Source organism: Coregonus clupeaformis, chromosome 33 (assembly GCF_020615455.1).
Source record: "Coregonus clupeaformis isolate EN_2021a chromosome 33, ASM2061545v1, whole genome shotgun sequence".
NCBI classification, from domain to species: Eukaryota; Metazoa; Chordata; class Actinopteri; order Salmoniformes; family Salmonidae; genus Coregonus; species Coregonus clupeaformis.
Genome location: NC_059224.1, coordinates 607733 through 842256, shown reverse-complemented (window position 1 = coordinate 842256; position 234524 = coordinate 607733). Strand labels below are relative to the sequence as shown.

Genomic DNA, 234524 nt, shown 5'->3' with positions numbered 1-234524 from the left:
CGCCAGACTCTCACTCCTCTCCTCCCAAGTCCATCCTCTCTCCTCTTCACACTGCTTGATCCAGTCGTGGTGGGATCTTCTGTCATGATCGTCGTTAGATGATGAAGCGGACCAAGGCGCAGCGTGATAGGCGTACATACTTTTATTGTGTACACACACGAACCAAAACAACAAACCAAACGATACGTGAAGTCCTAGGTTAATAACACAAACCTTAACGGAACAAGATCCCACAAAATAACAGTGCCAAACAGGCTGCCTAAGTATGGTCCCCAATCAGAGACAACAAGCTACAGCTGCCTCTGATTGGGAACCACCCTGGCCAACATAGATATACACGAACTAGAACACAAACCTAGAAAACTAAACAATAGAAAATCCACACCCTGGCTCAACATTTAATAGTCCCCAGAGCCAGGGCGTGACACACTGGCCTACATACAATACCCCATAATGTCAAAGTGGAATTATGTTTTTTGAATTTTTTACAAAATAATTACAAATGAAAAGCTGAAATGTCTTGACTCAATAAGTATTCAACCCCTTTGTTATGGCAAGCCTAAATAAGTTCAGAAGTAAAAATGTGCCTAACAAATCACATAATAAGTTGCATGGACTCAGATTCACAGATTCAACCACAAAGACCAGCAAGGTTTTCCAATGCCTCGCAAAGAAGGGCACCTATTGACAGACACTGAAAATCCCTTTGAGCATGGTGAAGACTTTGGATGGTGTATCAATACAAATACACCCAGTTACAGCACAATAGAAAAATATATATAATGCACATGGAAACCAAACGAGGGTGGTCTATGGTGATAGGTGGGATGGGCTGAGAGTGGCTGAGGGGTGGGATAAAGGATCTTATGTTCAGTAATGCATTATTGTTATGTGATTGCTGTATATAAAAGTACCATGTATGTAAAATGTGTATGCAAAATGTGTATGTAAAATGTATATGTAAAATGTATTTGAAAATCTGTAAAAAAATGTTAAAAAAAAAGATATGTGTCCTCCGAAGAGGGGTGGTGGTGGATGGGTTAATAAAAAATAAACAATAATAAAAAATATAAAAAAACACCCAGTTACTACAAAGATACAGGCATTCTTTCTAACTCAGTTGCCAGAGAGGAAGGAAACCGCTCAGGGATTTAACCATGAGGCCAATGGTGACTTTAAAACAGTTACAAAGTTTAATGGCTGTGATAGGAGAAAACTGAGGATGGATCAACAACATTGTAGTTACAGTACTCCACAATACTAACCTAATTGACAGAGTGAAAAGAAGGAAGCTTGTACAGAATAAAAATATTCCAAAACATGCATCCTGTTTGCAACAAGGCACTAAAGTAAAACATGCCACCAATGTGGTATGTTTGGGGCAAATCCAATGCAACACATTACTGAGTACCACTCTGCATATTTTCAAGCGTAGTGGTGGCTGCATCATTTTATGTGTATACTTGTAATCGTTAAGGACAGGGGAGTTTTTCAGGATAAAAAAGAAACGGAATGGAGTTAAGAACAGGCAAAATCCTAGAGGAAAACCGGGTTCAGTCTGCTTTCCACCAGACTCTGGAAGATGAATTCTTCTTTCAGCTGGACAATAACCTAAAACACAAGGCCAAATGTACACTGGAGTTGCTTACCAAGACGACATTGAATGTTCCTGAGTGGCCAAGTTACAGTTTTGACTTAAATCGGCTTGAAAATCTATGGAGGACTTGAAAATGGCTGTCTAGCGATGATCAACAATCAACTTGACAGAGCTTGAAGAATTTAAAAAAGAATAATGTGCAAATATTGTACAATTCAGTTGTGCAAATCTCTTAGAGACTTACCCAGAAAGACTCACAGCTGTAATCTCTGCCAAATGTGTTTCTAACATGTATTCAGGGGTGTGAATACTTATGTAAATGAGATATTTCTGTGTTTCATTTTCAATACATTTGCAAACATTCCTAAAAACATGTTTTCACTTTGTCATTAGGGGGTATTGTGTGTAGATGGGTGAGAAAAATAAATACATTTCATCCATTTTTAATTCAGGCTGTAACACAACAAAATGTGGAATAAGTCAAGGGGTATTGATACTTTCTGAAGGCACTGTATAAGTCTGTAATGTCTATGTTAATATTTTAATGTATGTCAATTGTAAAGTGTTTTGGTCTGTAAAGTATTTTTTATTATGTCAGACCCCATTAAGACTAGCTGTCGCCATTGGCGTCAGCTAATGGGGTCCTAATCAAATCATAAACCCTAGCTTCATGTCCACATCCCGGTTCAACCCAAACCCTATCATCAACCCTAACCCTAACCCTAGTTTTATGTCAACCCAAACTCTAACCTTGGTTTATCATACTTTTTATCATACTTTTTCTCTTCGGACCGTAAGTGCTGGAGCCAAGCTTTCTCTTTGACCCAAGGTGCAGGAGCCTGGCTCCAGGTAGCTCCTGCTCAATTTAAAAACTGAATATCACTCCAAGATAAATGAGACCTTGGCAAATGACGAATGCTGTGATTTCACTTTCTTCTGAGTTTCCTGTTGTCAATTAGGGCTGAAAGCTACAATGAAGTAATCAGTTAAATCAGAAAATTATGTAAAAAGGAATGCGGTCCTAAGGGTCGGTGGGATTTATCTGGGCAATGGATGTGGCCACGCAGGCCCAGTGACTCACAAGCCGACCACAACTTGGCAACATCTTTGTTACAAACTGAGATTATTACAAAGATGTCCCTTGGCAACTCATTATACCATCAGCTCAGGCCATTTTCTCCCCCAGCCTTTAATTAAATTTGAATTATTACAAAAATAAAGAAGAATCAACAGCTACATGGCTGCCAGCTAGTCTTGTATTGCGCCAGAAGGCAGGTGCCTTATCTTTTTCATTTGTCTGTTTTTTTTCTGTCCATCTCTACAGCTCATTCTTATGCTCACTATCATCTGCCATGTCTCTCCACACTTTCCTCTTGTCCCAAGTCCATATCACCCGTACTTTGCTTGTTTCTTTGGATGTGGGGTGGTGGAATCTAGTAGGAGCACACACAAACCTCTCTATACATCGCTCATACGTCTCTAATCAAGCAGTCTCTTCATTTCAGACTGTCAAATGAGAAACAGGACAAATAAGGCCTTTTGAAGAGGCATCCTTACAACACAAAAGAACCAAGCCTACATTGCTAACTGGTGACAGTTTTGCACTATTGTATACAGAACATTACTCAAGATAGTTGATTGCAGTGGTGCTTTGAATGTAATCTATTCTTGTCTTGTAAAACATCTCATTCCACATTGTGGAAAGAAAACAATGCATTTGAATCATTAAGATGTAAAATTGACAATGTATTTAATTGAAAAATAAATAATTGTCACAACTTGTCATCACACTGATGGGAAAAGCAGTCAGACAAAGGTTTGAATGTTCCAAAGCAAAACAAGATGTTGTCAATAAGACGTCTCTTTACCTTCCTGAGCATCAGCAGTGTGGAAACACTGGCTGTCAGGCTTTGTTCCACAACGAACCCTTTGTGAATGGCTCTTTACTCTAATAAAAGACAGTAATTGCTGCAATGGTTGAAAATGTTGAAAACCATGTAATGTCAAGGTTGCATTAGAATGGTTGCTGATTAATTTCCCCTTTTGTGTGTCAAGCTCGTTATGAAAGCTGGAAATTGAAGGAGGGAAAGAAGTACAGTCGTCCTTCTCTCTCTCTCTCTCTCTCTCTCTCTCTCTCTCTCTCTCTCTCTCTCTCTCTCTCTCTCTCTCTCTCTCTCTCTCTCTCTTAAGGACGTTGGGTGCACATGCTTTCCACTGTGGTACACAATAGCCAATAACACAACGTCTTAGAAAAAGGAAGGAGGATGGAAAATTAAAGATTTCAATTTACTTGAATAGAAATAGACAACCATAGAATACCGTTCAGTTTAATTTCCCCTTTCATTTCATTTCAACCTGAGTTTTAGTGTAATAAGTTTTAGGGAGTCAAGGTAAGAGGATGGGAAGATCCACACATGACTGGTTGCCATCTCTACACAAGACCTAGTAGCATAGATACGTAGCAAACAGATATTTTTGTACATAGAAACTGCATTTCAAAATCTATATGCTTATTGTAGGAGTGATCTTGACCGCATAGCCAGTGTGAAAGCCAAGCTTATGAGCTCACTGTGGGCCAGACCTTTCCCTAGCCCAGACTATAAAACCAGCCCAGTGACACCCAGGAGAGCAGAAACACTATTAATTACACTGATGAACAGGAACCTGTGATTTATTTATTAAATCTACATCTGGAGCAAAGATAGCTGGGGTTCACCCAGACAAAACAGCAACACAGTGATCCATAGCATCTGAGACACACTGAAGATAAGAAAAGCATGCATATTGTATCAGGGCAACCATTTCTTATTCTTACCATCATTAGTGATTTCTGTATCCTGACCTATTCATGATATGATGTGTGTTTCATCTCTACTATGTTAGTAAAGCATGAATAACTTGCTCAGGTTGCATAAAACCCTGCTAAAATTAGAATGTTGGTGTACTGCACTATTCGCTGCAGAAAAGGAGATGCAATCGTCAAGGTCAAGGGATGAATTGAAATGTTAGAACTATAGATAGGCCAAATGAATGGAGAAGTTGCTGTCTCACCAGACAGGGGCCCTCTCCCTGAGCAGAGCACTGTGCTGCAGTCAGAATAGGAAGCAGAGAGCAGAGACAGGGCTGTGTGTGGGGGGGAGAGGGAATTATCAATCTGCTTTACATTTGAAGGTAATTCGAATTCTTAATTTCTTTTGAACGGGCCCCGCAGAAAGACACGGGACATGGTGGGGTGACAGGTTAATTGAGCAATGATACCCTTCACAATGATTGATTTTGGTGACTTGAGATGTCAGAATCCATTATAGGAAATTCAAATTTGCAATTAATGTGGGAGGTGGGGTGCAGAATTCCTTCATTTAAATTTTCCCCTGCCCCCTCCCCTGTTATTATTAATGTTCTGCATTAAATGTCCGGCCCCTCTCACCCATTTTCTATCCCTCCCAACACGTTGCGTTCAAATTGGGCTTAATTAATATTCTAATGCATAAGTACAACAGCTTTTACAGAACAGGGACATTGGACATGAGGGACAGGCGTGAGGTAATTTAAGACATTTTACATTAGTAAAAACACATGGCTACCATTCCCTCCTCTCATTTTGGGTCACACTGTAAGCTCTGTGAAAGCATTCCTTGTTTGTGTTGATATGACAAGCCTTTATTTCCCATGTTATATAGCGTGGGGGCTGACACTGTGGGATATTTTGATCCCCAACCTGAGTGGAATCTACTCAGGCCCCCTGTACATTGGTTAGTGGGCAGGGAATTGCTGTCATTGGGCCGATTTTTGTGGTTAGGAGCTGGCATATGACATGTACAGATGTAGGATCTTAATTTGATCACCCTGTTGCAGGAGAACTTTCCTGAAATGCTTGATTTTCCCTTACGAAAATGTACAGTATCAACCTCTACAAAAATGTCCATTAATTATAATCCACATAATAATTCACATTTCCTGTTGCTGCAGGATTATTTTTCTGCTGTAGCAAGCTGGCTCAAATTAAGATCCTACATCTGTAGTGTAATGTGATGCTGGCAGACAGGTGACTGATGGTGATCATATCTCTGTCAGAGCTCACCTGCTTACATATCTCATACCCAGAGAATGTTGATCTCCTGGAACAAGTGACTGATGTCAACAGTTGTGTCAGTAAATTCTTCTATAAAACTATCTCCGCTCAACACACTCTGAGAGCAGGATTATTTTTTAGACATGATTGATGGTTAATGAATAGCATTATAAAGTTGTTTCATCCTGAATTGCATCATTCCAAGCATGTAATAAGCATGTTAAAAACAGACATGTAAGCTATTATTGACATAGAGTTGCTGAGGTTAGACATATGGTGACTTAAAGTAGGGTGGTTGGGTGGGCATATAACGTGAACGTCTAGCAACCCATAGGATGCGAGTTCAAATCTCATCACAGACTTTATAATTTTAGCTAATTAGCAACTTTTCACCTACTTACTACTTTTTAGCTACTTTGCAACTACTTAGCATGTTAGCTAACCCTTCCTCTAACCTTAAACCTTTTAGCTAACCCTTCCCCTAACCTTAACCCATTTAGCTAACCCTTCTTTCCCCTAACCCTAGCCCTTTAACCTAGTCCTAAACTTAACCCTAACCACTAGCCTAGCTAACGTTAGTCACCTAGCCACCTAGCTAGAATTGATCAGCTTATCAAATACCAATGTGGCTAGTCTTACTTTTGTGTCACCACATGCCTTCCTCCCCTCCACTGGTAAGGACTAATGGTGGACTAGTAACCGATACACACTTTTGCATCAGTTAGATTCAACCAAAGCTGTTGTTAGAGTTATCTCAAATATGATTATTGTTCATCCGGATAAATGCATTATATTGCCTTCTGTTATCTGTATACATCTTCTTTTCACAGAGCACCATACAATTGGAAAGTGCTGCAGAGATTATTTTCCTTATGTGTGTTTTAATAGCCTAGAGGGGAAAAGGACTGATGATGCACAATAGTTGGGTGACTGCTCTCCAAAAAGAGGAGTGGGGTGAATAAATGCAGAATTTCTCCTGCGAAGGCAATCTCCAGCAGCAGCACGCTAACGCAACAGCTAGTGTCAGCTACTATATCACTAGTCAAGGTGACGAATGGGAGACAAGAGCCTCTCAAATATTCAGGGTACATTGCAGCAGAGGGCGGGGACTGTTCAAATGAGATAGAAGATGGATACATACACTTTGTTTTCCAAATTTTGAAGGGAGATGGTGGGAACAGGAGAGATGGAGTGAATAACAAAGAAAAAATATATTTTGTGTGTGTTTTGGTAGCTATATGTTAACATGACAGTGTTTTTGGATTGGGAACAAATGCATATTTTATTGTCTCACCCCTTCCCTGCCAATCCCTTAGCCCCCCTCCTTGCTGCTGCTGGCCCCCACCCCCATTCGGACAGCTGGAAACAGAATTCATCCGATTCGTTCTGCTGCTTCTCTCTCTCCCAACCCCCCCCATCCCCCCACCCCACACACCCTCCTCACTGTTGTAATAGGATCTGCAGGAATCATTCAAAGGCTAGATATAATTTACTGCTCGCTGTGCACAATGCCCCCTCCCCCTCTCCCCCCTTTCTCAATCGCACAAGGTGCCCTGCGGATGAACTAATCATACTTGAAATATTATTTCTGCTTCTTATTCCACCACTTTATGAACAGCTCCGGTTTTATGGTGCAGTGGATTTAACCACTGCATGGTCACACTCATACCAGTCTGTGCAGGAGGTGGGGGGGGGCTTAGATGAGGAAGATGACAGAGAGGCGACCTATTACAAAAAATATCCTTGTTTATATGTGTCTCTTCCGCTTGTTTTGACAGCAAGGTCTTCTCTCTAATTTCTGTTTTACATAAACCTTGGTTTCCCCAGATGATGCTTCTATCTGTAATGAAAGCACAGGCATTACACAGTGAACATGGAAACACATAGTCCCACAGCCAGGAACCTCAGCCACAAACCATAAAACACAACTCCTCAGGGCTCTTTTACCCACAATCCCCATTCTCTCTTTATACAATCCACATATTTAGACTGTTAACCTTTTCTTCATATATAATATATAACAGCTTTCATGTGAAAAAGCTAGTATTAACATATGTACTCCTCATTTTAAAAAAACATGAAAGTGATAGCCAAGACACATTTGTAAAGAAATATAGCGAATATCATATTCATGTGTAATATGATTTAATGTTGTATTTTGTATGTAAACCTTTTCTTTCCCTTCAAAGCCCTGCAGGTTGTCTCTCTCATTAACTAAGACAGCAGTATGCATGTGTTTACCATTGTGAGTGTCTATTGGAGTCAGCTAGCCTGCTCTGCCCTGCTGTGGATGTTGGCTGGGCAGCTGGTAGGGAGATAGATCATGTGCCAGCACAGTTTGGTGGGATAGTGACAGATATTTGTATGTAATGCTATTGATCTGGCACCACCCCCATTGATCTCCTGTGGGACAACAGAGGTCTGGATTAAGAATAAAGTATTCTAAACCTGTATGGGGCATTACATCATCAAAGCGCTCCCGGGGCCTCATTCTCCAAACATGGTAAATGGATTTGGAGGGAATTGACTCGATTACAGGAACATCACTTGGAGAAGTATAAATCAGCTTTATTGTTTTGATTCTGACGCCAACGTATGCTTCCTTCGCTTTGGCACATTCAAAACTACGCCCACATGCCAATTTCCTTCCCACACTCTCTTATTTGTTATATTTCTTCTCTGTTGCAAAAGGTGCCTTGCTGCAAACTTTAAATGATATCTTTGAAAATAATTGATATGTGTACGTGGCCCTTTCCTTCTGAAGGGGAGAGGAAAGCAACACAATCAGGCTCTAGGGCTCCTCTCCAAGATTTAACATAAGCATTGGATAAATACTTTGAATTGTAGGCTATATTATGTTTTGTGCTTTTAAATGGTAATTTAAAGTATACTGCAATTGTACACTGCTGAAAGCACACAGGTTTCCTTGATCCTTATTATTCTATAAAATTCTACTCCATTCTGTTTTGTTCCATTCTATTCTGAACCATTCTTTTATATCCAATTAAATATGTGGTTTTGATGGTTCATCTGAGTGGTTGTATAAATTATCCAGCCAAAATTTGACAGGAGCCTCGACAATAAAAGCCCATCAGAGCAGATGTCAAGTGCATACTCCCTGTGCCTAAGGCTAGGAGGTCCCCAGATCAAAGGGTTAAATGGCATTATGGACTGCTATTCTCTTAACCACCTGGGACCCAGTATTCAGAGACCAAGGTTGAACTGAACTAACCTAACACATCATGGCCGTAACAACCCTTTCTCTGTCGGACAGATTTTTTGGCTACCTGTACTGAGCATCTCCTCTAAGGCAAACCTGTGACTTGAAGATGCACTCTCAAACTTTGTGTGTAATTTCTGCCAATAGTTTTGAAAGTGGTGCTCACGAGCCAAAACGGGTCCCCATTTTTTGTGTACTACATCATCCAATTGTGTACTACGTCATCCATTTCGTGTGATATGTTACGAATTTTGCAATTTGTATGATATCATACGAATTTTGTAATTTGTATGATATCATACGAATTTTGCAATTCGTGTGATATGTTATGAATCCAATTTATGCAATATGTTACACATTTCTTGTGCTTAAGATCCCGGAGTGCATCTTTAAAGGAGATGGCTGGTAGGCCTACATGACCTATCCCTCATCACACTAGCCACTCAGAGCAACGTATGGCCAGGCACAGCTGGAAGTACTACCTTGGCACTTCCTCTGCATCCTTTACAATGACCTGGCCTCCGCACTCGGGAATAGATGTCTTTACTGCTCCATTTGGACACACATACATGCACACACACACACACAGACACACACACACACACACACACACACACCGCAACTAACAAGACGTATCAGCTATCTTTCTCGACTGTGTACAGGTATTGACTCAGCCTGAGACAGAGATGGAGGGAGTGAGATAGGGGAGTGTGTGTGTGAGAAAGGGAGAGAGAGAGAGAGAAAGGTTAAAAAGGAGATAGGAAGGAAGAGATAGAGAGGGAGAGAGAGGGGTAGACATAAGGCTGCTCTCCGCTGTTCACTTGTACTTAAGGACCACATTTACTTTCCATTGATTTCCAATGTTTTAGTCAATTTCCTGTCACTTTTCATTGCAAGTACATGGGATCTCAGTTTAGCTCCTTACAGGAAAAGGGAGAAAGTCCAGAGGGGAGATGTGGGAAAGGTTTAAGAGAGTCCTTAGCCTGGCTAAGTTCCACTTTCAAATACCCCTTTTCATTTTGATACACACACAACACAGGATAATTCTGCCATACCCACAGACCTAATACGTTTTTTAATCTGTCATTAATCCTTACATTAATCAGATGATGTGTGATTTATTGGGTATGCAGCTGATCAAATTGATGCATCAGTAACATTGTCTCTATAATCCAAGCAAAGTATTATAATTCTCTATGATTGTGTTGCTTGTGGTGTGTAGCAGTACTACACAGGTCACAGAGCTTGTTCGTGCCAGTTGAAGCACTGTGAACAGAAACCTGAGATAGACCTGTGTTGTATTCATGTAATAATGGTCTTCAATTACGGACGCTCTTATAGCAAATGCTAAAACTCAAGCCATATAAACGTTGCCGCACATATGTTGCCAAGACAACCACTTCATAGATCTCCTGTCCAAAACTAACATAGATGCCTCAATGGCCCTGGCTGTAGGGCAAAATTATTTTACCTTGTCTGTTAAAGCATCTCTCTCTCTCTCTCTCTCTCTCTCTCTCTCTCTCTCTCTCTCTCTCTCTCTCTCTCTCTCTCTCTCTCTCTCTCTCTCTCTCTCTCTATTTCTCTCACTCAACCACTCATTCACCTAATTTTCTTTCTAGTTTCCTCTGTCTGTTCAAGACTTCAGAGAACAGAGCCAAGCGAATAATTCCTTTTGAAAAACAGCACAACTCCAAACAAAGGCCATTTTTTCTAACACATCTGCCTGTGAGCGAGACAGGGCCTTAACACCTGGAATTAATAAAGGAGCAACACAGAGTGAAAATAAGGCAGGATTCATGTTCTGTGTGAGGAAGAGATTATGTTCAGAGAGAAGACAGGGAGGAATGCTGCTACACTTTCACCCCAAGACAACAGGACTAGAAAGCAGTGCCTGATTAAAACTGAAATGAGGGGAAAGGGAACATCTGAAAACATGGCACACACTTTCATCCCAAGACAACCAGACTGAATAACAGTGTCTGATTAAACCTAAAGTAAAGAATAGAGCATGTGAAAGCTACTGCACCACTGGCACTAGAACTACAGTATTATTAGCTGTCCATAGCCCAAAATAACATTAGTGATGAAAAAACACCAGCACATCTTCTCAATTGTGATAATAGCCTTCTATTGCATTTCACTTCATGATTTTTAGTTCAGTACCTTGCATATGAGTTCATTGGTATGATACTGTAGTCCATATTCAGTATCACCAACCAGAGATCTTTCACCATTGAACACTAGAGGCAGACAGCACACAAGTTCAACAGTTCACTCAATGCTTATGAGCATCTTTCTCTGATGAATAATAACCAGTTATCGTAAATTACAAACTCCTATCACTGTCCCTGAACATTTATCCAGTCTTAACACTAGTCTACAGCAACTGGATTGCACAGTACACCTATTCATTGTTTTCACTGTATGTCCTATACAATGCCCCCTATACAATTGTTTGTAACAGGAACAGTCCAAAATGCTTTATACAGAAATGTCTGCTACCATATGTTAAATTGTGTCAATGTCCTCTTGTTTGTATACCAGAGGTGTGTCTTGATTTCCTCGACCGTGTAGAGAAAATGACCCCATCGTTCCTTAGAAGCAGTGACGGAAGAGATGGTGAAGAAAGGGAAGAAAAGAACAGGAACAGGCAATTATTTCAAGACATCCTGACTCCATTTTGTCATCTGCAGTCCTACTTTGAATCATTGAAAGGTTAGAGAGAGACAGGGTAGGAGGCACACACTCCATTCTTGCTATATATTTTTCCCAACTCCCCCGCCCTGAGCACACCAGAAAGGGAATGGAACCAAAACAATATACGCAGCAAGCCATTTTCTCGCTGAGGAGCGGGAGCGAGATCCCAGCACACACACGCTCTCCCTTTCTCATCGCTCTCCCTCATGTTGACTGGAATGACATTAGATGCCAGTGCTTGTTTGTGCTCTAATGACAAGTAACAGGGGACTGGGGTCTCCATGGCAACAGCAGAGGCTCAATACATCATACCTCGTTACAGTAGTCAAGAGGGGACATTTGGTCAAAAATTCATATATCAAGGGAGGAGGAGAGGGAGGGAGGGGGGGAGGAATTGCCCTGCATTTGTTTTATGAAGCCGATAACCCGGCATTTAAAAAGGTGGCCTTATTAATTTCAAACAGCGGCCATATACCAAAGTTAAATTAATGTGCAATGACCTTGGTTTGATTCTCCTGCATGTGTGTGTGCATGTGTGTGTGACTTTGCGTGTGTGTTCACGCATGTGTGTGTGTGTGCATCAGTGGAGGGTGCTGAGGGGAGGATGGCTCATAATAATAGCTGGAACGGAGCAAATGGAATGGCATCAAACACTTGGTTTAAGTGTCTGATGTATTTGATACCTTTCCACTTATTCCGCTCCAGCCATTACCACGAGCCTGTCCTCCCCAATTAAGGTGCCACCAACCTCCTGTTGTGTGCATGTGACTGAGAGGTGTGCATGTGACCCAGAGGTGCACTTACAAAGCAGGTGATTGGCTGCTCAGCAGGGCCATAATATGTTGGGTATGAAGCAGGCCAAAGCAGTAGCAATAACAGCCTTGCTAGGAGGCTTGCTAAAAAACATAACAGCTGTGTTGCAACTAATGTTCTGTCATAGAAGAACAATAAATTAATCACATAGGTGAACGTGCTTCATGTCAGTTAAACAACATTTTGGCTCTGAGGAGATGTTCAACCTCTGTCCAAAAAAAGGACTATAATCAGAGACACATCTAGAGGGTTATTATTCTTGACACAAAAATCTATTTTCTCATTATAATATTATCTTCAGATGAGTGTGAACAAGATTGATTTACCAAGCGCTTATAATAGCAAAAGAGAAAACGTTTGTATAGGAGTGTTTGCCTTTTCATTGTTTGAGCCCATATAGGGAGGAGGCGAGAGGAGCAATGTGCTTCTCTTTAGAGTTGTGTTTAAATATCTCTCAACAGTATTAGTCAGAATGGAGACTGTAATGGGAAGGGCAGACAAGGCCAAGGCGTGTTCCTCCAGCAGGAAGACAGAGAGAGAGAGAGACAGAGAGAGAGAGAGAGACAGACAGAGAGAGAGACAGACAGAGAGAGAGACAGACAGAGAGAGAGAAGACAGAGAGAGAGAGAGACAGACAGAAGAGAGAGAGAGACAGAGAGCGAGACAGAGAGACAGAGAGAGAGAGACAGACAGAGAAACGAAGCGAGAGACAGAGCGACAGGGACGTTGGGACAGACTGGGGCCTCGGAGGAGGCCCTGACTCCTGGCAGCACAGAGCCAGACCCACAGACCTCAGCCTCCTAATCTGCCTGCACCAGTCAATATTTATTCTATCAGGGCCAGTCAGGTGCACCAAGAGCAAGGGAGGAACAGAGACAAAAATGTAATATCAGCCACTCAATTGGCTAACAGAACAGCTCACTTTTCTACTGCAAACAACCTTATTCACAAAGTAATAGGGATCTGTCTCTGGAATCCTATTTGCCTGGGTTCAAACTCTCAGCACGCCTGCTGCTGCCAAAAGTGCTTTTTGCAAGAATAACTCCAAATGTCTGTAAACAATTTCATGTCAAGATGATACTGTGCAGTGGACTTATTCAGGAGTGGGTCTGTTCGCAGGGTGACAGTAATCTTTCATTAAAACAGAGAGACACCTACTGACAAGACCTCACCACCTCCCTTTTCTCCATTCTCCCTCTGTCTCCTCACCTTCTCTCTCTCTACCTTTTACTCTCTTCCCCCCATCTCTTGCCGACACATAGACCCTTTTATTTTCTACTGTTCTGTATCATAAAAAAATTATCTCATTTGAAGTAGAACCATGTTTCTCTCCTCTCTATAATTCTACAGTAAACACAATGCCAATATTTGATTTATAAGGTATAAAAACTGACACGCCAAAAGTGGAATTACATTTTACCTCACCAGATAAGCAACCCTGAGCGACAGCCCTTTCAATAGCCAGACCAAATGAATCAAATAGAAATCTGCTTCTGCAATATTTCCATATTCTTCTGAACTGATTACTTCTGTATCTGTCAGCTCCTTGTCCATATGACTGAGAAACTGAATGGTGCTTTTCCTCCTGGAATAATCAAACTGTCTCCCTCTTAAATTTAAGGACCTATTTGCCCTCCTATTCGAATGAATTATGAGATAATCTTGTGGAAACTATAGCCACAGATGATGATAAGGGTCATAATCAGTCTCATATTTATACATAATCAGAGTTTAATATTTATCTGAGATGGATTGGGCTCTTATGGAGGAGGTCCTAATGAGGACTCATTTTCAGCCGAGTCCCTCTTTTGAAATTTTAACTCTCTCCAATTGACATTTACTGACCTTTTACGGAAAAAAAGGAGGTAGGGGATATCCAATGTTTTCACTCTAGCATCTGCTTCTCTATAGGCTGTGGAGTACATGTTCTTTGTAGAGCGCCTGTGAAGGGTTAAATTATTTATGTTAAATGGCATGCTGGATTCTGTCTGCTGCCTGCTAATTAGATTGTAATTACAGCGGAGCTTTGCAAGCCTGTCTGCTCTGATTAGAAACACTTTTGCGGCCGATCCGCATGACCTTTCCTTTAAAACTTCACTACTTCAGATTAACAATGGCTACAAGGGGTAAACGCTCAACAAGTAAACTTGTTCTGGATGAAAGATAAGGCAAATGCTCTTCTTTATGGTACCAACACCCCACACACCCGCAAACATGCACATCCATGCTCTCTGACCAAAAATCACTGTGTTCCCAAGCATTCTAAAGATCGGCGATTGCTTCCCACCAGTATTATAAATGCAAAACCAGATGTGGATTGAATTCCTTGCATTAGCCCCCACCTAACAAGACGTAATTCACAGTTTTAATAATTTACATGCTGGATTTAACACTTATTAAGTTACACAAGGCTTCCTACTTCCAAATGAAGAAACAAAGGAACATCTGGCAGCATTGCACCACTGGGGACTGAGGAGGTGAGAATCATCTGTTGTAAGGTTTGTCATAATTCCCTTTGACTGGTTGGTCCTACAACCATGAGGAGGGAGAGGATAGCTATGCTCAGGCAGGGGCTAAACTATACAGATAGCTACCTTATTCCTTCAGTGTCAATATAATAGTGTATTAATGTTTCCTAAAGCAATTATGTATAGATTATACTGTACATTTGGAACTTGCAGTCCACTGGTCAGGTGACCAGTTTCTTGACCTCAGCCCCAGTGTGTGTGTGTGTGTGTGTGTGTGTGTGTGTGTGTGTGTGTGTGTGTGTATGTATGTGTGTGTGTGTGTGTGTGTGTGTGTGTGTGTGTGTGTGTGTGTGTGTATGCCAGTGTGAACGCATATGTGTGAGTCTGTGAGGGAGCTCCCTGTCAGTGTTCATGAAGCAGAGGCAGTGTGGCCTCCCTCTCAGAGAGAGGAGCTCTCAGACTGAGGACTGAGGACTGAGGAGCGTCTCTGGCCCCCACTGCACACCTGGTCTCCATTATCTCCCCATTTCACAGGCCTGCACCCCCTAACAGGGCAGCCTGGGAATGGGTCTGGCTCTTTCATCTTCCCATCATTACTGCTGCCTGCCCAGGGTCAGGGCCCAGTCTGACAGGCATTCCAGCAGCAACAGACAACAACTGATTTTGGTTAAAGAAAAAAGGAGGATGAAAAAAAACGTGAAAAAAGCTGGAGTCAGAGAAATATTAATAAGAACAAGTCTCAGAACAATTATTGTATTAAGAATTTCTCTCGGAGCTGGCCCTTTTCCCAAAGCTATGTGTAACCTGAAGCCGCACCTCAAAGGCTCTGGGAGAGAGAGATCCCTCCCTCCCTTTGCCCACAACTAAACCAGGCCCTGCTCACACACACACCCTCCACCTCACATAGAGACACTCAGAGCACTTTAAACTGTTTCACACACACACACACACACACACACACACACACACACACACACACACACACACACACACACACACACACACACACACACACACACACACACACACACACACACACACACACAGGGAATGTAGATTATTGTAAAGCATACAGAAACCCACATATGCCACAGATATTTGATGTAGGAATGGTGGTACGATGCTGAGTGTTAGATTTATTCTGTTGGGCTATCCCTCTTAAAACCTCTCAGCAGTACAATGACTAGAGACACATGGATCTAGGTGAAGCCAGGATTCTCTCTTTGACTTTTTAACTGTTAAAGTGCTTTAGCAGACCCCATCAGACCAGGACAATCTGTGAAACACATTTATGGAGGAAAGGGATAGACAAAAAGACAGTGGAGCTCTTACATGGTCTAGCCATTATCATTTTTGCATATGAGAATAAAATGAGGTGTGATAATTGATCTCTCATGTACTCTGACTTACTCTCTCACGACTCTGACATCAACGCAGAGATAGGATTTTCAGAGGTTAAAACACTCTCAAGCAGAGGTCTTGAAAAGCTCTCGATGCATAACATTACTTTGAGGTTACAGAAATGACACATAGGGAAGAACTTTGCAGTGAAGTAAAATTATCCCTCAATTTTTTAACTGAAATTATTTATTGGATAAAGGAGAAAAGAGGGTGAAGAGAGGGGAGGAGAGGGCAGGAGAAGGAGAAGAGAAGGACAAACACATTCCCAGCACATATTCTCCTCATTACGATTGAGGGGGGAGCCGATCACTCAATTATTGGCTGCCGTCACAGGCTAATATTTCTGCCTGTCAGGCCTGATTCAGGCTCAGTTTTGGTCAGAGTTCTTCTGATGGACCTCGTTTCCTGTTAAGCAGAACCAGAAGGTGCTGTGAAAAAGGCGACACTTGATCCTGTGTCCAGGAGATGGGAAAAACTCCAGCAAGACCCAGTGCCTGCCAAGGCACACTCCACACCTTCCCATGGCTCCCAGGCTGGTGGGGGGCTAAGGGCCACTAGTTTGTCCTGCACAGGATGGGGGGTAGTAGACTGATATGGATAAATGTCTACGCAAAAAACAATTTCTCAAGCAACAATTTTGCTAAGACTGTCTGGGAGTGGTCTGAGTGGGGAGGGGAAAACTGAAAACTAGCTTTTTTATGACAGAGAGGTTTGGAACTCTCTTTGTTATTGGTCTATTAACCAATTTACCGCATGGTGATGTTACCATGGAAAGCTGAAACTCCCACCCATGCAAATCTGCTGATTAGAAGGTCCTGTGTAGATTGTATTTTCAACCAGCAACTATAGGAAATAACACTGATAATACATACTGGGCCTCCTGTAGCTCAGTTGGTAGAGCATGGCGCTTGCAACGCCAGGGTTGTGGGTTCGATTCCCACGGGGGGCCAGTATGGAAATGTATGCACTCACTAACTGTTAGTCGCTCTGGATAAGAGCATCTGCTAAATGACAAAAACTGTAAATAACATTTTTACAGTGTTAGTTTCATCAGTTGTTGTACAGTATGATATAAAACACAGGATAAACATAATTTTGACTGCACTAAAACAGTGTTTAATAATGGCATGTATTAGTCTGATACATTTACAAATCCTGCATAACTCTTGTATCCATAAGCAGTGTCCAGTAAGAGGTCAGCACTGCCAGCAATGACCCTCAGAGCCAGTCCCACAGCCCTGTGTGTCTGTAGGTCACATTACATGGGTCTGTTATCAGTGATGTGCAGAGCCTCTTCCTTCCTCTGACATTCCTGTCTATCCCATCAGATTCCCTGGAGGTGGGAGGGAGGCCTGCTTCAAAACCAGGCCTCACCCAGCCGTCTTCAATTTAAAAAAGGAACCCGTCTTTGCGTTTTACATTTCTATCCCATTCGCCTTCCCTCGGATCCCCCTCACCCATCATTTCTCCTGACAGATGAGATTGAATTAGTTTGACCTGTCCTCGCGGCTCCGGCATAATTTGGCTTTGACATTGATAGGGGAGGAAGACATTGTGGCACTGCATGGAAGGAGGTGCAGGGGAGGTGGGGAGAAAAGGGGGAGAATTCACTGGGCTAGGATGTGGATGTAGGATGTGGTAGTCCTTTGGCTTTTAGGCCTGGCAATGAGAAGAATCCTTAGCCTCATGGTGGACCCTGTTATTGCACCAGACTGGCTGTCAGAGGTTAGCCCTCAACAGCAGAGAAACCTGTTCATGTGTAAAGCAGCCCTGCTTAGCCAGGGCTTTCACTGGTGGAGCCACAAATGCATACAATATGTCCACAGTCTTTGCTGGTGACATACTATAATTTGTTCCTTCGATACAGTTCAGAACAGTTTACCTACAATTCCACATGTAACATGTTCCCAAAACCTCAAAAGGTTTGATAGCAGTGACAGTCCTGGCAAAGGATCCAGAACTCTTTGTTCCAATTTCATCAAATTATTACACTGTGTTACTTCAAATACTGTGTGTGTGTGTGTGTGTGTGTGTGTGTGTGTGTGTGTGTGTGTGTGTGTGTGTGTGTGTGTTTGTAGGGTGGTTTCATGGCTTCTCATTGTGGGTCTGGAGTCTTTAGGACTTTGTGTTAATGTGACAGAGGTGAGACTCCACAGTCGGAAGGGTTGGTTGGCAGCAGGATGCCCTGACCAGCCCAGCGTAGGATTGAAAGGCATGCTGGGATGTTTGGTAGCGTGGTTTCCCTTCCAGCTTCTGCTCCTCATTTTCTGCCTTTATGGTCTCCAGGGCCGGTGCCAACTTCAAGCCAAAAACCATTTAAAAGCCATGTTTCTCATTTAAAACAATGCCCACGACTACATAGTCATGCTATGTACAACCATGCCTTTTGTAGTCACTTTGGCTTCAGTTGTCCAACCTTCGTACCCTTGATTCACAGCAAATGTTGAAAGCAGATCCTAAAGAGCTTAAGAAACCCCACAGAGACATTAGTGGGACCAGGCCTCAGCCCTCTACATGGCATTACCACCCAGCTAGAGCCATCCAGTCACACAGAGCCACAGATATTCTATCCAGCAGAGCTCTAATCTGCCTGTAGGGCCTGAGAGGGAGTGAGCTCTGATACATCAGGGGCCATTTCTGGGATATGTACAGGGCAGACATGGGTAGAGAGAGAGAAAGGAGCAGGAGACAGGACCCTGTGGAGCTGTTACTCAGACCAAGGCCTACATACAGACCCCCTCTACTTACTGTGGCCTTCTGACAGGCTATGTGAGATGCAGTTGGGATGATAATTAAATATTGGGCCCCTACATTTTGTAAGGTGGGGCCTGTACCTCTAGGCCAGGGGAGTATGAGATTGGGAGATCCCCTTGCCCATGGCCAGTGTTAGACTCAGGCGCTAACCCAATTTCACACTCTTGCGACTTGGGCCTGGGCTGTTACAATGCTACATGTGAGTGTGGGTGCCATCTGGTCCAGGGCTGGGGAGGAAGCGGCCTGGCTTTTCACTCTGATCCGATTAGGGTGCTTTTAATTCATTCGGGATGTACCCTTGCGTGTTAATTGGCTCAGCATGGCCGATGAATCTGGCTCCTTGCTCTAGACAGGATGGCCCCTGCCTCCAATTCTTTCCCTCTCTCTCTGGGGCTTCTCAGGAACCCTTTATCCCCCTTTCCTAGAACCCCATCGTGCACCGTAGTTAATTCAGCATGCATGTTGTATGAACACACACATGCGTTCACAGCACACTTCTCTTTTATAATATTCAGTTCAAGTTCAAATCATATTTCAATGAAAATCCTTTAGAAACTTTCAAGGATTCAGTAAGGCTCTCAAGGACTCGAGCCCTCCCTCTTCGTCCCTATATATAATAAAACAGACAGCAATTCAATCAAATCTTCTGACTAAGACTGGAACTCACTAAAGGTCATAAGCCAATAATAACAGCACACTCTTTTATTAAAGGAAACTTCCAAAGGGGAGCACATGCCCTTGTGTGTCACACCGTTTCTGACTGGGGCTGGCTAGGAGGGGGCCCCACTGTCAAGTTCCTCCCTTGTTATTTCAGTTTGGTTTCTTACAAAGAGCATCTCGTTTCAAAAAGAGTCCTCCAGCATTACAATCAAACCAATATGGTGCAACCGTGTCACGTTTGTGCATGCAAACCATGCAAAGACGAGAAAAGAAAAATGCAAAGAATGCATTGGAAATGTGTTAGTAATGCAAAAGGCCTTTACTGTTAATATTGTAGGGTGAATCGTAATGGACCACTAACCTCTATGACTCCTGTGCATAAAGCAAGGGAACAGCTTGGAGCCTACTGCATGCCAAAAACTACACAGGATAACACTGTGAATATGATACCTACTCTAACACTAAATCAATGTTAGATTCATAAGTCTGATGTCATGGTGTAAACAATCCCGGTTAAAATTGTTTTAGTGCTGATTCCAGAGTGAGCAAATAAGAGGCAAATGCTAGGAAATGTATGGTTTTTGTGAGCTATATGTGGTAGCAGGTCCCTGGTCTATGGTTGGCTACAGGAGTTACTAGGTCTACTTGGACCAGAGTGAGTTGTCTCTTGGCCTCCAGGTTGCTCATTAGGAAACATAGAACATCCTGTCCCAGCAGCCCTCTGAAAGGTCTCTTTCAGAGTCACATATTTAGAGCGTTAGGGCAACTTTTAGAATGTTGAATATTGTTCTAATTCTAGACATTCAGTTACATAGCATTTTTTAAATCATAGAGATCATACTAAATTACCAATGAAATTAATAATTCTAATTCCTAATTCTATGGTTTAAATATTCCCCATGTTATGTTAATGGGGAGCTAACATAGCTGCCATAGAATGTTGAAGTGTCACGTAAATGCATCATAATGCAGAAACCGCATTGGCCCAACTACATGGCTCTGGTCTCGTTGTGCCATGTGTGATCAGGTACAAGCTCATTTCCCTTTCATTCTCACATCCTCATTCCAATAGTCATCCAAACACATGACACTCACGCTAGCAAATACTCCATTCAAACACGCACATGTAGCATATTCTCAGGGCTGAGAGCTGCAAATGGCACACACAAGCACCAACAATTAGAAATCGTAGCTTCTCAATGACTTAATTTTCAAATTAGTGCCCAGTTCTAATGCACAATGCACTTGAGCTCCAACATCAGTCAAAAGGAATTAAAAAAGTACTGCTGTTCACAACATACTTCACTTATAGTTATAATTTTTCTCAGCCTTAATCAACTTGAATTAGTCACAAACAGCCACTTCTAATTAAGTGAGATCCTGCATTCGTTACTTAATATGTTTTAATTAATCATGTCCAGAGAGCATCCCTACCATGGATCTAAATATGAAGGATGATATATCTCAGGGCATGGAAGATTTAGAAGAGGCTAAAGGGGTCTGACAAAATCACACTTTTTATGCATTAATTAAAACAATGACGATGCCAATTATGGTTTTAAGATCATTATTACCCTTAATGAGCCCAGTGAAGGATAAGGTTTGATAATAATAGATATTATGGAGAATACTGCTCAGCTATGGATGTGTAAGGTTACTGTATTTGAACTCTTTACACTGTAAATAAAGAAGAAACCATAAAGGATCAAATGTTCATGGTTGGTACAGAGAGTGCATCTATAGTAGTATCAACTTCTACAAATCATTCATGGCAGGAAAGGCATTCTGATTTGATCCAAATGTACAAACTGCTATTCAGTGTTCAACATTCTCTCTCTGTATGAGACACTTGAATTTTGCACTCTTCATTCATGCAATACAACTGAATTCAAACAAAACACACAAGGATGAGGCACACAAGTAATGCATTTTATGCTCATACTTTTTTAATGTATCACAATGAGCAAGAAACATACTTGATGAAATATTTTCAAAGGAGTATATTCAATTACCATCTACAATCAACTTAACTAGGACAACAAGGTTTTTGTGACAAAAGTTTCTTTAAAAGTCTGAAGTTCCATGTGGTTTATGTATGTTAGTTTCCATGTAATTTGGTACAGTTTGGAAATCTTCATCATATAATTACAGTAACAAAAAAGCTAACAAGACTACAGTATAGAAAAGACATCAAGAACAACATTTTTGGTTTAACTTGCTCTTTTTTGTACATTGCAAGGCTGTTTTTTCTACCCTCAGTGGGCTGCCTGGAGCCACGGAGCCATGCTTGTGAGGCTCGGAGGAGGAATAATTCAAGGAAACAAAAAGAAAAAGAAAATGCATTAAAAAAACATTGTGGCACCAGGAGTCACAAAAGGAACAGAGAGAGCTCCAAGTAACAGTTCATCTTTGAAGTTGGAGCAAATTGTTTTGTTTGGTTGTTTGTTAGTTTGGTTGTTAATTTTGGTTGATTCGCTTTTTTTGTGTGTAACTGCCTCTTTAGGAATGACAGCCTAGAAAACCCCTCCCCTTTCTCTCTGGTTCATTTCTCTTTTTGGTTGGTGTGATGAACAGAGAGAGGGGCGAGCCGCCATCTGACTGGAGAGCTTATACTTGTCCATCAGCGAGACAAGCAGGAGGAAATGAAACGGGTAGCAACAACATGAACCGGGAGAAATGAAGCGAGCATCTCTGTCCATCCCGTCCAGAAGTGCGGAAACATGTCCATAAAAGAGCAGAAGCAGAGGCAGAGCTGGAGAAAGAGAGAGAGACAGACAGAGCAAGAAGGAGGCAGCTGGAGCCACTATAGTTCAGCTTCTTTATCTAAGGTCTTTCCTCTCTGTGTCACACATGTCCACTAGTTCCAGAGTCCATTCCCATCTCAGAGATGTAAGCAAATATGGTTGTGATATTAAAGCCGCCTTGAGCCTGCCTTTGGCTCCCATGCCCAGTTTTGGTGTGCCCACAGCCTCCCCTGTCCTCTCAGCAAGATCTCCAAAGTTTCCCAGAGTTCATTCTTCTTTTCATTCCTTCTTTATCATTTCAAACAAAAAAGTTGATGTCTTGTTTTAAATATATCTATATCTGTATACATGTTCATTTTCACAGTGGGCAAAAGATGACCTCTACAGCAAAACCTTCTTTTTCTTTCTTTGTAATTGTCCATGAAAATCAAGTATCCCAATGTGAGTCAAAGGATCTCAGTTATCTATTGTTTTGTGCCACAATAAAATATACACTTATCTGGGGCACAAATTGTAATTTTTATTTTTGTTTTCAACTGCATAAAGCTTTGGCCACATTCATATATTCAATCAAAATAAAAACTGCTCAGTGCTTCGGTATCGTCGTTCTCCTCATTTTGATTATTGTTACCTTTAAAATTCAAATTTTCTAAAACTTCACCACTTTATTCATAATCCAGCTTTCGGTTCAGTACATTTTGGTGCGTAAATAAAGGTACAGTATAAAATAAAATTTATAAAAACTCAAAACTGATGCTGGCTCTTATGAAACACACTCACACGCACACATACAAACTCACACACACAGTCCATGCTGGCTGAATCTGTTGTGAAGAAGACCATGACTGTCTTCCACAAAAGAGCCCAAAACAAAGATTACACTTTGGAAACAAGAGATCAAACAGTGTCAAAAAAGACAAACAAATATAAGAACATTATTACACCATAAAGTGGCCAGGTCATAGAATAAAGATTTTTTTTAATTCAGCAATTGAAATGAAAGCTAGTGTTAATTTATATGAGGAAAAGTAATATACAGAAACTAAAATAACATACAAATAGTTATAAGAAAATAATAATACACGTCTGACATCTGAAAACCAAAATAAAGCAAATGCTTTCAAGAATAAACTGTACAACATTAGAATTCTCAAAAAATAATCATATGAACAATATTCTAGAGAACAGGACTAGAGGAGTGGCAAGCTTGCAGACCAAATCAACCGAATTTCAACAGCATGCGTAAGGAAGTATTAACACCAAATCACATTGCTCTGCAAGACGTAACACTTTTAACACACTTCCCAGATTGCAGCTTTGTATCAATTAGGGCAAATACACTTGCTATACACTAGTGGCCGAAAACCAGTTATTCACAAATTTAAATATGCCTTGGTTTTGGTGTAAAGGAATTAAATAAAAGTTTTTAATCTATGAGAGAGTGGGGATAATTAAGCACATCCAATTCTACTGCCATAAGATTGAGCGAGTGACCTCTTTGGACATGAAGGCATGACATACCTCTTAACTACAGTATCTGAACACAAGGGACATCTTCAAAAAAACTCCTGCTTTTTCCAGACTTATAATGCTTTGGAATGAAGACGTCCCTTAGAAACCTGTAATCAACATCGTGCGTGAAAATGGCTTAACGCCCTGCAGACACCTGGGGCAAGTCCCAACTGGATGTCCCGTCCCAGGAAGTTGGGCCGCCACTCCAGACTTATCAATACAGCCATTATTTCCTTCTGAGACTTGTAAGTTGAGAGGCATGATGACACTGTAACCTATGAGACGCGTCAGTACCAGATGTATTATATACATTTTTTGGTAACCACTATTACTTGCTGATCAAGTGAGCAACAACCTTAACTGGAAGGAGGGGTTCTTATCAACTTTCCATGCCAGACACAAAATGACAGATCTAGGTAATTTGTTTAGCAAACAGGATGCTAACTTTACACAACAGCTTACAGTCACCTTAGAAATGAGAAAATATATTATTATAATTAAAATCATTAAAATGAAATCAGTCCTTGTTTAAGAAATAAAAAACTGATGTGATATTTGGAATGCACTGTTCTTTACTAACGTTTTATATCATTGGCTTTAAACATTGGTCTGTTCAAAAAGAAAATCAGCAAAAATGTCCTTTGGAACATATATTCACAGTCTTCAAAGTTCCGTTTTTGCAAGAAGAAAAATAAAAGATGTCGCAGAGGCAGGAAAATTGTTTATTGTTGTTTTAGTTAAAGCTTAGCCAAAAATCAAAATGAGCATGCATCTAGCTAGGTATTCTTTTTTTTTTATTCTACATTAGCAGCAAACGTATGTCCTTGAAGACCAGACCTTATACATTTTCTTTAAAAAAAAACGTTTTGTGAGTGACAGAAAAGTTAAAACAAAGATTGATAACCTCTATCTTACAAACTGCAATGGCTCTGTAACGGTGCTACTCCACAATGCAAGGACAAGGGCCCTTTTTTGGTTTTTGGTATTCTTGGTATTTTACGTAAAAAAGCCACCAGTCTGCTTGCAAAGAAGCAAAAACGGCAACTCTGATGCGTACTCCTTTATTTTAAAACTTTGTTTTCTTTCCTCTAAAAACAGCAACAAATTCTCAAGTATAAAGAAGCCTCTTTCTTATCTTTATGCACCAATGGTGAAAGTGTTTAGTCTTTGGATTTTCTTTTTGTTTTAAAGCGTGAGAATTATTATTATTATTGTTATTTTTTCATTTTCATCTATGACAACAACAACTTAAAGTCTAAATGAAAATAAAGCCGAAAGAAGACTGTAGCCACACTACATGAAGAACAAAAGGCCTGCTTTGTAGCGCACGAGGAGGAGTAACTATCTCCATATCTACAAATGCAGGGGAGGAGAAAAACTAAGTGAGAAGAGAGAGTAACAAGTAAAGTGAGAAATATGAGTCAGACAGTGGTAAGTGCACAAAGGTAACAGAAATAAAAGTAAATATTGTTCAACATTTCACCCAGGTCTTTTTTCTTTTTTTGGTTAGTACCATACCAACCAAAACAGAGAGAAAAAAAACATTTTGAAAGAGAGGATCCTGCCTAGTGGGAGAGTGGCAGTTGGGTGAACGTTAGTCAAGAAGCCGAGAATAAGACAGAAATAAAGTTTAGATAAGTTACTGCTCCATAATCTAGTCTATCGGAATGACCAAGACAACATCAAATGAAGCGCCTTAAAGTTGGACGATACAAAAGCTAAATGTACACAAAGTTTTTTTTCAATCTACCATACTGTTTAAATTCATTTCCAATGCAACAATCTACTTAACACCAAAAATGTTCATATCTATCATAAATACAGAAAGTTTTTTTATCAAAAAATCTTTTTTATCCCCCATCAACATGTCTGCAATGCTCTCCGTGTCTGGGTAAAATGGGATTGCTAATTTTCCCCCTTTAAGAGTATTTCAAATGTTTAAAATCAGCAGATCAGCTACCCTTTTAAATGCCCAGAAAGCTATGCCTTTATGATATTTTCACTCATTTTAAAACTTTCTGTCGTTAAAATCAATTTCTGGAAAAAAACACAAATGTTTCTCCTGTTCGGAACAAAAGGTGTAAAACAATGAATTTCTGTAACAGAAAAACGTCTGTGAGCTGTTGACCTGAGAATAAAATAGACATTACATTATTCTTTTTACTTTTGCAAGCCATTGGTATTTGAACGCTTTGATAGCAGAAAACTGTTAGACTATTCTCCCATACAGTACATACTGGCTTTTTCTGACTGTGCTATTAAGTGGAAATAATTACACAAACAAGGGACAGCTTGTTGACTTTGTCAAAAGGGTTCTTGGGCCATTTAACAACTTTGAGGCAGTCCATTGCTATACAGCATTCCTCTATCATTACCCAAAACTTAACTGCAGTGATCTTTTCTATTCTTATACATACATATGTATATATTTCAGTTGAAAGAAACGAAAACCAGCATGTTGATATGGGAAAACAATCCACTAACATTTAAATTTTTGGTTACAAGCTTTGGAATTGCAGTTAGTCTTTACACATCTTTTTCTGAAATTGTTTTGTATACTTTTAAACGTATTTTAACATCGCTGCTTTTTTGTTAGTTTTTTCCCATTTGTTTTTTTTTTTGTCTTTTGCGTTTTTTTAAATATTGTCCATCACCGAAAGCTCTTTTACAATCTGATGGAGTCCGTTCCTACACTAGCAAGATTACTACTACAACTACTACTGTCTTTGAGACAGCCGGGCTGTTGCGGCACCTCCGCCGTCCTGCCCAGCCTGTCTGCTGACCTCTGACTGCTGTCAGAGTCAGACTCGTCGGTAAAGACGTCTGTTGGTATAGAGGTCTGAACTCCTGAGGTGCTCAATGAACTTGAGGTAACCGTTGAAGGTGAGGATACTGGAGGAAAAGAAGAAGAAGTAGAAGTAGGAGTGGCATTGGGCTTCCCAGCTAAAGCTCTGGAGAAAGGGGCCTGGGGCCAGGGTTTGCCGGCAGCTGTGGTGTTGAGTGGGGTGGCAGAGGAGGAGCACAAGGATGCAGAGACAGAGGAGGACGGCATGGTGGCTGATGTTGTTGGCGGGGGAGGGGGGGTGCTGATGAGATGAGTGGCAGACTGCGAGGTAGATGCGGTGTTAGGATCGGGGAAGCAGGCTGAAGAGTGAGGTAATAAACTAGTAGCGTGCTCTTTGGCATTTCTGGCTGATCGCTTGATTGTTCTGTGTTTGTGCAAAGCCGAATCCAGGTGTTGACTAAGCGCTTTGTCCCCATCCAACGTTGTGTCGCAGGCCAGGCAGTCATAGAGGCTGCCCACCCCTGCACCCGCGCCACTGGGGACACGCAGCAACACCTCTTGCAGGTTTGCCACAGACTGACCGAAAAAGCAGATAGACTTCAGGTGTTTGACGGCCGCTTCTTCCTTGCTGAAGACTGCTTGACATTTGCGACAAGCCAGCCTGTACTGCACCTTGGGGACGATGTACTGGTCTAGAAGGGGGTCCGTGACTTTGCCATCCATCTCGTTCTGCTTGGAGGGTAGGTTATTGTGAGAGAAGGAGGAGGAGGACGTCTCTCTGTGGGGGTTGCCTTTCTGCTCCTCTGTTTTCGCTGGATCTTTGGCAGATTCTTTGCGGTCCCCCGAGGGTTGAGGGGGAACTGGAGTTTGGCTCGCTTTGGGTTGCTGGATCTGCTGAAGCTGCTGCTGCTGCTGCTGTAGTGCCTCCTGCAGGCTCTGCTGATATTGCTGGTAGTGCTGAAGCAGGGACCCTGGGGACAGGCCCATCAGAGCTTGGGACAATGTTGGGTTGTAGGGGAACATGCTTTCCATGCCGTACATTGGCTGCAGGTAGCCGCCTTGGAGAGCCCCAGGTATCTGCGGGCGTAATACGGGGAAAATCCAGGCATGAAGTAGGGCAGGAACTGACTAGTCAGTAGAGCTGTAGGGTCCGATGCCAAGGCAGCCTGCAGGGCCTGGAGCTGGGCAGGGTCCACCACATACTCCATACCCGGCGTGGGCATGGAGGTGGCAGGCACAGCTGCGTCTGGTTTTTCTTTCTTGGCACTGGCAGCAGAGGTGGATGGGGCTGGGGTGCCTCCTGTGGAGGATGGCGTTGGGGGCTTCTCTGTCTTCTCCTTGTGGTGGGGCTTCTCCTTCTCTCTTGACCTCTCAGCATTACGCTCTTTGGGGTGTTCAGGCCGGGAGCCTGACTGGGTTGTTGTGGTGGTGGAGGTGGAGGTGGAAGTAGGGCTGGAGTGGGCGACAGACGTGTTGGCCTGTGCTGGGCTGGGTGATGCCAAGGAGGAGGAGGAGGGAGGCTTGTTGGGTAATCCAGATGTAGGGAGGCTGGGTGAAGGAACACTGGCACCAGGCATGTTCAGGAGGTTTGGAGGTTTGGGAGGAGTTAAAGCTGGAGGAGATGAATCAGAGAAATGGGAAAATTCAGAGTTAGAGGGGGATTCAAGACATTAGTTATTCATAGATGCATGTATGTGTTTTCCTAAGTAAGGTGTTCTAGAGAGCTACTGTATGCACTAATTATTGGAGCTCAGTGCTTTAATAACTGAGCACTTTTTTGAAGATAAATGGTTTTCACCAGAGGAAATTAATTAGATTGCTCTTGCTGATTCAATGTTAGCCAATCAGAAACTCAGCCTTTCCAGGAAGGCCCATGAGAAGAGGTCTCAATCACAATATTTACTAGAGTTAATCAATCAAGAAGCAGCTGTGCAATAATAAAGAAAACACCAGACAATAAACTGAGGATTTAGTTACATCTTAAGATAATAAGGACTCTAGTGTCTACTACTTCAAACATGTGCAAACGGTTTCTTTACATGAAGTATGACACTGACCTTTAAACAAACTTAGAAAATCAAAACATGTACTTTAAATGATAATAAGGTCAAGTACTACTAATGTTCCCAAGGTCAAAGAGGTTTGAGAAGGAAGTGAGCTATTAGTATTCATTTTATGACTTTGTTTAATGTTCTCTAACTGAGTGGTAGCAGTTAAAGTAGCTCATGAAGTTGACAGCAGATGTCTGGAGATGCTCATTCTGATTTTATATTGTATTTGTTTGTTGTAGTAGAGTCTCTCCAATAACGCAGGCCAACACTGTCAAATGAACGGAATGAATGACTTTTACTAGAATGCATGACTCATTATGAAATACAATGTGATGTATAAAGAACCTGCTTACAGGTGCCTGGCAAATCCAGATTAAAGTGGAAGGTGCCCTAACACTGTTATATTGTATTACATGTATGTATTCCAATGTGAATATTTCCAGATGACAGATTGATTGATGACAAGGGTATTTCATCTGAAGAAGGTCGAAACATTGCCTACTGGAAAATGTAGGAGAAATTCATAGCCTATTTAATCAAAGCTGGTTACTAGGTTTCCCAGTTGAATGATACCCTACATTTCCCTCTCCAGACTGGTACAGCACTTCTTTTCATTTTTGGATATTACAAAATATTACATTTGATCCAAAAAGAGTGCTTCACCGGTTTAAGACAACTCTGATGAAACAGTGATCTATGTGACGTCTGGGCGGTGACATACCTGAGTTTGATGCGTTAAAGCCAGGTAGGGAGGTGCTTCCAACACCTGCCAGAAGTCCAGGGGGTATCCCTTGCAGATTTGAATAGGCTGACTGAAGGTTCAGGGCCTGCAGGGCGGGGCTATCGAAGATCCCCTGCTGCTGCATGGCTTGCTGCTGTGCCAGTCCCAGGACCTCATTGGCTTTCTTGATGCGATCCATCTCCTGCTGGGCCATCAGCTGTCGGACAGTGGCTGGGTCAAAGTACTCCTTCTCCTTGTCCAGTTGGCTCCCAATGGTGTCCTTAACCTTGGTGATGTGTTGTGCAGAGAAGATGTGATCTCGCACAGAGAGACGGGCACTGTACTTGACACCGCACAAAGAGCACTCCGTCTTCGGCCCCTCGTAGGATGTGTGGTTGATCCCGAAGTGCTTAGCCATGCTGAGCTTGGCCTTTTTCTCCTTGGCGCGAGCATTCTGGAACCACACCTGAACCACCCTCTTTGGAAGTCCGATGTCATTGCCAAGTACCTCACACTCCAGCATGGTAGGTGTCCTGTAGTCATTGAAGCAGGACTTGAGTAGCTTCAGCTGGAGGTTAGTCATCTGAGTTCGGAAGCGCTTTTGGCCAGGACGGTCTCCACTGTCGATGCTCCTGCTGCCGGAAGCTCCGGGGCTTGGTGAGCAGGGATCAGCCAGACTGGAGGTCTCACTGTAGTCAATTATATTCTCATTTTCATAGTCTCTAGCATAATAGCTTGTCGCAGGGCTCACCAGCCCTGAGGACATCTGGTCGTCATTTTCAAGGGAGGGTGCTGTACCCACAGACTTAGACAGGTAATCACCACTATTTTGACCATGCTTTTGATCAGCACTGTCATTGTCAGCATTGGCCTCATCACCAGTGGTGGTATCTGTGATGGCCGTGTTCACTGAAGAACAGTCGTCATTATCAAGTTTGTTCTGGTCAAAGCTAAGGTTTACAGAGGACATGGATGGACTCTCAAAGTCCTCCATTCCTCCTTCAACTTTAATGGATGAAGGGCTCAATAGGGCCCTGGGAGACAAGTCCATGTTTTTGCTCACTGGTGACAGAGAGGAGCATTGTCCATCATTGTTAGAAGGGGCAAGCTGGGAATAGCTGGAGATATCCAGAGGATCCATCTTCATTTGCATCCCTTCCTCAGTGAACATGCCAGAGAGAGCTAGGTTGTAACCGGCACGTTTGGCTTCATGCCAATGGCGAGAACGGATATGTGCCTCTAGTGCAGTTTTCGCCTTGAAGAGAGCGCGACAAAAAGGGCACCGACGGTGAGCTTGAGTAGGCCCTACAGCCCGAAACTGCCCCTTCCTTTCCCTGGCTCTGGTATTTTGGAACCAAACTTGCACTACCCTCTTCTTCAGTCCCACCTCATGAGCGATGTGGTCAAGCATTTTACGAGTGGGGTTTGAGTCCAACAGGTATTTCTGATAGAGGATCTCCAGCTGCTCAGGTGTGATGGTGGTCCTGAGGCGCTTGTCTCTTTGTGGCTCCTCCCCACTGTTGGTGCTGTCATTCTCTCCTGGGCTAGTGCCTGCTTTCTCCTCCAACTTCCTCTTCAGGGAGTTCATGGTGGAGGTGGGTGTTGATGGAGAGGTGGCAGAGCTGCTTGGGATCTGTGGCATGGCCCCAGAGAGGAGTTGACTGGCCAACAGGGGATTGCTAGGATCAAACAACATGAAGGGCATGTCCATTGGCCGGTCCAAGAACTGAGGGTGGATGAATTGGTTTTGCACAGAGAGGAAATGGAGTTGCTGGTGCTCCTGCCAGTGCTCAAAGGATGGGAAGCCAAGCTTGCACTGCTCACACTGGTATTGGATCATTTGCTGTGCCAGCTGTTGTTGTGATGCAGAGCTCATGTGAGGGTTGAGGCCCATGTGGGAGCTCTGAGAAGTTCTCTCAGCCTGGATTGTCTGAGAGGCTGAGGGACCACACTCACGTTGCTGCTGCGAGAGGGAAGGAGAAGAATGCTTGTTTGTCTTTGGGGCTGTTTGTGGCTTCTCCTCTCGTGCTTCTCTTCTCTGATGTTGAGTCTCAGATTGTGGCTGATGCACAGTCTCCTGTTTGATGGTGGTCTGGTGCTCACGTGGATCTGAGGACATTTCAGCCGAATGTTTGGGCTTCTCATCATAAGAGTTTGATGTGTTAGCTGGTGAGGCTTCTTCCTTCTCAGAGGATGATAGGTGGGAGAAAGCTGAGGTGGATGGAGGGAGAGGGCAGAGGCTTGAGGAGGAAGGCATAGGGGTGAGACAAGAGGAACCAGAGGGGGTGTAGTATTCATGCGAAAGATCCATAGAGTCCTCGTTTTGGCTGTCGTATTGCCCATCATCGTCTTCATCTTTGTAACACAGCTTCTTTTGGTGCTTTATGAGGTCAAATATACGCTGGAAAACCAGACTGCATTTCTTACACTGGTAGTTCAGGTTGGTGGTGCGAATGTAACGGTCATTGGACAGCTCTCTTCGCTCACCGTCTTTGCTTCCATCCCCCTGGTTTTCGTAATTCTTGCGTGCCTTCTGACGAGCATTTTGGAACCACACCACAATGACACGGGTGGGGAGGCTCAGGAGGTTGGAGAGCTGTTCAAATTCATCATCTTTGGGGTAGGCGTTAGCATCAAAGAAGTCCTGAAGCACCCTCAATTGGTAGTCTGTAAACCTTGTTCTTGAGGATCTCTTACTCCCATAACACTCCTGTCTTTGAGGCTCAGGGGAAGGGGGTTTAGAGTCAATTTTGGTATCCTCCAGAGTGGTAATGGGTGGGTTGTTGAAGTTGTAGGGTGAGTCTTTGTTGCGCTGGCGCTCTTTGAAGAGGGTGTTGCGGAACCAGTGTTTGATTACTTTCTGGGGCAGCCCTGACTTATCTGCCATCTCTTTAATCTGCTCCTCATTGGGGGAGTTGTTGATGTCAAAGTACTGCCGAAGGACCCTAAGCTGGTCATCAGTGATACGTGTCCGGGGCCTCTTATTCTGCTGCTGCTGTAGCATGGCTGGTGTGAGCTGCTGTTGGTAAAGCTGGGCCAGATCGTTAGCCAGTGACTGTGACTCCACAGATGACATCTGGGATTGCATTTGAGAGGGCATGGACTGTAGAGACATTGACTGCATCATGAGTGGTGAGAAGAGGGGCATATCCATTGGCATGGGAATTTGAGCCATTTGAACTGGAGGCTGTGGGGTCGACACAGTTGGGGGTGTGATGGAGGGAGCAGAGACAGGAATATTTGGTGTTGGGGCTCTCTGCGGAGGGGGTGGAGGTGGAGGAGGAGGAGGAGGAGGAGGTGGAGGAGCAGGGGGAGCAGCCTCTGGTGTCTGGGGTCTGAGTGGATACAGTTTGTCATATTGCTCTCTGTATTCCTTGGCAAATCTCTCCAGGGAGCGGAATGGGAAGAAGGCCTGATGGATGTGCTCCTGATGACTCTTCAGAATCAGTATGTTTGAAAATAGCTTTCCACAGGCCTCACATTCCAGCTTCTCCAATCCCTCGATGGGGTCCACCACTCTTATGATCCCACCAGGCGTGCTTGTTCCAGCTGGTCCCGGCCCAGCTGGCTTCTTCTGAGCTTTCTGCTTGTTTTCATTGTATTGAATCACTAGCTCAAACCCAAAGTTCTCCAGAAGGGCTTTAGTGGCATTTCCACGAGCATCTGAAGCAATCCTTGGTGGAGGAAAGCCAGGATCGTGGTTGGAGTTCATTGCAGTCTGTTGCATATCCTTCTTTTCGTTTGACTTGTTGTCAGAGCTGTCTTTTGTGACATGTTCCTCAATTTTCTCTCTTAGGTCTTTTTCTCTTTGTATTTCCCTTTCTCTCTCTTGCTTCTCATTGTGGGCGGCAGCGGCCTTCTGCTTTTTCTCAGCCTGGTGAAGGAGATTGGCACTCTGCTGAAGCAAAGCCATCTGGCCCTGGGCCTGAGAATGGGCTTGGGCCTGCTGTTGTTGGTGCTGCTGCTGAAGGTGGTGGTGCATCAGCTGCTGTTGCAGGCAGCTCTGAGCCTGAGCCTGCTGGGCAGAATTCTTCAGGTCCTCCAACAGTGAGTTGGCAGAGGAGCTTGACAGGCCAAGTGCAGAACTGTTGAGGTTCATCTCTGGGTTCAGTTGGAATTCTGCTCCAGGGATGTAGAAAGGGAAGAGCAGCTGCTGTTGCTGCAGTGAGTGAAGAGCATCAGTTGTCATGGGGAAGTGCTGCAGAAGTGCTGGGTTGAAGAGCTGGGACTGGATGAGGGCAGCTTGCTGCTGGAGCTCTTGTTGGAGCTGGGCCTGGGCTTGGGCTTGGGCCTGAGCCAACTGCTGTTGCTGTTGCTGCTGAAGCTGCTGCTGCTGCTGCTGCTGCTGTCCCCTTGCAGAGAGCATGTCTGCAAATTTCTTCTTTTTCGATTCATGGTTTTCAGACGGTGACGGATGACAAGTCATCGAGGAGTTCCCAAGGCTTTCAATGCTGTGAGACTGGCTCATGTGGTTGCCTCCAAGAATACTCTGTGTAGTCTGAGCCCCAGAAGAGCTGTGGTTGCTGGAGCTGGTTGTTGAGTTAGTAGCTGGGCTCGGGCTTGGAGTTGAAGTGCTGATGGTGGATCCACCGCCACTTAATCCAGAGCCACTGCTGGAGCTGGTGTTTCCTCCTGCTGCTTCAAGCTTGGCTGCGCGGGCCTTGGTCTGGTGGAGGACAGAGCGCATGTGGATCTCTAGAGTAGAGCTCTGGCTGTAAGCCACGTTGCAAGTGCTGCACTTGAATGGTTTGTTGTCAGGGCTGCTGGTGGGCTCTGGTTGACCAGTAGTGGACTCCTGTAGGGCCCGCTTGACCTTGTGCAGGTGTGAGACAGAGTTGTAGTGAACCAGAAGGATGTTCTTCTGTGTGAATGACTCTTTGCACACCGTGCACTTGAAAGGACGAGATGGGTCCAGGAACTTCTCCATGGTAAAGTTAGGACCTTTCCTGAATGGCAGGGCACGCTTGGGCTCTGATCCAAAATCTTCTAGCAATGAGCCAGAGTCGCTGCCTGTTGGGCTTTGCTTCTCCTCCTGGTCACTGTCCTCTCCCTCTTTGTCATCTTCTCCCAGTCCTCCGTGGTCCTCTCCAAGTGATGGATCTCCCATAACCATAAGGTCTCCGTTTATCAGTAAGCCTCCGTAGAGCTGTTGGATGTCAGCCTCGCTCAACTCTAGGTGGCTGGTCTCCAAATGTTTCTTCAAGGCCTGCAGGGTCCTGAAGCTGCGTTGACAGAGGCAGCACATCGTGGCTGCTCTGATGACGTGGTACTGTGAGTGCAGCTGCAGTTTCTCCACCGTCTTGAAGGCCAGGCTGCACTGGTTGCAGCGGTACTTGTAGACATGCCGGTCTGAGACAGGCAGCTGAGGCCTTTTGTTGTGAACCTCGTTGAAGTGCACCTGGAGAGAGTTGGAGGACTTGAAGACCTGGTTACAGCCTTTCTTCCAACACAGGAATCCTGTGTCTTCCCTTCCAGACTGCTGATCCTCCAGAGGTGACTTGCGAGCTTCAGCTATTTCTATAGGCAGTGAGACCCCTTTCTCAGACTCAGCATCTGATGGTTCTGTCAATAAATAAAGAGAAAGAAAAAATGAATTAAAGAGGCTCCCACATAAGCAGAGTCTTTGTGCAAGAAAATGTAATTTCAACAGAGGACATCTTATCTTTACTTAGGAGTCATTGACGCATGTATCATTTCAGAATCCAAGGGAGGGGGGAGGTTGCAACACACAGAAGTAATAACTAATTCAGACTCCTGCAGATGCAGGAATCATAAATGTTCCTTTGTTGTCAATGATGGCCTTGGCATGATCACCTGCATTTTCATTACATTTTCCAAAGGGAGACTGTGTAATGAGAACAGTGCCATCGCTATCCTTCACATAAATTAAAGCAGAGGTAAATACATGGTGCTATACTGACCGGCTTGTTTCTTGATATCTTCAGAGCTGGAGTTAGCCGTGGCCTGTGGGGTGCTGCTTTGTGCCTCTCTGTCTGGGCCTGGTACTGGTATGAACATGCTTTCTGGCAGAACCTCTGATGCTGTCACCTGGAAAATCAAACACAAGACACATCCCATGTTAATTACTGTGTTTCTGTAATTAACAACTGAGTTTCTGTAAGCTCACAAAAAGATAATGTTATTATATATTCTTTCCATTTAAAATTGCACACATATTTTCCTAATGGAATTGATACACATTTAAAAAATCTCGGAAACCCTTGCACGAGGTTTCTCTCTCACATGCACGCACACACACATGCACAAATAATCATATTACTTTTTACTTTTTTGCCATCCCTGGAATTTGCACTTTGATCACTGCTGGTGTTTTGTCATGCGCCTGGAAAGTTCTGCTGCAGCCAATTAGTGAGATGGGCTGAAAGGCCTACCTTGGCCAACTGAAAAGCTTATTAGGCCACCTAATTAAATAATTATTCCATGAACAAAGCACATCCCATTCCAATGATAAGGACCAGAGCGGAGCAATGCTGTCATAGACAAGAGGCATTCTGGGTAATATAAGCACTTTCAATTTGGGGAAATAGTCTGTGCCTTCCAATCCCGCATAAGTCACAATATAGTGGTTTAACGTCAGTTACGTTAAAGCTATTTCAGGTGCAGTAAGAATACAAAATTAGAGCTACTATGGATAAATCCAAACATGAACAGGTTCAACAACTGGGACTAAACACCTCCCTCTGCAACTGGATCCTGGACTTCCTGACGGGCCGCCCCCAGGTGGTAAGGGTAGGTAACAACACATCCACCATGCTGATCCTCAACACAGGGGCCCCACAGGGGTGCGTGCTCAGTGCCCTCCTGTACTCCCTGTTCACTCATGACTGCATGGCCAGGCACGACTCCAACACCATCATTAAGTTTGCCGATGACACAACAGTGGTAGGCCTGATCAACGACCAGAGACAGCCTAGAGGAGGACTGGCCGGGGTGCAGACAACAACTCTCCTCAGTATCAAGACAAAGAGAAGATTGTGGACTACAGAAAGGGAGGCCTTTTCGCGGGAACGTTCCTTGGTGTCCACTCACCAACAAAAATGGTCCAAGCACACCAACGTGGGCATTTGATTTGGCATGGGTTCTTGGTTCTACAGCTGCACCATCGAAGCATCCTGACTTTCTCCTTTTTCGGCCTCCGACCGAGTGTCGCCCAAGCTTCCTGCCATCCAGGACCTCTATACCAGGCGGTGTCAGAGGAAGGCCCTAAAAATGGTCAAATACATTGCCCTACCCCCTCTTTTACGCTGCTTCTACTCTCTGTTTATTATCTATGCATAGTCACTTTAATAACTCATATTACCTCAATTACCTCGACTAACCGGTGCCCCCGCACATTGACTCGGTACTAGTACCCCCTGTATAAAGCCTCGCTATTGTTATTTTACTGCTGCTCTTTAATTATTTGTTACTTTTATTTCTTATTTTTTTTAGGTATTCTTTCTTAAAACTGCATTGTTGGTTAAGGGCTTGTAAGTAAGCATTTCACTGTAAGGTCTACACCTGTTGTATTCGGCGCGTGTGACAAATACAATTTGATTTCATTTGATTTGAACAACGATTTCTGAAAAAAAAATGGACGTTTCAGGAGCCATGCTATGCATTTTTCCACTATACAATTGTTTAAATTGTTTCTACCATTTTAATTAGAACATTTCAAGGAGCAATGAATATTGATTAAAAAACTGCAGAGAAGCGGCAAGGTTTTCTTTGCTCTCAAAAGGTTGAAGTCAATCATGGGTGAATGACAGCCACCTCCCTCCATATTATCTCCCCCCACCCCTCCTCCTCTCCCATGTCTCCCCCTCATAGCCCCTCTTTCCCCTTAAAGAAATACAACAATCCATCAAATGCACTCATTAAGCAGCTCCTATTTAACAATAATCAGTGATTGAGATTGGAAGAGGCCGGGAGATGAGGCACTGTCTGCTTCACCTTCCTTCAATTAACTCCCCAAACAGAATAATCAGCCTCACTCCCCAAGCCGCATTTCAATTCACAGTACCCCAACCCACCCCACCCCTCTCCCTACTCCCCACAGTCTCTCCCCACCCCTCTCCCTACTCCCCACAGTCTCTCCCCACCCCTCTCCCTACTCCCCACCCCTCTACCTACTCCCCACAGTCTCTCCCCACCCCTCTCCCTACTCCCCCACCCCTCTCCCTACTCCCCCACAGTCTCTCCCCACCCTCTCCCTACTCCCCACAGTCTCTCCCCACCCCTCTCCCCACCCCTCTCCCTACTCCCCACCCCTCTCCCTACTCCCCACAGTCTCTCCCCACCACTCTCCCTACTCCCCACAGTCTCTCCCCACCCCTCTCCCTACTCCCCAGTCTCTCCCCCACCCCTCTCCCTACTCCCCCACAGTCTCTCCCCCACCCCTCTCCCTACTCCCCACAGTATCTCCCCACCCCTCTCCCTACTCCCCACAGTCTCTCCCCACCACTCTCCCTACTCCCCCACAGTCTCTCCCCCACCCCTCTCCCTACTCCCCACAGTCTCTCCCCAACCCTCTCCATACTCCCCCACAGTCTCTCCCCACCCCTCTCCCTACTCCCCCACAGTCTCTCCCCACCCCTCTCCCTACTCCCCCACAGTCTCTCCCCACCCTCTCCCCTACTCCCCCACAGTCTCTCCCCACCCCTCTCCCTACTCCCCACAGTCTCTCCCCAACCCTCTCCATACTCCCCCACAGTCTCTCCCCACCCCTCTCCCTACTCCCCACAGTCTCTCCCCACCCCTCTCCCTACTCCCCACAGTCTCTCCCCACCCCTCTCCCTACTCCCCACAGTCTCTCCCCCACCCCTCTCCCTACTCCCCACAGTCTCTCCCCCACCCCTCTCCCTACTCCCCCACAGTCTCTCCCCCACCCCTCTCTCTACTCCCCACAGTCTCTCCCCACCCCTCTCCCTACTCCCCACATTCTCTCCCCACCCCTCTACCTACTCCCCCAGTCTCTCCCCACCCTCTCCCTACTCCCCACAGTCTCTCCCCACCCCTCTCCCTACTCCCCACAGTCTCTCCCCAACCCTCTCCCTACTCCCCACAGTCTCTCCCCACCCCTCTCCCTACTCCCCACAGTCTCTCCCCACCCCTCTCCCTACTCCCCACAGTATCTCCCCCACCCCTCTCCCTACTCCCCACAGTCTCTCCCCACCACTCTCCCTACTCCCCACAGTCTCTCCCCACCCCTCTCCCTACTCCCCACAGTCTCTCCCCAACCCTCTCCATACTCCCCCACAGTCTCTCCCCAACCCTCTCCATACTCCCCACAGTCTCTCCCCACCCCTCTCCCTACTCCCCACAGTCTCTCCCCACCCCTCTCCCTACTCCCCACAGTCTCTCCCCACCCTCTCCCTACTCCCCACAGTCTCTCCCCCACCCCTCTCCCTACTCCCCACAGTCTCTCCCCCAACCCTCTCCCTACTCCCCACAGTCTCTCCCCACCCCTCTCCCTACTCCCCACAGTCTCTCCCCACCCCTCTCCCTACTCCCCACAGTCTCTCCCCACCCCTCTCCCTACTCCCCCACAGTCTCTCCCCCACCCCTCTCCCTACTCCCCACAGTCTCTCCCCCACCCCTCTCCCTACTCCCCACAGTCTCTCCCCACCCCTCTCTCTACTCCCCACAGTCTCTCCCCCACCCCCTCTCCCTACTCCCCACATTCTCTCCCCACCCCTCTACCTACTCCCCACAGTCTCTCCCCACCCCTCTCCCTACTCCCCACAGTCTCTCCCCACCCCTCTCCCTACTCCCCACAGTCTCTCCCCCAACCCTCTCCCTACTCCCCCACAGTCTCTCCCCACCCCTCTCCCTACTCCCCACAGTCTCTCCCCCAACCCTCTCCCTACTCCCCACAGTCTCTCCCCCACTCCTCTCCCTACTCCCCACAGTCTCTCCCCACTCCTCTCCCCTACTCCCCACAGTCTCTCCCCCACCCCTCTCCCTACTCCCCACAGTCTCTCCCCACCCCTCTCCCTACTCCCCACAGTCTCTCCCCACCCCTCTCCCTACTCCCCAGTCTCTCCCCACCCCTCTCTGTTATTCCTCCATTTCAGGTTCTCCTTACTGCAATGGACCACCCTTCTTCTCTCCTATCACCTCATAATGGTCATCCTGTCTTTGCCTCTTTACTTAAATGTGCATGTGTGGGTGATAACATCAAACAAGGCTATACAAAATGAAAAGGAAGAATCTCATTCAAATAGCTGTTTTGACCTTTACTATCTAACATGATATTCATATTCTTCAAAAAGAATCAGTCAAATCTTATCAACATATATTGAACCTTAAGTCACCAGGAGTAATGTATAAAGGCATAATGGATTCACCTACTCATCTGAAACATAAAATAACAAATGCTTCTGTGTTTTAGCCTTTGGTCTGGCCTGTGCTTCTAAAAGGAACAAACTCTCTGTCAGTCTGCAACTGGCAGTGTGTCCTGCAAATAGTGACAATGAGGACATGTCTGTAAACAAAGCACGGCACACAGCTCCAAACAGACCCACTCCAGTCCTACACAAGGCAGAGCCCTCCTCAAGCAACAGCAGGTTTGCATAGGGCTCCAGGGTTAAGTGGAACAGTAAACGTTCTGTAGTCCATCACTGTGTGATTAGTCTCATCAGAAATTCACTGGAAAATATCCAGACATTTTCCTTCCTTTCTGTTTTCTCCTCCCTTCTCTCCTCCAAACAGAGAGTGGCAAATTAATGCAACCAGCATGGAGAATACCACAAATACAAAACACAGCAGTGATTTACATTACAAAGTGGACTGTTTCTAGACAACTGCTTCATTAGACGACGAGAGGCAAGAGCACAGAGTATCCCAAGGTCACTTTTCATTTGGACCGCCTAATTGGCAAACATAGTTCAAAATGGCTATCATCTAGCCAGACTCAGAATTAATGAAGCACAATTATTTTCATTACCCCTATCTTAGACAGACAGAAAATGAGACATACAATGAGAAAGGGAGGGGAGGAGAGAGAGGGAAAGAGAGAGGAAGCGAGGGAGCGAGAGAGGAGAGAGAAAGGGAGGGGTAATGGAAGGATGGGGCTGCAGGAGAGAGCGAGAGAGAGAGAGAGAGAGAGAGAGAGAGAGAGAGAGAGAGAGAGAGAGAGAGAGAGAGAGAGAGAGAGAGCACATGGTGGATAAAAATGAAGGCTGAGAGAGTGTGTGCATCTTTATGCATGGTCGGCATGAAATAAAAGTATCCTATTTCAGAATTCATTAGGCTCGTCTGCTACACATGTGAAAAGGATAGAGTACCTTTTCATCTATGTCCACCAGTAAAAAAAAAAGGTGTTTTAATGTGCATTATATTACCTATGGTTCTCTCCTGTGCCTCTTGTAGGGGCTCAGTGCATTATTATCTCTATAAAAGAAAAATACTGCTGCCTTCCATACTAATGTGTTCGCCATTTGCTTTCTAGCCGGGCTAGAAAGATGGCTAGGCAGCTAGGCAGAGCACCATTCTCCTGAATGATTGTCCAGCGAGCAATTCAGTTCCTCAGGCAAGAACAAATGTCAACATTTGCACAGTCATTTACAGGAAATCAAAGGAGGGCAAATAAAACCATATTTCCCTTTGATGATGATTAAAACAAAATGAACTGAGTTCTTTCACTGGGGTAATGTAGCAGAGGTAGACAGAGTCCAATTTGTAAATACTGATATTACATTTGTGTGAGTCTATATCTACCTTCAGAATGTATATTAATGCTTTAGGCTTTACGTTTTTTGTACCGCTCTGTGTGGAACTCAGATAGTTCCTAGATAGTGATATATCTATGGGAAACGTTAGGGGTGATTGTACAGACACACAGTCCCTATTGTCTCTCTGTGAAATTGGTGAATTCATTATTCACGTGAGATTTGAGGTTGGCACGCTAGATTAAAGAAATAGTGAATAATAATCTTTCCATTGCCTGAACTTGCATTTCATTAAAGAGAAAACAAGTATTCATTAAATTTCAATTCATCTGTGTCACAATAACTTGAATATATTAATAATAAAAGCCTTTGTTTTGAATAGCACTGAGGTGATCACAGACACTGAGTGAATATCAATGTGCTCCTGAGAATAAATGGACTGGGAGGTAAGAGAGCTGCTCATCAAGCATATCTCCCCCCCCCTCACTATCTCAATTGACTACGATAACAATGAGACCGAAAAAAGGGCTCATTGACCATAGGCACATTAGACAACGCCACATTAGAATATGGCTAAAGCATCTGAACCTAACCCCCATAATATCTGACTGGCAGTGAGTCAATGGGATGCCTTGGAGCCATTTCACAATTAACAGTTTCCTTTTTGATAAAGCTTCAAATGTCATCAATTTGGAAGAGAGAAGACTGGAATGACGTGCTCCATTACAAACAGCCAGCCAGGCATGCAGGCAGGGTGAGTAACAGTGAGTGAGTCATCTCTGGGCTACAGAGAAGAGACACAGCTAAGGCCTCCGTTAGTCCTTGACCTGATGGGACCCAGCCAGCCTGCCTGCATTGCCCTTTGTGTACAGACATACGCTACATGCGCTAAGCTCACACACGCAGAGCAACAAAAAGGCCTTGCTTCTTCCCATGGCCTCTTCATCACTTCTCACAGAGAAAATAAATTACTAAACAGACACAATGGTTATTATAAATGTGGTTAAGGATGTATAGAGTACAGTATGGGCTGGGTATTCAGGCTAGGTGGCAGAGCCATGACATTTGCTCCTGTGTTGTGCTTTCCTCTCAATGTATTCAGTGTGTTTAAAAAGGCCCTTTAAAAAAAGATGTAATGAAGTACCCATGCAATCCAGTGTCCATGGATTAGGAGGATAACAGTAATCAATGCACAAATCCCAGAGGCAGGCACCTGCCTGTAGCTTCACAAACAGAATGACCACAATGCACCAGAAGAAAGGGTATGAAAACCCAGCGAGATGATTACGGACTGAACTACCTTGAACATCTCAGAACCATTTACAGTTGTTTATCTTATAAAACAGCATATTTGTACAATAGCTGATGTGTGGTGAGCCTCCTGGCATAAAATGGTTGCAGTGCATCACCCAAGTGGGTGCTACACATTGGTGGTGGAAGAGGTGAGTTTCCCCCCTACTATGTAAAGCTCTTTGAGCACCTACTGTAGGTGGAAAGGCGTTATATAAATGCAATCAATTATTATTACAACAACAGTTGTGTTCACCCTATTTTACTGAGATGGATGTGTACAGGAGGCTTGGCATTGATATTTTAGGATGGTTTAATTTAGCTTTAGGGAATGTGCATTCCCTGTATATAATTGAGCTGACTATTGGTATGTAACAGCATTGCAGGGGCCATGGTTAAATATTTCTAAAGAATACAGTGCCTAAGGACCAATGTACAGTATACACATACTGTATCCACAGTCCACACAGACGCACACACGAACACACTCTAACACACAGATGAACACACACACGTACCGTGGCGATGAGCTTTTCGACGCAGTCGGGCGCCACGCTGTGGAGGTGTGTGAGGTGGAACTGCAGATGGATCTTGTTGTTCAGCATGTCCTGGCAGAGCGGGCAGCGGAACATGGGCTGGACAGAGTGCTGCGTCATCACGTGCATTCTCAGGCGGTTCAGGTCTGTGTTGCTGAACTTGCAGTAGGGACATTGGTACATCTGGAGGAGATGAGGGAGAGAGGAGAGGGGGGAGAGAGGAGGAGAGGGGGGAGAGAGGAGCACAGGGAGGTTAATGGGGTGAGATGGAGAGTTGTAGGCCTACTTTGTGAGAGAGAGGAGTTGGAATGGGAGGATGAATGGAGGAGTGTTGCCCCCCCGTGTCTCTACCAGGCAGGTCCGTCTGATCATGGACCAGTGGGCAATATGGAGAGCAACAGTGAGTCCTGGCACACACTTCAAAGCTCTCTCATCTGTCAAATACTATATTGATTTTCCACCTTTTGCACAATTAGCAATGCAACTGCAGCAGGAAAGCAAAACAAATTTTAAGGAGATTTCAAAAAAATCATGCATAATGCAAAACGGCACGGCTTTATTCAAATGTCTTTAAGAAAAATGCTTAGAAGTAACTAGTCTTTACATTCCTTTTCTAAATTAATGTGTAAGTTTTAGTGCTTATAATGAGGGCATGGTAATTGGGGATGGGATAACCTTGAGTTGATTGGCAAGTTCAAAGACTTTGGGAACACTGAGTCGGTATGTCTTAATATGACCATCCTTCTGGAAGTGGCAGCAGGCTGTGTGTTGAAGATAGAGCAGAAGGAGTGGGCTGTTACCTGCTCTGCAGCAGCACTCTTCTCAGCCGTCCTGGGACGCTTGGAGGAGAGGGGGCTCTCTGTGGCCCCTGACCGTGAGGAGGGCCTCTTGGAGGGGTTCGGGGAGTCTGTCTGGTCCCTCTCTGATTGGCTGGATCCTGCTGCACACACACACACACACACACACACACACACACACACACACGGGGCAGAGAAGAGAAGCAGACTCATCAAGACAAGGTGAAGACTTGGCAGCCCGGGAACAAGTCAATCAATAAGTGTGGATAAAGGGCTTTGAAATGTCTTTCTTAAATGTGATATAACTGCGTTTAATGGGACTTGGGCAGGGAAGCAGTTGATCAGCCAATCCACAGCTCCCCCTCCAAACCACCAGTCTGTATACTTCTCCTCCCATGCCACTGCAGCAACACACAGCCATGGTGCTTTGACGGCCTGTCTCTCCCCATGTTGGATCGTTAGGACATCAGACAGCGCCACAGACGGCTAATCAAAACATTAGTTTGCCACATTGGGCAGCTTTAGGTTTCACTCTACCTCAGATTTGCCGTTTGAAGTGGCGCTGGAGATGAGGGATTCGCCAAACTTGAGACAGGGTAAACATCTCCTCGCATCTCCAGCATTAAGGTAATGAGATCCACATCAGTCCTCAGTTCAGCTTCAAAAGTGACTGCTTTCTTTAATTAGTTTCTCCCAGGTACTCCTTTACAGCTGCTCTTATACAGGTACTCAGCTCTGACTTGCAAAGAGGTGTGTATTCATTCACACCTCTTTTTCTATGGTTTCATTTAAACAGATATGATAGACATAACACCATCTATAAATAGTTGCATAACATTAGCACACACTGTTATTGTTTACAATGGTAGATAGGTCCCCATTGATACAGTACATCCAATTAGCTAGCAAGAGGGCCTACTAGAAGTGAGAGAATCTACTGCCAGACTTTCATCAAGAGGTGTAAACCTCAGCAATTCCCAACTTTATTTTCACTTTCACCAATTCCCACAATTATCAAAACAGATGGTCATGCTAGGCAAGGCCATGTATAATGCTGAGGTGGCTGTGGACTGGTTGAGAAGGGAGCAAGAAATTTGATTTTCGCTTTCATAGCACTCATGACCGATGGCCGTATAAGCTTGCTCCTCATCAAAATACATTTCAGTTGAAATTGCTACCAAAGAGGGGTGAGGTCCTTGGATTCCTCTGCCAGGAATGAAATAGGAATGGTGTCAGAGGAAGGAGAGCTGCAATTTGGCTTGGCAGTTAGAGCTTTAGAAGTTGTGGACCCAATATCCTCTGAAATCCTGGTGGAAACACTGACCTATAGCTTGACCCCGCTTGGGTAAATCCTTCTGCTCTTTGTGCCTACACAGCAAGTGAGTGCCAGTGCAACTCTCGACTTAATTGGAATTTCTGTAACCAGCTAAGCCTCCTCCTGTGGGTTGTGGGTCGGGCCAAGTGGACTGTGACAAAGAGAAAGTGGATAGAGAGACTCATTCAGACCCCAGACCCTCACATCCCAACTGTGGGTTCCCCCCTTCACAAACCAACATGGCCATCAGGCTTCACAACCACAACACAACATTCAGCTCTTAGAAAGACAAGGAATTTTGAGGAGAAACAAAACCTTTTTCCAAAACCCCCTAGGGGGATTCAATAGGGAATTAGCCTACTGACTAGCATCCATATGCACCACAGGATGTACAAGACAGCCATGCTTTGGTGCACACAGTGGGCTGAAATGTAAAGAGCGGCTAATTGTCAGGTACCTGCCCATCTCAGGCAGGAATACCCCCTCTCTACTGTCACTGCAGGCTCCAGTATGCTCTGCTCTACTAGCCGGCTGAACGTATCACACAGCTAATCCTTTTAATGCAACCTGCAGCAGCATTAACAATGCAGCCAGCCTCTCCCTCCCTCCCGCTCCCTGTCTCTCTCCGTCTCTACTGAGCCAGGCCCCACAACAAGAAGCTTCTGCTCAGCTAACCAGAGAGGAGAGCACTCCCTGTTAGAAAGCCAAAAGAGAGAGAGGGAGAGAGAGAGAGAGAGAGAGAGAGAGAGAGGGAGGGAGGTAGACAGAGAGAGAGAGAGAAATAAAGCCAAACAAAATGGGAGCGGCAAACAGAAAGGAATCACAGCTGAGTAAAAATACTCAGCTAAGCCGGCGCTCGTAAAGAAGCTAAATCCACACAGAGCCGGCATGGGGGAGCCAGAGCACCACAGTGCCCCGCCGCCAGCCGAAAGAATTCACTGTGAAACTTAAGGAGGTGTCTTGCCGGCCCTTAACAAGGCCATAAAGAGTTAAATTTGGCCTGATTTGTACAGTCCTGGAAGGGCAAATTGAGAACAGGGGGCATTGGGAAGGGGGCGAGGGGGGGTTAGGGGGGGGTCAGGTTAAGCAGGGCTGACCACGCTCCTGCTCCAGACATTAAAATGTCAGCTCCAATCAGGCCGGGGGCAGCTGAGCTGATTACCCAGTGGGGGCCCTGCCCTGCCTTTGGTCAGAGCAGCCTGCTAGATCTCTCAGAGACACTGGGATCAGCCAGGGAGGCCCTATTAGGTCCAGTCAGACACAATCCCATTAAACACATCAACCAATAAACAAAGGAAATGTTAAACAAAGGCACCTCCCCATTCCCTGACATTAACCTCTCAGTCATGAACTGTCCTTACCACTTCCTCCTCCACTTCACTTCACTTCACTGCCTCTTCACTCACTGCCCCCTATCCTCACTCCTCCTCTCTCCCTATTTCTCTTTCCTGGCCCACTCACTCTCTGGTGGTAGTCCAACTGACTACTATGTGATAGTCACCCCCCCCTCATGTTAAAAGACTATGAGGTAAGTCCTCCTACCAGACCAGGTCCTTGCTGCCTTGCTAAGCGGTTAGTTAGAAATCAGACCTACAACTTTAACTGCTCACTATCAGGGTGGAAATCCTCACACATAAAGACAGGCCCATAAATGCCCATATGTGGCCAGGCCTTCAGTACAGGGCAAACAGCTGGAGAAGGGGAAGCAGCTGAAGCCTGCTTTGCTCTGAGAGAGGCAGTGTTACTGGACAACAGTCTTCAATGAGGCTGATATGATCTATCAGGCCAGGGTAATGGACAACATGAGGGCTATGGAGTCCCCAGGCCAACACACTTAATACCTATATTAAACAATACACAAGAAGCCCTCAAACAACAGCCAGCAGCTGCCTGGGTCTACCAGTGTATAATGTATGTGGGTGTACATGTACAGTGTGTGTGTGTGTGTGTGTGTGTGTGTGTGTGTGTGTGTGTGTGTGTGTGTGTGTGTGTGTGTGTGTGTGTGTGTGTGTGTGTGTGTGTGTGTGTGTGTGTGTGTGTGTGTGTGTGTGTGTGTGTGTGTGTGTGTGAGAGAGAGAGAGTCAGAGAGCGGGGTGGGAAGGCTTGCTCAGGGCACAGCCTTACCTCGTCACGGCCTGTTAGGAGTCCATAAATCTGATCAATCGCTCTCTCCTAAGAATCGAAAAGCCCACTCCTGCCACCAGCCCTGTGACTAAAGTCCAGCTACCGTATCCTGTTTTCGTTGTCAAGCAAAGAGAAAAAAGAGAGCCCAACACAGAGCGAGCCTGGGAACATACCGGAACGAAAAGGAGGCTGATAAAAACAGAGGGTGAGGGGATTTTAGCAGCGTGTGCGGTCTGAGCGTGGCATGGATGGGCTGGTATCAGAACATGGCCGAGCATCGGGGCCGACCAGATCCATTAACAGGGGCTAGGAGCAGAACATTGGCTCCTGATGGAAGGGCCTCTGCCTCCTCCAGGACCCACACTGTAATTCATGTGCACTGGGCTCAGCACATGGCCACATTCTGGCTACTGGGTTCAGTTGGGGGGAAAGCGTACAGTAAGGTGAACTCTATTAGTCTCTAAGGTCCCACTACATTTGGCCTCTGCCCTTGGGAGGCAATTTGAAGTTTAATATGCTGCATAAAATGACAATCAAGGATATCAAGTTCTTCAATATTCAAATCTCGCTGTCTCTCCTTGTCAAATTACCATCAGAGGACAATCTGAGCTGTGCTTTCATATATGGAGTCCCTGTGTGACCTTGTCCTGGAACTGTCTGTGTAGCTCTCCTGTGATAGGGTGTGAATCAGTTTGTCATCAGAGGGGCTCATCATTATGGCTTCATCCATACATGTGGATCACTGTGGGGCCTCCCCAGTGACCTCTTTGACTGAGAGGACCCTGTGTGTGACCCTGACCTCTCCTCTCCCTCCGCTCATTACACACCCACCTCACATCCAGCCCAAACCATCTCTGTCAGATGCACAGAGTGGACTTTCATCTGAGAGCACAAAAGGCATAGCAGGAGGGAAAGAACCCTTAAGAGTCAATTAGGTGATTATTAATTCATGGGCCTTTTCCGTAAACCAGGGGCTTTTGTGCTGTCGAGTCCCGTAAGTGAATTGGACTTTGGCACCTTGTCTCACCTCCCTGGGCTGGGCTGCATTACTCAGGCTGCAGCGAGGGGGCTGTCAGCACACAGCCTGGTCTCTGGAGCAATCACAGCCTTCTTGTGCTTCAAGGGGGCAAAAAGATGGCAGCTGGAGTGAGTGACCGACACAAGGCAGGCTGAATTAACACAACAGGTCTTCTGCCATTGAAATCTTTGAGGAATGCAATTACAGTTGCCACCGTGTCTATGATCTGCCTCTACGTCCTTGGGAAGGGATATTCCACGAGTTGGAGGTGACCGGACGGAGAGGAGAGGAGAGGAGAGGAAAGGAGAGGAGAGCAGAGGAAAAGGGGAGAGATGATTTCCCGTGGCGGGTGTCTGGGTCTGGGATGGTAAGCCTAGTGGTGCCCTCTTCTCTCACCACTGGCTGGAGAAGCCTGACCATCGGTGGGACACTGTCCCACAGGAGGCCTGGGAAAAGGATGCATGTGGTCACCAGCTCCTCAGTCTCCTCCCCCTCCTACCGACTGGCCCTATCCTGTCTGCAGACCCAGCCCTGTCTCGGAATCCCAGAAGCCTCCGGTCGTAAAAACATAAGCCACAGTTCAGGCTTCGATGGTGCCAGGCCACATGGCCCTACTGCCTGATACCTACCACTCTGCCCAGGGTCCAGGCCCAGCCGCGCTCTACCCATAACCATCCCTCTCACAATCCCTTCCCACAACCTGCCTGATCGTTCAGGGACAGACTCAAAGCCATCTATTGTACTGGAACTCCCTCCATTCAGTCTCCTCCTCACTTCACAGGGCCAAACTACTGAAGCTCTCTCTCCCCATGTCCCTCTGCTCCTCACTCGCCTCTAGTCCCTCAGCAATTTAACCATTAATATGGAGAAGCAGGTTCAACTCCCCAGTGCTACAAGTCATTCACTTTTAATGCATATGCTAACAATAACTGAATATTATCTCTCTTTTCCCCCTCCCCTTTTCTGCCCGTCTTTTTTTAATCTACAGGCCATGTTAGAGCCCTGAGCGACTAAGGGCTATATTCCACTTCACCTCATATTTCTCAGGTAATTACTATGCATCAATTAATTTCAAATAAAGGAAATTACAACCAAAGCCTCACGCCAAAGCGACTCTATATTGAGGCTCATCATTCCTCAGTATCCTTGGTGAATAACCCTGACTTTTATTAAATGCATGGGGAAAAAAGAGAGTGGTTTATGTAGGCCTACAGGCATGACCGCAACAAAGCCACATTTAAAATGAAGAAATTAAAAGGAGATAGTAATTAGTGTCCGCGTTATTAATCTTCAGGCCACTGAGCAAGCGGCTGACATGGCGTTCACCTTTAAAGGACACTCCTCCCCGCCCACCCAGCCAGCACAGAGGCAGTAGCAGCAGCAACACGGCTGGCCCATTACACTATAGCAGTACAAACTCATAAACACTGATCTTTTAGGGAGTTGGCTCACAAACAAGGACAATTTATGGTCTATAATCTTCAAAGACAAAAGGAATTATCATTTGAGGGATGACAAGCACTCAAAGGACATGATATGAATATGTAAAAAAATATTCGGCCCTCCTCTGAACTGTTAAAAAATATGAAAATATGAGATATAAAAAAATAATTAGTACTGTCCATTGTTAACCTTACCCTACTGGCCAGCACAGCATTTCTGACAACTCATGAGACTATTACTAAAACTACAGTTGAAAGCTACCACATCCCCATATGTGCATCTTTCAGTGTGAGCCATACACCACTCAAGACTAGAGAGCACAGACCATAATATGTTCAGCCTGCAGTATCACTCTTCTGCATCCAGGGGTTGCTAATGTTCACTGCACTGACAGAGACGCATCCATAGTCTAATTTCCCTTCACTCACTCACACACACAGACACACACACACAAATCTAGACATACAAACCCACACATGCACACACACATACATACATAAACAAGCATGCATGCACACACACTCACGCACACACACAACCATATACACACTCACAGCACTGGGCTCCTCCACACTCATCCAATCACAGAGATTCATAGGTATAAGTAAATATTTAAGGGAAAAGAGATGGGACCAATTTGGTTGGGTGCTCTGCCGGTGTCAGAATGTGGATGACCCCGCGCTGTAATATCATTTTCCCCTCCCTCGCTCCAGCTCCCATAATTTGAAAGTCAGGAAGGGGGTATGAGAGGAATTATTCATAAACCTCAATTGCAGAAGATTGCAACCCCCTCCCTCCCCACACACACACTGCTCCACTCCCTCTCATTTCCCCCACATAGGCCACCTCAATACAAACCCTTCCCATACATTTATGTTAAGCATGTCAAATCATATTGTGGCCATTCCTCCTAGCCCTTAAGTGTATTAACAATCCCTCTCTCCTCTCCCCCCCCCCATCCTCTCCCCTGCTCCTCTACCTTTCTCCTACCTCCATCCCTATGTATTCAGCTCCTGCATTAATACTGTCCTGCTCTGGTCTAGGTACAGATCCCCTTGCCTTCCGGAGCAGAACCCCTCCATTTCACTAATGCTGCCTCAGCTAGGTGAACAAGGCGTGAGTAGAAGGGGAGAAAGGCCATTTATAAATATTTCATCGGCCGCATTAGAAACGACCCCTGGATAGCTTATTGGGGAAGGTGGCTGAATCGCAGCTTCTGCCAACATGAACTTTATTGTTTAAATAAGTACTGAAATCAATGTACAAACTAAACTTGTGGTTGTATGTCATCCCTCGCTCCCCCTCTCTCATGGAAAATAATTACAAAGTGTGGTGTGTGTGTTCAGGTGTGTGAGCGGAATCTTGAAGAAATCTACAGAATATTGAAGAAATCTTTCAGCAGGAGAAGACATGCAGAATACATACGCATTGCTAAATGGCTTTAATGAATTTTAAAGCGCTGTGGCACTAAAAAGGGAAAATAAGATTGACAGTGGCTTTAAAAAGGAAGATTCCTTTATTCTGCCTCCGCTAATGCTGCCTGCCTGACAGTGACTGTCATTTGTAAAGGGAACAACGTCTTCACACCAAGTGCCAATGGTTGTATGACAAGGATGAGACGAAACACTTCAATAGTTCTAATGATAGACCTTAGGAGAGCGGCACAACATCAGACAGCGGGAGACTGAGCACTTTCAGATACTTTAAATAACAGGTTAGCTCAGTCCCTCACAGCCTAGTCTAACACACAGCATCAGTGTGTTGTCGGCCTTTTCAGACATCCTGAGACAATCATCAGCCACAACAAGCATGCCTCTGTTTACGAAATGCATTCTGTGTTCCTCTGTGCTGTTGTTCGTACAGGGTTATGGAGGGTCTCTGTATAGGCGCAGTGTCCATCAATCATACAAACATAGAGTAGAAAAAGCGCCCTTCCATTAAACCCAGCGCTCCCGTCTCCTTTCTCAGCTGACAACACAGCCCCCCCCCCATCCCTCCATCCCTCCACCTTATCCACACACCTTTTCACTGACATCAAACAGAAACCCAGACCTGGTTTCCTAATGCACATGCTATTTTTAACTAAGCGGTTCTAATATGCTGCTGGGAAGCTGTACATTTTTCATATGCAAGCACATCTTTCCTTTGTGAAAACACAGAAACACACTTATTTGGTGATTAACGACTGACAGAGGGGAGGAAAGGAATTGAATATGGTTGTATCAAATTGCGTGCCTTTCAAAAAGCAGGAATCCTAATGCGAGGACTCTTCCTGAGCACCACAGGTATGAGTGAATTATTAATCGCTTGGCTCATTTTAATGCTTTTTAAAGTGCTTATATTTTGATGTGTTAAAATATACTTTTAGCCATTTTTCAGGTAGGCATGCATATCATTATTTCTCCCATCAAAGAGGAGTGTCGCCCTTTCAAATAGCACAAACAACTCAGGCTCATTTAAAATACAATTTTGAATATCAAAGACATTTTTGCAAAGATGGGGCTTCAAACGGTGTGATGAACTTTTTTGCAGAACTTTCTTTTTAAAAATGAGGTATGCAAAAGGTCTGGATTGTTTTCCAGCTTTTAACCTCACTAGTGTAAATCGAGACATCAGAACTCTAACCATCCCCCAGTTACAGGGATGGAGCTGGTCTAGTTAAATGCCACCTCTCTCTCTGCCTGCTAGTCGGTGATGTTGGCTGTCATTACCACAACTCTATCTATTGGATGGGAGGAGATTACAAGAAATCCCCCTACTCGCTTTCATCCTTGCCTGACAACATCAAACAAATTGCTAGATCAAAACTAATTACTGATAATACTTATTCCCTTTTCTACTTCATAACAGTAAAAACTAAAAGTAAAGTAGAAAAAGGGACCTTCCATTAACCCAGTGCTGACAACTAGGATTCAACCCTGAACATAAGACTAGACCCCACTGTTCAGAGAACCATGCTGTATTATACTGTTCCACAGTACTCCTGTATACTGTGTGCTAAATGGAAAAGCATGTTTCATACATGTGGAGTAGTAAGCCACATGCCAACAGTGTTTGAATGAATATTTACACAATATATGCTCAAAAAGGTGTGTCAACACGCTCCACACTCCCCAAAGAGCCAATGCGAAAGCACCTCAGGCCTCAACGCTCTATGGGCTCTATTTTAACAAACCTAACGCAATGGTCAATCTAAGCGCAGGTGGTAGCGCTATAGGTTCAGGGGTGTATCAGAAATATTTGAGCTATTTTCACTATCACAATTATCGCTGCACTTGCTGGTGTTGGCACGAAAGGGCTGGGTTTTGATGAATAAACAAGTTGTGGGTGTGTCGAGGCTTGGCCCCTCACTGGCCAATCAGAACGTGCTCCATGGTGAAATATGGGGTTGCTTCAAGTTTTGTATTTACAGTCTTTTATGTATTGCCTTGGAATCAACTCTAATTCCAATGTTAGTCCATTATAGTCTATTAAATGGCTTACAGAAATAAATAACAAAATGTAGACCTATCTTTGCTAAATACGTTAACTTGAACCCATTTGCAGTCCACATTGTTTTAAGTAATTGCATGGCTTCAATAGCATTCACACTGATATAGGGGCTAAGCCTACTGTAAATTGCATTATGGCTGAGCATGGCCAAGCCAAACATTGTCAATAAGCAAGATTCAATTCATTATTGATAAGGCCTAAAAGAGAACGACTAATTCTAATCAAATTCTAAACAAAACAACAAACTTGTTTTAAATAGGCAATGTCACACTTACAGGCACCATCATTTCTCCCGTGGGCATATAATATTAAAACAATGCAGAATATGGAGGGTTTTATGCACATCCAAAACAGGACCTGCATGGCTAAAATAATGTGGGCCTGCCTACAATACATAGATAAAATGTGAATGTCAGCTCACTGTTTTACTCTTCTCAAACTTTATATTTTAATAAAGCTTTGGTGATTAAGATTTATTTCCAAGCGGTCTCAGGAGGCAAACCCTTTATCGACAATCTTGACTACTTCACAATTGCATTGGGCAGGACAAAAAAAAGCCTAATTGAGAGGAGGGGAGGCTATGCTTGGTTTTTAACCAAATAAAACCAAATAGGAAAAAACGAAACTTTGTTATTCTAAAGGCACCAAAAGCACATTAGGCTACTCTTGTTCCATGCGCACATGGGCAGTGTGCGTCACGGCTGGATAGGCTGTGTTTCCGCTGTCAAATTTCATGCCATAAGCAACTGCATTACCGCTAAAACCAGCTTTTGATTGGTCTTAAATATCCCTATCAGCGCTGGCTGAAATTACCACTTTGAATCATGTTTTTAAGGACACACCTCAAATATTTTGACCCTGCCCATCTGAGCGCAAGCGAGCTGATATACAGTAAGACAGGTAAATTGCCGAACCTGACGTTAGGGCTGGAAAATGCCAGAGCGTCAGCTTCTACATGACAAAATTGCAATCTAACGAGCGTTTGACACTATCGCCACCTTAACGCCGGCCGAAAATAGAGTCCTATGTAGTATACTGCTATTACTAATGACTATTACTGTAGCTATTACTAGATTGTTACCTAACTATTATTACTATAACTTCTAACTATTACTATGACTAAGACTATAATAATAGTCATGATAATCCTACCAATCTACCAAGGAAGTTTACAATAGTCCTGGTCTAGGAGTGCTGTGATTGGACATCCAGGCCAGACCCCCAACAGTGCATGATACAAACCCTAGCTATGCTCTGACGTGAACATATGGCCAGGGGGGCCGAGCAGTGGGGAGCAGTCACAAACACTTCCTGTCTGTGAACCTCCTCCTCACACTCATACACCCACACACGCTCAGCCTGGACCTGCTGACCTCGACTAGCAGCAGAAATCAGCTAAACCATTTTGAATGCACGCTGATGTAAACTAATCACATTAAAAGTAGATAGGATTCAACCTAAAACCTACAACAACAAACAATCATGGTTAGAATAGGCCCGAACACTAATGTCTCCCCTCAGCTCAAGCCCCACCTCTCCATGGAACCCAACACCTGCACCTGTCACTAGAAAGCCCATGGAGAGAAATATCCCTATCTGATAACATTTAACACAGGTGTGTGTTTCAGTCACACACAATCAGTGCAGTGCAGGCGGAAGGCAGGCCTGTCACATGAGCACACACACGTGGCTGAGCTTGAATTATGCGCCCAGGCCCCTCTCCATAAAATCCACTGACAACTGACAAAACATGAGTCACATGTCACCTGACCAGATTAGCTCAATTGACAATTTGGCCTAATTCATCAGATAGGATTTGATGATAAGAGACCTGTCTCCCTCCTACAGTAAGAAACAGAAAGGCCTCCTTTAAAAAAAACACTACAAACTGATTTGCGGATTTGTAACAGAGCATTATTAAAGGGGCTCTGATATTTGTGTAGAATCTGTATAATTATTTGAGACAAAATACCTTCTGTTGAGAACAAATCAGGTGCAATAGCACATGATCCCTGAGGGCAGTGTTGCCTAAATGTGTGTAGTGTAAATATAGGCCTTACCTGTCCCTTTGGTGAGCTCCTTCTCACCCCCACTCTCTCTGTCTTTGGTTTGGTCCTCCTGTTCTGTGGTGGTCTCACTGGCAGCCTCCACATCCTCGCTCAGCTCTCCTGAAGGGGGAGGAGAGGATGGGATATGTAAATCAACACGCCATCAGAATTGGTGGAAGCACTTAAAGGGATAGCAGCGTTTTTTTTCTATAGGAGCTTACAACAATTACATTCGCTGACACGCAGTTAAAAGGTTACCAGACAAAGAGGGCGGGATCTGCTTTCTGCCCTGTGCTGCTTGATCACCATGAGTGCATTTTGCAATTTATTTTCATTAAAACAATAAAATTAGAGAAATCATTTTTGTTCATCAAAACAGAGATAGAGGAAATGTATTATATTTTCTCTCATCTATTTTCTCTGCTGTATCCACACTAATATGAACACATTTAGAAAATAATTACAGTTCATTTGAAAATATAATAATAATAATAATAATAATAATAATGATAACCATCATAATTTTTTATACAAGCCCCAAAGTTATAATTCTAAATTTATTCAAGACCATGACACAAATATCTTTATGGCTTCCTCTCTTTAATATGGACATAAAACTGCAGAAAACCGCACACATGTGGTAGAGACATACACACATTTTCAAATGCGGTTTGCAGTATGCAGACAGGAAAAATAATTGTGTGAGGAGCGTGTTTCTAGAGAGAGACCTCTCTCTCTTTCTCTCCTTCTCTCTCTCTCCCGCTTTCTCTCTCTCCACATACATTACTGTCCCCAGCTGCAGTCTGCTAGGCTACTTACCAATACAGGGCTCATTTCACCTCTACTTCCTCACTATTGCAAAATAAAAAATCATAAATATTTAAAACTTTCAGACCGGCAATTCATTAGATTTTTCTGCCAAGTCAAATACAGAAATCCCCTGTAATGACCTTAAAAGCCTCAGCTCAATATATCAGCCCATTTAAAAGCATTGAACTCCAAACAATGGATATCCGATAATGCCATCTGTAAGTAACGCAGCGAGGGAAATATGGCAAAAAACTGATAATAAAAAGGGCATCAATCTTCTTTATTTCTCTCCAGTGCCCCGCTGAGCAGCCCCTTGGCCTGTTAAGTTTGTTTAAAAGTAGTGCGACTAGCACGCAACAGCATTGATTTGACAACAGTAAACTGGGCCACAGTCAATAAGGCCTATCAGTTACTACACAAGTCAGCTAATTCTCAGCAAATGTACTTAAATGTTCTTTTGAAAATGCTTCCACTCTCAGGTCTCTACTCGACAGTCTATTGATATATTGACAATGCTACAACAACATCCACTGAAATATCCTGTTCACATATTCAGCCCTGCAGTCAACACACATCTGATCTGAGCTCACCACTTGACAAGCCACTACGTACATGACTTTTATGGCCTCATATGATCTACTATAGCACTTACACTCCTATACTGTAGTTACCAACTATGTAACCTGGACCGAAACACAGACCCAAAGCCCCATCAAACTTTACTAGCACAAATACCCTCTAAAAATGGTTTCTGGATAGAACATTTTGAATCAAATCAAAGATTTACATTTCACTACCAGCACGGTATGGTTAAATGCTTTATTTTGTATTATCTCTATTCATTCATGACTGGCAATCCGTGAAGTACTTCAAACATTTCAATCTCCTTCAGTTCTCATGGTAAATAGATATTTCCTGTGCTTCCATATTCACATGTAATCAAAGAGAAATGAAAGCTATATGACGAGAGACACATTATAGCGTGTGTAAAGTGATTACACATTTAGATCAGGCTGAAATTGCGATGATAATGTGCTATTGGAGTTCTGCTATCCTAATCACTGATGCACCAAGAGAAACACACTCACTAAAGACAGCAATAACATATAACTCAATACTAGAATATAATATTCCATCTTACAAAATAACCTATGAGTTTGTCAATGTGATTTTCTCACTGACTTAACAAAAGGTTGGATTTAGAGGCCTGAGCAGTGCTTCTTACTGTAAACTGATGATACCATATAAGCACGCATCATAATTGCAATAACTATCATTATTCCAGTTAAGATAATAACTACAGCATTGAGGAGATTGTCAGTGACAAAGCTTTAACTCAGTAGAAAACACCTCTGTGTCATGAGGCAAGAGCAATATCCTGGCGTTCCTGACTGTTTCCCAAAGTAAGAAGCCCCTCTCCTCACAACAAAATGATTGGTGTATGGATTATGTTGTTAGACATTATTACTAGCAGCAGACGGTGATCCTATGTATAAATGAAGGTATTTAACAGGGATAACTGGCTCCCAGTAAAAAGCACATTTAAGTGTTCCCCAGACCCCACTTGCATAAATACAATTTTTCATTATTTTATTATTGACCATGTTTCTATTATGTTTCCAAGGCAACCTGCAAGTTCCGTCCAGCGTAGCCCATCCTGTGCTGGCGAGGCGGTTCTAAAACATCACCCGGTAAACCAGAAGAGAGCCGCAGCCTAGCCCCAAAATCCCATCTAACTCCAGCCTGCACAAATCCACACAACTCCCAGAGAATTAGAATACCACACACCGCAGAGCTCAGATTACAAAATAATCCCCAGGTAAATTTGTACACCTTTAAAAAGGGGCTGCATGTCATTCTGAGCTGTCCTACTCTTACAGTGTCTAATTCCACACCTCCACACTTCAACATGCTTTTTCAGGAACATTGCAGTGATCCACAGTCCAGATTTTAACTCTATTCAACGTCACTGAATACAACAGCTGTCACCTCAGCATTCTCCAGACGGATCTCTTGTGGGGCGTAGCAGAGAGAGCTCCCCCCAGCCTCTGCTGCCTGCCTGCCTGCCCCCTCTCGCTCACAACACTTCTTCATTTTGGTTTTTAATCAAGATGTATGACACTTCCACCACACAACGCACAGTAACCCCCCATAATGAATGTAGAAATGCAGACATTTAATTCCACGAGCGGCACTACATCTTTAAGTGGCAAATGACTGTGCCTATTCCTCATCTCATCTCCAACGGTATTACACAATGATTAAAGCCGGGTCCAGACATAATTAATGAAAGGTCACAAGTGGCCTAAGAGTAGGATGCAAATGGAAGAGCCACTAAAATGGACTCATAGATTAGGACTGGAAATAGATGGGGAGAAACACTCAGAGCTATGGCAATAGGCCATTTCTAACCCAAATTGTCCAAATGTAAAGGACAATAGCCTGGAGGTTGTCGTCTAATTAATTGTCTTCATTAACCCTCCTCATACAATGATATTAAACTGTTCCGTTAATCTAATCAGGCAAGCTGAATAAGCCCCCGCTGCAGACACACAGATTACAGCCCATAGAAATATCAGCCCTCCACTGCATGTCAACGGGAGACAGTCCACATTCTCTCCATCCTACCAGCTCTCTGTCTGCAGAAGGCATCACAGACACAGCAGCCAGGTGAAATGGTGGGACATGGAGAAGAAAATAAAACCTGAAGCATCTATTTCCCCCCGGCACATACACACGCTCACACACACAGCACGCACACACACACACACACAAACATACACATACACACACAAACACACCACACAAGCGGCTGCCGCTCTCCTTCTCGCTCTCTCTGCCTGTAAGTGCAGGGGCTTAGGCAGACCCATAGGTGTCACCCTATACAAGCCAGGAGAGAGCGAGGTACTCACACACATTAATGGGGGGTGGGTGGATGAGGAGGGGGAGGTGAGAGAGAGGAGCGGCAACAGACAGACACAGGGAAGGAAAAAGGAGAAGAAATATGTGGAGATTAAAAAAGCAGATGTTATGCAGGAAGCGTCCGGTGAAGATGAGACTGTGAAGACAGTGTGATAACCTTCAGATGAGGCCGAACAGCCTTCCTTCCCCCAGAAGAACAGTGATTACACTAATACTAATCACACTGACAGGCACAAACTGACTAATAAATAATAGATGGTAACCACTGCACTTTCCAGCACTCCTTCTGAGACTGAAATAATGACATATATAGACAGTGTACATAGAAATCAGCCAGTCAAACTCCTCCTCCATCCTCTGTTGCAGCTCAACACATGCTAAGCTAACAGCCATTATATTAACAACCCACACAATAATCCAATCCTACCTGCTGCAAATGGCTCCAGTGCTCCTCACACACAAGTGAATCCCTGCTCATTTTTTGCATGTCTGTCTGTCTCCCTTTCATGCTCAGCAGCAGACTCCTCTGCCTGCCCCTGTCTGTCCCTCTCTCCTCTCCCCAGTCCTAGAGTACCAGGAGCGGGGGTTGAGCTGTACCTCTCCCTCTCCTCTCCCCAGTCCTAGAGTTTTAGGAGCGGGGGTTGAGCTGTGCTAGTCACTGGTGCTCCTCTGTAGTGTGGAGCTGGCTGTGTGTCGGAGCTCTCATTACTCTCATTATGATTATTGAGGCTGTTGTTATCATTTTAACCAGGTGTCACAGCGCTTCAACTGGAAATCAGGGGTGCACTTCCCCCGCTTTATCCAGCTCCGGACAGCTTCCTTTTCTTTAACGCCGCGCTGTCGGATAAAAAGCAATCTTATTTCACACCTCACAGACTATCTTTCTCCCCTACTTCTTTCTTTTAAAACCCCCCCATGCTCCCCCCATCATCCCTTGCACCCCATCCCCATATCAAAGCTGGCCTGACTCCGGACTGGGGGGTGTCAAATGAAAGTGACAGGAGGGTACCATGGGACAATGGGACACAGGCCCCATGCTGGGGGCTTTCATGCATTGTCCGCTCCTCATATCAGCACCTCTCTGCCCCATACGCAAGCCCCCCTACACAACACACAGAAAAACACTCCCACCCCTCCCAAAAAGTATCCTCGCCCCGGCCCAGACCCCTCCTCACGCCTTCCCTGATGAGCTAGCTGTCAGAAAACCACGACTGAGTAAAACATGGCCCACTCCCTAACCAGAGAGGTGAGGGGTTAGAGAGGTATGGGCCATCACTTAGCAATAACAGTCAGCCACAATATATGATACAACCACAGTACCACAAGGCAACTACACCGCCATTCAAACACTGCAACAAACTGCTGATATCGAAATCTAATATAAGATATAAACCAAAAAATATATAAAAGTGATATACAAAATATAAGTGATAAATGCAGAATTAGTTATTTAAACAATATTAAAATTAAAATTAAAATGTGTTTGTGATTAATATTTAATAATATTTAATACTTAGTGGATGTCGACAGCAAACTTCCAAAGTGATTGTAAATACAAGAGTAAGATACAAGCGGAAATAAAGCAAGTCAAACATGTGGTGAGGATTGGGTGAAGCCCCTGCTACCATAAACACAGTGTCTGATTCATGCGCTCTGAGACTTAGCATCACACCAACACAGTGCACATGCTGACCAACTGACTGACAAACCACACACATTCAAAGAGGAGTGTCTTGTATCTATATTGCTCTTTCAGTCTCTCAAACCTCTCTCTCTCACACACACACACACACATACATATACACTCCTCACATTTAGGAAGGAAAAAATAGTACCTCTTTGGTTTAAAGGACCGCGGTGTCTCTCTGCCGGTGTGGGACTGAGTTACGTGCTAGATTCCTGACCTGTCTAAGGGAGGACATGGCACTCTCTCCCCACTGGCCCTGCCGTGACCTCACCATCTAAATGTGAATGAATACTTTGTGTCTCCATGGGGCTGGGGCCTGGGGGCAGGAGGGAGAGGTGCAGGAGGAGCAGGCAGAGGAGGGAGGGAGGAGGAGGAGGTGTGGGAGTCTGGGGTTAGGGCAGCTAATAGCAAAAAAACTTTAAACAGCAAGTTAATCACAAACAGCAGGGATAGCTCACACTGCCTTAGAACAATACCAGTGGGCCCCCTCCCCTCTCTCTCTCTCTCTCTCTCTCTCTCTCTCTCTCTCTCTCTCTTCCAGCACTCCCCTCCTAACCCCCCCGCCATGCCCGACCAACCCCCCTAAGCCTTCCAAGCAACACTTAATTTGATCCCCCTTTCAAAGTCACTGGCCATTTCAGTGGACATTCAGCCTTTATTCAGGTCACCGAGGGTCACGCAGACTGAATTATTTTATCTGCAGCAGCGTCTAATAGGGGGAAATCTAATTTACACATGCCGCCGGAATATCCTGTTATTCTAAATAGACATCACTTTGTTTCAATACCTGATGTGACACTGCATCGCAAACATGACATGTCTAATGCAATGGATGCTCTACATCTCCCATAAGTAGGGAGCTGTAAACAGGACATAAATCGTGATAAACAGCTCCTCTCCCTTCAAAATAGAGCTCACATAAAACCACATATGACTATCTAATTGGACAGTATACTACACACAGCATATGCTAATTTTAAAAATAGCATGAAGTATTTTCCCTAAAGTAATTATCTCATAGGAATTAATACTAATTAGTAGAATTATTGCTTGTGTTATTGATATTTAGACACATTATAAATACATCTGTGAATAGTGGTGTTCTATTTCTTTTTTCTTTTGTGTTTTAGTGGAGTGATGGAGGAGAGGAGCGGGGGATGTAGGTTAATGTGCCTGCACAGGGACTGAGCATTCAGGGATCACTCTCTCCAGCTAACCTCTACACACACACGTATACAGACAGAATACACACACGCAAACAGCTCTGACTGGCCATTACGCTGTGTCCTGTATGATGGTAGCCTTGCATATACACACATTATGGACAAAGGAGGATGCAGACTGTGCTTTTCCCTGGTAGGCGATGGGCTAAAAGCCTGGGCAGGAGGCAAAGACATCACCGGACACACTACTGCTCACACGTCTCTCATCTCCCATGCCTGGGGGAGATCTGTCCTGCACAAAGAGAGCATAGACACAGCCACTCTCACTCTACTACCCCATCACTCTTCAACTCCCCACCCACCCCCACACACACACACCCAACCATGCATTTATGTTTATCTTCCACCCCTTCCTGTCTTTCTTTTAAAATCAACCCATTTTCTTAATGCATCCCTCTTTTCCATCATCTCACACCACAATAGCTTCACCTATTTCTAGACTATTGAAGGGGGGCTAGCTAAGCAGGATCCAGGGGAGGGGGTAGGAAAAAAGCATCACCGCTGTCATGAAGGGCAATCACATCAACTCTGAAATATTCACCAGTGGGTCGGAAAATGCGATGGTACAGTTGTGACAGGCGAGTAGCCCCCCCCTCATCCTCCCCCTCCCTCTCCCCACTCCCCATCAGGGAGGAAGCATGGCGGGCACGCTGAATATGTATAACCCGGAAAAAATGTATTGATTTTTCATTTGGCAAAAAAGGGACATAAAAATCACATAACCTGAAACTGTCACAGCTCTTTTGTTCATAGCTCATCTCTCCCGATGTTTGGCTTTTGCCACAAACTCCCTTTAATTACCAGGTACAGCACAGCACAGCACAGCTTAGCTTCAGAGCCTCACTCTCTCCACAGAGACACACACACAGCCACACAACACAGCCCGCTGTACTTAACAAGACAGCACCATTTTTACATCCACACATTTATTATATATGATCTACACCAAGCTGCTTTTGTTTAATATCTGACAAATAAAGCAGACTGAATGTGAATATACACACTGCATTGTTTTATATACACAAATTATGTCTGCTGTAGAAATTGAATGCTAACAATATAATTGAAGAAGCCCTTGAAAAAATATTATTTCATATACTGTGTGTGAGTATTTTTATATTTAACTTGATGCTACTTTACATTCACATTCTGCAGCCTAGTTTACTAAGAAGCTTCGTTTCAATGTGGAATTATTGATATAGGCTTCTCCAGTCCTACCGCACAGCAAGATGGCAGGTATGTGTGCATACGCGTGTCTGTGTTGTCCATTACCAGGTTCTTATCTGTTTACGCCTCTTTTTAGAACTACAGACCCACCAGTACAGCGGGCCGTCTGAAAAAGAGCTCTGCCTGACGGTTTATCGAATGGCCATTTGCATATCTTTGTAGTGCATCCATCTGCCTGTGGATCGCTCTTTGGAGGTATCAGCTGAGAAAATCAATGTGACCATGGTTGGATGTATGTAGCGCCCACCTCGATGTGTTAGGAGTTCAGCTCACAGCATACAGCTCCCACATGCCTCAGTCTACACCAGTCCTCCCGGTCCTGCCACGTACATAAACACACACAAACACACTACCCACAAGCCCTCTCTCTCCAGACTGGGCCCTCCCGCATGCCTGCCTCTCTGGCTCGGAGCACACGGTCAGCACCGGGCCTGACGGGCTGCTTGTTTATAAAAGCGTACGCCTAGCTAGATAAAACAGAATTTACTAGGCTTATGAATACCAATATGGCTAATCAATTTTATTAAAAATATAAGATATGGGAGTTATCATTGATGTGTTTGCTTTCCAATGCTATCTGTCTGCTATGCCTGCTAAATCAAATGTGTTGGAAGGATATCTTACTGGGGTAAGGATGGAGAGTTGGTTCAGCACTGAACTGAACTGGACAGGGGAGTGTGTTTTAGTTGGGTCAGTGTGACAGGGTGTCAGCCTGCTGTCCAGTGCTGACAAGCCAACGCCAGGGCACAGCCAGGCCAGCCCACAGGGTGACAGGAGTGTGTATGTGTGACTCACTGAGCACAGTGACAGGTCAACCTAAATGTACCATCCCTCAGGATAACACTTACACTAAAGCTCAGTCCAAACAGTAACACTGTGGCCAAGTACTGAGGATATGATGCATTACTGTAGAGGAGAATATAGTGGATACACTGGGTACCCTTTCCTTCCTTTCCATTACTGGGTCTGTGTCATCAGGATTCAACCCCAGTTGGCTGCTAATAGCAATCTGCTAAAGGAATTCAATGAATACATTGTGGAGGCACTTTAAAACATCCACAAGACTGCCACCACTTATTGAGAAAAATTCCACTCCTTCCACCCTCTATCAGGTCGGTTTCTAATACAAATCAAACACGGGAGCTTACTTTCTCCATTTGTCTTTCTTTCTGGTCCTCTTTGCATATCCCATCCATTACTTTCACATGAAATATGAAAAGGCAATATCCTCTCTGTGTTTCTAGTGAAGCGTAATGTGATTGTGTTGTCATTTATAGGAAATAATCGCAAACCTCTCTTTCATTTTCCAGTTCAAATAACCATGAAAAATTAGCCTGCAATGTCAGAGGGGACAACAAAAGGGACGCGCACAGACTATCGCTTCACCACCACGCTTGACATTTCTCCTTGATAGGAAAATGGGTGGTTGTTTCTAGCTTTCTTTTTTTATCCTCTCCTTTTCTTAATTAAAAAGTTCTGCACTTTGATCGGAATAAATCTCTCCTTGTTCGTTACTTGGTGTGAAGATTGGGTTTGTATGAGTGGGTGCGGGTGGAGTGTGGGGGGGGGTCATACTCTGGTCCCCCTCTGCCCCTCATCAGCACCTCCACCCCTTTCTGCTAATTGCTGTCCGTCCGTCCGTCCGTCAGGAGAGGAGATGTCGCCAGACAGCCACGGTGGGGCCTTGGTCTCCGTGGCTACGTGGCTGCAGCCTGGATAAATTATTTAGCAGCTATCAGACTCCCTGGCAGCAGAGCAGAGCCAGTCCCAAAAACACACACACACTCAGGACGTCATGTGTCACAAGGCCGTCTCAACCCATCAGCATTTAGCCCTACAAATGATAACAATCCACCAGATCTCTAACTGCACCAACACTCACACAATTATCCCCTATCAGCAGTTAGTGGATCATTTCTATTTAGAGAAATCTTTATTTCCAGTGTGAAAAACTATTGGTAATTGGATTGCTTTCTGTATTACTGCCATTTGAGACCAGCTTAATAGGCACACTGTGTTTTCCACAGTAATTACGCACAACATACTCAACCCATCTTGGTTTAACAGTGCAATTATTACAGATAGGTCTTATCAACTACGCTTATTTTGTGTTCACAGCACCTGATAAAAATAATACAAAATTAACTGCAACATATTGTCGCTTGTGGATTGTAAATAGGTACTGTCAAAACAAAACTGCTGTCAGTGAAGTTAAATCTTTCACTGAGAGTCACAAGTCACTATCATCTACCATCGCTTCTAACAAGCCATGCACTTCTTCATCTCTGAAATCATCCACTAAAACAAATAAATTGCTTAATGAAAAGCGATTTATCAATCCTAAACCCAAATGTACCCCCAGAATCTCAAGGTTAAGTGATTATTCTTACTCCTGCAGACTGAACCACTGGTGGTCTGAAACACAGAGGGGTACAGGGTACAGTAGAGGACTGAACACAGGTGGACACGTTTTACTGAGTAAACAGGCATGTCTCTGAACAGCCCTAGGGTCCTGGGCAGTAGTCCGTGTGTACAGTGCACTACTAACTGCACAGTGTAAACAGAGAGTGTTTGAGACTAGAGCTGTCTCTTTGGAAACTGGGGTCGTCACTCCACTCTGGTTGGTAGTTTTGTTACCCCCTCGTGATTCCCTTCACTCAACAGAATGTTTGCTCATTTACATATTTCTAAAGCAGGATTTCATCTGGCATTATAGTTTGTGATGCATATAATGAGATTTCCCTCTGAAAAAGCTAATGAAAAAGACTCATCTCATGCAATTAGCTGCTGCTTTCTTTCTTCACTTCTTGTCATGTATTAATTCATTATCACATAATTCTTACACTATTTATTTATTTGATTATGCACACACCTTAAAGCCTTAATTACAAAAGGGACTAGGAGCCAGAGGAAGGGATGCAATGCACCAACTCATCTATCAGTCGATCTAGTTATCTGTTTAATCTCAACAGTATATCCATCCAATCTCTTATCAGCCTGTAGTAATCTGAAGCTAATCAGTTTACCAATTTGCTGTATGGGCGCAAGCTCATCTGAGAAAGAAGAGAGACAAAAAAATGCCCTGAAAATCTAATCTTGTCAAAGTAGGCAGAATTTGGCCTACACAATTCCCTTGCCCTCCCATCCGAACGCTCTCTCGCTTTTCTTCCTCCGTCTCTGTGCATTTCCTCTGGAAGTCCTTATAATGTAAACTGACTGCAGTTCCACAGCCGGTTCAGCTGCATTCAGCTACACCAGCTTGGGTCACATGTGTCAAGTGAACACACTTCATTTCTTTTCAATTTTACCCCTGCTCACCGTTTGGCCTTTAACTGCAGCCAGACTGCAATGGAGACTTAATTCTTAGCTGAGACCCCCAAACCCTACACATTTTAAAGTAGTTTAATGTTGTAATTTACTCCGGCTAAATTACTGTCACGCCCTGCTGTCACCTAAGACAACTACTTCCTGTAGTTCGAGACCAGGGTTTCCCAGACGGTCTGTGTTCATGCTATGCTTAGTGGAATTGTGTCATTGTGTATTCAGGACCCCTATAATTCCTCATGCACATGTCATAACAGAGTGAGTGAAAAGGGGCTGAGATCTGGTGGTGGTGCAGAGCTGGGTTGCGGACTGAGGCGGCGCTCTCCTGAGGAGGGGAATTGAAGTGATTACAGTCACACACAGCTACTCAGTGAGTTATCTTTGGCTCCTTGGCGAGGGGAGAGGAAAGAGCAGTGAGTGATCACACCGACACGGCCAGAACATAGAACAGCTGCTTTACAATAACCAAAAGCCAAAATACCTCTGACCCTGTTCATGTAGTATTTACTCCTCCACGTTACAGCCCCTCACCTCCATCACTGAGCCCAGGACAGCATTCCCTCAGTACAGACCAGAACAATGACTCACTATCACTGGGGAGAGATACAGGTTTAATACTGTAGTTAGAAACACACACTACACAACCACAGTTAAGAAGTGCACTACTATGGGAAAGGAGACATTATTAAAGCACCATTCCCAACGCCCTTGGATACTGAAATGGAGGCCAATTAAATGGCTTGGCGGCATCCATTTTGTGCCGAGTGAACAGGTATGAGCAGCGGAGGGGAGGAGAGGGGATGGGGGGAGGAGGGGAGAGCTGAGTTGCACAGACAGTGCCGTGTGCTCGGCCCATCAGCAGGCTCTGCTAAATAGGCTTATTAATTTATGCAGTGTGGGGAACATTATGAGGGATGCGCTGCCACATAATTTAATATTACTTTCTAACTTTCAGAGGAAACTGTTAGCCTAATGGTCTCAGGATCACATCAGCAGCATTTGTGAAATGAAAGGTTAGCCAGCGCGTTCCCTCCTCCTTGCTCCTCCGTTTAGTGCTGACGGTGCACACAGGGATGGAAATGAGCGGGTGGGCCAGAGCCTTCGTTAGTCCCTGGATTAACAACCCCTGCCCTGGCCCTCTGAGACCACGGCCTGCACCGCTAAATTGGTCCTGTGGTACACCGCTCGCCTCCGCTAGGCTAGGTGCCCCACGTCTAGCCTATTTCCCTGTGCCTTGGTATGCATATAGCTGTAGCTGTAGCTGTTAGCACTGTTGTTGTTTGTTGTTGTTATTGTCCCCGCTGCAGAAGACCCTTCTCTTTAATTAGCGAGAGGGCTCGTTTGGGAGAGTCGGGCAGGTAGGGCATAAATTATTCATCCCAGAGGCACCGTTTGGGCGATAGCTGATGTGGAGACCAGTGAAGGAACTCTTAACTAGCAGATGCTTCTCTCCTGAGGGCCTCTGAATAAACTACTGAAACATCTTCTGAACCGTGTGTCAGTTATCAAGAGAAATGAAACACTAATCACTAAGACGAAGCAACACACCCCCCGCAATAAATAAGGACCTCTGTGGATTCGGGGTGCTTTCCCATTCCAAAATATTGTGGCCTTCAGTTCAAAGTTCATAAGGCCTGGGCCTCCCTCCCTTCTGCTCCCTCCCTCCCTCCTGCTCCCTCCATCCCTCCCTCCCTTCCCTCCATCCATCCAGCCCAAGCCTCTCCTCTCATGGCTCCAGCCAGGACCAGCAGCCTCCTGAGAAGGCTGTGATAAGAATTCATTTCTCCCAATTATGTGCTCTTGTCTACTGCCTCAGTTCATCAGTTCAGTGCAGCCAAGTCAATGAAAGGGCCTGTAATGAAGCAATCAGATGCAGGCTGGTTCCCTGGGCCAGGCGCTCTGTTCTCCGCTCCCAGACCCCAGCTCCCAGTGCAGGGGGCGGAGGGGGTACATATGGAGACAGGCTGCACACTGGCATTAATTCATGGCCCTGTCTTCATAGACTGGAGGATAAGCGGCTCTCATATGTGCTTCAACCTCAGGTCTCCTGTCTCCTGTGGGTTAAGAGAGTCGGCCAGTTCCACAGACTTCCATTATTGTGGCTGAACCGGCCACTAAACCGGCCAATCGAGTTTGAGCAGGAGGATGTGTTGCTGTCACCTGTGGAGGAGGGTTGATGGAACGGCAGCGGAAGGCTGTGCCAAGGGCTCCCTCTCACTCTCTCTCTCTACCCGTTTGCCTCTCTCTCTCTCTCTCTCGCTCTATCCCACCTCCCACCTCTTTCCCCCTCCAACATGTGGAACCCATTACGGGAAGTTTGGGAGAGGAATGCATGTGTTGAATCTTAATCTGTGCCTTAAAGTGGAGGATTCTGGTTCTCTTTTGTCTCCTAATGCTGTGAAAGTTCCATCTCAAATTAAAAAGGACCCGTTTGATCTACCTAATATTGTTTTCGCTCTCTTCAGGAGATGGAGAGAGTCCAAGTTATCTCTGATCCCACAATGTCCTGTCCCCCCCTCTTTCTTTCCCTGGATCTTTATTTCACACACACAGGCACATGGCTGTGCTATCTTACGAGCTTTTGAAATAGTCAGAGTTCAATGTTAGGGCACAAAAAGTCTGTGCTGGTATTTTCTTTTATTAACACCACAAACAAACATCAAAATACAAAGATTATTTTAAAATCAGGCAGCTTAGTTCCAAACTAACAGCACTTAAAACCCCTATGGCAACAAAAACTCCTGAATCGTTATGAGTAATGATAATAATGATAATATTTCCTGTTCAACACAATCATCTCTGGAGGAGGTAACTATGCTGTTTTTATTGAGCAATCTTGGCGTAAGATTAAAATAAAATAAGAAAATATCACAAAAACATATTCCAAAATGCCTGCTGTTTGTCAGAGTCATAGTGTAAAGCATTTATGATATTCAACTCTACACATGAAGCACATATCAATGTGATAAAGAACAACACCAACAAGAGAGTGGATGTCTGCCTACATGCCAACTTTTAAGATTTACCCAAGAGTCTACTCTTTTGGAAAAAAACATATTTACCCTTCTCAGTGGGTGATGCAGCAGTGATGCTTTACCATCATATACTAGTAGCCTCAGTCTATTCAGGCTTCAATACAAGAGCAGAATGTAGCTCCATCTCACCTCCAAACACTGCAGAGGTGCCCAGACCTCCCTCACTCCTGCTCCTCTACCCTCCACCCCCGCATGCTGCCAGGGTTGGGTTTGGCAGGGAGACCCCTGCGGCTGGATTCCACCTGACAGGAGCTCCTTAACAAGCGGCAGTCATTAACCTCCGGAGCAGGCAGCTGCCATGTGATGTAGTGCGCCGGGCCCACTGCAGAAGGCCCTATTGATCCCACACATACTTGGTGCCTTCCTGGATGCTTATAATCAATATGCAAATGGACCGCGGCATTGATTCAATATTAATTTTCAATTAGGGAGTTCTCGGGGGTCCTGAGTGGTCAATACAGAACTATACAGAGCAAAGGCATGAGCAAGTTGCAGTTGCATTGACGTTCTTCTACCCAAGACAACTTACTTACTGTTTATTTAGCCTGCCTTGCTGTAAGCACCGATTAAAGCTCTGGCTAACAGGCAGAGAGACAGATGGGCCTTTCTCCACTTCCACAACACACACTAAATAAACTGGATTCTGGTGAAAAGATATTGTCCAAACTAATCACTCATCATTTTACACTTTGTTCAATTTTTATTGTGTCTGTGTTTAGTCTTTTAAAGGTGGGGTAGTTTCAGGAACAGTCTGAGTAGATTTCCATAGTATCTTATCAATTTCACCTGTTCATATCAGCTTTCAGTTAGGAGCCGTTTGATGAGTGAGAAAGGAGAAATGACTCATTGTCCCCTGACATTACTTAACCATGCAAGACATCACACATTTAACGTGTATCATACAATTCCTGATAGGCCTTGCAACAGCAAACAAATGCATATTTAAGACCAGCCTCCATAATTTATGAAAAACAATTACAGAGGGCCAAGTCACCATGCTAGTACTCACAAGGAGAGAAACCCCACATTTACTCAGCTACTTACTCAGACACCAGGGCTTAGGAGCAACCGGCTGACCAAGTACGATTACCATCATTTTTCTTTCCTCGCTTTCTTTTGTTTCCAAATTCAGAGTCCAAGTCTTCAATTAGATTTACCAGGTGTCACCCTATCTTCAATATCTGCTCCTGTAGTAATAACCCTGCTCTGGAATGAGGAAATAAGTACTTTCCTCACATCAGTCAAGAATGTGGAGGGAGAGGGAGAGCGAGAGGGAGAAAACATTTTCTCTGTTGAAACGTCGTTCTCTGATAAGTGAGGTAATGGATTCCAGGCAGGACTAGTCCTGCTCTTCAACGTGAAAACAATATTATTGATTTATAAGCGTGTTGTATTTCCTGTACAGACTGCGTGTCTATCAGAGGCCATTTTATTGAGTGCTTGGGCTTGTCGCTGCGCAGCCTCTCACTTGCTTCCAGCTGTTCAAAGAGGCAGGCGCTCACAGCTGGGCTCTGTTCACTGGGGGAGACTTTCTGTAGAGATAGATACCACACTGTGACTGCACCAACCCTCCTAGCCTAGCACCCACTGCCTGCTCGGTAAGATGGGTGACATCATCAGAAAACAATGTCTGTAAAGCAACACTTCCTGCACAAAGGGAGTAGTCCGGGTCGAGGACAGGAAGTAGTACTACATAAATGACAGAGAATGAAACACAGGAAATGAGGCCCCTTACAATACAGATAAACTGTCAGGTAGGGGAAGAAACAAAAAAATCCAAACAAACTCCAATCAGTCAACAGAATAGACCAGAATGCAGTCACATCTAATCCAACAGCAACAGAGAGTGAAGAAGAGAGGATTGCAGGGAGGGAGGTATAGAAAAAGAGATAAACCAGTAGAGCCACTGGTTGTGCTTACCAGTAGCTGCACTGCCTGCTCTAATTGGTTTAGGGATAACATCAAATTACCACATTGCTCATTAATGGATGAAGCCTTTATTGGTTCCATTGATCAGCAGGACTTGTTAGCCATCATCCTGCGCAATGGTGGATGTAACAAGCTTACATATTGGCATATCAATTAATGCAATCAATTCCTGCCTAGCAGCTGCCATTCCCCACGTCCCCACCCCCCCATTCTCCTCATGGCTCTGGACAACCAAGACAAAAGGCCCCTGTCCAAGCAGACTTTCTAAAGAGATTTTCAAATGATTGCTTAAGTTGAGAGGCGCACGTTCAATCGACTGGGTGGAGGCGTGGCGAAGCAGTGGGGGAGGCAGAGCGGAGTGTAGACGTCTGGTTTGAGGTCAGTAACACAGTGTTAGGTGCGTAGGAGTCAAAAGTCACCCTGCTCTCCCTGCAACAACAGGAAGTTAGAAGATTCCAGTGGGTGAAAACAGACTGACTCAAAATGGGAAACGCTACACTCACTGACTCTTCACACTCCTCGTAGACAGCTGAGGAAGTTCAATCGGATTATCTGCCATACACACCATTGCAAGTGGCACATCTCAAACACCCGTCCCTTGATACTCCCAAGCAGATCACAGCTAACGGCGCTCAGCCCCTGTTCTTTAACTGTATGTCTGCTTTGACTGGCTAAACCGCCTGTTTCGTTTCAGACTTTCTTTTTTAAATTGAGATCAATGTAGCTTTTTTAAGACTCATTGATTAGCACGTAGAATCCTCTTCTCTGTCACGGCTGTTCCACAGGGATGGCCGACTTTAAATACTCCTATGCCAGTGTAGTGTCGCCCCAGTAAAAGCGTGGGCAGAGTCGGGGAGAACATGAGCGATGAATGAGGGAGCAGGGTGTGATAACTGAAAGCACACCATGACAAAGTGGAGGGATTTAACGTCGGGCCCGCAGCACTTCATTTGCTTAATAACAGATCATTCTGTTAGAAAGTGGCTGCTCTGAGGTGGATATCGCCCAACGAGGATGTCTCACTCGCAGAAATCCTATTTGAAGACAACACCTTGTGAGGGCTCATCCTCCTCCCCGCCTAAGACGATCAGTGCGCATGACAGGCCGTATTAATATGGCACTCCATCTAACCTTGACTTTTTCTCGCTCTCTCTCCCTAAAAACAGGAACCAAAATGATAGCCAGGGAGGAGGAGGGGCCGTGGGTTCTGACTGTGCATGTAGCAGGGTGAAGGGGCGGGGGTTGATGCTCTTTTTGAAAAGACGTCTTACATTCCCTTCTCCGAGCCACCTGGAGCCACTCCAAAGTGGGTCAGAGCACTCAAAGGGGGGTGTGGGGGTGCTGGGGATCATGTAGGACCACTACTGCACTCTATGATGACCACGCATGGAGAGGAGGGGCGCAATCACCCCCCTTGAGTCTTGTTAAAAAACAAAGGCCTCCCTTTGTTATGGGTACAGCCAGGGCTCATTCACTCCTATCTGACTCCTATCTGACACACTCCTCCATCACATCCATGACTGCCTGATCAAAACACATCACCCCGATAGGCACATCCAACAATACCCTGGCCTGCATCCACAAACATTCATCCAAGACACATGCCTGACTGCACCCACGCACACAAACACACAGGCTAAACAGGCTTGAACGTTTTTCCAGTTTAAATTTGACTTTTTGCCTTTACACACTAAAGGCAGAGGTTATAGTGTTTTAGGGCTTTCTCATGGTAGAAGGAAACCGTATGACCAGTTTTCACATCACTGCCTAAAACCTTGTGTTAACTGTCTTTCAAACAACCTTGTAGCAACGTTAGTGAGATAAGTCAACATCAAATCACTGAAGAGTATAGTACTGTATATAAATGCGACAGGAACATACATTTTTACTAAACTGTTTGCTAAAACATATTTCTAGACTGTAGTGCAGATATTAAAAGGTGCCTCTGGTAACTGCATTTCCACTTTATGAATGCTGTGAAGGTCAGGGAGGTAGGGAGGGGTTGGCTGTTTGTTTGACAGTGTTATTGCTGTGTCCTATGCTGAGGCCAGACGTGCAGGCAGTTAGTCGGGCACCCCACGCTCGCTGGATCCGAGTCCTCCTGAAGGCTCTCTCAGTCCCTGTCCCCAGAGCAACACAGAAGTGGGCTGAGCAATTAACAATTTCATGCTGGTTGCCTGAAGCATGTTTTGCTATGCCATAAAGATAATAGCATGAAGGGCGCAGTAGGCCCCCCTCCTCCTCCTCCTCCTCCTCCTCCTCCTCCTTCCCGGTGTTCCTCCATTGCCTCCATCTCTCAATTCTCTCCTGCGTGATTCACATCCCAGATATTAGTGTAATGGCTGCCTGCCTGGCTGCTTTATTAAAGACTCTGGTCGTTTAGAGGGGTTATTTAAGAAAAATATCCAGATGACTCCCTGAAGAGTAAACAGGTATGATTATTACAGTTAGAGAGAAAACTAGTCTTTGTCTCCCACTGGCTTCTTGATTTGAAAGTCTAACTTTGTAACAGCACAACAGGTGGGCAGGTATACAAAACAAACAGGTTCCCTCTCCTCGAACACACTGAGCATGCTCCGTAGTGGGCGCTGGTGACAGCCCTCAACCCCCCCACCGTGGCGCTGGTTGGAGGACGCTGGTGTGACAGCTTTCCACACACACCACTGTGCTCACGGCTGCACAACAGGGAAAACAGAGGCGTTGATAAACCTTTAAGCAATATTCTACATGAGCAGTTGCACATCAAAGAGTGAAAAAGACTGGAGGCATGTAGCTAACATTCTTCCCATGGTAGCATCACATGCCAAACTGACAAGAAAAAGCATGCATCAAAATGCTAGCTTGTGTATGTACATATATAGTTCTAAACCACATGGGGTTCAAACAATACCTTCCAATCAGTTTATTAGGTTCTGGAAAACAAGCAGTGAACCAGCCATCTAATTTCATTCATTTCAATAGAGATCTGATCCACTAGCCAGCCTTTTGTAGAGCTTTCCAGCTTTTTCAGAGAGGTCACATTTCCCATTTTCTAATGCCTCCACCTGCACAGCATGCACACTGCATACATGAACATGGGTTGACACTAGACACATGAATTCACAGAGAGACAGACAGACAGACACCCACTCACACACACCAGGGAAGCAACCGGCCACTGCGGCGTTGCTAATGAGTGGACAACACCTACAGTAGCACATTGTCCTCAGCCCAGACAGTTCACGTGACCCACATTGCGCATAGAGGGCATTGAGCTGCCTCATTTTTAAACTAAAGTGCTGCCTTCATATCACTAATGATATTTCTGTGTTAATGAGTGCATGTTTTTAATGCGGTGCCTCGTCGGGCTGCATTGGCAATCTGAAGATTTATTTATTTAATGTTATGACCAGGAGAGGGAAATTAATGAACTTGGGAGGTGGTTTAAAATCAGAACACAGCTCCGACGTGCATTAAACAAGGAAAGGCTTCCAAAAGCCTGTGATTGAGTTCTCATGTTATTTCAGATTGTACTGACAAATCTCCCTCTGGGTACAGACTGTGTGTGTCCCTATATTTTTCTGAATCTGCCAGCGAAAGGTAATGAGGTAAATAAATTCACAATTTGATTAAAATATAATAATAAATGCTTGATTGCATTTCCCCCTGATGGAGAGTGAGTCCCTGATCCTCTTCAGTATTCAAATGACTACATTTTTAACAATCCCAGCTCTCGCATGATCATCATTATTCCAGGAAAAAAAAATCCAGAGCAGATCAAGAAACAAAATAAATGTGGACTTGAGAGAGATGGAAGTGGACAAAGCGTTGCAGCACCATGCCCCCCCCCCGCACCCCCCGGCTGTGTGTGAAAGTCCAGCTGGCGTGGTGACCTCGGCTCCTCACACAGGCAATAGAGGCCACATATTGTTTATGATACGGGGCCCACCATCAATTTGCATCCTGAAGTGATCATGACGGTTGGACACACACCAACCAAGACACAAAACAATTAAGAAATCTGCACCACAACCTGAAACTACATCCCCCCCACCACTACCACACACACATACGTACCTACTGCCCCAACCCACCAACTAAATTGCAGTCACATCCCCCCATTTGTAGGGGATGATAATTGCGGACGGCCAATAAATTACTACTGCCTCCATATCAATTATAAGCATCACGTCTGGCAATGAGGAAAATGAGATCTTGTGACAAATTTCATGAGGCTTCGCTGCCCAGCAGCCTTTCTTAACATGCTACAGATAGCAATCCCTTATCTAGCCTCTGTAATGGGGAGCTACGGATAGAGAGATGGAGCTGCAGCCATTTAATTAAAAAGCTAGGGGGGGCGGTGTAATTCATTGAAGAGGCCCAGGATAGAGACAAAGCCTTTGTCTCCAATACATATTTTGCTCTACATTGTCACTCATCAGGGACTGAGCTTTCTGTATCTCGTTTGATAGCCATTCGAAGCATTTCCCCCTTCTTCTCTCCCTGACATTTTTCCCTCCATTTTCTCCTCCTTCTCTATCTCTTCTTCCTCTTCTTCCTTCCTTTTTTTATTTCCCAGGAGTCCACTGGAGTGTGTTATCCAATGGGACTGCTCCAGCGTTATTTACGAATGACTGCGGTGGACGGACAGTGGCACTGAATGAAATGGCCCATGCACCGAATCGTATTCCCACCTGGGGAGCGTGGGTGAGGGCGCTAGCTTCAAGAACTCCGCGATGAGGATTTATGGCGGACAGGGAGACGGCAAAATAAAACACCAAAAGGGATGGCCCTTAAATCTCATTCCCAGCGCAATATTAATTGCAGTTGCAATCGGGTGTGCTGATAGAGCGTTGACAAAACGACCGCTGCGTTCAAATTATGGCTGTACTCTCTACTAATATTTAACATCATTAGAAAATCATTAGAAAACCATCATAAAACCTGGGATTATGACTAGAGCATTAAACACAATGATTATTCAGTGTGTTCCTTCCCCGCTTTGCCTTGGAAATGAGATTTGCTTCAATATGGCTATGTAGGGGAAAGCAAGAGTGTTTCTCATAATTACTATAACATTTGAAAAACATTGGCCTGCATGAATAACTATACCATTTATGCGATTGTGTTTTCTTCCCCAAAAGCAACCTTTTTCAAGATGCTTGTGATACCAGAGGGGCATTAATGCAATTCTACAGAAGCATTAGCAAACTAATTCAAATATCTCTCCATACCTCCACCTAGGAGGAGGTGATGGCCGATCATATATTGCTTTTTTTGCATTGCCAGACAGGCATAGACAACATCCCTGAATACAACACCATATGATAAATAGCTCAAATGTATACACACACTGCATATCTTATTGGTTTAAAAATGAATCATCATTCAAACACCATCAGTTGTCCAGCAATATGGAGGGGGGCGTCACAGTTGGGGTTATGGGGGGTGGCTGTAGAGTGTTGAGGCAGCTGACACCAGTGCTCTCAGTGTAGCAATGGCTGCCACCGTGGTCAGGCCACAAACCATTAGCAACACAGCATGCCACAGCACATAACATTCACAATGCTGTATAGTATTTTCTCCTAAAACAAATACTCCCTAACACATTCTCATAACCATTTGGCTTATTCAGAATGGACTAATCTGTACATAGAGGATGGATGGATGTACTATTCCACTTATAGGAGGAGGACGGCTGATGATGTCGGTGTTACTTTTTGGGCTCTTCTCGGCAGCCCCATTATCAGCAGCAGCCATCAGCACAAAGATAAAAGATCCTAATGGAGCAGCCCCCGGTGGAGATGAAAGGTGCAGAGGATGGCACACTCTGTTTTGAATCCCTAATGCGGCCCATGTTTCTAGGGGAACGGCCAACTCTCAGGCCCCTTTCATAAGGCTCCCCGCTGGAGGCCTGAGGGATAAAGGGCTCCTCTTCCTTGTCACGGAGCGCTAAGGTACTGACCCCCTGACCCTGCCCTCAAAGGCTCTTCAAAACCTCCTTAGGAGGCACGTAGAGTTCGGAGGGGAGCATATCCATGTCCTCCCAGAATCAATCTAGGCACGGACAATGGAGACACAGCATGGTAGGGTTAAATCCAGCAAAATACACCCTGTGACATCACCAATATTAACCACACATGACCAATAATTGGTACACTGCATATGAATGGAAGGCTCAATGATCACAATGAGGATTGGCTGGCAGACAGAGAGAGAGAGAGAGAGAGAGAGAGAGAGAGAGAGAGAGAGAGAGAGAGAGAGAGAGAGAGAGAGAGAGACTGCGCCAGGCTATCCATCATCTAACTAAATGAGCTAACATTTAAGAAAAGTTCAGAGTAAGAAGAGAATAAAACTTTCTGTACTTGGAGATAAAACATTATCTTCTTGTGTTCTTAGAGATGGGGTGGACTGCTAGCTAACTCTCCTTACAGCTACACATTCTTTTGGGGGCAGGAGAAGAGAGAGGCTAATAGAAGAGCAACTCCTTGTCAAGCCTTTGAGAGTAATTCAACTGACACTGATGAGAATCAATGTTCCTTTGAATGCATTACTTGGCAGAAACGGGGGCTTTTGTCCCTTAAACTTAGCCGGCGAAAAATGATGCCCTTCGAACAATGGTGGAGAGGTGAAAATATTGAGAGAGAGTGAGTGAGTGAGTGAGAGAGAGAGAGAGAGAGAGAGAGAGAGAGAGAGAGAGAGAGAGAGAGAGAGAGAGAGAGAGAGAGAGAGAGAGAAAGTCTTCTCTCCCATTCCCTTTCACAGAGCCAAATGGATTCCGAGCACTTTATGCATTAATCAATCAATATCTCTCACTGTACATCAACGGCGCGACCAAGTTATGAATGACCTTTGCAACAAAAAAAAGGACACTTTAATGCACACAAGATAGCTCGTAGCTTAGTAACTTCAGCCCGGTTTTTATCACGCATGATTACACCTCCACAAGGCACAGAGCCATTAATAGTGCACTAAATATGACGAGGTTAGTCGTTATTCAATTTGCACATGGGCAGGGTTGAGGGAGGTGCTAAAGTGCAGCCTTGATGCTGCCAGTCACAAAGCTCACTGTCTGCCTGCCCCCAGCTCTATGCACTATGCTTTTGTATAAAGAAATATTCATATTTACACATATTTTATAATTATTATTATTTTTGCTATTATATTTGTCTATGCATTAGAATATGATAATGCCACAAAATGAAAACGGTAGACAGTCACCAATCACAGGGGATTTGTATTGGGGCTCCCATAAGCGTTAAGTGCACTCCTTTGTAGTGAGGCTCAAGTGCTAATTTAAAGATGGTTCCTATCTTTAGATGAAAGAAGACTATCCACCATCACACTTGAGAGAACTCACTGTAAGTGCAGGGGTGCACTCCAAACCTGCCTGTTGACAATCAGGTACAATGTCACCCAACAGTTTGGGTCGATTACATACAACAACAACAACAAAAAGCTGCTGCCCTCTAGCCTGAACACTACAATAGAGAAACCTTCCAATTAACTATGTTTACTAATATATTTTATTGGCAGGTAAGCTGAAGTAACAACTTCTTCTAAGTAGTAATGTACCACAAGCAATCTCTCAATCAAACGAGTCACTGCCCAGTATTCTCATGATGTTAGGAATTTAAAGTATTTTCTTATTTTTGACGAAGACACAAATCTTTCATCGTGCATTTGGTCGCCCCTCGTGGCAAGTACTGGCTCTTAACTTACTGAGCAATCAATTCCAATAATTTCTCATTAAATGACTGAATTCTTGAAATCAGATAACATGCACCAGGAAATGAAAATATACTTTTCTGGAGGCGGGAAACGGACGGCAGACAAAGAAGGGAAAGAATTTTCCTTTTCTCCTTTTTTTTTTGAATGGGCTGGAATAAGAAAGCGGGGCAGCAGGCAGGGTAAGGGCTGTGGGGGGGTGTATGGGATTGGGAAAAGAGTAGTAGTGGTGGTGGGGTCTCTCTGTGCCCCCTCCTCAGCGCTGTTGGAGCGTGGAGGTGAAGCGTGGAGACAGAGTGGAACGGACAGGAGCTGACTGCACAGAGAGCCACAGAAAGGAAGAGCCCAGGCCAGGAGCACATATTAATGCTATTGTGGGCCGCTCACAATGGGGCCTGGAAAGTGACTGCGGAAGGCCCTTAAACAAAGGAGACATCGTTCTCTCTCCCCCACCCAATTAGATTTTCTTGCCTCGTTTTACATGACAAAAACACAGGCCATTTTACCTAATTCCCCCTGCCATATTGGGCCCCGTTGACACAGGACCAGAGGAAACCAAACAAGCGGCAGATTAGCGCTCCGTCTGGCTGATTGACGGTGACCTGCACCGTCCATTCAGACACCGCCGCTGTAATGCCATTCTGCATCTCGCCCCCAAATATGTGCCCTGTCTCAACCTTCCCACCTGCCTGAGATATTCAACAAATACATGAGAGAGACACTCATTTCCAAAACACACCCCATAATCATAGCCCAACAGGAACTTAATACATTATCTAGCTCCCAAACTGTAGCAGATGTTTTCATATTATCTCCAAACAAAATGGCTGCTCTTGCTTGGGGTTAGCCCCTCCCATCTCTCTATAGCAGGGTTTCTCTAGTCTAGTTATCTTAACTGTGTGTGCTGGTTGTTTAATAGACATTGACTTGCCTGTCATTTCCAACACAGTTCCCTATCCGTAGTTCATTAAGGGAACAGAGAAGAGTGACAAGGATCTCGATGTTAATACTACTCCCTGAGTGCTAGGCCACCTTTCTCAGAAACCATTAGTCCCTGTTTTAATATTCAGATGACCACGGACCGTAGATGCTACAGTGTAATCCCTCGCCACTTCTATTAGGAGCTACGCAGGGGAGCAGCACCAGCTCTATCCCCTACAGAGGGCTGTGGGGCCTGGGGAGAGGAGAGGCCTTTAGCCTGTCTGGTGCACTGGGCTATGCTTCCTGCTGCACACTGACCTCTCTGCTCTCTCTCTCTCTCTCTCTGCTTCTACATCAACATCAGGGTGTTACAGCACTGTCTAACCTGCTCCTAAATAGGCATTGGTTGCTCTCACCTGCTCTCACCTGCATTGCCACTGGGTAAAGGCCCAGACTCTCTCTGGATGCTGCGGGTTTATCCTGTACCTTATGACTCTGAATAAGGCTGTTGTTGTGCATTCTGAATCTCAGACCAAGGACTTATATAAAGGCACATTGTCTTTTTTTGGGCCAAGTTAATAAACAATTTCTAAACTGGCAATCCAAGTCTACATGTATCACGGCAGGGAGTGCATTCAAAACTTCAAAAACAAGTGCATGAGACCATTGGCCTGAGTGAGTGAGGCGAAAATCTTTTTATAGCAGCACTTGGTCTAACGTAGCGGCACAACTCTAAAGTGGGTCTGAATTGCGTGTCCTTTCCTCTTCACTGTGCAGCGCGGCTGAATTGACTCGATACGCCGGGCTCTCCTGTATGCTTACTGAGCAGGTAGCATGAAAATTGACCTTTGCTTGGTTTCTTAACAGTGGATTATTCATCTTAATGCTTCAAATTGGTCAGGGTGGTTTTTCTGCTGCCTTCCAACATATTTGCCTTCTCTCTCTCCTGTCTTTGTGTCTTCCAAATTCATTTTTAAATGAAAGAATATGCTTTACAGAACTCTGAGGGCTCAACAAATAACCATGCCAAAAATCCCGGAACAATAAAAAAGGAAAAAGCCCTTATAAACTGCTGCAGGGATTGGAAATCAACAGGCAATGATTGCATATGCAGTAACCGTTTTATAGGCAATGTGTGAAACAAAGACAATGGGAAATTCAGAAAACAGATCTGCCCATGCTTTTATCTGAGTCGTTTATTTATACTCATTAGTATAAATGAGGCTCTATTTCACGAGGAAATGCAGAGCTTTAATCTGAAACCCAGGAGTGACACAACAGAGAGAAACACACTTGTCTACTTGGCCATATTCATTCTGGGTAGTGTTTGAGAGGCAGGCCTTTGTCTCAGTGGCTGTGCCCTGCACACTGTAATGTAACAGACACCAGGTCGAGAGGATGGCCAAGACACATAATACAACACGTTTAAGAAGCAGACATAAACCCTTAGATGGGAGCTATGTCTTTGATGTAGTGCTTCTGCTCTAATGACTGGTGAATCTCCTCTCCACCGCCCCGCCCTGTCTGAGGGGCCCGCTCCCAGATAAAACACTGCACTAAAATAATACGCAATAGTCATTTTTCTGGGAGTTTTTTCACTTTAAATACCATCCATGAGTGGGCCCAGGCGGCCTCCTCTGGCCCATCTAAACAGGCTTGTGGGGGAATCTGTCTAGTAGCAGCTAATAAAATAGCAGTGACAGGGCAGCGGGCCCGACCAGACAAAGAGACAGTGTGAGGGCTATGCCTTCCACCGGACCAGGAGGGACGCCATAAATCTAGCCCAGTCAAACAGCAGGAATGTCCCAGTTTGTCAAAAACAAATACCATCTTGTCTCGGATCGTCACTGGGCAGAAAAAGGGCCTCACATCTGGTTAAACAGAGTGAGCCAGACTTCCACCCAGCCCAGCCCAGGCCATGGGCACTACTGACTTCAAAATCCAGACTTCGGCCCTTCTTTAACAAACAGGACTTCACACGGAAACGGCTGTCCAATCAGCAGCCACAGAGCACCACCACACTACCCCACAACACTCTACATCTAAACATTAATCCTCTATTAGGGCCAATGCTAACACTTTGTTTTAGGCAGGGAGGGAGATTCCCCTACAGTATGCAGACACTGGGCCAGGAGCTGAAGGTGTGCTGTGATCAATAGCCTGCCCAGTATGAGTGGTGTACAGGTGAGGCCAGAGTGGTCCTCTGAGGCCGGGGGGACAGTGTGAGTATCCCTGTCACTGTACTGTTGATACCCAGCCTATCCCCTGTGGGGGGAGGGGGAGAGAAGGTGATGATTGTTGCCGGGGGTAACTGCATCCCTCCTCCTGCTCTCTCTCTCTCTTCTCTCATCTACTCTCTCTCTCTCTCTCTCTCTCTCTCTCTCTCTCTCTCTCTCTCTCTCTCTCTCTCTCTCTCTCTCTCTCTCTCTCTCTCTCTCTCTCTCTCTCTCTCTCTCTCTCTCTCTCTCTCTCTCTCTCTCTCTCTCTCTCTCTCTCTCTCTCTCTCTCTCTCTCTCTCTCTCTCTCTCTCTCTCTCTCTCTCTCTCTATCTCTCTCTCTCTCACCACCTCATATTTCCCCATGTATGTTTCTCCTCACTTATCCATACCCTCCCTCCCTCCCTCGAGAATAATCAGACTCAGGCTGAATCAATGGCAGGCGTGCAGGCCCACAGGTAAAGGTTAGCAGGGTTCACTATTGAATTATTCCTGCTCCTCTCTCATCACTGCCATCTGCCTGGCTGCTTTTAATTGATGATGTGGAGGGACAGACAGCACAAGGCTCTGACGCCACACACACACACACACACAAGGCTGTATGTGTGTGTCTGTGTGTGTCTGTGAGAGAGAGAGTGGGTATGGTGTGTAAGAAACACACAATTAGACACCACAGTGGTTCTCTCCACCAGTCATTCACATCTATCACGGGGCAGATAATGAATCATCTCTTGCTTTCAGACAGTGTTTGTTTCATCTGCCTTTATTGTAATGGAGCCTTCAGAGTGTGAGGGCAGGTTGGCTGCTGGAGAGGGCATTCTTCACTCCCTGGTTTTGTTCTGCTGTCAGGCTGGGAGAAGCTGTGAGACGCTGGGAGAGCCGGGGCTGCTGAGCTGAGACTGAACTCATCCAGAGCAAAGATCATGGCCTTTGATCTGCCAGTGCTCTCTGGGGGGACAAACAGGCCTTATTAAAAAAGACTAAATAAAGCCTTCCCTGCCTCCATTCTAAAGTTCCCAAACTTCTCCACTTCTCCACTCTCTCATGTTGCCTATGGTCAAATTGAGCTGCCTTGATTCTGACAGTGAGTGAACTGCTTGGTCTCGCAACACCAAAACACAGCAACAAATAACGCAATCTAACGGCGTTTAAGAATTTATTGGCTCTTGTGCCCAGAATACCTGACATACACAAACAGTGCAATCAATAGCAAATGTATCTGAACAAGGGCCTACTGGGCATGATATCAAAATGTGTGCCTTGGGGGAAGTCCAAGTAAGCTACAAAGAAAACTTATCTGCTTATGTAAAATTAAAAGTTACAACCGCTAGTGATCTGCAGGAGAGGTAGCCATATTACAGACGTATCGTATAGCGATCAAATGGCTGTGATGGATTTATGGATGTGCCTGTGTGTGCTGTCCAGGATGGCCTGAAACAGAGCTTTGATTGGATGGGATTTATATGGAACACTTGGCGTTATTGGTGTAGTGTGATTACAGAGCCAGTGAAATGAGTCACACTGGGGAACTGACTGTGTTACACTTACATTACAGCATTTCTTCTAAATAAACCAAGATGGCTGCCAAGCCGCTGTCTGCACTAGTGGAACAACAGCCAGCCATGTTGCACATCTGCAAAGACGCTGCAATAGAATCCTATAAACATTCACCTTGACTAAACTCATTATAACCTAGTTATTAAAAACCATATGGTACACCAGGTATTTTCACACTATCAGAAATGAACATGAACTCACCTCTCTCTCTGACACTGTCGCTGCTGCTGGTTTAATCAAACCCATCAGAGCCATTCTCTGTATGTCAGCTCATCTATTCTCAGTTCCCCTTTCTGCAACCACAGAGCCAGCAGCCCTCTATGCCCTCAACCCAGACTGACAGCCCCACAGGAGTGTCTGTGGTCACTCTCTCCCTGAGTGACAGGGGGGCAAGCAGGGCTACTGCATAACCCCCCACAGACCCCTCCGGCGTGTGCAACCCAGCACCCTAAACCACTGATCCCCACCTCTGCTCTGATATCCAGCAGCAAAGCCTCAGGGCCTGGAAATAGAACTCATTAACACGTTTAGTAAGTACAAATGAGAAGACTGTCTCCTGATGGACTGTCTATCTTTTGGATCAGCTTTCAAGGAGAGTGTCTGGTAATGACAGGAGCGAGGGAAACCAATATTATAATGCGCTGCCTGTCTCCTCTCTGCTGTCGGCGACGCACCTCGTCAGGGGCTGAAATAAAGGCCTGAAAACGGGCTCGATGACAGGGAGGGAGGGCCTCTCTCACCCACACACCCGCTAACTCTGTGTGTGTGGACACCTATGTGTGCGCTCATTTATGGGGGGTGAGTGCGTGCTACATAAAATCCAGTTCAGGTTTACACCCATGTGCCATCCCTGACGCTGAAAAGCACACACAGAGCACAGCACACATAGATACACTAGGCCCTATTGAGTTTGTTCACTATGAAGAAAGCTTATTATGCAAAAAGCTTTTTATGTTAAAAGTTCTGGCTGAAAAGTGGACTGAGTACATTTTGTCCAAACTGAAATATCTTTGTAGTTTCTGAGTTCACCCTTCACTTGGCCTCCTCTCACTATCCCTCTCTCTTTCTCTCTTCCCCCTAAAGCCTTGTGCTCTACTCCATCGGCCATCTATTGGGTTGACTGACAGACACACAGTGGGCCAGTCTTTGTTCACCTGCCAGACAGAGAGAGGCCGAGGCAGCGCAGCCAGTGGTCAGTGCCATCCAGCCCAGTGCTTAGTGCTCTGGGATACAGTCATGAAACGCAGGAGGAATGAATCTGGACACAGAACGTTTTGATTCATAGTCTATCCCAGAATAGGATTGTGGCTTTCTGGTCAATTTGCTATTGCAGGATGAGCCAGCAGTGGAATTTATACAGAGGCCATCTATAAACCAGGAGGTAGCTAGGGGGAAAGAAAATACTTCCTTGTGTGAGTTTGGACAGCAGGGCCATATGAGTGCGACTGCGTAACGTGCAGAACTGGAAAGTCTATAAAGTCATAATTTCAGCTTTTTTAATAATAAAAGGCTAGTTTTTTTATATTTTTCAAAATGAAAGGTAATGTATTTATGAAATTCCTGCCACGTTCTGCGGACAGCAAACAATTTCCTCTGCTCCCCGTGCCCCTGGGTCCTGGATTAGAGGCTAGCCGTCTGACAGGAGACAGACTGGGCACTGGGCCCCGGGCCCTACAGGGGCCCCTCCTCACCCTACTAACCCTCCTCACCCGCCCTCGCCCAGACCTCATCTCCACTCTGCATCACCGCAATAACAGTCTTTATTAAAACAGCATACAGCAACGTCAATTTCAGATTGGCCATAATATGGCGTGGAAGAAGGGGCTGGTGGTTAGGGGCTCCAATATCCTGTTTCTGGGATAGTTTACTTAGCATTTTAACAAGCATGAAAAAAGCAGGACATTCCAGGGATGGCTGCCGTCTGTCTCCTGTGCTCCTCCTGCCTGTGGGAGGGAGCTGTGCAGCATGCGGCCCCCGCAACGCCATCGGAGCGTGGCCAGGCTCACCCCTGCTTTCCCCTGGCTTCTGCTCTCACAGCCCCGCCACAGGACCCGCTCCTTCAGGAGCACTGTAGGAGATGGGGAGCTGGAGAAGGTAAAGCTAAAAGCCCAGCTAATGTGCAGCTCTCAGGGGCTATAGACAGGCAGGGTGCGAGAGGAAGGGAGAAGACCTGGCTTCTCTACTGCATGAGAGTGAGATATTCCAGCCCAGTTTAGGTGAGGATGGTTTTAAAGCCCAACATTCCCCCCCACTGTTGACATATCCTGTCCGCCGTCCAAGACCCTCCGTAAGGGCTGCCAGAGAGCTGGGGCCCCCAGAAGATGAGTGAGGATCCTGCATTTGCCTTATTAGCGCATTTTTTTAGGCATTAATCTTTTTGCCAGCTTTTTTGGGACCATATAATTATGTATGAGGCAGAGAGGGAGACAGGCGCGTGGGGAGGAAAGAGGGATGCCTCTGTTGTTAGGACAGGGCTTGCTATTAAGTGTGTGACCCTGGAAGCGCACCTCTTTCAGTGAAACAAGCAGCGGGTTTCAAATTGAATTCCGCCAGTATGCAGTAATTCCACACATCCTTTAGCCTCATTTCCATTTGCCCATGCAAACAGCCTGCATGCTCCTCTGCCCACTCGCTAGGCCACACCCACTGAGATGTGCCGGCCAGGCTCTTGTTACTGAGCTTCCTGGTTAGAGACCTAAGCAGGCTCTGCTGGTGGGGTGTTTACCATGGCTACTGCAGTGTCACTACACAGCCTACCCGTCACCCCTCTATACACCCCCCTCTGACTGCTGCTACACCCCTGACTGGCCAGGCAGGCCCCTGCGTCCTGAGAGACTGCAGACAATGAGTGGAGGCTGCTCTGACGGCCACCGGCCCCAACATCCCTCCCAGCCTCCTCACAGACAGGGATTTCCTCCTGCGATGAGAGCCAAGCCGTCACAGCCCAGCGATCAAGGGCCTGCCATCTGTGACTGAGGCAGATTTACAGCAGGGGCTAATCCACACCGTCAGCCCGTTTGTTCTCTTTCTCAGCCTCCTCCGCACACACACACACTCACACTGCTTCCCTCCATATTTGTGGCCTGCTCCTCTCCACCACTCCTCCACTAGGACCCTAGTCACTGGCAGAAGGGCACCCACCCTGCGGTACCATTTAACTTTGCCCTTTTTAAAAGGCATGATCTCATTCTGTTCAGTGCTCAAAAAATAACTTTAGTCCATTAACTGTTATGGAATGAGAAACCCCAATGTGTCAGTGAGTTATATGCCCTGGTGAACATCACTCATAAGAAATAGTGTCATCCAATGCCCGAGTGTCACACTAGCTATCAGTCACCATACACACGCACAGCCACAAACCCACACACACACATACCTGGAACCTGAGTTCCTCCTCTCGTCTCTTCTCCCCTCCCTCTCTCTGCCAGTGTATCCAGTGAGGTGTCGGTGTCTGGGCTGGGTGCAGTGTGTTAGTACAGCGCAGCAATGGGTTGTGCTGTGCTCTGTGGCCTCTCCACCCAGGGACAGGGACAGGGCAGCTGTGTGGCTGGGGTGTGGGTGGGGCTGGGGCCCCTCTGAGGCCTCCTTTGTTCCCCCCCAGCCAGCCAGAGAAAGGGTTAAAGAAGACAAATGGAGGCCGAGCCACAGAGGAACGTGCTTAAGCAGCACATTTTCGGAGCGGGGGCAGGAATTAAAACAATGACTGCCTTTTATCCCAGCGTTGGTCTAATTGGATGGGAAATTCATCTCTGCAGCCTTAGCAGCACTCTCCCTTGACGCTCTACAGAGGGAAGACATGGCACCAAAAACCTCTGGCCTTCGGAGTTCACCCGCCCAGCCGCCCGCACCCCACAGCTTCCTCACACAGACTTTCACCCAGCAAGGCTTTCTGTGTGAGTGCATGTGTGATTACACACGTTGCAAACACTGTCCTAGTCTCTGTGCTGTCTGCATCTGTTTGCAGAGACAAGCCTACTTGTGTTGTCATCTGTCCATTTTCCTTTATGACTTCACCCTGCTATTTGATACAGTGGTCAGGGCTCCTGGGGCTGTTGCAGGGAGGCTGCTGATTGGGGGAAGCCTAGTTCCTAGCTAGCTCCTGTGGAGACTAGTAGCCCAGCACCTAACACCAACAGAGCAGCGCTCCAAGCCCAGCAGCAGTCAGGGGAATTACTGCCTAGCTGACCCAGAAATCCAGGGCCAGCTTTGTTTTAACAAGCAGGGGAACCTTCCACCACTTTAGCAACTGTGCCTCGACCACAAGAAAGGGTCCTGCGCCTCCGAAGAGCTAGCGGGGAGGAAATTAAATATTACACCAGGAGGGAAAGGTTCAGCTCTAAAGGGGGGGGGGTTTCACTGGTGCTGGGACAAGGCATTAGGAGGTGAAGTGGTAGTTTGGCAGAAGGGGGGTGGAGTCTAGGAATTCACAACAGTTCATTCTCGCTGATGAAAAGGTATGTTCATTAACAGCGTAATTCGATCAAGATGCTCGGGGGGCGAGCGAGAAAAGACCAACATTCTTTATTACACACTTCATTTCATTTAACGGACCTTTAAAAACGATATATAAAGGAAAAAGGAAAGGGCGAAGGAGAGAGGGAAAACTTTGCCCCGGCTCTTAAAGGGGATGTGGCAGGCGTTCCAGACGCTCTTGGTCTGCGCCCAGTCTTTTCCTAGCAGACAGCGTCCGCTGGCCTGTACGGCGGGAGAGAGCTGAGCCTGACTCTGTAACACAATCAATCAGGCCTTCAGCGCTGAGCCTCGCAGAGCTCTGTTTGGTAAACATCAAGTCACAGGCTATTAAAGGATCCGCTGGCTTTCTAAAGTCCCAGAATGCCAGACTGTTCAGGAGCATGATAACGACGGCCCTTAGCATGGTGCATAGCCGCTAACACAGTCACTAACACAGGATAGGGACTGGGAGAGACATTAGGAGATCTCTATGATTACGGTTAAATTACTGGATCATAATGATCTCTGGATGTCTTGATACACATGAGCAATTCCACCCTTTGACCTTGTGATATGTTTACAATGAACTCACCTTGCCTTTCATCAGTGTGTTACAATCAGCCAAACCTAATGATCTAATTCCTAACAACCTTCCCGTTCTATTTCTTAACCTCTCAGGTCAAAAGTACCTGAATTACTTTCGGGAAAAGATGAGGTGATTAAATTAATCAACTGAAGGACCTGACAGCAAGGCAATCAAGTAATCTTCAAAGTACACACTTCATGCAGGCAATAACCTTGAACTAAACCCCACTAGCGGCCTAAACAATTTTCACATATTAGAATGTTTTTTATCCACCATCTTGTAGTGTTTGTCATGTGTTTACTGTGGGATAATGTGGTTTGGAAGACTGTAGTTTGATGTATCTCCGAAGGGGGGCTGGAGGGAGCACCCCCAGCGTGTGTGTGTATAGTGTGTGTGTTGCTCTGCCTACACCACCCCCGGGCAGGAGCCCATTACCTAACCTACAGATAGCCTCACTCAGTTTCTTACAAACCTGGTCATCCACTAACACACATCAAAGGTCAGGAAAGAAAATATATAAATAAACAGAACCTCAACCAAAAAACGAGAAAATGAGACTTGTTTGTGAACCACACCACAGCCCCCCTCCTTCCTCCAACACAAAATCCCCAACCCCCCACCCTTTTAACCTAAGTGGGCTTCCTCTTGCTTTTACATGTTCACTTGTCCACTGTACTGTAGTCATTAACATATTTGGAGTGCAGCGAGCAGAAAGCTTAATTGTCCTTAATTGCTCGGCTAAATGTGTTCTCTAATGATTTGCCTCAGATCTGTGACTGCCTTTTGCGCAATTTCCCGGCCGCTGGCTTCATTATCCCTGCCTCCTTGGAACAAAGCGTCTTCAGAGGCCCGGCCTTTTTTTTACATAACAACACAGAGAGTGAATGTGAGGGAGGGCAGTGACGGTACTCCACGGACACACACACAATGGAGGCCCTTTGTCAGGGTGCAGAAATTAAAGTGATTAGAAAACCAAATCTGTACTAAGACACAGTGTTAATTGACCACAGCTCACTCTTTTTTAATCGGCCCCTAACAAACGACCAACCCTGGCTTTTGTTTGGGCCTTTTGCTGCTGCTGTGGGTGTATCTGTTGTTGTTGCTTTGCTCCTCCTACCTCTGGCCTAATGGCATCGCTGAATGTGTCTTTAATGGCTGAACAGCAAGGCCATGTAGCCTCCATTAACTACAGGCACAGCCAGGCCTGATCTCAGGATTATTATTATTATTTCTCAGAAAGCATCAAACTGAATTGTGCATACATAGGAAAAATTCATTCAGAAATAATTAGTTACAGTTAATTTAGTTTTGACTAGAAAAAAAAAGATTTTATGAATACATGCACTATTCTGAACTGAGCTTATTATTAAAATATATAAATAAACGTAGAGTGTAGGGTTTGTGCCTGACAGAATGGAGGCACAGTAGCTATTTCCTGCCTTCTACCTGTGTGGGAGGAGTTACAGAGGGCAGGTGGCTTTCCTGGTAGATTTGCACTTTGTGCAAGCAAAAGTAAAACAATCTAGAGCACGCTGTATTTTGTATCTGAGGTGCCACAGAAAATAAACAGTGCTCCATTTTATCATTGTTTCACCTGCTTATGTCAATATCATAGCACAGACTCAGTGGCATTGGGAGCTGTTTGTCTTGTTTGAATTTGATAAGGCACAGACACTTACTCACATTTCAACCACTGTTACTTTTTTTTTAAATCAGTTTATCAGTATGTTTTTGATTACATGACCCTTGCAGGGAAAAATAACAACAGCAACAGCAGCACAGTCACTGTCTAAAGGTGGCTGGTTCCATGAAAGTAATCAAATTACCTTTGATAATTAACATAAGCACTGCTGCTCATATTTATACCGCAGAGGACATAAAAGAAGGCCCTCTTTAGTCCCTCTGGGAAGTATTATGAAGTAGCTACAGGTACAGCCAGTAACCGGTGAGTGTGTCTGTATCCCCCTGTAGAATAAAGTGAAGAGTAAGTCCTCCTGGTCTGTATCTTACCTGTATCAGCAGACGGACACTTGCGGATGGTGAAGATGGCGCTGAGCTCCTCCTCATCCTCAGGCAGGCCCTTCTGCAGGCGCTGGAGCTTCCTCAGGCTCTCGCTGCGCTGGTGCTTCATGGAGCGTACATGCTGGACCAGGTTGAGCTTGGCCTTGGTGGAGTAGTTACACAGCACACAGTGGTAGTAGCAGGCATCTCCCTCCACCGCGTTCTCCTGATGCTGCAGGTGCTGTGGGAGGAGAGAGAGGGAGAGAGAGAGAGAGAAAGAGAGAGGAGAGGGAGAGAAAGGGCTTTTAACTGACGGCAGACAGCTGGCCAGGCACCACTGACTCACTTTCACTCACACAGTTCGCAAATGAACAAATCAATTACCAAATCACAGCCCTGTTGTTTAACACCCAGCCCTCTTCCACACTGTTCTGTTTGGACTGAGCCCTGTATCTCTCTCTGTGTCTGGCTGTATCTGTCTGTGGACTAACAGGACAGGAGAGGAGAGGGGTGGGAGCCGGGCTGGTCTCAGGGGCCCAGGCGCGGGCGAGAGGCACACATCACGCACCCCTCAAAGGACCACAGGACCACAGCCCTGGCAGACGGAAGGGAGCATTGACCCCTTTCACTCAAGAGAAGCCACCCGTCTCTGAAAAGGAAACTCCAAATATCTGCCTGTTTCACGCATGGGATGCTAAATATTGATCAGGGCCAGTCAAATCCTCCCTATCACAGCAAGCGCCAGGGAGAGAGAGAGGGAACGTGGAGAGAGAGAGGGGGGGGACCACATTCTGAAACAAGCCAAAATATTCCTCAACAGGGTAGTGACCTTGAGGGGACAGAGACTCCACAGTATTGACCTATCAATCCCATCACTTCCTCTTATTGCCCCACACTGACACTCCAACTCCACTGTACCCCACACCCCACACACACCCTATAATGACACACAACGTGCCTCACACCCCACAGTGACACCATCTCTCCCAACACCACACCCCACTACACCACGGACCCACACAGTAATTACCCCCTACAAGGCCCAATCAATGGCACAATGCCAACACAATATATTCATGTTTACAATGGAAGGGCCAGAATTAGTATGGCCACTGTTCTCACTGCTTCTCATGCCTGTCATGTTCTGTTCATACGGCCCACTCTGGAGTCTAGTTGTGGATTTCTGGAGCTGCAATCAATGTCAATCATCACAATATGTTTTTTTCTATTCTGATCTTCATGGCCTAGTCTCTTGTGAGATCCAGTGGCTGAGTGGGTGAATGGGCTGAACAACAACAAACACTTCACTGCCAGATGGGGACTAGATCAGATAATGAATCAAAATAAATGTACTTTCCGTCCATCATTAATGGTCCATTAAAAACTGCCAGGAAAATAAATACATGTAAAAAATGTGATTTCTTTGTAACAATGGCCAGGTTTTCCATGCATGGCTTTGAAAGCTTTTTGAGAATTGAATGTAGAGGCAATGAAAATAAGGCAATTGAAGCTTAGAGGCGGAGATGCTATTGGATGCATTTGATAGGTAATTATTCATCCTAACCAAGACAATTGCTACTGCAATTCGTCATATCATGTGAAAACTGAAAATGCTATGATAAAAAATAACTTGAAAGCACAAGCAGATTATAAGAAAGATTGCTATGTTTTCAGTATTGTTTTATTTGAAACCAGGTTTTCATTTTGAATGTGTGGCTTCATGCTGAGAGAGAGGATAAAATGGCTGTTATCCTGTATACATCCTGTATCTGCCTCCCACCATGACTCTCTTAATCTCCCGTACAGGCCACCCCCACACTCAGACAAAGGTCGGGGAAAAACTAATTGATTCATTAAGAGGAGCCTGAACTGGCTTGCCCTGCAGTGGGGCAACGTGTTTAGATGGCTGGGAAATGCAAAAGCAATGGAAACATTAGATTTGTAACCACATTACATCTGAATCAGGTGTTGACAGCCTGGGCTGAGAAAAAATCATAACAATATTACGTTCCTTGAAATGCTCCCGTCCTTTTCTCCTAATGTTTAATTTTCTGGTAATATTGTAATATCGCTATGGGGTTTTCTGGGCAATTGTATTCCATTCTCCCTGGTTTTATATTTCTCACTTCTACACCTAAAACGTACATTAGGACACTGCTTCCAGGAAAAGGAAGGGAGTTTTTATTTTTTGCAAGCCCCACAGCTCTGTGTAATAGAGTTATTAGGTGATTCTAAAAGGGTCTGTCTCTCTCGCTGTGCTCTCCCTCCTCGCCTCGTTTGAAGCCCTCCATGATGTCATTGAATAGGTGCTGCTGGATATTCTACTCGTGCGGGATATATCCCTCCTTTCTCCTCCTCCTCTTCCCCCTCCTTCTCTTCCGTCCACACATATTGCATCAGCGCTCAGGTACAGAGAAATCTGACAGACAGATTTACTCGTAGATAACACCAAATCCATTGTGTGATTGCTGAGCTGAGAAATGGCACACTGTTTTCAGTCATAGCAGATGTCTTACAAAAACAATTGAGTGAGAGGGACTTCTTACCGCATTATGACTCAAGGCTCCAAATATCTACAAGGAGACAGTGAGTTCACACAAAAAAACAGACGACACCTGACCTAAACTTCAAAGGTGGTTTCAGGAGGTAGAAAAACAATCCTGGGAGTTTTACAGCTTCCCATAAAAAGGGCAGGATTTATACAGGAGTGAACCTGAGACTGCCTGGCCTAGAACAGGCTGTATATTACCTCAAAACGTACTGGGCTGTAGGCAGGGCCCGACTTAGTCCAAACCAGTCCTCATCCCCTCTGTATCACCACCTCTTACAGACCACAGACACCTGTAAGTGTGTTAACAACCACCCTTACTCAAACAGCACCGGGCCGTACCAAACAGAGTGTGGAGGTGGTGGAGGACTGTTGTTAGAGATATGGGGCCTGATCAGTACAGGGCCAACACAGCAGTGCACCCCCTCCCCGGACCGGTCCATCTGACCAGTTGTAGGAGTTGTAGGTGGGAGCTCTATAGAGAGATGGGATTAAACACTCCCCATGGGAACAGAGGCTCTCTGATACACCCCCATGCATGTGCACGCTCACAAACACACTGGATTCCATCAACATTATACATATGAGAGAGTCTAGTGATCCTATCTAGGAGCACACACAAACATTGGATGTGAAACACAGTAATGCATTAGACAGAGCCTGTGTCTGTTTCCTATGATCCTGCAATGAAGCCCCTAGCTGATAAATCACCTCCAACTGGAGTGCAGGAATTCAGCGGTTTAATTAAAAAGTCATGTTGGGAGAGAGAGCTGGGAGGAGCTGGCCTGGCCCCTCCAAAGGAGAGGAGGCTGCCTGGGATACCCTGCACCAGGGCCCCTGAGCACCAAGCACCCCACTGAGGCCCTGAGAGGAGCTGAGCTACAGAGCTGGGTGGAGGCTGGAGGATGGCTGTCGGCCCCTCCTCAACATGCCGCATGGCTTCAATTTCTCTTCAGTTCCATTTCATTGGCTGGGAATTTACGGCAGCCGTACAGGAGACAGGAGTTTTAGCCCAGCATGGATAAGAGATGAGAGCATGAAGTGGAGTGCTGGAGAAGGACGGGGCGAGGGAGGCAGAATGTGTGTGCTGTTCTGTAGCCAGGCTTCTGTACTCTACCTCCTCTCTCTGTGGGGGTTGAAACTCTGTGTTCGTACAGGTAGAGAGGGACAGGGGAGGAGTGGGCGCCACCACATCATCTCTCTGGCAACTTAACACTGCACCCTGGCCTCTCAGTGGGCAATATAGGGACAGATCAGTTACAACACCCACCCAGAGTGCTGCATTCATCTGCATTTCCATCCACTTCAATGGGATGTAAAAATACACCTTTAACCAAAACAGTAGCTGGGAGAGGAGAAGAGAGGAGAGCCAACGTGACATGGACGTGGGTATTACTGGAAGGGTGGAAGGCAGCTAGAGTGCCAACACAAGCCGGTAATTCCACAGAATGGCCCCCAATGGAGCAGTATAATACATGCACACACATAAACACACACGTGCACACTAAGGCTCGCACACACACACACACACACACACACACACAGAGAGACAGGAACGCACCCGCTCTCCATTATGATCATACCCCAATTTCCACCATTACATTTGGCAGTGCTGTTAATACAAAATTAATGCATTAAAACAGATGACTATCCACTTGCTAAATGGCTATCAATTCAGCAAAAGCTGCCAAATTCCCTGTGTGAACGAGCCAGTGAGTGTCTGGCTGTGTATTGCTTTGTAATTATCCCAGTGATTCTCAGCACTTAAAGGTAAAGCTGGACGCTTTCCGGACGGCACTGTGTGTGTGTGTGTGTGTGTGTGAGCGCTGGTGACAGGAGGTGAACAGAGACAGGGAGAGGAGAGGACACAGAACCCTCAGGCCACAGTGTGCTGCCATTTAAACCTGATCCATACTTTTTACCATATGAATGAGGATACCATATCCTGTGGTATCATAGCATCAGTAGTCATGGTTTCTCCATTGACGAGGGGCAAAATTATGAGCTGGTTCCAGGCAAAAGGCATGTTGATGAATAATGTCAAGTAGCACCTTTGTTATTCACACACACTGATGTCAAGGCAGCAATTATAGCCAATGAGGTCATTCTATTTCACTGTGAAATTACACAAAAAAGAGATGCACCTGTTGGGCTGAAAAACCTACTCTGGGCTGGGTGTAAAATAAAACACCACTCCTGTCTTATATCTCACCGTGTCAGTGACTGAGCCATGGTGACTGGCACAGGTAGCCGTGGGGTGGTGTGTGTGTGACTAGGCGGGTTGTGTGGGGTGCAGGAGGCTGGGGTCTCGTAAAGAGGGGCTCTGGGATTCCCCTGGAAGGAAGGTAGGCTGTTTAGCAGAGACAAGCTAGGGAGAGCGGCTGGAGTCTGAGTGCTTACAGCTTTGCCTGTGATTCCCACTCCGCCGGCAGCAGCAGGAACAGCAGCCACGACCACAGAAGCCGCGCCGGGTGCCAAGTTCAGCGGCTGGTTCGAATTAGCCACTGCGAGCGGCGACATGCCCAGACGTTGCGCTGTGGCTGGGGGGACTGCGTGTATCCGCCCCAAACTGCATACCTACTGCTTCCTGTCCCCCTCCCCTTCCCATCTCTCCTCTCCTCTCTCTCCCTAATCCCTCTCTGCCCAACTCTGGGCTCTCCACCTTTGTCTAAAAGCACACCAGACAATTAGTGACTCTCCCTACTGCCAGTGGGGCAATGATCAACTGCTACAAATGAATAAACAACAGGCTGCATATTTGTCTGAGAGAGAGAGGAGGCCTCTTTGTCATCAGGGAGGGCAGCGAGGTAAAGATGGATGACAGTAGCTCTCTACAGGCAGGGCTGTAGGTAAACACAGGCCGCTGGGAGCACAGTAGGAGTGGGGGGTCACAGTGCCCTAATACAATACTGCTGCTGGCTGGGCCTCGGCCTCAGACAGCCACTCAGCCTAACTTTAACATTAAATAAAGCAATAATTATTGAATTCCTTTTTAATAAGTAAGACGCTGGAAAGTAAACAATGGGAACATAATTGCAGAGGGAAGGCAATCAATGCAGCCAGTCATTTGGCCCATGTTGATTGTGTATGCTGTGGTAGCATGCTCTTTGTGTGGCTGGGGAGCGAGGAGGGGTGGCGGGGTGTAGTGACAAGCAGCCGAATAATACATTCTCACATACACAGGGCGAAAACAACAGTTGGGTAATCCCTTCTTCAATATTGACCCTGGGCTCGAAACAATGGCTCTCAATCAGCTGATCAATGTGTTCATATAATTCATGGGTGAGTCACTCTGCTCTAAGAGAGGAGGAGGAGGCTGAGCGGGGAGAGATCAATGCCATGCACGGTGATAACGAGCCTGGGCCTATACCCACCGGAGCCCTATGCTGGCATCCCTGGTCCCTCTCATTAACAGTATTTGGATAAGCATGGCCATACATACATAATATGCACTTCTAATCTCAGCCAGATAAACACATTTCCCCCCTCTTCATGAGCCGGGCCTCTACTTTTGCGACACACTGTAAATGACTCTGAGACGGGCAGGAAATGATGTCTGCACCGGAATAATAAGAAAAAAAGTAAAGTAAAATGAATAGCGAGCCGTCGCCCTTCTCTCTGAGCAGCTAATTAACAGTTTAGCCTCCTGGTGCTTTTATGAATGCTAGCCTGGGAGAGCCGAGCAGAGAGCAGAGCCGATGCTGCAGTATAATAACTCTGCCTGCAGGAGGCGACAGCTGTGTTGCGCCACGGGGGCACGAAGCAAACAGCTGTTCCAACCACTCAATGACATCTGCACTGGCTCCATACCATCTGGAACTTCAGGAGGGCAACTCTGGACCTGCCCTGGTGCTACTCTTCCCAGCAACCCACTGCCTCCCACTGCCTCGTCAACAACACAACCCTCCATTTTGGACAGTGGTGATGGTAATTATTAGGACAGGACTGACTAGGGAAGAATGTGTTTCTCTGGTTCTCATTACAGCTCCAAACAGGAGACAGACTCCATCAAACCCAGGCAGGAGAGATGTTCACATGCATTTCAATGGCCCTGATGTTGTCTCGTCTTCTCTTTGAATAAAGACTAGATGTCAGGAGGCATCAAGGGTTTACTAACACAAGTCATATCTATCTAATGAGAAGTAAGGGCTTTCAGGATGAGGGAAAACAATAGTCTGGTTGGTGTGTCTGGGAGAGTCTTTTAAGGGAGCCAGCTGGTCAGAGCTGTGGCCTTGTACAGTAGTCTAGGCTGGGGTGGGGTGGTGTGGTGTTATGGTATATGCCTGTTCTATCCACTGATGAGATATTGTCTCACCAGCCACCTCCCTATGAGTATAAGCCCCATGCAGGTCAGGCCACATGGACATTTTCACGGGAGGGAGAGAGAACAAGCAGATCTGTGGAAAATCCACACCTGCACTTGGCAGCCACAACCCAGAACCCCCCTCCTCCCTTCCATTATCTGACCCCCTTCCCAAACAAACCCTGCTGACAGCACCCTGTAGGATTCTGACAGCAGCATGTACCCAGACCACTCAGCCTCCCAGCTAGCACTAGGCCTGTAGGCAAGGCTTAAAGCCCAGCCATGGTAAGCCGGCTACTCTGCACTGGGCTGGGGGATAGGGAGGGGTTTGGATATAGTCTCTGCGATGATATTCTCCTCCCTGCTTGAGGCAAATGTTTATTTTACAAACTTTGGTGGCACTTCCAACACACTGCTAAAACGCTACACTAAAGAGACCTAGAGCCACTTCCTTCAACATTTCTGCGACTTCCATGCAAGTCAGCAGGGAATCTGAGGAATGCATTACAACACATTGTGCTAGTGGAGGACTAGTGCTCTTGAATGGCAATGCATTGACTAGCTGAATAGGGACGTCTAGGGTTTCTTACGTGTGTGTTCAGCGGCTGGTTGAAAAAAAAGATATTGTAAAGTGGTTATCCCACTGGCTATAGGGTGAATGCACCTATTTGTAAGTCGCTCTGGATAAGAGCGTCTGCTAAATGACGTAAATGTAAAAATGTAATGTAAATGTGTGGGTGCTAAATGAGACAGATGACGGACTTACTGTGGCTGAAAATGAGAGTACTTGGTTTCATCGTGGGTTTGCCTGTTACGGAGGCAGAGGTAGAGACAGCCCTGGCCTGGCGCCCACACAGGTGACAGAGACCCTGACACCCACAGTACCCCATTTGTCACTTGCCAGCCAAACAATTGCAGCATGGCCTTGTAGGCCGGCTGGAGGTGTGGGCCACAGGCTGCTTGTTAGGTGGATGGGGAGCGAGTGGGGGTAGTGGGGGGTACGGTAGCAGAGAAGCCGTAGGGGCTTGAGGGTGCAGGGTACAGACAAACGGCACTTGTGATGATTAATGCAGTCAGTGAAAATTTAATTCAGAGCCAGAACATTACCAAAACGCCATTAGTCTATGACAACAAACATTCCAGTCGCCCCCGCTCAGATCCGCTGCGACCCCTTTGTGACTGGGACAGACGACATACGCGTCACCAGACCCAGTGCTGCACCCCTGGGGTCGAACTGGACCTCTCAGTCAGCACCACACTGTCTGTCACAGTGTCACCAAGATGGCTGCCCTTCCTTTTCTTTACCACCTCTCTAACTACAATGACCCAGATGAGGCCCCTAGATGAGCCAGAGTGGCGAAAAGATAGAGGAGGAGAGGTGTCCACAGGGCTGGGCTGTAACTCTGACCCTATACTTTAGCCTCTGGGCTTGGTGGTGTCATTAGTTTCTCTCCTCCTGTTCCACCCAGCCTGGCTGGCTTAGATGAGAGATGCTGACGTAACGGGAGGAGCGATACAGAACACAATCTCCTCCAGGCTTGTATTATCTAGCTTTCACCTCTGGCATTCCCAGTTTGGCTGTGTAAATATTTCATTACCACATAATTGGTTGCTGCTTCGGGCTACGCAATAAGGCAGTGAGAGTGTAATGCTGAGTTTTTTCTCTCATTACTTTCCTGTTCTTCTTTATATAAAATTCACTAAGAAGTAGTTGGTGTGCGTTTGAAACCTGAATAGGGGAAGTGTTTAGCATCGCTCTGCCTTGCCCTAGCCTGCTCCTCTTCAGTGCCCTATCCTAGCTACCTCTCTACACTGGCCACTAGCCTGCTCCTCTTCAGTGCCCTATCCTAGCTACCTCTCTACACTGGCCACTAGCCTGCTCCTCTTCAGTGCCCTATCCTAGCTACCTCTCTACACTGGCCACTAGCCTGCTCCTCTTCAGTGCCCTAACCTAGCTACCTCTCTACACTGGCCAGCTAATTAAGACACTGATGATGGGACTGAGCAAGAGTCAATATTTAACCCAGTCTTAAGGGGACATCTTTCATTAGCAGCAGCGAGCTGACAAAAGGAGCAACAAGGCTGTCGAGTGGTCCCCTTCCTAAAATGCAAATGGATTGAATGGAGGCGGAGTAGTTAGATAAGGTGCTAGTGTAAAGAGGAAGGCTTGGACTGTGATGTTATGTATAGAGGAGGTAGGGGTTGAAGTACCCTGTTGGTGGAGTGAAACTGCTGTTGAGAGTTCTTCTACCAGCTCCGTACACCCACCAACTGGTCCATGCCAACATCTATTATGAGGTTAATAGAACGTCAACCCTGTACCTCTTCTACACATCACAGTCCAAGCCTTCCTCTTTAAACTAGCACCTTATCTAACTACTTTGAGATAGAACCTAATAATAGCTAAGATAAGCATACTACACTCAAAAAGTGTGTTATAGTGTTAAAAACAGTACGTTATATGTTGTTACCACCTGTATGCGTCTTCATACAATAAAAACTAATTATTTTCCTAATCACCTGATACTCATTCAATGTTCATATAATGAGCCCTGTGCTCTTTCAGTGGAGATCATATCTGTTGAAAAAAGCCCTAAAGCCTTACTTCTTTTGCCCCCCAGCTAGACATGAATTTGAAATGAGTTCTTCATAAGACCTCCAGTAGCCTCTAACCCATGCCCAACGGGAGTGTGTGCACTTGTGTTGAAAAGTGGTGCTCTGTGAAGGGCTAACGCCTCTATCCCATAATATCATTGAATACACTAGGGCCCTGCTAACACAAAAAGCCATTCTGGCTTTATAGGGTCATTGTGCCCAGCCTGCTCATTAGCCATAGAAAAAAACATAACCTCACTTTCCATAAAAAGAGAAACAAAGTGCTCATTGATCAGGGTGATCAATGGAGGATCAATAACCTAAACCCTCATCATTCCCAGCGCAGCATAATTACATCTGAGATATGGTCGTCATCACAAAAATCCAACACAGCCTGGTCTAATTGGAGGCAGCCTATTGCTTTAGTCACGCTGGCAGAAGCTTTTCCAGAACAGAGGAGCCTAGTGCTGAAAGACCTCTGCCGGCCTGGCTGGGCATTGGAGCTTCCCAAAATAACCACAGTGAGCTCACGCCATTAGCCCCAGTGTCATCATGGAGGTCATTGGAGCTGGCTGCCCATTAAATGTTGGGGATATTTAATACAGGGCACCGCAACCTCCTCCTCCTCCCCACCGCACAGGAAAGCTTTGTATCCCTTTTAATGTAAATTCCGCACGTAGGTTGTAAGATCGCATTAAGCCCCTTTTTATAGGACAACTTGTGATTTTAATTGATTAATGTTTTGGAGGAGTGCCCTTATTATGCGATTTGTTGCTGCCCTCCCTTGTTGTTGACCTCCCATGCTGTTTTCCACTCCAGTGACTGTGGCGAGGAGAGGAGAGACGCTAGAGGAGCTGGCACAGCTAGGCGGTGAACTCAATGTACCGCCCAGGCATCGGGCAGGCTGGCATCACAGTCACACTGCCCTGTCCACCTATACACCCTGCTTACTGGTGCACAAAGTCACAAACTATACCTCAAAGGCTACCACTTTCTCCCCTTCCTGTTTATTGATTAGGTAAACCTCTTGTTCAGTTATTGTGCAGTAAATCAAGCATGGTGAGCACTAATCTCAACACCGGGAGGAAAGTGTTAAAGGTAAAACCTGCTGAAAAGCGCATAATTAAGGAGCCGTGTTCAGCCATGAGTGAGGACATACTCCTCCTCCCTCTCAGGTTTCTGTCCTATTCCTGTTTCACTCCATTCCTCTCTGCTGTGCTGTTGCCTCTGACTGCCTGACTGCCTGACTGCCTGACTGCCTGACTGCCTGACTGCCTGACTGCCTGACTGCCTGACTGCCTGACTGCCTGACTGTGCAACCAGAGGCTGGAGGGGGTGGGCTTGGCAGAGGAGCAACGGGAAGTATATAGTTTCTAACCACCTCTCCCTTTCTCTGTCTCTCCCTCCCACTATTCTCCACCAAAGCGCCGGGGGCGCCATACTTGTAAAGTAACCACAGCCCTTTGAGTGCCTCTTGTATTTACAAACAGAGGTATGTCGGAATCAAAGGAATTACCACATGACATGACACAAACAGTCGGCGGATTGAGAATTTATAGAGTGGATATGGCGTGGGTGGGGCTGCACCCAGGAACTCTGGCATTGTTGGATTACGTTATACTCAGTAAGAGAGCTGAATTTACCTAGAGGAGAGAGCAGGGCAAGAGTCCACTGCAGCAGCACTCCGCCCTTTTCCCAGACAGGCAGGCAGACAGTCTGCTCCAGGTGGAGAGAGCTATCACTTTCCCATCAACTTCCTGGTCCTGTTGTTTCTCCTCCCTTTCTCTCTCTCTCCCGCCTCTCTCACTCGCTCTTTTAAAAATGAAAGCTTATCTATGGGTCTATGCCTCCATGAAGTCTCTACAGTATGTTTCTGCCGTAGTTAAATCTGCCGTTTTTTCTCTCCTGGTTAGATCTAAAAGCCCCTTTTCCTTCCCCTCTCTCTTTCCCTCCCTGTCTTCCCCCAGCACTTCCCCTCTGTTGCTGTTCTGCCCAATCTCACCTCAGTTTTTATTTCTCCCTCATCAGCAGGGGACTAAAAATAAATGATAAATGGATCATGATATTTTAAAGTCTTATCTCTTATCTGTTCTTACAAAGGAATAATGGGGTAGTTCATCCTGCAGATCTCCTTCAAATTGATTAATCAGCACATGCGGACAATCAAATAAATGATTAATATTCGCCAGACCTGCGGTCGGACAGCTACCCTGAAACCATCAGTAATAATTCAGTAACCCTTCCCAGACCACAGGCTGGCTCGTCTGCCTCACTCAGCTTCAGCCCTGTGATGTTCCAGCAGGGCTTTGAACTCAACTCTCACCATACTGGAGTCAGACACACTGGGGAGAAGCTGTCTGCTTTCCATTCTCTCTCACACACGCACGCACGCGCATACTGTTCACACATGCACACACCCCTATGCAGAACAGAGAACACCGGCCTACCTGGGCTGACTCACCCTGCAATACCCTCAAACTTCTGCATAAATACAAGGCGTAGCTATAATAGAATATTCACTCACGGGCTCTGTCCTCCATGTCCACACCAGCACTGCTGTGGTTTTCCTATCAAACATGTCCTCACTTGGAGGTTTCCACTAAAAGAACTGGTTCCTCCAGTTAGAACTGTTGATAGTGAACAGTTATACAACCAAACACACACATTCAGTATAAAACCCCTCTCACGTCATAGTAGCTGGTATAATACCCAGACAAAGCCCAGTGGGTAAAGAACATGGGCAGAGCTATTCTGTCTGTGAGTGAGTGTGCACACATGAGACTGATAGAGACTGATAGAGATAGAGAGGCTAGCTGGCTGGCTGGCTATGTGTTATGTAAGGGATAAGGTGAAGTATGCAGTAAAAACAATGCCACCATGTTCCCTGTGAGCCAGGGGGCCAGATGTCCTTAGACAGACAGGCTGTTTAGCAGTCACCCTCCCCATGAAGCCTAGCCCCATCACCACTACTGTCACCTTGCCTGGCTGCCTGGGCACACCCTGTCCTGGTGATGGATCCCCTGTTTATTCAGCTATTTTTAGGACAAAGGGGGGAATCTCAGTTGAGAAAGGCTTTCTTTCTCTCCCATTACCCACCCTGCTCTCCCTCCCACAGAGGTCAACTAGCAGGCGTCCTCACTGCTCTCCCTGCATCTGCCAGCCTCTGCCGTTATTAATCTAAGGGCCAGGGTCAGCAGAGAGAGAGAGCAATGCCTCTCGTCTCACACCCCCACACTCCCTCACACCCAGGGGGGCTGAGTCAGGCCAGGGCCAGGGAGGTAAACACTGTCTGTAGGTGTGGAATGTCTGCCCTACTCCACTCTACTCCCTGGCCAGTGGGCCTAGGGGGTGCTGCTGTGTATGATACTGCGGATCTCAGTCTGTCCAGACTTGGACCCATAAAGCTGTCCCACGACAGAGCTGACCCTGAACCCCCTCCCCTTTTCTTCCACCCCTCCTCCTTCTTCTGGAGGGGGCCTTTGTGTCGGCTGACCGGCTGGCTGCCTGAACCAGCTTGTGCAGCTGTCTACTCCCCTCTTCTGTAGGACACACTGACTCCTCTTGTTAAAATGCAGTATTACACGGCAGCATATCATTTACTGGCTACAAACATTTACAAAATATCAAACTTCCCACTGAACTCAGCCAGAGTTTACAGGCTGAGTGCAGGAGAGTGCTAGCAATAGCACATACCTCTAACCTTTCAGTAGTGTGAGCAGCTCGTAGTCTAGCGCTGTGAGACCTATAGTCATAGCAGGGGCAACACCAAGCTTTAAACCGCACAGGGCCACTCAATACTCTTGCCAATATGGCGTGTGATATATGGCTCTGTCTTTAATAGGTATACGCATGGTGTGTTGTAGGGCAGTGTCGTGAAAAGCCCTGGTTTTATATAACAGTTACAGTTCACTTTGATCTTGTCTCTCGCTCCGCTGTTTATAAATCAGCCACACAAATATTTATGAGCAGGACTAGGAAAATGGCTAGTCTGGTTTGTATCTCGCTCTCCCTCTTTCCCTCCCTCCCTCTCATTCTCTCTCTCTCTCTCCCTCCCAGGCTGATGTGTCGATGAGGCCACCACAGAGGCAGAGCGAGTGCATAGGCCCCGGGCCACATTCATCATGCCTGATGCCTGCCCTGGATCTGGCTATTGTGTGGCCAGAGGGAAGACCACTCAAATGGCAGCGAGAAAGAGATACATGGAAATAAATAAGAAAGAACATTGCTTAGATATTAGGGCTACTTTGAAATCTTAAGAGTACTGGCGTAGGTAAGCAAAAATAACAATGACAGTGCAAAACACTGAATGAGTGCATTATGTGTATTCGTATTAAAAATAGTGTGTGCATGCATATGTGCCTAATTCAGCTCCAGTTCATTTGTAGCATGGCTCAATATATTTATAAAGCCATGTTCAATATGTAATGCCTTTCCCTTGCTTTTAGCTCACCTATCAGTTGGTGCCTGCAGCACACACAATGGGATGGGCCCTGGGCTCCTGGATCCATACACTTTAATTGCTCCCCCCAGCCCTGACCTCTGCTCCCGATCACTCCCTGATACACAGCATCTCTATTAAGCTGGGAAGTAGGTAAATATTCTTCTAATGACCCTTAGTCCTAACGACACCATTGGAAATGGAGGGGAAAATCAATCCCCTCCTTTTTTTCTCTTTGTCCTTGGCTGACTATTAGTTTTCCCTTTTTATCTGATGTCGGACTCCAAAAATGTGGAGGGAAATGGACGAGTGGTGGAGCGTCTGCGCTCACTTAGACATGGCGGCAGAGTTCATTTGGGGGTGGATTTTTAGATTGAGAGATGGAAGGGTTGTGTTTTAAATTTAAAATATCTTAAGCAGCGTGACTGTCCTTCAGAAAATATAGGCAACAGAGCCAAGGTAAAGAGACAGAGACAACCTTCGTCTTACGTGGAAGGTAGCAGCAAGAAGATCTTTAGATAATTCAAAAGGTAACGCTTAGACAGAGAGCAAGGGAGAGGAGAGAGAGGCGGGGAAAGGAGTGTACTTTTCTCTGATGAGTAGCCTAACCTCCAAATTTCGGACTGGTCTAACCAACCAGGCAGTATGAGGGAAGTTTGTTATGTGACTGAGTGTGTGTTTGTGTTTGTATACAGTAAGTGCTTATGTGTGTGAGTCTGTGAGTGGGGGGGGAGTGGTGATGGTAGTGGTGGACTGGCTTGTCGATCGATACAGTGATTGGCAGTTAATGGCTTTTCCTGTTCTGCCTTCGTAACCCCGGCCTGAAGGCTGTTGCCTCTGATCAGAGATGGCAGATGGCGTTTGATTTTCGTATATAAACCCCTGACTCTGCGGAGATGGCTTCATCATGTTTAATGATTTAAAAGTTAAGTTGAATACTGGGAATACTCTGTTGCTAAGCTCTCCTTTGAAAGGCACTAAACGCCCCTCCAGATGTAAGGGCAGGGCGGGTCTCACACCAAACTGCATGACTTACAGGTAGTAATCTACGGTAATCTGTCCCTAGAATAGTTTACTGGTATATCCTCCAAATGAACTTCAAAACTCAGACACGCCATATTTCCATTGTCATTTACTCTACATGTGTAATATGCTGTGAATATATAAGTGGCCTCTGAGGCCATGCAGCCTACAATATATCTAGTATCATCTAATGGTGTTACAGCCCACTCTTCCAACACACATAAAATGACCAATCAAAGAATGCCAATGATCAAAGGTGATTCTAGAGGGATGTCACAAATTGTTCCAACCTGTTCTTTGTCAGTGAGTCCACCATGATAGAGCAAACCGAAAATGAAGCCAGAAATAGCTGGAAATGGAGGAAAATTGAATGATAAGCCCCATTTGGAGCGAAAGAGACGAGGTGTGTTAAAACCCACTCTCCAGCAGGAAATCACAGTACAAACAGCAGGTCCTGAGAACAATCTGATTTTTGGAGGGTTGTTTCATGTACTGAGGGATTTGCAATAATGTGGCTCCTCACTCCTAAAATCCTGACTGCGTCTTTATTCTGTTTCATATTCTATTTCGATCCCATCAACTCCAGTCATTTTGACATTTCATATTTTCTCAAGTTCAAAGGTGCCTATTGCAGCGCTATGAAATGGAAGAACTGAGAAGAAACCCCGTCAGATTTGTCGAAGAAGAATAAAAAGGGACGACATTTCTTTTTCATGAAGAAGGAAAAACATCTAATGTAGAGAGAGGGGTTCCTGTTCCCAGCCATTCAGGACCAAAGGCCGTTCCTGCAGGGACCATGGAGGCGAGTAACTGAATCCTGACTTAAAGGAGGGGGATATTAGCTGGCAATATGGATGGAATCATCTCAGACCGGTGCTCTCATAACTCATCTGTGAAATGATGTTGGGAAGAGTAGTCTGGAGACACATGAGGTGCATCAGAAGAACAGTGGAAAGAACAAAAGCAGGGATTGTGTGCGTGGAGATCTGGGACCATTGGGACCCGCCACTGAAATAATTAATATACACTACTCTCCCGTGCAACATAAACAAATATTTAATAAAGCCTGGTTCATATAACTCATTAAACTAGACTCTCCGTTCAGTTGCTTAAATTAATATATTGATGATTTAAATAATAATTTGCAAACCAGATTTAGCAATCGACTCTCATTGCACGTAAATATACTGGCTCCAAGAGACCTCGTTTATACAGTAGCACAGACAGTCCTTATGGTTCTAATTACTCCAACAAGACCATTCCAACCGTACAAGCATAAATTAAGGACATTCCTAAGTAGTGACAGAGATAGGCCATTTGAAAGAAGGATCCACGTTTGAATCATTCAGCGGGCCCTAATTTTAGGTCTGGTGTTGATTGAATGTGGTGGTGTTATAAAGTGGGGTTTGTGGGCCTGGCGTGGTGACTGGCGAGGAAGGAGATGAGAAATAGCTATCAGGGATTTGGAAGCAGTTCTGGGATCTGGGAGGGAGCTGAGAGGAGAGGAGCTGAGAGGCTGCGGTGAAGACTTCCTCTGCTGTCTGTATTTCTGATCTGAGCACACAGGGAACAGAGAGAGAGAGAGAGAGAGAGGCCCTCCAACAGGACAGCACCGCTCCGTAAATCACCCAGCGATTGAAAAGTGCTTTATAAAACACAAATGTGTGAAACCGCTTATTTTGAACAAAGGCCCAACCCCCCTCTATTGCACTTTCACCAGCTGTGACTAGTAAAAAAAACACTCACCTCAGAAAGTTTGACCCCTAAGTTTGCCACATAAACAAAAAAGGGTGAGGTTGGGGTGACTGGTGATGATGGCAAGGGGGTGGGGTTTATGGGGAGTGAGGGACAATCCTGTTTCTACACAGTGTTCTTTATTCCGGGCATCAGTTTGATATGAGGGAATGTGAAGGCCATAAACAAGCGCTGTCCTTGAGAAGTTGAACAGCGTTCTAGTCCCTAACCCACAACTCTGTGCTCTGTGTGCTCTCTCTCTCTCTCTCTCTCTCTCTCTCTCTCTCTCTCTCTCTCTCTCTCTCTCTCTCTCTCTCTCTCTCTCTCTCTCTCTCTCTCTCTCTCTCTCTCTCTCTCTCTCTCTCTCTCTCTCTCTCTCTCTCTCTCTCTCTCTCTCTCTCTCTCTCTCTCTCTCTCTCTCTCTCTCTCTCTCTCTCTCTCTCTCTCTCTAGTTTAAAGTAGAGCACAGGTGGAAACAGAGACACCAGGAGGAAACGATAACATTTAGGAAAATTCTCTGTATTCTAATTGAATCTTTTTATTTCCTCTTACTCTTTTCTGTCTGAGAAAGTCTCTTTGATTGCCTAAGAGTGCTTTGACCCCCCCTGTGCTGCCCCCTCCCCACCTCTGTCTCCTAAATCAATAGAGTCATTCCCATAAAGGAATTCAAACAGGATATTTTATTTTCTCTCCTTTCCTTTTTAAAAATGTCCTCTCTCCCTTTTATCCCTTCTTTGATACAAGAATAAAGGGCATGATGAGAAAACAAGGTGCGAAATGATTTTTCCAAGAGTGCCCCAATAAAAACCATATGACACCCTGGGCTGCACTGCTTAATTACAAAGGGATGAAATCTTTCGTCTACATCTGGAGAAAACATTGCCCCCATAACACTGATAGATTTACAGCTCCCAGTCCTAACACTGGACTCCAGCACACAGCAATTAGGCCAAACATACACCACTTGGATAGACAGCCATCGCCATGGGGGAGGGTGGGGTTGACTTTTTTAACCACACACTACGGAACTAAGGCCTTGAGGATCTCCAAGTTAGGAGTTCAAATCTCCCCAGGAATAGTGTTTGAGCTATGGGGTTGGCTCGGTGAGTTCCCATCTTTAAAGAAGAAATGCCCATAGAGAGAATTGTCTAATGTTAGACTAGTTGAAAAATTTATGCACTCAATAACTGTAAGTCAATCTGGATAAAGAGCGTCTGGACTAAAATGTAAAATGTAAATGTAGTTCTAAATATTAAAGGGATACTTCGGGATTTTGGCAATAAGCCCTTTATCTACTGCCCCAGAGTAAGATGAACTCATGGATAAAATGTTCATGTCTCTGCATCCAGTATGAAGTAAGTTAGAGGTAGTTTCGAGAGCCAATACTAACTAGCGTTAGCGCAATGACTGGAAGTCTATGGTATATACTAGCATGCTAGCAGTTACCAAAGTCTATGGCATCTACTAGCATGCTAGCAGTTACAATAGACTTCCAGTCATTGCACTAACGCTATTTAGCATTTGCGCTAAAACTAGTTAGCAACTTCCTTCAAACTGCAAGCAGAGAAATAAAAATGATATCCACGAGTTCATCTGACTCCGGGGAAGTAGATAAAGGGCTTCATTGCCAAAATCCTGAAGTATCCCTTTAATATAGCAAATACAATGCATACCACCAGCATTAGACTTAACCCATCAAATACCCATTTAAACTCACTAGTGGGGCATTACAAGGTAATGGGAGTGAAATTCAAACAGCTAGGTGCACATTTCCATTGGACTCCTGTTATTTATCTGTCCCCAGATTCTCCTCGGCAGCCCAAACCTAAACATATTGGGGTCCCTGTGTGCTCATCCTGATGCCTGAGATCCCCTCTCTCCTACTCCCCCTCACCCCCCTGCCCGCCCCACAGCCCCACTGAATAGAGAGGCGAGTGGAGCAGTTTTGTGGCCCTGACCAGTCGCAGGCCGTTAATCTGGTCGCTAAGCCACTGATGTATTGATGGTGGTGAGCCGGTAAGCCAGCCTGCCTCTCTCTCCATCCCTTTAGCTTAGGAGCCACACAGATCCAGAGGAGCTCCGGTCCAGGCCTCATCAAATCAGCGTTTACCTGCCCATCGACTGCACTTGCTCTCCTGGTCGACCTGGCTGCGGGCTGGCCAGCCAGATGGCCCCAGGAGAGACTGGAGAGGGGAGACCATGATAGACAGAGAGACACCATCCACCTGGCCTGTCATTTCACTGCGCTTTGACTAGCAAATACATGCAAAGTTAACACCAAATTATAGAGCCTGCTGATTAAATGTGGCTCTTATCTGGTCTTTTTTGAAGACAAGGAAGGGGATGCAATCTCGCTGTTATCTCTGGGATGGGAAATGGTGGGGGAGGGGGAGGCTGAGGGGGGCCAGAGATAGGACTATGGCTGATGCGTCTGTAATATCATCTTTACAAGATTGAGGCTGGCAGTGGCTGAGTAAAACACTGATTAGACAATAGAGGAAGAGACCCTCTGGTCAGGTTCAGCACAGGAAGTTGATTCTGTAAGATGTAATTGCGCTCTCAATAATTCCTCCCCTCATCAAGTTAAAAAGTACAGCTCTCAGTCTTACGGTTGGTTCGTCATGACTAGGGGAGTAGAGGAGAAACACAGCCTTCAAAAAGTGATGTTTGTTTGCTCTATTTTTATGGTGAAATCCTGTGTTTATCCTTTATAAGGTGTTTTATGAAACCCAGTTGAGTGAATAAATTAACCAGAGCATAAACAACAAACGTCTTGCCCCAAAGTAAAGAACGAGCAACTATAAAGAGAGAGAAGACTAAGGGGAGAATAGAGAAAGAGAGGAGGGAGGTGTAAGAGGAGGGGTGGGGGTGTTGGGGGGTGCAGAAAGAGGATTTGGCTAGGGAGAATATTTAGTTTTCCAGCCTGGTTGGATTAAAGATATTTAACCTTAAGCAGAGCCCCATACAAGACCACCCACTGGCCTACAATCCGTATTGGTTTGTTTTGTGGGTGACGGGTATTTGCCTTGTTTATTAATTTTCAGGAGACAAAGAATGGAGAGGAATGGAAGGGGGGAGGAGAGAAAGAGACTGAAAAAAAGGAAAAGACGGGGAGAGTGAAAGAGAGAGGGATACGGGTGTGTGGGTGTGTGATAGGGGTGTCAGTAGGCCGTGTCTTTAGGTGGAAGGGAGGAGGGGGGGGGTGGGGGGGGTCTGTGTGTGTGTGTGTGGTGGTGGGGGGAATAGACCTGTAGATCTAGGTCCTGCACTGACAGCACCAAACAAACCTAAAACTCTACTAACTCCCCCCTCTAGAATACACTGAGCTGCTCTAGTCCTCTCTCTGAGTCCTCCTCCTCCCCTAACCCTCCCCTTCAGCCGCCAATCCGCCTTTTCTGCTGATCAGGCAACAGATAATAGGATCAACGGCTTCCTTGCACACCGGCAGGAGCGTGCTCAGTTGCTCTTGTCCGGCTGCCCAAAGACAAAAACTAAAGTCAAAACAAACAACCATTAACACAATAACCAAGGAACTCCAACTCCCGACTGAACCAGAAACATAACATCCCACTCCTCTCCCCTCTGGCCCTCCCTCTGTGGGCCTACAGAGACATGACACAGTGCTGGACACGTCCCTATCTCTAACCAGGGCCCTGCTCCCCCTTCTTCCATTTAGCCATTCTATTAGTCAATCTAGGTAAACAGCTTGTGAAAAAGGCTCAAATAAAGCTGGGCCTACCCTGCTTGGGCGCCTCTCTCCCTCCCTCTCTCTCTGTGCTGGCCCTCGAAACACCCACGGAGGGGCAGATGCACTCCCAATCAGCAGCAGCAGTGCAGCAGCTGGTCCACGGGTCAGCTCCTGGCCTTCTCCGAGGTGGGAGCTGGAGGACTTGTGAAATTCCAACACACTGCCAAACACAGAGTCCTGAACACGCCCGCTCTGCTCTGATACCACACCCCTCACAGCCTGACTGACAGCCACTACAGCCAATCATAGACTGATCCTCTGAGCTCTATTCCTCGGAGAGAGCCCTGTGGTCCCACCCACCCTCTGGAGTGATTGGGTTCTGTTTAGGCAATGCAGCCCAGAGTTCACCACCCTGCAGGCAGGCTATCGACAGAGGGAGGTGGGAGGGGGAAGGGGGTTCTGGATCATTGCTGTGTTGACTGAGGGAGTGTAAGGAGGCCCCACACACAATTTAAACACTTCCTCAGCTTTACATTACGCCGGCTACCACCCACTTGTACCGAGCTACACAATATCATATGACCTGCACTATGTACTAACGAATGTGATCTGTACAGCCGCGTGTAGCTATTCACCCTAGCCTCTGTAAAGGTGATTGCTGTAAAGGGGGAGCGTGTGCGTGCGTGTGTGTGTGTGTGTATAGGGGAATGGGCTGTCTCCCAGGATGTGCAGCGAGCGCTTTATTAGAGCGGTAGTACCAGTAAATCTGAGCTCTTCCTGGAACCGCTGCAACCTTTCCCACTGAGCACTATTACTGAACAATCACAGGCCAGCCATGATAATTAGCAGAGTATCTCTGTCTAAACGAGCCTCTCTCCGTCTCCCTCCCCCCTCCCTCCCTCTCTCTCTCTCTCTCTCTGTCTCTCTGTCTGTCTCCCCCTCCCCCTCCTCTAACTGCTGTCTGGTGGTGGTGAGTGTCTGTCTGTCTCTCCTGACGGGGCTGAGGTTGGGCTGATCGGCTGGCAGATGAAAGGGCCATGACGGATCGGATCCCAACAGCGATTAAATGCTCCCCCGTGACTTTAACTCCAAATTACTCTCTCCACTTTTATTTGATAATAAAAAACAATCCTTTCTGGAGCCGGCGAAACCATTACTTATTCGTTATGATGATGATGGTTTCCCCTCTCCTCTGATGGTCAGGAGGATTTGGAATCAATCCTGATAATTATGATCATTAATGGGGAGGTCAGTGTGTAGTCTGGGGCAGAGGAGCAGAGTACTTGTGCTGAGTAGGATCATCAGTAAAACACCTTAATGCATTTCCATGTAGCAGCTAATCCCTTCATTTACATTACACACGCTTTGCTCCTATTATACTTTTTTGATTATTTGCTCTCTGCAGAGCACACATTTTCTTTCCTAACTGCTCAGTTATCCAGTTGGATCGCACTGGAGGGGAAAATAAGGAGAGAAGAGGCGTCCAAGAAACAGATGCTTTGCGCTGGTTAGTGGGCCAGGCTTGGGTCCCAGTCAGCACCGCGTTAGTCTTAGCAGCTAAGACTTGAGAACATATGATCTGTTCTGAAGGCCTGTTTTCAGGGGTAAGGGAGGCAGTCGCTGTGCACAGTCTGTGTGTGTGTGTGTGTCTGTGGGAGAGTTTGTACAGTTGTGTGTGTGTTTAATAGAGCGGGACCAGGACCGAGGGAGGGGTGTCGGGGCTTTCTTGGTTAAAGATTCCCAATGTGATAGTAACGGCACTTTCTTCCTCTCTTTCCAGCGGCCAAGCGGCATCTGGAGTGGATTTTGTGCGAGCAGACACCGAGGAACATGATTACATTCAGCTAACTGCGCTCTAAACTGATTATGCATGTGCCAAGCTAATGGACTACATTTGCAAGGGGAAAAATAACATCCAATCAATCTCAATTACCGCAGATCGCACCGGCCCCCGAGACAAGGAAGGTAGCCAGCTAGCCCCCCATGCTCCTCCCTTTTCCCCAAACTCCTGCCTGGAAGCAGAGGCCTGGCCGGCCCAGGCTCCACCCATCCTTACTGAGCAGAAGCAGAGGCTGAGGCAGAGTACAGCAGCTCAGGCCTGGGACTGGCAGGGAGCTGGCCGGCTACCAGCCTCCTTTCCCCTCCACTCTTACACATCCAGACAAGCACCTGAGGCCTGCTGGGAACGTCTAATAAACCTGTGTGAGTCTCTATCAGAGATGTTTGGAGCGATGTGTTACTACTACTACCGTAAGATAACTGTGAATAACTGTAAATCAGGAGTAGAAGTTGGGTTTCTCCAGGTCAGAGTGTCCCTAGGGAGAGTGGGAGAACTGAAGCTTCCAATAAAAGAGAGCTTAACTTTGGGGTGACCTGCATATTGTAGTGTAGGGCCATCTGCTTGCGCTTATGGGTGACCATCATGACATCACTACCGCAACTACAAAGTCGACAGTGAGTGGGGAGAAGTGAAGGGAAGGTGAAAGTTCATTTAAGAGCAGAGGGGTGTGTCAACTGCAGCCATAGTGGGGCTCCAGAGTGAGTGTCTCCAAACCCAGCACAAGGGAGTCAGGAAGAGGCTGCAGCATCACCCCCACTGTGTGGTGGTCCGTGCGGTGAGGATGCCTCGCTCAAGCTTTCTGTGGGCTTTCAGAACATTCCAATACGTGGGGTGGTGGGGGGGATATTTTTAGAAAGCCCTAATATGGGCCGCATACCACATACTCTCAAATTATCCCATCCAGCTTAGCCCTCAGTTTAAACCTTCCTTTTTAATTCTAGTAATTACAGGCTCCAATTTATATGGATCCGTGCACACAAAGGGCCTGTTTAATGCAAACCAGTTTGATTTGGGTGAAGTGTCCCAAGGATCTCCCACATCTTACAGCCTGTTTATGCTGACTTTATGATTTATTTTCTCCCCAAAAAGGTAAAAAAAATGCTGCTATTCGCATCACATTTCTTTTGGGAGGAATAAATGATGTGACTTTCCTTTTTTCCTTTCTTCATCCTTGCATAATCTGCCAGACTGAGGCTGAGGCTGTGGCTGAGCTCATGGGCCTGCTGTGCTGTGGGTTTCTGCCTGCCTGGCTGGCTGTCATTCGCTCTGCTCTACAAGGACTGTAAATCCAATACGTCACAAAGGCTGTGACATTGTCAAGTGGGGAGCCATCCCGTGCTGCAGTGAGCTAGGCCTCAGAACCATGTACTTATCATCCACTAATCACATTTGTGGGTCGTGAAATGCAGTAATAATTATTGTCAAGTTGTGAACATATTTTTTCGCCACTACACGTCTGGAGTGATGGGAGCTGCCTGCTAGTGAGGGCCAGCAGGGCTCTGTGATCCGGGGGTGAGAGCAGAGGTCATTCCTGGGCAGATACTTCCCTTTCTCTGGAGATCAATTGGCTTTAAGAAGTATGGAGCCATCTTAAGAGGCTTAAGTGGTGGAAAACGATCATGCTAGGATGTGTTGTACATATTTAATCCTCCCCAGTCGTATTACCACATACAGTATGTCAACTTTCTACAGTAAAGCAAAGTTAGGGGAAGGAAAAAAACAGTCTGTTCCTTTCACCGTTTTGGCACTTGGTAAAGTGGAAGGCAGACAGACAGACAATGTAATATAAACTCTTCACTCTCCTTTCAGACAAAACAGTATTTTCCACCTTAGGTGTGAGGAGAATATGCAGGATGCCAGGGTCCATCTATTTCGGTCAGGTGTGAGACAGTGCCACTGGCATGTGGGCAGAGTGCCTTGTCTGCCTCAGTGGCACAGAGAACACCCAGGGTAACCCCAGCCCTGCCCAGTGATAATGAACCCAGCCTGGGGCACTAGGAGGCCCCTCTCAGCCTCTCTGCCTCCACAGGCCAGGCCCAACATGTCCTACAGATTGTGTTACATATTTTAATCAGTGTGGTATTTGTAAATATCCTGGCTACGTGTCTGGGCATGAGCAGTGGAGACACTGCTCCAGTCCTGCTCCACTATAACCCTGCTCTCTGTCTCTCTCCAGTCCCAGATGCTGCTGGGATGGCGGCCGGGCCCCTACCCTACCCTGACCGAGCGTCAACAAGGCCTGCTCCCTCCGGCCCTCCTAATGGTCGACCTGGGAGCAGAGCCTCACACCTCCCCCTAAGTGTTAAAAAAACATTTATCTCCGTTACTGTAGGTTCTCTCACTACAAAGGCCTTGCAGACAGGAAACCTGCAATAAAAACATCAGCGGATCCCAGGAACCATTCATAAAGCAGGTTGCTTTCAATACAGCCAGGAGACAGGCTTTTGGAGAGGGTTTTCAATTGGTCTATTCTAGCCTAGCTTTTTACTGTGATTAAAAAACACAATAATGTTTCCTCATTTTTCACCCTGTCCTAAATTACACTATTTGCCAAAAGCAGGTATACTGCTAAAAGACAGAAAATAAGAGTTATACTCGTATAAAACAAATATAGTTTGTAATTTGTATAGTTTGTTTTGCCCATTTACTTTCCAATAGCCTAACACTTGAGAATGGAGTGGAGTCTTTGTGTAAATAAGGGCACAGTGTGTTTGGGGACAGAGCAGTGTGATGAGCTACAGTTGTGTGGTTGTGTGAATGCTTGGGTGAACGGTTTGTGTTTGTTTACGTCTTAGTGTGTGTGCGTGAGTGTGTAAGCCGTCTATGTAGCCATGCCAGATTGGGTTAAACACAGACTGGCCCTAGTCTAGCCGCAGACATACAGGATAGGTGCCTAAGTGGAATCAGGCCTGTTAGATTTATGGCCATTTGTTCAGAGAGTGTTCATCCATTGGCTATTATGGAATGATTAGAGGAGAAGGTGAAGCTCCAAGTCCAGCGAAAATCAATACGGCTGTCGAGAACGATTCTGCCTTTCCCGCTCCGAGGAGTATTAACACCAAACCTCTGTCTCCTCACACTTCTTCATCCCTCTCCTAGTGATTTCACCCCTTATCCTCCTTACCCGGCTCCACCTGCCATGGTCTAGCCCCCCCACTCTTCTCTACGGGCGCTGTAAACAGAAGGGTTAGACAACAGGGCCATCATTCATGACTGGTGGAAGAGGCTAGTAGTGGAGCAGAATCCTAGCATCTGCAGTGGAGTTCTGTGGAGGAATGTAACGTTAGGAAGGAAGAAGAGAAGAGGGAGGAAAGGTGAAAGGTAGGGTGAAAGGTAGGGTGAAAGGTAGGGTGAAAGGTAAGGATGAGAGGGGAGGGTGAGGCACGTACCTTGTACAGCTTGAGGCTGGCCTCGTGGCGCGAGTTGATGGTGTGCATGCGCAGCTTCTCCAGGCTGTTAGTGTAGTAGTCGCAGGCGTTGCACTTCAGGTGCACCGGGTTGCCGATGGCCACGCATTTCAGGCGCCACTCGTTGCCCTTTCCCCCCCTCCTTGATGTGGGCCACCAGCTGGTACTTCTGCACATGCTTGTCGGTTTTGCAGTGCAGCTGGAAGTTGGCCTTCAGCTGGGTGGTGTATCGGCACAGCTTGCACTGGTGCGAGTCGCCTACCACGGCACGCCACTCCTCCTCGGGCAGGCTGCGCTCAGCACCCATGTGCATACCCAGCACGTCCAGGTTGTCGGTGGTGAAGCGGTTGCACACGGCACACTGGAACAGCTTTGAGGGAGGGGTCACTGGTCTGAGACAAGCTCTCCCCCAGGGTCATTAGCTCCTCAGACACCAACTGACCACCAACGCCACCCAGCCGCACGTCCATGGGGATCTCCCCACCTACTGAGCACCAGGGATGGAGAGAGAAAGAGGGAGAGGAGGGAAGAGAGAAATTGCGAGAGAGAGAGAGAGAGAGAGAGAGAGAGAGAGAGAGAGAGAGAGAGAGAGAGAGAGAGAGAGAGAGAGAGAGAGAGAGAGAGAGAGAGGAGAAAGTGCTTAGTTGGTTACACGCACACGGTCAATTGGTTATTTTCAAATTTCAGAAGCTCTAAATTCTAAGTACAGCTTTCAGGGGATTATTCCTATCTAGCCATCAATCTATTTCACTTTGTGTTACATGTACTTTTCTGGACATAAGGATTTATTTAGAGTTTCTTAGAGGGGGTGGAGGCATGGGGTTTTCCAAAGGGGCTCTCAGTTCTTTGAGCCTCCCTCAGCATGGAAAATGTCCTAGGAAAAGTGAAAGGTGTACGGTTAAACTTTCAACAAAGAGCCATGTTTGTCTCTGCAGTCAAAGTGGATTTGCTCTCTAGTTCCAATACCCCTCTGAGGATAATGTGCATGTGTGTATTTATGTACCTAATTTTATTAAATCAAGATTATCCTTCCTTTGAGCCGAGAGAAAGAAAGCCTGGACTTTTTCACAGGGAGCAGAAACGTTGCACCGCCAGAGTAAGGATTTACACGTAGTCCTGTTTGGACTGGTGCACTTTCATGGCCCGGCACTAAATCAACTCCAGAGGCCGTGAGCTCCGCAGAAAAATGAAAGTTATTCTATCATTACAAGAGAACTAAAGAGTTCCCAAGCATACATTACTGTAAATCAAATCCAGTGCCCTTGTTCACAAAATAATAATAAAATAAAATCATTTTTCTGTTTGGATTCTCCTGCCTCTTTCGACTCCGCATAGCTGCTAAATCGATACAGACACCTACCAGATTAATCCTACTCGGTACTGAGCGAAGGAGGGGGGAAGTAAAAAAACAACGCACGCATCCAGATCCAACAACAGAAACAACCATATCTACAGTCTGAGGAGGAGGAGGAGGAGGAGGAGGAGGAGGAGGAGGAGGAGGGAAAAAACAAAAGGCGGTAAAAATGAGGTAAGAGTGGCTGGGGAGTTTTTGCTTGCTGATCTTTAATCTATCACTGCCCAGACTGAGCTCACTGGCTGACCCCGCCTGGCTTTACACTAAATTAATTCCAGCAGCCCCTTTTTATTTATTGCTGCAGTATGCAGCCTGCTCTCTGACTTTTCTCCATTACCTGAGTTTTTATAGCCGGGAGAGGGAGACCTCTGTGAAGCCCTCTGAAATCACTCACAGATCCACCTCTCCAGCCAGGCCCCCCTTCTCTCTTTCTCTCTCCCAGTCCCCTCACTAGTTACTACCCCTATCTCTATCTCTTTCTCTCCTTTCCTCATCTTTATTCTCTCATTCCTGTGTGGCTCTCCCATTCTTTTCCAATGTAGACTCCATGGTCCGACACAGACACAGTGATTACCTCTGCCTTCATGGCTGTGTGAGAATAGGTTCAGTCTGCGGTCCCTACATGTGTTTTAGATGTAAGCAGGCCTCTGTTAAATATAACCTATAATATTTTGACTGAGACGTTGTCAGTCCGTATCAATGTTTAGGGAAAGGGAGGCAGGACGCCGTGGAAATATTTTACCTTTCAAATAACATTAAAAGGCTTGAGATAAACACACATGGGAAATCTTGGAAACTCTATTCTTTGACATAAGCAGAGTCCAAGTCCAGGCTGTAACTATATTAACGCGTCTCTACAGGGCTTGGTGGAACTTCCAAAAGATTAGTGGTGGACTGGCTTTGCTGGATTTTCAGAGAGCTCTACCTAGATGCTGCAGCATTCAGGCAGTATATTGGCCAACAAAGTAGAGCACACAATAGCTAAGGCCCAAATGCACTCCCCCTCCCTCTCTCCCCCTCGTTCTCTCCCCCCTCGCTCTGTATCTGCAGCAGCTCAGTCCTGGGGATAAGGATTACCAAGAGGGTGAGATCATGTGAGGTCAGGATTTGTCATCTCCCTTTCTGTCTGACAATGTCCTCAAAAGTCCCAAATACACAGTGGAAAAGAGGAGAAAAGGGAGGGAGGTACAGACGGATACTCTCTGTCCTTGAGCTGCACAGGCAGAGTTATGATGGCAGAGTTGTATGTGTGTGATGGAGTGTATCAGTGTGTACAGTCAATCAAAATGTGTGTGGCTGGGGATGACACCGTGGTCGTTTTAGGGCTGAGAGTGATGCCTCGTCATTCCTCCCTGTAACATACTTATTAAACGTTCCCTCACAGGAAAATGAACCAGATGGCAAGAGAGGGGATAGAAAATTAGTCACAGCAATCAATTCTTGTTCGTGTCTTTGAACGGGCGACAGTTGGAGACAAGTCTGTACAAACTGTGGGGTTGTAACTGGCACGCCAAACACTCAGCTATTCCACTGAATTACCCATGCTGGGCCCTCTACTCCTCCCTTCTTTGACCAAGATACAATTTATTGCTGCAATTACAACGTTGGGGGAAAAAAGAGAGCTCCAGTGGCGGAGTTCAGTGGCAGTTTGGAAATAATGACATGAAAACGCTGATGTTCAGAGGAGTGGAGGCCTGGAGCACATGGGCGAACAAGAGGAAGGCTCACTGAGCTGCTCGCTTGCTCTCTCTCTTCCTCTCTCTCTCTCTCTCTCCCTCCCTCTCTCACACCGTCTATTGTGAGGAAAACAAGGTATCACAGGGGGACTTTCCCAGTCAGTGTGACCCATATAGAGTGACATTGACTGGAAATGTAAACTAAACTCCTGCGTGTGTTATGAAGAGAAGTGTGGATGTGGATGTGTGGGTTTGGGAGCATATTTGAGGCCATATAGGAGCTTTCAGAGAAGTTTTACCTACACCGATTAATATCTGATGCAGACAAAAAAGCCCTCATAACTCTAATGGCTAGGGTCGTTGTTTTAACCCACCTGTAACAGGTTCAGCTTTCTCTAAAATCAACACAAAAAGTCCTAACTCAAGCTCCACCAATACCTCCACTAGCCTTGGGTCTAAAGGTCCACTCTTCTCAGCCGAGCTGGAGTGAAACACTGTCCTAATACCAAGGCCACCGTCTGGAGAGTATGCTCTCTTTTACTGGGACGATATCGATTCAGCTCCAACTAGACAAAACATGGCATGGAAGTCATGGGCCCTGGCACATTGGTGAGAGAGAAACTGTCATATAACAACTAACAAGTCGTCTTTTACACTAAGATAGAAATGGGGGGATTGTTGTGGGTTAGGTCCCCCCTCTAGAAATCTTCTGTTTTATACATTGCCGTTATTTCACCTTCTCCCTTTTCTCTCAATAGTGCTCTTTGCTTGGAAAGAGGGCGAATTATGTTAAGTTCAGTAGGGCAGGTGTACCTCAGGGCAACAGAAACAGAAAGAAAGAGAGAGCTGCCAACATGAAAGATAGGATTGTGTGTATACAGTGTGTGTGAGAGTGAGGAAGGGAGGGCTAATGTGTTCCCTGGTTAACCCTTTGCCTGCATGTTGGTTCAGAGAAAAGGCTGCTCTGCTGTTTCTCATGGGGATTTTTTATATTCTATATTCATCACTAAAACTATAAATCATTGAATGTAAATATAAAACTACTTACCATTTATGCATTCATTTACTGGCCACGCTACACACATTCAGTAAATAAATGAACACAATTAGCCTATGTCTAAATGGGTTAAAAAGTGAAGCATTTCTTTTTTTTAAATCAAAGCTGAATACTGTTTATAACTGTGTGTTTCATGTTTAAAAATAAACAGCTGGCAGCAGTGAGAGCGATCCCACCCCTTGTGAACTCGTACTGAACTGCAGTCTGCTTTCTCTGTGGTGACCTTAGGCAGTACTGAGGGAAGAGCCAGAATGGCTCCCACTGCTCCACTGTTGCAGAGGCGGACTGAGGGAGCTCACCTAGTTGGGGGGCCAGGGCGGCCATGTTGGGGTCCAGGTGGAAGCCTCCCAGTAGGAACTGGGCCTCAGCTCCAGCCGGGTCCATCTTGAGGCCAGGGGGCAGGCTCATGTTCTGGGTCAGGTAGTACTGGTAGAGCTCAGCCTCGGAGGGAGAGGGCATGGCCCCCAGGCCCAGCCGACCATGCTGCATCTGGGTCACGTTCTGCTGCAGCAGCATCATGTTGTGCATGTGCTTCTCGCTGGTCATGTGGATGCGCAGGTTCCGCGCCACGTTGGTTTCATAGTCGCACACCTCGCAGCGCCACGTGGGCTTGCTTTTTGGCTTGGTGGGCGAGGGGGAACCGCAGGGCCCCGCCATGTGGGTGGAGGACTGGGTGGGGTGGTGGTGGTGGTGGGGCGGGTGGTGGGTGCTGGCCTGGGTCACAGAGGGCACGGTCACCACTCCTACCCCTCCAGGGTGCTGGCCAAACACCTGCTGCTCGGCAGAGGGGATGGAGCCCCCGTTCTGCAGGGTCTGCATGTTGTTCAGGTGCTTGTCCGACTGCATGTGGATGCTCAGGTTGCCCTTGGTGGTGGTCGAGTAGTTACACACCTAGAAAATAGAGAGAAGATGTTCATTTTTGCTCATGTTGTAAAGTGGAAATCTTTGTTGCCTCTAACCTATGGTCCATGAAATATAAATCATATCATGACATGTTGATTGATATGTCATATCAGTCAACATGTCAACATATTTCACATTGTGCTAAAGTTCTATTCAAAGTCCTACCACCTGTCAGTATACTAGTCATTAGGCTGAGGTCAGTACTTCAACTGACTAGGTTGGATCTTCAACTGACTAGGTTGAAGTACTGACCTCGCAGCGGAAGGGCTTGTATCCGCAGGTGTAGCTCTCTCCTCGGGCCAGACGCGGGTGGCTCTGGCCACTGCTGCAGTACACACAGGAGCCACCGGAGTCTGGGTGCTTCTCCTTCATGTGGGCCTCCAGGGTCTGCTGGTACTTGTAATGCCAGTTGCACTTGGGACACTTGAGTGTCTTGCACGAGTTGCGCGAGTGCATCATGGTCATGTGTCCGCCCAGGGACCGCGAGGAGCCCAGGACGGTGTCGCATTTGGGGCATTCCACCCCACTTCCTCCAGGCCCGTGGTTCTGAGGGCACTCACCGCCGCCGCCCATGTCACAGGACCCCCCTGGGTGGGGGTGTGAGTGAGAGTGGGCGTGGGCTGAGGGGTGGAGGTGGTGGTGGTGATGGTGCAGGTGGTGATGGTGCAGAAGAGCGCCGCTGTCCTCCTCTCCCTCTGCTGGGCAATCATTTGGTTCAGGAGCTGTGGCACTATCTCGATTGGCACTTTCGTCGGCGGCGGGGTTGGAGGCCAGAGGTGAGGAGGTGCCCGCGGCGTCGTCCTCGCTCCCTCTGCTGGCGGCAGCCGCCATCGCCATTGGGACAGTGGGCCCCTGGCAGTTAAAGCTCAGAGGGAGCTCCGAGGTCCTCCCCCCACCGTCTACCGCTGAGCCCTCATCCCTGACAGAGGAAGAGGAAGTGGAAGCTGGGGCTTTGCTGTTGAGCGTGGGGCTGGCTGCAGAGGGGCAGGCAGAAGGCTGGAGAGCGCTACTAGGCATTAATAAAGGAGATTTGGAAATGCTTTGGTTTGAGACAGCCGGTTCCCCCACTTCTCCGCCGCCACTGCTACTGTTACCAACACAGGCCAGCGCAGTTCCTTCTTCCTCCACCTCGTCTTTCTCTTCCTCTAATAACAGTTCTTCCTCTTCCTCCGAGCCCCCCACCTGGCTAGCCAAGCGTACCTTGCCTTCTCGCCCCTCCTTGTCCCTGTGCTCTCCCCTGCGGATCCCCTCTTTCCCAGCAGGCCCCTCTGTTCTCCCTCCCTGCTTGGGCAGGGCGTTGGAGTCTTTGGCAGGGCCTGGGGTTGAGGTAAGAGCAGGTGCTTTGGGGTTGCCCAGCCCCCCCAGAGAGAGGAGGGAGCCTTGCTGCTGCTGGAGGCCGGAGGAGTCAGAGTCTTTGTTCAGGAGGGCCTCGCTGCCCCACACTGCTGCTCCCTGCCTCCAGGTGGACCCCACTAAACGTGCCGTAGAAGCTCTGGCCAGAGTTCATGGGGACCATGGTGGGGGGCGCCGGCACAGGACAGCTCTTGTTTTTTGGTTCCAGGAAGCTGATGAGGGGCTCTTTGTCCTTCCCGATGCCCTGGATGATGGCAGACGCCTTATTGTCCCCCAGCAGCCGCCTCTCGTCCTCACACAGCGTCATGCGGTGGTCGTGGACGGCATGAGTGGCGAAAGAGCGCGGGTAGCCGAAGGACAGCTTGCAGAGAAAACACATGAGGATGGGCTTTCCCTTGCCATAGAGGGCCAGCCCATCAAATTTGGAGAAATCCACGTTGTTGGGAACATCTTTGGATACGCAGGACTTCTTGGCAGACCCGTCGCTGTTCAGGTAATCCTTGTTGCTTTTGTGCCGCACATCGAAGACGCGGAAACTGTGCAGGACAGGACTGAGGCCTGCCAGGGTTGAGGTATTGGGGAAACCTTGGTCTGAGGAACCGAACCACTTCCCGAACGACGAGGCTATGTGGAACGTGTTGATGATCTGAGGGTACACCGAGGATGAGGTCCCAGCAGGTTCCCCCGGCTTCCCCGCCACGGGGAGAGAGTTTGTGGGGAGCAAGCCGGGCACCGCACCCCCTCCGCTTTGGATCAGCTGGCTGAGGCTCTCAACAATGTAGGCCGAGCCGTCCGGCTGGTAGACTATCTCTCCAGCCAGGTTCTCCACATCACTGCTCTCCTCTTCTTCCTCCTCCTCTCCTTCCTCACTCCCGCTCTCCGCCACACCCCTTCGTTGGTTGGGCTGCTGGCGTAGGAGCGTGGGCATGCCCCCTCCTCCAGGAGCTATGGGTACTCCGGGGAAGGGCTGCAGACTTGGGAAACAGCTGTCGATCTCCATCTCATCCAAGTCCTCCAATTCTTCTTCTTCCTCTCCGCAGCTCACTCCCTCCTGCTCCTCGTTGAGCTCCTCTCTTCTGGGGTGCAGCTGGCCTGAGGCGGAGCTGTCGCTGTGGGCCAGGGGTGGGGTCCGGGTGGGATGCTGCTGCTGCTGCTGTGGCTCTCTCACAGAGGGGTAGGGTGCCGAGAGAGACAGGGGCTCCAGGGAAGAGGGCTGGCTGCTGGGAGGGACCTGCGAGTTAGAGTGATCGTTCCAGGTCTGCGGAGGGTGCTGCTGCTGCTGCTGCTGTTGCTGGGAGGTGGTGGAGGAGCCGAGCCCATCGTCTGTCCCAGAAACCACGGGAGACTCACAGCTGTCCATGCTGATGCCTACATGAGGCGTTCATCGCATCCAGGCCTGAAGACACAGAGAGAGAAGAGAGAGAGAAAGATTGGTTAGAGACCCTAATGGTAATGCATATATGAAAGGACCATGGTTATCAACAAGGACACATACACATATGCACTCTCTCTCCCTGAGCTTGTAAGAACTCCTTTCATAAACATAACCCATAGCATTGTTCTCATCCTAAGTACTTCCATATTTTCACCTGCCTAATGCTTTCTTAACGCAAGGGGGGATTAAAAGCACCTTCATCAAAGGAACATCTATCTATAGAACCCAGGTGAGAAGAACACATTTAATGTATAGTGCATCGGGTGAGAGCCAAAAGTGTGAGATCTAATTAGGTAAATGACAGAGTGCTCATTATGCTAGATTAGGTACTTAAACACAATACCTGAGACAAGCACTAATAAGTTGTCCCACGATTCATCTTCCTGCCATATCAGGAAGTTACCATCTTTTATCTTCACCTTCCAAACAACACCCCTAATCTTACATTCTCCAAATCATACATCCGTTTTTAATTAACTTCCAGTCAGAAAGAGGGAGAAACAGGCCTAACTTAATGGATAAAATAGATTCAATGTGCGATAATTAGACACCGACACAGAGAAACCACCCATCAGCACATGATACATTTACATAACTAGAGAAGAAGTGAAGGGTACTGCTGATAACTTCACAGCCATTTTACAGCCCTCTCCCTTTCTACTGAAATAAGAGAAATCATGCATAGAAAAACACAGCTAGACACATCACCCACTCCTCTCTCGTTGAGTGCACACCATGCAGTATGCAACGCTGTCACGCTCTCCTCTTTTGATATTTTCTTGTTGTGTATATCTATGTTTTTATCTAGTATGTTATTTCTATTTGTCAATCAGAGGCAGCTTGCTTGTCTGTTCAATACTCGCTTGTACTAGTTTTTTTGTGAGGTATTTTTTCTCTTCCACGTTTCATTTTTTTTTGTCTTTTTTTATGCATTATGCTGCGCTTGGTCCGTCCAGTCTACGCAGGTAATTACTTGAATGCTCGCATACACACACACTCTGGAAGAGGAGGAGAGGGAAAAGCAATGTATTCAGTGAAGCCCAAAATACACCAGCTGGGTTGGGACTGAAATGCAGCTGTGTTTAGATCTGGCATCCACCTCCTCGGTCAGCCTGGCTTCAAACACAGCCATCCTCTGCCTCTGAAATAATAAATTGGAGCTGTGCTTTCAGGAGCTTGCCATGCCCCGAGCACCAGTGGCCCAGCAATATAAAGACCACAATTTAGAGTTGCGAGGAGATAAAATGATATCGCGAGATACTGCTGAGCTAATAATTGTATTAAAGGGATGCAGGCAGCATTGATTAAAGGGGGGCGACCGGGCTGAAACCAATAACTCTGGCCTGCCCTTTAACCCAGCCAGTACTGAATATTACATGAGCAAAGTTTCCCGGCACCATGCTCAGCCCAGCCGCCATGTCCCGGCTGATTAGCACATTCGCTGCCGCCACTTGATTTATTTACTTATTTACTTAGAGATGCAAATTCTAGCTGTGATCAGACAGTGTGTCTCTCCCCCCACCCCCTACCATATTAACTAGAGAGGGCTGGCCCACACTGGAGAGATTGATCATGTCTGCCTCGCTCTTCATGAATGTCTGATAGAAAATACCCCCACCTCACTCTACCCTATATGCACTTATGCTACTCAAACAATGGGCTGAGTCTTTTAGCATGCACCTTTGCATTTTGACTGCATTTTGCTAATTATGACTGTCTGCCCTGACTGGAGGAGTGAATTCTAATCAGGTGTAATTAATGCACATAATTGGTTTGATAAGAAATTGGTTTAACTGCATTATCTGAGCGTAATGAAGGCAAGGCGGGGAGTAGTAGTTGCAGGATCTTCCACTGAAAACAGTGAAGGTAGGCAGCCATTTTGTGTCAGCCCAAGTCCACTTGCTTTTATTGTTTGTACTCTACACAGACAGAGCCACCCTGATGACCTCTCTGTTGGTTTGCATACGGAATGAAAGATAGTAGGCTTATTAAGAGGATTACTTGAGCCAGACAGACATGATTTGTAGCTGACTGCCATATTGAGTGAGGGGATAGTAACCAGGCCAGTCTGCATTCACTACCTGCTCCATTAATAAGAGAAAGCTAGGCGCTCTGCAGACATTTCACCCAAATGGACTGAGGTAGACGACACGACAGCGAATGAAAACAAATATTTAAAAAATCCATGCCTTATAAAATAACTAATTAATTCATTAAACAAACGACACCTGGATCATATTTTGCAGCTAACTAGAAAAAATGAAAAACTTTCCAGTGGGTGATTTGTCTAATGAGAAGAAGTAGCAATGAGACGAGCACCTATCCTGTCTGAACAAGGATCTCCTTCACACCTTTTCCTGTAATCTGATGTTCCATCAGCCCCTCCTCCAGATTCCACTGCCTGTCCTGACCATGCCCCGAACACTGTGCCCACATCACTGCCTGCTACGTGGGGCGGCTAGCTAGCCCACAGAGGGGTGGGGTGGAAAAACACACAGTACACCAGCATAAACTACTACTTTACATCCCTCATTCACTACATTTATCCAGTCCTTTGTCCAACATCCCTCTATGGATCTCTGAGTCTAAACAGAGGTGCTAGCATGTAGCTAATGTATAACTGTACGTGTGTGCACTATGCATCTATTAGCATCACGTCCTTGTAATGTGTCAATAGCAATTAGAGTGGAGAGGAGAGGAGGATGACCCCTGGCCAGTAATGGAGGCTGAGCCGTGGCCTGAGCCAGCTCAGCGTGTCCACTGCTTACTAGAAAACAGGATTGCTCTTTAAAATCAAGATGGTCTAATTCAATAACCTGTGGTGGTTACTGATGTGCAATGGGATTGTCTGGAGTCGGAGAGTCGCAGATGGGCCGGCTGATACAAAGCTATCTCCCTGTTTGTCTTTAGGAGGTCTGCTCGCTAAGCGACACCTGTTCAGAACAGGAAAAGCTTGAATCTTTCAAAGGCACTAAATGAGGGAGATGGACAGACGTGCTGGAAGTATGGGGCAAAGTGTCTCTGTGCTGTAATAACCACACATTAAAAGGATGAATCATGCCAGTAAAGGTAGTAATGCCTGCAGTATGTTAACATTAACACCCAAGGTTAAGTACTGTACTATGCAAATGACTTGGACCTCTCCTTTGCATATTGGTATCTGAGGTGCTGCTAAAGGAAAACAACATGATTCCTGCCATGGCCTGTGCTTTCCCCCCCCTTTCAATTCAATTCAATTTAAGGGCTGTATTGGCATGGGAAACACATGTTAACATTGGCAAAGCAAGTGAAATAGATAATAAACAAAAGTGAAATAAACAATAAGAATTAACAGTAAACATTACACTCACAAAAGTTCCAAAAGAATAAAGACATTTCAAATGTCATATTATGTCTACATTCAGTGTTGTCATGATGTGCAAATAGTTCAAGTACAAAAAGGAAAATAAATAAACATAAATATAGGTTGTATTTACAATGGTGTTTGTTCTTCACTGGTTGCCCTTTTCTTTTGGCAACAGGTCACAAATCTTGCTGCTGTGATGGCACACTGTGGTATTTCACCCAGTAGATAAGGGAGTTTATCAAAATTGGGTTTGTTTTCTAATTCTTTGTGGATCTGTGTAATCTGAGGGAAATATGTGTCTCTAATATGGTCATACATTCGGCAGGAGGTTAGGAAGTGCAGCTCAGTTTCCACCTCATTTTGTGGGCATTGTGCACAGAGCCTGTCTTCTCTTGAGAGCCAGGTCTGCCTACGGCGGCCTTTCTCAATAGCAAGGCTATGCTCACTGAGTCTGTACATAGTCAAAGATTTCCTTAAGTTTGGGGCAGTCACAGTGGTCAGGTATTCTTTCTCTCTCTCTCTCTCGCTCAATTCAATTTCAATTTAAGGGGCTTTATTGGCAACGGAAACGTACATTTACATTGCCAAAGCAAGTGACATAATGAACAGTAAACATTACACTCACAAACGTTAAAAAAGAATAAAGACATTTCAAGTGTCATATTATGTCTATATACAGTGTTGTAATGATGTGCTCTCTCTCCCTCCCTCCCGGGCCCACTGAGCTGAGAGACAAACAATAAGCAGCCTAAACAAGCCTCAACTCACAATAAGAGATAATCAGAGGGAAGAAAAGCATGGATTCCTGAACTCTGGAAGAAAGGGAGGGAGGGAGGGAGGGAAGGGAGGGAGGGAGCATGCCCATACACAGGGCCTGGCCATAGGGGGCAGTCCTCCCACCCAGCCTCACACCTCTTCTACACAAGTCAAATGCCAGACCATCTCTTTTCTCCTGTCTCTGACTTAGAGGCATAAAAAACATGATGCTCTCCTCCCCCACCCTAACAAAGCAGATAAGGTTGAGCCTATTGAAAGGGCCCAGGTCCTAATGAACCCTGTCGGAGAGTGGGTCTGGTTGTCATTTTGCAGGGATGGAAAATGAGATAAGTTTTTATTTATGGGCCCTTTCATTATGTGGGATTTACCGGGCAAGCCAGGGAGGAATTAAAGGCTAAGGATCCATCTGATTATAAGCATGCACAATCACCTGCCTGGGGGCCAGGCCTCCAGAGGACCAGGGAGAACCAGGGTCTCCTGGGGAATTAACTCTGGCCCCCCAGCTGAGAACACCCCCATCGGGCTTGGACCTGAACCCCACCCTACCCCCCTCCATCTCTGCCTAGACCCCAGCCTTGCTAGCTGAGGGGAGACCTTTAAAAATAAAAATAGGTTCACCCCATGAACCCCCCAAAAAGCCACTACACCCCTCCACTCCCCCCTTCATCTCCCATTGTCCTTCAGGAGGGCTGTCTGTGTTTGAGTCTGAGCCATCTCACAGAGCCTCGGCCTGGCCAGCCACCGCATGGTATGGGTGCTTATTGGAAAATCAATGGTGTAAATGCTAAGCAAGTTACAGGAAAATGTAGGGAAGGAAGGCTTCTTATTGATAAAGCAGGGAGGGCCTTTGATGTTGCACAGGGGACATGCTTATCGATGGGGGAACCATTGTAGTCCTCAGGCAGAATGAACAGGGGCTCTTATCAAAGGCTTGCCCCAATTAATCACCAATGTATGTATGCATACATCTCACTCTTTACCTTAAGTCCATGCTAATGCCCAACATAAGGCCCCTGTATTGCCCTTATCCATTAGATGGTTGTATCTTCCTAAGGGACTACATTGAGGCACATGCTGCTTCTCTCCTTCTCGCCACCTCAGCCTTACACCGGCTGCCCCTATCACCCACTAGACCAATTGTCTCTACTATATACAGTACTAACATCTAGGCCAATTAGTTTTTACACAATTAACAAATATGTTACAGTGCTAATTAAATATGATTCCTTACACAGTACATCAAAGTGTTTCAAATCAGGCCAGTGTTTGTCTTTTCTCTGTGTACTGTAAACTTCCTCCCTCTCCTCCTTCTTCTCCTTCTCCTCCTCCCTGTGAGTGTATAATGCAGACACAAGAATGCTCCAGTGCTGCTCCTACTTCAGGAGGGAAAAAGTCACCTCAGGTCGATGGCACTCAGTCTGTAAACAGGGCTTCCCGTAAAATCAATGATCTTCAGTTGGAGCTATCAGTCTGTGGAACAGAAATAGCCGTGGCTGTGTCAAGACCGAGGCTGAGGCTGGGGAGGAGAGTGGGGAGTATAGCGGTGGCGGAGGAGGCGGAGTGGGGGGTGGGGGGGGGATCAGTGTAGTGTGGCTGGGAGTACTGTACATCAAGGAGCTGATAACAGGGCTATCTGAGGCATGCTGCATCTGTCATGCCACAACCACTACACTTTCAGGCCCCAGGCTCTGAGGAGAGGATGTGGGCCAAACTACAATTCCCAGCACGCATCACCGCAGTTACAAAACATTTCCTGCCAAAATTCTAGAATGAGATGAAGATTGGGCTGACTACTATATGGCACAGTAAAGCACCCTGGAGGTGTAATGGTGTAACATAGACCATTCTGTATCACAACATTAATGCCTGTTACCATTCAGTTATTACACTGTTTTTCGTTGGCCAGAGAAAGCATGAACAAATTGATTTTGTAGTATCAATTGCCTCCTTTGTTCATGGACTCGAAATAGAACCTTGAAAATGATGTTATCGTTTACGCAACATCATCAGATTCTCTTAATCCATTCTGTGTTGCAGAACAGAGGTTTACTGATTTGAACAAAGTGGCAGGGCTGTGATACAGCTCCTGACAGTCTGAACAAGTACGTCAATCAGAGAGCAGTTAGGTTCAAAGCCTTCCAGAAGGGATTGGAACGTGGCGGCAGAGTGTCTCCTCACTTTTGGAGGGTGCGATGGAAACAGCGTGGTGTGTAATTAGAAGTAGTTCATTAGCTGTGGGTTAATTACTCAGTTGTGGGGAAAGAACTGCTGGGGTGGCAAAGCGAGGGGAAGCAGCGAACACACAGCAGGAAGCTCCCAGTCTCCCGCCAATTAGCAGGCAGCATGGGGGGCAGTTGAGCTGTGGCAGACTGGGAGTACAAATGAGAGAAACCTCACATCATCTCACTCACACCACAGAGAGGGAGAGGGAGCAGACTGAATAGTTTCAGATTAAAAATTCATACTGTTAGACATTGGTTTTCCTCGCTGTGTTGTTTTTGTTAAGCGATCCGTTTGCACAAAAGCCACTCTTCCGTTTTAACATTGTTTGCAATCACAGTAATTTTTTACTGGACTCCAGATTCCGGAGGAGCATGCAAGTGTCAGGTAAAAAATTTAACAGAGAAGACACTGTTTTAATAACTACAAAAATAACTTATTGTTACAGCAGCCGTGAGCTATCTTTTTTTTAAAAACAAACCATAGTGGAAGTCAGCGCTGTGTTATTTCCCTGCGCTGTCCCCAGTGGTTCGTTTAGATAAAGCTTTGTGTTCAGTAAATGCATAAATTATCCCTGGGATAAAGGTTTTGATGTAAAATCAGAGATGGCCGATCATGCTCACACCGCAAAAACCTACGTTCACCCCCAGGCAACCTGGTGCACAGAGCAGGCACAGGATGCGCCACAACTCAGCAGGGGGTCCTGAGTTAGCAGGAGTGTGTGTGTGTGTGTGTGTGTGTGTAGGCCCTCCTTTACCTGCTAACAGAGGCTCACAAACACCAGGCTGATCAGTTAGATACACTTCCACCTTCTCCGCCCCAGGTCAGACAGACAAGCAGGCTAAGTTGACTGATTAGTGATGGTCTTATATAAAAAGAACTCCTATTCCATAGCATGCTGTGAACATTTTCTCACAGGGCTGAGTGTGGAATGCACAGGGACACAGGGGGCATTACAGAGCCCAGTGGAAAGGTTAGTCTGGCACTAATCAATCAGACGACATCATGACTACCCATTCCTGGGAAGATCAGCTTAGAAGAGACTCTCAGAGAGAGAGAGCGAGAGAGAGACATAAGACAACTCCCTGGTCCAAGCTTCCTCCACTCCAACCAAAGGTCAGCGGGGAAAGGGGGAGATGTTGCTGATCAAAGTCTGCCAGGCCCAAGGCCTTTAATTCATTTTCACTAATTATCAAATCTCCCCCTGTTTATATATGAGGGAAGCAGGCCCTCTCTCCCGAGAGGATGGAAGTTAAATGTGCTAACTACAGGGCTTTTGGAGCCTTCAACTTCTCTGTTTTCACTCAGTCCATTTCATTGGGTTGCAACAGGATGAGGGTGGAAGGGGGGGGAAGAGGACTGACCGCGAGAAGCGCAGGACTATTTTAGTGTTATGGGCGCTTAGACGCTTATGAACGATAGGCAGCCATGTATAGAGCAAGGCTGAATGGAATGAGAGAGGATAGGCTCTCACATAGTTGTTCTATGAGGTGGGACGCTGGTCTTTACATGCTAAACAGTCATAGGAAAATCTGCAGTAAAACTGTATCGTAAAGAAAAACTGCTGCTCAACTAGATCACATTTTGTTGTAGCTCCTGCACACACACACACATACACACACACACACTCACATTTTGTCCTGCAGGCCTGCAGTAAAGGCAAGCAGACCGCAAACACGGTTGTTAAGATGATCAATACCATTGAAATATTAAACCTTAAGAAGCCACATTATTGATTGGGAGGCCGATGATAAAACTGTTTATTATCATAATCGCAAGGCTCTATGTAAACGTTTTGGAGAGGACTTCAGCTGTCCAGCTACTGGAGACTGGGACTAAACTTCTTGACCCCCACTACCCCCCAGGCCCCTACCCCCCTCTACCTCCCACCCAGCTCCCTCTGTCCTGTCCGGCCCATCCTAAACCCCAGGGATTGAGTGGATAGGGGCGGACAAGGAAAAGTAATTACCACACTACTTCTAGTCCCATTAAGGACGGCTGGGTGAAAGTCTGATCAGCATACCCAGCCTCTGTTGACAGGGAGAGCTCCTGTCCTTCCTCCTCCACCCCCTTACAGCCAACAGTGGCCCAGGCTGGGAGGCCGGTTATTCTGGGCTGTGGTGTGACAGATCCCTAACAGCACCAGGAGCCAGGCTAGCCTCCAGTGTGACTGGGGCAGGACACAGGCAGCCAGGCCCCACACTGGGGATCAGGGCCTGACAGACAGAGGGGGACAGGGATAACACGCCTCTAATCCTGGGCCGCTCCATGTAATCTGGAAAACAAATACCTTAGTAATGACCCAGGCCTGCACCTGGTAAAACACAGGGATCGCTGGCACCTGGAATTAGACAAATATTCTCAGAAGAGCATTCTTAAAGGGACACACTCCCTTTCTGGAACGCCCCTACACATACATGTACACACACACTAACACACACACTAACACAGATATGGATTGTTGAGGGGCTTTGAGCAAAACTAGTGGGCAAGGCCGCATACCTTTCAGTCTATTACATAGACACAAGTGGTTAAGCTGTGACAATAAGCCAGCTATATGAAGGTCAGGGAAGCCCAGATCTGGTCCACCCACAGCGGTATTTAGGGATATCAGAGGGACAATGAAGGGGGGAGCTGGTGGGTAATATAGAGCTTCCATGCCTAGCAGACAAAGGCTGAAGCAGTGCCACCAGACAGACTGAGGGTTAGGGTTAGGCCCAGTGTTTTTTAAAGAGTTTAAACCTGAGGAGGGTGATAAGATAACCCTTTAGATGGCATGTGAAGGCAAAATGACCAGGAAACCTGAGTGGATGACAGCTGTCTGGGGGTGAGAGCTGAGACCTGGACCTAATGTGTGGAGAATGATGTCTAAGGAATGGACACTTAAGCTACAATCTCTTTCCACACATCAGAATGAAACATGGGCTGAGGCATATGGGCCTACATACATAGACACGTAGTCATGCACCCTAGCAATGACACACACACACATTTGTGCATGTGCTCACACACACACACACACACACACACACACACACACACACACACACACACACACACACACACACACACACAGAGAAAGCAGAGTCCGGATTAGAGAGTGTCCCAGTGAAACCATTCTGTGGAAATGATTTCTTTGCAGAAAAAAGGCATGAAAGCCAATGGTGACCCAGCCTCTAATTCTAGAGCGGGATATCCTGGATAAATAATTAGAGGGTTCCTTTGAAGACCCTGCACAGCCTCTCCATTCACTCTCCACTAGACATTTGCTAAAGTCATTAATGACAAAGATTTGGAAAGAAAAAACGAAAATCTTTCTGGTACACAAATACTTACTTTATGAGGCCAGGCCTGAATTCCTGTCTGCTTAGTTGAAGCTCTTATGCTGGGAAAGAGCTGTGCTCGTTTTAAACAATAAACCTTGAGGGAGAACTACTTTCTGCAGCTTTCCCCCCCTTTAAAGAATTATGGAGTGTTAATAAAGTTAAAGGAATAATGTGTCCTGTGCTTAAATAGAAGGAAGCGAAGGAGGAGTGTTGGGACACTCAACGTCCGGGCATTTGGAGAAAACAAAGACGAGAGAACAGACCCAGAGTTAGCCAGAAATGTGAAGGCCGCTCCATTTTGAAAGAATAACTCAGGAGTGGGAGTTGGCTAGGACTGCCAGTGAGAATTAAAGAGATGCACTAGTGATCCCACTGGCGTGTAATGCCTGGCTATTCTCATACAACACTGGACTACAGCTCCAATTAGGTACCCGTGCTCACACTTAGTGACAGGCTATATTTTACATGGAGCTATGCAGCTTCCCAGGCTAGTGAGGCTACCCAGGCTCATTCTCACTGGAAACATAAGTAAAGAGGAGATGACAGCTGAAATTACAGTCGTCATATCCGGATCCCTTTCATTTTCAACTGGGACTTTTGTGCGACCACTATCTCCCATTTTCTTGTCTAGTTCCATTTAAAATGATGAATGTTAGGGGAGGGAGGATAAAGCAGTTAGAACTATGAGAAGGTGCATTGGGACTATATGTCTCTGGAGAGTCAAGGCCATTCAGCACCTGTCTACCTACAGATGGTACACTTCATCGTTAACAGTGTGGCAGTTTATACACAGAACACTCATAAATCATATCTTGATGCAATCATCGTGTTAGAAAAGGTTTAGAACCTGCCCCACGGTCTACAAGGACAGAAGCCAAGGCAAACTTTGGGAGGTGACGTCCATTCCTTCAGAGCAGAGCTGCGATGAGGAACTGTCAACAGAGGAAGAAGGAAGAAAAACACAAAGAGAAAACAAGTTGTTAAGTGTGCAACAAGGTGGCCTGGATGGCGGCGCTGAAAGAAGCCTTGACGCTCTGCGTTCAGGAGTGTTAGAACAACTGCAGCTATGTGAAAACAATTCAAGAAGTAAAGCAGAACTGAAGTCATTCACAACCGTTCCTAATGTAACCATACCAAACCATGTAGCTGGGTTGTGTTCAAGATGGCTGAGGAGCTGTGAGATTCCCAGACAGACAGGCCCAGCAGCCCACTGCAGTCCAGGCCAGGCCAGCGCTGCGCCCCAGACCTCCTGAGGGACCTGACTCACTACCCAGGGTGGGAACAAATGACTGCCAACAGCAGAGACAGAATGACCCACTCATAAAAATAAACACCAAACAATGGGCCAGTCTCATCTGGCTAATGTCCTAACAGCCTGGGATGCCTGCTCTGCTCTGTTCTGGTCCTGGGGTAATATCCATCTATGTATCAGGTCCGGAGGAGAACGGCCCCTGGGACTGCTACTGGAGCTGGGAGGGAGGAAGAGAGTGAGCGGGAGAGAGCGAGGGCGTCTCTCAATAGTAATCCCTCTAGCAGGGAGACAGTGGGGGTGAGAAGGGGTGAGGAGGACACCACAGGGCTCTGATAGGCGGCTGGGGGGAAAGCCGACACCGCACTGAAAAACATAAGACGATCAAAGTTGTTGGCACGTCAACTCTCACAGACAAGCCGGGCATTGTGATGGCTGCCAGGGCTCAGAGATTGATGCCTGGGCTGCAAATGCACTCACAGTCCCTCAGCCTCTATGGGTGGGGAGAGAGAGAGAGAGAGAGAGAGAGAGAGAGAGAGAGAGAGAGAGAGAGAGAGAGAGAGAGAGAGAGAGAGAGAGAGAGAGAGAGAGAGAGAGAGCGAGAGAGAGAGAGAGAGAGGGGGGGACAGAGAGATAGAGAGAGGGGGGGAGAGAGAGAGAGAGAGAGAGGAGGGGACAGAGAGAGAGAGAGAGAGAGAGAGAGAGAGAGAGAGAGAGAGAGGGGGGGGGGCAGAGAGAGAGAGAGGAAACGGAGAGAGGAAGAAAAACAGCCTGATATTGTAAGAAGCATGACAAGTGTTTGTGAGTCCCCTCTTCCTCCTCTCCCTCTCTTCGTCGGGTCTGATCTAGGCGGTGGGTAGAGTGACAACCAGCCAGGCAGGCCAAGCTGAAGGGGCTGTGGACTGTGGTTGTTTGAGAAAGAGCAGAGTCCTGCCCCTAGTCTCCATACACACAGTGCAGCCCTTGTTCCCCTTGGCTCTCCTGCCTTAATGAAATGGCCACATGCCGTCCTCTCATCCCGCTCCCTGCACTGCCTGCCCACTGCAGCACCTGTTAGATATAAATCAGCCCTACTGAGCTGTATTTGGGAAGTGAGGCATTAAGCATGACACAGCCTGTCAAAGTTCAGATCGCACCAACCGCAACATCTAGTTGAACCGCTGCGGAGCAGACCCGAACCAGAGACGGGAGCCCGGCCCTGCCTCTCTTATCTCCTGCCTCCCAGCACCACATGACATGCCTGCCACATCTGGCTCCCAGCTGGGCGGCCTGCCGAACAAACTAGCCGAGCCGGGGAGAGGAGAGAAACACTACAGCACCCACGCTCCACAGGGAGAACTACAGCCCCAGCACCAACCTCCATCTTAGAACAGTCACTGGTCCTCCACTTATAGCCATTCAATGATCTTTATTTGTTCATGGTTTGAGTCTTATCTCATTGGTGAGGGCTGTGGGCGCAGTGCAGGATATTACTACTGCTCCCGAGTGACTGGCTTCTATTTCAGACAGGCTAGATAAAAGTGTGTGCGTGTGTGTATTGCGTGTGTGTCCTGCAGCCCTCTACAGAGCTGAAGAATCTCAGTCACGTGTCAGCCTGGGGTCTGAAGGTCAAAGGCTGGAAGAGAACCCACACATTCCTCAGAGAACAGGCACACATCTTCACTGAGCCGCTGTGTGTGTGTTTGTGTGTGTGTCCAACTAGCCTAGTTCTCCCCACTTCACCCGTCTACCCCAGGACCTAGCAGTTAAATATTAACCAAAGATGTTTTCACTCTGAACTTCACATGCGGTGCATGGGGTAAGCAGCTCAGATGGAGAAAGGGAGAGTGAGGAAGAGAAGGAGAGAGAGAGAGCGAGAAAGAGAGAGTAAAGAAAATATCATCTGCTAGGGATTTATTCCCTGGTGGTGTATGCTAAAATGTGGCTTGTTCTGTTTAGCTGGGAGCTGCAGGGGAGGGTGGAGGGATGGGAGGAGGCCTGGGAGGGGAGAAGAGAGGAGAGAGGAGAGAGGGAGCGGATGGACAGGGCCAGCAGGGGCCACGGCTCAGCTCAGCCCTACTGTAATTTACATTGCTGGGTAATTAGCTGCAGGATCAGGGGCTACAAACCAAATGAAAGATGCATCTCTCAGGGAGAGGGAGACATGGGGAGAGGCCTGAAGGCTTACTGTGCTTCTCGCTTTCTCTCGCTCTCTCTCATACACACACACACACACACACACACACACACACACACACACACACACACACACACACACACACACACACACACACACACACACACACACACACACACACACTCCTTCATCACCCAGGGTCTCCCAGGGTCTTGCTCACAGGCCAGGGAGGGAAAGGAGTAACACTAACACACCTACATTAAAGGAAACATGCCAACGGCGAACATGTTTAGAGCAAACAGACAAATCAGACCACGCCCTCGCAGTTATCGTTGGCAGAGGTACACCAAGTAAAGTCAGAGAGAGAGAGAGAGAGAGAGAGAGAGACATACTGACCCCATTCACAAGGCTCAGATAAACAGCTGTCTATCAACCCAAACCCAGCTGATGGAACAGCCGCCAGGGAAACAGGATCAGGTCGGAGTAAGCCTTAGCTAGGCTAGCTGTAGCGCTGCTCTAGCTAGGCTAACTCTAACTGTGGGGGTTGGTGACTGTTGGTTCTGTTACCAAACAGGCCCGATCACTCACTCACTCCAGGTGGGGGTGGCTGTTCTGTGTGCATGCAGCCAGTTTGGCTGAAGTTCTTCTTTATTGTGCAGCCAGAGTAAACTAAGGTGTCTGCAATGTTGACGCACGCACACGCACATGTACACACACACACATTATTACGACAGAGGGAGATGGCATCAGATCAGTGACCAGAGACGCCACACAGATAATTAAATCCATGATACCAGCAGAGATAACCCATGCTCACTTACGAGCAGCATGAAGGGAGGAAGGTTAAAAACTAAACTACACTAACAAAAATACCACAGAGTACTGACTACAGTTACTCACATAACTCCCCATGTAAGAAATGCAGAATCTGGGGGGAATGTGCATAGCTCAGAAGCAGTGGAATCAGCACTGCCTAGTGGACCGTGAAAACGGCGCATTTAATACACGTTTAATTAATGATGTCATTGTTTTGACATTGAAAGAGCATGCCGGCTAACAAGATAAACAAGCTCTAGCTCTGGGGAGAGTGCTATCTGAATACTAAAGGAAACACCAGGCTGAGAGATCACAACCAAAGCACTCTGAATCTTAACCCCGGGCCTTTGGACTGCTCTACTCAATCCCCCATACGATGAGATAATATGTTACACATAGAGCACAGCTGCCAGGTCTCCACTGTGTGTGTGTGTGTGTGTGTGTGTGTGTGTGTGTGTGTGTGTGTGTGTGTGGTCAGGGAGAGCAGCCAGATATAGTGCCATATTGTGAATGAAATCCCTCTCTGGAGCTGTGAGTTTCCACTCAGGCAGGAGTGCCAGTGCACTGGGCATAGGCAGGAGATGCTACAACTGCCAGCAAGAAATTGGCAAGGGTCCACAAGTATGCACATACAATACAGTGCTACCATGCACGCCTGCATGCACACACACACACACACATACACACACACACAAAACAGTGACAAATATACACATACATGCAGACACATATTCACTGAGTGTACAAAACATTAGGAACACCTTCCTAATATTGAGTTGCACCCCCTTTTGCCCTCAGTACCGCCTCAATTCGTCAGGGCATGGACTCTACAAGGTGCCAAAAGGATTCTACAGGGATGCTGGCCCATGTTGACTCCAGTGCTTCGCACAGTTGTGTCAAGTTGGCTGGATGCCCTTTGGGTGGTGGACCATTCTTGATACACACAGGAAACTGTTGGTCGTGAAAAACCCAGCAGCATTGCAGTTCTTGACACACTCAAACAGGTGCACCTGGCTCCTACTACCATACCCCGTTGAAAGGCACTTGCATCTTTTGTCTTTCCCATTCACGCTTTGAATGGCACACATACACAATCCATGTTTGAATTGTCTCAAGGCTTAAAAATCCTTTAACCGGTCTCCTCCCTTTCATCTACACTGATTGAAGTGTATTTAACAGGTGACATCAATAAGGGATCATAGCTTTCACCTGAATTCACTGGGTCAGTCTATGTTAGGTGTTCCTAATATTTTGTACACTCAGTGTACATAGTCATAGAGGTGAAAACTACAGCAAGGCCAACTGGCTTGCCCTAGAAGTTCAAGCTAAGTCTCACAACAAATTATAACTTGACAGCTTAAATTACCCAGAGTAAATTGTTTCTTACAATGTATGTGCGTGCTTGGGTTTGTCGATGGGACCTGCAGCGTGATTCATGTTCTCTTACAGGTATTTACATCTCCACCATTATCTCTACACAATATACACAGGAACAGAGCACATTCTTTCTCCTGCCGTGCTGTTAAGAACATCCCCCCTCTCTACCCCTACCCCTCTCTACCCCTACCCCTGCTCTCTAGTAGGACCTTCAGTTCTATCCCTGACAGATGCCCTAATATTCGAGCTGTGAGGGGGGAGGGCGAGGGGGAGGGGGGCAGTGTAAGATGAGAGGGTGACTAATTGGCCCAGGACCTGTAATTGGGGAGTCCTAATTGGACTGGACTCTATAATGCCAGGTGCACCTTTAGGGGGGTGGGGTGGCGGTTTGCCCTCTGATTGGCTATAGAGGGGTGGAGGGTTGAAGGGGGGTGGGGTCTGCACGTGGGGGGACAAAGAGTACTGCCACACTCAAGGCTCCAGTAGAGAAGAGCTGAGGAGTGGCGTGTGCCTCACGCTATTAGCCCCCTGAAACCACATGAAAGCCCCCGTACTGAGCCCTGTCACAATGACACACACACCCACCCACGCCCAGTCTAACATCTACACACACACACTCAACGGCTACCAGCAGCAGCATTCGCTCCGCTTGCACATTCTCAACACTCTACTGCTAGGAAAGAAAGCTCCAGCTCAACATTTTCCATTTCTCATGGTTCACATGACCGGTCAATGTGATCAATGTGTTCATGGCTCACCTATCCAATACTACACCACTCCCAATCAATGTAATGGGGGCTGAGTGTTAATTGGGACAGAGGGAGCGAGAGGGAGGGAGAGGGGTGCTTTCTGCAGAGACATCAAAAACGATAGGCTCTTACAGAGAGCAGCTTAATGCCTATTGCGTGTTTCTTTAATACGTTATGCTGTGGAGTTCTGTTCTTGTACTTTGAGAGAAAGAGGTGGTGGGAAGTTGGAGGGTGTTTTGACAATCAGGGCACATAGGTAACACCTGTTTGTCCTGGCACCACCATATGATTATTGGTAATTAGCAGTAGCTAGCGCCTGCAGTGGCGTTGGGTGGGCGTGGCGGCGGTGCATTCCCCTCTCTGGGTAGGTATGTGGAGCGCCTGTAAAAAAAACACCCTACCCTACCTCCTGACTCCTACCTCCTGACTCCTACCTCCTGCCTCCTGATTCCTACCTCCTGACTCCTACCTCCTGACTCCTACCTCCTGACTCCTACCTCCTGCCTCTTGATTCCTACCTCCTGACTCCTACCTCCTGACTCCTACCTCCTAGCTCCTGACTCCTACCTCCTGACTCCTACCTTCTGCCTGCTGTCTCAGGATCCAGGCTTCAGGCTGGCCTCCACACAGACACACCACTCACACACACACTTCCTGGGCACAGCCATTACAGCCATCACCCACTTTCATTAGGAGGCTCTGCCATCATATAACTTCTGTACCATCATCTGGAAACTGGTGAAAACAATAGAAGACAACAACGTGCTCCTACACGATGATAGAGAAATCTCCTTAATGATCTAAATATACCAGTCAGTAAATAGGCCTGGTGTCTAAATATAGCCTGGAGTGGGATTGATAAAGGCTAATTATGGACAGTGGTGATTGTTCATCTCTCTGGGGCCTTCTGAACGTTCCCATTGGGAAAAGCAGCGAAGCTGGATGAAGCGCATCAACAAACAGAGCCTTTCCAGAACCCGGGCCCAGCTCTGAGGAGATCCCCCCTCTACAGAGGAGATATGGCCTTCAAATCTGGCTTTGAGGAGGACTAGAGGATCCACTTCAAACACCACCCTTCTCCGCTCGTCATCCCTGCCTCCACAGCTAAACATTGTAATGAGAAATATATCTGCATTGCAAACAGGGGAGAGAGAAAGAGCCATGTTGCTGTTTGCAGGTACAGTAGATGAGCTGGGATCGGATGTCTCTCAGATCGTTAAAATAAGACTCCGTTATTCAAACATTTAAGCTAGCATCCTACTCTCTTGACGTCCCTTTGATGGAAACCTTGGGAAGCTGCCACTGAAGAAACTAACAACTAAAACAAAGGCAGTGAATAAAGGTAGAGAGAGAGAGAGAGAGAGAGAGAGAGAGAGAGAGAGAGAGAGAGAGAGAGAGAGAGAGAGAGAGAGAGAGAGAGAGAGAGAGAGAGAGAGAGAGAGAGAGAGAGAGAGAGAGAGAGAGAGACATGTAGCAGAAACAACTGTTTACTGAGCTTGTTTAGTGCATGTTTTATCCTTCTGCTGTGCTTGCCTGTAACCCCTTGATGAGGAGCGGGGACTGACAGCTAAAAGTATGGAGCTATAGCAGGAGAACCTGTCTGTCTGTCAGATAAGGGGTGAGACAGGGAAGGGGGAAGGAGGGGGGCTGTATGTAAGCAAGAGGAGCACCCCCTGTGCAGCCTCCCATCTTTCCTTATATGTGGGGTGAGAGGTTAGCCAATATGGCCTCTACCCCCATAAAACTAGGCCTGCAGCTCATTTGCCTGTGGTTGAATTCAACAGAGAGGGCGTGGGGTTCAGTTCTACTGGGTTTAGTGAAGCCACAGTGAAGCTGTGTCTCTATACCCCATCTCGTCCATATTTCATGATAAATGGGATTTTTAGCACCGTGGCTTGGTGTAAGAACTATAAATCCCCTTCACTAAGAGAGAGCCCCAGCCGTCTGCTTGACCATTAGGGCTGAGGTGAGGACGGGTGATGGAGATGTATTGATTATGCAGCATATTTGGTGTAATTTGGTGGAGATTAATTAGCATTTTGTCCCTTTTCTCCATCCCTCTCCCATTCCGCTGACATGATGAACAGCGCCAGGTCATCTCTGGGGTCTGGAGTGTCTGGATTCAGGGCACATGGTCAGTCCTGTGGCAGGGCGGCTCCGGCCAACCCCCAGCCTCTAAATTACCCAGCAGGCTGGCCTGACACAGGGAGAAGAGATGAGGAGTAGGTAACATTAGCCGTCCACTCAGGCCAGCGTCTGGCTGGGCAGGTCAACCCCTTCCCAATCAGGGATCAGGTCAAAGCCACATAACTCTTTAGCTAAGGTGAGGGTCACTGTGGCGCTGCGGCCAGGCCAGGGTTAACCAGAGGTCTCCGGCCACTGAGGTTCATGGCAATACAATAAAGCAATCAATCCTGCCACTGGACCCTGGTCAATAATATACTCCCGGGGTCACCACCTGTTCTCTGGTCTCTCCTTGGACTGTCCTGGCCTCTGGAGGTGTGCTAGGGTTTCACTGTCACCCAGGGGTTGAGGAGGGGTGAGGGGAAGGCTGTGGGGGTGCGTAATCAAACCGTCAGCCTGCTCGGACACAGGTGCAATAAAGCATCTGATGCATTACGTAGAGGGAGGCTGTCATTGGCTGGAGATGAGGCCAGTTTCTGTTTAATTACTGTAATGCGGGCTGACACAGTCAACCTTGCTGTCTGTCAGACAGAGGATGCCCATCCTGTCACAAAACTGGGCTTTTCTCCATGTAGATCAGCCTGCTCCACACAGCTCCCACTGACAAACATCTGATGATATAGCTAGTCTCTGTAGCTATAGCAGACTGCTGCTGGCGTCGGGCCATGGGTCAGTGGTGCTCTTTCCAGGCATCCTCAAAGACAAGAGGACAAAACACCCTTAAATGCCGTTTTGTAACAGAGAGTTTTACATAGACAAAGCAAAAAGAGAGAGCAGCGCTAAAATGTGAAACGTCCTGTAATCGGACACCGCTCCCCAACGCCAGCCCAGCCACCCCCTCTCTCTATGAGGAAGTGCAGACGTGTGCTTTATCTATTTTACTTCAGAACACTGTCTTTCTTCCTGGCAGAACCTGACCAGATACACCCGAGCCCCCCAGACCAAGATACATTATTCCTCCCTCAACTAATCCACCTTTTTTCCTCCTTTTGAGGTTTAGAGGGACTCATCAGCAGCACTGTTTCTCTTTTTCTCCCCCTTCCATTCCCTCTACCTCCCTCCCTCCCTCACTCCGCTCTCATGCTCACCATGAATGGAGGCAGACAGCATGGTCGTCGGCTGCCAGGATGAAGCAGCAGTTCATTCTTGGCTGCCCTCCCTCTCTGCCTAAAGGCAGGTATAGAGTTTCTAACAGCTCTGGCTGGCTGGATACAATGGAGACCTCAGAGGCGCAGGCCGAGCTCCAAACAGGTGAACCAAACCAACCAGCCTCCCCACCCTGGCCCTATACCCGCTTACACCCACCTCCACCTGTACACCCCAACCCTTCTGTCCCCATCTCCCTTACAACCCCCATCTATCTCTATCTCTATCTCTATCTCTGTCTGTCTGTTCTGACATTCACTGTGCTTCTCCCCTGTCTGTCTGCCAGAGAAATATAAAACTCCAGCCAGATAAGATCTGATCCAGGAACTAACTAGCTAATGAAACACTGTAGGTTCAGAGGCCAAACACCTCTCACATCCATTGTTTCGAGGAAGGTAAATATTTAGACTAGAATATTGATATTGTTCATATGGATTTTTATGCATACTCATTCACATCTCTGGTTTTGGCACCTTGACTTCCCCCCTTCTCCTTCCCCCTCTCCTCCCAGGTCTCTTCTGCCGGCAACACAAGGCGTCATTAAGCAGCATAATCAGCATGCTGTTTGCATACATCTGCCTTATTTTATTGATCCCTCTTCATTCATTAAGATGCAGGGTATATAATTAAGGCCCCCCGCCTCACCCCAGGGAAGGCTAATTCCACTGCATGCCAAGGGGATTTCAACTGAGGGCACAAGTGGGCTTGTCACGACGGGCACAGGGCCAGTTCCAGTCCCAGTCCCATCCCTGCCTCCCCTCCGGCTGTCCACAGCCCCAGCCAACTCCCCTAACAAGGACAGCCTTTTCCTGGCCGCGTTAACTAAAAGGACAATTATCTGGAGAACAATGATGCTTTTCACAGGGCCTGTGTTGTCATTAATGCACTGGATCTGGTTACAGCAGCCAGCTTAAGCTAATTAAGGAATGCTATCTGTGGACTCTCATTGCTTCTTAATTAAGTAGGATTCATTTAAAATTGGGGACAAACAGAGTCACATTTTTTTGTTTAGTTTTTGTGCTGTTCTCACCAGTTTTGGATTCTGTTGGGATTTTTTTCTTGCCTTTTGGCTCTGTCTTTTCACTTGATAAAAACTGTGTAAGGGAAACTACAGTACCATTCAACACCATTCCAGTTCAGACAAAATTAACCTCAGTAATTATGAACACAGAGAAATAATACAATACGCTTATGCGTATGTATAAATGTTTTATAAACACAGGCTCAGTCTCAGGCCTCACTCAGCCCCAGCAGGGTAACAGGACACCTGGCCTGTCTGCCTGGGCTTTGTCCCTCTACAGTGGACCGTGTGGAGGGGTACAGGCCCTTTCACCACCTTTCACCTCCTGACACAACCTACTCACCAGCCCGGGCCCCAGCTCCATCCACCTCCGCCATCAATAACACATTCCTATTAGGCCTGACTGAGTGCCGGGCAACTCTTTATTTCCTTAAAGACAGCTCACTCTTTCTTTCCTCTAGGACAGCTGACTTCTCAGGAAAGGCCTGTTAGTCACCAGTCACTCGCCACTAACTGACAACGTGGGGAAAAGTGAACGAGTGAGGGAATGTGAGGGAGGTAGAGTTGTGAGAGAGCGCTAGCAGAATTCTTCCATGGTCTTGAGCTCTCTCTCTTTAGAGGGACTGACCCCTTTGAAGAGGTTAAGATTACATCCAGGCCTTCTCAAAGGCCCAGCACAGCCTCTCTAAAGGGGACTCGTCACTACAGACCAGGGTCTAACACTCTGATGAGAGACAGAGGACCTAACATGACGGACAGCTAGTGAGCCAATAGTGAGCCAATATTGAGCCACCTTAGGACTATAGGACTACACAGGGCGGGCTTCAGTGCGTTAGCACTAGCAGAATGTAAAGAGTGTGTGGTAGTTCACATTTGAGAACGCAAACAAACACACACAGACACACTTGAGCAGAGAAATCTGGTTTGGCAAGTATATGTCCATACTTGCTAGCTAGGCATTGTACAGCAGGCTACAGCTGTTAATTGCGATTACAATGTAAACAAAAGCAGAGTTCAGTAAGAGGCCGGGTGTGTGTGTATTGTCAGAGCTGGTGTGGATCCGGATGGAGGCTATACACACACACACACACACACACACACACACACACACACACACACACACACACACTTACAAAGACACACACATACACTTACACACCTCCCATATCAGGTTCCAGGAAGGTTAGCTTCAGCCCAGCTGACTCTGTTCTTCAGTGAAAGACTAGATGGATGAAGAGCTTATGGCCATGTATATTTATTACTTTTCCCTTTCACCCCCACAGCTCTCCACACCCACTCAAAACACTCCAACCATTCACACAGCTTCTCATGGCCTGGCACCGCCTTAAACATGCTACAAGTACCTGACTTCTTTCTTCACAACTACTAGGATCCATGTAACTGGAGTCCTCTGTGTCAAACCAAAAGTGAGTGTTATCCCATTTTCCATTTTCCCAGCTCTTAAGTATGCTAAAGTGTGAGCTCTACAAATCTTCTGATGAGCCCATGTGCAGCCATCTGGACCGTCCACTACCCATAATGCCGCTGGAGTGTTGTCCCCGCCTTGTGGCACCCCATGTCTGGGGTCACAGTGACCTCTGGTACTCTGCTCTTCTTATCAACGGCAGCGCCGCTCCCTTAGTTTGCCCTGCTTTTAGCCTCTAAACAAGAAAAATGTAGTGTTTTAAGTAATCCTAGTTGGTACAGGCCATAATTGATTGGGTAATCCTGGTTTAACATGCACTAAAGCCAGTGCTTAAGAATCTATTAAGAAAGCTAGCAGCTTAAAGAGGCAGAATCTATCTCACATTGGCTGGTTGGGATGGATCTCACACAGCATGACAGCCCATGTTACTGTCCCGAGCCCAGAGGGTGGAGGCAGCGATGTGTCATTTTCAGCCAACCCACATTTGGTGCCCAGTGGTTTAGTCCCTCTGTCTTGTTTGTTTGCCTACTCATGCTTGCTGCTTGCTCCTTTCACGTGCTAAAGACAATACCAGGCTTTGCCCCCTGATCTCTGGCTGACTACAAATCCCTCCGTAAGAGGCCTTGCTGGCGCTCCTCCATTAATCTGGTGGCTCTGTGCTGGCCCTGCCCGGGCGCCGCCCCGTCTCCACAGACGTGACACCAAAAGGGCCCGTCAAGTCGACATGACACACGCCACGCCGCCCGCTCATCACTGTGACAGCCCTGTCATAATCACCACAAATCTCCCCACATCAGCATGGAGGGGGAGAGGAGGAGGAGGAGGAGGAGGAGGAGGAGGAGGAGGGAGGAGAGAGCAGAGAGAGGGGGGAGGAGAAAGAGAGACGGATGGTAAGAAAGAAAGAGGGAGGAGAGAGAGGTGGGGGAGGAAGATAGAGAAGGGAAGAGAAAGGAGGAGGAAGGAAGGAGGGAAGCGAGACAGTGGAGTTCCTGGAGCAGTAGACAGAGTGGCTCGTATCAGACTGCGTGTGTGAGCTGGGTCTGGGTCTGTGTCTGTGTGGACACAGGAGGATCAGTCTGGGGGAGGCCCATCTCTTCCTGCTCTCCTCTACCTCACTCTGTGGCTATGTGACGCAAGAAGAGAGGGGCTCCCTTCTGTACTACACACACATGCTCAGAGCAGAGCTACACAGCCTCATCATCACCAGGAAGTGAACAGACTGTATCACTGTGAGTGGAAGCTTGGAGCGTGACTAGCCAGCTAGATAGACACCACAATGACACCACGGACACAAATGTGCCTGCATACACACACACACACACACACACACACACACACACACACACACACACACACACACACTACACACGCTACACTACACACACTCTCTCTCAAACCCACATAGACACACACAATGGAAAGAAGAGAAGGAGCATAATCCCCCCCAAGACCTCTGCCCTAATGGGGCCCACTACTGTAATTACAAGGCACAGATTTAGGATCAGGCACTTAAGTAGCCAGCTAAAAGTGCCCAGAAAACAAAAAGCTCTGTAATTATCGTCTGCCTTCTCTCTCCCCTCTGCAACTTCGGTTACCTGTCATGCTGCCGTTTTGTCAGGACCCCGTTGTTTCCCGGATTCTCCCTAATCCGTGGCTGGAAGCGGCCCTGGCAGAGCGCCTGCCTGTGCGAGATGCGGGGGCGAGTGACGACACGGCACACAAAGATAGCAGAAACCTGAGTCCTCGCAGCCCCACAAGCACATGAATGCATTTATTTTACAAGAGGAGGGAGGAGGAGGGGGGTGGGTTCAGTTTGCACTACACAAAAGATCCATTGTGCAGTGAAACTTTATATACATATTAGAAATTCGAAACCCATAGCCCCGGCACGCAGGATTCTTGTAACTGTGAACAAGATAACATTACCTACCATTCTTTCCCTCAGAAAAAGAAAGGCTTCAATCCTGTTTTTCTACACAGGTCTTATTCCTCATGATGGATTCCTCTTTTTTTGCGCTTTTCTTTTCCAGCAGGGTCATCTAATATCTAGGATAAGAGATGTGGTCTTGGGGCAGTTTGGTGGCCCATTAGGTAACACATTCCCCAGGGGGAAGAGTGCAGCAGGAGACATCATGTCCGCACAGATTTGCACTCAACATTCTCTTGGCCTGCAGTCACCCTCCACCTCACCTCTCAGGTGTTGCAGGAGGAATTCAAGTGCCTGTATACATCCGTTTCTTAACACCGTTCATTCACTCCGTTCAGTCACCCTGGAATGCAGTCAACCTCTTCCTCACACCGTCTGGTTCGACGGCACAATTCAAACATAAATCTACATCTTTCCTCACCCTTTTATATACATTTAAATCTCAACAGTGTAACCTGTAAACATTCCAAACTCAGAGAGGATGGTGGGAAATGATGCGGTTAACAAGACCGAGAGACACACACACTTTTTTCTCCCTCTTTTTTGGCACAAGTCCATTCTTGTCAAAACAGTTGTAGAGCTCCTTATCTACTTGTTCAGCAGGGAAGTTAAATAACCACGTCCACAGAACACATAATCACATAGGATCCCAGGCACACACTTAACATCAGGGGGGAGGAGGGAGGGACATGAGGAACATTAGGAGAGAGAGGAGGATAACTGGGTTAAGAGAGAATGAGTAGAAGGGGAAGAGGTATAGAGGTATACCAGTCGTAAGACAATGGGTCTGATACAAGAGGCCCTGTAGGGCAGTTAGAGGACGGATAGGGGGGAGACAAAGGAGGGGGGAGTCAAGGGTAAACCTACAGAGGCTATGGGAGGGGAGGGAGAGAGACTTCCCAGCCAAGCCCTGTCCATGGGCCTGAGAGTGTCTGGAGATGCCACAGCCATGATATCATCATTGTGAGATCTGTAATTAAGCATTGAGAGCTGAAGAAGACAGTGTCAGCAGCACAGAGTCAGAGAGACAGGGAGGAGGCAGGACAGCCATGTTCATAATGACAGCTTAGCGTGGACCAGAGAGACGACAGACCCTTACTGTGGCAAATAATTATTGGTGTGACATAAACATGCACGCATACACGGGACAGACATACTGTACATAAATACTAGTACACCTTAACACTTACGTCATGAAACAAGGTTGAGTGGAAATAGGTGCCAAAATGGACACATTATAATGACTAACTACCTACTATTGTCCAAATCAAGCTACGCTCAAAGCATGTGGTTAACTAAAAGAGTAGTAGCATAGGAATCAGTTAGTGTCCTAGATGAATATTACTCTCCTACTCTCCTAAAGCGCACAGGAAGTAGTCTATTCGTATTTATACCTGAATTAAATCTCTGCACCAATCAGCCCTGATTCAAAGCGTAAGCGTCACACATTCACAATGGAGTGGGTTTCTTCTAATTTGGGTGCAAAATGAATTCATTAAGCAGTTCCACCTCTGCTGTCCCCTGATCTTGTTTGGTTACTTATATTTATATCAGCTGCTCGTGTTCTGAGAAGGCCAAGAGGGGTGAGGGGGGGGGGGGACAGAAAGAACGCGTTCTCAGTTCAAACTAGCTACAGACAGACTGTGTGCATAATATGCCTTTAAAGTTTGCTGGGGTTTTTTTTTGTTCTCAGAGCTGCTGACTTTTAAGTGTTTTAGTCAGAGTGAAAATGTGCATCCCAGAATGGGCCTCTCTGAGCCCATTGTAACTGTAGCTCATCTACAGAAATAAGGCTGCAATGTGCGAGTTATAGGCCCCTCTCTCATAGTTTACTTTACTATGTTCCCCATGCGTGATGAAGCCCAGTCCAAGGGAGGGGAGAAGGGGGGAGGGTGGAGGGGAAGGAGGGCTCTGATATGGCTTGGCATACGTATTAAGGAAGAAAAGACCATGCAGTCCACTGGGGCTGCTCAGCTCTCCAAGGGAGAGAAAGAGAGACGGAGGGAAAAAGGGGGGAGGATTGAGTAATAATAATGCCATAAAGTTTGTAACTGGACTCATTTCTTTATGTAATGGAGAAGTTGGATGTGTTTGGATAAAATGGGGAATCATTTTTACAGGCTCCAGAAATATCAGGGTTGAAGGTGATTCAGATGTGATTCAGACCTGGCTGTTTCTGTTCTCAGCAGTTCTACTTTATGTTCCATGGAGATGGACAGTGTAAAACCTTTTCCATGGAATCTGCTCCTATCACACATTCATTCATACTCAACCTTGGTACATACTGTACACTGAAACACCATGCTTTGATTAAAATGTTACATTAAGCCACCTTCTTCCAAGTGAAATATTTTAAAACGCCTACAAAGGGCTTTACTATGGTGCCAGCAGTGAACTAATCAGTAGCATATAATCAGTTATGTGTGAGGCCCCATTTGCAGAGCAGTGAAGTGAAGTGACCTGCTGATGAAACACAACCAGTGGGCGCGAAGGCGTCTCTGAGGTGACCCCTCTGTTAGAGCACTGCATCGTGGGAAGATCACATCCATCGGAGAGAGAGAGAGAGAGAGAGAGAGAGAGAGAGATACTGTACAGTAGGGTCAATGTGAACAGTATCTTTGTGTTTGCTCTCTTTCTTCTGCTAGACAGGGCAGGGCTGAAGGGGAGACATGGCTTGCCTGTCCATGGTCAGACTAGCTAGGCCCAGCCACAGGAGTAAAAGTACGTTTTAATAGGCACATTATTCCCCCCTCCTCACCCCCGTTCGGGCTCCACTCTGAACGAGCGGCCTTTTGAAGTTGGTAACAGCTGTAGTGTTCCAGCCCTTATTTAAAGGTCAGCTCACTGACTTCACTTAAAAGGAGAGGGGGACTATGGGAGGGAGAGAGGGAGAGAGAAGGAGAGGAGGGAGTGGGAGGAGAAATTAAGAGCGGGGAGGAAGGAGAGAGACTAAGAAGAAAGAAAGAGAGAGCTGCTAGTGTAGAGAGGGAATAGTTGAGGGAGAGGTTAAACGTTTGTAGAATTGCATCTGGCCTCCTGCCTACTCCCCTGTTTATTGCCCTGGGCCTGGAGATCTGCTGCCAACGGTAACCGCACCTGAAGCCGCTCCATGGCACGCCGACTGGGACGACAGAGGAAGGAGCGCACGCGTGATCCATACACCACAGCCCTGCACTGGCATAGCCTGCATGTCTATCTGCCAACCCAGAGGAGGTGGGACTGTGTTAGTGTACTACACTCACCCTTGCCAAGTCATGACTTCTCCTTACTCGTTAATCCTTCCCCCCTTCTTTCTCCCCACACTCCTCTCTCTTTCTCTCCTTCTTTATGTCTCTCTGTCTCTCTTTGGGTTGTCAGTTCTCTCTGGGTCATGGTTTGCGTTACCACCTGGAATAGATTCTCCCCCCATCTCTCTCTCTCTCTCTTACTCTCTTTACTCCCTCCCTCCCTGGCCAATCCCTCTGAGCCAACCCACCAACCTCCCAAGTCTGCAATGGGCTGGACAGCAAGTCTCTGGCCAGCCTCTTTAACACGTCCACAACAACAAGGTCCTAACCACAGAACTAAACAACTAGAGGCAGATGGTGTGTCTGCTCCATGGAGGAGGCCTGTATGCCAGACTACAGTCCTTCATTGAGTACATGAGTTTCTAACGACAGACTAGGCTTAGACTACACACAGCTCTATAGGAGAATGGCATGATGCCACCCACGGCCACGACAGGCCCAGGAGACAGACCATTCTCTGTTCACTTCAGCATCTCTCTTTCACTGGAATTCCCCATAAAAACCTGCCAGCTCACATACTGACATACTGTACACACACACACTGATACACACCATCACCTTCACATGAGCTGGGATACGGGAGGGTCAGGAGACAGAGGGAGAGGGGAGGGAGACACTTGGAGGACACATGGGTGGGGGGGACGACTCCTCTTGCCCCAGGCAGTATAGACAAGCCTGCCAACCAATTAGTGTAAACTGAAGCCACTCCCACCATCCCTCATCAACCCCTCCTAATATAACCCCCCCCCCCTAGCCCACCTCCCCAGCCTGGTCCTGGACCTCTGAACTTGGCATGGCGAGGACTGGAATTCTGAACCTGCTTGTATTCACATGCACATCAAAAGCGATTAAGCACAACCCTCCTGGATTAAGATGAGTATGTGGCCCCTCACATCTTGGGCTAACCTCTAGAAAGTATTCAGCTCCCTCCTGACACAACAGTATCCAAGTTCACTTTGGCCCGACTCAGGCCTCTCCTTTGCTTGTGGAAGTAATACCAGATTACAGAGCAACTGTTGTCAAACGTTTATATAATGTGTTTTTCTTGTTCTTTTTTCCCCTCTCTGTGTTTGGACAGCTGTTCTTTAACAGCGGGCCATCTTCAGATGCTGCTCTAGCATGACTTTTTTTGTGCGGAATTAACGTCTCATTTCAACTTAATAAACATAAAATACATTACGGATTTGGCAGGGAGAGGGAACCTCTGCAGCTGAGGGGGGGGACGACGACGGGGGGTAATTCTGTTCCTTGCTTTTTTTTACCCTCAGAGCGTCATCCTTTCTGCTCCAGCTCTCTGCTACGGGGTTGTCTGCCTGTGTGTTAGGAGGTGTCAGGAGGAGTCAGCCTCAGTGTACTGTGGCATGGCAGGGGTTAACTCTCCCCCTGTGACTCAGGTACACATGACGTGTCCTGACAGGCGACCCAAACCCCAGCGCCGAGCTACACAGATCCACACAGCCCACAAAAGAGGGGAAATTTCACCCGAGCGAGAAGTTCTACGAAAACAAAAGGAGAGGAGGAGAAGAACAACACCTTGACAACATTCTTTTCTTTGTCAAATCAAAGTAGGGGAGCTTAAAAGAAACACCCATCAAAACACCCATTCATAAAAAGCGCCAGTTTTAGGTGTCTGGAGGGATAGAAGGAGGGGGGATGTGGGGTGGAAGCATAGGGTGCAGCCACAGGCCAACAGACATCAGAATCAAGCCCAGGGAGTGAGGAGTACCTAGAGGGGAACTCCAAACTGGAAGCAGTAGTGTGTGTGTGGAGACTGGAGGACCAGTGGGCTGGAAGCTCTCCCAGAGCCCAGATGCTCTCTGTCAACATAGAGATTCCAGAGAGGAAGCAGGGCTTTACAGCAGCAGGCTGGAGACAAAGCCAGGGCCTACAAAGACCAGGAGCTCTGACTGAGGAGACAACCTGCTTCACACTAACAGTCTAACACACACCAATCCTCCTTCTCTTCCTCCGCTCTGCAGAGGTCCAGGCCCCTGAACGGGCCTGTTTCAGAGCAGGCTGCCCCAGAAAAGAGGCCCTGAGAGCAGGGACTGAGCTGCCGAGTCTCCCTGTCCAGGCTGGGCCCCTCTCAGCCTACCTCTGTCAGGAGGTAAATAGCTATTGGCTGCTCAATAAGTGGCTTCAGTGCGTTGGAGTGAGGGCCTTTTTTCCCTGCGCTCTCCCCAGCCTTGACAAGCATGTATTGACAGAGCAGTTACACACTAACCCATTGGGGGAAATCCTCCACATTGTGCCCCAGGCAGCTGATAAATGGAACTCATACACTACTTGTAAGCATGAACGCATGCACACACACACACACACACACACACACACACACACACACACACACACACACACACACACAAGGGTATACACAAACACCCGGATCGGTTCAATACCAGACACACACACACACTCACACACAGTAAAAGGTGAGGGAGTGTGTTTGAGGAAGGGGGATATTATGCTAATGTATTCTCCTAGTATATAAATCAAGCAGAGGAGAGGGGAGACACATGTACATAAAGAGAAGAGGGTCAGAGATGAAGGGTAAATGGGCTCAGGGCCGAGGTCACCAATCTGTCTGATCATATAGATCCTGTAAAACCCCCTCTACTGACATCCTACTCCATAACAAAATAAGTTCCATAGTTTTGTTGCCACCTCAGGTGGTGCGAGATTACAGGATGGAAATGACAGTACAGGGACCTCAGCTCAATATATACAGCAATGATCAAAATACTCTATTAAAGATTCAACCATTCGATAGCTAAATAAGGGCCTTGTAAATAGCTCTCCAAACCCCAAACAGAATGACCTGTACTGACACAGTAGGGGAGGGAGAGAAATGGAGAGAGAAATAGAGAGAGATAAAGAGAGAGAGAGAAAGAGGGAAATCATCTCAGTGCACAGCTTGGCAGTGCTGAGGTATCAGAGGAAGCCGTCGATGCCAATCCCCCTGGCTCCATCTGGGTCATTCAGCCATCTCTCCCTCTATCCCTCTCGCCATCCCTCCCTCTCTCCATCTCTCCCTCTCTCCATCTCTCCCTCTCTCCACCTCTCCTTCTCTCCATCTCTCCGCCATCAGGGAGCCACAGCAGCCAGCCACATACGTGGGAGGAAGCAGGAATGAGGGAGGAGAGGAGCAGAGGGGACTGAGCCCCCAGCAGTGGAGAGTGTTGTCCCGTCTCTACCCCCTCTCTCCCACACCTTCACCCCATCTGATTCACAGCTGATAAATAGCTGGGGGTGCAGCACTCGCTTTCACTTTGTGATATGATGTCAGTAACCTTCATTGATCTGCGGGTGGGCAGGGAGGCCTTATCGCTGCCTTTCCCCTGTGATATACTGTGATCTGGGGCCCTGACTGCTTTTTAATACACTGCACTTTGGGTAACAGTGTCACGGGTTAACCTCCCTGCCTGCTAATACCTGGGGCCATATTTTACCCTCCCAGTCTGACGGCCATAGAGATTACACTGAAACTAACTCAGAGAGAGAGAGAGAGAGAGAGAGAGAGAGCATGGCAGAGGGTGATAACACAGCCCTATGGAGGATGGGAAAATGCAGAGGTGAGATGATCGGCCATATTGGTTCTGGGAGTGGAGGACTACACTACCCAATATCTGAGGACTGAATACTACAGACTCACCTGTCTTGTCATCCCTATGTGTATTGACTAAGCCCTACTGACCATATGGCAGGACCTCACCCTGACCCCTCCAACATCCAGGTCCTGACCTGTACCTATCTCCCTTAAGTATCTCCTCCCCTACCTGTGTGTGTGTGAGGCTCTGACTGTGCCCTGACTGTGTGAGAGCCCAAACCAACACCTGTGTCGCGACACTGAGCCTGTGTTGACAGAGAGCACAGGGTTCTTACTTGAGAGGAAAAAGTGCTGACAGGGACTTCCTCCTCTCAGATTTACACACCCCTCCACCTGACCTGAGAGCTGTTCCCAGGTCCCGCTGCACCCTCCCCAGGAAGCTAGATCCAGCTCATCGACCCCTTACCACCCACCTTACCCTCCTAGCCTGTGGCTGGTCAGCTGGCACCCCTCCAGAGGCATATGAGAGGAGGGGAAACTGGCACAATTTAGTAAGGTCTTAAAACACATAGAAGAGGGAAAGACAGAGATATAGGTCATTTAAAGTAAATGGAACAAGGCCAATATTGGGTGTTAGTGGACTAATAACATCAATGCCACCACCATAACCCACTATAAACGGATAGACACGGGCACACACATACATCCAAGCACACACTAGCTAACCCCTAACCCCCATGTACACAGGTTGAGGAAAGCTGAAGATAAAGGAGACTAGAGACAGAATTATCCCGCCTATTGATTTTAGCTGTTGGGTATTACAGAGGGAAACAGCGGGTTTATCAGGCCAGGATCCCCCTGCACTTTCACTAACTAAACGAGTATTTTCCGGGCTTTTATCAGACAAGGAGCCTAGTACTGACTCCCTCAGCCTCCCCCTACACCCAGCGAAAGAGAGGAGAGAGAGAGGGTGGCCAGGACACCTCCACCATTACCTGCCCACAGACTCCATTTTGACATGGCTCTTATAGGACCTCTATCACTAAACCATTCACACCACACTCCATCCTCACTGCACTAACAGAACGAATCTGTGCAGGCGTGATGGGCACTTGAGACCGTCACTCTGAGCCTCTTCCTCACCCTTTTCCTGCTCTTCCTTCATGCCAGGTTCCATCCCTCTCTTTATTTGTTGGTTGCCTGCTGATGGGCACTGGTGGCCTTTTAAGCCAGTGGGTCTCTATATCAGCTCTCTCTCTCTCTCAGGTTGAATATCATTCTACTGGCTGACGTATATGAAGCCCATCGTCAGAGAGATAATGGTAGCGCTCTAATCCCAGAGAGGAGGCTCATACTGGAACTAATCACAGAGAAAAATGTATGTTTTAATGAATGAAAAAAAGATCTGTAAAGCTTGATACACGTCTCCTTAGTGAACGTGTCTTATCTGTGATACCTGCTCTGAAAACTCACACTCCTCCTTTCTCTGTCTGGGGTCAAAAAAGGACTAGAGCGCTCTCATTCTTTCCCTAGATGAAATTATACCTAGGGAGACATTTTGAATGTATACCCATTTCCCAATATTAATAATGAAGGCAGGTAGAGACAGAGAACATTTCCCTCAGCAATTACTGTAAAAATCTATAATCTAATCAATGTGCAATCCAAAGGATTGTCTTAATACATATAAAATATAGACCACACACAGCATGTGTATGTGAGGGCTGGTACCGTGTATGAATGTGCATGAATTTACTGTGGCGTAAAATGACCTCACCAAGATGAGATTATATTATTGAAGAAATAAAGCCTGGTTTAATGATTTACATATTTCATCTAAGACAGGAAATGGGTGTTTTAGAGAGGGAATTTGGAAAGAGAGGCAACGACTGCTAACCAGAAAAACATTGATTGTTTCTTTAAGTCTTTTTCTAACTTCAGAAAACACTGGCAGTGAAATCTACATCCATTATTCAAATCAAATCAAATCAAATTGTATTTGCCACATGCGCCGAATACATCACGTGTAGACCTTACAGTGAAATGCTTACTTACAAGCCCTTAACCAACAATGCAAAATAAGTGTGAAGTAAAAAATAGATAAGTAAAAAGTAAAAATAACAAATAACTAAAGAGCAGCAGTAAAATAAAATAACAGTAGGGAGGCTACAGTGGGGGGAAAAAGTATTTAGTCAGCCACCAATTGTGCATGTTCTCCCACTTAAAAAGATGAGAGAGGCCTGTAATTTTCATCATAGGTACACGTCAACTATGACAGACAAAATGAGGGAAAAAAATCCAGAAAATCACATTGTAGGATTTTTTATGAATTTATTTGCAAATGATGGTGGAAAATAAGTATTTGGTCAATAACAAAAGTTTCTCAATACTTTGTTATATACCCTTTGTTGGCAATGACACAGGTCAAACGTTTTCTGTAAGTCTTCACAAGGTTTTCACACACTGTTGCTGGTATTTTGGCCCATTCCTCCATGCAGATCTCCTCTAGAGCAGTGATGTTTTTGGGCTGTCGCTGGGCAACACGGACTTTCAACTCCCTCCAAAGATTTTCTATGGGGTTGAGATCTGGAGACTGGCTAGGCCACTCCAGGACCTTGAAATGCTTCTTACGAAGCCACTCCTTCGTTGCCCGGGCGGTGTGTTTGGGATCATTGTCATGCTGAAAGACCCAGCCACATTTCATCTTCAATGCCCTTGCTGATGGAAGGAGGTTTTCACTCAAAATCTCACGATACATGGCCCCATTCATTCTTTCCTTTACACGGATCAGTCGTCCTGGTCCCTTTGCAGAAAAACAGCCCCAAAGCATGATGTTTCCACCCCCATGCTTCACAGTAGGTATGGTGTTCTTTGGATGCAACTCAGCATTCTTTGTCCTCCAAACACGACAAGTTGAGTTTTTACCAAAAAGTTCTATTTTGACATGACATTCTCCCAATCCTCTTCTGGATCATCCAAATGCACTCTAGCAAACTTCAGACGGGCCTGGACATGTACTGGCTTAAGCAGGGGGATACGTCTGGCACTGCAGGATTTGAGTCCCTGGCGGTGTAGTGTGTTTCTGATGGTAGGCTTTGTTACTTTGGTCCCAGCTCTCTGCAGGTCATTCACTAGGTCCCCCCGTTCTGGGATTTTTGCTCACCGTTCTTGTGATCATTTTGACCCCACGGGGTGAGATCTTGCGTGAAGCCCCAGATCGAGGGAGATTATCAGTGGTCTTGTATGTCTTCCATTTCCTAATAATTGCTCCCACAGTTGATTTCTTCAAACCAAGCTGCTTACCTATTGCAGATTCAGTCTTCCCAGCCTGGTGCAGGTCTACAATTTTGTTTCTGGTGTCCTTTGACAGCTCTTTGGTCTTGGCCATAGTGGAGTTTGGAGTGTGACTGTTTGAGGTTGTGGACAGGTGTCTTTTATACTGATAACAAGTTCAAACAGGTGCCATTTATACAGGTAACGAGTGGAGGACAGAGGAGCCTCTTAAAGAAGAAGTTACAGGTCTGTGAGAGCCAGAAATCTTGCTTGTTTGTAGGTGACCAAATACTTATTTTCCACCATAATTTGCAAATAAATTCATTAAAAATCCTACAATGTGATTTTCAGGAAAAAAAATTCTCAATTTGTCTGTCATAGTTGACGTGTACCTATGATGAAAATTACAGGCCTCTCTCATCTTTTTAAGTGGGAGAACTTGCACAATTGGTGGCTGACTAAATACTTTTTTCCCCCACTGTATATGCAGGGTGTACCGGTACAGAGTCAATGTGCGGGTTAGTCGAGGTGTGGGTAGAGTTAAAGTGACTCATTTTCCAGCATAAAGATACCCTGGTGTCTACAGTCATGGAAGGAGGGAGGAGGAATGGAGAGATGAATGTGCCACGGAAGGAGATCGAGAGAGAGGGAGACTTGAACTTGGTTCAATAGGCAGCGGGAGGGAGGGAGGAGCATCAGAGGGGAGTCTGCAGCCTGACTGTTTGTCCCCAGCTCTGGCACCCTCTGAGGGGGCTGTGCTCTTTACCTGACTCCCTGACTCTCTGTCTCCCAGTCAGCCCTGTAATTTGCTTGGGGCAGAGATAAATCTTATCTCAGAGACCTGATTAAGTTTTTAATTTACACTCCAATCAATAGCCCAGGTCTATTGGCAATGTGTCTAAAACTCTATTTACCAAAGGATTCCCTGCTATCAATTGATCAAGGACCCGGCAGCCATAAATTATAGGCACGTGTGTGTGTAAGAGAGAGAGAAAGATAGAGTGAGAGAGCCAGTGTGTGCCTAAAGGATTATTTTAGGCTAGAAAAGAGATATGAGGGGCATTTCACTGCAGACATAGTCAGTACATCCTAGTGAGCATGGACATATGAACTGGATATTCTCACACATTTTCAAAGCAACTGCTCAATCGGTTTTTACAGCATTTCTAGTGGCAGCTGAAAAGCCAACTGTTGGCCCTGTTCAGTTCAGCCAAATGTGTACAGTGCTCTCCATTGGCAAGTCTGGGACTGGAATCCTATTGAACAGTGACATTAAAGCAAAAAACGCCCACTAACTAACTCCCACACAACTTTCCTAAGATTGGCACCCAGAGCGCCCCAGCTAAAGGTCTGGACTAACGAGACCTCCCACTTCCGGTCCATTCTGCTTAAGTGCCATTTTCTGTTTACAGTCCCTGCTTTCCCAACGGAACTGTTAAAGACAAATCTGCTGGAGTCAGGGCTCCCTGCGCTGTGAATTCCTAAACGCAGTTCCTACGCCATGCTCCATGGCATTCCGCCTGGGAAACAGAGGGAAGGATTGTTCAGGCACCAGTTAGCACCACCATGACATCCAGGAAACGGCCAGTCGGCTATTTTCAGCAGTTCAGATGTTTGTTTAGAATTAAAGGGGGGGGGGAGGATATCCATGCAGCTGGAGATAGTCAGAGTCAGAACTGTAAAGATCTCATTAATCTAAACAGGGAAGAGCTCCACCTGATTTCTGACCCCACCCACACATAGGACTGGGAGAGAGACTGCGGTTAGAGATGCTCCTCTCTTCTTGAAAAGCGCTATATAAGTCCCATGTATTATTATTATTAGAGGCAGTAGCCTCTTTTAGCTCCTCTGTTCCCCGTGGTCCCTGTGAAAGGGTACAGACACAGAGCAGGCTGAGGCTCTCTCTCTCTGTTCCCATGAAAAGGAAGTGGAGGGGGAGGAAGGAGGTCAGGCAGGCAGGCAGCGTTATCACCGTGGAGAAAGTGTCGTCATGGCGGTTCTGCTCTGACCCTGCTGACTCGCCGATTCCTTAACATGAGATCATTTTGGACAGCTGACCTCAATATCACTGCACTCCTAGGACAAAAGGGATCCAATGGGGCTTCCTCTTCTTCCCCCCACTCTATACAGCCTACTACTGACAGAGCACTGCACTACCAACCAGCACAGGCATTTAGCTGCTATGGACAGAAATACCCTTTTATTAACACACACCTCCATTTAGAGGAATTAGAGAAACTAACTGTGGTAAAGTAAATAAGTTATTTTCCTTCTCCTTCCTTCATCCACAGAGACAGAAATAAATGAGAGGTAACACAAGCTGGGCTTTATAGACACTGTCTGTTCACAACGTTTATCCTCAAAAGATCACATTTCACTATGCTACCCTCCACCAAATTCCCTCTCTTAGACAGGACATCATGGCGTGTTCATCTAATCACCTAACTGCAAATATCACATAAATACCATTGTTTTCCCATCAAACGTTTCAGACGCTGACCTACAAAAATAAAAAAGGTCGAAAGATAATGCGGTGATAAATGTTTAGGAGGAATGTTAAGTGCTACTTAGTCATTAGGAGAGAAGTTCTCTGACTGGGCCCAGCATAAACATGCGTCAGAATTACATGTAATTACAGCTGAAAAACTTCCGCCTGCGAGTATGAATCAGCTCAGCAGCTGGCTGGCGTGCCAGCGGAGATTATAGTGCCATGCTCTTCTCAACGTCAATACCTGGGGGGTGGGGGGCAGGAGGGACACTGGGCTAGCATTGGAGACATATCAGGACTAAAACCACAACACTGAGTCATGGGGTGGGGCACTAAAAAGGTAATCACATAGCCAATTGAAAGGTGTGCTCTCTGAAACAAATAGCTTTGGGTCACGCTCTGTGCTGGACCATACCAGAGTCCATGAGAGCTTGTCCTTCCTGAGAATCACCCATGGGTCTGTGCAATCACGCCATCCTCCCTCTCCGTCTCTATCTTTCTCTCAGTCCCAGCGTCCTCCTCGCTAGCTAGCTAATGTCTCGGTCTGATTCGATTTAGGCAATTAGGCAGTAATCTATAGACCCTGGGAGTGATGGAAACATTTCCCACTGTCCTCCTCGTCTTTCTCCCAGCTGCTATAATTAGCCAACTTTGTTTCTCATTAAACATCAGAGTGTTATTTACATACCCAGATCCAATTTGGCTGCGTCGAGCCCATTCCTTTTAAACCACCTAGAAAACCCTGCACCATGTCTGTAAACAAAGGGATGAGAGTCTACTAACCTAGTTACTTATTTACATAGGAAATTATACAATCATGTGCTGCAGAAAACCATATGGAAGATGGCGCCGCATAGACATCTAGCTACTAAAACTATCCAGAGGTGGCGTCCATGTTGACTCTTCATGATTACAGTATATAACAAAGTGTGATGCTGCTGTTGTTGTGAATGTAGAGGAGGCGTCTGGAGGCCTGTCAGGGCATGTGGTCTGATCCTAAAATGGATGACATTCCTCAGGTCCCTGGTGTGAATGAGCACTGATAGGGGCTGAGGACAGTCTAGTCTGGGCTGGATACAGAAGAGAGGAGAACACCATTTATTCAAAGTCCCCAATTGTTTTGTAAGGAGCAAGCAAAGTCCCCGTGGCTTCTGAACACCACAAGACTGACTTCTGAAGGAATTAACATGCACAAGGAGAGATCTGGGCGACTCGCTCATTTGAAAAATCCCTTTTGAGAAATGTAAGATCTAAATTAAATGCACTTTGTAATTCACATTCGAACAGCATAATCAAAAGACACATCTGATATAAAGGGAAATAAATAAAATGGAAATGGGCCTTCTTAAGTACTGTGAGTACTAACACATTCATTACTTGTTTTGTCCTCTCTGCTTTAAACTAGCCATGGTCATTAGGCACCATCTTGACTATTGGGGGAGAGCTTTGTTTGAAGGCTATTTGTCTGTTTCTGTCCACTAGCAGGCCTGTTACGTGTCAGAGGGGAAGAGAGGGGCTGAGAGAAGGGGCTGTTCCATGGAGTTCTCTTTAGAGCCAGGCAGGTTGGTTGCAGTTAAGGCCTCCACCTCGCGCTCTGCAACTTTTCTGTTGATATGCAAAGCAGTGGGGATCATTTGGGTCCCCATGGTAACAGTGGCTCTGCTTTGCACAAATGTAATGATTAATCGTGGCTTTGATAAAAATGGCCAGAATAGCTCCAACATGAACGATGTGTTGGTGTGGGTCCTCACCACAACACCTCCCACTATCAAAATGGGGAGGTTGAAATGAAACATAACCTTCCATAACAAAGCCTAGCTAGTAGTGGAGTGGTGACACATACACACCCCTCCCTGGACACAGCTGCAGATATTGCATTAAACCCTCACCACATTTCAAATGATTTCAATCAGGCGCAGGGCGTCCATATCAGTGAACCTCCCATGCTGTCTGTCTGTCTATCCACGGGAAAGCCCCCATAATCTCCCTACTCACTTCCCTTCTTTCTTTCCTTTGATTATGCTGGGATTCAACGACAGACAGTGTTTGTATTTTGAATGAATTCCTTCTAAATTATCACTGTAATTTCTACACCCTCTATCTCGAGAGGCTCATTACTAGACGCTGCATTTGCATATGCCTCCAATCTGGGAGCTCCGCCTCCTGCATGGACCTGTAACTCCAAGCTCAGCTCCTGGCCATTAGAGAGGCTGTGGGTTCTAGACATTATCCATACCTGTCTGTGACCCACAGATAGTCTCCTCAGACAGAGAGCAGGGCCAGGGTCTGACAGGTCCCATATCACAGACCTATCAAAGCTATAGAGAGGACATGGATGAAGAGGGAGGTAGAAATCTAATATATTTCCCTGTCTGTCCATGGCATGGTGGAGTTGGAGTGCATATGCAGGAATGTGGCCAGGACTGGGACTGACTGGGGAGAAGTGTAATTCAATCAGCAGCGCTGCGGCTTGACGCAGTTTCACTTTGTCAGTTGCGCTTTACCAGTAATTCATCTTTTTGAAAACGGAGACAATCCAAACAATCATTTCTTTCAACTCAAATACCTGGCAAAGGGGGGTGGGTGAAAATCTAATAACAAGGATTGATAGGCTAACACCCCCACCCCCCATCGCATCTCACCCTATCAAATAAAAGTTTGCCCTGCCTGATGTACAGACTAGGTCTGTCCATTATGTGACGTCCAACAGTGGGACACAGAGGATAAATCCTGCAATTACGCCTTAACTCACCATTAGCTATATGGACAGAGAGCTTACAATCTGTACACTTAAACAGATTGCCTCAACACACACACACTGTTACTGAGTGAGTGGAATGTGTGTGGGTAAACAGTGTGTGTGGTGGTGGGGGGGGGGGTCCAGATGGACAGGCGGGGAGCCCTGTCCTAGTAAAGGGTTGTTCCTCCCAGGGCCTAACTGCACCCCTCCTCAGCACCATTCTGCCTCTGTGAGTAGCAGAACTAAGCTACATAGGACTGGACTGGGCAGCAGAGGGTTAACCGCCCTGCACCGCCCAGTCACAGGCGTCAAGTGAAACAATGAAATAATGGCAGCGAGTGAGCTGCTCAAAGGGCCGGGGTGGAGGGGGCCCTCGGCACAGGCTCCTGCAGATGTTGCCGGGCCCGGCGGGTCACACACACATTAGCATTCCTGATGGAGGGAGCCCGGATTAGGGAGCTGAATGCCTTTCTCAACCCTCTCTGTCAGAGCCTGAACACACCGGAGAGAGAGCCAGGGCCAAGGAGAGAATGCACAGACAGGCCAGGAGAAAAGGGGGCAGACAGAGAGGAAGAAAAGCACCTTCAGAGGGAGTTAAGGATAGACTAGTTGAGAGAAGGAGCAGATAGAATTGTAGACGGCTGGGGGAGAGGTGCAGAGAAAGGCCCTCAAATAGACTAAAACAGCAAATGAAAGAGTGGCATTAAATGGACAATACAGAGAAGCATGTGAGAATGTAATGGTTTGGTATGTGTGAGAGGGTATTTAGCCTTATAATGAAACGTCTTCCAAGTCTATTTGTATTGGTGGCCGTGTGAGTGAATGAGCATAGACAAAAGGCTTTCTTAGTGTGTGTGTGTGTGTGTGTAGAGACAAAAGGCTTTCTGAATGTGTGTGTCAGGCCGTCCTCTTTTCCCAGGCCAGAGGTCCGGAGAGGCCTCATATTTCTAGCTGCTGTCATCTGGGGTGAGAGGGAGAGACAGCGAGGAGCAGCTGCTTTCTACGAGGAGCCCTGGCTCCCTCACACACACCCTTTGATCCAGCCTGCCTTGGCCAGCCAACAGTCTCCCCCTGTGTGTGTGTGTGTGTGTGTGTGTGTGTGTGTGTGTGTGTGTGTGTGTGTGTGTGTGTGTGTGTGTGTGTGTGTGTGTGTGTGTCCATGGGGGGGGGTGTAATTGGCGTGGTGAGGGCCACAGGTGGTGGCTACCCACGCAACATGGCGGCGAAACCCAAGTGGCAGAACGGGGAAAAAAGCGACACCAAAGTCTGATCTCTCTCTCTCTCTCTACCTCTCCTTCTTTCTTTGTCTTAGCGCAAGACAAATTATTCCCCAGGAATGCAGCAGGGCCGGTCTGAAATGGCTGTTTATTCAGCAGAGATTCAAGAATGTGGTGAGATAGACACTCTCACACACACACACAATAGTTGTTTATTCTGAATAACAAAAGAGGCACCACTCGTAATTGGTTTTTAATTGCAGGAGAAACGGCTGCAGAGGGATGACCTGTACATCTGCACAGCAGAGAGAGACAGAAAACAACAGCAGAGAACTACAGCTCATCCAGCTGCTCCAACTTTGAGGAGGTCAACCTTTGTCTTCAGTACAGGGGGATCTGGCCAGGCTCAAACTGTAACGATCCCGGCAGTCTGAGTCGGGTCCTGTCTGGTGACTAGTTTTTCTGTTCGTGATCTCCAGTTTCCCGAGGGTTCGGGAACGCTCCGGGGAGCTCTCTTGATTTCCGCACCTGCATCCCATCAGCAATCTGCACACCTGGTCCTGATCATCACCCTTCTTAGGCTCTGGCCTAACATCCATTCCCTGCCGGATCGTTAGCCATGAACAGTAGGTTTACCAGAGTATCAGTCTTAGAGCCTAGCGTTAGTTTTGTTGTTTTTGCACCTTGTTGGTTTGTTGCTTACTTACCCCCGTTTTGTTCCATCTGCAGTCACCCGTCCGGAACCTTCATCCAACCTCTGCCTGGTGGTCGGCGGCTGCCGACCAGGATGGGATCAACCACTGCACCCCCAACAACTAATCAACGCCGCCCGCTCTGTTCCCTGGATTATTCAGCATCACTCTTGAATTTGTAATAAACACTCACCTTCGTTTCAACTTACCTTGTCCTGGTCTGCTTCTGGGTTCTGGCTTAGCAACTCGTGACAGAACGATCCGGCCAGTAATGAACCCAGCGGACCTGGACTCTGTTCGCCATGCCATTACCCAGCAGGAGAAGATGTTGGGCCATCATAGCACGGTACTACAGGAGATCGCGTTGTCAGTTCGGAACCTTTCTACCGGTCTGACGGAGGTCCAGAACCAACGCAAGTGTCCGGTGGAGGATCCACTACCGGTTTCACCCATCTCGCCTGCCGCTTCTGAAGCTGTGTCCTTCCGTGAGCCCAAGGTTCCGGCGCCGGATAAATATGAGGGGAGCTGGGAAGATGCCGTTCCTTCCTTATGCAGTGTGGATTAGTGTTCGATCTACAGCCCTACTCTTATGCCACAGACAAGGCTAGGATAGCCTTTGTGATTGAGTTGCTGCGTGGTCGAGCGCTGGAGTGGGCTTCAGCCGTTTGGGAACGACAGGATCCCTGCATGGCTTCATACCAGGGGTTCACGGCCGAGATGAGGAAGCTCTTCGACCATTCCGTCCGAGGGGGGGACGCAGCTAGGCGCCTGTTTTCGCTTCGCCAAGGAACTCGCAGCGTGGCCGACTTCGTGATCGAGTTCAAGACGTTGGCTGTGGAGAGTGGGTGGAATGAGGAGGCTCTGCAAGCGGCCTTTTACCAGGGTCTGTCGGAGCAGCTCAAGGATGAGTTGATCTCCTATCCGGAGCCTAGTGACCTGGACAGCTTGGTAGCCTTGTCTATTCGGGTGGATAATCGAGTCCGAGAGCGAAGGAGGGAGAAGCAATGGGTTCCGTCCAACCGATCAGCTTCTCAGGTTCCAGTCGGGTCGTCAAACTGCGCGGCTCGCTAAAGTTGGGAGGACTTTTAGCCGAGCCAGTTTCGACCTCTCAATACCTCTGTCAGACCCCGTTTCCCGGCTACCCTTATGAACAGGAATCAGAGCTTAGCGATTAACGCTTTTATCGATTCAGGTGCCGATGGAAGCTTTCTAGATGCCGAGTTGGTGGAACAGCTGGGGCTTTCCAAGGAGCAATTGCCGGAAGCCATTGAAGCTACCACTCTGAACGGCAGTAGTCTGGCACGTATCACGATGAGGACTGAACCGGTTAAGATGCGGTTGTCGGGGAATCATTCTGAGATGATTTCATTCTTCATTCTGCCGTCTTCCCATGTTCCTCTGGTCCTTGGATACCCCTGGCTGAAGGAACACAATCCCACGTTCGATTGGGTGACGGGCAAGGTAACGAGTTGGAGCCTTGATTGTCATGCTAACTGTCTCAAGACTGCCTGCCCCATTCGGTTCCCAGTCAGGTGATTGAGGCTAAACCCCCAGATTTGTCCCTGGTTCCCGAGACATATCACGATTTGGGGGAAGTGTTCAGTAAGCAGAAGGCTCTGTCACTCCCCTCCCCACCGACCATATGATTGTGCCATCAACCTGTTCCCTGGAGCTGTCTACCCCAAGGGAAGGTTATACAGTATCTCCCGACCTGAACGTGAGGCTTTGGAGACCTACATCAAGGAGTCCCTAGCTGCTGGTCTCGTTCGTCCCTCGTCATCACCCCTGGGGGCAGGATTCTTCTTTGTGGGTAAGAAGGATGGCTCTCTTCGACCGTGTATTGATTATCGGGGGTTGAATGACATCACGGTCAAGAACAAGTATCCCCTGCCCTTGATGAGTTCTGCCTTCGACTCCTTACAGGGTGCTACGGTGTTCACCAAGCTAGACCTACGCAATGCGTATCACATGGTCCGGATCAGAGAGGGGGACGAGTGGTTGACGGGTTTCAATACACCGATGGGTCACTTCGAGTATCAGGTGATGCCGTTTGGACTGACCAATGCTCCAGCGGTATTCCAGAGTATGGTGAACGACGTCCTGAGAGATATGATCGGTCTCTTTGTGTTTGTTTACCTGGATGACATTCTGATCTTCTCGAAGGAACCTTCCGACCACGTCCAGCATGTCCGGCAGGTTCTGCAGCGATTGTTGGAGAATCGCCTGTTCGTGAAGGCCGAGAAGTGCGAGTTTCACGCCCACACGACATCCTTTCTCGGGTACATCATCTCCAGGGGAGAGATTAGGATGGACCAGGAGAAGGTTAGAGCGGTTCTGGAATGGGCCCAGCCCGGTCGAGATTGCAGCTCCAGAGATTTTTTGGGGTTTGCGAATTTCTACCGCAGATTCATCCGGGATTACAGCCGTGTGGCCGCTCCGTTAACTGCCTTGACTTCCAGTATCAGGACCTTCAAGTGGAATCCGGAGGCGGATCGAGCGTTTCTGGATTTGAAGAGGCGATTCACCAACGCACCGATTCTCTCTCAACCGGACACGGCCCGTCAGTTACGTCGTTGAAGTGGGCCGCGTCTGATGTGGGAGTTGGCGCCATCCTGTCGCAGCGATGCTCCACGGACAGTAAACTCCATCCCTGCGCCTACTACTCTCGTCGCCTTTCGCCTGCGGAGAGGAATTACGATGTGGGTAACCGGGAGCTTCTCGCGGTGAAACTTGCCTTGGAGGAGTGGCGCCACTGGTTGGAGGCGGAGCAACCGTTTATTGTCTGGACTGACCACAAGAATCTTGCTTACGTGCAATCGGCTAAACGTCTCAACTCCCGTCAGGCCAGGTGGGCGTTGTTTTTCGGACGATTCAAGTTTTCCCTGACGTTCCGACCTGGATCTAAGAACGGCAAGGCGGACGCCTTGTCCCGGATGTTCTCCAAGACGGAGGAGAGTGGGTCCAAGACCGAGACAATTCTCCCCCGGAACTGCGTCGTGGGAGCAGTTATGTGGAAGATTGAGGAGGAGGTGCTGGCGGCCCTTCGGACTCAGCCCGGTCCCGTAACGGTCCACCCGGTCGGTTGTTTGTGCCTGAGTCGGTTCGTCCTGCTGTCCTCAAATGGTCCCACGCCAGCAAGATGGCTTGTCACCCTGGCGTGGCTCGGACAATGGCGTTTCTTCGCAGACGTTTTTGGTGGCCTGCCATGGCCGAGGATACTCGGGGTTTTGTTGCTGCCTGTCCAGTGTGTGCGCAGAATAAGAGTACCAATCGGCCCAGCTCTGGACTACTTCACCCCCTTCCTATTCCCCGGCGACCATGGTCGCATCTGGCCCCTGGACTTCGTCACTGGGTTGCCCGCTTCTGAGGGGAACACGGTCGTTCTGACTATCGTGGACAGATTCAGCAAGTTCGCCCACTTTGTGCCAATTGCCAAGCTTCCCTCTGCCTCGGAGACGTCCGAGATCCTGGTTAGGGAGGTTTTCAGGGTCCACGGTTTGCCCAGTGATATCGTTTCCGACCGTGGCCCTCAGTTTACCTCTGCTGTCTGGAAGTCCTTCTGTTTGGCCATTGGAGCTACAGTCAGTCTCACATCTGGTTTTCACCCCCAATCCAATGGTCAGGCGGAGAGAGCCAACCAGAAGATGGAATCCACGCTACGCTGCCTGGTCTCTTCCAACCCCACCTCCTGGGTCTCTCAGTTGCCTTGGGTTGAGTATGCCCACAATACTCTCCCTACATCTGCCACTGGGATGTCTCCCCTTCCAGTGCCTGTATGGCTACCAACCTCCCCTGTTCCCTTCTCAGGAGAAGGAGCTCTCAGTGCCTTCTGTTCAGGCCCATATTCGTCGTTGCCACCGGACCTGGCATCGGGCCAGAAAGGCACTCCTTAGAGTTTCGGACCGGTATCAGCTCCAGGCGAATCGTCGCCGGATCCCCGCTCCCACCTATTCCATCGGAGATAGGGTCTGGTTGGCCACACGGGATCTTCCGTTACGGACTGAGTCTAGGAAGTTGTTACCGAAGTTCATTGGTCCGTTTGTGGTGGAGAAGGTGATCAATCCGGTGGCAGTTCGACTCAAACTCCCGAGGACGCTCAGAGTCCATCCCACCTTTCATGTCTCCTGCCTCAAGCCTGTTTTCCTCAGTCCTCTGTTGCCTCCTCCGCCTCCTCCTCCTCCTCCTCGGATGATCGGAGGTGGTCCTGCCTACACGGTGCGTCGCATCATGGATTCCAGACGGCGGGGCCGGGTTTCCAGTATCTCGTGGACTGGGAGGGGTATGGTCCTGAAGAGAGGAGTTGGATTCCGCGGCGACAGGTCCTAGATGCTGACCTCATCAGTGACTTCTACCGCCTCCATCCTGGCGCTCCGGGAGTCCGCCCGGTGGCGTTCGTCGGAGGGGGGTACTGTAACGATCCCGGCAGTCTGAGTCGGGTCCTGTCTGGTGACTAGTTTTTCTGTTCGTGATCTCCAGTTTCCCGAGGGTTCGGGGACGCTCCGGGGACTCTCTTTTCCACCTGCTCCCATCAGCATCTGCACACCTGGTCCTGATCATCACCCTTCTTAGGCTCTGGCCTAACATCCATTCCCTGCCGGATCGTTAGCCATGAACAGTAGGTTTACCAGAGTATCAGTCTTAGAGCCTAGCGTTAGTTTTGTTGTTTTTGCACCTTGTTGGTTTGTTGCTTACTTACCCCCGTTTTGTTCCATCTGCAGTCACCCGTCCGGAACCTTCATCCAACCTCTGCCTGGTGGTCGGCGGCTGCCGACCCAGGATGGGATCAACCACTGCACCCCCAACAACTAATCAACGCCGCCCGCTCTGTTCCCTGGATTATTCAGCATCACTCTTGAATTTGTAATAAACACTCACCTTCGTTTCAACTTACCTTGTCCTGGTCTGCTTCTGGGTTCTGGCTTAGCAACTCGTGACACAAACTCCACGCTGCTAACCCATTTCCTCTCATGTCATGACTGGGACTACCTCTCTATTCAAAATGGAAGCTTTCCCTCTCTCCTTCTACCTCGCCCTCTGTAGCCTACGTGTTGTTTGCATCTCTAGCCCCTTTCATAATTCTATCAATGGTAATTACTGACAGCACTGCTGTCATTTCTGAGGGAGGAAAGGTGGGGGAGAGAGAGATACGTCTCCATCAACAAGGCAGCTCATTCTGTGGGTTGGCTGTCACAGTGGAGTCACACCATAGGACAGCTGGGCGGCTGGGCCTGGTTCTGGGTGTCCGGGGGGCACGCTGCCCCTGGCCTGGCCCTGTCCTGTCCTGGTCCTGACTCCCTGGCCCTCCATCAGCCATCGGCCATCCAGCCTCTTTATTCCAGAGTGCGTGGGGTCATCAGGGCTTGACAGCTCCCAGTGCTGCTCCACTAAGCCAAGACAGACACCATCAAAAGCACAGTGCTCTGCTGCGGCATTCACCGAGTCTGTAATATACCATCTTTCACCTCTCCCATCTGACATACAAACACACTGTGGGGTGTAGAGGAGGTCAGGAAAAGGTAACCCAGTGTAATATATTTACCTGTTTAAAAAATGTAAGGACATTTTTTAAATAAAAAAATGAAAACTACAGTGAATCTGCTAGTTATGTTTTATTAGTGTGATTTTACTGTGATAGTACACGCGCAGTGTGCTATAAAGGACAGATAGGCTATGGTAACAGTGTGCATAAGCATTGAGAGTAGGCCTGTGGAAGCCTGGGCCTCTAGTAGAAGCCTCTGCTGCCTGTGTGCTCCCAGCTCCCCTGCTGTCCTTACTCCTCCTGCCTACCAGCCCCTGACGACAGCTAACGCAGGGAGACACCGGAGCACAATGAGGAACCATGGCATTTGTCAGTTAAGAGAGGTGTACCTTTGTCCCCAGCCAATGACTGTCAGTGGCTCTACAAGTTAATATTTGCTTCCGTCTGCTCATAAATTTGCATGCCATTAAAAACCTGACCTAAATGCATTTTTAACACCCCCAGTAATTAGCAGAGCATTTCGTAGTAGGAGGGAGAGAGATAAGAGGCTGCTGATTCCTCCCTGTCTGACTGTGACCTGGCTGGGCTGGGAGAGAAAAGAAGAGAGGAGAACACCAGGAGGGAACCGAGGATGAAAAGAGGGAATAAACAGGGCTGGTGTACTGCCTCTTTAATCTAGTACATTAACTCTACACTACACCACGCTGGGAGGAGCTAGCATGAAGGGAAATAGCACCTCCAACACAAAGGGGGAGTGTCAATGAGGGGGCAATAAGGAAAGACAGTGAGTAAACAAGCTGGGGAAGTCCAGACCAGGCCTGGCATGTTAGTAAAACTCCCTGCCTCTCCTCTCCTCAACCAGACTGGCACTGACACAATAGCCCCAATGTAATTAGCCACCCAATTGGTTGTTTAGCATTTGCATATAAATGCCCTCTCAGGCCAGTGCTAAACACGCTGACACAAGCTGTGCCCAAAACAGACGTTCGCCACACCTCTTCCCCTCTAGGGGGTTCCCAGGGGGCCTCTTGTGACAGGGTATAACCCCCTCCCTGCGCCTCGTGCCTGCTCTGGCTGCAGGCTGGCACTCATGGCATGGCAGAGAAGGGAATGGAGCGGTGTGTGTAAGGGGTAGCTGGTTACTCGACTCCACTTGGTTCCTGTTTCTAGTGAGGTTGTGAAACAGTGCAGCCAGGCTTCCTGTTGAAGGCCCACACAGCCGGTCGTCATGACAAAGTACACTTTCTGACACTAGCCACAGTACTGGGGGGATAAACAGGGGGGTGCAGGTGGTGTGCACACACACACACACACACACACACACACACACACACACACACACTCACACATACCACACACACACATCACACATACTACACACACACACACACACACACACACACACACACACACACACACATCACACATACCACACACACACATCACACATACCACACACACACATCACACACACACACACACACACACACATAATACACGCACACACACGAATACACAAACACACACACTCACACTCCTCTACAGCACACACACATGCACCGGATTGTCCTGAGGAAACCAGAGGTCTGAGGAGTGTGAGAAAGTGTGTTCTCTGCTGATCAGGGTCAAAACACACAGGCTTGTTTAATGTGACCTGACTTACACAGAGAAGCAGAGAGAGGAGAGATAGGGGGATTTGGCAGAGCAGGCCAAACTCAGAGATTAGGCTAGTCAGTCAGTCAGAACACTTTTACACTGTGCTTTACATTGAAGAGGAGATACACCAGATGCGGTGCTTTAACCGTGTCTATAATTCTAGAGTTTCTATACATAATGTTGGAACAATGTCTGAATAAGGGACTCTTTTCTTCACCCTTTTTTACATGTCATTTTTTGTCCACACTGTTGTTATGACAATGGTGATTCATAAAAAAAAGCTAAAGAACGGAAGGAAGTGTTGGGACTGGTGTCTGTGAACCTGCCTCCTCTCCCCTCTCCTTCCCCTCCCCCTATCCTCGCCAATATAAACAAAGCCTGTGTCACCTACAAACTGGCCCTGCTGCTGAGAGAGGACAAGAGCCAGAGCCTCTCTCCAAGGCCTGCTAATAACTAGTCTGCTCTGGCACAGAATAGAAGAGAGAACCACTACACAGAGGGGACACTTCCTGTTCCATCCCCCAGCCCTGCGCAACCCTCCACAGGCCTCTACAGCCCCAGAGAGCAGGCCCCAGGAGCCCTGCTGGAGGCAGGTAGGAAGAGAGCCATGTTAGCGCCGGAGGCCTGGTTCTCACCTGCAACGATGCAGCCTGTTTCTCTACACCGGGACAGGACCCAACATGAGGGAACACCTGGCTTACAGAGCACAGAGGAGAAATGAGGCCAACCTAAACCTACCACCATGCTCTCTCACTCTGTCATACACAGCACACCTCACCTGATCTGCAGAAACCACATTGAGCCTCAGCAGAGATGCTACACAAATTAGCAAGCCTAAGCTCTGTGGCAATTTCTACATATCCAGCAACCGCAGGCGATTAACAACCTACTCCAAAGGAAACATAGCCCTGAAGTCGTTGACTACTGAGAGAGCCAGAGAGAGGAAGAGAGAGTGATAGAGTGTGTGGGGGTTGATGAAAAAAAAAGAGAGTTGCTACAAAGAACAATGGCACCTGACAACTAACTACTGAAAGAATTCAGGCTTTGAGCTCCCAGCCCAACGCTCACCTCTGGCTGACCTGGTGAATGTGTCCAGGCTGTGTTCAGTTCTTCTGCTGCTTCACACAGCTTCACATAGCAACACTTCGCTGCTATTTGTTTATACCTGCATTCAACAGGAAGGCCGGTTTGTCCTGTCCGGTATGAAAGAAATGGATGGGAAAAAAAGATGCCTTTTCTTACCGAAGCATGATAAAGACAGGGAGATAAGTTGATACTTAGTCATTCTACCACGGGAGGATGAACTAATTATCAGAGGCTGTGTTTTGTTTTCACATGCCATCTACAAATAGGCCACTGTTCTCTGCTGCTGTTTGAATCACAGCGTCACTATGCATCATTATGAATGCTATCACACAGCAGAGCAGAAGCTGAAGGGAATTCAGCAGCGACCAGACGGGCTCTGTGACGTCACAAAGCCAGGGTCACCAGTCTGTCACGGCCGTCTACCCTAGTGTCGGTCCCCCGAGGCCTGCCTGGGCCCCCAACCCACTATAGACCCACGCCCCAACCCCCTCCAGGCCACAGCACAGCCCCGTGCCGGGGTAACTGAACCTCCAAATGAAAACCAAACAGTCATGGGAGTGAGGGATGATGAATATGAAAAGGCCAGGAGGACGCTGTAGTCTGTCACCACCACGCCAGACACCGGCCACAATACAGTGACCAGAGCGTGGCTAGCCCAAACACATGGAAGGGGTGGGGGAGAGGCAGAAGGTCTGCCATTAGCCTCAGTTGGGTTGGCGTGTGTGTGTGTGTGTACACGTCTGCGTCTGCATGCGTCTCCTCCTCCTCAGGCCAAACACAAACACACACAGCTCCAGTACTGGGTGCTACTGTGTGGGAGTCTGCATCTCTCTAATCAATTTATTATGAGGCTCCGAGGTCCTCGTGTTTGTTCATTTAACACAGGGAAAATGAGCAAGTAGCATTTGTTTTAGGTACAGTGAGACAGAGAGAGAGAGAGAGAGAGAGAGAGTGAGAGATAGGAGCGAGGGATGGTGGGGAGGAGGAGAAGGGGAGTGGGGAAGCATACAGGACAGACTGACGCCCTTCATCTGACAGTGGATGTGTAATAATGTGGCTTTGAGGAAGTGTTGATTTAATTGCAGCCCAGTGCAACGCTTAATACAGTCTGTAGGACACCTGGCATAAACAGGTTCCACCCAGGAGAGAGGGGGGAGGACAGGGGCAATTAAACCCCCCAGCCAATCAGATGGCTCTCCTGACATCTCCTGTTTGACATCTAAATGCTCATTTGATGAGAGGAGACAGAGACAGACAGCTTATTTCTCCTTTTTTAATTATAACGTCTGCAAGAGGACAATGTGATATAAACAATCATCAATGCTATCCATAACAATAGCACCAACACCATACGTGGAAGCCTTACCGTAATTTAGGCCCCACCCTAAATAATGATATTACTGTGTGTCTCCTTTATACCAGTATCCCCATAGCTATTACCACTACTGACAAAACAACATCACATAAAATTATAAAACACTGAAGAAAAAAATTATAATGTTGCCTCATTGTGTATAAATATAGTATATATCCTAATAAATGAATAACAAGATGCTAGAAAAAATAAATATTGCAACAACAGCATTATGAACATGTCTATGTAAAAATGTAATTTGAAAGTAAAAATTGAATCATTTCCTCTCCTCTGTGGTTGTGTTAATAGAGACCTCTAAAAAGGCACCAAAATGGCTGCAACACTCGGGACAGATCTGATGTCTGAACACACATTCAGAGAGGGGGGCAGACATTGGCCTTGACATTTTCACACACACACACACTCTCAAACACACACACACACACACACACAGTACACAGTACAGTACTAACCCAACACAGTAGCTAGCTACATAGCTAGCGTTTCAACTGAACACAATGCAATAGCATTACCTTTATGTTAATGAAATACAAGCAGGGCCATTGCATTGAAATGACTTTAATGATCAATGTAAATATGCAGCACATATACTGAATGTCTCTAGATATTAAAACAATTACTTCATGAAAATAGCTGTAGATGCTTCCTTATTTACATTCACTGAATGTTTCTACTTGCATCAAAATAACACAACACATATTTATATTAGGTATCTGTATAATGTGTCTCACAATGAGCAGGCTAATGTAATGACTGACAGAACAGGAAAATAAAAAAAATACCACATTCAACTAATGCTTATGAATATCAGCTACATGCATTTCATGCATCAGTGTGCATTGTGAGACACAATAAAAAATATATAAAAAATATATAATTTCCAGCGTACTCGTTAGCGCTCGCTAGACTAGAAAACTAAAATTGCATTAAATAATAAGCTGGTCTGAGAATGCTAGAGGAAAACACGTAGTTAGCAGCACTGACGCATGCGTCCGTGTGTGAGCGCGGCGAAAGCCCGGTGGAGGGCTGCCATCAGAAGGGGTAGGGAGGCTGCAGCACTTAGAGGCCATTTTATTGCTTTGCTGTGGTCAAGTGAGGTGCACCGAGCTCAATTCCACCACAACAATGGCAAAGAGGGCCGCAGAGACAAAGGGGGCTATCCCTGCTTCTTAACCCCTTCACTGCTGCCCCGATGGCCCCCTAGACAGGGGGATAACAACAACAGACCAAGGAACCCGGAGAGAATGACAATATTACATAAATACTACACCGGCAACAATGGCTGTCAAATGCATGCATACACACACACACTGACACACACAGAATCTCATCACGTGCATAGAGTACTCTAAGCCCAGGAGATGAGATGTCAGGGATGTGAATAGCTTGGGAGCAGTCGTCGTTTCCTGAGCGTCAGACAGAAATAGCAGATCCTAGAGTCCCATCAGGCCTACCGTGGTGAGCAGGCCTCACACTCCAGGAGACTGGAGGTTAGGGAGCATAGCTGCTACAACCTCTCTCTCTCTCTCTCTCCATCCGTCTCTCTCCGTCTGTCCTCTCTTTCTCTATCCGTCTCTCTCTATCTCTCCCACTCTCTCTCTCTCTGCCCCATGGGGGACCTGGACAGGCTGCCGCACATTTGCAAGTGAATCACACTTTTTGTTAGAGTTTTTTTTTTACACAGAAAAAGGGAAAGAGGGAGAGGGGGGCACCTCCAATCCCTATTTTCTTTTGTTCTCTCTCTAATCCTGAGGAGGATAAGCTGTGAGGTACACAGAGAGGAAGTGCAATGGGCCTGCTGGGGTCCAACACATCCCCACGACGCATTCCTGAAGCCCAGCCCAACCTAGACCCGTCCCGGCCCAGCCTAGACCCGGCCCAGCCCAACCTAGACCCGGCCCAGCCCAGCCTAGACCCGGCCCAGCCCAGCCATGAGACTGAGACTGGGATAGCCCCACACGGCCATCACTGCTATAGCCACTGAATCATAGTCCTAACTGACTGTAAATACACAGCACTGCTAGCACCTCAAATGAATGCTACCTCCACCTGGAAATAAAATGAATATCCAACCTAGCAGAAATTAATATTGAGTAAAAAATATGTATTTGTTTAAAGAAATCCTACTGACATCTCAAATATAGTAGCATAAACAAAACAAGAACGTACATGGACAATACCTCGGATGGATAATACCGCCTGAACAAATACACCAACACTTTTAAGCAAATATATCTGGATTCTTCAAATTGTGTCATGTGAGTTAGACACGTGGAGCTATGGGAGGAGTGTAACGGAGGCAGGGAGGGACTGTCTGACCGTCTGTCACTGGCTCTTTCTCTGGCCTCACTCCCTCCCTGGCCGGCCCACTGACCGACAAATAGAGGCCATCGCTGCAGCTGAGAGGCTTGCATGCTCACGCTCATACACACACACGCTCACACACACACACACACACACACACACACACACACACACACTACTACCTAATAATACACACACACACACACACACACAATGCAGCCAAAGCAAATCCTGTTGCATAATTGAGCTAGCTAGCCGTAAAACAGTCAGGGCAAAATGACATCTGCTGCAGATGGACGTATGAACAGGATCACCTGACTGAACGACAGCAAAAATAACATTCCTACTGGTTCAATTTACCATAATATTCATTAATTAATCATTATATTATTCTTTATTTAAGTTAATGGAAAATCATATTTATGCCTTTGTATATGCTGTAAAAATATATATATAGATATATTGTTATGAAATATTAAAATAATCAAATGAGTATAACCACATTAGAAAAAGGAATATTGTATTAATGCTGCTTGTCTCTTTTTAAAAATATGACAGAATTATGCAGTTAATCTTGACGAAATGTCGTAACACATGGCCTTTCTGGAACCTGGTGTACACAGCCACGACACACAACACACACTCTCTTCACTGGGGAGTCTCACGCCGTGCATTTTTAATAGCAGCGTTTCAGTTACATAATGCACATTTGACTAGCGCTGACAATAGCATATTACTGATAGACATGGCGTAACTAACAAAACAATATGTGGACAGGCATCGCTGCATGGAGCACAAGTATACGCAGAGGAAGAGGAAGAAGACGACAAAGAAAGAGAGGAGGATGAAAAGAGGGTGAGCGTGTCATCAGAGTCACAGGCCAGAAGGCTCCATGCATTGTTCCATGGTTCAGTGTGGGAAGAGAAAGGCGACCTCTGTCTGTGTGTCCACCATGTTTTATGCATTCTGTCCTTTGTGATGATAAGCGCCAGCGCCGAGGGTGGAATGCTGGTCTCCGGGGTCCAGGAGAGGGGTGGGCTCGGCTGGGCCTGGCCGGGGGGGGGGGTTCTGCAGAGATCAATTGGGCAGCCCCTGGAGTGCTCCCTGTCGCCCGGGTACGTAGCTACGTAGGCTACATACGCACGCTGCACGGCCCGCCTGCACAGCGGGGAGCTACAGCCAGCCGCTGCTGTCCTGAATATGAGACACGGCCTTGCTGCTATGCTACTGCTGTCCTAGCCTCCACTAGCTGCTAACCTGCTATGCTACTGCTGTCCTAGCCTCCGCTAACCGCTAACATGCTATGCTACTACTTCTCCGGCACTCGTCTGCATCACATCTCACAGCACTCGTGGACCAGTCCCTGCCAAAATACAACACCCTAGCAACATGCCATGGCTTAACACTGCTATATAACCATCACAGACATCACTACACACTGATGGGGGAAATGACAGGAGCTACCAGTGCTTCTGTTTATCATTGTGTGTTTTTGTAATTAAAAATGTAATAATCAGAAATTATTTATATAAATCGGATCCCAAACATAAACATTAGAGTGTACGCAGTAAACAGATAATGTGCAATGCCAATGGTATTTTCTAATGATTAGATTGCTAATTATGTTGATTGAGAAGTGTGTCTTATTATAAACATACACACACATACTTCCACATCTGTATTTGTTTTCAGAAAAGTATCAATCACTCTCAATTACCATGTTTGCATTTGGATGCAAATATGGGTGTAGCTATATACATTCTAATAGGAGCTCTAGGGCTAACTCTCAAGCCGAGCATACCAGCTAGTATTTTTTATGTAGTGCTATATAAATTACAAAGGAGGCCGAGTGGCCAACGTGGAAGGCCCTCTATAGCTGCTTAAACATGTCCTGATGGGAAGAAAATACAGGAACGACCATATAGGAATTCTTCCATTTAAATCCGTATCTAACCCCCTTCTCTCTCTACCACATTAATCAGGTGTGGGTTTTCAGTCCCTCTCATTCTCTTCCTCAAGTTCAGACATATTACCAAACAAAACACGTCTGCTTTATTTTATATTTTGAAGATATGTCAGCAATAATACCCAACATCTCATGTAATAATATTCACAATATAAGGATTACTCTGAAATTCTCTCAAATTGACAACGTGACATTGCACACCTCCACCTAAAACGGAATAATAACCAAAGGAGAGCAGACACACACATACAGTACACACACCTTCCCAATTGTAAATCTACCCCAAAATGATTCAGTGAATGTTAACCCGATAACATATTGTGAAACAGCAAACCACAGAAATTCCTGCCAACTTCACTTCAAGAAGATAAAAGAATGACAGCAAGAACAAGAGCTCAAAAAGAGGACAGGGAACAGGGAGGGGAAATGGACATAAAATCGGTTCGCTGCTGGCATAGAGGAGCTCTCGTGGCGATTCGGGGCTGCTGGGAGCAGAAACCAGGTAGAGCATGCACACACACACACACACACACACACACACCTAAGAATCCCTGCCATCTCCTGGCCCCCTCCCCTTGCTCCCCCCAGTCCGTGTCCCGCCCCCAGCCCGCTCCTTAATGACACGGCTGACACGTATGCCACTGGCCTGGGCTACGGGACAACTGGAAGAACAGGTCCTGGCTGGACAAGCTTGCATATTCAAAACCATCATCTGTAATCAGAGCCACTGCTCCTGCTAAACTCATTTCCACAAAGCCCTACAGCAAATGGAGGAGGGAGACGCTTTAGCCTCTTTCTCTCTCCAGTGCTATCAATGGAAAACGAATCTACACAAACATATTCATATTTATACTATCCTCGCCCTTAGAGCAAGTCAACCCACTGTAAAAGTAATTTCTCATAACTACAATCACAACAAAATCTAAGATTGTGATAAAAAAACAAAAATAATCTAAAATAATTAACTGGTTTAAATTAATGTAATAATAATACCAAAAATATTATTATTATTAATAATAATAATAATAATAATAATAGTTAATTGCTATAATTAATAAAGACATCACTACTGATGTAAATTATTTAAAAAATATCAATGTATTAGGCATCGTCGCTGGTAAAAAATATTTTTCGGAGGAAAAAATAAACCTTGTTTGGATTTGATTTGGCAACGTGACCAACGGTTGGTGAATATATTGTGCTAGTCCATGCGTTGCCTGCCCCTTAGCGGCCTGGCGCTTGCCCAAAGAGGGCTCTCTCTGACTAGGGACATGGCAAAGAGCTTCCCTAGGGGTGCTGCCAGCCCCCGAGAGCAAGGGAGAGAGGGAGCGAGCGAGAGAGAGACAGAGGGAGGAGGGAGGGGGGAGGGGGCAGTAGACGACCAGGGGCACTGTCTCTCCCCCTCACGTTACCCTGTAACCATGTCACCGCTCTCCTCTTTATTTCAACACTACTACACCCCTTATTCCTGTCCCCCTCCAATCACAAACCCAAATAGGACCTACACACTCAGTCTCAGACACACCAGTAATCAAATACGTTCATGGAACCAGACATAGGGAGATAACGCAGGTAGTATAACAGGATAGACGAACAGGGCGTCATCTACAGACTATCACTGAAACAGGAACCTCAATCAAATCCCTAACGCACTACTGACTATTCACTGCTTATGATATTATAAACAAAGATCATGATAAAGATAAAGATAACTATGATACTAACATCCTTACTCCTAGTCTATTACTACTTGTAATAATAATGTTGATAATAAACATCATACTAATGATGATGATAATAACAATTGTGGAAAATGTTACATTATATCAACACCATAAGTTAAATGTCCATATCATACTTCCCGGCAGAATACATACCCTATTCTACACATAGAGTAATAGAACATTCTGCCAGGTGTGCTGGCATTCATATACTGTAGGCTACGGTTCTGTCCTATTACGTGTATCCTATGATTTAACACCATTATCGAACATTACATGGTGATAGTGAATAGTCAAGTACAACATTTAACTATGGGTAAAGACAAACTACAAGTGTACAAATTTACACAAAATATGTTTTTTTTATGTAAATATATCTATAAAATAAATATTGTTATATGTCCATATAAACAAACTGTGTGACTGATAATGAAAGACCTTAAAACAAAATATAGTCTTGAGATAAATGCAATAAAGTCCTTATCAATACATGTAATTAAAATAAATATGCAAATTGAGGATCATGCTTTAAGTCCCCCTCCTTCCGTCTGTCAAGGATTAATGGAACTTAATACTTTACAAAAACACAACCCTGGTCATTACTAATGAATTGGAAATCAAAGTTGAGTATTTACAATGATTTTCAGTGTGCTGTAGCTATCTATGGTAAAAACATAGTCCCTCATGACATCTACCCAACCCACAGTCCCCTTAAGCAGAATACACAGCACGGTCAGACAGATACAGTGGTTCACCAAATGCACATCCTACACCTAACCATAATGTCTGCTATGTGATTCTAACAGAGTACAACATAAGGAAATCAAGAACCATCTTAAAACCCACATTAAACCATACCTGAGCAGGTAAATGCAGCTGACATAAATATTATACATTGGATAATTACTTTTGAAAAATATCAAAAAGGCATCAAAATCCTCCTAATCTGTAGTATACATTTTGTAGTTGCTTTTCAAATGTTTCTACCAAAGGGTTTGATATCAAATCCAGGAGTCTTCTAAGAGCAAGTGAGATGACACCGAGTAGCGTTGCTACTTGTTTTGTAAAGGAGGAGGACAGACAGATCGAGAGAGGAGAGAGAGGGGCGAGGGAAAGAGAGATGGCGAGAGGAGAGGGAGTCCTGGCACAGCACATGTACTATGCTAGATTTCCTTTCCTATGTCACGCTTGTAATTATTGCCCAACCTACGTCTACGGAGCAGAGATACACAAAAACAGACATATAGGCCCAAAATCTAATGCTCCAAGTTTTCCCTCCTGAAATACATCAATAATAATATAAGCAAAAAATAAAGAGGCAGGGGGTATTATATTCTCTCTTCCAGTAAAAAAAGCCTCCACTGCTCCTGCTAGTATATTTGTTTGCCATCTCTCCCACTACTATCCTCTGAGTCCTGGACATACTGCTGGTCTGAGTTATCTATAAGGGAGCTACTGGCCCCTCTAGTTGGGGCAAGTCTGAAAGGTGTTAGTATCTGTTTTCCTGACCTCTTCCCTGCCTCCTTCTCCATGGCCCATGGCTATCTGACCCCTTCTATCCTTCTCCTCCTACCCCCTCCCTCGCTCCCTTCTCTCCTTCTCTTTCTGGCTTTCCCCTACTCTCTGTCTGAGTCTCCAAACCCCATTATTATACCTTCCTCCATCCTACTAGAAACCCATAGAAACATTTGTATAGTGTTTCTCTCCTGTTTACCAAACTGGAGGCATATTTTTTATCTTGCACTTGCTGACCCCCTCAATCTCAGTGTTATGCTTTGTGTGACCCCTCAACATAACCCCCCCACCCCTCTCCTTTCCCCCAGTCTCACTCTCCCACTGCCTTCCCTCGGCTGTTTGTGTAGGGTTTTTCCTTCTTTCTTTTTTATCTCTCTTGCACTCACTCGATGACCCCTGCTCCCCTGTTTCTTGCCGTCTGACCCCCAGCCTTTCAACCTCCCACTCTTTTCTCCCCCAAACCAGCACATCCCTGCCTTGCCTTAGCTTGCAAAACGCTTTTCTTTTCCATCCCTCTGTCGCGAAAACTCGTCGGCTGCCTCATTCTTTCACTCTTTCTTCGAGAGTCCTCCATTTCGTCCATGTTGTTCTATGTTTTCTGTACTTTTTGGGCATCTTGGCACTGCTTTCTGGGTCTTAAACGTCGGGAGGTCAATAGCATTTCTGCTTTTTCCTGTCTATCTGTCCGTCTCTCGGAGGGACTAGTTATATTCTCACGCAAGCCTAATCCGTCCCAGCGTCTTGTTACTAGTCGATCTATTGCTTACCAATTCAAATCTGGCCAATGTTTAGATCTTTTTTTGTAAAATTCTCAAGTTATATTTTTTCCAAACAATCCGTCGTGTATGATTACACAATTTATTCTGACAGTAACGCATCCAAAGTTGATTTAGTCTAGTTTCTGGTTGTTTTAGGAAGAAATAGTTACGTTTACTTTCGAAATCAGTAATACGGTTATTATTACGCAGGGAAGCATGTTAGGTCATAGAATAGCATTATACCATAGCTATTGAGTTTTCATTGATAATGTTTCCTTTTTGTAGGCCTATCTAGTATAATGTTTGTTATTTGTTATGAAGGTAAGCTATAGACAGTGGGAAGGAAATGTTATATTATTGCTCTTACTTATTCCATAAAAATCCATACGAGCTGTCATCTGTCTCGTTGGACAGACAACCTATTCTGTAAATCCCTTTCTCTGCTCGCATCACCATTCTATTCTTTCCATGCAACCCGCAGCTCAACTCTCTGCCTCGGCTATGGGCTCTCCCGTTCCCGAGGTCTTACTGATCCGCTCTTGTCATGAAACACACCAGATTTACAAAACACACACACACATAGGCCTACCGATCGATTTGCATGTGACTCCGTCAGGGAATCAGCAAGAATCGACTTTAACATCGCTTCAAAGAAGCAAACAGGAATGAAAAATAAAAGAAAATGATGGACAAAGTGGGGAGAGAGAAAAGTAGAGGAACTGAGATGTAAAGCGGGGCGGAGGGAAACACAAATGTAAGAAACGAATCGGAACGTGAACATTTTGCTTAACATTAAGGATTTTATCAACCCGTGATGGTGCTGAAAACAGCGGACCGAACAAGTGGCATATCTGTCAAAATAAGAACGCGGGCGGTGTTTCTCTTTCGCGGGACGTAGACGGACCCACAAGCTGGACTAATGTGCTCCTTTCCTGGCTACGCTCATGTGCAGCTCCCGCTACCCTCCGTAGGCTGAATGTAACCCTTTCACATCATAATCGTCCTCAAAATGTGTTTCTTGACACCAATAAGACTTCTCTATCTTTCATGATTCCATCGAAAAGCACAAATGTGTTTTTAAATATATGTTTTTTGTGGTCTACTGCTTGGAGGGGAATCGCTGTCTTGACCATTTATTTTCTTCCAGTCATGAGGAGAACGAGGACGAACGCAGATGTAAACACAGGTAATGAATACGAATAAAACCGAGAATAAACAAAACTACTTGCATGATATAACTTGTGATCGCCTGTCATTTCTCAGAATATGAGAATAGTGAAGATCGGTGCGTATCTGGATAATAGGAGAAACCTTCGGTTAGCCCACTACTAAAAGTGAAAAGAATCGAATCGTAGAAACATCGAGAGAGGAAAAGAGAGAAACGCAAAGTTGTAACTTACAATTTTTCGCTGCCGCTTTGTGATCCTTGCTTTTTAATCCAGTATTGAGACGATTCGGCTAAAGATCCCATCAAGGCAGTCCCTTTTGGTCAGTTTGCGTTTAGGATGGCAAAAGAAAGATCATTGTTGTTGCGGAGTGTAAAAAAACGAAGTATTAGTTGTATAGGGCAATATAAAAATAATTTGGATGCAAAGCAGGCGATGAGTCTTGTGTTAGAGGGAGCGAGGAAGAGGTGAAAGTGAGATCTGATGATTGAAAAGAAAAAAACTCTTTGGATCTTTATTCCTGCTAATTAGTTTCCTGCAAAAAATGGCTGTGATTAATTCAGTGCGCATGTGCTTCATTACACAGGCACGACGGGAAGGGCTAATTAGCCACCTTCTGGATCAATAAGATTCAGCAAAGGAGAGAGCTAGGGAGAGAGAGAGGGAGGGAGGGATAAAGAGGAGGGAGGGAGGGATGGATGGATAGATGGAAGAAGAAAAAGAGGAAAGTAATGATCAGGAATTGAAAATATGGAATTAAGTACAGCGGAAAGTAAGAGTTTGATTAGAAGGAAGACAGTGAAAGTTAATACTGGAGTAGACGCCACAGCCGCCGCAAAGCACGCAATACCCCGCACTTCGCTGCATTTTGTCCGTTCTTTTTAGGCTATAGGCTATATATTTTTTTAAGCTATTAGGCTATAACGCATTTATATTTCTTATTATTAACACATTTATATTAAAACACAGTAATAGCCTATATTCATTATCACATTTTCCTATATTGTCACTTGTGTTAGTAGTGAGACTAGATGCACTCTGAGACAGCAGTGCTGACTGCTGGAGTTTGAAATACTTTTGAAATGTATTTATACAACTTATAGACACAAATCAATATTTTTTATGATAAGCTACAGTTGGACAGTACGGGAAAACAAGTAACCAAGAAATTAAGCATTATGCATAAGGAAACTTTGACAAGATGTGCACATATTTGCTATAGACAACTAAATAGCTTTTATTTATTTTTGTTTTGTAAATGAATGCCTAGTCTCATGATGATACATGTCTAACGTGTGGGATAAGACAGAATGCCACTTAAACTAGAATGTAGAACTAGAACACCTATGACAATACTAATTAACCATGTATTTATATATTTGCAAACGTAATAAACTATTTAAACATGATCCGTGCATTTTAAGCACAAAACGAGACGCAATAACTCTCTTTGCATGCTTTAGAGTTGCAAAAGCTTACAACAAGCAGGTGTAACACTACTTCTAATGTTGTGCAAAGTTTAAAAAGCCTTATTCCACACTATCAAGTGTAGGGAGCACTACTTTTATATGTCTACACATATATAATTTGAGCTAAGATGCATCTGATAAATCTGCCTTAGCCTCACTGTAACAGACTGATACGTTCTGTAACTGTAGTTGCATGCATGTATAATAACCTACTTCTGGATACAAACAGAAATCCTTTTCGTGAGAATGTGGAATCCTTTAATGAAAAACTGAGATTTGTCTCGATAAAATATGCTTTGTCCCAGGAGTAGTGAGAGGGAGATAGGGAGATGGGAGACCTGAGGGGATTGGAGACTATACAGTCTACTGTCAGTGTAAAACAATAGTTTACAAATGACACTTGATAACACCATTGTAAATACAACACCTCGACATGCTCAGTATGTCGGCGATGTATTTAAAATAGTTACAGAATTTAAGTTGAAGTTGTGAAAAGCAGACTCCAACTTCCTGTGTGTGTATATGGTATGGATATAGCCCACGTCCAGTCCACTAGTTTTGAGTAGCTTGCCTCTGTGGGTGATATTGGCCACGAAGCTAAAGCATTGAATTCTGCATTTATGATGTTTATATGTGTTTGAGTAGGCCTTTGTATAGAATATGTATACAACAAACACTTACGCAGCAGATTAGGCTACTGACAGTATGAAATGCATTGGGGGAGTTTGCATTGCATGATTCTCATATCTCCCATGCCTATGCAGGTCAATACAGGTAGAATATATAGGAATGAATTCAGTCATAATCAATAAACATTTCCTAAGTATCCTAATCCTATACTTTGTAGCCCTAATGATTTTCACCTGTTATTACAAATTATAACAAATAATCGAATCATCTCATTGCACTTGATATTTCATTTCAAGTGGTTTTTGTGAATGACTTTCTCGTAGTGGTTAAATGTTTGACTATGAGTGTATGATTTCAATCAAACAGTTATCTGAAAACAAGCATAATTGGCATTACTCAAGTCATATCCGTGCATTTCGAAATTATTCCTGATAAATGGAGAAACTTCCAAACGACTGCGTTCAAAGAGGTGACATTTGATCAATACTAACAACTGTAGTATAGATCGGTGAGGTTCTCCACAGGTTTGCCTTTTTCCCCTTCACTTTCCCCCAAAACATTTCGCCTCTTATAGAGATGGTCACTTAATACGTTTGGTTTCCCCGAATGGAAATATTGTATTCTAGAAATCAACCTTTGAGCTTGTCCCACTGCCTTTTGTCATGATAATTCTATTGTTGATTCTCTTTAAAGAAATTGACAATCCCTCACTTTCAGTATGCACACTTTCTGTTCAAAAATAAAACTAACCCGCTTAATTTAATTGTTAGGCTACATAATGTTTATTGGAGTAACATGAATCTGAATCACATTGTCTATTCATTTTTTAAATTTGATGTAGAAGTGCACGTTTAAGTTGATATAATATGTAGATTATACAAAACACTAGGCCTATCTTATTTTTCTCCTTGACGTAATTTGTGAGATTCCAAACGCAGTTGTAATTCTAGTTTTAGGCTACTTTGACGATTTTACACGAGAATAAACGCACTTAAATATAACCTTAACTGAGAGTAATCTTAAATGAAAATGTAATGAGTATATTTTAGCGTTTTTTCTGCATGATATTAAGCTAACATATAGCCTACTTAAACGGCCACAAACATCTACGTTCTTTTATAATGAACACACAATACTATTTAGATGTTTTAGTCTGAATGCTCATGTTGCATGATTATTCAAATCTCAATTTGCATCTTGCTCTGATGTAGGGTGAACGTTAGGGATGACAATCAAAATGGGAGCCTCACGTTCAATGTGAGCTCCTGCAGGTATGTCAGGTCTCAGAGACATCTACATATTAGGGAAAAATCCTTACTATTAGGACCAAAAGGCGACAACGCGCGTGCCAAAGCCAATATTTGCAATGTTACAAGATTTTGCACCCATATAAAAGTATATTTGAGGCCACATATTTGATAAACCAATCGGGACTGTATCGATACAGAATATTAGCACGGAGGCCTGCTTTGCATGTCAGCTGTACCAAAACCATAATGACCATGTGTGCCAAACTGAGATGCTGATTTAGCTGTGTGAGAGGCAGACAGAAAGGATTTGCGATGTGTCTACTCTCTCGGGAAAGGGAGATTGTAAAAATGAATGGGTAGAAAATAGAGTGCGAGAGGAGTTCGAGGGCCAGTGAGATAATAAAGAGCCTGGTGTGATTGGGGCTGGTGAGAGACATAGCCTATCGGAGCCGGTCTATCGCTTTAGCAAGCCGAACAATGCCAATCTGAGTTTACAGTTTATGTTTAACTAACGAGCATTAATACCGTATAGATCTGACTCAGTAGGATAACTCACGTTTATGAATATACACACCAATTAGATGTACGAGTCCCCGAAAAAAATGTGACAGGCTCGCGAGCCTTTGTGTTATGTGAATTGAAACGCGTCCCTCTGTGGGAACGATAACTGTCCACGTGCCAACCTCAATAGGCCTACATCGATGAGTGGCATAGCAAATTCAACACAACCTGTATGACAGCCCGTGGATATGACAAAGAAAAGCTGAAGTAGCTTAATATGCTCACTCCATTATTCGGGTCGCATGAAAACACTTGACCATCACAGAGCTGCAGGAAACAAAACAGTATATTTAAACACCCTTAACCTTGTGTAACATGCTTGTAGTTTGGAATCATATTTTTCTATTCTACATTTACTGACGTTAAGTGATTGTATTCAGTTCTATTTCAGAATATGCATGGGTAGACCTACTGTATATGTGTGTGTGTGTTACTTTATGTTAACCTCATGCACCGCGCGTGCCATCCCAGGATAACAAAGCACAAAAGGGAGCACAGAGGAAATGAGAGCGGGGTGAAAGCATTTACAGATAAAAGCTGCTGTCTGGAATAGCTCTGTAACTTTATAAAGGGATAATGAACATTTTAGTCCGGAGGATTTGGGGATTTGGGCTGTTATATTAACATATGAGGCACGCAAGTCCAGGTTTCCTATATTTAGGTAAATAGAAGTGAAGAGGGCATAGCACATTCCGCAACACTAAACAGTTTTCCAAGAAAACGTTCATCTTATAACATTATTTTCACTTCACCACTGAATGACACTAAAATTGCTTTAATAAACTAACATGCTGGAATAAACAAGTATGATTAACAGATTAAATAATTAGTCAAAAAAAGTCACCTCTGGATAAATGTGCCTTTGAAAATGTGGGAGGCAAAGTGAAATGCTGTTGCATATGTTCCTTCTAAAACAAACGGAGTATTCTTCAAGGGTTTAGTCAGTCAGCAGCAACGTGCTTTTGTCCGGCCCTGCTGCGCCTGGGGTGGATGGGGCATTACATGCTACCAGGTGCAATGGGAGCGCCCTCTTATGTTCACTCTGACCACGGGGACCAAGGAGCACATGAACCTGCCTCACCAGAGTCTTGTGCCTCTCAGAAAGATAATCATCCCCGGTGCCCACCTGTGCGCCACCGCGCCAGCCATGCCATCAGACTGCGATAGTGGCTTTATCTATTTACATATGGCCAATATGCAAATCACCAGATACAGTCCACCGCCCAAAGGAGATGTGCAAGGGACAAGACCCACACAGGCTACTCTAGAGATGTTAGTTTAAATAAACAATATAGCTCATTCAACAGTGTTTACTGGTATCTAAAGCCCTCTCTGCAGTGTATTTGCATACGATTATTCAGTGGGGGGAAAAAATATTTTTGAGAAGAAATACATAAATCAGTGAATAGACATATAGTTGTTCAACCCATCATATCAAAATAGGCTATAGTCTTGCTTTACAGCAGTTTTATATTGTATGTATATATATTTACTTTAGGTTAAATATTTAACTAGTGAACTCAATGTGATGACATTTGATTTGCTAGTTAGTGATGCCATGCAATGTTCAGAAAATATTCATATTAACATTTCACAAATAAAATAATTACAATTTTATTTTAGGTAATATCGTAATAAGACCTCATTCGGGACCTTATTCAGGTGTTAGAATGATGTCTCTTTTTAAGATTAGAGTGAAGGGTTCCCCTATCCCCTATGTATGGGGGTGTCTTACACTCAAGTGAAGATGAATATATTACATTTTAGTCATTATTTAAACATGTGTTCCTCATGAATGCACTACAGCGACCGAATCTTTACGGAAGCGTTTTTACGTAGGCCTAGAGGTTATTTTGCATTGAACTGTTAACCCTGGAGTAAGAAGATCTGCCGTAGCTTGATGTTTGCTAAACTGTGATGCATGATGAATATTTCATCCGTTAGTTCACAATCTCCTCTTCTTCTCTCCTCCAAAGACTATTCTCTTTGTCACACACAGCATATACATTTAAGACACACAAAATGCATCTTTTGCATGATATTTTGCATGCTCTGTGTACCATTTTGTATCAAAAGGCGTCCTGTTCTAAATAATCTTATTGCAAACCCACTTAATCTATTTATTGTGAGTATCGTAACTGTGTTTGGACAAAATGCTTTTTAGAACAGCGTTTGACTTTGATCTATGCAGGGCATAGTAAGGAAAAAAATATAAAATATTAACAACAATTAAACAACATCCGGTGACCAACCTTGACATATTGTTGTTCATTTTCTGTCCACCCATGTGTCATCGTATGGTCTTTGTAAGGGCATTTCACTTCTACATGTGTGCATATAGGCATATGTCATTTTAATGTTTTCAAATAAATGTTATTTCCCTGTTTGCGCTACTTAGATAGGGTGGACAAGTACCAGACTAATATATGTGTATAACATGTTAGTAACAAAACTCTACATTTGATTACTTAATTAGAACTAATTTGTTTGAAAAGTTGCGAAACCTGTTATTTTGTGTATTATGTGCATATTCCACTCACATTTCCATTGCTAATTAATCATTCGAAATTTCTATTCAAATCGTTAATTGTTTGCAGAGAAAAACACTTTATGGTTTTGATTGAAATTAAGGATTGTAATATTCACCACATATTCACAAACGAGACGATTTCGATCTCAAACACATCCATTCTATGCATTTGTAATTGTTTTTGTCTGTTACATGAATGTATTTTGTAAACGAAAATTAAACGCAATTAAAAATATACATTTTTGTCTCTAGTATTAAGTTTTGTTTCTTGTAAATGAAAACAATACACCAGCAACGTCAGAAAGTGGGACAACACTGCCATCAGTTGTGTGGATGCTAACTGAACTGGGAGCAGGACGACCTGTTTGTTTTGATGACCATGATTTAGAGATAGTGACGTTGGAGGGTAAATATGACTACCGTCCATCTGGTCACTCTGTCTCATTTACATTAAAAATAAGGAATAGTAATTAATCTGGCTCTATTCTATTTACTTGTGTCCTCCTGCTACCAACCCACTATACCTCTTCAGAATGTGCATTATTATTTTAATTCAAACGTTGTGTTCGTTGTTGGTGAGTGGATTTAGGAAGCTACATGTTTTATCGCTAATGTCGATTTTAGAAATGTGCATTTCAGAAAACGAAGGTCAGCAAAGGGGTTTACTTATGTAAATACTGTAGGCCTATGCAACATGCAACGTGTGTGTGCGCGCGCACGCGCGTGTGTGCCCCCTTACCCGGTAGGTCTGCTACTACCATATAATCCAGATTTTTTTTGTAATCAACTAATAATGTCTATTACAATATGAAACATCAAAGCATGATTTCCTTAGTTTTTTATTAAAGTTGGTTCTATTCTGCATTTTGTTTTGTCTGTAAACGCACATAATCCTCTGTTCCAACGTCAAAATAATGTGTTGAGAAACTATAAGTGATGCAAGGGGACAATATTCGTCTCTGTGCAGTAAAGTAGTACAGATGTCTCTCCATCACCCGTGCAAAAACAAGACAAAATGTATTTCAACCTGCCTGGAGCAAGCCTCAGTCCATCCAAGCAGCCTCATCATCCCTTATCACTGTCTGGCTGTGCTTCAACCATTTCATCTCTCTTCAGGTAAGAAAATTATTTTCAAAAACGACATTTTAAACCAATTCGTTTCCATAGACACTGTGATGAATATACTGGTGAGGTAAACCAATTCAAACGAGAGACCGGCGCACAGTTAAAAATTACGCACTTTTCTATCAAAATCAAATGAACATTCTAACAACAATTTGATTGTCTCAGTTGCATTGCAGTGTCGATATACAAAGTTGGCCAATGTTACAAAATCAAGTCAATAATTTGTAGAAATGCGCAGAGTACAACCAAGATTACAGTGATGGTATAATTCACAGGCCTTCTGCACATCTCCATAGCTCCGGCTACGAGTAGGTTAAAACAGGCCTAGCGCATACATTTCCGGTCTACGTGGACATATAGAATAATGGACAAATCCTGAGAGCTGCTGTCAAGTGCTCATGGTGACAGACAGAGCCATGACACATGGGCTTTGCGCGCTTTGGAGAGGAGCGGGGAGAGAACACCGGGCGTCTCCAAAGGCCAGGGAAGAGGGCTCCCAAATCAGAGCCATATGACCACTATACTGCACTGTGGATGAGAGGGAATATAACTGCTGCAGAATAGAATAACGCATGTCCCCCTTAAATTATCAACCTAAAAGGAAACATTACATCGACGCATAATATTGTGCCTGGTTTGGCTTTGCGCTAGCACATTCTAGGCCTAAATAGAGAGTCATTTTCTCCGAGATGCTGCCAAGGAAAGCCCCCAAATCGCACACGATGAGAGATGACAGGTGGAAGCGGACACAGAAGGGCAACCGAGATCTAGGATATCGCCAAGGGTCACCATCCAAATCCTTTGCCTCTGGATGCTTCTCTATCAGCTGACATATATGTCTGGCTTATGTGCCAAGCTATGGTCATGAAATCATTTCATCCACACATGAACGCTTACTTGAATTTGCGGTCAGGAAATCCTGCATTTTCTACAACCCAAATACCAACAAAGTAACCACAAATACTTGAGCTGAAATTACAAAAATGCATATGTATGACTGATATGTTGATAAACATTCGATATGGAAATTAAGGCTTATTTACTGATTATATTGTACAAAGTATATGTTTTCATTCTCTTCTGATATCATAATATCAAGGTAGAAAAAGGAATCGCATTACGCAATCCTATTATAACTCCAAGACCTATAGCCTATTGACTATTGAGCACCAACATTTGTCTTTGAAAGAGAACAAACGAACAATTCAATAGCCTATCATAATTTGCCAGCCATCGATAATCATTTTTGTAATCACCAAGAGTGTTTCCTACATGTACACCTACTACATTCCAGGTAATAGTCATTATGCATGGTAATAAAGCCCTAATAGGGAAACATGCAGTGACGATTGAATTAGGTGCATCAAAGGGCACATGTTGAGAATAGCCTTTGATTTCCTTAGTAAGTTAGAGCTCATCAAATTAAAGTTCATCTAATTTAAATCAGAAGGACTAGGGTGAAGATAAGATAATAGTCATAATGCAAATGATGACATTGATGGTGATGATGATGATAATGATGATGATTATGCCTATGATGTTTACATTTGTGAAACATTTTAATATCATCCTGTTTGTTTTTTCGTTTCCACAGCCTGAAATATCATAGCTTATTATTTAAATGGCTTCTTGTTTACTTATCTAAACATACCACTAAATATCCAATGAGGCCACATGCATCTTGAATTGTTCAAAGAAAATAAAAAAGCTTATTTTCATTGTAAAAAATAAAGTGTGGTCAGTGGAAGGATAGCATTTAAGGGAAGTGGAATGATCATTCAATCTGAGCCTACTGTACAACTGACATTGGCATGCACTACATAAAACACACACACACACAGCGGGCTGGCCTTGATCTGTATGAACCAATGGGGAAACAACTGAAACACAAACTCCTCTCTTTCTGCCCCTCTAAAACTTCCTGAAGTGCAGGCATGTGGACTGGGAGTAATTGCAGGTGACCACAGTGGCTATCTCTGAATTATGGGACACTTAACCCCCGCCAGCACCCCCTACCCCCTCGACCTCAGCTCCATGGCAGGTGATCCCACCCATATTTGAAGAGGAGTGGGGGACCGAATGCTGAGCATCACTTGTCAGCGTGCTGCCTGTGGCCCTAAAGAGGCAGGAAGAGGTGGGGCCTAGCTTGGTCTTTGGGGTCCGGGGCCAATAAAAGCAGGTGATTAGTGAGGCTGGCTAGGTGTGAGCTTTTTAAGGCAATTAACGGCAGAGGTGTTTACCTTGGCACTACATTAACACTATAAGAGGGGTGGGTTCAGACCCTACCAAGGACAACGCACAAGCCCACCTAACAAGTACACTTTAGTCATTTAGCAGATGCTCTTATCGAGAGCAACGTACAGTAGTGAGCGAATAAATGTTCATTCTTTTTCCGTACTGGTCCCCCGTGGGAATCAAATCCCACAACTCTGGTGTTGCAAGCGCCATGCTCTACCGACTGAGTCACACGGGACCCCATACCCTCAATGTGTGTGTGTGTGTGTGTGTGTGTGTGTGTGAGTGACTGAAGACAGGTAATACAACATTTCTACAGCTTATTCAGCAGATTTGAAAGGGTACTCAAGGCATCGGCCTGAATCTGGTATCTGTATGTGACCTGTCCAATTTATCAGTTTAATTTTAATGTGATTAAATCCATATTATTTTGATGCCTATCTATACAGTAAAAATAGACACATTAACAACAAAAAACAATGCGTGGCACATAATAGGTCATCCCCTCCCTGTGGTCAACTGACAGGGAGCTTTGTGACATTCCCCTCATTGCTTAGAGCATGAAACATGTGCATTTGTTTAACTCCAATGACTCCAATGATCACAGGATGATTACTGGCCTGTCTTGAACTTGACTTAAAAACTTGAACTTGAAATCATTAGATGCCTACTATTTAAATGGTTTAATTCTGTGTCCTGAAATGTAATAATACTATTAGGTTAGGATCTTGGTATAATAGTGGGAGTGTGTCCGCTATGTTCTCTCCTAAAGCTATATAACACAGCAGTCTGAACCATGCTGGGATCAACTGGAACATACAGATAGACTGGCTCCATCTGTTCTCTTTCAACATCCACATGTAATATCATGCATGCAAATAAAAGTGTGATAATCTGTGTTCTGTAGGTTTTTTGTATTTTGTGTGTTTTATGATATGTGCAAATACATTTCCGGGAAAAAAAGGAGCGACTGAGATAGAGGGGAATTGCTTTTAACATATTCTGTTTAGAATTGTAAATGTGTTGTATAGGCCCTGCTGTCCAATTACATATATCTTTCATGTATGAAATCATGCATGTCTTTTTTTTACCGGGAGGCCAAAGAGGGCCGGCACAAAGGGAGCGACCCTGACTGCAGAGCAGAGCAGTGCAGAGCAGCAGCCCACATGCAGAACAGAGCAGGGCCTGGTGTGGTGGGAGCTAGGAGCCCTGGGCTAGGAGCATAGCTCCATCAGCAGCACACAGGCCAGGAAGGAGGGGTGGTGGAGGGGGGCGAGGGGGGGAGTTATCCCTCCTGACTGGAGCCCTCTCCGCCTCTGACTCCTGCTGCATTATCTTTGTCCTATTGTGAGCCAGCTGACCCTTCAGGCCCTGCAACGCAACGGGCTGCTCACAAACTACATTTCAGATCACGTCCTTAATTAGCTCCACAAAGATGGATATTGTCTCTCCTAATGCTTAGAAGTGTTTCATTTTCCACACAATCACACAAATAAAAAAACATGTAACCCTTAAAGACGCACAAGAAAGCTCAAAATGAGGCCTGTTAGGTTACTTATCTTTCCCTCTTTCGTTCTCTCATTCTTTCACAAATGATGGCTCGCTGCAGTGTACTTATAATTTGCGGTGACCTAAATTTTGCAAAATGACTTTGAACTTTCAAACAAAGGCCCTCAGCTCTGCAGAGCCTGTCTGATACTGATCCTCTCCTGCATCCTGCACGTCGCTTTGTCTGCCATGTTTTCTTTTTATTTACTTAATTCTATAAACACCATTTACTTTCAATCATGATTATTTAGAGAGTAGAAAATAACCTCATTCACAGTAGCTGAAGAGCTACTATGTGTTTGCTGTTTTGTCTATTGTGAGAAGAAACCCTTCCAGCTTTGCCATACAGGTATACAGTGTATGTGCTTCAGTACTTGCAATATGCCTCAGTAGCTCTGATTCCATGACATAATAACAAAGAGTGAATGCAAAAATACCAAATATTCTCCTAAATCATGCAGATTTCCTAATCACATAGTGATTTAACATAATCCAGGTAATATGGGATTTAGTGTTTACCACCGACTAGAAATGATTGCACGATGCCATTTGAAACACATATTATGTGTAACTAATATGCTATTACAAAATAGCCTTGTGAAATATATGAGTACAAAATACTATTTATGACAGGTAAGGTGATAATTAGGTTATGAATCAAGAAGAGTAAAAGTTAAATGACACCTCCATTAGTCTGACCATGTTAAAATGGTATCAGATCCCAGTAAAGCATCAGAGTATCTCCAGCCCTTCATCTGTGCAGCTAGCTAGATTGAAACCCAGGCCAGATCTATCTCTCCCAGAGTCACTCTGTATGGAAATTCTGACCCCTGAACCTATGCACCTCACAGCGCAAACATGCATGTCCACATTCCCTGCACACATACATACATACTGAAAAGCTTACACACACATGCATGCGAACACCCACCCACCCTTGGCTTTACTAATGACCAGAGATTACATTTTATCTGCTGGAAAACGCTATTTTCCCCTAAATGAAATGAAAAGCACCCGTGTCTTGGTACTGTCAACTCTCCCTTTACTTAAAACACCAGAAAAAAGCCTCCCGCTACAACGTGAATGTGTGTATATGTGTGCCTTCAAAATAATATGTGTATGTGAGTGTATATGTTCAAACAAACTTTGTGTGGCATTTAGGTACGAGAGCGCTTGTGTGTTTGTGTGTGTGTGTGATGAGCTTCCCCCACCCTCCCCTGACACCCAGGCCGAGCGGCCACACGTTTCCCCGCCACATGTGCAGCAGCTCTGCTCTCTGTGGTCAGTGCCAGAGCCTGCAGGGGGTCAGTAAAGAGCCCAGGGTGAGCATCTATCAACCAAACAACCTCCACACATTCAGAGCCTCTAATCCGAGGGGAACAAATAGGAGAGCAGAGCATGAAAGCAGGCCGTTTATCAGCAGCCTTTCCTACATGCTGCCTCCTAGGGGGGCTGGCTATGTGAGGGGACACAGGCTGGGGGGCTGTTGGGAGGTGGCTGGGGGACTGGCCAGCTTCAAAGCCCAGAAGGAGTTAAAGGGCTTAGGGCCCGGCCAGCGGGAGCAGGGGGGACTTCACAGCCTTACCTGATGGGGTGTTGGTTGGAGTCGCCGCCGCACGGAAGCCTCTCTGACTGCGTCCCGCTTTTCAAGTGTCTGTTTGAAGCCGGTAGTCAGAAAGGTCACGCCCTCTCGGTCACAGCAGGTTGGTTGGTGGTGCACTGGTGGATGGATGGCCACAGGCTATTGCTAACGTTCAGACTTTGTACTCTTTCTTGGTATATTCAAAAAGAATGAAGCTATAATGTAAAGCTATAGGATCCGGTGCCTGGGCACCTTGATAAGTTTGGTGATGTACTCCTAAAAAGTCCAGGTATTTCCAGAGTTTTCCAAAGCTATTGGGTTGGGAATACGAGATTCCTGTGTCACAAGAGATACAGACTGCCTATCAGGATGACAGTGATACAGACTGCCTATCAGGATGACAGTGATACAGACTGCCTTTCAGGATGACAGTGATACAGATTGCCTTTCAGGATGACAGAGATACAGACTGCCTTTCAGGATGACAGTGATACAGACTGCCTTTCAGGATGACAGTGCTATAGACTGCCTTTCAGGATGACAGTGATATAGACTGCCTTTTAGGATGACAGTGATACAGACTGCCTTTCAGGATGAAAGTGCTATAGACTGCCTTTTAGGATGACAGTGATACAGACTGCCTTTCAGGATGACAGTGATACAGACTGCCTTTCAGGATGACAGTGATACAGACTGCCTTTCAGGATGACAGTGATACAGACTGCCTTTCAGGATGACAGTGATACAGACTGCCTTTCAGGATGACAGTGATACAGACTGCCTTTCAGGATGACAGTGCCACCTGGAAAAAGAAGAAGAAGAAAAAGCACCATGAGAAAAAGGAACATATGAAACAAAAAAATTGAGGCCAAAGTTATAACACACTAAGTATTCAGACCCCTTGACTTTTTCCACATTTTGTGACGTTACAGCCTTATTCAAAAATAGATTTTTTTTTACTCATCAATCTACACACAGCACCCCATAATGACAAAACAAAAACAGTTTTTTTGAAATATTTGCAAATGTTTTAAAACAGAAATACCTTATTTACATAATATGCTAAATGGCATATTATATTATATTATTACATAAGTATTCAGACCCTTTGCTATGAGACTCGAAATTGAGCTCAGGTGCATCCTGTTTCCATTGATCGTCCTTGAGATGTTTCTATAACTTGATTGGAGTCCACCTGTGGTAAATTAAATTGATTGGACATGATTTGGAAAGGCACACACCTGTCTATATAAGGTCCCAGAGTTGACAGTGCATATCAGAGCAAAAACCAAGCCATGAGGTTGAAGGAATTATCTGTAGAGCGCCGAGACAGGATTGTGTCGAGGCACAGATCTGGGGAAGGTTACCAAAAATTGTCTGGAGCATTGAAGGTCCCCAAGAACACAGTGGCATCCATCATTCTTAAATGGAAGAAGTTTGGATCCACCAAGACTCTTCCTAGAGCTGGCCGCCTGGCCAAACTGAGCAATCAGGGGAGAAGGGCCTTGGTCAGGGAGGTGACCAAGAACCTGATGGTGGACTCTGACAGAGCTCCAGTGTTCCTCTGTGGAGATGGGATAACCTTCCAGAAGGACAACCATCTCTGCAGCACTCCACCAATCAGACCTTTATGGTAGAGTGGCCACTCTTGACATGACAGCCCGCTTGGAGTTTGCCAAAAGGCACCTAAAGACACTCAGACCATGAGGAAAAAGATTCTCCCCAAATACATGTATGCCAAGCTTGTAGCATCATACCCAAGAAGACTCAAGGTTGTAATCGCTGCTAAAGGTGTTTCAACAAAGTACTGAGGAAAGGGTCTGAATACTTATGTAAATGTGATATTTCCGTTTTTATTTTTTATACATTTGCTAAAATTTCGAAAAACCTGTTTTTACTTTGTCATTATGGGGTATTGTATGTAGATTGGTGAGGAAAAAAATCAATTCAATCAATTTTAGAATAAGGCTGTAACATAACAAAATGTGGAAAAAGTCAAGGGGTCTGAATGCTTTCCGAATGCACCGTAAGTGCAGTAACTTTAGCACTTTGTGTGTTCCCTCCCTTTGACTCATAGCACAAAATAATTATCTTTCATAAAGGGAAACACAGGACAATATGGCTTCTATCAAGCCTTAGAAATCTTTAACAAGCTGTTTTAGAGCAAAACTAAATTAATATATAATTATTTGTATTACTGCAGGACAGAATTGTATGATTTCCAGATTGTATTAAGTAATAAACGTATTGCTCTGTGTAATTTCTCCTCTCGTACCACTTTAGGCTTTTAAAATCAGAAATGAAAAAGATTTCCGCAGAAACTTAATTTCCTTGTAACCAGAACAAGACATATTCCTGTAATAACGCTCATAATTGTGTGTTCTGCAGAGGATCTCTCATACACAACAACAAAGTCACTTAGACAACACATATTTTATTCAACTGTCAATTCCCTGTGAAAAAAATATGTACACGAGATATTTGAATTCCACATGGGCCTGGTGTGTGCGAGGCTGAGTAAATGCGCTTGTCATGGGCTAGGGTTGTGACAGCTCCAGAGCGATAGAGCTTTAGTTAGGAATAAAGGACGGAGAGGAGAGGCAGACAGTCTGTGATATCTGAATGGTCCCTTTGGAACCCCCTCTATTTGGCAACATTTTAACGATAATTTTTACCTCTGTGGTTAGACCTGAGTTAAAGCCCATGTTTAATTGTTCCCAAGAGCTCTTATTATGTTGTTGATGAGGAGCTCCGGGGAGCAACGTTTAGACTGCAACAAAAACAACCAGGCCTCAGCTCATTGGCCACGGCAATGAGAGGGCGGGGTAACTCCTGAGAGGCTCCTCCCATCAGAGAGAGAGAGAAAGTGAGGGAGAAGGAGGAGACAGGGGGTATATGGGGAGGCCTGGGGCGGAGTACTGTCAGGATCACCTAACATCTGGTGCACTCATAGCTCACAATACTGAGGTAATGAAGTTAGGCCCAGCTTTACAATGTATGGTGCTATAGCATTTTATTACATTCACACCAGAAGGAGCCTTTGAGTCTTTTTTTATTTAGCACCCTAAACAACTATGAAATGAGCATTACTTTTATCTTTGACCTTTTTTTCATTGCATTTGAGTCCATTTTCTAAACCCTCCCTATCTATTTGTCATACAGGTCTGAAGTACTGTCAGAGAATATGCTCTTATTATCTTATCATTTATTTAATCAATTGGACAATTCGTTTTCAAAGTTGTATTATTTTCATATTAATGAGACCCATAACAGCAACACTCAGACATAAATCATGGTGAGCTTTTCTCAAGTTGAGAGGCTAAGATGTGAATGTGAAAGGTTTTTCTGTGCAGGCTACATGTATAGAGAAATGGTAAGTGCACGCATGTGTGAGCATGACTCATTGCAAACACACACACACACAGTGGCCATGTGTATTTGTCTTGCAGGCTCCATCTTCTCTCTCTCTCTCTCTCTCTCTCTCTCTCTCTCTCTCTCTCTCTCTCTCTCTCTCTCTCTCTCTCTCTCTCTCTCTCTCTCTCTCTCTCTCCCTCTCTCTCTCCCTCTCTCTCTCTCTGGCCGTGACGCCACGGTGAGGCAGGCAGGGCGACCTGTGGAAGTGTGTGAGGGATCAATACGTCCCACCCTGGAGCACAGTAGGGCCGCGGGCCATCCCTGACCTGGCTATTGATCAGGCCTGGCTCAGCTGCCAATAGCAATGTGCTGGATGTGACACCAGGCTAAGACAAGACATGGGCTGGGGAAGGGGGAATGTGTATCGCCGGTGGCAGCCCCACAGCACTCTGCAGATAAAAGTCAATTCCACTTAACCAAATCACTGATAACTAAATAGTTAGTGGACAGAGGAATGTGGGTGGTCTCAGATGGTGGCTGACTGGCTGGACTGACTGGGGGGATTCCCCAGCCCTTGACCTGACCTGCTCAGTGGAGACACGGGCCGTGGGAGGCAGCAGCACTATGACGTCTACAGGCCCTGGGTGGCCCAGTGACTGGGAACACCAGCCAGGTAATTATAGTTAACAGCATCCTCTGCCCAAAACACACAGGATCTACTACAGATGGTGGGTAATATTGGTGTGACTAACTTGTTGAGCACATCATAGTGTTCAGTTTGAGGAAACAAAGTGGATGCCCGAGTGTTGAAGAAAACAATCAATTAAATAATTTGACTTGACAGTCAACAATTTATCCTCAAAAGAGTGAAGTAGAATAAAGATAAAGAGCTCACATTTTGTTGGAGGAGTCATGACTGTCTGGAGATTATTTGTTATTTACCTCTTTATAAAAAATATATTCATCTGTGTATCAAATAAATCAGTAGATTATGCCATGTTGACGTTAAAAACCCTCTGCATGTACCCTGTTTGCCTGTGTCTGAATGTGTCTGTATGTGTACCCTATGCCTATGAACTTGACCAGTCCCTCTCGATCCATCTTGCTCCCAGTCATTACCAGTCCATATGAGAGTAGTTTACATGTCACTTTACAGGTCCCCTGCCTGCTCAATGCAATTTTCTGGAATCCGTTTCATTGTCTTGCTCTGCATTCAGCACCTATCTATAGCTCCATATCTCTCCCTGTAATTGCTGAGTGACAGAAAGGCAATAGTGACTACTTCATTATGGGACAGGCCCACTGACCGGACCCTGAACCCCCTGCCCCCGAGCTCCTAGGCCACTCCGGCCAGACTGACCTTATCTGCCCAGGTTCACCAAAGGTCAATCAGCCGGAATTTATCAGAAAGGAATTGACTGGTCGCACCGGAGTGGTGTTACAGAGGGGTCAGCTGACCCTGGCAGACTGCTTACAGCAGGTATTGATCGCTGGTCGTCTACTTCAGTTAAGGCGGGACTAATCCACCAATGCCAGGGTCTCTGGGGTAAAGGCTTCAGTGGGAAGTTAAGTATGGGAAGTAATGGAGTCAAGGTGGAGAGGTTGGACACTAGAGTGACCATGAGAGGGTTAGGAGATGGAGAGCTGAGGAAGGCCACTTGTTCTGCTGATAGGGAGTGTGAGAGAATGCAGTGAAGGGTTTTGAACAGAGAAAAGTGCAAGTGATGGGCTTTCAGACAGATGTTATTCATTCTCAAGATGGAGGACTTGAATCAGTGTAACAATCATGTCAATTAAATATGTATAGATTCATGATATCAATGAATAGACCATTTACTACTATGGAGAACCTCATCACTTGAACATCCAGATATCTATGCGACTTCAGTCCCTCAGTGGGAATCCATCTCCTCTTGTTTAACTCTACCAAACAGACACAGACAGCGACCTCACTTGGGAGCACAGATGCTCCTGTCTGTAAAAACCAGACATGTTTTCACATTTCCACTCCTGTTTGCATTGATGTCCCTCACTCCCCAGCCAGTCAAGTTAAAGGGACATGGCACTGATCAATATTTGAACAAATCAGTATTAGTTACTCACTTGGTCCCATAGGGTTCATTCATTTGCAAAATCAAGTAGCTGTCACTCTGTGGTTACCATGACATATGGTTGGGAACATGCATGCATGTGTGTGTGATGCGCATGTGTTTGCGTTTGCGTGTGTGTGTGTGTGTGTGTGTGTGTGTGTGTGTGTGTGTGTGTGTGTGTGTGTGTAGTAGTTAGTGTATCGGGCTGTGTTTGTGCACTACCCTGTACTGTATGTACATACGAAAGCATCAGTGACACTCGTCAGATCTCGCCTGGTGGCTGGTGGCTGGTGCTTGGCACCGCTCGCATTAAATGACAATAAAGGCAGCCGAGCCGCAGCGCTGGAGAGACGTGCAGCCATTTGAAACCATACTTTATTACGCTTTGTTCCTTTTAATAAAAAAACTAAGGCAAAAAGATAACCCGGTTTAAAAAGTCCCTGATAAACAGCGACGATTTCGTCTTTAAATAATAAATGATCCCCAGCTTCATACAGACGAGAATATAGCGGAAAATAATTGAAGACAACAATGTGCTATAAGAGCCCCAGTGTAGCAGTGCTGATTCAGAAACCCTCCGAACTTCAAACGCTCCGTCAGAAAGTATTGGATAATCCCCTAAAAATTGTTTTTGAAAGGCATGCGTCTGTTTAAAATTTCCTTCTAATTAAGGCTACAGGATAGGGTCTACCTTTCTTAAAGTTGTTGTGTGTTTGTTAGACTTCCACAGAAAACTGTACCACTGGCAAATTAGGGGGCATAACGCCAAACGAAACAAACAATAACACTCTAATATGATCTGCAGTCAAGGAATAAATATTTCACCATCTGTCTACATATGACACACTTTCACGAGAACAAAGGATTTCTAAATAACAAATTAGCCAATCTTAGTTTCTTATTAAATAACCTTTTGAGCATTAATAAACAAGCTTGGTTGAGACTTCTGCCTCAGATTTTGTGCTGCTCGTAATGTGTCCTCAATTAGTTTAGACTTCGCTCATAAACGTGGACACTTTCTCTTCTCTATTCTTCTACGTCAACTGGAACTTTTTTTTGTTGCCAGCTATGGAACAAATCAAAACAGATCAAGAAGGGAACAAACAAACCCCAAACTAAGCCAAATGAAGAAAGAATAACACAATTAGAGACAGACTCAATGACTGCAGGAGATCAGCTCTCTCTTTCATAGCCATATCTACTGGGATTGCTAGACTTCTCTAAAATGTCAAAGCAATATTAAAGTTTCTAACAGCAGCTAGAAAAGTGACTATGAGCAGAGCTCAATGAAGAGTCAATGCCTGTTGTTTAAAGCCATAACCACCCTACACACTTATGATGATGATGTTAATACCAATACTGTTATGTAGGAGAAGGAGGAGGGTGTTGATTATGATAATGATTATGATACTGTCCTACTGGGCGGGAATGGAACACAGAGGTAGGAGGCCTGTGTGGTGGTGTGTAGAAGACGGATAAGGCAATGCTGTATGATTAATCACTGGTCATAATAAACCATAGTTAAGCTGATACCCTGATATGATTGGAGCCGATTAAAAAAGAGAAATCATTCCGGAGTCCATTCAAAACATCCTCTAATAATATCTGCTGATTGGAAGCTAGTGGAGAAGATAATAGGGGTTGTTCTTCAGAATGAACTGCTAGATTACTCCTTGAAGTTCATGAAACAGGGGGCCACATGCCTGTAGGCCTGAGATTTGAGGATTAAGATAAGCTGACCTTTCATATTCTGTTGCCATGTATAAAAGATGAAGTTTACTGGCCCATGATCACATTAGACCTTATCAATGGACAGAGTCTATGTGAGGCCGCTTTGAACACCACAATGGACTTTCATGGCAACACACAAGAGGCCCTTACCCCCTACTGCAGGATTAGTGTGTGTGTGTGTGTGTGTGTGTGTTGTTGGGTTGTTTAATAGTGTGTCTGAGTTTGTGTGTGTATGGAGGGGTGGGGGAATAGGCCAGTGGTCCAGAATAGGCAGTTTGTGAAAGCAGTTTGTGAAAGCAGGTTGACAAATGTTATGTCCATTGAAGGCCACTATGGATGAACTAAGCCATGAGCCACCCAGTACGAAGGCCAGTTTGGGTTAGGCCCTGCATATCAGGCTGGTACCTCATACCAATTGTAGGCAACAGTATCCATCTCCTCCATCACTCCACTACAGCCCTCGCCCATTACACTAAACAGGTTAGTGTGGCTATATTGCACGCTCCCTATCAAACTATCACTACATATCAAACCCTTTATCTGTCACAGAACCACACTGTCCCTGCCAGGTCCTGTAGGCCCACCCTGACATATCACAGTGTATAGAAAAGTCTCCATGACTGAGGGGCCTGCTGTCTGCCAGCTCTACACCACTACACTGGTATGTGAGAGGTCAGCTCTGGGGCCAGTGGGCAGGGCAATTCTGGGGACAGTGGGCATGGCAGGCCTGGGGTCAGTTGGCAGGCCATCTCTGGGATCAGGGCCCATATTCACAAAGTGTCTCAGAGAAGGAGTGCTGTTCTAGGATCAGTTTGCCATTTTAGATCATTATATGAAGAGGGGAGAAATGATTCTAGATCAGCTATCCTACTCTGGGATATTTTAGAATACGGGCCCAGTGTCACGGAATCAGCCGAGGCTGCTCCTCCTCCTTGCTCGGGCAGGCTTCGGCGTTCGTCGTCCCCGGAGTACTAGCTGCCACCGATCTATGTTTCGGTGTTTGACTTGTTTTGTCCTGATTGTGTACACCTGTTCCCCATTATGTTGTATTGTATTCCCTATTTAACCCTCTGTCGTTCATTGTGTGTTGTGTGTTATTGTATTTCGTCATCGGCAGTGTTCGTGTGCGGGTTGTTTATCCTCCTTATGTGGAGATTGTTTTCCTACTCTGGTTACTTTCGAGTAAAGTACGTTTCCAGTAAGCTCTGTGTCCTGCGTTTGACTTCGCCTACCGCATTTCACCGTCGCATTCTGACAGAATAACACACCATCATGGAGTCAGCAGGATCGGCGGTGCCAAGTGGATCACTGGAGGAGCGCGTAATCCACCAAGAGGCCATGATCCAGCACCTGGGCACCACCATGCAAGGGGTGATGGACACCTTGAGGCGATGGGAGAGTGGAGGTTTGCCCACACCTCCTCCTACGATACCACCACCATCAGCCATACCCATCGTTCCATCTCCGGAGTCCAGTGGGATTCGGCTCTCGCTCCCGAGGGCTTATGATGGCACCGCGGCCGGGTGTCAGGGTTTCCTACTCCAGGTTGAACTCTACCTAGCAACCATTCACCCGGCGCCCTCGGGATACGAGAGCGTGTCCGCCCTCATCTCCTGTCTGTCCGGCAAGGCGCTGGAGTGGGCCAAAGCCGAATGGGGTGGGATAGACGCTGCTACGGTCAGCTATGCAGAGTTCACCCGCCGCTTCCGGGCGGTATTCGATCATCCCCCAGAAGGTAAAGCGGCGGGTGAGCGTCTATTCCACCTTAGACAGGGGAGGAGGAGCGCGCAGGAGTTCGCGCTGGACTTCCGGACGCTAGCTGCCAACACGGTATGGAATGAGAGGGCCCTCATCGACCACTACAGATGCAGCCTGAGGGAGGACGTGCGTCGGGAATTGGCCTGCAGGGACACCAACCTCAGCTTTGATCAACTGGTGGACATGTCGATTCGCCTGGATACCCTGTTGGCTACCCGCGGACGTCCGGATTCGGGGCCGTCCATTCCATCCCCCAGCACTTCCGAGCCGACCCCTATGGAGCTCGGGGGTGCTGGTGCTAGGGAGACCAGGAGGGAGACCAGGAGGGAGGCCGTCCCCTGCACCAACTGTGGCCGCAGAGGACACACTGCTGGTCGGTGCTGGGGAGGGTCTCCTAGGAATCGAGGCAGTGGGCGACGCACTGATGAGTCATTCCAGGTGAGTAGGCACCCAACTCACCCAGAGCTCTTTGCTGATCATATGTGTATTAAAGTGGTGTTTCCCGAGGTTTCTCCTCACTCCCAGCATAAGGCGCTAGTAGATTCAGGCGCAGCTGGGAATTTTATCGATCGCCAGTTCACCTATAAGTTAGGGATTCCTATCGTACCTGTTGATGTGCCCTTCCCCATTCATGCCCTAGATAGCCGCCCGTTGGGGTCAGGATTGATTAGGGAGTTCACGGCGCCTCTCCGGATGAAAACACAGGAGGGTCATGAGGAGATAGTACATTTGTATTTGATTGATTCTCCTGCGTTTTATTCGTGGTGTTGGGGCTTCCCTGGTTAACAGCTCATGACCCCAACATTTCATGGCAGCAGAGAACTCTCCAGGGATGGTCTGATCAGTGTACTGGGCGGTGTGTAGGCATTTCCGTAGGGGCAACGACGGTGGAAAGCCCGAACCAAGTTCCCACCTTGCACATTCCAACTGAGTATGCCGATTTGGCTCTCGCCTTCAGTAAGAAGAAGGCGACTCAATTACCACGTCATCGACAGGGGGATTGTGCGATAGACCTCCAGGTAGGCGCTGCGCTTCCACGTAGTCACGTGTATCCTCTGTCTCAGGAGGAGACGGCCGCTATGGAGACCTACGTCACCGAATCTTTGAGACAGGGGTACATACGGCCGTCTACTTCCCCTGCGTCCTCGAGTTTCTTTTTTGTGAAGAAGAAGGATGGGGGTTTACGCCCGTGTATTGATTACCGTGGTCTAAATCAGATCAACATCAAATACAGCTATCGTCTCCCTCTGATTGCTAGTATGACGGAGTCATTACACGGGGCGCGATTCTTCACAAAATTGGATCTCAGGAGCGCGTACAACCTGGTGCGCATTAGGGACGGAGATGAGTGGAAGACAGCATTCAGTACCACCTCGGGTCACTATGAGTACCTCGTCATGCCATACGGGTTAATGAATGCTCCTTCAGTCTTCCAATCATTTGTGGACGAGATTTTCCGGGACTTGCATGGACAGGACTGGCCACCCCTCATAGCCTGGTTCCTCTCTAGGTTTCTTCCTAGGCTTTCGCCTTTCTAGGGAGTTTTTCCTAGCCACCGTGCTTCTACACCTGCATTACTAGCTGTTTGGGGTTTTAGGCTGGGTTTCTGTACAGCACTTCGAGATATTAGCTGATGTAAGAAGGGCTATATAAAATAAAATTGATTGATTGATTGACAGGGTGTTGTGGTATATATTGATGACATTCTAATATACTCCGCTACACGAGCCGAGCATGTGTCCCTGGTGCGTCGAGTGCTTGGTAGACTGTTGGAGCATGACCTGTATGCGAAGGCGGAGAAATGTCTGTTCTTTCAGGAGGCCATCTCCTTCCTGGGACATCGGTTGTCCGCGTCAGGGGTAGAGATGGAGATTGACCGTGTTTCTGCCGTGCGTAATTGGCAGACTCCCACCACGGTAAAGGAGGTGCAGCGCTTCTTGGGTTTTGCCAATTACTACCAGAGGTTTATCCGGGGCTTTGGACAGGTAGCGGCTCCCATTACCTCTCTGCTAAAGGGGGGTCCGGTGCGCCTGCAGTGGTCAGCTGAGGCGGACAGGGCGTTTAAATGTCTGAAGGACTTGTTTACCTTGGCTCCGGTGCTGGCGCATCCGGATCCCTCTTTGGCATTTCAGGTGGAGGTGGACGCTTCCGAGGCTGGGATCGGCGCTGTGCTGTCTCAGCGCTCGGGTACGCCACCTAAACTCCGCCCCTGTGCTTTCTATTCTAAGAAGCTCAGTCCGGCGGAGCGCAATTATGACGTGGGGGATAGGGAGCTCCTGGCTGTGGTTCAAGCCCTGAAGGTGTGGAGACATTGGCTTGAGGGGGCTAAACACCCTTTTCTTATTCTGACTGACCATCGTAACCTGGAGTACATCCGGGCAGCGAGGAGGCTGAATCCTCGCCAGGCAAGGTGGTCAATGTTTCTTTCCCGCTTTGTATTTAAGCTCACCTATAGACCAGGGTCCCAGAACGCTAAGGCAGACGCCCTGTCCCGACTATATGACACAGAGGAGAGGTCCATTGAGCCCACTCCCATACTCCCGGAGTCTTGCTTAGTGGCACCGGTGGTGTGGGAGGTGGATGCGGAAATCGAGCGGGCGTTACGTTCCGACCCTACTCCTCCACAGTGTCCGGAGGGTCGGAGGTACATGCCGCTTGAGGTTCGCGACCGTTTGATATACTGGGCTCACACGTCACCCTCCTCTGGTCATCCGGGTATTGGTCGGACAGTGCACTGTCTTAGTGAGAAGTACTGGTGGCCAACCTTAGCTAAGGACGTGAGGGTTTATGTTTCCTCCTGCTCGGTGTGCGCCCAGTGTAAGGCACCTAGACACCTGCCCAGGGGGAAGTTACAACCCCTACCCGTTCCACAACGGCCGTGGTCTCACCTATCGGTGGATTTTGTCACGGACCTTCCTCCCTCCCAGGGGAACACTAGGATCTTGGTCGTTGCGGATCGGTTTTCTAAAGCCTGCCGTCTCATTCCCCTGCCAGGTCTCCCTACTGCCCTACAAACTGCTGAGGCCCTGTTTACACACGTATTCCGGCACTATGGGGTGCCTGAGGATATAGTGTCTGATCGGGGTCCCCAGTTCACCTCTAGAGTCTGGAGGGCATTTATGGAACGTCTGGGGGTCTCGATTAGCCTTACCTCAGGTTTTCACCCCGAGAGTAATGGGCAGGTGGAGAGAGTTAACCAGGATGTGGGTATGTTTCTGAGGTCATATTGCCAGGACCGGCAAGAGGAGTGGTCGGGATATATTCCCTGGGCAGAGATAGCCCAGAACTCCCTCCGCCATTCGTCCACTAACCTTACGCCTTTCCAGTGTGTGTTAGGTTATCAGCCGGTTCTGGCACCTTGGCATCAGAGCCAGACCGGAGCCCCTGTGGTGGACGAGTGGTTTCGGCGCTCGGAAGAAACTTGGAACGCTGCGCATGTCCATCTGCAGCGGGCCATCAGGCGGCAAAAGGCGAGCGCCGATCGCCACCGCAGTGAGGCTCCGGTGTATGCACCGGGAGACCGGGTCTGGCTCTCGACCCGAAACCTGCCCCTTCGCCTGCCCTGCCGGAAGCTGGGTCGGCGGTTTGTGGGGCCCATTAAAGTCCTGAGGAGATTGAACGAGGTATGTTATAGGTTACAACTGCCCATTAATTACCGCATTAACCCCTCGTTCCATGTGTCTCTCCTCAGGCCGGTGGTGGCTGGTCCACTCCAGGAGAGTGAGGTACGAGAGGCTCCCCCGCCCCCGTTGGACATCGAGGGGTCTCCGGCGTACTCAGTCCGTTCCATCTTGGATTCGAGGCGTCGGACGGGGGGCCTGCAGTATCTCGTGGAGTGGGAGGGGTACGGTCCGGAGGAACAGTGCTGGGTCCCCAGGAGGGACATTCTAGATCCCTCCATGTTGAGGGACTTCCACCGGAGTCATCCGACTCGCCCTGCTCCGCGTCCTCCTGGCCGTCCCCGAGGCCGGGGTCGGCGCACGGCTGGAGCCGCGCGTCAAGGGGGGGTACTGTCATGGTATCAGCCGAGGCTGCTCCTCCTCCTTGCTCGGGCAGGCTTCGGCGTTCGTCGTCCCCGGAGTACATGTTTCAGTGTTTGACTTGTTTTGTCCTGATTGTGTACACCTGTTCCCCATTATGTTATATTGTATTCCCTATTTAACCCTCTGTCGTTCATTGTGTGTTGTGTGTTATTGTATTTTGTCATCGGCAGTGTTCGTGTGCGGGTTGTTTATCCTCCTTATGTGGAGATTGTTTTCCTACTCTGGTTACTTTCGAGTAAAGTACGTTTCCAGTAAGCTCTGTGTCCTGCGTTTGACTTCGCCTACCGCATTTCACCGTCGCATTCTGACACCCAGGTCTCTGACTGGTCCTAATGTAGGACAGGAAGCCACAGTCAGACATGGACAACAACTGTTCCTCTGACGATGGAATGAGTCCAAACTCTCTCCTGTCAGTGGTCCTGTCCTGCAGCTCCACAGCCATACATTCATCAGATTACTGCCCAACATCTCCAGGACCCTTTGATGTGGGGAGGCAGTAAGTGTTTACTCCTTCCCTGTAAGTTACAGCTGAGCACTGGTGGGACTTCGTTTTATAACCTCCATTATTTTCTATTGTAAATATTTAAATCCAGATCTTAAATCCTCGGCTTAGTGAGGAGAATAGCCAAAAACAACATACGGCTGTCTTCAGCTATACCCCCACTCTCAACCTATTGATAAAGAAATCATTATGACAATTAATACAGGAATCATATAGAATGATGAGACGAGTCTGTACAACCCTGTTGAAAATAATGCACTCATAGAAAAGAGCACTGAAATGTAAATTTGGTCAGGAGTTCTTGTGCTTTTTTTGTTTTCTTTATTTGTTTGAGTGTTTTGACACATTCTGCATTTCCTCCTTTTGGCTGGAATTAATATTTGGAGGCTTGAATATTAATCCTGAATCAGGGCCGGATTAGTTTGCTATTGTCCCCTCTGAACTGAGCTCCAAATAAAGGAGCTGACACGGAGAGGAAATCTATACGTCTCTGCCCTGCAAACAAAGCCCCCTGCACCCAGAGATAACACATACACGGCCCTCCAACACAGACCCCCTACTCCATCAGTCCACACACACACGCACGCATGCACGCACGCACACACGCACACACGCACGCACACACACACACACGCACACACACACGCACACACACACACACACACACACACACACACACACACACACACACACACACACACACACACACACACACACACACACACACACACACACACACACACACACACACACACACACACACAGGACGCACCCTCTCTCTCTTTTCTCTTTTCTCTCTCCTCTACCCCCCCTTCCTCTCACCACTCTCTTCCTCCCTGTCTCTCTTTCTCAAAAAAAACTTTGCCATGGTAGATTTGCAAGGCAATTGTGCCCTTAAACCGTGCCTCTTCCCCAGCTTAGACCATGCATTTTCCAGAGTTTATCAAAGAATACAATGGGGTTATGCTTGAACCATTATTCTCCAGGCAAGAACAGTAATTTAAATGCAGTAGTACTACTGAGGAAGGGAGCTGCTGGCCCGTCTCGCCGTGGAACAGAGAGAGATGAAAATGCGTTACAAAAACGCACCGCATTACTGTGTTGACCTTTCCTGTTCCCATAGTTTACAAACAGCTGTGAAGCTCCTTCCTCTGGGCTCTTTGTACATCAGAGACTAGGACTGATGGAGGCACGCCATGCTTAAATAGAAAGGCTTCTTCTAACTCGCCTCGATAGCAACTCACAAACACATCTTCACAAACACAAATTCTCCCTGCCGCAAAGCAGCTACTCAGTGTGGACATAAACACTGAAACAGATATGCTAGAATCACTCTCACACAAACACACACAACTTGGACACACTATTCAGCAAAGACTTAACAAAACACACACACACACACACACCACCCACACACAGACGCATGTCTAATTTTCTCCTCCACTGACATACAATGGCATGGGAAAGTAATTTGTCAAGTGATGCTATTTCTACATCCTGGAACCTAAACAATACAGAGAGCCCTTTGAGATGATATTTTGATCCAACCTAAATTATACAACTTATTTTGATCTTGATCCCCGTTACAAATAAACAACACACTACTCTCTACAATGACAGCAATCAGCACATTCCTGCAAGCTACACACACACACACACGCACACACACGCACACACACACACACACTCACACTTACTGCAGTACAGAAGTGTATCATGTCATTGTGAAACCAGATGGAGAACAGAGAGTGCCTGGGTTTTAATGCTTGTCTACATGTGTGACCTAGAGGCACTGTGCTCCGTGTGTTATAGCAGGGAACTGAGAGGAGGAGGAGACAGAGGAAGAGAGGGAGGCTGACGACTGGGAGGAAGTAAGGAGGTAGGTGATGAGTGGAGGGAGCAGGAGGAGAAGCGAGGAAGAGAGTGATGGGAGGAAGAAGAAAGAGGAGAAACATTGGAGAGCTCTGGATGACCTGACCGCCCAGCCGTGCTTTACTGACATCAGTTAATCAATCACATGGGTGTCTGTGTGTCTGGGTGGGCGGACACTCCCAGTCTGGAAGGGGTTAATGGAAAATCAATAAGAAAGGGATGCGTCTATGAGCGGGATAGGGGAAAGAGAGGATCGAGGGAGGGGCGGAGAGGGCTAGATAAGGACCTTGTTTCCTGTGATAGCAACAGACTTCCCAGATGTTATCTGTCATTCAGAAGACCACTGGTGGCCAGATGTTTAGTCTCAGTGTGTCTGGAGTGGGTATACATCGTACACAGGAATCAATAGAGGTCAAGTGCATGGAAATATTTATCTCTGCGCTGCACACACTTCATGCACTCTTGCACTCTGTCTGCACCATACACATCCTGAGGAGGAAGGAAGAAATCACACCTTTGTGATATTCTCGTCTATTTCAGGACAAGAGATCTGGCATGATGGTGCATTCTCATTAACATGGAGTGTGTTGGTTTGTCCTGGATCAGCAGCGCTATCTATACCTTCTTCCATTAGGGACACAAAGGGGAGAGCACATTTGGAAGGAAAGGTAAAATAAATGCATGGAAATGCAGCCAGAGTACTTTTCCAAAGGCCTAAGGGGGTTGGAGGGAGTTGGGGAGGGTTTGATGGGGGGAGCCAAGAGCAGGCCCCAGTGCACTGAGGCTTTTTTGTAGTTTGTATTTTCTGAACTAGCCAGGGGCTCACTTCAATAACCTCTAACTCTCAGGAAGGCTGTTTTGGGAAATGACACGGAGGTGTAATTAATAGAGTAAATGCAGCGCTGCCTTGATTTGGATTACATTAACATATCATCAAAGATGTATTAATCAAATTCAAATAAATAATTCTCAAGATCAGTTTACTTAGGTATATTTCTACCCTGGCTGAGTAAAGTCTGAGTTCGTATTCGAGAAGTGGGGGTGGGCAGGCAGAATTGCACTGAAAGCAGAACAGTTTTGCAGCAGTTTGAAACAAGATTTCTATGCTCTTATCTATTCTGATTCATTAACCCCTTTTTTCATCACTGACAGCTATTTATAGGGCTTTGACCAAGAGGCAGAAAATTATCAATTCATATATTTACATTTAACAATAGCACAGTGCATCATCACACAAAATAAATAAACACATCCATGATATAGCACTGAGAACACAATGCACATAATCTGTGCAAAGCTACTTTGGGCTTGATTTCCCCAACCAACTAAGTGGATTGTGAAAAGAGTTAGCCACTTTTATCATCAGCAGAGGAGACGAATCAGCTTTGCCTTTGTATTTTCCCTTAAATGCATGTTCTGTTTTTCTCAGATAAGTTGTGTTGTTTAAAAGCATCCGTTCTCTCCTAACGCTTTGTTCATCGGGAGAACTTCATGCCCAGGGATTTTCGAAACACAATTCATCAAAGTGGAACGGCAGTCTTTTCCCCCCATTCCTAATCCCTTTTGCTGCAGATGAGAGATTTGCTGTTCAGACTCATTAAGATTAGAGCGTTTTGCCAGAGTTATTTAAGAATGCAAAGTTCCATGTGAGACCTCTCAGAGTTCACAACAGAGGAAAATCTCAGAGACACGCTCAGTGCACTGGGGGCTGATCTTAACCCATATTTCTATATTTGGTGTCAGTGATTGAGTGATAGCATGTGAAATGGCTTTCCCTTCTCTATTCTCCTTTAGAGAGGCCAGAAACACACTGTTTGCCACTGCTCTTAATTTCCTTACTTTCACAACGAGGCATTGGCTGTGGTAAGGTTTTTCACTTGGGAGAATATATTACTTTGGCTCTGTAGTATTATTTTGAGTGCCTTGGTGATAGTATTTTGGCTGAAAAGTTAGCAGTATTTTGGTTGGAAGTAGTATTCTTTTGGATGGAAAGGCAGTAGTATTTTGTCTGGGGAGTTAGTCATCTTTTGGCCGGAAGTAGTATTCTTTTGGATGGAAAGGCAGTAGTATTTTGTCTGGGGAGTTAGTCATCTTTTGGCCAGGGAGTTAGCAGTGTTTTTGGCAGGGTAGTCTTTCGGCTAGAGAGCTAGTAAACTTTTGGCTGGGTACTTGGTAGTCTTTTAGCCAGGGAGTTAGTATTGTTTTGGCTGGAGTGTTAGTAGTGTTTTGGCTAGTGAGTTAATAGTAGTCTGTTGGCAGGGGAGTTAGTTGTCTTTTGGCTGCCCCCAGGCTTCAGTGGAACTCAGATCCCGTTGTTGTTTGAACACACAGCTCCAGTCTAGGCACTATTCCCAAACTTTCCAGCTCCAAGTGGTTCCAATCTGGTTCCATTTTACAGCTGGCCTTGAGATTGTAACAGAGCTCCTTTCTCCCCCTCCCAAACCGCATATTTAATCCCTGTGCTTATGTCAAACTTAATTACGGGACCTTGTACGAAGAAATAACAAGTGTGCCTTGTAAGAGAAGGAGAGAGGAAGGAAGAGCGGGAGAGAGAAGAAAAGACAGGAGAGAGAAAGCCAAAAGGTGTGAGGAAAAAAGAGGAGGAGGGGTAGAGAGACATAAAATCTATAAATTCAGGGGAAAGTGTATTGAAAGATAGAAAAATGTGTTGGTGGATATATCTAACAAAATATTTTTCCTTTTTAAGACCCGGAGTCTCCTTCTCCTACCTCTATACAAAATATTAGGTATTGTATTATGAACCGAAAAATATATATTCAAATTGTTAGTGATCCTGTTAGAACAGGAGTGGGCACTCATAAACAACATGTTGTTGGCGCCAAGCATTGTCACAGCTGATACAAAGCGTCAATAGAGCAAATGACATGAGGATGTTTGTGTCAATGTTTTGAGTTCCCTGTGTAGTATAGCGTCACTGTCTGATGAAAACCTCTTATCTCCAAAACAGAAAATGGAAAAGATAATCCCATTAATGAACATTCAGTTCTGAAACTTTAGAAGCTGTTTTGAATACATTTTCTTGGTCTTAGAGTCATTACATTTTCAGAGTACATTGAGGGAAGCTACTGCTTTCAATAAACGTAAAAAAAATGAACATTTGCTAAAATTTTGTTAGGAGGTTATCCTCAGACAATGACGATAGGTATCCTAAAATGTCTGATTCCAGAAAGAAAGAGAGCGAGAGAAAGAGAGAACTTACGCAAACCCTCTAAGAGGCCCTCTACCCATATTTCTTAAACTGACAACACCACAAGCTCTCTATACCCCCTACAAACCGTGAAGAAAGAATCATTAGACTAAGCCAGTCACCCACAGTGTGTATGTGTGTGTTTATACGTGTGTGTGTGCGTCTGTGTGTGAGACTAAAACTATTTACTCTGCAGAAGTGGAACAGCCAAGGAGAGAGATGTTTAGTCTGTCAGTTTAAAACTATTACATCAAACTCTGAAAATATGAGCCAAACCTGTCTCGCACCGACACTAGGAGACAGCACTGTGAAGAACAAACCTTTGAAAAGTCTAAATCAATTTTTTGGGGGAGTAACAAAACAAACGCCTCACCGGAATGAAGAAAAGGGGATTTCTTTTTTTAACACTTTGAAAAGCACATATTCATACAATCTTCATAAGGCAAAACAGCTTAAATGCAGCATACATGAAGTCTTTTGAACAAGGAGACAAACCACAGAGCTGAGGCAGCCATGGATGAAAGACAGGGATGCTCCTCAGAGAGACACAAGAAACAGCAACACAATTGAGAAGAGGAAGACCTTCCACTCTACCCCACCCTGTCCTGCTCTGCCCCACTCCCATGGATACCCGCTGGCCAGAGCCTTCCCAGACTGGACCCCGGTGGCCCTAGCGCTGGGCCGGAGGAGGGAGAGAGGTTCCCATGCCACTGGCGGTGAGACCGGCGCGCCACCCTGAGGTATTTATAGCAGGCCAGCTCCAAAGGGCCGGGAGAGAGGGCACGCTTGTTTTCCTTTCCATTCCCCAGGCGCTCTCGCCAGGCCTCACACAGGGGTGTTAAATATATACCCAAATACTGGGAGCAGCGCCGCAGGGGGAGAGAGGAGAGAGGAGGAGAGAGGAGGCAGCAGCAGGCCCCACAGAGCATATACTTCTACTCAGACAGAGAGAGAGAGAGAGAGAGAGAGAGAGAGAGAGAGAGAGAGAGAGAGAGAGAGAGAGAGAGAGAGAGAGAGAGAGAGAGAGAGAGAGAGAGAGAGAGAGAGAGAGAGAGAGAGAGAGAGAGAGAGAGAGAGAGAGATAGATAGATAGATAGATAGATAGATAGATAGATAGATAGATAGATAGATAGATAGATAGATAGATAGATAGATAGATAGATAGATAGATAGATAGATAGATAGATAGATAGATAGATAGATAGATAGATAGAGAGACAGAGACGAGAAGAGAAGAGAGAGAGAGAGAGAGAGAGAGAGAGAGAGAGAGAGACAGAGAGAGAGAGAGAGAGAGAGAGAGAGAGAGAGAGAGAGAGAGAGAGAGAGAGAGAGAGAGAGAGAGAGAGAGAGAGGAGAGAGACAATGAGTAGGATATGTTCAAAAAGAAACAGAAAAAAACAGTGGACTGATGAAAAAAGAAAGAAAGAACGAAAGAAGAAAGGAGGACAGAAACAAAGAAAGCAAAACCTAGTGAGACAGAAAGTGAGACAGAGAGTGAGACAGTACAGACAGTACAGTCAGTGTGGGGGAGCTGAAACAGGCTCAGTGCCAGAAGGCCCAGGCCCCAGTCCAGGCTCAGGCCCAAGCTCAGCCCAGTACAGCCCATTAACCAGGGCCAAGCTCAGCCAGACACCAGCTCCACATGGGGGACTGGAGATGCGGGGTTACTCACAGGCAAGCAGTAGACCAGCCATGTTGGTGTGGCCTCTGCCCCGACATCAAATGATGTCTGAGAGAGTGAGACTGGATCCAAGAACCAGCCCTCCCATTCTCCCTCCTCCCTCTTTGTCTCTCTCTGACTTGCTCTCTCTCTTTCTCTCTATGCATGAGAATTCCAGAGTGACATTATTACTATGATGAAAACAGACCCTATAAATACTGAACACTGTGATGAATATAACAGTGATTACGGAGGCAGAGATAATTAGATCAGCGGAAAAAAGAGAGAAAGACTCATTGAAGTTTGCTCTGTTTTTGTGTTTGGGAATTCCTTTCAAGATGGTGTCTTAATTTATGAGGAATTACAGAGGCAACAGTAGTGTGATAATCATCAGGGTGTTTGGGAGGGCCTCTGGGGACCTCTCCAGCGATCCTTTCTCCCGTTTTCATCTTTCTGGCTTTCTCTCTCATTTTATCTCAGTAAAAGCCACACTGCCGTCTGCTTTTTTAATGACGGCTTGGCCAACAAACAATTAATAGGCTGCCCCCGCAGATGCCTGTTAAAAAATGAAACAGCAGGAACCATGGAGCGCTCCCGGAAGGGGTCTGATGAACTTTCAGCGCTCCATTTGTTCCCTCACCCACCTATCCTCCTTCTCTCCTCCTCTCTTCCCCTCCTATCCACACAAGTCATTGTAGTCTCAACAAGCCCTCTCTCACCCATCCAGCCAGGGCTTAGGTTCTAAAGCTGTGGGACTACGTCTTTAACAACCCCCCATGTCCAAACCTCGCCAGCCAGCGTCCAGCCCACTGTCTGATTGCGTCAGAAGGATTCCACAGCCTTGGCCTGTGTTTTTTCATGCTTGTGGGAAAATAGCAGCTCATGTTTCCTAGGATGCTTCATACATTCCTCACCCTGTCTTCACATAGCAGGGCCCCAGAGAGTAGGAGGGCCCATAGGGGGAGGGGCTTTACTATGGAGAGGCGGGACCAGATGAAAGGGAAGTGGATAAAGTCTACAAAGTTTATTTAGTAGTGGGTTGCTAGGCAATGTGAAACTCTGAAACTCTAATTGCATTTCCCTTAGTTTGATGAATAAAACAGAGAACTTGGACAGATCCTTTCCAGCTCATTTCACCTATCTCAATCCAGCTGGGAATGATAGATAACAGAACATCTAGCCGTCACAAAAATACTTCTCTAGTATCTGATCCAAAATGACTTTTTAGTGTCTCCCACATCCTGCAATAAACTCCATGTGCAAAGCTAACTGTAACAGCTTCAATATTTCAAGGTTTTTTATGTACAAAACTGGCTTGAATTCTAGATGATATTCCTGTCCTTTGGGTCCAAGTTTTATACATTTTATATCAGTTGATTTTTAGATGCTTGGTGAAATGTTTAATTAGATAGAATTTGGTGGTTAGAAGTATCAGGAGTCTGCTTGTCAGTCTCAAGGTCAGCTGGGAGAGGAGGGAGGTCTCAGCGGAGGCTTGACATTTGGCATTAACGTTCAGTAACAATAAATCACCTGTTTAGCTGTTTCATGCTAAATGCCACTCCCACTCTTCTCAGTCTGTGTGGACACACGCACGCACACGCACACGCACACGCACACACACACACACACACACACACACACACACACACACACACACACACACACACACACACACACACACACACACACACCTTCCCGATTGCTTTTCATCCTGGCAAGACTTCACCCAGGCATCACACTCTGATAGGGTTCAAGTTTTGTCCACATTCCTAGCCTCAATACATTAAGCCACGGCTCAAGATTAACAGCATGTGGATTTCGGAATTGCAAAGCAATTAATTTTGATGTTGAAAACATTATTAATGGTCATGTTAAAAACATCTAAGCTCAGTTCGACGTAGACACAGCAGCTCAGTACTGGCACAGTGGAACAGATGAGCTCAGTGGAGTCAGGCAAGGTGAGGAGCAGAGCAGGGGAAAATACAGTTTGTCTCTCCATTGATTTTCATTGAGATTTCCTGGAGAAGTGGTAGGGTCAGTGTGGGTTAAACTCAGTGTAGTGTCTGTCTGTGTTTGAGTGGGATTGGCCACCTGGTGAAGTGCTTCCCTCACTCTTTGAGAGGCCTGTTAGCTGTTAGCTAGCATAATGTTACCGGTTCCATCCTCTGACCTCAGCAGTGTGAGGAGGGGTGGAGGGGAGGTGGGGCTCAGCCAGTCCCCATCATTACAGCCCAGTAAAAACACATCTCCATAGCTAAGCGCTGCAAATTCAGCATTTTACAAGGCCTGTTCGCTTTAAATTTTAATGAAAGGAGGTCGGTGAGGGCCAATTACAACCAACAGTCTGCTCTGCTCTGAAGACCAGAGGGTTAAACCTCACCGCACCACATCAAGCCTAAGCCTCTGAGCCCCAGCCTGGACACAGGATGTAGAAGAGAGCAAGGCGGAGACTCGTCAAATTAGCGAGTATGAATCTTAAGCATGGTAATGACTGGGAGGCCCATTGGATAGCTGGGTAGACTGCTCTGAGTTAGCCTTGGGCAAAGTGATAACCCCCCCACTCCCACAAATTCATTTACCCCCCGTCACCACGCCAATTCAAACAGGGGGTCAGGGGGAGCCGTATTGAGATTCACATCACATCTCCATCCTCACTGGAAACATTATTTCACTACATATATTATGCATTCAGAATAAGGGAGCGGGTGAATGTGCAGTGTGTGAATAGTTGTGTGGGTGTGAGAGAGCACAAACATTTCCTTCTATGTATACACGGGCCATGACAAGCATGTGGTGAAAAGCGTTCTTTTAGGGGGTGTAAAAGCGATAGAATGCTTCAGGGGGCTTATTTTAATGGGACTGAGTTTACTCTGAGAGCGTGGAGAAAATATTTATTTCAATATGTTTGCATCGAGATTATACAAGTGATTTGGATCTTTTACATGAGGAAGATGGGCACAACTTTTGTGCACACAGGGTGCATCCATTTCCTCAACTTTGGAAGTGTTTTTAGCTATGTTAACTTATCTCACTGTGTGAGTGCTGTCGTAAGCGTGTCCTCATGGGTGAATTAATTCTGTGTTGGGGTAATCTCTGGCACTATGATGAGCATGTGAGAGAAAGCCCTTTAATTCAGCCCTTTGCTCTGAAGGCTCCAGCCCAGATGTCAGCAGAACAGTTTTTGTTTGTTCATGTGTCCTGTTTTATGAACCCTCCTCAAAGCGCCTCGCTTCCTCCCCCTTGTCCCCCCTGAGTCCCTAAGTGGCTCAATTAAGACACAAGACAGCTCTTGTCTGATCCAAACTGGAATCAATTTAGAAAAGAAACCATTTCACCTCAGATTAAGCGCTCCTCTGTCTGTGCTGTGGTATGCTGACCTTTAGCAGAGGTCTGCCTTGTGCTGCTGGGAGGGGCCAGCCAGAGGATGCGCTAGGCTAATTAGCGCTCTTGACGTCAGAGGGCCAGCGTGGGCCTAGCTCAGTGACTTATGGTTGAACCCCTGGCCAGGCTGTTAGTCAGGACTCACAGTCCCCTCTCTGTCAGGAGCCAGGCTGGGACTGGGGAGGCCGCCAACATCACACTCACACACTCATCCTTATTTAAAGACGCACTATGCAGAATCGCTCCGCCATTTCCTGGTTGCTAAAATTCTATTAGTTCACCTAATTTCAGTCATTATGTGACAAAACAAGAGTCATTGTACCATCTAAACCGCTGTGAAATATATTTTCCATAACCCAAATATTGTATATTCAGCTGTTTGAAGCTGGTGTACAAAACCTAAGGTAAACGATGCAAAAACGAAACTTCAGAACGGGAAGCATAGAAATAGCACACATCGAACTGATCTACCACTTATTAGACTTGCTTTCAACGGGAATGAAAGATCTATAACTCACATTTCTATGCGCCCATAAAGTTACTCTAGCTCACTTTCTCTTCCATTTCCCTCCATTCCTCCCTCCCTCTCTCAGTGCCTCTAGTAGTGACCTTGCAGCCCTGCCCAGACTGAGAGGATGTGAGGGCAGAAGGACCAGCTACTAACATAGGATAGACAGCAGGCTGGTGAGAAACCCCTCTCCCACAGTATGTTGAGTCACAACCCCTTAGAAGTGAGGAAAGAGGAGGAGACCAGCAGCCCTGCACTCCAACCAGCCTTCAGCCCTGAGCTTCAGACACCCAGGGGAATGTAACAGACAGGGGATGCTTGGTGAGGAGAAGATCCTGAGCAGGTCGAGCCCATTCCATTCCTCTGGTCTTTTATATAGGCTTGTTTGGCTGCGGAGGAAATACGCTCCAGCCTGACCCTGGGGAACTCATCCAATCAGCCTGCTATCTCCTGAAAGGGCCTACATAATAGTGACATTTTTTCACCTCGTCAATAAAGTGTTGAAAGCCACCCTCCACCCGCTACTTGACCGTTTAACTTCTTCCTGAAAAGGCCCTTTCTTTCTGCCTGCCCCTGTGTCTGGCTGAAATCAATAAAAGTAGAGCAACGAATGAGGCCGATCAAGAGGGTGCATTACTGGTGTTCTCGGCTGCCTTCACTAAGAGGCCTGGCAGGCAGCAAAAGAATGCTGCAGGGCTGGCGGGCCTGGCCTGGCCCACTCATCCAGCACTGGGTCGGGTGCAGGCTGCTGTATACAGACGAGCCAGCGCTCTCACACAGGCGAGGGCACAGGCCTCAACACATGGGCCAGCTCCTTCACAAAGGTCACAGCACAACAAACAACAATGAGCCTACACATTCACAGGCATGCAGACATAGTTGTACACAATTCATATGTATATGTAGTATTCACATACACACCCACACACACACAAACACATGAAGACAGACACTTAAAACAACCAGACACAAAGTCTGAAAGATACGTAGAGAACCCCACACAAACAACTCCACACACATATGCCACGATGATAGATGTCTCAAACATAAAGCCAAACTATCTTCCTATCCATCCTGACTAGCCAAAGACAAAGCCCCATGCACAGAAACACTGAGACTGAGATATACATTAGTGGGTGGAAACATCCAGCTTTGTCTCTAATGACCATTGCCTGCCATGATCCATTTAGCAGCTGCGTTCACACATCATCACATGTCTGCAGTGATTGACATAATGGCGGCAGAGTGAGAACAAAATGTCTCCCAATAAAGGAGGGTGGGGGGGTGTGGGGGATGAGCAAGATAGGTTGCATCTACGCTCCTGCTGAAATTAGCTCAGTGCTTTGTTTGGTTACGCTGCCTGAGCTGAAAATTGATTTCTGTGTAACGCACTCTCTTACAGAGAGGGAGAAAGAGAAAGAGAGAGAGGGAGAGAGGGAAAACGGAGGGAAGAAACAAAGAAGGGGGATGTCAAAATGAAATGACAAGGAGAAAGACAGAGGGAGGATAGAAAGAAGAAAGCAAAGAAATGGAGGAAGGATAGAACGTTATAGCAGTAACGTAGCGTAGCATGCACTGCAGTGTACAGCATAAATGCCATCTGGCAATGGGCTGTAGAGGATCAGTCTCACACCCCTCAGAGCAGACATCACTCTCTACCACAGGGAACATGACCAGGGATTACAGTTCATTACATTTAAAAACATGTTCTGGTAATGAATGGGATGTGGCTCGCCTTACATGTGTTCCAATAATGACTATGTTCCTCTCCAGTGTGTGAGACTCATCAGCCGTGTGTGTGTGTGTGAGTGTTTATGAGTCTGTGCGTGTGTACATTTGTGCATAATGTGTGTGCGTACAATGCGTATGTGTATATGAGCATGAATATGTGTGTGTGTGCGTGTGTGTGCATGTGCGTGTGTGTATGAGTGTATGTGTGTGTGAGCTGCGTGTTTATCCCAGTCCTGATGGTAGGAGCAGAGCAGAGCTCAGGGTCAGTAATGTGGAGGAGGCCCCAGGCTGTATGGTACTCCTCTGTTACTCCTCCCCTCCCTACCGCCACCAGTCAGGGGACAAGAAGCTGCTTCCTGCCGCAGTTAATTAAAAACACAGCATTAATTAGACAGACATCTCTCACCACCACCTCCACCCCCTCTGTCCTCCACAACAAGCCCGGCTGGAGCAGCCTCAGACGGTGTGGTTTGGTCAGCGTCAGGGTTTGGAGCTGGAGCCAGAGAGGGAGGGGACAGGCCGAGCCACACACCCCAGAGGGGAGGTTGACTCTGGGTCACAGAGGCTGAGTTGGCTGGCCCTTATGGCTGACAGCTGGAGTCTGGCTGTGCTCTGGAGATAGTTACACCGCATTCTGCTCATCTCTAACCTCTATGTAGAGCCGACTCATAGATACCCTGACCCAGTGACACAGAGGTGGATACCGGTCATAGTAGGCCATTGTGTATTTACAAGTCTCCGAGTAAAGAACATGTGATTCTCAAAACATGCCTTAATAAGGCCTCTAGTGAAAATCAGCTTCATGTATCTGGGTCTGTGAGTGACATGGTCCCTCTGTAACATTCCCAAGCTCCTGTACTGTCCCTCTGTAGATACAGCAGCCTGCTGGAGTTGCTGCTGCTGATAGTACTCCTCCCTGTACTCCTCAGACAGTAGCAGTGACGAGCTGTGTGTGTTCCCTCAGACAGACTGTAGTGTGTGTCCTACCTATCTTTCCGAGTTGGTCCTGCCGTACATACCAATACGTACGCTACGGTCACAAGACGCAGGCCTCCTAATTGTCCCTAGAATTTCTAAGCAAACAGCGGGAGGCAGGGCTTTCTCCTATAGATCTCCATTTTTATGGAACAGTCTGCCTACCCATGTGAGAGACGCAGACTCGGTCTCAACCTTTAAGTCTTTACTGAAGACTTATCTCTTCAGTAGGTCATATGATTGAGTGTAGTCTGGCCCAGGAGTGTGAAGGTGAACGGAAAGGCTCTGGAGCAACGAACAGCCCTTGCTGTCTCTGCCAGGCCGGTTCCCCTCTCCACTGGGGTTCTCTGCCTCTAACCCTGTTGCAGGGGCTGAGTCACTGGCTTGCTGGTGCTCTTTCATGCCGTCCCTGGGAGGGGTGCGTCACTTGAGTGGGTTGAGTTACTGACGTGATCTTCCTGTCTGGGTTGGCGCCCCCCCTCCCTTGGTTTGTGCTGTGGTGGAGACCTCTGTGGGCTATACTCGGCCTTGTCTCAGGATTGTAAGTTGGTGGTTGAGGATATCCCTCTAGTGGTGCGGGGGCTGTGCTTTGGCAGAGTGGGTGGGGTTATATCCTTCCTGTTTGGCCCTGTCCGGGGTTTCTTCGGATGGGGCCACAGTGTCTCCGGACCGCTCCTGTCTCAGCCTCCAGTATTTATGCTGCAGTAGTTTATGTGTCGGGGGGCTGGGGTTAGTTGGTTATACCTGGAGTACTTCTCCTGTCTTATCCAGTGTCCTGTGTGAATTTAAGTATGCTCTCTCTAATTCTCTCGTTCTCTCTTTCTCTCTGAGAACCTGAGCCCTAGGACCATACGTCAGGACTACCGGGCATGATGACACCTTGCTGTCCCCAGTCCGCCTGGCCTTGCTGCTATTCCAGTTTCAACTGTTCTGCCTGCGGTTACGAAACCCCTACCTGTCCCAGACCTGCTGTTTTCAACTCTTAATGATCGGCTATGAAAAGCCAACTGAGAGACCTGAGCCCTAGGACCATACGTCGGGACTACCGGCCGTGGTGACTCCTTGCTGTCCCCAGTCCGCCTGGCCTTGCTGCTATTCCAGTTTCAACTGTTCTGCCTGCGGTTATGGAACCCCTACCTGTCCCAGACCTGCTGTTTTCAACTCTTAATGATCGGCTATGAAAAGCCAACTGAGATTTATTCCTGATTATTATTTGACCATGCTTGTCACTTATGAACATTTTTGAACATCTTGGCATGGTTCTGTTATAATCTTCACCCGGCACAGCCAGAAGAGGACTGGCCACCCCTCATAGCCTGGTTCCTCTCTAGGTTTCTTCCTAGGTTTTCGCCTTTCTAGGGAGTTTTTCCTAGCCACCGTGCTTCTACACCTGCATTACTAGCTGTTTGGGGTTTTAGGCTGGGTTTCTGTACAGCACTTCGAGATATTAGCTGATGTAAGAAGGGCTATATAAAATAAAATTGATTGATTGATTGATTGTGTGAGTCAGGAGGGAGAGGCAGAGGGAAGCCCAGGCTGTTCCAAGACTGCTCTCTGGTCCCTCATGGCTGTATGGCAGGGACACAAAGATGGCTGCTGCTCGCCTGCCTGCCCGCGGGTCCCCTCCTGTTTGCTCATACTGAGGTGGCTGAGGAGAGAAGACATGCGGGAGCAGGGGCGGTGGTTCCCTGTGCCGGGGATACCCAGGGGGAGTGTGGGGGTGCTGAGGGGACACGTCAGCCAGGCCGATGCCAATGTAGGGCCACGTGGGCCAGAAGGCGGGCACAGGGGCGGGTACAGCGGCGTGAGAGCCTCTCCCTGCCGAGCGAGGGAGGGCGGGGGAGGAAATTATACGACAGCGGATCGTTAAGAGACTGGCATTGCCTGCGGCGTGCTAATTTATGCAAATTAAGATCTGAGCCCATGGGAGAGGAAGGGGTGGGGAGGCGGGTGTTGCTGTTTGGCTGGTAGCCAGCGTCTAGCAGTGAAAAGGTTAAACAGCCGCGCTGCGCTACATTGGCGGCTAGGAAAGTTCTGCTGTGTGAGCCGGGGAGCGCCATGACGCGCTGGGAACAATGACACAGGCAAATGGAGCCCTGTCTACGCCAGCCTTCTCCCTGGCAAGGCGGGCAGACAGGCGACCAATCAGGGGGCACGCTGGCTCTCCCCTGCCCGAATGGCATGGCCCCCTGGCCGCCCCTCCTCCCTTCCCACTGCTCCGCAGCTGCCCAGGATGATTTTGTAAACATTTTGCCAGCGGATCAATAGCCGTATTGATCAACCATTGTGAGAGTGATCCGTCTAAAACCCACAGCAGCCTAGAGCTCAGAGATGGGAGGAGCGAGAGAGAGAGGCTACGGAGAGGATGAAGAAAGGGAGAGAGAGAAAGATAGGGAGAGAGAGAGGCTGCAGCCACAGAGAGTGGAAGAAGAGGTAGAGGGGAGAGAAGGGGATCTCAGAGAGAGAGGCAGACGGAGAGCTGAAGGTAGGGAGGCACGTTTCGGACGGCGCAAGGCGAGCAAGAGAGGCCATTGGGAATGTGGAGAAATGCATTGTAATCGTTTTCTCGTTAAAAGAGGGAAGGAAGGAGGGGCGACTAACGAGTCTGGCTGTAAGTATGTGGGGATAAGTGACAGATGGTGAGACAGTGAGAGAGAGATTCCCACACATGGGGTAACTGGTGCCTGCGCTGGTTTGGCCTGGTGTGTGTGAAACCTACTGTGTGTGTATGTGTGTGTGTGAGTGAAGTGTGTGTGTGTGTGTGTGCATGTACACGCATATGCTTTTGTGCATGATTGCGTGAGGTTGCAGGGTTATGGGGGGTGCAGGTGAGTTGTCGACCTCGCTGTGAGAAAGCAATAGTACATTTAATTTCTTTTCTCTAGGAAAATAAATGCCTGGATGAGAAGCACCAGTTAACAGATTCGCAAATGTCTACACAATTTACCCGACGACGACTTAGGTCAGAGGAGGCCCAGGACATACAACAGTCATCAATGACAACCAGGAGGCTTCATCTTGGAGCAGAAGGGAATTCCTTGATGAAGATGGTAAAAGGCCAAACTGAAGGCCAACATCCATGGAATTGCATCTTTGGGATACATACATCAGGACAGAGGATGACTATGCTGAATCTAGGACGCCTCACTCAGCATGTTCAGATACTGTAATACTGACTTCAGTGATGCCAGGGTAAAAGTCCACATCCTTGGAATGATGGACTTTGGACTCTGGGGCGTCTGGTCATGGAATTGAAAGTCCTCACTAGGGTGGAGACGGTTTCGCTATGGAATAATGAGCTATTTACCTCCTACATTAGATGGATAGTGATGGGGCGTGGATTCTGCTCTTTTTTAATACTTTTTTGTATTTGGGGGATATATCTATTTTTTTGTGGTCAGGCATGAATCCAAAAGGCATGCAGGCGACCAGTCTGATGCATTTTCACCATTTTTATGGAGGTGCTGGTCTGGACTGGCAACACAATGGATGTACAACACAACGCTCCAAGGCTTAGCACAGAGGAGGGCCAGTCACGTGACCCACAGGGATCAGTCCCCAGACTCAAGGGAAATCAAGTTTTTATTGACTGATTTTAAATGTTTGTTTTTATTTTTTTGTCCCATGCATAGGAGTGGATGTTTGGGGACTGATTCACCATAATATTGCAGACAGACTTTGGATATTGTACGATGCTGCCCTGAGACCTGGCCTACTCTGTGCAGGATAAACACTAGTCTTAGGCAGTACTGAATCCCTGATCTCAGACCAGTGGATATGACATGCACTCTGAACGCTGCCTTCCTGTGTTCCAGAAGGAGACTTGGAAAAAGAGTGAACGTTGTGTGCTGCAGGAGCCAGAAAAACCCGAATAGAGTTCTGGTTACTTATTTGTAAAGTCAAAACAGTCAAAACTATAATAAAGAGATCAAATACTGGAACTGTACACAATACACAACCTCCACAATAAGAAAAACTACTTCTACCTCCTATTTGTCCTTGCACATCTCAAGGACATTTTGTGAATAATATGTCCATCAGTGAAACGTGTGCTAATGTGAGACATTAAGACTTGAACAAGCTTTACACACCTCAGTGTAAACAGGAGAACTGTACCCACTCCTTAAAGACCATGTCATGTTTCTTCAATGCACGCTAAAAGTATGTGGAAAATCGTAAAACATTCATTGCCACAAATCTTATTCATTTGTTGACCGTACCATATTCATTTGGTTAATTTGTCCGTGCATTGCATCAAGGACAGAGTTGAACTGTTTAGATGAAGAAACCATGGTGAGGCTTAATGTTGAGAGGGCACTTTCTATTCTCTGCTAGGTTTATTCTAAGGGGCAACAATGGCTGTTCACTAAGTGGAAATAATGAAGAACATACTCAATAATACATAACAAGACTACAATCAGATAAGGCTGAATCATGCTGATTGTAATGTGGATATTACTGCCTTTACAGTCTCTTACATTTTAATGTGAGTACATGTATTTTTATTTGATTTATGTAATGTTTAATTTCACATAAAGAGCGTTTTCTTTCTGTTTGAATCAACTATTTTATTCAAAGGCCTGGACAATCCAGAATGTTTCAAGTCTACAGTACCATCTTAAATCTTTGTTGTTGTTGTTGTAATTTAGTTTGACGCCTACCCACACAATATTTACATCAGATGTTAATCTGCATGGGAGATCAAATCTAAATGAGTATTTAATTAACAGGTCAGTCAACCCTAGCTAATCAACCAATTAGGATGTTTTGTTGGAACAAAAGGCAACAAAACACAGTGGCCCCCTGGGAGAGGAGGAGAAACACAGTGCAGAAGAGTGACAGTGTAAAAGAGGAGTTTCTGCCAGAGGAACTGAATAAAGAGTGAGGGGAGGGGTGAAAGAGAGAAAGAGAAAAGAGGAGAAAGAGGGAGAGCGAGGGAGGAGGGAACATGTCTAGAAGAACAGGGGAACAGGTCTGGGACATGTCTGCCTCTGTTTTTGTGTGTAAGGCATGGAAATTAGTGATAAAGTGAAACATAAAAGTGTGTGTGTGTGTGTGTGTGTGTGTGTGATTTGGGGTGGTGAGAGGGTCGATATCAGAGCCTCTGGCAGGGTGTGTGAAGGAGCGATCCAATTGGATCATGTCAGTGATACCCTGGAGCGAGTGTCTCTCCTCTCCCATTTCACACTCTCTCTCTGGGAGTGGTGGAGGGCTGCCCTCTCCTAGACACAACAAAGGCCCAATCAAACCTTCTTAAACACTGCTGTGTCGTCTCAGACTCTACACAGCACTCCTGTTGTCCTCTTTATACTGACAAAATATCTAATCTGCTTCAGAAATGAAAAAGCTCTCTCCTTAGAGAGTTTCCAAGGTCAGAGACTTGAACCTAACCTCAGTTCAACAACCATACATGAACGTTGTGCTGAAAAGGAGGGTTTGAAGAAGCAGGAGGAAGGAACAGCAAGAGTTTCATTGTGTGTATTCTTGTGTGTTTGAGTGTGTGGAGAGAGCAATACAATACTGACTTTTATATAAAAACAATACTAGAAAAAGTCAATAAAAACATCATATTCAAATAATGGATAAGAAATAACCTTCAAGACAGTAGAATGCTGTTCCCCTGAACTGTATATTGTCAATCATCTATGGCGTCTACAGTGTAAAGAGTAAAGAGCTGTTTGTAGCCCCATTCAGTCAGTAAGTGTGATGTTTATCGGGAGTGTTGTGTTGAAGTGGAGGAGGCAGTCCACGTACCGTCAGGCCGCAGGAGATCAGAATGTTCAAACGCCTCCCTCCTTACACAGTGGAACTGAACCTGAGACACACACACACACACAGGAAAAAGAAAGAGAGAGAGAGAGAGAGAGCAGAACGTCAGTACTCAGTACCCTCACTCCAGGAGTCTTCCTCAGTCAGAGCCAGTGCAACCCGACAGCGGGGGGCAGGATGTCAGCTGACGGCAGAGAGTGAAGCATGCTCCAGGATACAGCCAGCAGGAGCAGCCTGTGAGAGAACACTCTGGTTCTTTGTTCCCTTTTACCTACACTAGCTATCTTCTGTAGCCTCCATTTCCTCCTCAGCCCCATCCTGAGATCTGACAGGGAGATCCAGCACTGGCCGGAGGGGAGCAGGGGCCCAGAGAGGAGAGGAGGAGAGGAGAGAGGAGAGAGGAGAGAGGAGAGAGAGAGAGAGGAGAGAAGAGAGAGAGAGAGAGAGAGAGAGAGAGAGAGAGAGGGAGAGAGAGCTAGGAGAGGAGAGGGAGGAGAGAGGAGAGAGAGAGGAGGGGGACACCATTATTGTACCAGTAAACGCCAGAGCAACCCCATCTAATTGTGCCATTACTAATTCATGTTTATTAATGCAGTGATGTATGATGGCGCCTGGTGACAGATTGTGGCTGTCTGGCCCTGTTGTGGAGTGCGTGTAGTGTGAGGGAGGGAGGGACATGGGGAGCGGGTGCTGAGGGGTGGAGGGATATGTAGATGTGACGTGTGTGGTGACAGTGCCAGGTTGTGTGTGACACTGTGGTGATGATGGGGCGGGTGGTGTGTGGGGGGTTGAGTGATGATGGTGCTGATGTCTTCCCCTGGCTCTGTGCCAGGCCCCTGGTTCCCCAAAGCCACGGCCCCAGAGCCCCTTCAGCGCCCCTGGGCACACACACACACACACCACAGTTATGGTTTTCACTGCCACACAATTAGCAGCGCTGACGATTTGTTTTGTCGTGATAATCACCTCCGGGCTCCAACAAGTCCCACCCCCGACCCCATCCCTCCGTCACTCACCCAGTACCAGTGATTCAGCAGGAGAGAGTGAGGGAATGTGAGGAGGAGAGGAGGAGAGGGAGGGAGGGAGGGAGGGAGGTGGAATGCTGGAAAGGATGACAGGAGCACTAGCAGGACCCGGCTCTGTGGATCAGCACTTTTTAATAGATCTTTGGGGGCCTGTTGGCTGAACGGTGCGCGCCTACCGGGAGGAAAGGCCAAACACAGCCCAGTTACACTTTTATAGAATGCTTTGTGGAAAAACACCCATGACACACACCTCGGTGTGGCAGCTCGGTTTGTCATACGGCCCATGGGGCTCCGCTGCCCCGTCACATGACCAGAGCAACAACCTCAGAGGGCAGCCTCCTCAACAAGAACAGGCCACACCTACCAGTTGCACTGCTCTCTAGGAAATGAAGTTTAGTCGGTCACTGTGATATACTTTGGCATCAAAAGGTATAAGACAACCACCTTTGAGAAATCTAACCACAGGGAAGAGTAATACTGAAGAGGGATAGCAAAAAGCTGGTAAGATTTTAGAAAACATGTTAATGTTTCTATCAAATGTTGTTCCTCTCTCTGAGCAGAGTCCCTCCCTCAGCTCTAATCCTTTATGAAATGTTCATAATATAACACCTCATATGAATGTGTGAGTAATGTCAAACATTCTTTAAATACTTTTATTAAAATGGGCTTGTGAATTGAGGAGAATAAACACAAGGTATGTTGCAGATTATTTACCCAGACAAGCAGAAAGAGCACCACAGGAAATAGAACCACTTGATATTCCATTTTTGGAAGGGAGCAGATTTAAAACAAGATGTTGTGATGTGATGGAGGAGCGCAAAGCCTCTATGTGTGAGCAAATGAAGGTCAAAGGCAAGTTCAAACCCATGTGCATATCTTATACATATTCATAAATGAGGCCCATCAATCTCTGTAGGCTGCAGGGGCTGCGAGGAAATGTGTAGGCCCCAATAATAAAAACAGCATGCGTAAATCATAAGGCATACGCCTTTGATCACAATGAAAATGTGCTGATGTAGGACATCAGAGAGGCTTTTTGGGCTGTATGATTTGTCTGATAGACCCTCTCTGATCATTACTGGAACACAGTGAACAGTAGCAACGTTATGCAACGACGCGCTAAAATGGTTACACAGTCCACAGGGGCTGTTATAGAGATTAAATATGAGCTTCCATTTTACTATCTGGGGAGACGGGGGGAGGGGGGGTGCGCAGTGAGATGCACGCAGGCTTAACACCTGCCAAATTAAGGAGAGTTGAAATCACAGAGTACATTTTTTAAAAGTTCAATTGACTCTACTGGAGTCATCTTAACCATCAACAGAGTGATACGCTCCCCAGAGTTAGTGTTGATAACTGGAGTTGATTGGGACTGAGTACTTTTAACTCCATAAGTGTAAACAGAGGGAGTTAAAATTATGGAGTATCCACAGATGTGGGAGGGGCGGCACATCATATTTCCCAGCATGCTCTGTTGTAGGTTGATTTTTAGAATTGCTTATTTTAATATCTGTGCTTTCACATGTACATTGATTGTTTTGATCTGATGCAACATAATGATTCAGTCTGTAACATACATTTTCCTAAACTAATCTAATCTATTATTGGTTTGATTTATTGCAACTGTTACTGAGAAGGCTGTTCCAGTTTACGTAATGTAGGTAGTCTCTAATAACAATTCTCTCCTCCCTGCTCTGACATGCATTTTGAATGTAAGTTGTGGGTGATGTAAAATTATTGGACATCCTCCCTTTTAAATGGATCCCAATTGAGTTTGGATGTGAAATATGTAAATGAGACTCTACACCTTTTCACCTCAAATGGGACCATATAAAACCCTAAAATAGTGTTGAGTTTGTCTCCAAAGGCATTGAATTATATCACGACTTCCGCCAAAGTTGGTGCCTCTCCTTGTTCGGGCGGCGTTCGGCGGTCGTCGTCACCGGCTTTCAAGCTGCCACCGATCTACGTTTCTTTTTCCATTTGTTTTGTCTTGATTGTACACACCTGGTTCCCATTACATTATATTATTTCCCTATTTAACCCTCTGGTTCCCACATGGTTTTATGCGTGTTTGTTCTTTGTTTTGTGTCTAAGACTTATGTGAGCTGGAGTGTTTTCCCTGCGTGGAAATCAGTGTTGTTTATTTTTTGAGTAAAGTACGTCGTTTACTCAGTTCTGTGTCCTGCGCCTTACTCCGTCCTACCGCTGCACATGGACACTTGACAAATTAACTCTTGCAATTATATTGTGAGAGTAAACATTACTGTAAATATTTAACTCTAGAATACTGAACAACACTTCAGAGAGTTAAAAAGGTAACAGAGTTATTTTCAATTACACTTACGTGAAATGCAATTATGTAGAGTTAAATATCAACCCTAAATTGAGCATATACAACTCTGAAAAAAAGAACTCTGTTGCCAGAGTGTGTTTGCCTCTTTTTAGACTGGGACCAAATGTTATCTGACGCAAAGTTACATTTACTTCAATTAGAGTAACATTTACTCTGTCATTTTTACTGTGCAGGAGTCTGTGAATGTGTGTGAGTGTGTGTGTGTGTGCGTGTGTGTGTGTACATGTTAAAGCTGTGTGTGGGTGCGTGTGCATGCGTCTGTGCGTGTTTTTTTGTGCATATTGGTTGATGTATCTCTTTTTGGCTAGTTGATGGGGTTGGGTAATGGGTATCACTGTATCTGTATATGTCTGGAACAGTCAAGTGCATGTGTCTGCCTGTATGGTGCATGTTCCTCAGAAGAAAAAAATAAATCTCCTTATTTTCATTCAATTATGTGACCACCAGAAATGAGCAGCTTGAATGTTCACAATGTTAAGCATATATCTTGAAAGAAGACAAAAATAGTCATTATAAATCCTTGCTTTCAGTGGTTTCCACAGGCAACGTAGGCTATGCTGTCTTTCCTGTAAAAATGGGGGGGTTGAAGGAGGAGAAGAGAGAGAAAAGAAGAGAGGGAGAAGGAGAGAGGGAGTAGAAGAGAGGGAGAGGAGAGAGGGAGAAGGAGAAAGGAAGAAGGGAGAGGGAGAGTGGGAGAGAGGGAGAAGGAGAGAGGGAGAAGGGAGAAGGAGAGAGTGAGTAGAAGAGAGGGAGAAGGAGAGAGGAGAGAGGGAGACTGGGAGACGGAGAGAGGGAGAAGGAGAGAGGGAGAGGAGAGAGGGAGAAGGAGAGAGGGAGAAGGAGAGAGGGAGAAGGAGAGAGGGAGAAGGAGAAAGGGAGAAGGAGAGAGGGAGAAGGCGAGAGGGAGTAGGCAAGAAGGAGAAGGAGAGAGGGAGGAGAGAGGGAGAAGGGAGAAGGAGAGAGGGAGAAGAAGAGAGGGAGAAGAAGAGAGGGAGAAGGGAGACTGGGAGACGGAGAGAGGGAGAAGGAGAGAGGGAGAGGAGAGAGGGAGAAGGAGAGAGGGAGAAGGAGTAGAGGGAGAGGAGAAGGAGAGAGGGAGAAGGAGAGAGGGAGAGGAGAGAGGGAGAGAGGGAGAGGAGAGAGGGAGAGAGGGAGTCTGGGAGAAGGAGAGAGGGAGAAGGAGAGAGGGAGAAGGGAGAAGGAGAGAGGGAGAAGGAGAGAGGGAGAAGAGAGAAGGAGAGAGGGATAAGGGAGAAGGGAGAAGGAGAGTGGAAGAAGGAGAGAGAGAGAAGGGGAAGGAGAAAGGGAGAAGGAGAGAGGGAGAAGGAGAGAGGGAGAAGGAGAGAAGGAGAGAGGAAGAAGGAGAGAGGGAGAAGGAGAGAGGGAGAAGGAGAAGGAGAGAGGGAGAAGGAGAGAGGGAGAAAGAGAGAGGGAGAAGGGAGAAGGAGAAAGGGAGAAGGAGAGAGGGAGTAGAAGAGAGGGAGGAGGAGAGAGGGAGAA

At 46.3% G+C, this 234524-nt stretch overlaps 1 protein-coding gene across 1 annotated transcript; it reads right to left on the bottom strand.

The window, feature by feature from the left end:
- Nucleotides 1-21606: 21606 nt before the first annotated feature.
- LOC121548458 (zinc finger homeobox protein 3) lies at nucleotides 21607-184820 on the bottom strand. The gene is given in 15 exon segments (XM_041859877.2): nucleotides 21607-27808; nucleotides 27811-28335; nucleotides 29496-35057; nucleotides 35417-35543; nucleotides 42976-43176; nucleotides 43794-43930; nucleotides 55243-55350; nucleotides 90837-91068; nucleotides 116386-116541; nucleotides 116543-116776; nucleotides 116778-116890; nucleotides 120790-121381; nucleotides 121646-122830; nucleotides 122832-124142; nucleotides 184366-184820. Coding segments are annotated over 14 exon segments (11652 nt in total). The 5' UTR covers nucleotides 124107-124142; nucleotides 184366-184820; the 3' UTR covers nucleotides 21607-26603.
- Nucleotides 184821-234524: the final 49704 nt, after the last annotated feature.